Below are 287,623 nucleotides of genomic sequence, written 5' to 3'. Positions count from 1 at the left end.
GCTGCGCTGAAGCAGCCGTTCAGGAAACGGGGAGGGGCCCTGGTTAGCCACACCCACTAGCCAATACTGCTGCTCTGATAGGCTGTGTGTTGGTAGGTGAGCAAGTGGAGGGTGTTTAAGGACAAAAGGGGGCGTGACCTCTAGATGACCTGCCGCCCCACTGCCCGCTCTGTCTCCCCGTGTACCCTGTCCTCTTCTTGCTCAGATAGTAGAAGTCCTATCAACACCATCTAGAAACACACAGAGCACACAACAGTGAATAACTCACCACTGCACATTCTAATCTAATTGTATTTGTTTGTCACAATATCAAACAATTTCAAAGGGACATCTGAGCAAATATAACAATTTTTAAAAACCAAAACACCACTTTATTCTCATGTTTCTCTCAATTTTCCAAGCAAATGAAGGAGCGTTCAAAATCTTTGAGGTAGCCAGTGGCTCTCGGATTCCTCTAGTCAGTCATAACAGAGCTCGTCGTAGCTTCTCAGACGGGTCTGACTGAAACACGCAGCACATTCACCCGAGGAAGGGCGGGCGGGCACAGCTGCTGGGTGGGGGCAGGGTGAGTTTGGGGCTAGCGTGTCGGCCGGGGAGGGGGCGTGGGCCCGGAGTGGGTGTGTCACAGGAACACTGCTGGCTCTGTGAGCGCTGGGGCGGTCCTGGGCTCGCCGGACAGGGTCCGCCCACGGGCCGCCTCGGTGTTCCGCGCTCGCACAAAGCCGCGTTTGTGAGGCACCGCGCGGCCACACTGAGCCCCTCTGTCCGAGTCCCGCACCACGACGAGGTGGGAAAACACACCCTTTATGCAAGGAAAAGAAAAATCCACTGATCCACACCTTTTTCCCCTCTGCTATTTTTTTTTTCTTCAACAGTCTACAGTCACACCCATGGACGGCCACAGCGGTTCTTTGGTTTCTGGAGAAGCGGAGTAGATGTATTCTCCACGCAGGGCGGACGCTTCCTTCTCCGTTTTGTCACTACTCATGCTCTTGCTCGAGGCTGCGTCAGCAAGAAACCCACCAGAAGGTTTCGCTTACAACTGTAAAGCTGGAAAAGGACCATCGAGCTATCAAAAAAGACGCTGTGTAATTCCCGGCCATGGAAACATACACCGTTCAACCTGAGCGAGGAAGGTAGATCAGCTCTCTAAGCTGCTACAGAAGGTGCGCAGAAGAACCCAGCACAGGCTTTACAGCATAATGACCCAGTAGTCACCAGTACCTCAGACTGGGTGTTCGCATTTCAGCCTCCAGTTAGGATGGGAGGCCGGGGCAGACGTTGGACCACTGCAGTGTTTCCACTGCCTTACACGAGTAGGGGCCGCTTCAGAGCCGTAAGACACACACAGACTGGATAGAGCTTATTAAATAAAGTATTTTAAGGCTTTTATTTTGTTTTGGGGTTTTATTTTCAGCTATAAATAGGGAAATAATTCAAATACACCACTTTCCAAAACCATTATGGCACACAGCAGCCCAAGAATGTCCTCGTTTACTATTTGATTTTAATGTGCAGGCCAGCAAATCCCATTATTGGCAAGTTTAAAGAGAAATTAACAAGATGGCTGTGTGTAGAATGTACAGGTGTGGAAAGCCGTTCAGAGTGAGTAACATCACCCACTTTTACTTCACCTACACGCATAATATTAATACATATAATAAATTAGGGATACACAAACAATACATTAATGCGGTCAGTTAGACTCAAAACCCCAACTCTCAATATCTTGGCACTTAGTGGCCTTAACTTCAACCGGCAACCACTGCCTGATGGGACATGTAGTCCAGCATAATACCAGGAAGTGACTGCACCTCTCCTCTGTCAGCCAAAAGCGGCTTTTGCTGTAGTTCTACTGAAGGTAGTTTGCTGCTGGTAATGTGCAGAGCTGCACGGTGAGTTCAGCCCGGTTGTTTCTGCAGTACTTTATTTTCAGTGGACAGCCTCCGTGGCTTCATCACACTCCGCAGCAACAGAGATGTGTGTGTGGCGTCGTGGTGACAGTCTTACCTCCCAGCGCATGCTCAGTCATACTGAGGCAGAGGGACTCTAAGCGGTTGTTAATGTCCGGCTCCGTCACGGGAACCTGCAAATCTGCGAAGCGACACAAATGCGGTAGGAGACCATTACTATCGCCAACGGCACCACAGCCATGCAGCACATCGGTTACAGGAAGGTCACTGCAGGTGTTACGGAGTAACGCACGGTGTGTCCTCTAGCGTGGATTCATGGATTTGGACTGTGACGGTGTTTAAATAAACATACATTTTTATGGCAACAGCACCTGACGGAAGTAATAGTCCAATCAGCCTTCTCTTTAACACAGCTGTGGGGGATTAGCGTACGCACACACTTACTCTAAACTCCTTTAATTAATATCACAGAGCGTCTCCTCGTGCTTTACGGTTTTCACTCACATGTTTCTAATGTAATTACAGGTGAGAGGGTCGTCTGAATTATAATTGTATAATAATAACAACAATAATAATAGCCAGAGCTCTAATTTCATTTAAAATCCTGGGGAAATGTTTTGGTCTGGCAGTAATATAAGTGGGTCCTCAGCATTGTCCTCGTAACAAGGAGGGTTTCCTGGCTTTAAAGCTTAAAGGGAAAGTTTACAGACTTTTCATGGAGCTCAGAGTGGCCCACCTCAGCGGGGCGCCTCTCCAGATGGGCCGGCGTGCAGCTGAGTCAGCCTGTCTCTACTCCCTCGTTGGGATGGAGAGCTCAGTGAGGGGCTTGCTGGGGGTCTGGCACACTTCACGGCCTATTTTTAGGGCCCCAAATCCTCAGAACCGCAACCCCCCCCCCACCACCACTACCGCCGGAGCAGCACTTGTGCTCCTGTTTTCATGACCTTAATCAATCTGTTAATCTGACTAGGCTTTTGGGAAAGTGGGGAGGGCCAGCGTCAGTTCTTGCGCTGCAATCTGGCCTCGGTCCAGGCCTCAACACACCAGACAGCACTTGCAGCGTGCATGCGTGACTCTGCAGTGCTGTCTCGGGAAATGTGTGTGGGCTTGGTTTAGTAAATGTTTTACCCTTTTGGCCTTCAAACTCCTTTTCTACTGTTGAACCACAACCCCCTCCCCACCCCACCCCCAATTTTGACTCGCAGCAAGACATTTAAAAAGTGAAACATTGTTCACGATTCAATTTCCAGAGTTAAAGTACTTCAGGAGGGTCACAGCCACTGCCCAAAGTAAAAATGCTAGGAAAATGCATTTTCTAAAATTTGGACAACCCAGAACTACAGCTTCTCCCAAAGCAACAGGTGAGACACCTGGAAATCACAGTAAACAATCAGAATGTGACAGTAAGCAGTAAGTTTCACAGTAAGCAGTAAAAAGTCCAGAATAAGCCTGCTGACAAAGGAAAACATTATTAACAAGCTATCAAGAATAATCAAATATTTAAAAATAGAAATTAACTTCTACGGTAATTAATACAAATATCTGCCATTATAAAAAGATACCAAAATGTACCGTCAGCTAGCTGGCTAAAATGCTAACGTTACTGAAGGGAGTCATCCATGAACCCTCTAGCTTGCTAGCAAAGTTATATAAACTCGTATGCAATATGTGCTGACCTCTATCATTATGAAACTAGTGGGAGAGTTATTGCTGGCCAGAATTGTATCTGCTACCCTCTTTGTGTGTAAACACTCAAGAAACCCAACTAGACAGACAGCTCCGGAGACGGAACTAATGAACAGGTGGGTCACAAGTCACAGCCATGAGGAAACACCAACTGCCGATTCATATGGAGTTTTGGAGGAACACACTTCAGTATGATGGGCTATGCTGAACAACAACCCTGAAAATGTTGTTACAAGCTCAAAACGTCTGTGTAATCTCGTCCACCTGGTTGGAACTGCCTGTCTCCAGTCACTGAAATCTGTCACCATGGGATTCTTGCCCATTGCTCATTTTCAAGCCGTGTGTTGTTGAGAAAAGGTGTTTACACAAACAACTCATAAATATTGAGAGTTCAGATTACTCCATGTCCAAGCTTGTAATCGCTGGATTAAAATAAAATATGATAAAATAATATGATGGTATCGTACCTAATCACCTTAGGCTTTTGTGAGTAGAAAGTATAAAACTTGATGTTTTAGCCAAAAAGGTTTTAGAATCAACAAATTTATTATTTCTATGTATTATAGAAAATGCTGAATTTCTACTTTCTCCTGAGAGTATTATTAAACATAGCGTGCGACAAAATGAGGAAGTTTAAGGTCACCATTGGGGTCAAGGGACTAGACAGAAAGAAGACGGGTATGGAGGCATGTTCCCGACAGAAGACCTGTGCCCGACAGAAGACCTGTGCCCGGCAAGAGCAAGTTTTCCCTAGGAGTGCAGAATTTATGTGCTTAAGTAGGCTTTACTGGTACTAACATATATCTCATCTATGTCCGTAAATCATATGACATGAGGTATGAGAAATAAGCTAGAGTGATTTTGGTGAAGTAATCATTCTGCGTGCGTGTGTTGCTTTCACTGATTGACACTCTCAGAGCGCTCGTAACTCTTCTTACAGAGAGACCCTGGTTGTTGTGAATTTCCACGACATACGTTACGTGAATTACGTTTACGTTTTTTTTTTTTTTTATGTCTATTCGCGTCTGCATGCATGAGAGAGGCGTGTCATTTAGGCCTACCAAATATTTTAGAACAGCATTACAACATTATTGAGTACCTATGTGTCAACACTCCACCTTATTTCTAGACAACACACGTGCAGAAAAATGTGCAACATTGGTAACGGGAATCAGTGGTGACAGATTTCGGTGTAACACCTGTCCTTCTTTTCCTCTCATCCAAAATGGAGAACCTAGCTAACATAGCTTAGCATGTAACGCCACTAAAAAACGCTCACGCCGGCTCGCCTGCCATAGTCTCAAAACGCAGCAAACACAAACAAATGTAAATAAACATGTCGGTTTAAACTTGAAGAACCTGTAATCCTTTCATTTGAGCTTCATCGTGTATTTTACGTCTCAGATTAATAACATCCTTATTAGTGTTATTTTAGCTGAACAACTTCCGAGTGCCGTTTTGTGCAGTCGCTGATGGTCTGAAGCCTCTCCAGGATCACAGTGACGGCAAACAGGACGGTGGTTTCATATTTAGAGGGGAGCTGGGAGTTACCGTACCTGCCTGCTGGCACATGGCCAGGGTGTGTGGGTTGGTGTGGACGGGGAGAGACCGTGTCCTCTGGACAGAACTGTGGGTGCGGCTGGGCATGCTGTTGCTGCCCCCAGGGTTGGCAAACCACAAGCCCTACAAACACACACACACACACACACACACACACACACACACACACACACACACACACACACACACACACACACACACACACAAGCATCTCAGAAACTGACTGTGATGTAATGGTGTAATGAACGCAGCTGCAAGAAAAATGACAACCAGCCTTGGAAAGAAAAAACATCCCAAACACACCTCACCATTTATAAGCCCTTACAACCTGTCCATCACACAGCCGTTCGCCCCTCCCCTACACTTGTTCTCTCGCTCTCTTCCTCCTTCATCTGCCTCTCTCTCTCTCTGTCTCTCTCTCTCTCTCTCTCTGTCTCTCCCCTCCTCGCCCCTCCTGTGCAGAGGCAGGAAAAACAGGAAATGCCTGTGCACTGTTCTCACTGCCTCATCCCCCCCCCCCTCCCACAACCCCTCCCACAGCCCCGCCCATTTCTCCTCCCCTCCTTCTTGCCTGGTTGCACCCCCTTCAAAAGTTCTTCTTTCCCCAGTATGACTCATCCATTAATCCCCCCCTCCGCCCCCGCCCAAATCCCCTATCCACAGACGTGAATCGGAGAGACTGTGGGTGACTTCCTCCCATTGTACGATTGCCTAGGAAAAAGTCTGAGCAGACAGGCTGGGATGCCAGATTATCGGAGCTCACCCGAGCCCAGACCCTCTGATGCAGGCCGTGTGGAATGTTTCAGTTTACACTTCAAAAAGCAGCACCCTTCTTTTCAGCCATTTATGAATTTAACACTATGAGCTGAGAGCAGTGTGTGTGAGTGTAACTCTGAGAGCAGTGTGTGTGTGTTTTCAACTGTGTGTGTTTGAGTGTATGTGGTTTTAATGTACATTCGTAGCAATACAGTGTACAGATGGTTAGTAGATAGTGATGCAGTGTTTGGGGTGTGTGTGTGTGTGTGTGTGTGTGTGTGTGTGTGTGTGTTTGTCTTGGTATTCCAACATGCTGGATTTGAAATGAAATTGGGGTTCTTGACTGTCAGCTTCAAGTCCAGTCTAATTACATCTGCGCTATTAGCTTTATTAGCTATTAGCTTCATTAGCTTCACAGATGAAAATGAAAGCGTCAGGTCAGGTCAGGTCAGTCATGGTCCCCTAAAAATGACTGGACAGTCCTGTGCTAGTCCATTAACACAGGCTTTCAGGACATTGTATGTGTGTGTGTGTGTGTGTGTGTGTGTGTGTGTGTGTGTGTGTGTGAGAGAGACACACCTGTCTGCCCTGCTTCAAGCTGGTGGGTGTACTGCTAGTGCTGCGTGACGTGGGCCCCAGCAGGCCGGCGGTGCCGAGCAAACCCAGGCGTGCGGCGGGGAGACTGCGTGAGGGGACGGGGAACTGACGCAGGTTCCGCCGGGTTGAGACTCCGCCCCCCACGCACCCCGCACTGGGGAGGGAGTTTGACTGGCCAAACCCACGGCTGCTGCAGACACACACACACACACACACACACACACAATGTGAGAGGCAAGTAGCACCCACATGACATCATCATGAGAGAGAAAACTCAAGGGGCTGATCATGTTGGGACATGCCAATGACACCAGATCTGCGTTAGGTTTGATCTTCAGATGGGTGTTAAGGAGCTTACACTCTATAAAATAAAGAAGTGTCTATTATACTGAAGAAACTGACGGACACAATCATCGTTTTCAATAGCTTAACATAACTCTTTAGATTTAGCTGTAGCCTTTTTCAAAAATGTTCCAAACAGGGGTCAGTGATCACATCAGGCACTGATATCGGCCGAACTAAAGCCGAAGCGGAGCGTGAACTCTTGAACACTTGTGCACAGCTGGGCTCGGTGAACGCACGCTACCTCCTCTGCGGCCGGTACCCCCGCTATGTCCAGGAGAGTTTTCCGTGGGAACGAGCGGAAGAGCTTCTGCACCTGCTGTTTCCATGACAACAACCTCTTCTTCTGCGTCTCTGTGAAAGCCTGACAGTGACGGGGAAAAGGGGGTGGGGGGGTGGGAGGTTATCGTGACTCTGGGCTTCCACTGAGATTTATAACAGCTCGTATCATGGTCAAACGGCTCCCCGTGCATTGCCTCTTTACTGCGAGCATTCTAAAGCAAACAGGCAGATGTTTTAACTCGGCCGCCGCCCTCGTGAGGGACGGAGCGAATCCGCACTGACCTCGTGGATCAGGCACCTGTCGATGAGCTGCAGATAGGAGCTGATGTTCTCCTCATCCGGCCGCGAGACGAGGAGTTGCGTGCAAACTGCGAGTGGAGCGGAGATGAGGGAAGAGTGAGCAAGACGCGAGGAGAAATACACGAGACTACGTGAGACTCCCCCCCACCCCACCCCTTCAGCAGGAACACGATTGACTCATTCTATCGGTAATCCTTCCAAATGGCCCCAGGGTGCCAGTGTGTGGACATACCTTTGCCCATGACGCGCGTGAACTGACCGGGGATGTCTCCCTCGGCAACCAGTGTGGTGCTGCCCTCAGCCTCCCCACCAGCCATGTGAGAGCCCGGCACGGTCTTCCCCTCTGCGCTCAGCAGGGGGCGCTGTGACGACTCCTCCGTGCTGTGAGCCTTGATGGGCGTCAGGATGATCTGGTGCAGCTCCTGCAAGGGGGCACGGAGATTCCCCCCTTCCAGTACGTCCTGAGGAGGGAGGGAGGGAGGGATGGAGGGAGGGAGAGAGGGAAGACGAAAGGGAATCATAAACAAACAACAGAGAGTCAGGGAGACTGAAAACAATTCCAGGGAAATGAGGGGGTGAACAATGAATAGAACAAAGGGGGAGACAGAGAGATAGAGACTTAGAGACTGAAAGAGCAAAAGTCAGATGGACAGAGAGAGAGAGAGAGAGAGAGAGAGAGAGAGAGAGAGAGAGACAACTCTGATAACAAATTAACACACACGAGTGCAACTCCTATTCAAGGTTGTTGCTAACAGCATTATTTTAGACACTTGTATAAACTCTAGACGAGCAGCTGTCAGGTGTGGGGGATATTTCTGCTATGTAATGAGGTGGAAAGTGACATGTGGTGAGGAAGTTCTACCAAAAATATACACGTGTTTGCCTCCTGGTGGCGTGGCCAGCCTGAAACGGATTCTCACGAATAGCGCGTTAAACTCTGAATGGATCCTGAGAGCTAGGGCCAGGGGTCTCGTTTCGAAACCGCAGGCAGTTACGTGACTGGAGATTGAGAGCTTGATGAAAAGGTTGTCCTGAAATTAGACAGCTGAAGGTGTATCGCAGGACACTTATAGTGACGACGGTAGAGACCGCTGCTCGTCTCCAAAGGAACAACCAGCAACACCGTAGTATATTAAAAACAAAACAATGTATGTAAATGTAGAAAATATTATGCAAATGCAGAAACAATGTATGCAAATGCAGAAACAATGTATGCAAATGAGGAAATGAGATTCACAATTAACAGCGAAAACTTTGCACCCAGAAAAGAATTGTGAGTGACAGATATTTTAAATACGTTTCCCAGATATTACAGGGGTGTGTATTAAAATGTTCAGACTGTCCAGTGTATTTAACATAGAAATTTCACAGAAGCTAAAACCACGCTTGCTTTTTGAAAGTGAAAATCAAGAGTTAGTCTTTGTTTTCCTTCTGTCCTTTGAAACTACCCACCAAGTGTCCACAACACATATCACTTTCCTATTTATATAGACCACTATTTCTGAGCGGGTGTAGCGGGTGGAGGGTGTGTGTGTGTGTGTGTGTGTGTGTGTACGTACGTGTGTGTATGTGTGTGTGTGTGTGTACGTGTGTGTGTGTGTGTACGTGTGTATGTGTGTGTACATGTGTGTCTGTGTACATGTGTGTTTGTGTGTGTGTACGTGTGTGTGTGTGTGTACGTGTGTGTGTGTGTACGCGTGTGTGTATGTCCGCGTGTACATGTACTTGTGTGTGTGCGTGTGTGTACGTGTGTGTGTACGTGTATGTGTGTGTGTGTGTACGTGTACATGTACTTGTGTGTGTGTGCGTGTACGTGTGTGTACGTGTGTGTGTGTGTGTGTGTGTGTGTGTATGTGTGTATGTGTGTGTGTACGTGTGTGTGTGTGTACGTATGTGTACGTGTGTGTGTGTGTGTGTGTGTGTGTGTGTGTGTGTGTGTGTATGTATGTGTGTGTGTGTGTATGTGTGTATGTGTGTGTGTGTGTGTATGTGTGTATGTGTGTGTGTGTGTGTGTGTGTGTACACACCTTCTCCAGGGATCTCAGCATGTTCTGTCGCTCTTTCAGTTTCTGGATGCTGATGATGATCTTGTGCCGCGCCCCCTTAGTTACGTTCTACACAAGAGATGACCATGTTTCCATGAGCGTTACCATGACGACCTCAGGTCGCCAGCCATTCAGCACGTATTACACGTTACCATGGCGCACCCAGACCGGTGATTGCATTAGGCGCTCACGGTGTGCGTCTGTGGTGATTTAAGGTCACCCTGCAGTACGCTGTCTGCTGCAAACCTCTGGACCTGCAACCTTCTAAACAGGCGTGTCCAGGTCATTCACCAGAACTGTGTTTGCTGTAGTGTATGAATTAGTGTATGAAGTACAGACTTCACCTAAACGTCCCCACCTGCCCCCACCTGTCCCCACCTGTCCCCACCTGTCCCCACCTGTCCCCACCTGCCCCCACCTGTCCCCACCTGTCCCCACCTGTCCCCACCTGCCCCCACCTGTCCCCACCTGCCCCCACCTGTCCCCACCTGTCCCCACCTGCCCCCACCTGTCCCCACACACACCTGCGCCTCCAGGTGCTGCTCCGTCAGGGACATCATCTCCTCGTAGGTCATGGTGGAGAAGAGGCCGGCGTACTTGTGCAGACGTAGGCTTTTCAGCCACGCTGGCACATCTGTGGGGCACACACACACACACACACACACACACACACACACACACACACACACACACACACACACACACAGACAAGGCCAGGAGCACATGAGTGTGTGCACACATCCCATCTTAAGAGAAGCATGTGCAAACACACACTCACCTCTTGACACCTAAGCTCAGGTGCAAAGCATGTTAACTCTACTGGGGATCTCTTCTTAAATACCATTTTAATGGAAACTCACAGTCTACAAGAAGGGAGCTACACCCCTCTCCCTACTCACAGAACACGGCAGAACACCATCTATACGTTTTTTTAAGACAGAAAACCAACGTTAGCGACTAAACGGATTTAGGGGTTTTTTTTTGCTTTTAGGAAAACAACAAGCTCTAATTCTAAAAAAAACACACCTAAGATATTGATATTTAGTATAGTTAACCCAACTATTTAGTACAGTCTGACCCAAAAAATAAACACAGAACCATCAAAAACATCTGACGACTTTCTGGTCTTGCTAAACAGACAAGCGCTACGATCAACCGGCTAGGTGTAAGAGCTGGACGTTATGTGGACCCACGTCAACACAGGACATCCCCCGTCCCCCAGCTACTAACGAAGGGTGCTCATTGGCCGATCGGTGCCCCCCACCAATCCGGGTCTGCGATCCTCACCCCGCATGCCGCTCCCCTCGTCGTGGAATGTGCTGCGGATGGCGATGCCCAGCCCAGAGCCATCCTCCAAGTGCTCGCTGCCCCCGCTGCCCGACGAGGCCACGCTGCTCTGGGGGGAGAGCGGGGCGTGCTCTGGGGCCGGGGCCCGCCCCCGCAGGTCCTCCTGGGACAGCCAGACGTGGCCCAGGGGCTGGTTGGAGGGGCCGCTCATCGGAGGGGTCAGAGACACGGAACGCTTCAGGGGACTGTGCTGGCTCCCGGGGAGGACTGCACACGCGCGCACACGCACGCGCAAACATAGACACACACGCAAAAACACACACGCCCACCCCGATTACACAATGATACAAGTCATCTTGCTCACCTGCTGCACAGTCACATTGGCATTATGCAGTACACGTCTTACGTAATGTTCACGTCGGCATGTCAGAAGCTGTTGAACACAGACCAGACTGTTGACAGTACTGCACCTTACACAAGGACCTGACCACAGCAACATAACTCGCCCTATTCTCCATCCAATCAAAACGGACGTAATAACAGAAGTCTCAGGTATTGCAGAATAAACCGATATTCATTTTTTATGAATTTGAGAAGTGCGCTACAAACCTGGATGACGCCGTTCTAAACCGCGTTCCCACTTCATTCATTTTTTATGAATTTGAGAAGTGCGCTACAAACCTGGATGACGCCGTTCTAAACCGCGTTCCCACTTCATTCATTTTTTATGAATTTGAGAAGTGAGCTACAAACCTTCCTGACGCCGTTCTAAACCGCGTTCCCACATGGGCCCCTAAACTCTCGCCCCTCTCTGTTGGGCTTTCCTCACCGTCACCCCAACGTCAGCCAACAACCTGGTCCTGTGCGTTTCGTGGGTTACGGTGGAGACGGGGCCCGGCGGAGTGAGCAGTTTCCATCTCACCTGTGCTACAAGTAGGCTTTTCGGCCCACCTCCTCTCCGCTGCTGAGGGCTAGTGCCTAGAGCAGGTAGAGGAGGGAGCAGGGGACACGGTTTGGGACACGGCACTTCACTGGGCAGGGCTGGGCTGCTTCCCCCTATACACGCTGGAGTAACTGTTTGGGCTATGTATAGGGCAAACACGGCCCCGTTTTAAATAGGCGCCCAGCTAACATTACAAGTTCCAGTCCCTAAATATTAGCCATTTCCCCTAAATACAGACACCACAAAGGATACCTTACAAGGGAAGGAACCCTCCGGAATGTGCTGCTCAGTTAGGGAGGTAGCATGGAGGGGGGGTGTGAAAGGGCGCGAGCGGGTGGGTGTGTGTGTGTGTGTGTGTGTGTGTGCACGACAGGGAGGAGGTCAGATGCCACACTAAAAACTGAAATGTTTTTCAACGTAATCAAATTTGGTAACATACGGTCATCAGTCCTCTCTGGAATCTTTAAGCAACATTCACCTTAATGTTTTAAACTTTAACCACATCTTTAAAGATTAGGGTAGTTTTTTTTTTTGCAATTTAAGGCAAATTGCTACGATTCTTTAATTAAGCCAAATCCAATAGTCTAAACAGTGCAAACAAAAGTCAAAATCTGGCACCAAACGAATAAACTGCCGTTCTAAGAATCTGCTGGAAGGTCAATATTATCTTAGCAGATAAACTGAAGTTGACAGTAATTCTGTCGAGTGCCCATTCATGGTGGATCGTAGAGAAAAGTGTGGCGAAATCGGGTTTTTTAGCATTCGCCCTGGACGCTGGCGGACATTAGGGCGATCTTGTGGAGCAGAGCTTTAAACGCACCCTTATTTTTATCTCCAGCTGTCTCCATCAGGAAAAAAAGACCCTTGCGTTCTACGCTGGAAATATCCTGCTCTAACCACAAATATGTTCAATCGGAATATCTTTGTTATGTCCTCTCTCTCTACCGCCGTGTGTGTGTGCGTGTCTCGCTCCCCCACCCCAAAGTCATTTAAGGGGCTTTACTACGAATTTATGAGACCTCTGGGTAAGATCGGGCCTCATTGGTGCTAACACACCTCTGGCGAGGGAGAAGTGTTTGGATAAGCCTAGGTCACTGGCCCGGGGAACACCGAAGCTGCTTGCGTCAGAGTGATGTCACTGCCCGAGTGTGTACCATGTTGCAGTGTGACTGTGTTTGTTTGCCCAGAGGGGCCATAATGCATTCGCTGACTAGTCCTAATATAGTAGCTCAGTAGCTCACACAGTAGTAACCTTTGCCCTACCACAGTAGCCCCCTGGCCCTACCAGAGTAGCCCCCTGGCCCTACCAGAGTAGCCCGCTGGCCCTACCAGAGTAGCCCCCTGGCCCTACCAGAGTAGCCCCCTGGCCCTACCACAGTAGTACCCTTAGCCCTACCACAGTAGCCCACTGGCCCTACCAGAGTAGCCACCTAGCCCTACCACAGTACTACCCTTAGCCCTACCACAGTAGTACTCTTAGCCCTCCACAGTAATACCCTTAGCCCTACCACAGTAATACCCTTAGCCCTACCACAGTAGTACTCTTAGCCCTACCACAGTAGTACCCTTAGCCCTACCACAGTAGTACCCTTAGCCCTACCACAGTACTACCCTTAGCCCTACCACAGTAGTACCCTTAGCCCTACCACAGTAGTACTCTTAGCCCTACCACAGTAGTACCCTTAGCCCTACCACAGTACTACCCTTAGCCCTACCACAGTACTACCCTTAGCCCTACCACAGTAGTACTCTTAGCCCTACCACAGTAGTACCCTTAGCCCTACCACAGTAGTACCCTTAGCCCTACCACAGTACTACCCTTAGCCCTACCACAGTAGTACCCTTAGCCCTACCACAGTAGTACTCTTAGCCCTACCACATTAATACCCTTAGCCCTACCACAGTAGTACTCTTAGCCCTATCACAGTAACACCCTTAGCACTACCACAGTAGTACTTTTAGCCCTACCACAGTAGTACTCTTAGCCCTACCACAGTAGTACCCTTAGCCCTACCACAGTACTACCCTTAGCCCTACCACAGTAGTACTCTTAGCCCTACCACAGTAGTACCCTTAGCCCTACCACAGTAGTACTCTTAGCCCTACCACAGTACTACCCTTAGCCCTACCACAGTAGTACTCTTAGCCCTACCACAGTAATACCCTTAGCCCTACCACAGTAGTACTCTTAGCCCTACCACAGTACTACCCTTAGCCCTACCACAGTAGTACTCTTAGCCCTACCACAGTAGTACTCTTAGCCCTACCACAGTAGTACCCTTAGCCCTACCAAAGTAGTACTCTTAGCCCTACTACAGTAGTACCCTTAGCCCTACCACAGTAGTACTCTTAGCCCTACCACAGTAGTACCCTTAGCCCTACCACAGTAGTACCCTTAGCCCTACCACAGTAGTACCCTTAGCCCTACCACAGTACTACCCTTAGCCCTACCACAGTAGTACTCTTAGCCCTACCACAGTAGTACCCTTAGCCCTACCACAGTAGTACCCTTAGCCCTACCACAGTACTACCCTTAGCCCTACCACAGTACTACCCTTAGCCCTACCACAGTAGTACCCTTAGCCCTACCACAGTAGTACTCTTAGCCCTATCACAGTAATACCCTTAGCCCTACCACAGTAGTACTTTTAGCCCTACCACAGTAGTACTCTTAGCCCTACCACAGTAATACCCTTAGCCCTACCACAGTAGTACTCTTAGCCCTACCACAGTACTACCCTTAGCCCTACCACAGTAGTACCCTTAGCCCTACCACAGTAGTACTCTTAGCCCTACCACAGTACTACCCTTAGCCCTACCACAGTACTACCCTTAGCCCTACCACAGTAGTACTCTTAGCCCTACCACAGTAGTACTCTTAGCCCTACCACAGTAATACCCTTAGCCCTACCACAGTAGTACTCTTAGCCCTACCACAGTACTACCCTTAGCCCTACCACAGTAGTACCCTTAGCCCTACCACAGTAGTACTCTTAGCCCTACCACAGTAGTACCCTTAGCCCTACCACAGTACTACCCTTAGCCCTACCACAGTACTACCCTTAGCCCTACCACAGTAGTACTCTTAGCCCTACCACAGTAGTACTCTTAGCCCTACCACAGTAATACCCTTAGCCCTACCACAGTAGTACTCTTAGCCCTACCACAGTAGTACCCTTAGCCCTACCACAGTAGTACTCTTAGCCCTACCACAGTACTACCCTTAGCCCTACCACAGTAGTACCCTTAGCCCTACCACAGTAGTACCCTTAGCCCTACCACAGTACTACCCTTAGCCCTACCACAGTACTACCCTTAGCCCTACCACAGTACTACCCTTAGCCCTACCACAGTAGTACTCTTAGCCCTACCACAGTAGTACCCTTAGCCCTACCACAGTAGTACCCTTAGCCCTACCACAGTAGTACCCTTAGCCCTACCACAGTACTACCCTTAGCCCTACCACAGTAGTACTCTTAGCCCTACCACAGTAGTACCCTTAGCCCTACCACAGTACTACCCTTAGCCCTACCACAGTAGTACCCTTAGCCCTACCACAGTAGTACTCTTAGCCCTATCACAGTAATACCCTTAGCCCTACCACAGTAGTACTTTTAGCCCTACCACAGTAGTACTCTTAGCCCTACCACAGTAATACCCTTAGCCCTACCACAGTAGTACTCTTAGCCCTACCACAGTAGTACCCTTAGCCCTACCACAGTACTACCCTTAGCCCTACCACAGTAGTACCCTTAGCCCTACCACAGTAGTACTCTTAGCCCTACCACAGTAGTACCCTTAGCCCTACCACAGTACTACCCTTAGCCCTACCACAGTACTACCCTTAGCCCTACCACAGTAGTACTCTTAGCCCTACCACAGTAGTACTCTTAGCCCTACCACAGTAATACCCTTAGCCCTACCACAGTAGTACTCTTAGCCCTACCACAGTACTACCCTTAGCCCTACCACAGTAGTACCCTTAGCCCTACCACAGTAGTACTCTTAGCCCTACCACAGTAGTACCCTTAGCCCTACCACAGTACTACCCTTAGCCCTACCACAGTACTACCCTTAGCCCTACCACAGTAGTACTCTTAGCCCTACCACAGTAGTACTCTTAGCCCTACCACAGTAATACCCTTAGCCCTACCACAGTAGTACTCTTAGCCCTACCACAGTAGTACCCTTAGCCCTACCACAGTAGTACTCTTAGCCCTACCACAGTACTACCCTTAGCCCTACCACAGTAGTACTCTTAGCCCTACCACAGTAGTACCCTTAGCCCTACCACAGTAGTACCCTTAGCCCTACCACAGTAGTACCCTTAGCCCTACCACAGTACTACCCTTAGCCCTACCACAGTACTACCCTTAGCCCTACCACAGTAGTACTCTTAGCCCTACCACAGTAGTACCCTTAGCCCTACCACAGTAGTACCCTTAGCCCTACCACAGTACTACCCTTAGCCCTACCACAGTAGTACTCTTAGCCCTACCACAGTAGTACCCTTAGCCCTACCACAGTACTACCCTTAGCCCTACCACAGTACTACCCTTAGCCCTACCACAGTACTACCCTTAGCCCTACCACAGTAGTACTCTTAGCCCTACCACAGTACTACCCTTAGCCCTACCACAGTACTACCCTTAGCCCTACCACAGTAGTACCCTTAGCCCTACCACAGTAGTACTCTTAGCCCTATCACAGTAATACCCTTAGCCCTACCACAGTAGTACTTTTAGCCCTACCACAGTAGTACTCTTAGCCCTACCACAGTAATACCCTTAGCCCTACCACAGTAGTACTCTTAGCCCTACCACAGTAGTACCCTTAGCCCTACCACAGTAGTACTCTTAGCCCTACCACAGTACTACCCTTAGCCCTACCACAGTAGTACTCTTAGCCCTACCACAGTAATACCCTTAGCCCTACCACAGTACTACCCTTAGCCCTACCACAGTAGTACTCTTAGCCCTACCACAGTAGTACTCTTAGCCCTACCACAGTAGTACCCTTAGCCCTACCAAAGTAGTACTCTTAGCCCTACCACAGTAGTACTCTTAGCCCTACCACAGTAGTACTCTTAGCCCTACCACAGTAATACCCTTAGCCCTACCACAGTACTACCCTTAGCCCTACCACAGTAGTACTCTTAGCCCTACCACAGTAATACCCTTAGCCTTACCACAGTACTACCCTTAGCCCTACCACAGTAATACCCTTAGCCTTACCACAGTAGTACTCTTAGCCCTACCACAGTACTACCCTTAGCCCTACCACAGCAGCCCCCTGGCCCTCAGGTCTGGACATTTGGAATCTGAACAATGATACATACAAACAATGTCAGTTTTGGACCAAAAAAGGTCTTAGTCAAAAAAATAATAATAATAAGTAAAAAAAAAAAAAAAAAAAACTAATCTTAAAAAAATAAGAGCTTCACTTAAGTTGTTATTTCAGTAATAAATTTCCTGATTAGGTCATATTATTTTCTTTTAAATACACAAGCTTACTACGTTGTTTGGGTAAATAAAGAGGTTTTAGTAACTGGTCTACTTTATTTTCTTAAAACTCAATACTTAAACCTGCATATAATACAGCATGTGACTTTTATTATGACAAGTCTCTGCTTTGTGATCTTGTCCTACTTATGAATGTCGGCAAATGAACTCAACCCTCATCATGTGCTGCTAACACATGCTTTCTAGTTCTTCATCCTCCCAGTCCTTTTCAGCCAGTGTTACCAGTGAGGTGTTTCAATAACAGCTCAAGTGTTCACCACGGGAACAAAAATTCTGTGCTACAGTCACCACGCCTGACAAAGTTACATAAGTGTTTGATATGAAGTCCGTAATCAACGCGACGATAATAAGGAGCTCTATTCAAATCGGCCCTCAAACACCAGACACTGATGTCACTTAAGGTGAGTGACAAACATCTGTCCATCACGCTCACTGTTTCCGTAGCTGACGAGGGGATGCAAGGATACAGATGAACCGCTCAGTGTGTTTTTTGGCAGCAGACCAACAGTCCTCATGACTGTTGCACTGGTGCCGTGGTAACGCAGTGCTGTGGTAATGTAGTGCCAATCACTCGAGCACATACAGGTTTTGGAAATAACTAATCTTACAACATTTTAAACAGCATCAGTGCTGTTGCTAAAGGGGTATAAACTCTGAATAAGTTACTAAATGTATTCTGATAAAACCCCCTTTAGACAGAGGGGGTAACATCCTGCAAAGTGCCATGTTTTCTGGAAATTATGCCAATTTAACATCCCTAAACAGGACCAGACCCACACCTTCCCAACCTCCACCTTAACCCCACTCAACCCCACCTCTATCCTGCACTCTATCCCCAACATTAGCCTCAACCTCTTAAAATCAACTCCATCATCTACTCCACACCCACCTTGACTACACCATCATCTACACCACACCCACCCTGACTACACCATCATCTACTCCGCACCCGCCCTGACTACACCATCATCTACACCACACCCACTCTGACTACACCATCATCTACTCCAAATCCACCCTGACTACACCATCATCTACTCCACACCCACCCTCAGTACACCATCATCTACTCCACACCCGCCCTCACTACACCATCATCTACTCCACACCCACCCTCACTACACCATCATCTACTCCACACCCGCCCTCACTACACCATCATCTACACCACACCTGCCCTCACTACACCATCATCTACTCCACACCCACCCTGACTACACCATCATCTACACCACACCCACCCTCACTACACCATCATCTACTCCACACCCGCCCTCACTACATCATCATCTACTCCACACCCACCCTGACTACACCATCATCTACTCCACACCCGCCCTCACTACACCATCATCTACACCACACCCACCCTCACTACACCATCATCTACTCCACACCCGCCCTCACTACACCATCATCTACACCACACCTGCCCTCACTACACCATCATCTACTCCACACCCACCCTGACTACACCATCATCTACACCACACCCACCCTCACTACACCATCATCTACTCCACACCCGCCCTCACTACATCATCATCTACTCCACACCCACCCTGACTACACCATCATCTACTCCACACCCGCCCTCACTACACCATCATCTACACCACACCCACCCTCACTACATCATCATCTACTCCACACCCATCCTGACTACACCATCATCTACTCCACACCCGCCCTCACTACACCATACCCGCCCTCACTACACCATCATCTACTCCACACCCACCCTGACTACACCATCATCTACTCCACACCCACCCTCACTACACCATCATCTACACCACACCCGCCCTCACTACACCATCATCTACACAACACCCACCCTGACTACACCATCATCTACTCCACACCCACCCTCACTACACCATCATCTACTCCACACCCACCCTGACTACACCATCATCTACTCCACACCCGCCCTCACCACACCATCATCTACTCCACACCCACCCTCACTACACCATCATCTACTCCACACCCACCCTGACTACACCATCATCTACTCCACACCCACCCTCACTACACCATCATCTACTCCACATCCGCCCTGACTACACCATCATCTACACCACACCCACTCTGACTACACCATCATCTACTCCAAATCCACCCTGACTACACCATCATCTACTCCACACCCACCCTGACTACACCATCATCTACTCCACACCCACCCTCAGTACACCATCATCTACTCCACACCCGCCCTCACTACACCATCATCTACACCACACCCGCCCTGACTACACCATCATCTACTCCGCACCCGCCCTGACTACACCATCATCTACACCACACCCACTCTGACTACACCATCATCTACTCCAAATCCACCCTGACTACACCATCATCTACTCCACACCCACCCTGACTACACCATCATCTACTCCACACCCACCCTCACTACACCATCATCTACTCCACACCCACCCTCACTACACCATCATCTACTCCACACCCGCCCTCACTACACCATCATCTACACCACACCCGCCCTCACTACACCATCATCTACACCACACCCACCCTCACTACACCATCATCTACTCCACACCCGCCCTCACTACACCATCATCTACACCACACTAGGGTTGCAGCGGTATCCGGTTTCACGGTATACCACGGTATTAAAATGCACGGTTATCATACCGTGTGCGTTTGCTTATTACCGGTAAAAAGCAAGCCAGCGGAGAAACTGACCCGCGCATGCGCAACTCCGCTCCGGTTCAGCTACTCAGCACAGCGGTGAGAATGGCAGAAAGTGTATCAGACTTAACACATTTTTTAACAAAAAAAGCTAAACTAATGTCAGCGGCGAAAATGACGTAATCGCGCTGTCGATTAGCGAGGTCGTGCACCTCTCGAATTTTGTAACTTTGCGCGCGCCGCGCCTCAGCGCGATGAACAAAGTCTTATTTGCAGGGTTCATGCACCTTTATAAGGTGGAATTAAAACACTTGTACTTCACTTTCAAGGTCCAGTTCAATATTTCCCAGCACCATAAACTTAATAAAGTTAAATATTTATACATATACTCGAAATAATTCGCTTTTTTATCACATTATTTAATGGTTGTTTATTTTCAAAACGCCCAATCTTAACGTCTTCACGTTCTCTCATGTTTCGTCCTGGAATTACAAGAGGCTCGTATTTGTTAACGTAATACGAGAGAACTGTGCGGAGTCGCGCGCTACGGTCACTAGTGAAAAGTATAAACCTAGCTTTTTATGGTCCTTGCCTTCACTGGATGTGAAAGACGCCATTAATTTACATGCGTTCATTTTCAAATTCTAACGTGCCTGTTTTTCACATGTTAAAACCAGACTCGGTGTGAAAGCCTTAAAATAGAAATCTCTATTGTGATGATGTCAGAAATAAATCCTCTCTTTCTACAGTATCTGGTGGCAGTACAACGGACGTTTACAACAGTTGTTGATCAGACACTGACCCAGGCTGAGTTGATCAGATATTAAATAATTTAAACTTAAATAATTGTACTGAAATCCATGATTTAGGTTTCTCTAATTTTGCAGTATTTATATAAACATGTTTACAGCTTTTTTTTTTTTAAAGGAGACATTTTGTATACAATAGTTGCAGGTTTCTACAATAAATAGTTAATTGAACAAAAAAAAACTTGTTGTAATTTCTTTAAGGGTCAGTGTATCTTTTAATAATATACAAACTAACTGTGATACCGTGATAACCGTGATACCGCGGTATTTTCTGAGACGGTTATCATACCGTGAAAATCTCATACCGTTGCAACCCTACACCACACCCACCCTCACTACATCATCATCTACTCCACACCCATCCTGACTACACCATCATCTACTCCACACCCGCCCTCACTACACCATCATCTACACCACACCCGCCCTCACTACACCATCATCTACTCCACACCCACCCTGACTACACCATCATCTACTCCACACCCACCCTCACTACACCATCATCTACACCACACCCGCCCTCACTACACCATCATCTACACAACACCCACCCTGACTACACCATCATCTACTCCACACCCACCCTCACTACACCATCATCTACTCCACACCCACCCTGACTACACCATCATCTACTCCACACCCGCCCTCACTACACCATCATCTACTCCACACCCACCCTCACTACACCATCATCTACTCCACACCCACCCTGACTACACCATCATCTACTCCACACCCACCCTCACTACACCATCATCTACTCCACATCCGCCCTGACTACACCATCATCTACACCACACCCACTCTGACTACACCATCATCTACTCCAAATCCACCCTGACTACACCATCATCTACTCCACACCCACCCTGACTACACCATCATCTACTCCACACCCACCCTCAGTACACCATCATCTACTCCACACCCGCCCTCACTACACCATCATCTACTCCACACCCACCCTCACTACACCATCATCTACTCCACACCCGCCCTCACTACACCATCATCTACACCACACCCGCCCTCACTACACCATCATCTACTCCACACCCACCCTGACTACACCATCATCTACACCACACCCACCCTCACTACACCATCATCTACTCCACACCCGCCCTCACTACATCATCATCTACTCCACACCCACCCTGACTACACCATCATCTACTCCACACCCGCCCTCACTACACCATCATCTACACCACACCCGCCCTCACTACACCATCATCTACTCCACACCCACCCTGACTACACCATCATCTACACCACACCCGCCCTCACTACACCATCATCTACTCCACACCCACCCTGACTACACCATCATCTACTCCACACCCACCCTGACTACACCATCATCTACTCCACACCCACCCTCACTACACCATCATCTACACCACACCCGCCTTCACTACACCATCATCTACACAACACCCACCCTGACTACACCATCATCTACTCCACACCCACCCTGACTACACCATCATCTACTCCACACCCACCCTCACTACATCATCATCTACTCCACACCCATCCTGACTACACCATCATCTACTCCACACCCGCCCTCACTACACCATCATCTACTCCACACCCGCCCTCACTACACCATCATCTACTCCACACCCGCCCTCACTACACCATCATCTACTCCACACCCACCCTCACTACACCATCATCTACTCCACACCCACCCTGACTACACCATCATCTACTCCACACCCGCCCTCACTACACCATCATCTACTCCACACCCGCCCTGATTACACCATCATCTACTCCACACCCGCCCTCACTACACCATCATCTACACCAAATCCACTCTGACTACACCATCATCTACTCCACACCCACCCTCACTACACCATCATCTACTCCACACCCACCCTCACTACACCATCATCTACTCCACACCCGCCCTCACTACATCATCATCTACTCCACACCCACCCTCACTACACCATCATCTACTCCACACCCACCCTGACTACACCATCATCTACTCCACACCCACCCTGACTACACCATCATCTACTCCACACCCACCCTGACTACACCATCATCTACACAACACCCACCCTGACTACACCATCATCTACACCACACCCACCCTGACTACACCATCATCTACACCACACCCACCCTGACTACACCATCATCTACTCCACACCCGCCCTCACTACACCATCATCTACTCCACACCCACCCTCACTACACCATCATCTACTCCACACCCACCCTGACTACACCATCATCTACTCCATACCCACCCTCACTACACCATCATCTACTCCACACCCACCCTGACTACACCATCATCTACTCCACACCCACCCTGACTACACCATCATCTACTCCACACCCACCCTCACTACATCATCATCTACTCCACACCCACCCTGACTACACCATCATCTACTCCACACCCACCCTGACTACACCATCATCTACACAACACCCACCCTGACTACACCATCATCTACACCACACCCACCCTGACTACACCATCATCTACTCCACACCCACCCTGACTACACCATCATCTACACCACACCCACCCTCACTACACCATCATCTACTCCACACCCACCCTCACTACACCATCATCTACTCCACACCCACCGTCACTACACCATCATCTACTCCACACCCACCCTGATTACACCATCATCTACTCCACACCCGCCCTGACTACACCATCATCTACTCCACACCCACCCTCACTACACCATCATCTACTCCACACCCACCCTCACTACATCATCATCTACTCCACACCCACCCTCACTACATCATCATCTACTCCACACCCACCCTCACTACATCATCATCTACTCCACACCCACCCTCACTACACCATCATCTACACCACACCCACCCTCACTACACCATCATCTACTCCACACCCACCCTCACTACATCATCATCTACTCCACACCCACCCTCACTACACCATCATCTACTCCACACCCACCCTCACTACACCATCATCTACTCCACACCCACCCTCACTACATCATCATCTACACCACACCCACCCTCACTACATCATCATCTACTCCACACCCACCCTCACTACACCATCATCTACACCACACCCACCCTCACTACATCATCATCTACTCCACACCCACCCTCAGTACACCATCATCTACTCCACACCCACCCTCAACAAACAAAAACAAACAAAAACAAAACACACAGTCGTCCACTCACTGGAGTTGGTCCCACTGCCCGTCCCCACGGTGTTTATGGTGGCGGGCACAGACGAGGACGGGTAGAGGAGCAGGTGTCCGTTCTCGCAGCTGTGCTGCGTGTGCCAGCCCGCCAGTACCGAGTCGCGGGAGCCCTGCCAGCCGTTCAGCCGGTCGTCCGAGCCGTAGCGCTGGTGCGGTCCGTAGAGGTGCGTGGGCTGGCCCGGGTGGGAGGGCGGAGTCCGCTCCACGGCGTCGCCGGCGGCCCGGGTGGCCGCGCGCTCCTCTAGGTGGTTGAGCCAGAGGGCCAGCTCGGCCCGGTCCTCCAGGGAGGTGGCCGGGTGGATGAGGGCGTAGGACAGCAGCTGCCTGCTCTCCTCCAGGTGCCGACCGTACTCGATGGTGTGCGCCAGGATCTTGGGGAGCAGACGCATGTACTCGCCTTTCGCCTCGCAGTTGCCGGGCTTGAGCAGGGGCAGGTGGGTCAGCACCAGGGAGATGAGGCGTTCCTTAGACTCGCCCTGCCATTGGCTGATCACTCCTGGGGAGAGGCGAGAGAGGCGGGGTCAGAAAAAGAACACGGTTTGCGAGACGGATTCGCTCGGGCGAGCTACTGGACAGGCCACCTCAAGACCTCGTCTTGGGTCGGCGGTTCTCCCGACGACCAATACATCTCCTGAAGGCCTCGCATTTCCGCAGACACAATGCAGCACGCCATCACATGCTGAGCAGGAACAAGTGTGTGTGTGTGTGTGTGTGTGTGTGTATGCGTTCCTACGTATACGGCGGATTCCAGCCACGTTCCCTCTTTCTCCATACCAGCTGGCCACACATCCGTGCCATGACGAGGTGACTGAGCGGATGCTATAGATATCTGCAGCCGCGTAGCCCACTGTGGTATGTCTCAGAAACCCTGGGCCCATCCGGGCTGGGCACGAGCTATAGTTACTGCAGGGTCAGGGCCACTGCTGTGGTCACCACCACAAATGGAGGGCAAGTCGCTCCCCGGCACGGACGTCCGGCCGGGCGTGTGCGGGAGGAGCCAGACTGTGGACCCGCCGAACCAAAATCCCGACCCGAAAGCACCCTGGTACAGGTCTGTAGCTGTACTGCAGCCTCTGTGTGGGTGGGGGAAGGGGGCTGGGAGCCGCCCCCCCCACCACACACACACACACACACACACACACACATACACACTACCATACACAACATCTCAGGAATCATGCAAATACAAAGTGTGGGTGTGTAGGTGTGCAAGCATTTGAAGATACCATTTTGATTCCTCGGTCTTGCTTAGGAGTGTTTAAAAAGGTTCCATGATTAGAACACACACACACACACACACACACACCTAAAGTGGGTGGGGCTCAGACTAGGGGGCGACTGTTCACCCGTGATTAAATGTTCCTCTGGGACGCCTTTTTCTGGCAGTTCCATTTTTACAGGGCGACTATGGGGCTCCAGGATGGTTGTGTGTGTGTGTGTGTGTGTGTGTGTGTGTGTGTGTGTGTGGTGGCAGGAGGGGGGGGGGGGGAGTGTTAGCCCATCCACACCCTCAAGTGGTGACACTACCCTTCATTTTGCGTGAGCTGGGTTTTGGTACAGGAGTTATTTGCGACACACCCCTTCACCCACAGAACCTAACAGGCACCTCACGTGCTGGAGACGTCCAATCTGGACTAGGTCTCACCTGTCGAGGTCTCACCTGACTCATTTCACCCCTGACCCAGCCCTGGTTCGGCCCGCCTCGGCCTTCAAGCCTCAGCGGACCCTGAAAGACCACAGGAGGTGTTGAAATGGAGACAGACGAGCTGCTTTAACGCGTTAGTGTCGCTGGAAGGAACCCCGCATCTCACAGCAGGGAGACTATTGTTGAGATGACACGTCATCCTCTGGCCGAGCGCTGGCAAAAACCCTGGGTCGAACACTCCCCTGCTAAAATTAGAGCTGCTCGTTTGGTTTGGCCCAGGTCCGGCCTCTATGTGCGCTCCTCGCAGGCCGAACCCCTCCTGCGTTCTTCTCTTCCCTCTTCCCTCGCTCCACTCCTCTGCTGATGGAAAGTGCAGGCTGCTAATACAATAGAGCCTGCTCATCTTTGGGAATCGTACGCCCCCCCGTACGCCCCCCCCCCCTCTCTCACAAGCCCACATTCTACTTTTCATCATTTTTACATCGTGTAGAATACTTTCCAAAACGTATGATACATTTTTTAAAAAGAAATTCCTATTCCATTCAAAATGCCATTACAGCACAGCCCGCCCGTCTAATGTCCCTCGTGAGCGTCACACTCTTAGCTGGGAGGAAATCACTGGCATATTTCAGAGTTTACTTTTTTCTGAACTGTGGAATGAAGCACATCAGAATCTGCTTCCCTCCCTCTCTGTCCCTCTCTCTCTCCCTCCCTCTCCATCTCTGTCCCTTTTTCTTTCTCCCTCTCTCTCTCCATCTTTGTCTCTGTCCCCATGTCCCCTCTCTCTCTCTCTCTCTCTCTCTCCAGCTTTCTTCACTCACTGTCTGTCTTTCTGTATTTGACCCTTATTCCACAGAGACTTTGGGTGGGGGTGGGGATGGTGGTTAAATGGAAACAGTGAGCAGACTTTCTCTGTCTTCTTTCCAGGCCTCCAAGCCCCTCTACACACACACACACACACACACACACACACACACACACACACACACACACACACACACTTCCTTCGACCCCACACTCCCGTAGACATAGTGTAAATATAGAACAAAAGAGCAGTGTACGTCATGTGGTCATCTGCATGAGTCATGGTGAGAGTGAGAGAGCGCACGTGTGAGACACAGAGAAATTGGGAATCTGTGAGTCACAGTAGGAGTCCGAGTGGTCTATGTGAGGAAAGCCCTCCTTTACTGTGAGTCACAGTAGGAGTCTCAGGTATCTGTGTGAGGAAAGCCATCCTTTACTGAGAGTCACAGTAGGAGTCTCAGGTATCTGTGTGAGGAAAGCCCTCCTTTACTGAGAGTCACAGTAGGAGTCTCAGATATCTGTGTGAGGAAAGCCCTCCTTTAACTGAGAGTCACAGTAGGAGTCTCAGGTATCTGTGTGAGGAAAGCCCTCCTTTACTGAGAGTCACAGTAGGAGTCTCAGATATCTGTGTGAGAAAAGCCCTCCTTTAACTGAGAGTCACAGTAGGAGTCTCAGGTATCTGTGGGAGAAAAGCCCTCCTTTACTGAGAGTCACAGTAAGAGTCTCAGGTATCTGTGTGAGAAAAGCCCTCCTTTACCTGTGGCTCTATAGGGCCAAAGGGCCCCATGAATTCTATGAGGCGTCCAGCTCCCAGCAAACACAGCGCAGAGGCCGCTCTTCAGCAGCTCAGAGTTTCATCAGAGAAGGATGGAGGAGACTGCGGAGACCCTGGCGTTGGTCCCAGACCCCCACCCCACCTCCACCCCCATGCTGCTGCTCCCTAAGCATGGATCAGGGTCATTCCTTTCAGGGCCCGGTGTCACTCGGTCACCCCTCGTCTGCCTGCGAGAGCCAGCAGGCATTAGGCCTCCAGCACCAGTGTGTCTGCAGTCCTTCAGCCTGACAGGCATTTCTGCTCAGGCCTGGCAGGCTGATAAAAGAGGAGCAGAGCACAGGCCTTGGGGATGACCTCGGGCACAGGTGTGGGCAGGACACAGGCGCACACAGGCGCACACAGGCACACGCAGGCACACACGCACACTGCAGGTTAAAACTCAACACATCGAGTCATTGTCCTGTTTATCCATCTCTAAAGAGATTACCAAACTGGCACAGCTGGAAGTTGTACATACACCCAAACACAACAACCCTCTCAACACACACACACACACACACACACACACACACACACACACACACACACACACACACACACACACACACACACACACACACACACACACACGAGCGGAGCTGTTTGTCAGACACATGACTCCCTTGTTCTAAACATAGACCCTCCACATCACCCAATCCCAACACCACTAGGTTAGAGATAACGCCCTATTTTTACAAGATCATCAGTGAGCACATTAACCAAAACCACACACACACACACACACACACACACACACACACACACACACACACACTCACTCACTCACTCTGTCTCCACACTGTCCACAGAGCTACTCTAAAAACACAACACTGAACTCTGGGAAAACAGATGCGGCCCGGCTGGTCGCCGTTCCTCTGTGGACAAAGTTCATGGCGTGGCGGTGCCTCTGAAGGCCCGGGGCCTGTATGGCGCTTGTTGGCACTACAAACACAACGAGCCCGTTCCCTTTTTATAGCTGTTGAGTCAACATTAGGAGAACCCAGCGAGTTCCCACAAGAGCGACGCACCACCTCCTCGCTGTGGAACACTGACTCCACTCAACTATCATCTGCCCGTTGCCCTGAAGAGCTGAGGGAGTCTAGGTGAGGAACGGGACGAGGAACCGGCCACGCAGGTGAATGGGTCAGTCCCAGGGGAGCTGTAGGGCATGACACTGCAGAATGGACACACACACACACACACACACACAAACCCGCCCTGACCCACACCCACGGAAAAACAGGACCGGGGGTGGTCATTAGACCCGAATAGTTTCCGAGAGTCCTGTCTGTGAAAGGGAGAGAGAGGGACAAATAAAGAATAAAAAGAAGGAAGACAGAGGCTCGAACAGACAAAGAGACAAAGAATCACAAAGAAAAGGACAGGGCGGAGAGAGAGAGAGAGAGAGAGAGAGAGAGCGGGAGAAGGAGGCGGAGATGGAGGGAAGGAGAAGGAGAGTGGGAGAAGGAGGCGGAGACAGAGAGAAAGAGAGGGAGCGGGTGTTTCTCCTCTCTTCTCGCTCCCCTCCTCTCCCTGTTCCAGCTCAGCTTGGAGGAATGTGCTGGCATACCACAGCTCCAGTAGAGGAATGCTCAGTTTTCCGAGTGGCTGTGCACTGCCTCTGAAGCCATGCTGGTTAGACACATACTTCCTCTTTGAGATCACTACACTAACCCCCCAATCCTCCCTCCCCCCCGCTGGGGAAACGCGCCCTAACTCAAACGCAGTCCCAAGTTCTAATGCGTTCAGCAGAGTCAGGGCTGGGGGGGGGGGGGGGGGGGGGGGGGGGGTGGTACACAAGAGCAGGAAAAGAAGCTTGTGTGAGGGGTGCAGGCCTTGGGTGGGGTCAAACCAAACTGTTGTGAAATACACACACACACACACACACCTGTGGAAGGGTGGGGCCAGGCAATGGGGCCACCCTTCAGACAGTGAGGGAAGGTGAATGAATGTCCGACTTGGTGCTTGGGTGGGGCCCCTCTCCACCCACCTTAAGCACTGGCCACACACCTACAGGGCCACACACCTACAGGGCCACACACCTGCAACAGTGTGTGACTAGGCTAGAGGGTCAAGCTAAAATGCACTTTAGCATAAGCGGCTACGATACATTGATTTCGATCTATCAGCTTCGATTCTAAAGACTACAGCGTGATTTTATAGATTTTTTAAAAGATAAGGGATAAAATTGAATCAAAATCAAATAATTAAAATCAAAATCTGTGTAAAATCTACATTTTGCTGCCCTGTCATGAGTCATACAACCGCACACAACAGCACACCAAGCAATAGCATTAGCCCACTACAGCGAACCACAAAACATAGGGTGACCAAACGTCCGTATTTCCCGGGACATGTCCGTATCGTATTTCACGTCCTGTCCCGGGCGTCCCGCGATATTTTTTAAAACTGTGGAAATGTCCTGGTTTTTAAATTACGTTAATCGGGCCATTAATTCTACAGGCACTAGGACCCTGAGCATGGCGCTGTATGACACGGAATCCCTGAGCCTCATCAGTTCATCAGTTGACCCTCATCATACTCAACTGGCGGAGAACCAACAACTTACCCCCACCCCCCACCCCCCCCGCTCGACAACTTACGTTCGCCACCCCCCGCTCGACAACTTATGTTCGCCCCCCCGTGTCCTGGTTTTCCCAAACAAAAATATGGTCACCCTAACAAAACATGCTAAATCACAGTATACTAGAGTCCCCAACACTGCACAGTGTAATCAAACTACAGCAACCCTGCAGTACAGCATATGGGACTATTCCAAACAATCTACAAGAAATTGAAAATACACAACAGGATACAGTCGAACAACAACATATTGAAGGTATGTCACAGAACAGTCTACAGCATACTGAAAATATACCGCTGCTCTTCAACTGGGTATCTCATCAACTGTGAGTGTGTGTGTCTATGTATGTGTGTGTGTGTGTGTGTGTGTGTGTGTGCGCGCGCGTGGACGCGTGTGCGCATGTGCATGACACCTCAGCATTAAGTTCAAGTATTTATAAGCAGCTCTACAGTGAAACTTAAATTGGAGGCCATGGAACTCTGCCAAATCCAGTCTGTAGCCTGCTGGCCTTGTGGCGGTGGACAGACTCCCAAAGGCCGATTCCCAGTTCCCAGGGCCGGGTCTTCCACTGGGAAGGCGGCCTTCTTGTCCTGGGTGAGTCTCACACACACCACAATACAATGTTATGTCTGCTGTGTGGTGTCGAGAGGCCCAGGAGCGAGGAGAGCCGGTCTAGACTCTGTCTTGCGGGGGGTACCCGGTCTGTGTGTGTGTCTGGAGCAGGACGGTGGGTGTTTGGGCCCTCAGCTCGGCCTGGAGAGACGGCGGAGGAGGGAAACACCTGTATGCCAGGAGCAGGGGCCGCTGTCGAGGCCCCGAGACACAAGGCTATTGTTCCAGAGCGAAGGATGAGCTCTTTCTCTCCGCCTCTTCCTCTCTCTCCGTCTGTTGCTCTTCCCCCTCTTTTGTGGCTTACAGGAAGGCCATCGCTGCCTACACTCGCACCTCGCACCAGCACTGCACGCACTCTGCTGCTATTTTAGAAACAGACCTTTCAAACTACGCAGGGGCAGGAAAAATAAAACGACAAGCAAATGGGCAAAACAATTAGTGCTCAGAAAACGCCGGTGAGGAAACCCCCCTGGCGCTTTCCCAGAAGCCCCACAGGTGAGCTCTCTCCTAGGCAGGGGCACCTGGAACCTGACGAGACAGAGACAGAGAGAGAGAGAGAGAGAGAGTGTAGCGGAAAGCTGAGGGCATGAAGGCCGGTCTTTCCGTCTACCTGTGGAAACTCCAGAGTGTTTGCGCACTGCGGAATGTCGCAGTGCGAGCTATGAGTGGAATGCGTGCTGAGAGCGTGCGGATTTAGGGGAACTCTATTTAAGGAAGCGGCCGGCTGCCGCGAGCCTCACATCAACCCCACCCCCCTATCCTCGTTTGTGGAAAAGCTACCCTTACTTTTCTCTTGGGGAAGAAATATTTCCATACCTGCTTGGAGATTTAAAAAAAGGAAATCTGTGGATTATTCCACTGGGGGAGGGCCGGCGTTACATAATAATCACAAATAAGAGTTAACAGCAAACAGCTGAGAGACTCAGAGTGCAATATGCCTAATCTACAATACACCAGCTCACACCCACCATTGGCCTAGTTTTGGATCATGGGGAGGGATTCTCCGACCAGCCCGACCGAGCGTGCTCAGCACATTTTAAGTCGGCGCACAGTAGACCATTGTGTCCTGCTCCACAGCCGATACAGAACGGCCACTGGCAGCTGCGGTCAAACGTCCAACCAGAGCCTGCAGAGGACAACTGAGAGTGAGTGTGTGTGTGTGTATGTGTGTGTGTGAGTGTGTGTGTGTGTGTGAGCGAGAAAAAAAAAAAGGTGGATACGTAGCGGTACTGTAAGTGTTTCCTTAGACTTGCGCTATAGAGCAAGCTAAGTGTGAGGTAGAGAAGCGGCTGGGCTGTGTGAGGGGCTCTGGGTGCGGTAAGCAGGTCACAGACGGCAGGTTACAGAGCCACGGCTGTCTGAGGCGCGAGCTGCTCTTTGGCCGTCGACCCGCACGCTCAAACTTCAGCTGTCACGCAGACGGCCACCCCGGGCTCAGGGCTTTGGGGGGACATTGGCCCTGCTGTGTCCTCCCAGCGTACTGGGAGGCGGGACTGCTGTGTTCGTCTGCTGAAGTGAAGCGGAATAGAACAGGAAACCCTTCCAGAACACCCCTCCTCCTCCCCTCCTCCACCCCTCCTCCATCCCCCACTTCCCTCCCAGATGTCAGGCGCAGGTCGAGACGTGACGGCACAGGAACTCACTTGTGAGCGCACACACACACACACACACACACACACACACACACTCTCTCTCTCTTCTTCTCACACCCTCTCTGCCTGGAGGCACATGGCTGTCCTCAACAGTCCCATTCACAAAAAGCACGCTCCTCCATCTACGAGCGCGGGACACTCATGGGACAGGGGGACGGGATTCCCTATTTAAACAGAAAAGGGGTCGTTCAGAAAAGCTGTGGACACACGTTCCTTTCACTGATGATCCTTCAAAGTGCATAACACGCCCCTCCCACGAATACTTTAAACGCTGATGTGTGAGTTATCGTAAGAACTGACTCATGCTGATGTCATCAAACCTCAGCACATTTTGTCAGTCTAGCGCAGCGGGGCAAGTCGCTGCCTTGACACCTTTTTAAAGAAGCATGAATAAATCAGTTCCTTTACATTTTACAGGAATAGTGCAGTTTACAAGAACAAAAACAAAGTTTTACTGAACAAAGTAGTTTTGTAACAAATCAGTTTTACTGAATCTGGGTCCAGAGCGCTAAAGGGCAAACACACAGGAATCAGAAGCCCATCTGCCTCTACACAACACAAGCCAGAGATCTTATCAAAGATAAAGCAGAATTTTGTAGCAGTCATCAGACTGCATATAATGATCTAAGAGTTAAGGATATGAATGTGCTAGGTCTAGGAAGACCAGCAAACATGCGTGAATTTGTTACTAGAAGAGATGGAAAGAAGGAAACAGCATATGCAGATGGTTATAACACTCCTCCAGTCCCACACACAGGTGGTTATAACGTACCTAAACATGTCCAGTCCCACACACAGGTGGTTATAACATACCTAAACATCTCCAGTCCCACACACAGGTGGTTATAACGTACCTAAACATCTACAGTCCCACACACAGGTGGTTATAACGTACCTAAACATCTCCAGTCCCACACACAGGTGGTTATAACATACCCAAACATCTCCAGTCCCACACGGAGGTGGTAATAACACACCCAAGTATCTCCAGTCCCATATACAGGTGGTTATAACATACCCAAACATCTCCAGTCCCACACACAGGTGGTTATAACATACCCAAACATCTCCAGTCCCATATACAGGTGGTTATAACATACCCAAACATCTCCAGTCCCATATACAGGTGGTCATAACATACCCAAACATCTCCAGTCCCACACACAGGTGGTTATAACATACCCAAACATCTCCAGTCCCATATACAGGTGGTTATAACACACCCAAAAATCTCCAGTCCCATATACAGGTGATTATAACGTACCCAAACATCTCCAGTCCCACACACAGGTGGTTATAACATACCCAAACATCTCCAGTCCCATATACAGGTGATTATAACACACCGAAAAATCTCCAGTCCCATATACAGGTGATTATAACGTACCCAAACATCTCCAGTCCCATATACAGGTGGTTATAACGTACCCAAACATCTCCAGTCCCATATACAGGTGGTTATAACACACCCAAGTATCTCCAGTCCCACATACAGGTGGTTATAACATACCCAAACATCTCCAGTCCCATATACAGGTGGTTATAACACATCCAAAAATCTCCAGTCCCATATACAGGTGATTATAACTTACCCAAACATCTCCAGTACCATATACAGGTGGTTATAACGTACCCAAACATCTCCAGTCCCATATACAGGTGGTTATAACACACCCAAAAATCTCCAGTCCCACACACAGATGGTTATAACGTACCTAAACATCTCTAGTCCCACACACAGGTAGTTATAACTAGGCTTGTCCTGATCCGATATTTGGATCGGATCGGCTGCCGATATTTGCAAAAAATGCGTATCGATATCGGATCGGCAGGCACGAGAAAATGCCAGACTCCCGATCCAGTTTAGAAAACTTCCCATTTAGATAATCCATTCCAGTTTTTGCTGTGTCTTCGCCAGTGAGAGTAAAATCCGGTCCACATTGTCCAGCACACCTTCAGCACACGAGCATAGCATCTCCCCAATTTAGTTCAGTAGCATCTCCTAACCATTAAGACGGCCATGTAAATTTGAAGTTATCGTTACATATGTCAGTTGTGTGGGATTATTTTACCTTAAAGGACGACAAAGACGAAGAGGTAGAGTGCAGCATATGCCACAGTAAAGTCAAACGTTGTGCTAAAGCTGTAAGAACTTTTAATACAACCAATCTAATCAAGCATTTAGCGAAATACCACCATAAACAACATGAAGAGTTTCTAAAGAAAACCGAAGATAAAAAGAAAGGTCCTACACAATTAACACTGGCAGAAACGAAAATAGTTTTCTACTCAGGTTGTGTGTTTTGCTTTTTTAATACAATTTACAATATTATTTGCACTTATGGCTTTTTAAGCCTTGGTTTATGGATGCCATTTCTGTTTGTTATTTATTATTTTGTCTATTTTGAGTTTATTAATTGCTCAATAAACAGGTTAGTTTCTCCTTACCAACCATTGTGTATTATCCAAACACACCTAATTCAGCTGGCTACTTGTTATCAAGAGTAAAACGCTTTTCAACATGAGTTTGACAACAAAGTAAGTAACTTTAAACTTTAATACATGCTCAGATAGGCCAGTATCGGTATCGGCCCATATCGGTATTGGATCGGAAGTGCAAATAAATATCGGATCGGGACATCCCTAGTTATAACATACCTAAACATCTTCAGTCCCACACACAAGTGGTTATAACGTACCTAAACATCTCCAGTCCCAAAGACAGGTGGTTATAGCATACCCAAACATCTCCAGTCCCACACGGAGGTGGTTGTAACAAATGCCATGGCAAAATACTGCTCGAGTGCAGCAGGTCAACAATCCCAACGTTGTGGCTTTAAAAAAATGTATGAAATATCTGCCTACTAATCGTGTTTTCAACACTGACTTAAAGCCTGTGATTACATCTGGTGATACTTGATTATTCTACAGCTCTAGGGGTCTTTGCATGGAAATAAAACCTATCTGCTGTAATTTTCATAATTGCAGGTACTGATAAAGACCCTGTATCTTGCAATTGAAGCAGATGTGGGCGATCACAACAACTAATGGTGATAAACCATGTTTTGTAATCTATGCTGTATTTAATCATCGTCAATGTAGAACCAGTACGGAATCAGTATAAAATGTTCATAAAGTAGATGTAAGCTGTATATGGTTGGGCGCTTTTTCTAGTAAGAAATCTTGTGGATGTACTACGATCTTGATCTTGTTGAGGTAGCTGCCGACTGAAATAGCCACACAGCAACAAATAGTATTAATGAGTGTGTAGTAGACATTATGTAAGGAGCACATTTTTAGCTTTGCGTTAGAATCTACAGTGAATCTACAGTGACTACAATAATGTGGATTTTTGTATAGCTACATGTGACGTTTCAGAGAAGTGTAAGTTACAGAGAAGTTCAAGACTTGAAGATGTTCTCGGATTACTCCAGATGACTGTAAACCACCTATTAGTTATTTCACAATGTCCAGGAGAGACAAAATGGTGTATTGGTAAAACACAATCAAGCAGCTAACCATTGATTTTGATAGCTAGTACAGTTGCTGTAAGATTAGAGTCCTGGGGTGGGTTTCCCGAAATGTTCGTAGCGCTAAGTACTTCGTAACCTCGTATGAAACGTATGAGGTTAAGAAGTACTTAGCGCTAAGAACGTTTCGGGAAACTCACCCCTGGCTTCCAAGACTGCATGGTTGCCTATTCATCTAAAGATTGTGTCTCCAAATGTTTCAAAGTACAATCACATAAAAACTGCGAACAACCAGAGAGCTTCTGAGCTGGTGTCTCCATCAGTAAGACAAATGAACTGATATGTGAACTGAGGGACGGGTTTTCATGTGGTGGCCTTGGTCATAGTGCCTGGTTATCTAGTGACGGACACTGCAGGGCTTTTCTCGCCCATTCCAGGATGGCTCCTTTCTCAAACCGCACGCCGCCTCTGTGTGGCCACAACCACTACTGTCGAACTCGGACAGAGCTGATATTAGTGATAATCGTCACTGCAGGACAGTTGAGGGACAGCAACTCCATCCCCGCGGGATTCATGTGACGTAGTTGAGACAGAGGCACAGACTGCAGAGAGACACCGTGAAAATGATACCAGGTGATGCAAATATTCTACGAGAAACTACTCTTTCAACATACGAAAGACTACAAATACCAGGGACAATTAAAAAACTAATTCCGTAATTCAAAAAACAAAAACATTTTGAAAGTAGAAATAAAAGTGAATGCTTAACTCTTTAAGATTGCATTATATTTTTGCATTCGAGTAAAATGTATTATCTGCTATATAAGCTAAACAACACTTTTATTTTGTTAAAATAAATAAAGCTTTGTGCTTTTGAATAGTTTAAGATTTGGATAAAATACTGACAGTTACTCCATCTTTAAAACTGCATTTTTTATCATCTGAAGTGAATTTTTTAAGGTAACCGTTTCAAAACTACATGGTTCATTAAGGTTTAAAGTCCCTCTGATCCTTCTAAAAGTAGCATCATTCTGCAAAGAATTTCACTTACAATAAGAAAATTAACAACCAATTATATTACTGTACTGTGATGCCACAACCATGGACAACTCCTCAACTGGCTCTGTCGATAAACATTGCTATGGCAACATGAAAAGCGCAATGTTTGAATGGGAAGACAAAGTTTGCTAACAAGTTCTGGTCCCCATTCCCAAAGTTCCATCAGAGTTCATGAGACCGCACCGAGGGCCAGAAATAAACCGTTTCCTCGTGCGTATGTGTAACAAAACAGCTCGCCGCAAACAGAAGCACAAGTGCTTCCCAGACAGCCCCTTCAGGTTCTGTATGGGAAACTAGGTCTGATGGTTGGTATTGTATAGTGGGGTAATGACGCCATTTTCCACAATAAAAGTCTTCTGAAACAATTTCATCCACATGCAGGACTGCCCAAATGTTTCAGTGCTGTTCACTGGTCGCTGGTTATTATGCTGGTCACTAAATTATTATTATTTAATAATAATAATTAATATTATTATTATTATTATATAAGTGAGTTATTACATCTGTAGTGGAAGGGGATCTCATAGCAATATTTGTATCCTAATGACTGAAAAAAAATCACTGTTTATTGAGGATTGGTTAGTTTTATTTAACACAAGTACACAAAGAAAGCCTAAAATACCTGCTTTTTCAATTACGATGCAACACAGTGCCAATGTAGCAGCCACATGTCAAAACACTAATGATCCCAAACTCAGTGGCCTTTATTTACTGTACCACAGAGCACAGAGTGCAGTTTCAGTCCAAAGGACATGAGAAACGTTCTGTACGACCGCAACGTCGAGACACCACCTTCTTCTGTGCTTCCTCAAACATTAATATGAAAAGCCTAAATTCATCAGCTATGAAACGTGTCCCATGGTCCATCAGTCCTCACCCAGCTACGCCAAACCTGCACCATGGCTGCTGAGAGCCGAGAGCCAAGCGTTTGGGTGGAGGTGCAGGTGGGTGTCTGGCATTCCTGGGAGGTGCACTGTACACCATCTCAGAGTAAGGCCACCAATGTGGAGAAAGAACGCCATATCACTCACTCTCTCCATCTCTCTCTCTCTCACACACACACACACAGGCATGAAGTCAGTCATTCATTAACAACTGGGCTCCCCTGTCCTAGCCCAACACTAGACCCACTGCTCAGCACCCTGCCTCAGGGACAAGGAGGCAGGCAGGAAGGAGGAGGAGCTAAAGGTGAACCATCCAATCAGACTGCAGCATAACCCACCACCAGACATGCCCTCATACACACACAGGCACAAACACAAATTTACCCGTTCGACTGTTAGATAAATAAATTTTCAATCTCATCGGTAAGCATTTAGGAATTTAAACAAAATCCAACTTGAAGCGAATGTGTGGTGCCTTGTGGTGATTGTTAACCCCCGCTGCATCAGGTAGTGAACAGATAATGTTCCACAAGTGAAATAAATTACTGTCCACATAAACAGCACACTCAAAGTCACTCTACGGGTGGGTGATGCAGAGATTAGCAACAAATACGTTGCATCACTTGGGTCAGAGAACAAGGCTGCTTCTTCAGAGTAAAATAAGTAGGTCATTGTGGATTCCTTTCATTAGTACAGCTCTTTCCAAATAGTTGCGTCTTTCCACTCGAATTTCCAGCTGCAAGTTAACCCCGTAAGTGCCACTCAAGCACAAGAAGCCATTTTGAACGTGGTTACTACTACTGCAAAACTAAAGGTTCAACATGAACTGAAACCCAAAAGAAAAGTGCATGTGTGTGTGTTTATGTATGTAGATACTTACACACACACACACACACACACACACACACACACACAAACACACAAACACACACCTTAAGTATATTTTATAGTGGAAAGCATGTTTGAATCAAATTACCTTTTTATTATGAACAGGAAAGTCTACATTTCTAATCCAGAGTCGAGTTTCTAAGTCAGACAGAATGCAGTGCCACTCTGAATGACCCAAATCTCACAAATCCACTGAACATTAAAATGACACACCTTTAAAAACTACGTAAGGTGTTCCAGGTACCTGCAGTCATTTCAGGTACCTTTCTGTGAGGTACTCTGTGTGGGATAACATTTCACTACATGTAAGTGAATCCAAAGGCCTTAAAAGAGATCAAAGTCAGGCGGAAAAGGGCAGTTATCTGCACAGATTCACTGAAATCTCAGAGGGAGGAGGGACCGAGTGCCCCCAGCATAGCACATGACCAACTGATCATCCAAACAGAGCAACAAAAGTATCCTACTCTCTGTCTTTCTCGAGAGAAAGAGGAGGCTGACATGAACACGGGCTGACACAGGTAGGGCTGACTAACCAAGCCTGGAGTCAATCGAGCAGAACGGAGATGCCATGATGACATGCACACACACACACACACACACTTTTTCTTTACCTGACAAACTCGAAAGGTCAGAAATGCATACGTGCAAATTCTGTAAACCCTCCAGAGCTGCTACCTCTAGGAATGGCAAGATTAGGTCCAAGTAAAACTACATATTTATTCTGCACAAACCTTTCAACTGCGAATCTCCTTAAAGGTGCATCAGTGAAAATACAATAAAGGTTTCTGCTTCATTTGTCCACCTCCATTAAGAGATTTTTAAAGTGATCTCATGTAATGAAAACTTTACTAGCATTACAAACATTACTTGCAAAATATAATAATAATATTTTTTAGAAATCGCTTTACTGTAGAAGTAAAGGTAGAGGACTTCCTGCAGACAGGCACCCTGCTAACCTGCTGCTGTTCATCAGGACATCACCCAATGCCCAGGACATCACCCAATGTAATGTTTTTAAAGGCTGATTAGATTATCGATGTATCCATGGCCACATATTCCTCATGCAACAAATTGGACCGCAGGCTTTCTGCCACTAGTTAGGTACAACTCACTGGTTCAAAGAAGGTTCTGGAAAAAGGTGGGGGGGGGAAATGGAGGTGTCCCCGTTAACAAAGCCCTGTGCTTACAAGTTCTGCAAGCGCCTGGGACTTCTGAGTCAGTACAGACCGCAACCAACCCAACCCGAGCGAGGTCTGCAATGCCAATAGCTCATGCACCTGCTCCTCTCGGGCCGCTGGCCCAAAAGCGTCGGCGTGCCGGGGAATCCTGGCGTACCAGCGGTGGGAGGAGGGAGTCTCCGTACGTACTGACCTGGGTTGTTGGCGTCCACTTCCAGAACGTGCAGCTCGGTGCACTCCGACAGGGAATGTTCGAGACAGAGCTGCAGGAAGCGAGCCTGGGTCCGGCTGACCCGCTTCAGCAGAGACAACAACGCCACGGTCTGCTCACATTCGTTCCAGCCCTTGAACCAGCTGGCCAGAACGCCCACCTGGTCACGAAACATCATTGTCCGGTGGGCAGGGCTCAAGACTGACACGCAGGTTGGATGGCAGGGATGGCACGTGGAGGGAAGGAGGGAGAGTGAGAGAGAGACAGAGAAAGAGACAGAGAGACCCTTCAATTGATCTGGCTGAGTTGGGGAGTGTAGATCACGTCACAGGTGGATCCGGGAACACATTCAAGCCCCTCTATCTGCTTTGAAGAAGTCAGACCGGTTCTGCTTCGGAGGCCAAGGGCAGTTAAGCGGTTACTAAAGACTTGAGAGTGGTCGTCATCCTTGGTTTACGATGAGTGGCTTCTTGATGGTATTGCCTCACTGTGGCCGAGATGGTTCTCTTCCCAACCTCTGGCAGTGAGGACTAACAGAAGAACAATCACCGTCAGCTCTTCCTCTGTATAGAGCGTCACTGTAGTCCTACTGATGACGGCATTCTCCACGGGGAACACCTTTTATCTGCAAAACGTGAAGAAACAGGCGGTTAAGGGAGCCGAGAGGAGGGTAATCCCTGTTGCTTCGACTCGAATCGAATTTTGCTAGTCGAATCGGTGGTCGAGCGCGACGCGAGGTGCGAATTTCCTCGGAACAGGTTGAACATTTCCAGTGAGATGACACTTCTAATTTCATCCTAGGGTTGCACACTGGTCCTTCTGTCCTCTTATCACACGCCACAGGCATAAGCAACAAGACAAAAATAACTGGAACTCAAACTGCCCTTTCAGAGTAGCTCACCGACATATTACGGCAGTCAAAAACTGGTTATAAATTCGCTTTAATTAATAATCGAACACAGTGCTACCCAAAACTTGTCCGGAGCCTAAGACCGTTCTCCGCAGTAACATGTCTAAACAGGAGGGATCCAGAACCATTCAGACTAGCCTAAAATAAGCATTTATATCTTACCTCCCCATGCCAGCCAACAGAACCTCAAAATATGAACGGTCATTCCAGGAAAACCGTAGCCGGCTATAGTAGGTTGGCACATTTCCTTCAATGGCAATCACACACGTTTAAGACGGAAATATGCCGATCGCCGTAGAAACTCGAGCAGCTCGGTCGTCATTGGACTCGCACTGGATCGCGCAGCCCAGAAGATCCCGACAATATGTTCGGTTCTGTGCGGCTCCCGTATCGCTGCTATTCTGCATTTAGTTTCCACAACTCTCCAGAAAAGGGTTAACCGTTTACCCGCTTTAACAGTAGGCGACACTGTCCGTCCGGACCTCCTGCCACCCTCCCCTCTGGGTCGCTGTAAGCTGGCCCAACCAAACCCAGATTTAAAACAACGGAGCCGCCGCTTCTAGCGCTGGTCACATATTATTTATTTATCGGACTAGTGGGATATTCCACTTTTCCATAACATAAGCAGTCCTGCAGGATGACACACAGTTGGGAAATGGGTTTCTGTCTCTCCGTGGGGAATTCCGAAAGACCAGCCAGCGATAAAAATACAATTAAATTAAAGTTACTCACATTTAGGCACAGTTGCATCAGGGGTTGTTGCTGGCCAGGAGGACGCGACAGTCTCTCACAGTTTGCGGGGAGCGGTGCCCCTTTGGTCGGCGTGCTTTGCCATCTTGAGTAACTTTCCTCCCTGCAGTCGCTGGTCTCCAGAGGAGAGAACTGGTCTCCAGTTGAGAGAGCTGGTTTCTAGAGGAGAGAGCTGGTTCCCAGTTGAGAGAGCTGGTTTCTAGAGGAGAGAGCTGGTTCCCAGTTGAGAGAGCTGGTTTCTAGAGGAGAGAGCTGGTTTCCAGTTGAGAGAGCTGGTTTCTAGAGGAGAGAGCTGGTTCCCAGTTGAGAGAGCTGGTTTCCCACATGCTAATAATTAACACGCAGCATTACGTCAGGGGCTTGGCAGCACAGGGAAGCACCAAAATAGAGAATATGGAGTTAGGAACAGATCACATTGCCTGTCCAGCGGAGGCGACTGGCGGCTTTAGTCATGTTAAGAAAAAAAATAAGCGATTTCCATACTAATCTGAGCGATATCACAACATTAGTAAAGTTATATTAGTAGGGGGCAGAAAAAAGTTTGCACTCCGACTCGGGAGTAAAAGAAACGATGCCAGCAGTCCTGTACGCAGATATTGTGATATTCGCCTGTGGTGTTCACAGTGGGCTTGAGAGCTGACAACACAAACTACTTAGAGTTTAACTGGAAATGTAGAAAACTATGCGTGTGATTCGTTTGATACCACCCTTGAGTTCGTTGTACAGAGGGATAATGTAGTAACGAATTCCTCCCATTAGGGGGCGACTCGGTCCACCACAACTGTATCCATGTTTTTAATTTACTGCTTTCTTGCACAACCCTTTTCATTTGAAAGTACTACATTAGGTCACGAGAGGTTACAGTCTACTAAAGTCTGACGAAGAAGGTTTGTTATTCATGAACCACGTCTTAGTTATCAACACTTGTTCGTGAGACTGCAAGAAAGTGTTTTTTAGTTAGGAAATTTGCATCACAAAAACATTACATCACATCAAGTCACTGATAAAACAGTAGTGTTGAACAAATGTTTAGATTGAAAATGAATATCAGTACCTAAGGAACAGCACAGCAACTGCACATCAAACTGAAGAAGTGACTAGGGGCCCGAGGACAGCCTTTGTGTAGCTTAATTTGAAAACATTACACAAAAACAGTCTAAACAAATGGATCACATCTTGATCTCACATCTGTAAATGAAACAAAACAATTCGGTTAGTCATAAAATATAAGCCTAATGAAAGTATGATTTAATGAACATAGACGTGTCTTTTGATGGTGATGAAAACCACTCTTTAGCATGGACGGGGAGACATTTACCCCTTACAGTCCGGGATAAAAGAATAAACCTTACAGATCCTCACACTGAAGTTTTGATATGTTTTCTTGGATAGACACTAAAGGTGCTAGAACAGTGGTCACTTAACCTGCTCTTACAGATCTTCTATCCTATACAGTGTAAAACTGAGCCATAAGTCATTCTTATAATCAGTGCTTTTGGGACACGTTTATTGAATGTTGGACCTCTTCTTTTTCAAAGTGTAATTGCCATCAAGAGTGCAACAAGATTTACTACAATCAGACTAAATAGTTCAGAACCTCACTTTGGCTCAGGTTTGAGTCTCAGCTGTGCAATGTGCCTTTATCCTGGGAATCCCTTGGGTTTGAAACTGAAAGCTCTTATTTATGGCCCACGTGGTACAGGAGAATTTATAATAATTTATTTATAATAATAAATTCTCCTGTACAATGACAGAAGAGACACTTACCACTACTTTGGGAACTGGGAATGACTCAGTTCAATGGTCCCCAGTTTGAATTCCTGGAGACAGTCAGTTTTGAACTTTTTTTGTTTGTTTGTTTGTTTTCTGCAATTCACAGGACTGTGAAAACAAAAACATCAAGGCTATCTTCATTGGAACTTGACTGATGAACGTGGAGGAACGTGGAACTACACTTACAAACTGAACTAAATTTCCGCCACAATAAAACTCAGTCTCATGCGCCATCTTGTGGTAAAATGCATGCATTACTCAAATTTGTTGCTTCAGCATGACAAACACAAGGGACATTTATTTATTTTATCAAGTTGACAAGACGTAAGAAAGCATTATCTTTGCATATATGCTCTAATCATTTACATAAACTGTATCTAAATTTCAATGCAATCACGTTATGAACACTAACCATCAGTAGTGTCTCTCATTCGGCGGTTTGTGTCTGTGAATCACGTATTTCATAAGTCACGTAGTTCACGTTGCCGCATGAGGCAATAGGAAGTAGACGTGTTTATCGCGAGTTTATCGCGTAATTCACTCGACCAAACCCTTCTTCACGCTTCAATATCCGCTCTAACTATCAGTTTGGGCTAAAGACTACGGACTTTCCTTTTATTTTACAGACATTTGAAGAGCCGTGGTGCATTCGGTCGATAGTTCACACCAATAAGATGAACTCGTTCGTTCTGTTATTGCTGTTTACTTTTGTCAGGGGGAGTTTCACGAGTTCCGCCGCCCACAGGTGTTTTTGCAAAGTAAGTGTGTCCATTTTCATACATGGTCATTCCGTCTTTAGTATTTATTCTTTATTTTGTTGATGTCTATCTCACCTAGATATATCTATCTCACCTGTCAGGTAACTGGGAGTTTGGACGACTGCGCCTGCGATGTCGAGACCATTGATAGTTTCAACAACTGGAAACTCTTCCCTCAACTTCAGAAACTGCTGTCGTCTGATTATTTCAGGTTCTATAAGGTAAGGTCGCTGCTCCACACCTCACCTTATAGAAGGAGTGCTTGATTCATGCAGTCATCACTGTCATTTCTTTCTTCTGTTCACTGTTACTTCTAACCATATGTTCTGCAGGTGAATCTAAATAACCCATGTCCATTCTGGACAGAGAGTGGTCAGTGTGGGCTCAGGGACTGTGCGGTTAAACCATGCACCCCTGTGAGTTCACATCCTCGTCTTCTTCAACTGTGGGTCTTTAGGAGTGCTTCATATACTCATATACACATTTTTCGTCCTGTTGCGTTTGTGTAATGTACTGTATCCTCATCAATATGCACCACAGAATGAGATCCCAGACGGCCTCAAATCCAGCAGCCACAAGGTAGGAGCGGTTTAGTTCTGCTCAAATGTGTCATGATATGAAGGTGCCGTTATACCACTGCTCCTATGAAGTTGTTTATTGTCTTTGTGCGTCTGTGAACAGTATTCAGAGGAGGGCAACACACACACGGAGGATTGTGAAATGGTGGAGAAGCTCGGTGCTGTCAATAGCTCTCTGAGGTAAAGTAACGCTTGGTTGATGGACAATAATAACACTGGGTTGTCCATTGCAGACGTCCTTTTCAAGTGGTCAAATGTATGTTCACAGGTTCTTGTTGGTTCTGGTAAGCTGTGTTCATTAAACCACTTGGGTTCCATAACCAAAAAACGGTCTTCGTCATAACCCTTAACCCTTCAACACTTGTGACAAATTGCCATGCTTCTGATGGAAATGCTTTGAACCTGGGCTTCTGTAAGCCGTTTTGTGGCCGATGACTCAGCGTTTGTGTCTTATAGTGAGGAGACCCGCCAGGCACTGCTCGACTGGAACAGGTATGATGACGAGGCTGATCGGTTCTGCACGCACGACGGTGAGTTTGCTGGCCAGGACGCTCAACTGAACCGGCACGCGCCATCCTGCTCCATTAACTGCCACCTTAACCAGGAAGACAGCGGTTCTGAAATGTTATCCCAAAGTGTGCGTATGAACTTGTTTCCTCAGACGAGGACTCTCCAGATATGCAGTATGTCGACCTTCTCCTGAACCCCGAGAGATACACAGGGTACAAGGGTCCCGAGGCCTGGCAAATATGGAACAGCATTTACGAAGAGAACTGTTTTAAGTAAGGCCACGCTAATGTGGTATTGATCCATAAATTGGTGTTTTTAATGCCACATCTTGTTCATTTGCTTTTCAAGCTGATGACGAGCTTGTCCGTTACACTTCTAGACCTTACACAGTAAAGCGCCCACTGGATCCTCTGGTGTCTAATAGCGGTGAGTATGTGTGTGTTTCCCACCATGTAGAATTATACCCTGCTTTTTTTCAAGAATGCCATAAAATTTTAAAAGTAGCACAATATTGCTTGGCCAAATTTACAACTTAATATTGTAATATTGTATTGTATACAATATTGTAATATTAATATTGTAATATTGTAATATTAATATTAATATTAATATTAATATGTAATATTAATGTCATAAGATTCTTTTAAATGATAATTTTCCAATTTCTCGCCTCTTATACAGGAGACAGTGAAGGTAAGGAGGCCATTCTTCTCAGGTTTGGTTTCTACACTACACTTTAACAATTTACCAACTGACAAGCTCTTTGCCTGTTCCAGGGAGAGGATTTTACCGGTGGCTGGAGGGTAAGTACTTGCGTAACAAATTCTTTACTGTGCCATAGCTGTTGGTAGGCATATGGCAGTTGTTCTTGAACATGACTCCCTCATGTCTCCCAGGTCTGTGTGTGGAGAAGAGGGCGTTCTTCAGGCTTGTATCAGGACTGCACGCAAGCATTAACGTGCACCTAAGCGCCAGGTATCTGCTGGATGGTGAGTCACCTCGATGTCCTGCTAGAAGAGGGAGAAAGGTCAGATAACCAAATACACGAAGATCATGAGATACAAGAACGATGTGTTAGTATTTGGATAGGTGTTCCTTTACAACTCAGTCTGAGTAAGTTTAAATGTTGTATTTACTTTTGGGTATTTTCTGAGGTCGAGGTGTTTGGGTTGGTCACCCTCCATTTTCTAAATCATCAGATAACTGGTTTGAGAGGAGGTGGGGTCCCAACATTACGGAGTTCCAGCTGAGATTTGACGAAGAACTTACGAAAGGGGAGGGGCATAAGCGGCTCCGTAACCTTTACTTCCTGTACCTGATCGAGCTCCGTGCACTGGCTAAAGTCTTACCTTTCTTTGAGCGTCCCTCGCTTCAACTGTACACTGGCCAGCCACAAAAGGACAAGGAGAATAAGGACGTTCTCCTGGAGCTCCTCCATATGGCCAAGTAAGATTACTGCAACCTCTTGTTTCTTGGTGATTGAACTAAATGACTGGATATGCTTTAATGCAAACAATTGTATACGCATTAGACCTCCAGATGCCACATTTCATGTTAATTTATTTGTTTTGTTTGTCCATTTTATTTATTCATGGTTCAATGTGGGACAAATATCTTATTTCCAGGTCTTTCCCACTGCATTTTGACGAAACCACTCTGTTTGCCGGAGATAAGAAAGAAGCTGAAAAACTAAAGGTCAGAATTTTAAAATGCATTTACATATGAATGTGAGTGGTATACAGCACGATGCCTTGAATTCTCCTACTGTGTTGTTTTCTTGTGTTCATCAGAATGACTTCAAACTGACTTTTAAGAACATCTCTAAGATTATGGACTGTGTGGGATGCTTTAAGTGTCGGCTCTGGGGCAAGCTACAGGTCAGAGGACCACAAATGTTGTTCTTTTGACCGTTTTTATAAGAGAATTATTCATCTGCTTTTAATATTTTGACATTTTGGTGGCGTTCTCCTTTAGACCCAGGGCTTGGGTACTGCTCTGAAGATCCTGTTCTCAGAGAAGCAGATAGAAACCCTGCCCGAGTCCAGCAGGACAAAACCATCATTCCAGCTCAGTCGCCAGGAGATTGTGGCCCTCTTCAATGCCTTTGGGAGGTAAAACGAAGACTAATTTTCATCTAAATAGTGTCTTATCCAAATCTGTCATTGTAGTGAAGTGTTCAAATATATTCATAATTTTTCTTTTCTCCAGAATCTCAACGAGCATTAGAGAATTGGAGAACTTTCGGCAACTGTTATCGGAACTCAACCAATGAGCTTGAATGTTGGTTCCAGCCTGTTTTTGCACTGTTCTTCACTGTGGATAAACCTCGTACATGCAAGGAGATAGGAGGAGTGGATTCTTAAAGATCAAGGGTTTGTTTGAGGTCAGATAAATTTAGGCCAAAGATGAGATTTAACAGATGCTATGGACACAGGAACCATGCAGACGGTAGAGATTTGTTGAGTTCTCGTGGGATTTCCTGTGGATCTTGTATATACATCCTGGACCTGGTTTAAATCTAGCCAACCTCAAACATACTCTAAAGCTTATTTAACCTGTACTTCATCTGTGGATTCTGTCACTTCATTTCACTGATGTAGATGCACTGGAACAAACACTTGAAAGAATTGAGAAATTATGAAATTGTTTGCACTGTCATTTCAGTATGACATCTGAAATTGTCAAAGTTTGAGGACAAATAAAATAACAATTACTGCTTACATTTGAGTTTTGTATCAAGAAGGACTTCCTGAACATTTCTCAGGGATTCAGTGTAAAATGCCAAATCAGAACCAATCATCGGAAATATCCCCTTGTTCCTTCTGTTCAAATAAAAGATGAACATTTTTACAATGCAAGGTTTGAGAGGTTCTTGAGTGGTCCTACACAAGAGATCTGTTTATGGAAAAAGATTGACGAATCCAGAACCCAGTGGAGAGTGTGGAGTCAGCAGGGTGGATGTGATGTGCTGGGATTCAGTGCTGTGCTGCAGAGGTCCCCCGTGACAGCCTGCATGGGGACTGAAGACCATCAATGCCTCCACAGGTCTGTCTGAGCTGGAACTGCTATTCTGAACAGAAACCTCAGCTTCACACTGGATCAAATATAGAAGTGTAGGTCTCGACTGGTCAGCATTACTTGATGTAATACGTTAACAGTTGTGCATAGGTTTGTTCTTACATAGATAGGTGTGATTCTGGGTGTTTCATCTAGGCCTTCAATCAGATTAGAGATACTTACCTCTTCCAGGTTACTTAATTGAGAAAGGATATAGTTATAACTATCTATGCTACACATTACATAGTCTACTTAGTCTGTTCCACATTACAACTTCACCTATGTGAATGACAATTGAACTTGAATATACTCACTCAAAACTCAATACAGAAGAAATCAGACAAAAGTATTTGTAAATCTTTCAAAAACAGTGCAGTAAAATTTTATTTTTTTCCTTCTTGGTAGTGCTGACATTATGAACTATGGAAAATGGATAAACATTACAATCATTGGCCACAAAAATAATTAAAAATACAATAAAGACTTTACCTGCTCTGAGAGAAGAGAGCAGATGTAGCAAATTTCACAGAAATGGACCAAACAGGCGAAATGTAAAAGGAAACATTTCTGTTGCTTTGTCAATCAGGAAGTGTTTTAATAGTGAACAGAATACTTTTCTCAGATACAAGTGTAGTAGGACTAAAACTGCAACTAAACCAGCACATTTGTGTCCCACCGATTATAGCTGCCTCCTTCTGCTCACTGTCCAAGTTCATGGTCGCTACACGTCTGCTAACAGTGGCAACCACCCCCACCCCAACCACCACCAAAAGAAAATACAAAAAAAAAAAAAACCCAAAAAGGTATGATTATCAAGCCTCACGGCTATTAAATCCATCTGAAACACCCAACTGTCAACATTTTTAAATCCTGTCAGACCCATAAAAAAATAATAATAAAAACATTATAAAATTAATATGGTTTAAAATCCAAGCTGGTGGCCCGTGTGTTTGTATGCTAAAGGAAGGGCACTGTCGTAAACGCGAGAGACAATGTAGAAAACGATTGCTTTTGCCCGCTGATTGACGATATCTTCCATCCAAACCCACTTAATATTAATAATTATTAATGATAGTGAGCATAATTAATATTAATTACAATGTGCATAATTAGGGTAGGAGTCTTGTCGGTGTCCGTACATTCACGTCTCTGCTCGGCATGTGAAAGTCGATCCTTTTTGGTGAGTGGGGCCCTGCTCAAGGACTTTAGAGGAATGGTGGTATGAAGCTTTTAAACTATGTACATAAATTGTGCAACCAGATATTCTTAAGAAAATATGTAAATGGCACATCTCTAGGCATCTGTGAATGAGCTTGACACCACTGTTGTAGCAGACACTGTAGTAAGGATGTAGCTATACATGTAAACTGAATATACAGAATGTAACTACACATGTATACTGAATACATAGTAAGCAGAGGAGCCCTCTTGCCCAGTTCGGAACGCATGCTAAAAGCCAATCAGTGAGATGGTAGTACCTTAATCCTGGACCTGGACCACTCTCATTGGTGCATTCACAGCTCTGCCCTTTTCCAAGAACGTTCGTATCTTTTGCACCTTAGTTTTGGACTTCTAGTCTCGCAGTCACGACACACACACTGTCCCCTCGGGACTGCTGGTCAAGGAGAAGCGTTCTGCTTGGACCTGGTTGAAGTCAAAGGTGCCAAAGTCCCTTCACTCAGTCCAGGGACAGTCAGGACAGACATGAGCATCAGGACCAAGTACCATGAGCACCTCTGATACCCCCCACAGGTTCTGGGGTTACAGGGCATCTGGAGGGCAACTGTCTGGAAAACAAATGATACCACCACCCCCCCCCCCCCCCCCAAACATCTGAGATCAACCATAACCTACATTCAGGCCTCATTCATCTGAATATGAAATATAGGCCTCTGTTAAGTGCAAATAAGGCATCCTGATGCACAGAGGGGAGTCCGTATATGTGGAGGGCTCCTGGGAAACCGGTTCTGAACCCAGTGAACGCACTGCGGGGCAGGGTGGGATATGGAAAAATCAGGATAGGTTGGTCCACGTAGCCTCTTTAATGATCGCCGAATCACAAGTGTAGTAGTAACGCAGTCTAGGGGGACTGGGCAGCAACCAGCTGAAGGTGAGATCCACCTCTCTCTCTCTCCACCCGGTCCGTGTTGAACGATCCCCTGCGGGTATCACCATAGCTACCGCTGGCGTGCTGGGACAGAGGTGGGGAGGTGAGCGGAGGATCAGAACAGAGCGAGTGTGTCCATTCAGAGGAGGCTCAGACAGTTCGACCCTACGACTTCCCTCCCCCCCCCCCCCATAGAGGGGCTGGCTCGGTCCGGCCGTCCGGCTCAGTTTTGGGGGGTGTAATGATTCTGAGACGTGGAATAGTAGTCCTGGGGCGTGGAATAGTAGTTGTGGTGCTGGTTGGTCTGCAAGGTGCCGTAAGTGAGGAGGAGGGGGGCCGTGGAGGTCTGGGGTCCGGCAAACAGGTGAGGGGCCCCGCTCAGTGTGCCGATCCGCTGCACGGAGCCGTACCAGCCGGGGCCCGCCTGTGGCGTTGAGGAGTTAATACTACTGTACAAAAGATGAGAAGGAGGAAGGAAAAAGAAGAAAGATGAAAAACCAACCCTCATAAACAAAACCACACACACAGAGCTAGGTTACCAATACTGTTTGGTTACTGTTTGCTTCAGAGCAGGAACCTGATGCGACAGTCATCTTCTGATTACAGAGTAAACACCAAACTTCACGTTGGCACGGCCCTCCAAGACCAACGGGTTTGACACGCCAGTGATCAGATCTGATGCATTAAAAGATGAGATTGAGTTACCCATCTCGAATAACTCATGAGGCTTGACCAGTGCGTTGATGTGCAACGCCGTAACTGGGCTACAGGAGTTTGAGATGATGCGGGCCGCATGGCTCCATTACGCTGTGGCCGCATTATCCGATCTGGCGCACAGGGCTTCTCTAAAAGCCTGGAAGCCTCACAAGCCTCTCTACAGACAGATGGCTCAATCATAAAGCTGGAACAACAAACAGAAGACCAAGACAAACACTTCTAATGACCGAGGGAGCATTCCCACACGGATGCGTTTGGTAATCAGACCGTTATTAGGGAGTCTGAAGCCCTGGTGTGGGTGTGCGTGTGCCTTCGCGCACAGACCTGCCCCTTTCTCCTCTGGAGCTGATGCTTCTGGACAGGTCGTCGTCGCTGTCATAGCGTCTAGGGTTGTCGAAGAAATACGCCCTGGAGCTGAAACTGTGACTAGTGATCATGCCCCCCGGTGCCTGAGGAAGAGCACATGCACATACAGACACGTGAACGTGACGGCTGACGGGCCCAACGATGTTCTCTTGGTAGCGAGCAGAGAACACGCGGGTGACTAATTCATGGTGTTCGACAGGACAACCGCTCTCCTGAGGGGCCTGGGGGGAGAGCAGAGTAGTCCTGTCCAGCAGCGATGGACGGCCATGGAGAACTGGACTCTCACCAGGTTCTGGTTGGGCCGCTGCACTCTGAAGAACACCACAAGGAGGGTGGTGGGGACGAACTCCCAGAAAAACAAGATGATCCCGAAGACCACGTAGGCCTCCCCACTGATGTGCTTCACATCCGCCTGCTTGTGACACACACACACACACACACACACACACACACACACACTTAAGCTAAATGGGGTAGTGGATCAAGAAGATCTTTTTTAATCTGAACACAAGATCTCCACCAGGTGGGTACAAGTCAGATCAGACACAGTGACCAACAGTTTCAAAAAGACCGATCCAAACAACAGAATGGAGGTTCTTGGGTCTGAACAGCCAACTGCACAAACGTCACCACTCCCGAACACAGCAGGTCGAGAGCATGAGGACGCAGCCAGAGGAACCAGTGGCTGTCTCGGAGACCAACACAAACTGGGTCAGCGTGTTCAGCTTGGAACTACAGGCTGCTGTTATTTTTAACCCAACAGGACACTCCAAACAGACTGGACCGACGTCTCTCCTATTCTGATCCTGGCACATTATAAATAAGCAATTACAGGAGATAAATGCAATAAACATAAGGCCTGTAGTGCATTAAGCCTGCATCATAGCCAGTAGCCTCCATCATAGCCTCCACAGCTCTGTAACAAATATAAAAACGATCTAGCCTAACAGGTATCAGAGATTCTGTACCAATCTCTGTGTTTAAAATCTTTTTAACACGGCCACTTTCAAGGGGGGGGGGTCCACTCTACAGAGCATAACTGGTTCATTTGAGTTCTACAGAGAAATTTGATTCTTCGTCTCATGCGAGTTGCACTTTAAAGTAAATAGAATAATTATTGATTCTTTCATTTGACTAGCTCCTTCAGGAGTTGCTTATCTGGGACATTGCAAGTTCACCAAGAGTTTAATAGCACAAACAAATAAACAAGTACATACCGATGGATACACGCAAGTACATACTGATAGGGACACACACCAACTTCCTGAGTCTTAATTTCCATAATTGTCAACATCACTGGAGACTAAAATTGCATTAGAAATGAAAAACAGATACACAGACACAGACAGACAGATCTTTATTGATCCTGAAGAAATTGTTGAAACATTTCACGCAAATTGCCGATACTTTGGATGCAAATCAACACAGCAACCACACAAATATTGCGTGATATTTCTTCAGAAGGTTACAGGCAGACCTTACCTGGTCTGCGAAGCTGTACCAGCCGTAGCTGAACGGGGTGGTTTGATCACTGGGGGACACTGCCACTACCACCAGGTTGTAGCAGGCTCTGGACGTGTATAGAAGGACCACCGCACCTCCAGTAGCCGTGGCTTGGCACACGGTCGTCCCCTGAACCATCAAAGGCAAATGTATTATGACCCAAAGACTTATGGGTACACAACTGCCAACCAGGTAGCACCAATACAGAAGTGTGGCACAGAGACGAACGTCCCATCGTCCCCCCTTACCTTCGACTCCAGGTAGACGTTGGCGGAGGACATCTTGGCCAGTCTGCAGATGCAGGTGGCCAGGGAGATGGCGCAGAGGACGAAGAGGGTGTCGTTGATAAGCACCCGCGCCAGCACGACCGGTCTGGCCTCGCCACCACCGCTCTTCTGCGTCTGCACCACCAGGGAGCACGTGACGTTCACCACCAGGAAGGAGACGGCAGTGAGCAGGAAGGCCAGCCTCAAGGGCGTCCTGTCAGGGGAGAGTCACAAGACGATGGGCGACCCCGGAGTCGGTGTGCCATCTTCCAGCCTCATGTACCCCCCTCCCCCCCACCAGGCACGCAGCTTCTCAAGCTCACGGATGGGTTTTAACACGCCTGCTGACAAATGCACTTATTCTCCCGGCTTAACTCGATCATCCAAGCTCCGTCCTAATCCCTCCACCCCCCACCTTCCTGCCTCATCCTCAGGTGACACGTGACGCGACGTTAATCACATGATCAAAGTGGTTCTTTGCATTTATTGCCCATTTCTCTACAATACCAAAGCCCACCCACAGGGTGGCACATCCCTGTACTCTTTGACCTCTGGACTCTGGACAGGTAATGTATGCCCCTCCCCCCACAGTGGTTCGACCAACCGAGAAAACTAGTCACTTACTTGTATTTGCTGAGCTCTGGGGAATATTTAGCTTTGGCTTTACACATCATCTGAGGGACAGAGAGAGACAGAGAGAGAGGTTATATTAACTCGATTATGCAATGTTTGTCCATTCTCCAAGTGGGCATCAGCTGTGAGCCGTTTTGCTATGCTGAGGTAGGGCAGGCGATTGTGTGTGTGTGTGTGTGTGTGTGTGTGTGTGTGTGTGTGTGTTGTATGACCATCAAGGAGGAAAGGTGCCCTGCAATCTATTCTCAGAAAACAGAAGACAGGATAAACCCCTACTACAGAGGGTCCACAACTAGGGCACAATCTGTAGGTCTGTTCAAACAAATATCTCTGCTGAGCAAACAATTGGTACTGAACCTTCCCAGCTCTAGAATGGCTAACAAGTGTCCGACAGAAAACAGCCAGATTTATCTCCGTGTCTGAAATGAAAATGGCGTGCAGGTGCTAGTCTGCCAGAACATCAACATCACGCGGTGAAATCAGGAAACGTTCTGTCTCTATTCTAGAGGCAAAAGCTTCAATTGTTAGTATAAAAGATCTTGCAGCAAAACAATTGAGAAGGATCAATTGTGTGCAACTAAATTTATTTTAGTGAAACTAAAAAAATACAGCTATTGTGTATGTATTTTGCCCCATGTGCTGTGCTAGCACTGGGTACATGATAGCCTTCCTTAGTGAGGACAATTTATGCAGATCTATGTTTACTGGAGCACAGTGATCATAAAAAGAGTACAAACTAATCAAAAGGTTTGAGCATTCCTGTTAACTTAAATAACAGACGAGGAAGCCACACCATGCAAGCTCTCCTGTGTCTGAAAGCCACAAGTCTCCCAGAGTTCGGTAACTAATGAATACAGACATGTTGGTAAGGTCACAGAAAAGTTGACTGTAAAGACCAGGTGCTGGTGGAACACACTGGTCAAAACTGGTCAAGACACAGGCTACATACTGGTCTGGGTGACCAGAAATAACCTGTCGGCCATTTCCAAACCATGACTCCCAAACTCATGTTTTTGTTTATTTTTTCATGATCAGATAAGACTGCAGTTTAAAAACAAAAAAGTGCATGTTGTCATATTGTTTAAGGTCATATTCAAAACAATGCGTGTAATAGAAGTCGATCACTGATGTTGCTACGGGAAACAATGAGTATACAGCTCATCCCAGCACACATGACTACACATGAATGAATGGGTATGTGTGATCTCCACGGACTCGGACTGTCCCACATAAATACCAGACACCAAGCATCAACCATTGGGAATGTGGTTTCTGTCTTTAACAACAATTATATAGTTATTCTGATATTTAAATGATCATAGTCCTGAATTCTGCACATCGAGAAAAATTATCTGTAACTAAAACTCTAGATTAGTCCTACACTAATGCAAGTGTGTACCTGTGTCAAGATATGCAATATTCAAGGCAGGCTTGTTTGGTTGACACCATGCCATCATGTACTATTATCATCCAAGTATTAAACAATATAACTTTCAGCCCACATCAACAAGCCCTAATGCACACAGCAAGTTGCCTATGAAGTACTTATTCTTGTTCAGGCCATGCTAAAATTCTAGTCAGTCATCAAGACAATTCAATAACCATGTGCTTTAAAATACAACGGCATGTGACAAAGACCTAGTCTACCAGGCACTAGATCATGAGGCTCTTTCATGGAGTAAATACATTTTCCTCAAACCTTGTTGGACCGCGGTTGAAACGCTGACAACAGCATGATGCAAAAATCACATGATGTGAAGTAGGAGAATGTCATTTCTATCGTCATTTCCATCCTACGCAAAAAGGCTGAGTGAGTGTGTTCAGGAGGAAGGGGGCGGGGCTTGTTGGGAGCAGGAGTGTTCTCCACAGAGCAACCTGGATGGAGCCCACACAGTGACTTGAGATCAGTGGAAACCAGCAGACATATGGTCAAATTAACAACAGATGATGTGGGTCCCCCCCCCCCCCCAAATGTCGATGTGGGGGTGAGAACAGTGTGGTTTTTGGGCAGTTTAGGGGATGATATTTCTAAAATACAAAGTCAAACCATGGCAGAATATGGCTAACTGTTCTTGTCCCCCCCACCCCCCTTGCTAGGCAGCAGTTACAAGAAGTCAAATTTTAGTTTTAAGCATCACACTGCTGTAGCATACACTCCACCGAGTTGTCCTTGATGGTGTGTGTGTGCGTGCGCGTTAGTTGCTCTTGGTGTTTTGGTGTGTATCAGCAGAGCTGCCCTTGCACTGTGTGTGCGGGTGTGTGCCCATTTGTGTTGTGCATGTCAGTCGTGTCTGGTTTCGAACGGACAGTTGACCGGGATCCTCTAGAACATGCAGTATTAATGTGTGGAGTGAAACTAGAGAAAACAGATCCAGAATAAACAGTGCAAGAGTCTCGGGGTGTCAGTCATCCTGCGAGGAAGGAGCAGTCCAGGGGGAACTGGGCCGCCCGGAGCGTTTTACCTTCGCGGAGTGAGAGTTGCGCGAGCCGTACTAAAAGGCCTGCGTGTGGACATGCACACACGCCAGCACTCGATACACACACACACACACACACACACACACTCGCATACTCACAGTCACTCGATCTACACACTCGTATACTCACAGACTGGCCGCTGTCCCCCTGCTGAATACGAGCTGCACTTAAAACGCCAGCCAGGCTATGAAAGTGTCAGCCAGGCTACGGACACGCCAGCCAGCCAACGGACACGCCAATGCATTAGAGGGGTTTTTTTGCCAGGAAGAGGAATTAATGACTGCAGAGCTTCAAGCTTTAGCACTGTGAGCAAGAGAGAGCACGCATGAGCGCACCGACAAGGGGTTTGAAGGGTAAAGCAGAGGGAGGCGGTGGGGTGAGAGAACCCAGCAGGAAATAAGAAATGAAGCCAGAACCAGGTTTTGGGTTCTGAGGGGTCATTAAACAAACCAAAATCACTCCCACTAGCAGAACATACAATACATGGGCTGGGGGGGGGGGTGTTTTTCTCATGTTCCTGATCAAAAGCAGTGGACATAACATGATAATTTGGGGAAACTGTTGGAGGACATGCTCGCTACACCCCCCCAATGTGCTATGTGGAGTGCAATGGGACGTCTTTGTTCCCCAAAAAGTATTTTTATTGCCCAGTGTCACTTCCTCATCAGTCTGAGCCATATTTGTGAACTGTGCACAATGCTACAGTTTTGGGTCACGAGCTGCATCTTTCTTCCCCTTTCCTTGGACAGCTGGACTAAAAAGTCAAACACCTCAAGTGCTTTTTGCCGTGATGTTGACCAGACTCCTGCACGTCACCCCCACCCTTACACACCAATGACCGAAGTCATCAGACAGGCTTACAGGCTCCAAATCAGCACTTCCTGTTTTGCATGGAGAGAGAGAGAGAGAGAGAGAGAGAGAGAGAGAGAGAGAGAGAGAGAGAGAGAGAGAGAGAGAGAGAGAGAGAGAGAGAGAGAGTGTTTTAGCACCTTTGCTAATGGTCAGGAGACCTCTTAACACTCTGGAATACTCCCACATCTCTTGCTTCAGTTTTACTTCTGTTTAAACAAGATTAGAAAAATGGCCCACCTGACCAGGTGGGAGCTTGTGCCAATACTACCCCGGCCTTCCTGCATGGGGTCATGGGAGACTCGCGCCCCCTGGAGAGAGACAGCGAGACCCTGATTGCTCAACAAAACACACTGCTGTGGGAAGATCAGAAAGCAATCTCGGCTTAAGAGCCCAACATCGTAGTCTCATTTCTCAGAGGCAGAACCACGAGCTGAGAAGTGCGGTCAGGGCGAGAGCAGACCCGAGACGCTTCCTCACAACGGAGAGAGAAAATTAAGGCCCAGTTAAGAAAACATCTGAGCGTTTGATGCTTCTCCCGCTAGCCATCATAAACTCATGTTGCATATACCAAGGCAACATTACAGAATCATCTCACGCATCATAGGGACACATCTTCTAATGCAGTGGTATTCAAATTCAGACAGTCCTCCATGTTCAGGACCCAGTCTCAACACCCACCCTTCTCTTTGGAGCCGGGCATGACGACAAAATGGCCGACCGGTTAGGTTAATCGTTTAATAAACTACACGGGATTTGAGATCGAGATTCGAGTTCCACTGCATCATCATAAAGGAATGAACGAGTGAATGAGGTGGAAGTTGTTGCTTTGTTTGCAGTTCCTTCACACTTTAGAGGTTCATTAAAAATTAGTGTTAACACACAATTCACAAATTAGGCTTCGCAAGGACAAACATCATGTGGTAATTAGTACAATGAAAGATAAACAGTTAGAACACGGAAAGGTTGGGGAGAAACAGGTAACTAATCACACTCACCAATATAAGTTTATTGGTGAGTATGTTAACATTGGTAGTATGTACACACATCTGGAGCTAATTTGAGAATAATCATGTCGAGGGCTACAGGCAAATGGTCACACATTTAACTAAAAATATAAAATACCACTTCTTGTGCTCTCAGAACATCACCAATTACGTCTGTAATAAATGGATCAATAAATCAAACAAGTTACAGCTACTCAAAGGTCCCGTATGATCAGGGGCAGAGGAACGGAGGAGACAGACGCACTGAGGCAGACAGACGCAACCTGGCAGAATTACAACAGACAACAAAACTCACGTTACATCACCCGAAGAAGTCTTCAAGCACGGGAACACTATGAACACACACAAACGAACGCCTGTCCGGCCCGAAGGGTTAAATGCTGCTTTTTCCTTCAAGCCCGCATGCGGCAGAACCATTGCTTACTTCCGGCCTTTATTAGATGAGCAAGTTTGCCATACCTGCTTTGCAAAGAAACTCTGACCTAGTTACACATTAACACAATCAAGAGAATATAAATAAATAAATATTGGCAGCAGGGTTTTTTTTTTTAACAAGAATGCGTAGGCCGACTTCACAGTAGCACAAAGATACCTACAGCTAGCCCTTCCTGTAGACAAGATCACAGTCAGAGATGTAGAGATTAGTGAGAAGAACCACCAACACACACCAATATTTCCCATGACAGTGAGAGGTGGATTCTCCTGACTCGGCTGCAGTTAGAGTCTACACGGCAACGGGCTTAACGGACCCAATGACTGAGGACGGATCGGATAGTAGGAAGGATCAAGACAGAAAAACAACATTCCAGAATGTTCCGATGGAGCACATTTACAGTTGTGTGTGGGTGAGGAGACTGTTTGGATGGTTATTAATGAGATTCCTGGGGTGAGTGCATTAATAGACCCCCCCCCCCCCCCGCCTCCAATGGATCACTCAAACAAGTCTTTACAGGAACAACAACTCTTATAAGAAATTGACCTCCATGCTCAATATCTTCAAAAGGTACAGTTTTCCCCGACACAGGTCTGAATCTCAGATCAAATGATTCTCCAAGTAAGTCTTTTCATTAGAGCATCATCCAAGTACCCAAACTGGTCATTAAAATTGATCATGCTGAAACAGTGCAGCAAATAACCAATAAATCAGAGAGACAAGTCCAGCAAACAATTACAGCGATAAGGAACGCAAAAGCAGACGCACTTTACGAAGTGACTGACCATGGAATGATAGATGTGACTGTAACATGTTGGGGAAAATCCGCCCGACAGCATCGGTGTACGCAACATGGGTCACCGTGTCTCCAACACGCCACGCCACGCGTGAACAGAACGGCCTCCGCCGAGGTGGGAAACTTTGGCGGCCTACACGCAGGACTCGACCTCCGTGCGCACGAGTCGTACAGCGGACGCCTCCCAGCGCGCAGACATTTTTTTGCTTTCCACTTCTCTGAGAATAGATGCTGGAACACGTACTTGAATCTTAACCGGTCATCACTTTCCTCCCACCTCTGGGGAATCCCAGGGAAAGGATGTGTGAAAGAAAAGGGGAGCTAAAAGGGAGAGGATCTTTTTTAACATGTACTTTTAAACTTACAGTATTAAAATGCAGGTCACAGATGTTTCTCCCCCCCCATCTTCTCACACCTCTGCAAGTCAGACACAGAATGAATGCGAATCACTGACGAGTCAACACCCATCCTATGTGCTGTGCAAGCCAATGTTTTTTTTTTTTTGCAGTACTGTACCAAACCAAAAGACCCTCTTCTCTGCCCCCGCTACATCTATAACCACTAACAGACACCATAACACCAGGCAGCTACCATAGATCTCCATTTGCAATCACAGACCCCCATTTGCTTTGGATTAACAGAAGTGCCATCAAGTCAACAAGAAACATTAAGAGTCCTTTAGGGGTCACTGGCAATAGTAGCAGGGCCACAAATTGACGGTGCACTCTGCAACACGGCCCGGTCCCTCGCTAGCTTGCAGACTTCTGTTAAAGCTCCTCTTAGCGCCGCTGCATTTCGCCCCTGACAGATCAGAACCGGTGCACATGGCGTCTTTGTCTGCACTGGGGCTGTGTGGGGTGCGGAATGCCGCACACCCCCTTTTGTTGAGCCTGGAATAGCACAGGACCGAGCAGGGTGATGTAATGCTCCTGCGGACGCTTCTGATTGGCTCACCGCCTTCAAATGCCAACTCGTGCAGCTCGAGCGACGTTAGTGCTTTTGCCCGGAGCTCAAAAACAAGTCGGGTTCTCGCCTTCAACCTCCACTCTCAACAAATCAAAGTGCAGGGGGCATCGGACCCACGCGGATGGGGCCCTACCGCGCTGCAAGCAGTCCGAGCGTATCGGGCAGGCCGCAGGTGCCTGTCAGTCTGGTTTGATTCAGCCCCTGCTCCATGTGCTGACTGAGGGAGGAATAAAATGCTAAATAAGCAGGTCTTGATTGATATCTGGCCTGGGGTGGGGTCACAAAAGTGAGAAAAGGTCACAGCAGACAGCCATTTAGTGTGCAACTAACAATACTGGACATGTCAGTTTATTGATTTTCACCTTCATAAAATCTATTTTAGTATATGCCATGATGGTTATGGCAAACTGCACTGACAAATCATATGTGCTTCTGCTGTAACTAGTTACCCCTCTGCGAAATCTGTGGCCACTGGAGTTCTGGATAGAAGCCCTCAATTAGAAATTACTAACCATACATGACCAAACAATTCCAAGTCTGTAACAGAGATCAAAGGTTTACAGGAAAGTTATCAATATTTACCCTCCTCTTAGGTCCCTACGGGATAATTGGTTGACTCTGCCCTAAAAGGGACCCGATACTAATGTCTCACAAAGGGTGTTGGGGACAGTGCAAACAATGGAGCTCACCGGGCTCCCGTGATCACTGAAATGCCCGTGGTAAGGTAGAGAGGCGGGGAGCAGACACTGATGACCTCCAACTGCGAGCGTGTCCCAGAAATATGGGACGTAAAGAGATGTTTATGCCCCTAAACAACAATCAGACTCGAGATGATTCCTGAGCACCATAAGCAGACAAGTCAGGAATACAGATGGCCAGAGGACCATTCAAAGACTTAGGAGAATTTTAAAATCGCGATGTTTTTATATTGCAAAGTTTAAGCTTATTGTGATGTCTTAGTGTAATGGAGTCCACTTGTTTTCTATATTTGCAGAGGGGAAAATATCACAGGCTGCCCAGACAAATGCAGGGATTAACGCTCGCGCTTCAGTCAACAACCAGCGCGCGCTCACGTACGTAAAGACGCTTTAATGTTCGCCTTTGCGACACGGGGGATCAACATAATCTTCAACAGGAACAATGAAAAAATGGCTACGAGAAATGCATTAACAGGACTTACCTGTGCAAAATAAAGATTAAGCAGACACAGCGTGAAAAACTGCAGGCATACTGGAAAACAGTATAAAAACCAGAAGGGTAAAGGCTCCAGCTGGCTTGCCTGGGCAACGTTTTCGAAGTAAAAGGAGAATAAGGTTGTCCTCAGGGCCGACCACAGCAAACAGAGGAAAAGAAAAACACTCTGGTAGCTGAAGCGCTTGTGTCCGTAGTGCAAAATGAGCCAAAGTTGCGAGTAAACAAACAGAAAGAGTAGCGAATACAGAGCCGTATGCACAACCGTGAGTCCGAGCTCCACAGAAGGGGGAACCGCAGCTCGGATCGGTTCGCCAGACGAGTCCGCTAAAGACGCGACAACACCAGGACTGACCCGATTTTCAATTAACAACATATCGAAAAGATTGCGGATGCAACACTGGCCTATTTAAAACGCTCTAACGTTTTCTTCTTGAATAATAAAAGGCCAAAACTTTTCATAGAGCTAGGATGTGTATGTACGAGATCAACAAAATGGGTTCTGAAACGTCAAACTTGAGAGCAAACAGCTTTTAGCCAGATAAAATATTAAAAACTACAAACTACTCTCACTAACGGCAAATCAGTATTGTTATTGAGTGAGAAAAAGCTTGGATGGCCACAGTTAGGATATGAAAAACAAACAAGAAAAAAATCCCTCCAGAGAACCCCCCAATCTCTGCAAAGCAGCTCCTTCAGTGCAAAAAACAACTCCTGAAAAAAAGCGATTATATGTAGAGCGTAATCAGCTGGTGCACACTGCAGCGAAGGGCCAGCCAGTCGACCAATAGGACGCGACCGGAAACTGAGTCCCTGCGACGCCATTTTGGCTCAAGGTGTAAACACGCAACTCATTGAGTTCGTCACAGCTGGAACCAAAATGGCAGCGATTTTCGCAGTCGAACCCAGTTTCCCCGCCTACTATTTAATCATTGGTCGGGCGTGGGCCCTGCCTCTATTTTTCTATTTTCAGCGCTTTTTATTGGCTGTGAATTTTCTGAGTTCCGGGCGTTTCGGAGGTCTGTGGTGCGTTTGATTGGCGCTCACCACGCTCCTTAAAACTATCGACCATGTGATTGGATTATGTTGACGCATGCTTTCTGTATATTTCAGGAAGTAGTAATCGATCAATCTTTACACGAGCTAAAGATTGCGCAAATGTATCATCCTTTAGCTAAGTATAGCGGGATCTTTGTGAGGAGCTGATGTAGATCACGTCTTGCCATGCGCGTTTTGCTCAAACGCACCTGCGGGTGTTTGAACTAAGAACTCTGTTGGCATCGAGCTCTCAAACGCATCTGCGAACCTGTTCAGTAGTTCCAAGTTTTCTAGCCAGTCTTGATATGTAATTGTAATATTTTCACAGGGTTGCATTAGTGACAATGCTCTGCTTATATGTTGTCGCGCTTATTTTGACCTTAAACTCACAACAATGCGAAAATGCGAATACATCAAAGCTCGTCGAGCATACAGCTGCGAGTTTTATGAATAACATGATGTCCGGGAAAACATATTTTATATATTTTGTTAAACAAGGTGAGATGTGGCCAGGTTGCCAGATCGCGAGCCAGGAAGCAGTTGATTGATTCATATTTTCAAAGTGTAGTGATAATTCACGTTGAAACGTGAGACCACGTCTCTGCCTCCATGTGTGGAAACTAATAACGTTTGTGTTGTGTGCGTAGTTAATTCAGCCGTCAAGACCTTTATAGAACAGCTAGAGATGTCTGCGGATGTCCTAGAGGACTATGGCATATTGATTGGTAAGGTAGGAAAACCAAACTCTGTCTTGTCAAGTTTCACAAACTCAAGGTGGATGCTCTGTTGTGGTATATCACTTTCCCAGTACCTTAAAGCTTCCCTTGGTGCCCACTGCAAATCTGTGTTTCCGCAGGTGAATTGTTCAGAAGAGGCCGTAGAAAAGTACTGCACAGAGGAAGAAGTGATGAAGAAAATATATTTGTTCAGGTAGAAAATATTGCGTGGCTTAAAAATGTAGATTTGATTGTCTGTACCCCTTCTGACACGTCTGACCGTTCTTGTATTTTATACCTCTTCACTACTTCCAGAGGCCCTGATATATTGAGGACCTTTGATATTGACACCGTTTTTGACGTCAACGCCATCGTTTCCCATGTGCTGTTGTGAGTTGCTCAACACTTCACACATCATGATTTGTTACGCAGTAGTTAGACGCGTACAGGCTGACTTCAGTTACCTTTACGTAGCGCGGTCCTCTTCGACGAGGTTCGCTACGTGCACACGCCCGCGGAGCTGCAGCGCGCGGAGAGGTCCGCCAAAGGCACGCGAGACATCGTCATGGGTCACATACGCGTGCTCGGCCTTCCAGGTACGGCGCGCGCACTTGAGCCTTCCGATTTCAGTCGCGTGCCTTTCATGACCGATCTTCTTGAAAACTGTTCATTTAATGCATGATGATTTTAAAAATGTGTATTTGTTTTTAGTAGATAACGGTATTCAGAGGAAGTTTTTGAACAAACCTATTTCTGGTAGTGCTTACAGGTGAGGGTGTCCAATTGTTAGCTTAAATGTGTAAAATATCTACAAATATAAAGATGTAACATTTAAGAAATGAGTCATCTTTCCTATCAGTATGTTAACACTGTCCTCTTCTGGACTCAACTTGTTCTAGCACTTTTGTGCTATGGGAAATTTCACAGAAACTGTAATGTCTTGTGTAATGTTCCACATAGCCTACCTGGTATTTCTACATATTTAAGTAATGTGGATAATATTAAGGAAATGTTTAATTTATCAGTACATTACATTAGTTAAAAATGTATGGGTATAATTTCTTTATGGGTAAAATCGCTTGTCCTGTTTGAGCAGAGCACCGGGCTTTAATGGAGGCAGCGTTTGTGTATGGATCCAAGTACCAGTTCATTCTGACCTCTGGAGCTCCTCTTCTCAGACATATGGAGTAAGTGGAGGTCCCTCATGTTCGAGGTGTATGGTTCAGCTCCCTTCTTCTAGTCTTAGAAGCGGAGCTTGTTTTAGTGGTTTTAACAAGGAAAATAATGACCATGCTGATATTTATTAAGGCTCTTGAATCCAAACGCATACAGAATTAAGTTTTAAAATATGAGAGGGAAACTTAAATGTGCTGCAGCATTAGTTGCTAAGTAGAAGCTGGGTTTGTTGTTGATGATGTTGTTGTTGTTGTTGTTTGTTCCCAGGATTGCTGATCCTACAGCGGTGGAGGCATGTCTCTGGTTCCTCCACTGCAGCCGAGTGTCCCAGGCGTCTGAGCCCTGTCCACACACACTCATGAGGAAGCCCCTGACCACCATCAACATACACACCTTCCTCCAGCTGATGGAGGCGCCACTGTTGGTCAGAGAATCGCTTGGCATTGCACCGTGAACTGATAAAAATATCTTTTTTAATTACTGACAAACCCCTACCACAATGTACAATTTACATAATTTCTGAAAAATCAGAAAAGCTCCACGTGTGCTTAGTAAGCTAAGACGTGCTGCTTTTGTTTTCTTCCTTTCTTTCCTGTTTTTCGCTATAATTGCGAGGGTTATGTAGATAGAAGGTATAGGAGAAAAGACAATTTCACACAAATGTTTTTCTGTAAATGCGTCGTGCCACAAACCACATCCAGTCATTAAGTGACAAGACGCAGACATCTTGAAGCAAAATTACTTTAAGCATGCGTTTGAGGGACATTTTGGCTGGAGTGGCTTCCAATAGTTAGTTACATTCCCCTCGTAGCTCTATTGCAAAAATGAATGAAGGAATTGTCCCGGTGCAAACATCGTGTAAGTGGAAAATGTCAGTTTGATTTTATTAGACAAGCCACTCCTTTACTGTGTTTCCATATGTCTCAATGCATCTTCATTTTTGACCTCTTTGTGGTCAAACCTTTACATGTTTATCTCATCAGTCATGCAACATGACACTAGTTTCACATTAGATTTTTCGGCTTTGGTTGATCCATCAACGCTACTGCGTTGGCACATTTTTTATTTGCCATAGTGTGAACGTTTTCCTCTCTGAGCTCTTATCTGTAATGGCTCTGTATGATCGTCTTGGTGACAGACGGAGACGACGGAGGACCCCGCTGTGGTGGACGTGGTGTACAACCACCTGAACGTGCCTGTGGTCTTCCTCTTCTCTCAGCCCGAGACACTGCACCTGGACCGGGTCACCGCGGAGAACCTGGCCCTGAGGCTCCGGGGAGAGGCGGGCCTCGTGCTCGTCCACAGGTATGCGAGAAGAAGGGCTGCGGTTTCCTCCTCTTCCTCGGTCATTACTCTCCTCACACCGAAATCTAAACCGTTCCACCGCGTACACTCCGAGCTGCTGCTTACGTCTCTAGTGTAGGTGCTTCTTTGTGGGACAGACGTTGATTGTGTTCTCTCTGCTCTAGGGACAACCCCAGTGTCAAAACGCCGCTCGCGTTCAACGCAGCTTATCGCCTTCCGCAGGAGGTCAGTCTTCCTGCTTCACCGCCCAGACCACTTTGCGGGATCGATCCGCTACTGTACGCACAGTTCTTTGCGTTCAGCAGGGCGTGAGGTATTTCACACTGAGGAACGTCGAAGAGGTCGTCACGTTATTCAGGGAGCAACTTTTGCCGAAGGAGGAGGAGGAAGAAGACGAAGAAGATGGAGGTGAAGATGGCTGGTCTGGTGTAGGTGAGCTGCTTCCGTTCACGCGTACCAAGAAAACCGACCACAAAACATGGCCAGACATAACAGTCATCTTAAGACTGGGTGTCATGCAAATGTTCTTGAGCAGACATAACCAAGTCCTTCTAGGCTCCTGTTCAGATGTTTCCTGTACCAACTGTAACCACAACTACTCATTGGTTCTCACTGATTAACCTGAGTCCATCTGTAAATATGCACTACTCTCATAAGTGTACCACAAAATATATACAAACAGAACTGAATTAGAAGGAAACTCTTATTTACTATACAAAATAATGTTTTGGGTTTAAAAGATGTGCATTTAGCCTGCATGCCTTTAGAGACCTTTGTAAGTAGCATCAGTTTTTGTGAATATCTGCAAGTTTTTGTTTTTTAATTGTTAGTGTTGGGAGTAGTTTGACGAAGCTTCGTCTGATTTACACCGGACCCTCCTCTGTCTGTAGATGTGTTGGATGATGAGGTAGCAGAGTCTGTGTACAGAGACCGGGGCTCACCTCTGGACACGGACGTCTTGCTGGAGCTCACAGCCCCCACGTTCAGTGCTGCAGTGACGCAGAACCGCCTCATGGTGGTACTGTTCTATGTGAAATGTAAGCCGTACGCTTTGGTCTGATTTTTGCGATGCACTTTGTGGTCAAAAGTGTGTAATCAGCTGCTCATCACACCTATGTGAGCTTTTTTGACGTCCCTCACTATGGTAACAACTTCCACTCTTCTGAGAGAGCTTGCGTCAAGATTTTCGATTGTGTCTGCAGGAAATTGTGACTGTTAAGTCAAGAAAGAGCTTTCATGAGGCCAGGCACCGACGTTGGACGAGAAGACCTGGTTCACAGTCGCCGTTCCTTTTCATCCCAGAGGAGTTTGTTGGTCTACACAGAGTTCCTCCACACCAAACTCCTCAAACTCTTAACTGACCTTGCTTTGTGCACAGGGGAGCAGTCGTCACTAAATTTTTAGTCTAAATTGTCTAAAATGTCTTTGTTGCTTTTACATAACGCTTTACTAGAACCGAGGGGTCCAGACAAATGTTCCCTCGCGGTTACCCATCCCCCACCAAACTAGGTGGCACTGTTCATTTCCATAGATACTGCTCTAAGATTCGTACATATGAATCGATTCATCGCTCGTGATTTGTGACTCGTGAATCAGTTAGTCACTCCAGAAAACATCGGACTCTTGATGGTTGGCACTGTGATCTCTAGCTCACGTGCGGCTGCACGGACATGGAAATGGAAATCCGTCTCACGAAGCTTTGGGTGTACACGCACTCATTAACTCCTGGCAAAGTTGGAATCCCCTGACGGTGGCCTGTTTAGTATCACTGAGGTCTTCAGTAGCCTATGACGTATTCGACTGGTGATGTTTCTGCTGATTCTTTGGCTGTCTTTGGCTGTGACTTCAAGCAGCTGTTAGTAATTGGTTTTACTGAAACACTTGAACTCGGTAATTAGGAGGGGTGTTCACATACTTTTGGCCAAAGAGTGTATCTGCTAAACTTATTAGGGTCTTTTCTGTTTTTAATATATTCACAAATGGAGCTTAACTAAAAAAAATCATTCCTGTAAAGTTGGTACACAATTTCTCCAAGAAGGCCGGCCATGTGATGACGTGTTTCTTTTTGTCCTGTAGGGGATGCCGTATCCATGGCTTTCATGCAGTCTTATGTGCAGGTCGCTCATGCACTTGAAGGTACAGCGGATGCAGACCTTTTTGCAAAATACTATTTACCATGTATTGCTAAATCCACTGCTTTTTGATGGCTCTGGATAGTGGGTCTCTTTCTTTATTGAACAACCCCCCCCCGTGTGTGTAGGTGTGAGTGGGGTGAAGCTGGCTTCTGTAAACTGTGGAGAGTGGACAGATGTGTGTGCCGATCAGAACATCTCCTCTTTCCCGTCGGTGCTGCTGTACCAGGCCGGGGAGGCTGCCCAGCCCTACAGGGGAATGCTGGGAGCAGAGAGCCTGCACACCTTCCTCCTCCTGTGAGTTAGCCACACTGCTCCCTCAGACCCAGAGAGGAAGCTTTGACCAACAGCCCTCTCCAGAGACGTCAACAAGATGTGCTCGGTTGGAGAACAGAAATTAGTTATTGATTGAATCTGGGTCGTCTTCTTCAGTTCTGAAGTAGCTTATTTATTAATATTTATGACCTCTTAAAATTTTTTTAAGCCTCTTTCAGGCAGCGGTGGGCTGTGTGTCCATCTTTTCAGGTCGTTTTGGCTAGCGTTGTTCCCTAAGTAAACATCCCATTTTAAAAGGCAAAAAAAGGCTTGTCTGAACAATAATGTTTGAATAAGAAATGTAAGTTTCAACATAATTATGACTTTATCCTAAAAAAGCATAAAAAATTTATTTTGGCTTGAAGGAAGATTTCTGAGAATTTATGACTACAAATGACTGCACCCATTTATGACTACAACAAGTAGCTGTGTAGTGTGGGTGAACTCGGGGAGATAATCTTGGTATGTGGTAATCGGGTCTGTTTCTTAATAAGCAACAGACTGCCTCTATTGTAGTTCCAAGGTAAAGAAATGAACCATCGCTCTCAAGCCTGTAACCCACGTATTTCCACTGAGTCATAAAAACTAGATTGGAATTTGATCTCAAAATATCAAAATGCCTTTGATTTTTACTTATAATGCCTTAATGTACAAACATTTTGTCTTTCCATCCCTAGTTCTAGTGCCATCAGCACCAGTACTGACCAGCAACCAGGACGATTAAATCGGAAAATTCATAAGCCCCAAATAATGTATTGAATCAAGAGCATACAAGTACCTTCTAGACACCTTTATTTCCATTATCAATATCTTACTTTTGTCTTATTAGAAGTCCTGCCTTCATTTTTGAGTGTTTAAAGTAAAATATTTTACAGGACATAATAGCATTAAGAAAATTCAAAATTGTCTCTAAAAATAGCAGCCCTTGTTCTAAACGTACCATGTGTAATAAATCTGGATTCAGCAGCATATCGGAGGCACAATTCATTTAATGATATAATAACTGTTCAGCACAGATTGTTGGATAATATATGACAATATATTATATAACCAAGTACAGCCAGCTGTTTTATAGACTGTTTTAAACACTACATTTTATTTCAAGCATCAGTAGGGTGTATACATGTTATGATCGAAGATTACCATGATATCATCTTATTCATGTGATGATAATCATATAATAATACAGTCCTACTTCCTGTCCCTATTTTCTGCAGAAATACTAAAACGATTTATTGAAATTGTCGCTGTGACTTAGCTCTGCAAGCCTTTTAAAAAATCGCATAATATGAGGTCCTTAGACAGCATAATGATGTGTCTGGATGTGCCCTGAAAGATGATATCCTTTTAGTAAAATATATTGCAGTTTCGCAAGCAGACGGGTTTGGACCAGGCAAAACAGACACTGATGTATCTGAGTTGTTTTGATTGCCCCTTTTATGTGCTATCAGTGTTTTTGTGTGCACGTGTGAGTGTGTGTGTGTGTCTTTGACTTGTGTGTATGACGCACCTCTGTGCTAGGTGCCGTCCTGCACCTGCTGCTTCTCACGTCTCCCACGTTCTCACGTTCTCACGTCCCTCCTGTCCGGTGCACGTGTGCAGGCGTGAGGCCCCCAGCCCGCTCGAGCTCTCCTCTGCGGCAGACGTGCTGTCCTTCCTGGATGGGGAACTGTACGGCAGGCACGAGGCTCTCGCCCGCGTTCGAGTGTTGGGCTTATTCGCACCCGCAGACCCGGGTGCGATACCAGCCCCAGTTCATCAACACCTTTGAGTTTACAACAGTGTCTATATGTGATCGATCTCATTTCTGGTTCTGCTGCTGTCTGTTTCAGCCGTGGCCGTCTTTGTGGAAGCTGCAAAGTCTCTGAGGGGACAGATGCTCTTGGGACTGTTTGTAAACGAGGAAGCTGACGCATGGTAGTGTTTTTTTTATTTTTCGTAGAGCTTAGGCACGTTTCATACGAACTCTTAATTTGGACTCGCCGCTGTCTCGTTTCCTGGAAGGGCCCACGGTCCCATGAGAGCGCTCGGCTGTGTGTTTGCGCAGGGCCGAGGAACTCGCAGTGACCCTGCCTGCTCTCCTGGTGTCACGGGGACCTGGAGTCCGGCGGGAAGCCCACGCGCTCCTCCCATCCACGTCACATGACCTGGTCAACCGGATTCGGAAGGCAGCAATGGATACGTTTGTAGGAGCCCATTTTGTCACATCTGTTGTATTTTTCTAAATCAGGTGCAAAGGAACCAGATCTGAAACCTCGAACTGATCTGAAACCTCGAAGATTTTCAAAGCTAGTTTTATTTTTTTATCACATCGTTTACCGAAACCAAAGTGCGTGCAGTTTAAGCGATGTTTATTCTGGCATACGTATGCCTGTTTGCCTTGATCTTATCTATACCTTTCTCAGAAGCAGCTTTTCAAGTCCCTTATGACACCCACTTTCTGAGCGGTTTCTCGCCAAGCCCGAAAAAGCCGATACCACAGCCTAACCCGGCATATTCTGTCTTTGTGTCTGTGCTCTTTTCCCTGGCCCAGCCTGAGCTGACTGTGGACAACCTGCCCTGGTACCTGGAACTTGGCAAGCCCTTGCTCCTGCTTTTCATCGGGGGTGGAGAGAGTCCTCAGATGGCCCAGCCCCTGGAGGAGATGCGGGAGGTTCAAAGCGCGGGACGAGTGGACCACGTACTCCCGTGCTGGATCCACCTGTGAGGGCGAGTCCACGCTCACACCAGCACTCGAATCGGAGCAGCTCCCCCCTCTCCTTAACCGCTTCGTTCCGGCGTTAAGGTGTTGCGGGGTTTGTGTTTGCCGCAGGGGCCGCACGCCCGCCGGGAGGTCCGTCCTGAAGGCCTACCTGGGCTTTGTGCCTCCGCTTCCTGTCTTGGTGCTCTCGCGGCTGGGCCGTGGAGGAGAGGTATTCCACTTCCCGTCAGAGCGCCCCCTGCTGTCCGAGAACATCGTGCAATGGCTGCAGAGAATAGAGAACAACCAGGAGCAGTCTGCAGGTAGGGCGTCCTCGCTTTTTGTGTTTCTGTGGTTAATAAAGCTTGGTGAACCAGAGCCTATGTTGGAGACAGTGGAGACAGTTTCCTGCCAGTTCCCACCAGCTGTCGGAAGTAATTCTTCAGCGTTAATGAAACATCTGATCACATTTAATAGTTTTGCACAGGCTCTTTCCGGGGGGTATGTTTGCTGGCCCAGCTGAAACAGCAGACTGCTACAGACTGAATCTTTTCACACACGGTTCCAGAACTGTTCCAGAACGCAGCCTTCTTTGGCCCCTGAAATATCATTGCAAACGCATTCGGGCATTCATGTGTTTCTGACCTGTTCACACCGCTTCAGTGCTCTTAACTACTACAGTCCCACCCCATTGTTGCTGCAGTACAGAAAACAACCCACACACACACACACTCATTTCTCAACCACCATCCAGACGACGCTCCATTTCTGCCCTTCCCGAAGACCGTTCGCTGTGTTTTCCCGCCACCAATAGACGCCGTTTGGCTTGGCCTCGTTTTTAGAACCTGAGCCACTGTTCTTTCAGTGGCTCCGTCCATCTGCTTCCTATGGACACACCGTAACCACGTCCATTAGCCGTGTTTGCTTGTTGCCAGTTATTTCCCTGAATCCTCCTGACTCCCGGGACTCTGTCCAGTCTGGGTATGAGTGTGCCAACTTTCTGCTCCTCAACAGTTTCATCCATCTGCCACTTCAAATGTGTGTTTTACAATGATGGATTATTCACTTCAGATCACTCTGTCCACCAGTGAAATGAATCATTGTTTAGCATGATGCTTCTTTACCTCTGGTTTGTTCTTCAGTCTACGTGTTTAATAACAACCAGCAACTTATTTAAATTGTTTAAATTCAAACATTGTCTCCCTATGCGAGAGACAGATGACTAAATTCTAGCAGAGTGGGGTAATGTATGGTTAATGATTTTTTATATCATTATTGTAATATTGGCTTTTGCAATACCAATGTTGCAATTCTACACTGATTGGTGTAGTGTCAGTGCTTTATACAATACCAGTGAGAGTCCTTGGGCAAGACTACTAACACTACATTTGTAACATGCTTGAAATTGTAGATCGCTCTGGATAAGATCATCTGTAAATGCCAAATATCACAAAATTATATATGAAGAAGAATTCACAAGCACCCTGACAAATAGATAAATAGTTTTTGGTGAGTGATCTGTTGTTTTTTTACTAATAACAGAATCCACATGATGAACAAACCAGCTGGGGGTGATGAGACCAATCTTCAACATACCAGATGTTCACCAGTGTGATTTTAGTGTAAAGCAGGTCTCCAGTGTGCCACCATTCCAACGTTTTGCCGTGTGAATGTTTTGTCTGAGCCGTGTGGCCGTGGGTGCTGCTCTACACCTTTGTGTCGTTTGGCAGACCACGCAGTGCGAATGGAGGATGTTTTGGGAGTCTTTCCTGGACGCGCCCGTGAGGCCCGGAGATGGTGCGCGTGGTCACTCCTGGATCCGTTACGGGCTTTTGAGCGTCACCTCTGTCCTACATATCCGTGCCTCTGACCTTTGACCTCTTTTGCTAGTTGTGAAAACCTCTCATCTTTTTCACAGGGAGCTCTGAAAGGCTCTTTTGGACAGTGCCCGGCACACCGTCCAATGTAAGGGTCTGTTCCCTGTCTGAATGTGTTAGGAACAACTTGTGCTACTAATTCATTAATCCAGTGGAAATAGAGATAGACGTCCGCGATGCTCAATTCACTTTAATGCGTCGTGCCCTGTCAGGCATTCATTTTATTTTTAGTAGTGGGAGCTCCCCCTCCCCTGTCCCCTATACAGAAAACTTTCCACTGACACCCACATATCTTCAATACTTCAATAATTTCTTTCTCGCACTCTGGCACTACAAAAAGAGAAATAAGGAAATGAAAGTGAAACTTTTTACTTTCAAAGTGTCATATTGGCACAGTGGAAGAGACAGTTGTCATCTGTGGTAATAAAGGAGCTGCTTGTGAGGATGAAGACCCTGCTGTATGTCTGGGTGCTTCTAGCAGGTGTGAACAACCCTTGACTTGCATTCTTCAGGTGCCATCCCAGATACGCCGTGGGACCCTCCGGTGCCGTTTTACGACTTCCTGGCCGTCATGGACGAGGAGGCCCCCGGTTACGCATCCCAGAGGAACCCTAAAGTGAAGCCAGAGGGCAAGAGGGAGCGGCCGGCCGGTGAGGCGATGCAGGAGGAGACGGCGTCTCCTGCCGGAGGAGGTCTGGGAGCAGCACTCAACCCACAAACAACACCACAACACACTGAACTATAGTCAGTGGCTGCACTCAAACCTACAGCCTAACACCGCATGAACTGTGAGATTGTATCCTACTTCACACTATGTCACACAAATTGTTATTATGCCCACACATCACTTCTGCTCTGTGCGGCAAAGTACCTCTGATCTGCTGTTGTGGGACATCATACCCAGATCATTTTAAATTAAATTTAAAATTTATTCATGGGGTATGTATCATTTGTTTTTTCTTGTAAACTAAGTATGATGTTCAGACCTAAAGCTGTTGGGGTGTGCTCCTGTATTATGTCAAGATCGCGAATTATAATTAAGAATTCTTAGTAACGTTTTTGTTAAACAAATTTCACTCTGAGGGAGGGAGGGAGAGAGAGAGAGAGAGAGAGGAAGGAGAGAGAATATCTGTGGCTGGGCTGACCACATATGGATCACATATGCATAAGTGAGCACTCTGGCGCTCTGGGGTTTTACTGATCATGGAAACGTTTCCCATCATTCCTTTACAAACCACAGTGTATACAGAACCTCTGTTCCTGTGACATTAAAGCTAAGCAGAGTTGTCGTGGCGGGGGTTAGAAACTTGACCGTTGCTCATAACGATAGCCTGCATTTTGTAAACTCATCTGATGTATCTGATTTCTGGATATGTGAGCACAATCTAATCACGAACATGGCTGCTAATGACGGTAATGAATCTTATGCAGATTATTCCAGCACAGGCACCAACAAAACGGACCTTCTCATAAAGGACGATCCGTTCTCAGAAAGGGGTGTTAAGCTCGCTGACGTGAACTTCCTGACGGGCTTTTAAATGGGATTGTGTTTTGTGGCCAGACACACTTTAAAATAGTTTGAAATGCAGAAGGTCATTCCCGATGACCAATGAAAGCACGTGAACCGCACCGACCTTTCGTTGCCTTTGGGCTACATGTATTTCAATATCGGGGATGAGAATGGCCTTTCATTTTGTGATTGTTTAGATATAATTTCTTTTTTATTACTTGGAAAATACACTAAAGTCTTAAGATTAAAAATGATATATCAGGAATATATTGGAGCTTAATATGTAATTCTTCAGCTAGGATTGGTATTTTACAGAATTGTTATTTTAATATAATTATATTTTAATGGAAAACCCGTCTTAGTTTTGTGATGCACAGCATTTATATTTCCGCTCTTAAACCCTGGGGACAGGAGTGCAGGGAGGTTCTGCCTCTGATCAAAGATTAGAGACTGATTAAACACTGGGGTCACACATGGGTTCAAATCCCAGGCCCAAGGTCGTGTCTGATGTCCCCTTGAGCAAGGCACTTAACCCCAACTGCTCCCTGGGCACCAGGCTAGGGCTGCACACTGCTCTGGGCACGTGTGCACACTAGTGATCACTAGTGTGTGTGTTCTCACTGCACAGGTGGGTACATGCGGAGGGCAGATTTCGACTGGGATGAAAATCATACTTAACTGGAGATCTATAGAGGCTGCTGCCATACTTATAGTAATTCCCAGTTTCTCAGCCCTGTCCAAGGATTATTTATGGCTCATAAAACAATGATATTAATGTTGTGTGCAGCAGTAAATGCTGTGTGATGGAGGTTATTTGTTTTTTTTTTGCTGGATGGATAATGTAAATCATCTGCAGGAAGGGACCGCTAATGCTGACAGGTGCTGGTGCAAGGACTTCTGGGAGAAGAGAGCCTGCAGATCTTTTACACACTCCTGCCGTATCCCTCACTCCCATGCTATGTTTCCTGCACGCCGTTGTGTGGTCGTACACGCAGAGTTAACAAAAGCCAGGAAGTGAGAGATGTATAACGAGGAAAGCCCTGCTTAGAAACAGCTGCTAAACAAACTCCATGTTTATGGCAGAATCCCTGAAAATGGAGCCTGGAGACCCTGTCGTAAATCCACTGCAGTCGTCCTGCGGACTGCAATCCACGCACAGTCCAAGATGAGACATGACCGTGTGTTTGACGGTGATGTGAAACTACAGGCACTTCACAGCAGGAACTCTTAGATTTGACATAGTCCACACTGCATATATAACACTTTGGATACATACCAAAGTGTTGCTGAATCTATAGTATATACAGTTTTTACAAATACTCATTTTTAAGTGGTATATGAGGACCTAGTGATGATTTGTTGTTGGAGTCTGTGGATATAGTCTTGATTTTTTTGGCGCGTTTCATTTAGCTGTCTTAATATGTACATGATTGTTAATGTTCAGTCTGGTCAAGATGCAAGAGCCGGATGGAACATATGAATAACTAACACTGCTTGGAACAGAAAGGAACATGGGATATCTGTGATATCACATTATGGCCATATTATAGCTAGTCTATTGGGCATTATGTTTATGGGGCATTATATTCATTTAAAGGGCTTTGTCCAGACTTCTTCAATAGGGTGCATCCATGGACACATATACTGAAGTGTTTCCATTATGCACCATACTGTATGTATAATGTATGCACAATTATAAATTCATTTATCCAGTAATAAAATTCATTTAATTTGGTAATCTCTCTCAACAGATCATATTATGTAATATAATTATACATGTAATTCAAATGTGCCCACTAATTAGGTTTTCGGTGCACTACATGAAGTGGGAACGTGAGCAAACAGGCAAGTGGCAGATGATGAAACATTCTGAGCAGGACATCCGCCCTCAGTGCGGGCCCAGGACCCAGCAGCCTGTCGGTACCTGTTGAGGAATAATAGAGGCTCCAGTCAAGTTTGACTTGTCATGGGAGGCTTCTTCTGTGTCCCCGGTGAACTTTTTCAGGAGCTCTATAGAGGACGCACGCGGTCGTTTTGGCAGGGGGACTTAGAGTAGGATCCCTGGGCTCTCCACGCTCATTACTATAAAAGGTTTGAAATGGTGTAAGTGGCACAAAGAGCAGAAACAACAGCATAATCGCCTCAAGGGAGAAAATGATGTCATTTGAAAGAGAAAGGAAGCAGATGACTGATTTAGTGAAGCAATAGTACTTTCTAAGGAACAAATTGGTCAAAATTCAAGCACAGGATGAGTATACCCTAGTTGTTATAGTTGCAAGCTTATTTCAATTATTTTTATTATTGTTTTCTTTTTCCTGAACTGCATTAATATGTATGAACTGAGATTGTGAATCCAGTTGAAATCAATAGAGAAAAGTGAAGCATTGTTTTTTACGATCAGTAAATACATATCAGATTAAATCATTCACATACCTGTTTCTTTTAGCCAATTTATTTTGGAGTTATTGAATTAACGAACATCAAAGTGCTGGATCCGACTTTGTTTGTACAGGTTTGCTGGCACTAGAAGTGAAAGTAATCCACTACGGCAGTACTGCAGCGTGCACGCTGTTTCAACTCTCAGTCAATGTCTTTGGAGTGCATAATAATTATTCTAATTACGATACTGCAGATATAACGTTTCAAAGATGGAAAGCAATGTAAGGCATTGAGATCGCCACGGCAGAATGTCTGTGTTGTCTGAAAGCACATCGACTTCTCACGTTAATGCAGCACATAATTCAAGCAACACTCTTGTTTGACTGGTTAGTTAAATATAATACAAGACAGAAATGGATAACGAATCTGCTGATGACTGATTACCGACTGTGGATATCCATTAACCCTGTTCATCTCTATGATAACGTCAGTGTCATACTCTCAAGGGTTATGAGTCTCATTTTTCATTTTAATTCTATCTCTCATTTTGGAAAGCTCCAGGCGTGTCACGTCATATCCTGGTTGTTCCTCAGTGGTGTTTTTAAGCCCTGCTAATGTGGTTTTATGAGACCAGAAGCTGATGACAGACGCATTTGCAGGCCTTCCTGCCCCCCCCCCCCCCCCCGCCCACAGAGGAAATGGTTTGAAAATGCACGTCACTCACACAAACTCTGTCACTATAGCTACGTGATGAAAGTGAACCTTCATTTTGAACCATATTTCTAAGGGTTCACTGATGGACAGCAGTTTATTAGAACCTAATGCCCTTTATGTATTCATTCCCTTTTCCAAATTGTGAGTTATTGACAATGCTGAACTGAAAAATTGCTAAAACATTAATGTTGTTTTTTTTTTGTTTGTTTTTTTAACTAAGAGTTTTGTCTTATAGAAGAGCAGAGATAAATGTGTATTGTTTGAGGTAAAGTTTCATTAAGACCGACAATAAGCAGTATTTCTTTCACACCCACCAATAATTGGTTATGGACACGGGTTTCCTGGATACGTTATGTCTTGTTTCACTTAAACTAAGCTACAAAAAGCAATTGGTTTAATATTCCTCTTACCCTAGAGGGCTTTTCATTAACACCTAAACCTAGCAGAAAAGGCTGAGGAGTCTCTATTGATTCTCATCTTTCATTTGACACACATATGCAATGTCACTAAGACTGCCTTTTTCCCTTTATGTAATATCGCCAAGCTGAGACATTTACTTTCATTATCAGATGCAGAGAAACTGGTCCACACTTTTATCTCATCAAGATTGGACTACTGTAACAGATGCTCTAGACAGTCCCTAAAGAAACTCCAACTCGTACAAAATGCTGCAGCCAGAGTCCTAACTAGGGCTAGAAAATTTGATCACTGCATTGTACTGGCTTCCGGTTACATATCAAATTGATTTTAAAATTCTTTTGTTGAACTTTAAAGCGCTAAATCATCTGAGTGAACTCATTGCATACTTTAACCCATCATGCCTGTCACACTCTCAACATGCAGGATTTCTCTTTAAATTAGTTCCTAAAATAAGCAAGACTATAGCCGGAGGCAGAGCCTTCTTCTTTAAACCCCCTCAGTAATGGATCAGCCTTCCAGCTCTAATCCAATTCAACGTTCCAATCTTTAAATCTAGACTTAAGACTCCCCCATTTACTCAAGCCTTCAGTTAATATACTACAGAAGGTTTTGAACAATGTTGGACATACAGCTAACAAAGAATAAAAGGAAGTCAAGTTTGGGAGAACAGGCATCTTTATCTTCATCCTCACTTATTTTTCCCCTTTTCCTTTTGATTTGGTTTTTGTAAAACTACAATACAATCGACATGTAGTACAATTGGTACATTTAACACGTCGTTAAACTAACATCACAAAACATGAAATAATCTCAAAAACATGCAGTTAGCTCACAGCACTGATGTATATGATAGCTGCACACATGGTATGCTAGTGTTATAGTTTGTCAAGCTTGTGACTAGCTAGTTATTACATAGTACAAATATATACACAACATTTCAGAATTCTATAACGTTGCTAACATAGTGGGACACTTAATGGTTTATGTACTTACAGACATACGTATTGCTAAGTTAGTTGTAAAGAAATGGCGAGCTTGCTGTATATGTATCTGGATGTCGGACTTCCTGACTAACTCAGTCTGTTAAATTAGATAACCACTCCTCGTCACTCACCACTCCTCTATGAGGACTCACCCGCGTCCCACAAGGTTGTGTTCTGAGCCCGACCCTGTACTCTCTGTTCACCCACAACTGTGCACCTGTTCATGGTTTTAGCACTACAGTCAAGTTTTCAGATGACACCACGGTGATAGGCCTGATTAGAGACAACGAGAAGACCTATAGGAATGAAAAACAGCACCTGTCAACATGGTGCCGTGACAACAACCCGATGCACAACACCTAGAAAACTAAGGAGATCTAGAAGCCAGACTCACCCTCCCATCTACATCAGCAGAGCTACAGTAGAGCAGGTGTTCCTTGGCGTACATATCAGCAATGTACGTGGACTCACCTGGACTCTGAACTCCTCCGTTCTCATCAAGAAGGCACAAGCAGCACCTTTATTTCCTTTGGAGCCTCTAGAAAGTTCACCTGTCCCCCAGCATCCTGGTGAACTTTACCGCTGGACTATTGAGAGCATCTGTGTGTGGTACGGCAACTGCTGCTCTGCTGACTGCAAAGGTCTCCAGCAGGTAGTGAAAACAGCTCAACGCATCACGGGCACCCAGTTACCTGCCATTCAGGACATTTTTCACAAGCGCTGCCTGGGCAGGGTGAGGAACATTGTCAAGGATGTTGATCGTCCGAATGGTGGACTTTTCACCCTCCTCCCATCGGGCAGGAGCTACAGGAGTCTCTGCTCCCGCACCAGCAGACTCAGGAAGAGTTTCTTTCATGAGGCTGTGACCCTGATGAACGCCCCACAGACACTTTAACTTTCACTGCACTCCACCATCTGCATCCTTGCACCCTCTGTACTGTTAACGCACTTAATTTATTATATATGTGAGTATATATGTGAGCCTATCACTCATACATACTACTTATTCCACTACAGATGTTATTTTGTGTTCTGTACATACTGTCTACTCACACTGCTTACAGTTCAACATTCATCTGATTGTTGCTCCTAATATAGGCTTACTGTTTTCTCCAATAACCATTGCTCATTAATATGTATATACAGTGGTTATGGAAAGTATTCAGACCCATTAAAATTTTTGCAGCCATTTGCTAAAATCAAAAAAGTTCATTTATTTCTCATTAATGTACACGCAAGACTCTCTATCTTGACAGAAAAAAACAGAAATGTAGAAATGTTTGCAAATGTATTAAAAAAGGAAAGCTGAAATATCACATGGTGATAAGTATCCAGACCCTTTGCTCAATATTGAGTAGACGCACCCTTTTGAGCTAGGATAGTCATGAGTCTTTGGGGATCCTCTCCAGTTCCATCAGGTTAGATGGTGATCATTGGTGGACAGCCATTTTCAGGTCTTTCCAGAGATGCTCAATTGGGTTTAGGTCAGGGCTCTGGCTGGGCCAGTCAAGAATGGTCACAGTTTTTCCAAAGCCACATTTTAGCTGTGTGCATAGGGTCATTGTCTTGTTGGAAGGTGAACCTTCAGCCCAGTCTGTGCAGACATCTGCTGCACGTCTACTGTGACCGCCACCACCTTTCCTTTTTCGAATGCGTTTGAGCACTCTTAAGAGTGAGTTATATAGATCTGGCCTGCTTAGAAGCGTGTCATTAAGACACACTCCATTGTACTGCACGCTCGAGTCAAAAACCACTTTTGGCTTTTTGGGATGATAAACGCCAAATGCAGTCAAGAACCAGCACTCTCCACCTTGTTCTATGTGTGGAGCTAGCTCCGCATGTTTGTTGTCAAACACCTTCTGCATAAAGGTGAAAAAGTTGTATCATGGCTGGTTTTTCGAATGAGCGTTGTAGCGTATGGACACATTTGAGTGTTTGGTCTCTGTTCGGGAGAATGCAATGGGAGGAGTGGAACGGCAATGGCACCACCCAGTGGTTCTTGTCATCTAAATACATCTCTCTATCCATGATGTCAAGGAAGATTTTGTACTCCACTGCGGTTCGCTCTTCTATTGGTTTGTTTCTGAACGCTTGCGCTTTCTTATCAATCAACTCAATTATTAGATTGCTTGCAACTCTACCTGTCACCTCTATAGTACCTGAACATGTTTATAGTACCTGAACAAGTCGTAAGCGAGTGTCTCTCCTCAGATGCCAAATGGCTCGAAGAGCTCCGTTTTGGCAAACGATCCATTACTTTGATCATCCAAGACTGCATACGTCCTCTTAGCTTTCTCTGGCTCATGAGACAGATACGTTTACTAAGGATATATTGGAGCAGATCTGTTCTTGGAATGTCTGTGTACTTAGCAGTGACTGGGAATGAACCAGTTTCTTCTCCCTACTCGGCATGCTTTTTCACGGCCTTTGTGTTTGTTGTTGACCAGGGTGTGGGGCCGCGGTGGAAAGCCAAAGTGTCCGATCAGAAACTGCTGATCTATTGGGATTTTCACGCACAACCATCTCTAGGGTTTACAGAGAATGGTCCGAAAAAGAAAATGTCCAGTAACTCAAATAACCAGTTGTTACAACTGAGGCATACAGAAGAGCATCTCTGAACATCGAACATTGAGGCAGATGGGCTACAGCAGCAGAAGACCACACCTGCCACTCCTGTCAGCTAAGAACAGGAAACTGAAGCTACATTTCACACAGGCTCACCAAAATTGGACAATAGAAGGTTGGAAAAACGTTTCCTGGTCTGATGAGTCTCAAGTTTTGCTGCGACATTTGGATGGTAGGGACACAATTTGGCATCAACAACATGAAAGCATGGATGCATCCTGCTTTGTATCAATGGTTCAGGCTGGTGGTGGTGGCGCAATGGTGTGAGGGATATTTTCCTGGCACACTTTGGGTCCATTAGTACCAATTGAGCATCGTGTATTGTTGCTGACCATGTCCATCCCTTTATGACCACAGTGTACCCATCCTCTGATGGCTACTTCCAGTAGGATAACACGCCATGTCATAAAGCACGAATCATCTCAAACTAGTTGCTTGAACCCAACAATTAGTTCACTGTACTCAAATGGCCTCCACAGTCACTAGATCTCAATCTAATAGAGCACATTTGGGATGTGGTGGAACGGGAGATTCACATCATGGATGTGCAGCTGACAAATCTGCAGCAACTGTGTGATGCTATCATGTTAATATGGACCAGACTCTCTGAGGAATGTTTCCAGTACCTTGTTGCATCTATGCCATGAAGGATTAAGGCAGTTCTGAAAGCAAAATGGGGTCCAACCTGGTATAAGCAAGGTGTACCTAATAAAGTGGCCGGTGAGTGTATGTTTTCATTACAATATAATACGTGAAACTTTTTTTAACTAAATTTCTTTTTAAAGTGTTTTTGTTGTCTCCTATCATTAGATAATCATATATATATAAACAAATGTGTACTTTGTTTATATGTTGAGATTATCAATGGTAGACGCTGTACACAAGCTACGTTAAGTTACACTCAGTTAAAGTACAGATAGCCAAGGTAAAACTTTACTCCAGTACAAATAGAAGTCCTCCCTTTAGTTTTTTTTTGAGTAAAAGTACAAAGTACTGGCCTTCAAATGTACTTAAGTACTGAAAGTAAAAGTAAAGGCTCTAAAATTTAGCGCCAAGCTCCAAATACTATGAACTATGGTAAAACAAATAACTAGCTAGCTAGCTAAGTTAGTAATTTGTTTTTTTTATGTTAAGTGCGTTGCTAAGGCAGTTTTCTTTCGTGTACTAGCAATAGCCTACTTGGCTAACTAGCTAATTAACCAACCATGTAGACAATGCTAATGCCCAACTTATTTTAGCATGCACAAAGAAACCATTTGCTGCAAGATTTTGTTCGAGTTCTCATAAAGGTAAATGACCAGTAGGCCTATGAAAATAGATTGGATAGGGAATTCTTATAAGAACAAATCTTATGGAACTGAGGCAAGCAGAGAAGGAAGGAGAAAACAACATTTTTCTTTTTGACTGCTTTAAAGAATTTCACTCCAATAAGTCCCTGGGTTTGTGGTGAGTTAGCCTACAGTTTCTTTGCCATTTTTTAATGTAGTAATATGCTCTGCTGTGTTGCCGATGGACAGAACCCTGGTCGGTGCTTCTTTTGTTTTGAAGTTTACTTTTTTAATGAACACATGAAGACTGAAGGAACGACAGATTTCACATAATGCTGTGAAGTAAAAGATTTGACTTTGAAAGGTAGTGGAGTTGAAGTAAAAAGTTACAAAAATAGAATTATTGAGTAAAGAAACATAAAACAATTACTTAAGTACAGTGAATTACATTTACTTTGTTACTGTGCACCACTGGAGATAACAGTGAAAATCAGTGTTGTGCCAGTTCACACTAAAAATGAACTGGTTCAAAGTTCAGTTCATACTAAATAATGAAAATTAATGAATGACTGAATGTTCAATTTATATAGTGCCTTTCAAGACACCCAAGGTCGCTTTACAATTTTAACACAGGTACAAGTCTTACACGACCAATCACACAGCGGCAAGAAGCGGCAGCCAATTGTGCACAGCGTACTCTCTACCGGGATCCACAGCCCCCTGGGGGACTTAATGGTGTGCAGGAAGGGAAGATAGGACAGACCCTAGTGACAGAGCACCATCCACCACTGTGCATACAAGCACACATTCATGCACAGACACTCGGAGACCTGCTTTTATTGAACAGAGACACACACTCTGCAGAATTGGTCAGGGACTGCCAATTTACCTAACCAAAATGAATTAATTAAGTATGTATATTAATATATTCAATTAATTCTAACTCCATACATGTGCGTTCATAACATGTATTTAAATGCTGGAACAAACCGGTGTCAGCAGTTATGTTGTTTATGCCAGCAATGGACATGGTGGTTTAAGCTGTGTTTACGGAAGCGTCATGCAGCATGCAGTAAAACTGTAAACCTTAAGAAAGGAGGGAACGGCGTTCGCATCCACGTCCATTGTTTATACTCTAAACAGTTCAAATTTAGAATTCACAAAAACGTTAACACGTTCATGCCCCGCACTGGTGACATTAAACAATATTTTAATATGTGAAACTATTTAATTAAGAATTTGCAGCCATCTTTAAACAGGTTTTATTTCTTCTAGTCTTGGCAGGACCAGATTAATCACTGCTGGGTCTTTCACAAGGGCCCAAAAGTGGATTCAGGGACACTTAACAAAAACAAGACCCAACCACATGCCTACCTCATTACCAGAGGCATTGCTCATTACTGCATGCACTCAGTGACTCTGCCAGGTTTCTGTTTTTAAAACTTCCGTTATGGAACAAGAGAAGGACAGAATGCATGCTGCATTGTACTCGTAATACCCAACAAGTCTGTGCATGAACCTGAAGGGCAGGAACGCCTCTAATGTGTCTGCTGAAAACCGCAGGAGTGCAGTGAAAACTTGGGATAAGTATGCAGTTGTTCCAGTCGGCCTTCTACACACACAGCTCCATAAATCAGATGGTGCATAAATCAGATGGTGGATAAATCAGATGGTGGATAAATCAGATGGTGGATAAACCAGCGGTGCCCACCCAGGACTGTGTTTGATCTATGGCATTGCTCTCTGGGGAGGTAGAGAACCTTGAATCCCACATCTTTCACCTGTCACATGTCCAGAGGGTGTGCATCAATCTGTGTTTGGACCATGTAGGGTCTGTATATGTGTAGTGCAGTCTAGCTGAGGGTCCATATGTTTCTTAGCTGCATGAGCTATCTGGTCCCCATTAGCCTAGGCAGATTCATAAACTAAGCTGAGTGGGATACCCGTGGCATCAACTACAGGTTTATCTTTGTATTTAACACTGTCATTCATGTCATCTACTATGACGAAACACAAGTACCAATAAATACCACTGAGCATTTGGGAAGCACTAAAACTAAATGTTTGCCAACTGCAACCTTTTATCAGTGTGTGAATACTCAAACGTTTCCTGAGCCTTGCAATTCCCAAAATATAAGCACCTCATGTTCTGCAAACATGGAGGCTGTTATCCGAACTCTGGTCACTCTGGCAAGGTCGTCCAGAAGTGTTTACCACTGATTACCAACTGATCACAAACGAAAACCTAGAATGGAGCAATAAGACCATGCAGAGGGAGAGAACTTGTCTCTGTCCTTTGCAGGAGACAGCACGTCCGTCTCAGGTTCAAGGCTAGAGGTCCTCCAGCTCACAAACAGACGTCTGACCTCCAGCCACAGGCTGGAACACTGGGTGATGGGTGACGTCCTCTTCACTGGAGGTTGGCCGCTAGTGACCAAACGTGTCTAATTCTTTTGAACTTAGAGTACATCCACTTGAGCTGTTTTCTCACTAGAGACTGTCTCCTGTCCTCGCACACCCTGTCAGTTCAACTAGGAGTTATGAAAGAGTGTCATCCTGACTTCTAAAGCTTATCATGTGAGAAGACAGTTGACTTGGAGTACACTGACCACATCCAGATAAAAATGAGACCCAAGTGCTATTTTTAAGTTGCGTTTGTTTTCTTCTGCTCTTATACTAACCAAACACGATGGGCTTCTGTGGAAATCATCTAGAATATCCGGCTATACTCCACTGCATAGTTTCATTCAAAGCCTGGCCCGACAGTAGTGTTTCTTCAGCCAAAGGCGCTAGTGTGTACAGAGGCCAGTTTTGCAAGGTCTTTCCTGGCTGCATCTTCACCTTTGATCTAATTACACAGTTGTAAATAAATGTCAGAGTAGGGTGCATATGGCAACCAAGCTGTATTTGACTTTCAAACATTTTGCTCGGTGATCAGGTGTGTTATTATGGCCTGTAGTACAATTTCCAAACCATGGAAAAGATTGTGTAAGATTGAGGTTGTTATGAAAGTGCTGAGGGTTGAGGGTGGATTGTTTTATTCCTGTCCTGAGATGCTGTGCACACACACAGTGACCTTTACTGACCTTTAAACTGGTCATGGAGCCCTGAGCTCTCACTTCTACCTGCGTGTAAGTGGTGTGTGGTGAACAAGGACAAACATCAACATCAGAACATGAGATCAAAGTCTGTTGGAAAATAAGATATTTGGAAAAGTAAATGTTGCCTTATCTACAAAATTGCAAAGAGTGATTACTTCTGTATTCTTGGATTTGAATATAAAAAGGTAACTTGCAAGCTTAGCTGATTAGACTTTATATTCAAAGTGTTAATTTCTTTGGAATCTCATGCTGATTTATTTTTCCACCAATTTTTGATGTACTGTTTTGATCATACATATTCCATAGTAGAAATATATAATAGAGAGAGAGACTCAAAACTCAGATATCTGATTTTGTCTGGCTTCAGGAATGCACTTATTCTCTAGTGAGATCCATTTCCTGTTTGAATAGAGAAACATGCATCCAAACGGAGTGACAAATAATGACCTTTGGTGACAGACGCTCTCCAACAACTTCTGTGGAATGAGGTTCAAGTTCACTCTCAACAACTTCAACATATTACACAAAGCACTAACACTATGCAGTCCATTGCTAAGAACAATGCATAAGTCTGAGAACCATGATCCCAGTTAAGTTATTCATTAGACTACTGCTAAAATAGGTCTCAACCAATCTTTCAGATAACACCAGTGTAAATACTTACATTTAGAAACGTTAAAAATACATGTGTAACGTAGCTTGCGCCACGGAGCGAGGAGACGGACACAATCGCTGAGAAGAGCGAGATTTATTAAAGGGAATACCATACTCGTCGTCGGATAGCCAGGCAGGGTCGATAACAGGAGGGCAGTCCGTAAAACAGGCAAAGACAGGCATCACAAGACAGGGGGCACGGGAAACAGGAGAAACACGAAAACGGTCAGGCACAGAGAACAGCGGTGGGATAGACACGATCACACATAAATTCAAAATACCGGACAAAGGACAAGGGAGACTCAGGGGCTTTTATACACAGAACTAAACTAGGGACAGGTGATGACAATGACACAGGGGCGTGGTAACAAACGAGGGATTCATAAACTAACGAGCAGGGCGGGACAAACGGGCAAGAACACAGACACGAGGGAACCCAGAGTGACAGCTAGGAGAGGGGGCGTAGCCGCACGTGACAGAACCCCCCCTCAAAGCGTGCCACTCCGGGGCACGCAAGGGCAGACAGGACAGGGAACCAGACTAAGACAAGACAGGGAACCACGGAACACGGCGAGGGACAGGGACAGCAGACACGGGACGGACCGGAGGAACAGACCAGGGGAAAGCAGGGCACGGAGACCGGGGCACGGCAGGGACAGGGGGACCAGAGACGGGCCAGGAGCCGGGCCGGGGCATGGCGGCACACGGGGCACATGGAGACCGGACAGGGCAAGGAGCAGGGCCGGACAGTACAGGACCGGGGACAGACACGGGAGTGGGGCCAGGGGACAAGGCGGAGGCAAACACAGAGGCAAAGACACCATGAACAACGGAGACAGGCACAGGCACAAGGTGGGTGACAACTCGGGGAACAGACATGGGGACAGGGACAGAGACGACACCACAGGAAACAGACACGGGAACAGGAACACAGACCTTGACAGACACAACCACGGGGACAGGGACCAAAACAAAACCAGGGATGGGACCAGGGAGCAAGGGGAACACGGGCAACGGAACATAGGAGGCAAAGGGCGGAGCAGGGGGAACACCAAGTCCATGCCCAACAGGGGGCAGCACAGTCTCTGGGGCGACAGGTGCGGCCGGGCGGCAGGCAGCGGGAACAGGAGCCGGCAGACAGGCAGCGGGAACTGGAGCCGGCAGACAGGCAGCGGGGACAGGCAGGGTCCGCTGGCGGGCAGCGGGGACAGGCAGGGTCCGCTGGCGGGCAGCGGGGACAGGCAGGGTCCGCTGGCGGGCAGCGGGGACAGGCAGGGTCCGCTGGCGGGCAGCGGGAACGGGAGCCGGCGTGGACGACCTCTCCAGGGTCGCGGGGACAGGAACCGGCGTGGACGACCTCTCCAGGGTCGCGGGGACAGGAACCGGCGTGGACTGCTGACGGGCAGCGGGGACAGGAACTGGCGTGGACGACCTCTCCAGGGTCGCGGGGACAGGAACCGGCGTGGATGAGACACCCTCGGGGGGCGGAACCACCGGGCTGACGTCCTCAGGGGGCGGAACCACCGGGCTGACGTCCTCAGGGGGCGGAACCACCGGGCTGACGTCCTCAGGGGGCGGAACCAACGGGCTGACGTCCTCAGGGGGCGGAACCAACGGGCTGACGTCCTCAGGGGGCGGAACCAACGGGCTGACGTCCTCAGGGGGCGGAACCAACGGGCTGACGTCCTCAGGGGGCGGAACCAACGGGCTGACGTCCTCAGGGGGCGGAACCAACGGGCTGACGTCCTCAGGGGGCGGAACCAACGGGCTGACGTCCTCAGGGGGCGGAACCACCGGGCTGACGTCCTCAGGGGGCGGAACCACCGGGCTGACGTCCTCAGGGGGCGGAACCACCGGGCTGACGTCCTCAGGGGGCGGAACCACCGGGCTGACGTCCTCAGGGGGCGGAACCACCGGGCTGACGTCCTCAGGGGGCGGAACCACCGGGCTGACGTCCTCAGGGGGCGGAACCACCGGGCTGACGTCCTCAGGGGGTGTGACCGCCATACTGACGTCCTCAGGGGGCGGAACCACCGGGCTGACGTCCTCAGGGGGCGGAACCACCGGGCTGACGTCCTCAGGGGGCGGAACCACCGGGCTGACGTCCTCAGGGGGCGGAACCACCGGGCTGACGTCCTCAGGGGGCGGAACCACCGGGCTGACGTCCTCAGGGGGCGGAACCACCGGGCTGACGTCATCGGGGGGCGTGACCGCCATACTCACGTCATCGGGGGGGCGGGACCGCCATACTGACGTCATCGGGGGGCGGGACCGCCACACTGACGTCATCGGGGGGCGGGACCGCCATACTGACGTGGCTCGTACTCCCCCCCAAAAAATACTTGGGGTTGTCATGTGGAGTAGCCGGCAGGATCAGAGGCGGTGGGTCCTCCTCCTCAGGGTCCTGGGTGAGCCTGGCAGAACACACAGACACACAAGCTCCTCGGTTGCTCTCTCTGCTGCGGCTCCGCCTCCCTTGAGGCGCCGGGAGCTCACGGTGGTCAGAGAGAGTCAACCGAGGGTTAAGCGAAAACTTGTCTGTGCGCTCAGACCGTCTGCCCGCTGCTCGCACGACAGGAGGTTTTTCCCTGTCGTGTTCGCAAAACCGGGCAGACACACAGCGCTCAGATGGAGTCTCGTCGCGAAAGCCAGTAGAAAGAGACTGCGCTTTCTTTGGTCGGCGACGAGACTTCCTTGTACCCGCAGCGCCAGGGGTATTCCTGTCTCTAGTTTGTTCGCACTGAAATACCGGAGAGTCGAACCGGATTAAACCAGCCGACATCCATTCACAGTGTTTGAACTCACCAGAGTCTCGCTCTCTCGCTGTGTCCTTGATAGGTCCGGTATTATGTAACGTAGCTTGCGCCACGGAGCGAGGAGACGGACACAATCGCTGAGAAGAGCGAGATTTATTAAAGGGAATACCATACTCGTCGTCGGATAGCCAGGCAGGGTCGATAACAGGAGGGCAGTCCGTAAAACAGGCAAAGACAGGCATCACAAGACAGGGGGCACGGGAAACAGGAGAAACACGAAAACGGTCAGGCACAGAGAACAGCGGTGGGATAGACACGATCACACATAAATTCAAAATACCGGACAAAGGACAAGGGAGACTCAGGGGCTTTTATACACAGAACTAAACTAGGGACAGGTGATGACAATGACACAGGGGCGTGGTAACAAACGAGGGATTCATAAACTAACGAGCAGGGCGGGACAAACGGGCAAGAACACAGACACGAGGGAACCCAGAGTGACAGCTAGGAGAGGGGGCGTAGCCGCACGTGACAACATGTTAGTCTTTCAAAAACACATGAATTCACACAATCTATTCACACGTAGTCAAAAATCTCAGCATGTTTCAGTTAGTTCCCAAATAATGCAGTGGCTTGATCTAACACCACATAAACGCAATTCTGCCTGATGTATTAAAGAAGATGAGGTGATCACTGTATGGGGTGAAGAATATGGCCACTCTGAAACATCTTCCTCTTCTCACCATTCACGATGATCTCAAATGGTGAGATCATCTAACCTTTCCTATTCAAGGCTATAAAAGACTGACAAAAGCCATTTGCTAATATCTAGATATTATGCAATTATGCAACATTAATTAATATTGTGCAATATTATAATATCATGTAAAGTTTCAATCTATGCACAATTTCATCTCTAGTTCTTGTGTGAAGGTAAAAACCATACTGAGATTTTCCAGAGGGACTGTCAGGAGAACCATAAGATAAATCTTACAAATTACAGTGATGAAAGTAGGATGTTTTAATGAGCAAATTATTATTTTTTTTATTTATTTTTTTTGGCCCACCTCCACCCCCCCATCTTTGGAGGACAACTTTGTTTTTATGTACAGATTTAAATGGCAATTATAACAATTCTGTATAATATATAGTATAGTGATAACAATATATAGTGATAACAATATGCAAAGTAATAATTATTGGGGTTAGGTGGACCAAGAAAAGTGGGGGAGAGAAATAATAAAAAGGGAAAAGACAAAGAGGCAGGAAAAGAAAGAAGAAGAAAAAGAAAAGAAGAAGAAGAAGAAAAAAATATATAATAATAATAATAAAATCAAACACGCAACCAGCTCAAATGACCACTGCAAAGAAGAACAGAAAGTAAACCAAATACATATAGTACAGATGAGTGCGATGTATGGATGTGTGTGAGTGTGTGTTTATGTGCAACCTAAAAGTGCAACATAGGATAGATGTATGGAATGTACTTACCAGCCAGGGTGGGTAGCTGCGACAACATTCCCCCAGAGGCGGGCAGAGAGAGACCCGGGAATCCCACCCGCCACGCTGCAAATTATGACTACAGTGACTGCATGAGTATTTCGCCCTCTTTCCTCTTGAACGTTTTCACATCTGGTTGTATTTACAACCTGAAATTGAAATTAACTGTAATGCAGAGTGATTAAGTGGCAGATGCAAATGCCGAGAAAAGCGACTTTTGGGTCGTTATGAGTCAGGTAACCAGGATGAACAGATGCGGAATACATGACAACAAAAAGAAAAATTACTGTGGCTAGAATATTGACCAGTGCTCTAAAACACATGGTAACAATAACACTACAAGACTAACAATGTCACAAACAAGGAACAAGTGAATGAAAAGAGGAAAACCAAAACAAGAACAGCTACCATAATGGATCAAAACTAAGAAATGAGACTGTATACCACTGAGATCGTGATAAAACAGCTGACAGACATCAAGTGCAGCGAAAACCAAAACAGAAACAAGGGGCAGAAACAAGAACAAAACCAAAACAAAGGAGCCAATGGCAAAGAGCAATAGTGAAGAACGCTGCCCCAGGGGAGGGGCAATCGTGACACCAATGGACAGAGTCACCAAATGACAACAAAAGATTGGCAAAAATGTCTGGACACATATGTGCAAAGCTAATTGAAATGTATCTTACAAGACTTGCAGCTGTAACTGCAGCATAATGTGGTGCAACTGAGTATTGATTCCAGGCTAGAGAATAATTATGCAATAAACTGATGTTTAATTAACCTTTGTGTTAGAATAAATATTTTTCGCTTTCAAATGGTTGAGAAATGTGTCGGTTGAATGGTAAACAACCAAGTTAATTTTTTATTCCAAGTTGTAACACAGGGTGAAAATTGTAGGGGGTGAATAGTCTCAGGCCACTGCAGTTCCAGTTGTAAAATTGTCTTGAATTTGTGTGATGAGATTAATTGAGACGTGTCTCTGCAGAGTTTGAGAGTCTTAAGAGTAACGTCTGAAAGCTTTATAGCCAGTTCAGGGAACTCTCAAGTTTGTTTTTCAGTAAATGGTTTATTGCTTAGTAAACATATATGACTGGATTATTAGCCTTCTGTAGTCTGTTTGGACAGTGTGAAAGGGAAGGCCAACAGACATCGGTTAAGAGACTGAGAGAGGAACAAACTGTGAGTTAGTGTGTGTGCGTGCGTGTCTAACCATCTGTCTATTCGTGGGTATGTTCGTCCATGCAGTGGTGTGTGTGTGTGTGTGTGTGTGTGTGTGTGTGTGTGTGTTAATACAGCCTGTCGTGCCATGAATGTGAGGTTAGAATATGCTGCCACTCCCCCGTGTGGCACCATCTCCCAGGAGACTGGAGGCTGTTTCCTGCTCTGCTGTGACTGTGTGTCAGAGAGGGATCACAGGCTAATGTATTAAGCCCACCAGTCTGGAAAACTCATGATTCCCTCGGTGTGAATTAGGCAGCAGTGACACAGAACTGCACGATCGCAGGCAGAGCTAATGATTCTGATGATGTGTAATTGGTTTGTGAGATTCAACAGTCCTATCTAATGTACATACATAACATTGGCCTTTATTCATTATCATTGATTACTAGAAATCACCATTGCTTGTTGTGTATTTTAATTAGTACCAAAGATGAATGCACATATACAAGAATACAATAAACAAGTTTATTGCAACCATCCAGTATGACCACAAATACTCACTGGCAGGCATTACACTCAGTAGCATAGCTGACAATTTCTTCCATCAATGACCACAGGAATTAATGCCACACACACACACTAAAGCTGACAGAAGACAGATACTGATTAAATTACATCGGATCTCATTACACAATCTATTCCGATTACAATTTGTACCCTGGACCTTTGTCATATTAAACAAATTACGTAGTTGGTATTATGCAAGAATATTAAAGAGCATGGAGAATGTCTGAATGGTACAGCAAGACAAACTGGCATAGTGTGGAGCCCCCAAACGGCCGCATTAAGATCTCATTCGTCCTCGTCATCCCCATGACTTGAGGCGATATTTTAAAAGACAAGACAAAACATAACATTTTAGGGGTTGATATTAGTATCCCAATTCCCCAGCCAATGTAACGAGTCTCATTTGTCTATAACGAAAGCCCCAACGCCTGGTTTGATAACGCTGCCTTAGCGCTGTTCTCCATAGAGGAGGCTGGCGAGAAAGAGCTGGAGACACAGATCTGCGTAAGAGGAGCGAGACCTTTACAGCGTTGGGTGACGTCACAGACGTTCAGGTCCATCTGCTGAGAGAAACATTCAGGTCATTGGGACTACGGTGTGGTGCGTGACTAACATGTACTTAACACATTCAGCAGTGCGAGGAAGACTGGGCTTGGTTGTCATCTTCGTATTTTTTCCTGAGATTCCTTCTTATACTTCTCAGTCCAAAGATTTTTAGAAAGACAAAGAGGTTCGCACCCCTTTAACCCCACCAAGGAGATCTCTGGATGTTCAAGATAATTGTGTATGATGTCCTTCATGTACACACCCCTAACCCCTGGGTGTAAAGCTGGATACCCTGATGAAACAGCCCTGGTTCACCTCACCAGTCAGGTTTAGAAGAGCCAGGAGGTTTATTAATGCAGCGCAAACGGAACTCCGCAGCGTTGGGGACCCGCGGGATCTTGGCATGATGTTACCATGGGAACGGTGGTTGTTTTGACCTGAGGGCACGCAGGGTTCTCTCCCACACACACAGGAATGTGACGTTTCCTCCCTCCGCTGATCACGTGAACCAAGTCACATGCTCGTAAGCTCCAATATTAACAGCTCTTCAACTGGTCTTCGTGGTTCCCACTAAGTGATTCCGACCTAATCACATCCATCCGTGTGAATAAGCTGCTGTTGTGTTTTGTATGTGTGCGCATGATTGAGTGTAAATTCAAAGTTCTTTCTGCAGTATGGATCAGAAAGTCGCAGTGCTCAATAAAAATGCATAATAATAAGCATCATGCATATTAAAAGACCTCTTATCCAATGAGAAGTGTGTAAACCAAAATGTTCAGGGATGTGAAAATTTTGCAGTCACTTGACTGTTTTTGGTGAGACTTAGGGATGTTTTTGTGTTGTTTACTTTTTAATGAAGGAGAAATCTGGCTTCCATCAAACTCTCTCTGGACCACAAAGAACAGCCTAACAAGCTGTGTAATATCTCACACATTGCACATAAAGCACAGTCACAAATACATGCTTGACATTGTTTCACAGGACTGCAAGTGGAATTTGCATAAAGAAGCTGCAACTGGAATTTGCATGTTCATGCTGACCCCAAATATCAGTCTCAGAAATATGCACTGGGCTACAAAACCACATTCATACCTGCATTTCTGCTGATGCAGACACAATAGCGTTCACACAGCTACGAATCTCAGTACGCATATGATCTGAATTTGAAGAAACTGGAATCCCACTGTACATCAAAGACATTTGAATGCTTGATCGAGACCAACAAACAAATTCACACTTTGCATAAAGTCTTTGCCTCGCTGCTATGCCGATTTATTGTTAAGCCTGAAAAAAAATACTTCATACTTAACCTACAGGTTACTGTCTCACCGATGTGGTTTTCATTTAACCATCTCACGGGGCGTTTCTGAACTCTTGAAATGCTAGGTCTGTGTGCGTCACCGGACCTCAGCATTAGTCTGCAGGAACATCACATTAATCCACTGGTCTGGAAGGCTGGTCTCGCCATTAATGTGCTCAAAACGGGCAACATGGGATCGCTTGTCCCCAGCCGACCTTCACAGACAGCACTTTGTTCATCCAGAATGTTTGCCCTCAACTAATGGCCAGAATGATGACACCCAAGCGCATGATCACGAAATCTTCCACAAATGACTCCATCGTGACACTACACATGCATCTACGACACCTTTTATCTCTGTGTAATAAAGTGCTGCTTTTTCCCTCCAACTTTACCTCAGAAGTCTAACACAGCCAGGGTTCATATCTCTCCGAGAGTCGAAATGATCTGTCTCTTGAGGTTTCTAAATTAGCCTTTAAAAAAAAGCAACAAAACGAACACTGTGAACCCCCCTCCTAACGCTGAGCATTTGGGAGCATGACAGAACACATGACAGCCATTCTAGCTGGAACCCCATGAACTGGGGGCAGGTTCAGACCGCATTCATGACCTCCGACCGGACAGGCTCCAGAATGACTAGCAGGTCACAGCATCTGGACAGGCCTGCTGAGGTGGGTGATCTCCGTGGAGAAGGTGTTGCCTGGGCCCTGCTCCGGGGGCCCCTCAGAGTTCTTGGTCGTGTAGATGGAGCGCGTTCTGCTGGCTTTGCACAGCGCCCCCCAGAGGAAGCGCAGCACGGACGGACTGAGGATGATGAACACCCAGGGGTCGATGATGGAGTTGGAGGAGATGAAACGCAGGACGGTGAGGTCTTTTTTGTCAGTGTTGCTGTTGCCTGAAGACTGAGTGGAGTTAATGTACACACGGATCTAACGGGAGATGAAGAAGAGATTAGCAGATTATTAGCACAGATTAGAAGGTGGGATTAGCTGCCTTTCAACCACAACAAGACACTATGTTCTGGACGGACTTTCCACCACCAAAGGCAAACATCCTGGTCGTTTCCGGCTTGTCTCAGTTATCTATCTCTTGAAAAGGTTTACAGAGATGGATGCCAACAAAACAAATAAATATTAAAACAGTGTAACTTCATAACTCTCTATTACGCAGGAATGAAATTTAGGAAAATCTAATTGGTGGCATACAAGAGTTGCTGTGGGTTTCACATGCAAACAGCAGACTAGAATTTTAATTGTTAATTTATTATTGTTTTTAATGACATATTTTTAGTAGTGAAAAGTTATTTTATTATATGCGCATATGCTAATAGCTCCCCCAGAACTCCTCTAGCTGAACCATTAACTTTATGTGCGAGTGACTAAAACCTTGAAAGCTGCTATGTGTCTCTATATGCTGGAAGATAGCTAGTATTTGTTAATGTTGTCCGAGTGTATGAATCTTGTAGAGACAATTTACTTTTAAATATCAGTAACAAAGTTATACTTTATTTTTAAATCTCCCACAGGACTTTGAGTAAATGGGCGTTACCAAATGTTAGAAGTGACAATGGCGCTGTACTGTCACGACTGTGCCAACAGCAGCTGTTTAGTGGTAACAACACACTATCTGAACAGTCAGTGTTTACCATCACCGTTAACAAGCTGTAAAATATTTTTCACACTTGAAACTATGCTGCCAGTCACACAAACATTCAGGTGCTTTGTTGCTTTGTTATTTGTCTGTGGAAAACAAAAACAACAAATAATTTCATTTTATGGCTCAACTCTTCTCTAATGCTGAATGAGATGTTGAGGAGGTTGGAGGGATTGAAGGGGAAATTGAAGGAGAAACACCTTTCATTCTGAAACTCCAGAAAATTTCCCCAAATGAGCAATATGACTTTTTCTCTCTTTCTTGTGAAAGATTTGTTAGCTTATTTGATTGCCTTTCACTGAATTGAAACCTCAAGTGACGGCCTACTTCCAACATCCAGCCTACATCCAACTGAATGAATAATCAAGTATTCTTTCATTTCACAGAGAAAAAAAACCTTACTGTGCCTTTGTGAATAGTGGGAATATAATAATTTAGTCAGTTCCATTTAAAAAGTCTACAAGTGTCTTTACTTTTTACTCACTCAAGATGATTATTACTAAATCTTTTCACGAACATTAGTGAATTGTGTGAAACTGCTGTGTGTTCAGTGATGCTCAGGTAAGCTCCTCTAAGATGTGCCATCTTTGTACGCAAAATCTAACACTGTCCTTTCAACTGAGATCTGATCAATTCTGAGGTCAGGGCAAGTTGGCGTTCATCATCTTTGCTGTAGTAACGTCTCATTGAGGTTCGACTTCCTTTCCCTCTCTTATGAGTTTATGCTTCCTGTCAGCCACTGTCTCACACTCGGATGACTTAGTCATTACTTATTCTTGGTTGAGGCTCCCTGCCTGATATAATCAGTACAAGTGGAGGCCACACACTGACTCAGAGCCGGAGTGGCTAATCGGGAGGATTCCCGATGGGCCGGCTCATGTCAATCTCTAGTTTGAGCCGATTGGGAAAAATAATTTTGGGCCGGATTTGGGCATGAAACTCCCAGGCTGAAAAAGGGGCCCACTCTGGCCCTGCGCTGGCTTCATGTTCCTTTCTTTGTATACAAAGTAAGAATTAAACTGACGTGTTTCAGTGTTCACAACACAATCACAAGCAGCTCCTGAGATGTCTGATTTCAGGTTGAAATGTTTGCGTGCAGGTAGGAAGTGAATAAAGTCTCACACACACACACAAACACATATACACAAGGTTTCCAGAGAAACAAGCAAGACCTTTCAGACACAGATCCTTCATTAGCTCTCAAAGTGATGAAGGACCTCTGTCCAAAACATCCTGTTTCCTGCAGAGATTCAAAATTGTAGTGCTGCACCATTAAAGCCCAGACACCACGAGAAAGCACATAAAGCATTGTTTACTCTCTGTGTGGGAAAAGACTTTTTGGAAGGCTTCAAATCACTCCCCCACACATTTGTTCTCAGATACTGAGTGCGACACATTTTCATATTTTCATGTTTCGAAAGCTCAGTATTGCTGACATACTGCAAAAGGAAAACTGCCATTGTGTGACCTTTGTGCTGAAAGAGCATTCTGTCTTATTGGACTGTCAGCAAATGGCATCACAGTGATGGATAAATGAAGAGAAGTTTCGGTTGGACATTATAAATAATTAAAGCGCGTTATCTTACCATTAAAGGCATGGAGCAAATCATAAACACGGCTGTCATGATGACCAAGAGGATCAGATACTCCACTTCTTCTGCCAACGAAAAGTGTCTTCGCTCCTTCTTGGAGGATCGCGTTATCACGGATCCTCTATTTGTTTTGCGTCTCTTGTACATTAAAACCAAGTGATAACCTACAAAGCAGTTGCATGCGACTATGAAGAACTGTATGAAAAGCATCACCGTTGCATATATATTGGCAAAAATCCTATATTTCGGTTCTGCTGGGTTCATGTCAATGAAGCACCACGTCCCGGGACAATATTGCACGTAATGCCCGAATCCTGCGAAGGGCATCGCACAGAAAGCAGTGCAGAGTAAATAGATGGACGGGATGGTGATGTATCCGCAGCGCTTGGTGACATGCCGTCCGTACAGGTACGGGTACCCGATGGAGATGCACCTCTCCAGGGCCATCGCAAGCAGGATCGACAGGGTGGTCAAAGTGAACCAAGTCATGGTGAACCCAAAGTAACTGCACACGTTCTCGCCCATGCCCGTCAGCGTGGTGTTGCGTGCGTGGGCAGCCTGCACGAAGGGGCTTAGTAGACAAGTGCCCGTTAGGTCCATCAGAACCAGCGTGGTCACTAGCACGTGAAACAGGGACTGGCGCTGCCGGTTTTTCTCTTTTCTGCGCCGGACCTCCAGGAGACACAAAGCGAAGAGGTTCCCCAGCACCCCCGTGGAGAACATGATCGCGCTGCTGAACGGACTCTGGTTCGGTTCGACCGTCGTCCTGGTCCGACAGGTGTAGTTGTCCTGCAGCATTCTGGATTTCAGCCGCTCGACACTTTCAGAGTAACAGGGGAAATATCTACAAAGTTCTCTCCATATGAACCGTTCTCAGACAAACTTTGGACCCGCTGAACACAACGTGGCTTCGCTCCTTTCTAGAATCAGAAGAGATGTTTAAAAGCTGAACATTGTCTTCTGTGAGGATACCGAACCTACCAACATGTGGGTTCACGCTGCATAGGTGGCCCGTCCAAGGAAAGATCCGTCCACGTTGCTTTATCCACGAGTATAGTGAATGTGTATCTCGCTTTCTTCTCGCACATGAGTGATATGGGCTTTTCTCCTTTTTTTGTGGTGAACAAGCGGTCCGAGCCCTAATGAAACCACGTCAGAGAAGAACACGCCCTCTCACCGAACCAGAAACACCAGTCAACCTCTTATTAAATGATCACTTAGACAAAATATTAAACTATTTGTGTTCAATTGAAGTAATGAAAATATAAGTTGTGATTATGTAGAGTACATCTAAACGCATTCGTGTTAAACGTGGGTTTGAAACTTATTTTATTAACCTACTCCTGTATACAAACGTTTCTCTAACTCATTAAACTACGGTCAATAGTTTTCCTACTGCGCCCTCTACAGGTGGATCATAAGAAGCTCCGTCAAAATCATTAGAAAAAATATTGGTTTATTACTAAAGAACTTTTGTTTTTACATTTTTATATGATCATCAAGTTGAAAAGAGCAATTGTAGGCCTATTTATTTATATAAAATTGCACATACAGGGGTAAACTAAATTCAACTAAATGCGTTGGCTAATTCAAAGCTAATTGTTTTAATATTCAGACTTCAGACCAGTGGCGTGCACACATAGACATCAGGTGGTGCTAAAGCATCACCAACTCTGCTCTTTATCAACGAAAGTGCCCTTTTGAAACTTCGGGGTTTTTTTTTTATTATTATCATTTTACTGAGGTCGGTTTGAAATGATCTTTTGAAAACCTGAGCGATTAAAAACAATGCCCTGAAATGCGCCACCACCTCGCACACACCCGACCTCTCTCTTCCTTTAACACCAGATGCGCTGCAGCAGCAGTTCAGTTCAGCGAGTGGAAGGAAGCGTCTTCAGCACAGCACGCACGGTCAGATAGACTTATTCTCCCGTACCCCACCAGCCAGGTCACATACACATCAAGTAAAATCGTACCGTTTGCCCTCTAACCCCAACGTTAGGGTGACCAAACGTCCGTATTTCCCGGGACATGTCCGTATTTCACGTCCTGTCCCGGGCGTCCCGGGATATTTTTTAAAACTGTGGAAATGTCCTGGTTTTTAAATTACGTTAATCGGGCCATTAATCCTACAGGCACTAGGACCCTGAGCACGGCGCTGTGTGACACGGAATCCCTGAGCCTCATCAGTTGAGCCTCGTCATACTCTGCGGAGAACCAACAACTTACGTTCGCCACCCCCCCCCCCTCCCGCTCGACAACTTACGTTCGACACCCCCCCCCCCCGTTCGACAACTTACACAGTGTCCTGGTTTTCCCAAACAAAAATATGGTCACCCTACCCAACGTGAAATCATTTTCTTGTGTTGTAAAATGTCTCATACAGCACTAAACTACTAAGCATTTTTAGCCGACTGATCACCTGATAAACTAGTCGCACTAGCCCAAATCAATGATAGATAACGTGAGGACGACCACATACAAATAATTAAGGTATAGAGTTTGCAAATCTATGTGTTAAGCTGAACGTCTTCAGTTGTATAGGTTTTGGTAGGCAACATAAATTACATTCATTTGTGAAAGAAGAAACGGGAAGTTCCCCATTACCTGTGAAAAATGTCCATCTGCATTCATGTAATGACAACACTCAGTAGCCTATAACTCCTTCTCCTACTTTACGGTCTTTTACTGTCTTAATTGTAGGTAATTGTAGGGTAAACAGAAGTTACCTGAAGGACATGACTGTATATTGGATATTAATTATTAATTAATCAGTTGGATGCGTGACTTTTTCTCCATTGAAAACTCACGTTTAGAGAATGTGACAAATAAAAGTCAAATTTCATTCAACATGTGCTTGTAATTTTGTAATTTTTTTTATAATGAAGTGTTCCACGTGCGCTAAAAAGTGCACTCCACCCCCCCCCCCCCGGGCACTTGCCCCCCAAAATGTCTGTGCACGCCACTGCTTCAGACTGTCTAGATGCCAAAATCCTGTTGGGGATTCAGTTCGTTTCATCGTGATTATTAAAGCCAGCTCTGCTTCCCACTATAATCAGCCAATATATGAGAATTATGATATAATTATAGTAATAGAGACTACACATTTGTTAGAGGAATCTCTAAAACTCATAGAACCTGTGACTGCAATAAGTATTATTTAATTTACTACATTGATTTACTACACGCAATTTTCTAGTAAAGTCAACTAATTTGGGTTTAGAGGGAAGATCAACAGACATGTGGATGCCCATATCAAGAATGGGATAAAATACAAAGGTATGCAACGCTTATCTTTATTTTCAATCATCATCCATGTTCTTTTAAATGTGCATACAGAGCTTATAGAAAGAATTCACATCCTGCTGAAATCCTTGCCTTTTACCACCTTACACCAAAATGTAAATAAATGTCTAACTTCCCACATGGTTTTACACATTATAATCTGAAAAATGACTTAATTCGTAAAATACCCCTTTTAGATAAGTAATCAGCCCCTTAGAGTAAACATTATAAACTTTCTCAGGTTCAACCAATCACATTCCAAATCACACACCAGGCTAATTGACTCCACTACTAGTAGCACCGTGGTTGGAAAGATGCTTTCAGGAGTTCTGTGATAGAGTTGTGGAAAGTTAGACGAAGGATACAAAAATATTGAATATGGTTATAATATGTAAATACAGCTGGAAAAGTAAGACATTATTTATTTTTTTATTTTCAGGGTATAGTGTGTCTAAATATCTATATGGTGTGAATATTTTCTATAGACACTGTATTTAGATAATGCCATAACTGAATGGAATGTGTACTGGATAATCTACCGTGGAGGGTGGAGGGATTTGTATACTATTTGAAAACACTTTTTGCCACTTAGCTTATGTACACTATTCAAGATTAAGATTTCATAAATAATTTGATAAATTATTTTATGTTCATGTATCACAACCCTAAAATCTCTGACCTTTTTCCATAGCCATTTTCTGAATTATATTTCATAAAACACATTTACTGTAATTATTTCTGGTTTTCAGAGATGTTAAATTTTATTCCCATCCTGCTTTAAAATGTTTCTTTTTTATCTTACAGACAAACATCTGTTAAAATGCAGAGTATCATGCCGGACAGAGGGTCATTTTCACTGTCCTTTCTGCCAGAAGACAGTAATACGCCGGATTGATATGGAAAAACACTTGTGTTTGTGTCAGGTGTCTTTGAACGCACTACCTTCAGTGACCTCAGTTTCATATATGCAAACACCTCTTCTAGCAAAGCAACCAGCAGGTATCTCATTTCTCTCCATGCATGCTCCTCTTTGAGAGGAATCACTTCTGCCCATGCCTGCATCTCCTCCAGAGAGGGACCAGTTTCCACCTTTATCTTCTCCAGCAAGGATCTCTTCTCTGTCTGACCCTCTGCCCTTGCCAACCCTTCCTTCTGCACCTACTCTAGTGCAGCCTTCATTTACATCTCCACTTCAGTCTGTACCTACATCTTCACCACCATTGACCATAGTTAATCCTGCGCCTCTTACAGTCAGTGCGTCATATCTGTCTACGTCTCATCCAGTGAGTCCTCTATGTTTACAGAATGACCTGCCCTCACTGCGAAAATGGTGGTGCCTGCTTTTAATGGAAAACTCTGAACTTGACAGGTATGATTTGATTGCTTTGAAAAAATGTCTTAATGTTAGAAGTGTAACCAATATCAGGACTTTTCTATTTTCAAGCTTTGGCAAAATGTTTGCCCATTGGACAGAGGAATCCAATGCGGTCCTGCAAGGCCACCATGTGCCGGTCTCAAAACTTAGAAAACGCAAGCGTTCAGAAGTGGGTCAGGTCAGTGCACTACAGAATGTCTAAACTGAATTGCAATTCCACATAATGTAACAATGGCAACACACTCTGATTTTCACTAAGACTGTACTGATTATTTTCCTGTTGAAGGAGCCAGCAGTTGTAAGGGACCTTTCCACAACTGTGAAATGGATCAAGCAGATTTGGACACAGTTACGGGGGCATGTGACAAAGATATTTGACACAGACTGAGGAAGACCGCAAAGATTCCCTCATTGACCTTCTGAAAGGAGATGATCCAGAGACCAAGGAACCATTCATGTTCTAATTTGAATATCAAGATGACATGGAATTGTTTTTGCAAGCATGTGTTGACAAACAGGGTCTCTGTGTCAATGCCATGGTTTTATTAAATGTTTGATACACATTGTATTTTGTCATTTATTTAAGAAGTTTGAAAAAAAGAACCTTGATATTATTGATGGTGTACCTGTTGGGGTGGTGAGGAGGTTGCTTGCCGTTTTGTAAATTTAATGGCCTGTTTAATGAAATATACTGCAAAAATACTTGAGGTTATAAAGATGGGTGAGAAAAAAACTGTAAAGATGCACTTGCAGTTTTCCTGCTAATGTGCAAATGTAAGTCTAAAGGAAGAACAGCATATTGCATTTCTGAATCTGACTTTGACTTTCGTATTATTTAATATTAGGTAGTGTAGGAGTGTCATACAATGGGCTTTTCCATTAACAAATAGCTGCTCAAGATATGCAGATTTCCTGAAAAACAAAAATCTTATTGAACAACCGAACAGTTTTATTGAACAACATTACAGATAGTATACAAAATAATATCAGAGAATCTCTAATACAGAAGAGAATACCCACTTTTTAGAATCATATGGGTTAGTTTGAGCAATTTTCTCAACATAGAACAATATCAGGTGTTTCAGTAACAAATATTTAAAGCTTTTAATCGTTTTAAACCTTAACATGATCTGGGTGCATCTCCAGCACCAGCTCACCAACCAGTGAGCTCACAGTAGCACTAATACACTAGCGTCTTTACTGCCTAAACCTGTTTCCTATATATTTAAATTTTTCTACAGTAAAGTTGTTTTTTTGCCACAACACCGGCCCCACGCTGGTGTTAGGTCACTTCTTGCCCCAGCGTGGAGCCGCCTCCAGAACAGCAGTATCCCGGTACACTACATGAAAGGGGGCGTAAACTGTTTTTTTTTCTTTTTTGGTTTTCAGTGTTTTATTGTTTCACAACGATGGGTTCATACGTTTCCAACACAACTTTTCAGTGCATACATGTATTTTCAACAAGTTTAACATTTCTAGCACCAGCCCATCCACTCCAAGTGATTTTTCATAGTCTTTTAAGAGACGGAAAATTCATTTCTGCCACCGAGCTGTTGCATTTCGAGGGATCATTTTAAGAAAGTGAGAGGGATCATTGTGCATTCTCCGTCCCAATACCTGTGTTTCAGGGGGCGGGGCATACAAAAACGAGGGATCATTCCTGCCCTAACTATTCATACCACATAGAGTAAGAGAAATAAAATCATTGCTTGAAGTGTTAAAACCAGGGGTAAAACACAGGATAAGAAGCATAATACCCATAGAGAGATCCAAATAAATAAATAAATAAATGGACAATAAACACACGGGTAAATATAGGTAAATAGATAATTAAAATGGATTACTAAATAGAGGAAACCATACAACATTTACTCTGATGAATATAATTATTGATTTAGTACAAAGTAGCTCTACGTGAGACATCAGGCACCACAGTAAGTGTTTTTTTCAGATTATTGTATTCATATGCTATTCATACGGATCGTAATAAAGGAATTAGTTCATGTTAAATTAGTAGCCAGTGTTGTGGCTGATACCGGAGTCATAAAATTGCCTCCAGGGATTAAGCCTGAGGCCACGGCGCATGACGTACCTTGTAATTATGGTCACTGGTTATTATGAAGTCACGCGTTCCACAGTTCCACAGAGCTCGTGGGATCTTTGTACGGTAGTCTAGAGTAGAAACAATCCAAATCACTGATAACTGTGAAGTGTATTCTTTTTAAACGTTTAAAGTAAAACAGCATTTAAAACGTTTTGGACTTACTTTCAGTCCATTTGCTTTTTAATCGATATTTTACCTTAACAAGCGAACATTTTTAAAAATTATTATTATTATTAGAATAAGGACGTTTTATAGTTAACGCATTTTACATCCAAGCCATGAAGAAGAATTCTGGTGAGTCCTCGTGGAATGGTTTGTCGTTTTTAGTGTTGTATGGAAGTAATAGGTGGCAACTTTGGTATGCTTTACATTATTGTTATTGCAATTGCAGCCAGACAGATGCTAGATGATGATGAGAGTTGGTGCAAAAGGTCTTTGCAAGCACGTCCTGAGCCCAATCGTCCATCTGCTCTAAAAGGAGAAATGGACATCTCTTCTACCATGGTCCACAAGGACCCCCCTCACAAGGAGAAAGTGAGCAGGGCAGCGTACTGCTGGGTCTCGAAGGGAGGACCTAGCAAGCCGACCTCTTGGACAGAGGCACCACCAGCTGTGGAGAGAGCAGTCTTGTGGTCTGATCTGACCACAGAGAAAGAAGTTCTTCAGAGGATACACAGGATGAACGCTGAACAGGGGAACCAGTCCAAGGTCTACAGTGCCAGGGACAGGAGACGTTTGATGCTGGCCAGACTGGCTTTTTGTCCCATTGCTGATTTGGGCATTCCTGAGGTCTGTGGCACTCTCAAAAATGATGAAAAAATGGTGTCCATTAAAACTGAGCAGGCTCAGGACATGGGTGATGTGCTCAGGAGAGGGAAGACTGCTGACATTGTGCCTGAGAGAGAAAGGAAACGAGCGACCCAGGCAGAAGTGAAAGACACAGTGGAAAGAACGAAGGAACAGTGGTCTTGTATCAACAAAACCACTGTTTCTGCCTGCACTTTGTTAACTCAACCTACCACCAGGGCAACAATCAGTATGACTTCCACTCAGGTAGGGGCAGGCAGCTCCAGATTAATCGTGAGAGCAGCTACCCCTAGTGTCAGGCCAAACAGCCCAAGACTCACACCAGCAGCCCCTCCTTCCTCTGGATCCTTCCTTACTCTCCCACCAATCACCAGCCAGAGTGGGAATGCTCAGAAGATCATCCTGAATGGAGGAGATGATGTACTGGTACGTTTGTGGGTTGGGGATACGGCTCTTCTGCTCATTTCATAATCTTAGTGACGAATCATTTTAGCAGTCATGTTAACATTTCTGTTTCTGTTTCTTAGACTCTGATTGATCTGGAGGACGAACAGAACATCCAGGAAGCTAACAACATGAAAGAAGAGGTATTGGAGACCCAGACATCCAGGAACATGGCCACGATCAAGACGATGGTGTCTGAACATTCACCGATCATTGAGAAGGGTGTGGTGTATGCTGCTGGTCCTACCATGACAGCTCCTCCACTGAAGCCTGTCTCCAGAGGAGCTTCTAGAGCAGCTAGCGCTCAGGATAATGTTAACGGCAAGAGCAGTAGACCACTTAGCACTTTGATGGGTGAACACACGTTCAGGAATGGAGTTCATCCTTCTTGCACAACATTTAACTCCCAGAGCATCATCACTGATGAGAAGATGAAGTGTCCAGTGAATCTTCTCAGCAGAGATGCTTCGGTTCAGGTATGTGGGAAGGGGCTGGGAGAAAGAGCGCCATCCACTGTTTGGATGGAATGTACCGTGTTGTGAAAAATCACATTAGCAACAGTGTTTGAATTTGTCTTTATATCCATCAGAGACCTGTCACTGATGTAAGTGGTGGTAGACGAAAGAATAAAACCGAACAGAGGGTCAGAGAGGAGGAAAAGAACTGTGAGGGAATGAAAAACAGAAAAAAGACCAAGTGGTGGAGGAGGTGAGGATTTGACATAAACTATTACATGCAGTAGTTCTCCATTTGAAAACTCATCTGAAGACTGAAGTGAGACTTTGAGCAAAAATGAATATCATTTCTGAAAGCAGCTGTGTTGGTGGCCATTAAGATGTGCTGTGTTCACCTTCCCTTACAAACTGCATTTGTTCTGCTTTGTTACAGGCTCCTCTTACTCCCTTGCTTGTGTGTTAAATATGGAAATAAGCAACAGTAGACACAGTGAGACACGAAGCACTCCACATGTCTTTCCTGGACAGGCTTGGCCACATTAGAATATTTCTTTGTAAATAAATTGCAATACAAATAGCAAAATGTTTATTTTCATTTTTATTTTAAATATTATAAATTGTTGATGGGGGGCGAGTGTAAATTGTTGAGGGGGGGAGTGTAAAATGGACACAAATTAAGTACTATTTTGTAATCCATCGATCGCCAGTGGTTAGCGAACTAGTAACTCATTAAATTATAGATGTAGATCAGAGATAAAAAAAACTAGATTTTTTTCAGCGTGAGAAATCGGATGTGTGGCGTGAGAGCGTGTGAAGACGGTCAAATGCGTGTGTCTCACGCTCAATGTGTGAGAGTTGGCAACCCTGTTAAAAGAGATGGTACCGTGTTTGGTGACAGAAGAAGAGCAGCATAAGTGCTGCATAATAAGCTTGTTGGCGTTTTAATGTACATATATTGGCACCTTCTACACCTTCAACATCGAGTGATCGTGGAGGTGAGGGTGAGGAAGGAGACCACCCTGGTCCTACCTAGAGACAGTGTTTGAGGAAGGAGACCACCCTGGCCCTACCTAGAGACAGTGTTTGAGGAAGGAGACCACCCTGGCCCTACCTAGAGACAGTGTTTGCGTTTGCTGAAGTGAAAGTAAGTGCCATCTCTGCCTCCCTAAAGAGGGTGAAATATTGACCTTCAAAAATTCACCTTTGAACTTGAAGAAATACATCAATGTAAGTTATAAATATAACACACAGAAGACACACCAGCTTGAGCTGTCAGTATGTGCTAGTTTAGTGGTAACAGCACACTATCTGAACAGTAGGTGTTTACCATCACCGTTAACAAGCTGTAAAATATTTTTCACACTTGAAACTATGCTGCCAGTCACACAAACATTCAGGTGCTTTGTTATTTGTCTGTGGAAAACAAAAACAACAAATAATTTCATTTTATGGCTCAACTCTTCTCTAATGCTGAATGAGATGTTGAGGAGGTTGGAGGGATTGAAGGGGAAATTGAAGGAGAAACACCTTTCATTCTGAAACTCCAGAAAATTTCCCCAAATGAGCAATATGACTTTTTCTCTCTTTCTTGTGAAAGATTTGTTAGCTTATTTGATTGCCTTTCACTGATTTGAAACCCCAAGTGACGGCCTACTTCCAACATCCAGCCTACATCCAACTGAATGAATAATCAAGTATTCTTTCATTTCACAGAGAAAAAAAACCTTACTGTGCCTTTGTGAATAGTGGGAATATAATAATTTAGTCAGTTCCATTTAAAAAGTCTACAAGTGTCTTTACTTTTTACTCACTCAAGATGATTATTACTAAATCTTTTCACGAACATTAGTGAATCGTGTGAAACTGCTGTGTGTTCAGTGATGCTCAGGTAAGCTCCTCTAAGATGTGCCATCTTTGTACGCAAAATCCAACACTGTCCTTTCAACTAAACCAATCATGTTTTCACCTCACCATTTCTCACCTGCTTCTGCCAGACTTCCTTATCTTAAAACTCGCTCAACATTTAGGTCATACTTGTCCTTAATGAGATCTGATCAATTCTGAGGTCAGGGCAAGTTGGTGTTCATCATCTTTGCTGTAGTAACGTCTCATTGAGATTCAACTTCCTTTCCCTCTCTTATGAGTTTATGCTTCCTGTCAGCCACTGTCTCACACTCGGATGACTTAGTCATTACTTATTCTTGGTTGAGGCTCCCTGCCTGATATAATCAGTACAAGTGGAGGCCACACACTGACTCAGAGCCGGAGTGGCTAATCGGGAGGATTCCCGATGGGCCGGCTCATGTCAATCTCTAGTTTGAGCCGATTGGGAAAAATAATTTTGGGCCGGATTTGGGCATGAAACTCCCAGGCTGAAAAAGGGGCCCACTCCGGCCCTGCGCTGGCTTCATGTTCCTTTCTTTGTATACAAAGTAAGAATTAAACTGACGTGTTTCAGTGTTCACAACACAATCACAAGCAGCTCCTGAGATGTCTGATTTCAGGTTGAAATGTTTGCGTGCAGGTAGGAAGTGAATAAAGTCTCACACACACACACAAACACATATACACAAGGTTTCCAGAGAAACAAGCAAGACCTTTCAGACACAGATCCTTCATTAGCTCTCAAAGTGATGAAGGACCTCTGTCCAAAACATCCTGTTTCCTGCAGAGATTCTAAATTGTAGTGCTGCACCATTAAAGCCCAGACACCATGAGAAAGCACATAAAGCATTGTTTACTCTCTGTGTGGGAAAAGACTTTTTGGAAGGCTTCAAATCACTCCCCCACACATTTGTTCTCAAATACTGAGTGCGACACATTTTCATATTTTCATGTTTCGAAAGCTCAGTATTGCTGACATACTGCAAAAGGAAAACTGCCATTGTGTGACCTTTGTGCTGAAAGAGCATTCTGTCTTATTGGACTGTCAGCAAATGGCATCACAGTGATGGATAAATGAAGAGAAGTTTCGGTTGGACATTATAAATAATTAAAGCGCGTTATCTTACCATTAAAGGCATGGAGCAAATCATGGCTGGATTACTGACCGGGCCAGTGGGGCCAGCGCTCAGGGGCCCTTGAGGTCAGGGCCCTGGCCGAAAACTTTTTGCGATGCCTATCAACATTTATGGTACAATATATTTTTATTTCCGAGGGCCCTCCATTTTAAGGATCCTCTGACTATTAGGGACTTTGACCCCAGGGCCTCTCTGGGGCCCCTAGCCATGCCTTTGGGGCCCCTAGCCATGCTTTTGGGCCCCTTAGGAAAATGGATGAGGCGTTGTGGCACTGCTCTGACTTCGACTTCTGGCTATTAGGGGTCCTAGGAAAGAGGGGGTCATATTTTTAGAGGGCCCTGGTCATGAGAGCCCCTACCAGGGGGCCCTAGAGAAGAGCAGGGCATTCCATTAGAGGGCCCTTGATCACGAGGGCCCCTGCTATGGGGCCCTTGACTTCCATAGAAGTCGTTTACCATGGCCATGGACGTAATTTTGTAATAAAAAGTAGGGGGGACATGGATTCATCGCTATTTAAATATTTGGTTTTAACCGTAAAAACTGGGGGGGACTGGGGGGGCATTTGAAAAAGTGGGGGGGCATGTCCCCCCGTCCCCCCCCAAATTACGTCTGTGACCATGGCTCCTTGACTTTCTAGGGACCTACAAATTCAGGCCCTTACTTAATGTTTCTGAATTTGTATTGTTTCAAAATTATTATGTTCGATTTCTCTTAAGCGCAGAGACACAAATTAATTTAGCAATTTTGCAATTATTTTAATTTAAGACAAGCAATTTGTCTGATGAATGCTATCTTTGACACCGATTAAATTTAGTGAATTTGGCCAAGGGTGTGATTTCACTTGTGTGAAAACAACAAGCCATTTGACTAGTTTCATGTTTCCCCTTTAATAAACAACAGTAAAGAGACCAGTGGTCACTCTAGTTCTGAAGGAATGCATGAAAGGAAAAGTGCCTTTTCATACAACAGAACTGCAAGCTAATTTTACTGAGTAGCACAATTTTGGTTTGGTGACAGATGATGAAACAGCAAGTGGTTTTGTTGTAGTAGCTGTGGCTGCGTATGCGTGTAACCCTGATATTTAGTTTGAGGATTATTTATTGGAAAATATATTTTATTCAGCTTCTTATTCAATGACCATTCAATGACAGTTTGACATGACTTGTGTTGGGATATTTTTTTCTTGACCCAGATAGGCCCCAACACTGCCCCGATGAACCGATTGGTTTTGACTGAATTACCCAAGCAAAGTCTTAACACCAAAAGTTCTTTTAGATTAATTTATATGGAATATAATTGAATACAATATAGTCAAAGTATACGTGGTACAAACTCTCCAGTGCACTGGTGCTAGTTGCCTAGAAGTCTACCTAACCCAAGTGGATCTCAGCAGCGTCCAAGCAAAAAGTCCTCGTGCTGGGCGATGTCCTCCCTTTCATACCTCATCTCTAAGTTTCGATATCTGCCCCCACCTTTGCTACTCTTCCTTAGAGCCCCCCCTGCTCTTCACTAGCCATCCATCTCCTTATCTCAAACTGCTTGTTTTGCAGCTTACACTGAATAGGCCCATTCTACTCTCCTCAAGGCCACTGAGGTCTTCTCACTTCTGCTCTTCCATAGCCTTTCAGGAAAACATTAAGTTTAAACATTAAGTTATTCACCTTTAAATTTCTTTTTTCCAACATTCCCCCTTTTAGACCAAAACATTGGTCTAACTCTAGTCTAATACAAAATTTTATCTAGCCCAGTGCACTTCTTAAAAGAAAGACAATCATAAAAATCCCTAAATGTATATACATTCATAGTGTGACTATGTCAGTTAGTACAACGTCTATGTGTTCTTTTATGTGATTTGTGGGTTCTGGATCACTCCCCAGTCGTGGGCCGAGACCTTTCAGACTATTTGGAGATGCCCCCCTTCATCTCCCACGGTCTCGTGACTTGACGTTGTCCACGAGACCCAGGTCCCGCCCGGTGGGAGATCACCTCGACCCGTTCTATTAATGTGCCCATGTGTCATGCATATTACTTCTTAAACTAGTGGATTGGCTTTCATGTACTGTTGGTTGTGCTCTAATATGTGGTGCGTCTTCATTCTTCATCAGTCGCAGACGCTGCCAATACCTACAAAGCAAGCATAATTAATCAAAAACAACAAGTTTTTCACACAGAATTGTCTTCTTCGGATGATAGGTCATCATCATCCGCCGTCACCAGTGGCATGGTATATGGCGGTGGGTTCTTCGTGTCCCCCTTCTCGATCACAACACTGCTCAACCTTTGGGCGAGAGCTCTGATACATGTTATACAACATCCACATTTAACAACAATCGTGGTTAATACCAAGGTTATAATCCTTAACGAAAATGAACGAAAGAACGAAAACTGTGACAAGTAATAACAGTAATTAAAATCTTGAAATATTAAGTATATTACAAAAAGTGCACTACAAAAATAGCTCTGTATTTGCAATTTTTGTGTATTTACATACATGGCGTGGCGTCTAAATACTACTATCGGGACAGGGATGCGGGGGGAGATTGTATTCTCCCATGGGGTCGCTCTCATGGAAGTCAGCACTAGTGTTAGTGCCTGTACCCAGTCCATGTCCCCTTTGCGCTAAATGCTTTGGCCAGTTTGGTTTAGTGCGACCATTTCTGCCAGTTGAGCTGAGGCTGGTTGTGGAATCTCTCCTGATTCCACCTCCTCCCACTCTCCCCCACACGCTTGTACCACAGCGTAAGAGGCCTTCAGTTCGTTACCTTGTCTCCAACAGCTCCCATCTGAACAGAGTTCCCATGCTCCTGGTTTAGTAATTCTGACCTTGTGCAGTTCTGGTCTGAGCTGACTGTGTCTTTCTGTGGCGTCAGCACAGTCATGTGATGTCCTATCTTCTGCTACTTCAATGTTATCAGTCAGATTCACTAGTTTTGACTCAGTATTGTATGTAATGTGTGGCTGTGTGAGTATGGCTTTTATCTTATTCTGTTGTGCTCTTGATAAAGAGAAGGCTTGTGAATTTATGAACGCCATTACTCCATGATTGGTGCTGATTATTAGTGGATGACATTACCAAGTGTGCTGTTTTCTCTATTGCTGTGGTGAGTCCTGCCATGTATGCTGTGCATGGTCCTGTTCCTATTACTGGTTGATCCAGCTTTGAACTATGAAAAAATAAAATTTTCCTGCTTTCTTCACCCTCCCCCTTTTACTGTAAGAGACAATCATTAACAAAATGGTCTCTTACAGAAACATTAAGGTTAATTGTTTTAGTGTAATCTGGTTCAGCTAATTCAGTGGCGCTAGCAAGTGCTTGTTTCAAAGTTATTAAATCCCGCTCTGCGTCAACCATCCAGTCCAGCTCCACTTTCCCGTTACCCAGACCCTTAGACACTGTTAGTTTCCTAAGACTGTGAGCCAAATCACTATAGTTAGGTATGTAGCTACGCCAGTAGCCTGTCAGGCCTAATAAGGACATAATTTCAGATACTGTTGTGGGCTTTGTCAATGACAGTATTGACTGTCTCTGACTTCTTGGGCTTTTAATTATTTCTCTTTTAACAGCTTGAGTAACTCATCTTTCATTAACTCATCTTCTTCTTGCCTTATGGCTTTCTCCACATCACATACCACTGTTGTGGAATTGATGTCATGCAAGTTGAGGTCTTATAATTTATGAATCATTATTTATTTGATAGCAAGAGAGTTACAAAATATAGAACTATAAATGTGAATTTTTATGTGAAGCTTACACTTCATTTAGTAACTCTGAACTGTCTCTCTCAGTCCAGATTCTTTCTAGTCAAAGTGTGTAAAAAAACTAAGGATGCTGCTTCCCAGGAGCAGTTATCAGTTTCCCTGGGATTCAACCTTGGGTGCATAGAAATGGATAATCAGTATTATCGCTAACTCTGCTACTGCACAGAAGACTTCAGTCTTGCAGAAAAATATCTTCAATATGGTTACAGTTAGTTCTAATCAGTGCAAGCAGTACTTCACACACAGACTGTGTTATAGTGTCTGCATGGATCTAACATCATTTAAGTATGTGTTCTGACGGTTCGGAGTGTATGGCTAATTTTAACTACTAATGTTATATATTTATAGTGCTTGAAAAGCACTATATTGTTATTCCTCATACTTCTTATTATTATTCTTCTTCTCCAAATCTCTTCAATTAACTCAACCTGAACCGCTTAATGTACACTCTGTTCCAACTGCGTTTCTGAGGTCTCGGCTCTGACAGGTGTGCTATCTGTTTTTGGAATCGATTATAGTTTTAGATTTTAATCAAATTTAGTTTAAAAATAAGAAAACCCCATTAAAATGAATGGTGTAATGTTCATAAATTCAAATATTAACTGCCATTTAGTGTGCTGGCACGAAAGTGATCAAAACTCTCCTGGATAAACTGCTGTAAAATCCTTACACATTCACCTAGAAGCTCAATTTAAATTTTAAATGGCAGATAAACCTGTCCTTTCTGGCATGCAGAGATATCTAATAATTTGATCAATCATTTTTAAAGTTATGAGCATTTGTTTGTCACTAAACACAGAAAGCTGCCCCATTAGCTCCCATGTTAATTTCTCTCAATCAGAATTGGCTTTTTTTGTGTTTAACTTGACATAAATCAGACACTATTGGGTCAAACCACACAAAAATACATCAATCATCAGCAAGCTGTCCTCTTTCACACAAACTCTCCAGTTAAGCGATAAGTTAAATGGGTCCCGAATTACGACTATTTGTTTGGATGGTCCAAATCACACTTAAGGCAAGACTCTACAGGTGACTAGGTTAAAAATTTTATCCAATAGCAATCACTGTGAAACTACATATATACATACTAACTACATAAAGATATACATTTTGAAATTTAATGGATTTGTATTGGAAACCATTGTTTACTTACTCAAAATCTAATCATATAGTTATCAGTGATATAGATCATCCCCAACGATAGAAAGACAAACAACAGCAAAACAGAACTATGTAATGACTAATTTTAACTTCAATAGAATGGAAACACAGCGCACACACTGTGCTCAGGATTGCATTTATGTTTCACGCTGGCGGACATGTCAGATGTTACGGCCTCTGCTTTTGATACTCTGATCATATCAGCTTCATTACATTGACAGTAAGATTGTGCTCTGCAGCCACAACCTCACCATACTAGTCAGCATGGCAGAATCACATTCACTAAAGGTAGAAATGGCCATACCTGTTGCTGCCTCAACCCTGCATTTGACAATACAATTAAATGTATAGGATATCACTACCTGTTCATCTCCTCAGGTTTAATGGGTGCATTTATTTTTTACTTTTACATAACATAAAATAGGTATGTGTTTAAAACTTTTATTCAAAAAACATTGTATTCATTCACTCTTATTCGTAATTTGTATTAAACTTAATGTTTTGTCCATTCTGCCACTAAATAAAAATCTGTAGTGTAAAAGTAAAACTGACAACAAATTGAAAGTCAGGGCACTTTATTAGTCTGTGGATCAGCTTCTTGTCTCTATCTCAACAGTCACTGATCTCAACCCTGTCCCATACCTGTATTATTTTTGTAAACCTGCATGTCCCAACCCTAACTCATGTGCTAAGAGCATCATTCACACGTTCACTTCAAATGCCACATCTTCCCTAGTTACACCTTGAAGACGCATTGATGTATATAGTTTTGCGGCGTCCATCTCTTTCACACAGACTTCACTCTAAATTCAAACTGCTGCAAAACCCGTGGTCTGATATTAATTTTAAACCCTGTACCTACACAATTAGGACAAATTAATCCACTAATTAGTTCAAACGCGCTTTGCTGTGCTGCGCATCGGTCCGCCCCGCTATCTAAAGTCTACTTATTTCTTATGGACAGCTTACGCATCGATGCACTGCGTGAAAGCATTTCATTATCTAATTGGTTTTTGCAAGTTTTCCCTTACATCTTCTCACAAGTGACAGTTTTTGTCTTTTCTGTGATTCTGTTAAAAGTAATACTTTCGGCGTTTTATATTATAAAGATACTGTAAAGCTAAACCAGGAAATGTAAGTGCATGTGACCACGTGACCCATCTGAACCAATCACGTTCTCAGAAATCGACACCTGCCAACGAGATGTCAGGCTTGCGTTTAAATCACCCTCTTTTCTTTCACGATTGGTTGCTGATAGAAAAGGAAATGACCATATTTGAATCAGTTATTCTTGTTCACGAGAAAGAGAGCTTTACAACGATACCCACGAGGTTGTTCATGCTCCGTAATGATGCTAACTTTTCATGAATTTAGAAAAAATCTACAGGCGCATCCAGACAAAGTTTAGATAAATAAACACCTAAATTAATCGCCTAAATTAAATTAATTAATTTGGATATTTTCTTTCCAACAGTTTGAAATAATTCATGTTACAGAATCAAAATAGCATAATACCTCAAAATCGACCAGTTCATGATAAAACAATGTTCTCGCCTTGAACAAGGATTCTCCAGTCAGTGAGACATTGAGTGTCTCAGTCCCCCACGCACACACTCGCACATGCATACATCTCTCTCATACCTACTCCACACACACATGCATATTGTACATCTTTCTCCGATACTCACTCACACAGACACGCACACAAACATGCATACATCTTTCTCACACGCACGTCTATCAAACCCACTACACACAAACACTACTATTAATCTCTCTCCCACAAAGGCGCCATCGGCGCTACACGCGGACACTGATGAGCACTGCGATTGCACGTTTTTTTCTATCTAGGGATGGGGCCGAGGAAAGTCTACCTTTTTGGTCTCAGACTTTTCTTTGGAGTTAGTGTTTAGATAAATTTTTCTGAATGTTCTTACATATGACATAAGTTTCTGCTTTTTCCAGTTGGTTTTTACACTTCTATTTTGTCAAAACTCAAAACTTCTCTAGTTTCTAATCTAATTTTTCTCTTTATTGATTTGTGTAACCCAGTGCTTCTCAATATGTTCCCAATCCACCTTATACATACCGCGATCGTCCGGGTCTGGCCACAACCCTTCGGATCGCATTTTCTCAAAACACCTTTTAACATACACCACTGTGTCCGATCTCACTTTCGGCACAGCGCGCTTCTCCATAGTATCAACCAAATAATCCTCCAAACCTTTAATATTATCCATGATGTAACTCCAATTTTTCAAACTACACCCAATTCACGTTTGCTTCAATTCGATTCAGTAAATTTTATCACTTTTTCGTTATACTCACTAGCGCTTTAATACCCCAGAATCAATTCAGTAAACTTTATCACTTTATCGTCGTGTTCGCAAGCGCTTTAATTCGCCAGCGCACACCCCAAGGGCGGACAGACACAAGTTAATATCTCCACATTCCAAACAACTCCAGCTCAACAAAGCTCGCGTGAGTTTCACTTCCAGCACTTAAATCGTACATCTAGAGTGTCACAAACCAAATTATAATTTCATGCATGAAAATAATGCAATAATTTTTGTTTTACTCTTTAACCTCTTATGAAATGTTTCTCTTGTGCTTGTGTACACAATGATGAACGTCTTTCTTGGGGGCTCATGCAATTTACTCAGGGGTTCAAATGTCCTCGCATAAGAGGCTCATAGATTTTATCTAGATTTTAAGTCCCTGGAAAGAGGCTTTTATTTATTATTCTAAGTCCTCAAACTGAGGCTCATGGGTGTGGTCCTAATTTATAGAACACCTCTTTCTCAAGGCTCATGTGATTTACCAGGTTCTAAGTCCTCCTTCTCTGAAGCTCATATATTTCACCAGATCAAAAAGTCTCTGAAAACAAGACTCATAATGTTTATTACATCGTTGTTTAACAACAATTTATATAGGCCTTTAGTCAGCATAAAACCACACAATACATGGGAATCAACCGAACACTGCAGATTCTCTCACACACACACACACACACACACACACACACACACACACACACACACACACACACACACACACACACGGAATTTTAACAAAACACACGGGGCCCCCAATAATCAAAATGGCGCGTCCTCCGGAATCCACAGGATTCCAGGCTACCTGCCTTAATTAAAACAACAAACTGGCGTGTCCTCCGGAATTCACAGAATTCCAGGCTACCTGCCTTAATTAAAATAATAAACTGGCGCGTCCTCCGGAATTCACAGAATTCCAAGCTACCTGCCTTAATTAAAATAATAAACTGGCGCGTCCTCCGGAATTCACAGAATTCCAGGCTACCTGCCTTAATTAAAATAATAAACTGGCGCGTCCTCCGATTGTTTCAAGAATAATCAGGCTACCTGCCAAATTTACTGCAGTTTACAGGGCGTCCTCCTAAGACTTTATGAGTCGTAGGGCAATCCTCCTGTCTATATATCGAATTTGTAACACGTATACAATTTCAATACTAAATTTACAGAGTATTTCGCCTCGACCATTCAGTGACTGAACTTTAATTTCGCCTATGATATATCAGTCAATAGGAGAGAATGGCTCCTTACCTTTTTAACAGGCCGCGCGGCTTAGTTCAGTCACCTCACGGACGGATTGACCTCCTCTCTAGTCCTAATTGCAGAATTCGACTCCAGTCAAAACCATCCTCTGTTACCATTTGTTGGGATATTTTTTTCTTGACCCAGATAGGCCCCAACACTGCCCCGATGAACCGATTGGTTTTGACTGAATTACCCAAGCAAAGTCTTAACACCAAAAGTTCTTTTAGATTAATTTATATGGAATATAATTGAATACAATATAGTCAAAGTATACGTGGTACAAACTCTCCAGTGCACTGGTGCTAGTTGCCTAGAAGTCTACCTAACCCAAGTGGATCTCAGCAGCGTCCAAGCAAAAAGTCCTCGTGCTGGGCGATGTCCTCCCTTTCATACCTCATCTCTAAGTTTCAATATCTGCCCCCACCTTTGCTACTCTTCCTTAGAGCCCCCCCTGCTCCTCTCTAGCCGTCCATCTCCTTATCTCAAACTGCTTGTGTTGCAGCTTACACTGAATAGGCCCATTCTATTCTCCTCAAGGCCATTGAGGCCTTCTCACTTCTGCTCTTCCATAGCCTTTCAGGAAAACATTAAGTTTAAACATTAAGTTATTCACCTTTAAATTTCTTTTTTCCAACACTTGACATGTTTCAATGCAGTGTGAAGGTGTCTTGACAATAATTAAACTTGATTTAATATCATTAACACAGCATTTTTAATATACTCAAAACCTTTCCCCTGTCTCCCTCTCCATGCCTCTCTCTCTCTCACACACACACACACACACAAAACAGCATTTTTGTAGTAGATAGTGGCTACCCGGTCCGTGTACTTCGTGGCCAACGGATTTTCGTTTAGGAATCAGAAAGCGAAAGACGGAAAATGCCTCGTTTCCCGTCTTTCGTTTCAAAATTATAAAACAGAGAACGGAAAACGAGCCATTTCCCGATTTTTGTTTTCTGATTAAAATTTAAAAATCGATTTTAAAAATCCGGCGTGGAAATCTGATTTCTCATGAGTTTTTTATTTATTTTTTGTATCTTGACCCGGAAATGATCGGAACTCTCACGGCACCCACAGACATTGGCGCTACGTTTGATTTGATTCAGAGCCATGATTCACACATACATCTAAGAAGACATGTCTTTGCAGGAATATGCAGATTTTATTGCAGAAAGCAGAATAAATGGCAAGTGCTGTAGGGATATCGCATCAATGTTATGCACCCACTTTGGAACAAGACGGGGTTTTTCTGAGAGGAATGTGGGGAGATGGTATGCTGGTATTCTGTTCAGACAGCCAGCTTGAAGTGGAGGTCGCTGAAGGTATTGCTGAGGTAAGCTTTTCATTGTTATATTTTTTATGATTAATGTTTTTTGTGAAATATGCAATGGCTACATTAATATAGCTAAAAAGCTGACTACAAGCTAATGGAAGCCAGACATGCTACAATTTGCAGATTTAATTGAGTGGCCCATTTAATTCCACTGTTAGCCCTGCGAGATGACCTGTCCAGGCTGTAACCCACCTGCCACGTTGAACTGGATACGTGGATAAAAATTTATGGAAGGACTATACACATAATTTATCCAAATAATATATTTTGCTAGTCACATTATTATTAGAGGTGTCAATTCCAGGTTCATAGATTAAAAGTCCTCACCAGGATTTTCCTCAGGCTTCCTGGATTGTGTTGATTCCACTAATTTGATCTGGATTGCTAATTAGAAAATCTAGCAAGCTTGAGCAAAATCCTGGTGAGGACTTTTAATCTATGAACCTGGAATTGACACCTCTAATTATTATCATGATAAGTATTAACAATCTTGCTTCTCCACACATTCCACTGGAAATGTAAAGTCATTTTTACCAGTACACTTCCCTATTTAGTGCCTCTATGGATAAACTGTCAGCTTCTGTGCTGAAACCTTTTTTTAAGTGACTATGTTGGAGATTGCAAACATAACAAGCTTCTAATTTTTTTTCTCCAAGCATGTAGTGACCTGTGACCCCCCCCCCCCCCCCCCCCCCCCCCCTTCTAGACTGGATCATCTTTTGGTCGAAAAATGATGACTGGATATCTTTCTGCAAAAGGCATTAAAGCTTCTGAAGGCAGAGTGGGCAAAGTGTTGAGAAGTATTTATCAACCTTATCATGCGGCAAGACAGCAAGTAATGTTAAATACCAGTTTTCCAGTAGAGCACTGGTGTTGAGAATCTAATCTTGCAAATATATTGAGCGTTTATTGTTTTATTTTAGGGTGCCCGAAATCTGAACCCCATACCCTACAATGCAGAATACATGGGTCATAAGCTCCACTTAGATCAAAATGAAAAACTTGTTATGTTTGGAGTGACCCATGTCATGGCTATTGATGGTTTCAGCAAGAAGATTGTCGGTCATTCCACCATGCCGGTAAAAAAACAACATCATTTACGAGGATGTGTACAGGTAAAATAACCTGACTTGTGCTACTAGTATTCATTTATCCCTCAGTCTGTTATTGTTCTGTCCAGTTTTAACTAAATACTTTTTTTATCGTTACTTTAGGAGTAGCTGGGGTGCTTGTTATAAACCTTTTAAATAAGTTTGCGTGTTTTATTTTCAGATCTGCTCTGCTTTCCTGTGGACTGTGGGATCAGGTCAGAGTTGACTGTGGGAAGGAGTTTTACCTGGCACTGTTCATCCAGGAAAGGCTGGCAGAATACAGATACAACTGTCAGAGGCAGCCCTACATTCAGACACCTTCTACAAGGGTAACAATATTTAAATATTTACTTTTTTTTAATTAACTTTCTTTTATAAACTAGTGTATTTCAGATGAGAACAAGCCTCATCATGCTGTTTTAAAATATGCACAGAACCATGTGATTGAGAGAATGTGGTCAGAGGTAAATGCCCGAGTCAACTATCCTCTGAAGACAGCTTTGGTACAGCTGGTGGACATGGAGGAACTGGACATGGAGGACAGCACATCCAAGTACTGTGTGTCAAACTTGACATGCCAGATAGCCAGGATTGGTATCACTAATGTTGTAGGGGCATGGAATGCACACAGGATCCCAGGTAGGATTCATTCCTTTTTACTGGTTCTGTTACAAGAATATTTTGTTAACGAAGCAATTTAAATTTAGTTTACCACTCTATAGTAAATTTCCATATGACTTGCACTTATGAATGTGTAGCTTATTTGCATATCTGTATATTCACTACTAACTGAAATTTTCAATAGATGGGGTAGTTTCAATTTATAATTGTGGGGATGTGCCTTGGGGTAGGCGCGACTCCACGGTTCACGTGGAGACATGTTCTACACCACTCTGCCACATCCAAATGTACCCTAGGCCAAAAAAACCGGCTTGCAATTCTAGACAGTGTCTTAGCCTGTCCTAAGTGGCCTGCCCATGGCTCAGAATGTGCCATTTTAAGCACTGTTTGTCTCATGCATGTGGGTACCACCAACTGCTCCACCTCACCCTTTACTCTGTACAAAATGTTATCTCTCAATTTAAACTGGAGCTCGTTCTTACCCAGAGTGTTCCCCTGATTACATTTCAAATATAGGGGTTTAAGAGACACATCTTGCATTTGAAGTTCCCTTATATTCCCTGGTAGTTCTCCTGCATTAGTTTCTGGAACTGTTAACGGTTCTGAAACGACTGTGCCCTTCACTTTATCATATCTTCGTTCCCTGCGAGACTTCTTAATTTTAGGAACTATATTAAATGGCACTTCCTGCATTAACTTAATATTATCTGCCTCATTTTGTTTTGCTTGGCTTCTGGTAACCACAAACGCTTCTGCCGTTTTTTGACTCGATGTTAATAAGTCTATCAAAATTGGTAAGTCTCTCCCCAGAACCACAGTATACGGAATTTGATCTAGGATGCCGACATTCAATCGGTACATTTGCCCACTTATTTCAATGTCAACCGCCGCTGTCGGGTAGGTTTGTTCCTCCCCATGTATACATTTCACTCTGAGCTTAAGCTCTCGTTTTACGTGAAGGTTTGGCACACATTTCGCCGAAACTAATGTCTGACTAGCGCCTGTATCTATCAGGGCTTTAACCGTTTTGTTGTTTATTTTTACATCCACCAGACTCTCCTTCGTATCCGCTACCGGTTTAAAGCTATGCTCTCTTCTAGGGGAATAACACAACAGAGCTGAACTCTGCAATAACGGGCATACGTTTATCTTACGTCCGAGTTGGTTGCAATTGAAACATTTAAAAACTCTGTCCGCACGGTTTACAATCGCGTTTCTATCCCTCTCTGGTTTCCTATTAGTATCACGCCAATGCCTTTGCGCGGCAGCCTTACTATTTTGCCCATTTGGACCACCCCTAGCCATACCTTCAGGCCTACCTGGCTCAACGCGGTAATGTTGTTTGTTGGGATTCCCCAACTTGAACTCTCCGTCGGCCAGTCTCGCCGCCGCGAATGCTTCCGCCATTTCCACCGCCTCTTCGGCCGACGATGGGCTTCTCTCGACAATCCAGCGTCTTAACTCGGGACTCACCATGCTCAGGTATTGTTCCAAGATAATCGTTTCTCCGATCTCTCCTTTAGTTTTTTCATTTGGCATCATCCACTTTTCATATAGCGACTTAAGCCTGGTGAATAGTTCCCTCGGAGTTTCGTCATCCTGGACCGTACAATCTCTAAACCTTTGGCGGTAGGTCTCCTTGTTTATCTCGTACTTCTGTAGGATTGCCTGTTTGATTTTACTATAGTCGCCTGTGTCGTCGGCGTCCATGGCGACGTAGGCTGCTCGGGCTTTGCCGTCTAACAGTGGGACTAGGTGTATGGCCCAGCTTCCTATCGGCCATTTAGCTACCTGAGCCATCCGCTCGAACGTCGTCATAAAATGTTCTATATCGTCAGTATCTTTGAGCATTGGCATTCTAGGAGTTGGCCATATCGCGCTCGTGCAGGGTTGATGCTGGTGCGGGAATTCTGAAACGCCTTTCCGTCCTCCACCGGCTGTGTAAGAACTCCGGAGAATTTGGGACTGTGTCGCTTCATACAACTCACCACTTTCCCCGGCTTCATGTCCACTTTCCGTGTGCCTTCTTTGCACTTCTTCTTGTATTAAATTGAACTGATGCTGCATTGTGCGCCACCGTTGTTCATTTTTTGCTGTTTCACTTCGCATGTGCTCATCTTTAGCCCTCTGCTCCGTGATAAAACTTTGTAGCATACTGCATACGTGCTCAATGTCTTTGCCCGAGTCGCTTGGCGTTATCTCCACTTGTCGACTCGACATATCGTCCTCCTCCGTCCTTGGGTCACTTTGGTCTGTGCTGTGCACGACGGGGGTCTCTTTGGAGCCATCCTTTCAATAACGGGGTTGTCTTGAATTTGTTACTTGTACAAGCCGTCTCCTGCGCCTTACTTCTACAAACTTACAAGACTTCTCCGCTGCCACCATTTGTGGGGATGTGCCTTGGGGTAGGCGCGACTCCACGGTTCACACTCTGAGAGACCAGGGTTCTCCCCGAAAAGATCAGGCCGGACTCCGAAGTAAACTTCACCCAGATTTTAATCAGTGCAACAGACGTGAACATAGTCCCTCGGATCAGATAAAACAATAGTAAAACCTCGTGCAATAAATGGCTCTGGCGACATGTCGGGGCACACTCGCTACCCCTCCAGGAAGGTCGTCCCTCGATAGAGCTTCTGTTCGGCCTTTTAAACGAGTAGCCCCGCCCCCAACCTTGTTAGACTGAACCAACATCTTGGAGCGGGACCACCCGTGCCGCCTGTTGGAACATCTATGCAATACACATGAACATGATAATACACCATTGTTTGTTAATCACATCCTGCATGGTTATGATTTCCTGTCTTTCCCTTGTCCTCCTCCTACAGGATCAGTAGGGCCCGTCTCCCCCCCTCTACTGCCGACCGTGGGCTCTACCGGCCAGCACCAGGGAAGCCCTGGAAGACGGTCCTCCCCCCCCTGAGAACATAGGACATCCGGTGAGCTATTAATCTGCATACCCATACATATACATACACACAGTCCAGGTGATGGGTCAAGTCTCTGACCCCATCACAATAATATACCTCGATTTGTCCTGAATTATTTGGATATCTTGCTATTTTGTGTAGATTTCCTTATTATTGAGTATATCTACAGTTGTGATCAAATTTATTCAACCCCCACTGAAATAAAGTGTTTTGGCCAGTTTGACATTGATTTTGATCATTTCAGTCATCTTATTTACAATTATATCAAAGAGGCACTTATAAATTAGACAAACATAACATAATATTTATGATGGAATAACCACAAATGTCTTTACTGTGCTCACATCATTATCAGTTTTATTCAACCCCCTAGTGACATTATTTTTTAGTACTTAGTATAACATCCTTTTCCAGTTATGACAGCTTTCAAGCGTGAAGCATAGCTTGACACAAGTGTCTTGCAGCGACCTATGGGTATCTTAGCCCATTCTTCATGGGCAAAAGCCTCCAGTTCAGTCACATTCTTAGGCTTGCGCACTGCAACTGCCTTCTTTAGGTCCCACCAGAGGTTCTCAATTGGATTTAAGTCTGGTGATTGCGATGGCCACTCTAGAATGTTCCAGCCTTTCATGTTCAACCATGCTCTAGTGGACTTGGATGTGTGCTTCGGATCATTGTCCTGTTGGAAGGTCCAACGTCTCCCAAGCCGCAGGTTTGTGACTGACTCCATCACATTTTCCTCCAAGATCTCCTGGTACTGAAGGGAATTCATGGTACCCTGCACACGTTGAAGCTTTCCTGTACCATTAGAAGCAAAACAGCCCCAAAGCATAATTGACCCCCCGCCATGCTTCACAGTAGGCAAGGTGTTCTTTTGTTCATAAGCCTGGTTCTTCCTTCTCCAAACATAGCGCTGGTCCATTGTCCCAAACAGTTCTAATTTAGTTTCATCTGACCACAGTACACTGTTCCAAAACCTTTGTGGCTTGTCCACATGACTTTTGGCATACTGCAGTCGACTTTTCTTGTTCTTTGGAGTCAGCAAGGGGGTGCGTCTGGGCGTTCTGGCATGGAGGTCTTCGTTATGCAGTGCGCGCCTTATTGTCTGAGCTGAAACTTCAGTGCCCACATCTGACAGGTCTTTTTTCAGTTCCTTAGCAGTCACGCGGGGATTTTTCTCCACATTACGCTTCAGGTAGCGCACAGCAGTCGCGGTCAGGATCTTCTTTCTGCCACGACCAGGTAACGTTTCCACTGTGCCCTTTAACTTGAACTTGCGAATGATACTTCCGATAGTGTCTCTTGGAATATTTAACAACTTCGCAATCTTTTTATATCCATTGCCATTCTTGTGAAGAGCAATAACCTCTTCTCTTGTCTTCTGGGACCATTCTCTTGCCTTCACCATGCTTGGAAACACACCAGTAGATGTCTAGAAGGAGCTGAGTATTACAGTCCTTTTAAATCTGCCTAATTGGTGCTTATCATGCTTGATTGCTGCTCGTTGACATCCACAGATGTTTTCAATACCTGATGGAAAACACTGGAATGAACCTCTGTTCTTAGGAGTGGTAGTCGTAAAGGGGTTGAATAATTGTGTCAATGAAGAAATCACAAAAAGGCAATTTAATACTTTATGACAAAAAAAATTGATGCTATCTTAGTTGCATTTAGTTCTTTAACAAGTCCTTGTAAGATTTCATTATGAACACAATTACAAATGTGCACTGAATTCCATAAAACCCTTCGCAGCATTGGGGGTTGAATAAATTTGATCACAACTGTAAATCTGATCAATGAACACAATCACCCCTTTGAAGGAACACTAAAGTAATAAGATAAATTCATAAATAGATTTGTAAATGGTGTGAATGTTAGTTATGTTCACTTTATTATAACAAGTAAATTTTAACTCATTTATTTGTAAACCCTTAAAACACACTTGTGTCATGCAGGAAAAGGAATACCAAATGAGCTGGCTAAAGGGGGGTGTCCTGCAAAACTTCCTGAGGACCTTCTGCCTAATGGTGCTGCTGCAGCTGACTTGTATCAGCGGGAGGTGGGATCAGCCTTGAAGAGAGATTCCGTTTTTGGACTGGAGCCTTTCCTCTCCGAAGAAGCCAAACAGTGGACTGAAATGGAGTTTGGTTCTCATTTTGACTTGTTTTCACTGTACCAACATGTGGTTCATCATAACTATGGACCCTTTAAAGATGCTGTTAGGTTTCTTATTGACATCACCAGACGTTGTGTGTGATCCATTAGTGGCATTCAATGAAGAAATGAGTAAACTTCTCCATAAAAAAATGTTATTGCAGAGAAAACTACAAGCTGTTTCAATTTATAACAGTTCAAATAATTGCTTGAAACAATCTTGTTTCTGATTGTTGGCAATAAAGAAGAACTTGCAATTCTCAAATTCTTTTTTTTAATTCTACTTTTGTGTAACACCCAAGCTCGTATATCATTTAAACAATGTAACATATCAATGTAACATTAATAATTACATAATGAAGTGGTAAACCGCAGTTACCAACTACTGTTCAACTCCCAAACCATGTTATAAACATCAAACTGTGCTTGAAACCTAAGGACAACCAAGTAAACAAGATTGTGATTACAGAGAAAACCACCCATCAAACAGGATGAGGAAACGCGTTACTGATAAGCTGCAGAGGTTGCAGGTTAATATATATGCCAACACCACCCAAGCTGATTTTATAAAAGGTTCCTTTGTAGGAAAACATGGTCAATTAAATTGGTGTGATGTTGGCTCTGCACACTCTTCAGCTTTGCAGTGACAAATGCCCATTTCTATTCAAACAATTGTACATGAATTCCACATTTATATTTCTTTGAGGAGAGAGAGAACAGCATGGAGACCCTTAACCTGGTGTACTCTACGATCAAAATCTTCAGCTCTGCATTTCAGACAGTGATCTGCAGTTAACCACTGCTCCACACATGTTCGGCATCCAACTAGAGACTCAACAGCATGTGGAAAACATGGGTTCCTCCATTAGACCTACAAGGTTTTAAAAAAAAGAAATTGATACAGAAAAATATGTGCCAGTTACTTTAAATGTAAAATAAGAAAATTAAACACCATTTATATTTGCTGAAATATGTAATGCATACAGACAGCTGGTTTATTGCTGAGGTGATATCTTGGAGGCTCTGAGCAGCTTGCTTTAGTTGGTCAATTTTGCCAATGACCCCTTGTATGCTCATACTGTCGTCGGCCCTTCGACTTAAATGTAGAACGACGGAAAATAGTGAAATCACCAAATGTATGAATATTTTTCTTATATCTGCCTATGAGGCCTTCAGGTTTTCTTTTAAAAAATATTTGCCAGGTAAACTTACTTATACTGTTTGCCCTTGTGTAGAGAATGAGTTTGACTTTACATACATTACCTTGCTTTAGCTGTTCTTCCATTCTGGAACTCCACAAAGTCATCCTCAGAGATTGCATAGACTTTTCTGGAGTTCTGTTTCCAGTAATGGGAACCTTAGGAGAAGACAATGTATTTTCTATATTTAATAACTTTAATGGTAAAATGTAAGAAGCAAGTTTTTGATCACTTAGCTTACTTCTTGTGCCCTCCGAGTCCACTATTTCATTTCCTTGGCTGTCTGTCAGGGTAATCACCTCCTCACAGCCCAAGGCATCCTTCACCTTCTGTGTTATTCCTTCCACATTTGCTTCAGCTTCCAAAAAGCGAATTATGACTGTTCTGGAAGTGCTGAGCTTATCATTTACTATTGTGGCAATATGGATAGACCTGTGGAGGAATTAGATAATGAAAAATATGGATGTAGAGAGATTTTACTACTAAAGACAAGTTAAATATTTAACAGCTAACCTTTGGAAAGATCTTGCTGGAAACTGGTTGCTTGCTCGTGGCATTCCAGCTGAAGGCCGTGGTGTGTCAGTCAGAGCAGAAGGTGAGGGTCGGTGCATGAAGGCAAATGGAATACCAGGAGTGGGTAGGGATCTACTTGCAGGAAGTGGACTAAGAACTGGATCTCCATGGACCTCATAATGACTGAGGTGTGAAAGATTTAGGATGGAAAAATGTCCTGCTGGCTCTGGAAATATTGCAGTGTTTGCATCATCTGTAATGTACAGACTACTGCAAGTAACCTGTTTAATTTGGAAAAATAATTAAATTATTAAGTGCTAATTATTCACAGATTTTATGTTATTTAGAACATAAACATCTGGACAAAATAATATTGGAAACATTAAATTCTAAATCATATTTCAATGTACTTTAAGTGCTTAAACGTACCACAAAGTTACTTTTAGCTAACATTAGCATTAACTGGATCACATGCCATTAAGCTAACCAAGGCTCCATAAAGCTAAAATAAATATTCTTATATGTAAATATATCAGTTACAAGTTGAACAGTTACGGCACCTGAAAAATCCTGCATATCTTGTCCACAGACATGTCATCTTCCTTAAGTGTAACACGTCCGCTTTCTCGAAAAAGGATATAACTGCCCATTTCCATCCCACCTATATCCAAAATACACCTGACAACGACGGAAACTGCAGCACGCCCTCTACTGGCACGAAACTGTCAAATGTTTCATGACAAATGTTTCAAAAGTGCCGCGAGAGTCCGATCATTTCCGGGTCAAGATACAAAAAAAAAATAAAAACTCACCACAAAATGAGAAATCAGATTTCCACGCAGGATTTTTAAAATCCATTTTTTTAATTTTTTTCAGAAAACAAAAATCGGGAAATGGCTCGTTTTTTGTTTTATGTTTTATAATTTTAAAACGAAAGAGGGGAAACGAGGCGTTTTCCGTCTTTCGCTTTCTGATTCCTAAACGAAAATCCGTTGGCCGAGAAGTACACGGACCCTACCCCTCCCCGACCCTCTCACTCAGTGGTGAAAAATTGTTACATTGCCCTAAATTCCCACGGGGGCTGAGCCAATCAGAGCCCTATAGAGAGAGAGTCGCGTCAACTCCGTTCACTCCAATGGACCAGTTTTTTACAGCAATGGCGGATCGTGGAGCCTGTCAATAGTTCCCGGAAGTTAGCAGCAAATACGAGCAGCGCAGTCAAACTGGAGCAGTGGACCATCTGTGATACACTTTTACAGGTTAGTACGCTTAAAAAATCAGATTGTGTATTATAAGGACATCAGAATCAAATTAGCATGTGCATTAAAATGTGAATTAAAGAATTTTAGTGAATTATCCACCTCTTAATAAGCAGATTTAGGGAACTAAATCTATGCTAAGACAACGCGAATACGCTTAGCGAGATTTCACATTAACGACCGACAGCCTATTAATTGTAAATTCCTCTCTTAATGCCATTTCACCTAAACGCGATGTTTTTGCGGGGTAGCTATAAGTATTGGTTAAATATAACATTTGAGTGTGATTGTAGAGTGTGTTGGGTCGAGGAGGTGAAATGAGGATATCCATTTTGGAGTACCAACTAACGTTTTATTTCCTTTAATTTTATTTATTTATCCTTTTATTTATTTTATTTTCCTTTTTATTTCGTTTTATTTATTTTTATTTTATTTTATTAACGTATTTCCTCAGTTTTTGAAACTGCTGGATATAAAAGACGTATACTATTTAGTGTGATTAAGTTTTAAATATTCTATCACTTAAAGAAATAATATAATTATTAGGAGTTCATACTTATTATACCTGTGTCAACACTATAGCTGTGATCAGCAGCTATGGGCCCTGTCTTTACAGGTCCAGTGGTGCATCGTAGTGCAGGGGGGTTCCTCTTTCTGAGTGCGGGGCGATGCACAAAAATGGTGAGAACAGCATCTGCTCTCAGCCTAGTCTTGCCCTGTTTGATTTTGATGAACTGGTCTGCCTCAAAATGTGCCTGCAGAGTGATGTGAGTTTACTCCTCACACATGACAACTCAGTTTTGTCTACCCATATACATATTCCATAGTGGGTGAATACACAGTATTAGAGAACACTTACTGGATACGTATACACTCATTACACGTATAAAAAACAACCAAGGATGTGCAACAAGTTCAAATTCATATCACATCAATACTCATAATAATCATTTTCTCCTGTATTTTTCTCCTCTCTCTCTTTAAGCCAAAGAACCATAGGGGATTCAATGGAGCCTGCAACTAGATAGCACCCTCACCCTGCACCCGAGTCTGTCTGGAGTCTTAGATTTTTTTTTGTTCACTATTCTGTATTTTAATAAATCGGGCATTAAGCTTTCCAATAGTGTGTTTATTGTGAAAAGTGCAAATGCAGTGTTTGATGATTACCTCACATATATATTTGCTGTTGTAATCTTTAGTGAGGGTAAGATTGCTCCTGCTTAGTTGAGACAACCATTTTTTTCTCCTCTCAGTATCAGTGGGGAAACCATACATTTTTGCTCGATTGGAGCATCCCCATGCAACACAGCAAACCATGGTGGACACTACACAAACAACACGGAGGAAAGGACCCAGAAAAACTGCTTGACATGATATTCATATTTGAGATTATTAGAGATTTATTTAATGAATTAATTGCTGTAAATAAGTGTGTATTAAAAAGACAAGATATATATATATATATATAATTTATCTATCTATTTTAATGTCATATACTGTCTGGATGTAAATGTAATGTGTTTTAATGTACCCTTTTAAAGCATATTTCTGCACAATGAAGTCAAAGAAAATTTTCCTTCTGTCAGAAATGTACATTAGTCATTTAGATTACTTAGGTCACCAATCCATGGGATTACAGAAATTACCATGAATGTTAGAAATTAATCTCATCTGAATTTCTCACCCCTTCCTGTCCTCTAATATATAAATGAACGTATTATATAACAATTTTAAAACAATCAAAGCATTAAACAGCAATGTGCTCTAAAATTAGCCTAAAGTTGGTTTATGTTCACAATAATCTCAAATCGCAGTTCTGTCCCTCTGTGTTTATGCGCTCAAATTGAACTTCCTGGAACTATCTGAAGCCTCCGTGAATCACGGTGACCATCAAGCGTTTTGAACTTCCGTTGTCGCGACTCTCTCTCTATACGGCTCTGGAGCCAATCAGGTGTGCGAGAACTTCCAAGTGAATATGCAAGATCAAGATGGGGCTGAGCCAATCAGGTGTTGCGAGAACTTCAAGCGAATATGCAAGATCTATATAAAACCCTCTGCCAGTGTCAAAACTCCTCACATTCAGACAGTTCAGCTTGCAAACTTGCTCTGTGCTTTTACTACAACTTTTAACTTGCTATTACCAGATCAGCAACCAACAGCCTTTTTAAAGGCTCATTAACCTTTATACTGCATTATATTATTTTATAATATATATAAATGTTTTTATATTATATTATACTATGCTATATTGCATATATTCTGTTACATTCTTTTCATAGTCTTTTCAAAGGCTTATATATTATATTACATGATATAATATTACATTACTATATTTACTATATTAAACTTTGAAAGGTTCACAGCCTTTTTCAAGGCTAGTGTAACGTTGCTAACTAGCAACTCACAGCTTTTTTTAAAGTTTATTGTTATTTGCATATTACAGTATTGATAATAGTAGAAGTGTACGCTTTATAATAGTACATACATACAATACATTTACAATAACAACAATTTATAGCTAAATAGTTATAGGTCAGCCTTTTTTATTACATATTGTATCTGGTACTACAATTTTGTGATTGTAGCATTATATAATCGCTCCAGAGGCACAGCAACAATTGATTCTGATATTGTCAAACAAATTGACACAGAAAGACAATACTGGCGGGAAGTTTTGAAAAGAGCTGTTGCAGTCATCCAGTTTTTGGGGGAGAGGGGACTTGCTTTCAGGGGAGATGATGAGCTATTAGGATCAGCCCACAATGGTAATTTTTTGGGCATCATAGAACTCTTAGCCAAATTTGACCCATTCCTAGCTGAGCACCTCCAAAGGTTTGGAGGTAAGGGAAAAGGTTCTGTGTCCTACTTATCATCAACAGTGTGTGAAGAATTGGATCCATTTGATGGGACAGAGAACAAAGCAGGCAATTGTTAATGAGATCAAAGAATCAAAATACTTCTCTGTTATAGTTGACTCCACTCCAGACCTTGCTCATGTGGACCAACTTACTTTTATTTTCAGGTTTGTTAATAATGACGGACATGTAGTTGAGCGTTTTCTAGCTTTTGAGCCTATTGCAAACCATAGTGGGGACAGTTTGGCAGAGTGTGTCGTTGCTATGGTGGAGAATCTGGGCTTAGACTTATCCAACTGTAGGGGCCAGTCATATGATAATGCAAGTAACATGTCGGGAAAGTACAATGGAGTCCATTTACAGTCAACCTTTCCAAATGTCTACATAGCACGTAGACTTTTTTTGACTGTGCCTATCACAAATTGTGAAGGGGAGCGTTCATTCTCCAAACTGGCTCGTATTAAGAATGAACTCAGCTGCTCCAGTGCCGACGGCACTAGAGGAAGCGGGTAGGAGTAGTAGGAGTAGGACTAGTAGGAGTAGGACTAGTAGGAGTAGCCTACCAAGAGGGAACTGAGCCCTCGGTAATCTATGCAAGGCCTCAGACCACCGTCCTTCTTCTTTACGAAGAAGATGCTGGCTGAGGCAGGCGAGGTGGATGGAGTGATGGGGGGGGGGGGGGGGGGGGGGGGGGGGGGGGGGGGGGGGGGGTCCTGTGCAACTCTTTGCCCAGGGGCCCAGACTATCCTTAATCCGTCCTTGGTCAGAGGTCAGAGTTCAGGAAACGGCTCCCCTGTAACTATCTCAGCATCACGTACCGCTTCACTCCTGCTTTGATTATATGACCTTCCAGAACAAATGCGAGTATTTCTGTTTACTTACGTTTGGTGACTGGTTGCAAATTAAATGTAACCAAGCTGTGCTGCAGGTTGATACTTTAAACAGGTTTGTTGGCTTGTTTTGTTTATTCTGTGATTACTTGAAATTTGAAAGTTTGTGTCTGGGGTGCCTCTTGTTTCCTCTGCTGAAGGGTTGAACATATGCCAGTTTCATCAGGAATGACATGCCCGCACAATCACTTTAAAAGGCATTACAAAGCAAAGGAAAGTGTGTGCGCTCGTTTATTTCCAGTTCATTAAATCATGACATAATGGAAATTAAGGGGAACCTTTGCTATTTTATCCAAATGAGAAGAGTATTAGATTGATTTTGATTTAACACAAAAAATGTAGAATTTACTGGAAAGTATAGGAAAAGAGGTGTGTGTGTGTGTGCTCGTGATGTTCGGCGTACTGTTGTCTGTAAACATCGATGTTTTGTCAAACTGGACGACGGCGTGGAGCTCCTGCCTTAGGTCACTGTACTGTAGCCGTGACTATTATTCAGCCCAGTGTTCAGATAGAAAATATATATAGGACCTATGCCATTATTTCCAGGGTATTGTGTTTAGGGAACTGAGTTAGACAGCCTTCAAACGCACTGACCAGGAGTGCTTTGCTCCGTCACCGTAATGTCCTCGGAAGTGAACTGCTGAAAAGAAATGTAACGCAAGTGCTGCATATGTGACTATCCTGTACCGCGTCTAATTCGGCTGTGTAGAGTACTGAAGACCATACAGATTGGATAAATATGTTCATTCTTTTGTATATACTTTTTTATTGACATTAATTTTCGTTCGTTGTATTTTGCTTTGTTTGGTTCCTTTTTTTGTTTTGGGTTTTTATCAGAAGACATTTATCAATATAATACAATAATAAAAGACAATGTTGTATTTCACAGTGGTGTAGACTTAAACAGTACACATACGTATTGTTCTGTTCGTTATCTTTGAGTATCAGGTACCATGAATCATTCAGCAAAATTATTCGAGTATTTTAATTTACAACAAGTGACTTGAGTATTTAAAATGACTACACAACGTCCGTTCATAGTTCTCTTTCAGTGATTTGGAAATGTTTCCGGGAACTGCGATGCTGTTTCCTCTCTAAACAAAGCTCCCGTTAAGTCAACTGCCAAATCAGATTTCTCATGCTTTGACATACGCGCAAAAGCCCACAAACCAACAACTTCTGGCCTAATGAAAGTGGCTGGAGCTGCAATGCGGTATTTCTGCCACCAGGGGGCAGACGTTACGGTTGCTGTCTCATTTTATGAATTAAACGAGTCTGGGCTGAAATTTCTGCGTGTAAATCATCACGACCATAAGAAACAAAAACATAATGGTTGTAAAAGTTATGTCCCCATGCGACAGGGAGTAACCGAAACCAAGCTTATATAGTACTCTAGTACTGTTAGAGCTCTGTTTGCATTTACACTACACTGATTGACTGAAGTCATTTATTTGTACAACATACCCAAAGGAGATTCAAAGTACATTACATAATAAGAACATAAAGAATTGATCATACGTTTGTCTGCAGATTCTCTTTAAATCATTACAATGGTCACCATTTTCCTGTTCCTGACTGGATTTTTGTGGATTGCATTAGTCAATGGGAAATAAGACTCTATGGGTAGAGTAGCCATTTGATATATCAAAATATGAAAGTATTTTGAATCGCTAAGAGTTAGAAATATCTGCAAGCGGATTATATACAGATTACAGATTAATGGGCTGTTTTATCAAACAACCAATTTTTGCTAATGTTGATTCTACTCGTAGCAGTTAGTCAAGACCACAGACTGGTAGACCCTGGTTTGAGCAGTGAGCAAGGGCGTAGGAGCGGGTTTGACATTGGGGGGGGGACACATTTGCTATCAAATCAAAGCCTACCCTATCCTCTAAAATATTACTATAAACTGATTCCACTGTAGGTAAGGTAGTTAATCACTGTATTTATTATTAGCCTTTATTAAAAACGGCAGCTACATGTGGTACAAACAACAAAGGATACATGCACACCAGATAGAAGGGCCAATGTAAATAAAAGAAAATACAACTTGCTAGCTACTATGACTTAACAACAGAGCTTGATGGCAAGCAGTGGACAAAATTCATGCAAGTTAGCTATAATATATGCAGAGTATTTACCTTCTTCATGAGGTGTCTGTTATTTACCCCCCCCCCCCCCCCCCCTTCCTCTGCCTTCCTCATAAAAAATTATTTGATTGCTTGCTATATAGCTATGGCTTTATAAAACATCTTATAACTTTTTCCTCCAATAAGGAACCAGAACCCTTCTAGTTTGAGACCTTACATTTACACAGAATGAATAAGCTCCAGGACCCTAAGGTTTGTTTGCAGCAGGAACCAAGGAATAGTAGGTTTTATTTTACAGTACAAAGAGTGATAACATTTAGGGGCATGTGAAGTTCCAGAGGACAGTTATCACCTCTCAGTTATCGGACAGTGAACCCTGTAATTGGCCAGCACATTGTGTTGTACTCAATGCTGTGCTGGGCAATGTGCAAGAAAACCAGATGATTGGCACTGAATGCCTCTAAAGCAACACTGGAAACTGACCGTGTATCTCTGTCTGCCTTGGTCATTAATGATGCTAAGTAAATTACATTAAATTGATCTTCAATCTCATTCAGAATCATGCTTTCACAGACAGACATAAACAAATACACAGTCATACCTGTAGTATGCTTTACATGTGCAGCTGGCCACAGTTGCTAAAAATGCTGAGTGCCACAGTTTGAACATGTTAATCTAGAATGAATAAGTACATAAATTAATATATTAGCCCACATAAGAATTAGGGAATATAAGGCAGATACAGGTGAAGTGTCAGGACCAAGATTAGATTAAATGAAATGTTAATGTGTGTAATTATGTGTATTATGGAGTGTTATGTGCATTGAGATGTTTTATGGCATATGGAAACAAGCTTCTCTGTAGCTAGGCTGTCATGATCCTCTTTTGTCTAATGTGCTGGCCTGAGGGATGGTGCCGGAACAGGTGAAAGCAGATCAGGGTCTGGGAATGACGGGTCAGTTGTAATTTATTCTGCACACCACCTGATTCTAGAAGTGTACAGACCCAGCAGTGTGGGAAACGTAACACAAATGGTCTATGACAATGCATCGGTCTGTGTAGGTCATGCTTGGTGACATACAGTTGTGATCAAATTTATTCAACCCCCACTGAAATAAAGTGTTTTGGCCAGTTTGACATTGATTTTGATCATTTCAGTCATCTTATTTACAATTATATCAAAGAGGCACTTATAAATTAGACAAACATAACATAATATTTATGATGGAATAACCACAAATGTCTTTACTGTGCTCACATCATTATCAGTTTTATTCAACCCCCTAGTGACATTATTTTTTAGTACTTAGTACAACATCCTTTTCCAGTTATGACAGCTTTCAAGCGTGAAGCATAGCTTGACACAAGTGTCTTGCAGCGACCTATGGGTATCTTAGCCCATTCTTCATGGGCAAAAGCCTCCAGTTCAGTCACATTCTTAGGCTTGCACACTGCAACTGCCTTCTTTAGGTCCCACCAGAGGTTCTCAATTGGATTTAAGTCTGGTGATTGCGATGGCCACTCTAGAAATGTTCCAGCCTTTCATGTTCAACCATGCTCTAGTGGACTTGGATGTGTGCTTCGGATCATTGTCCTGTTGGAAGGTCCAACGTCTCCCAAGCCGCAGGTTTGTGACTGACTCCATCACATTTTCCTCCAAGATCTCCTGGTACTGAAGGGAATTCATGGTACCCTGCACACGTTGAAGCTTTCCTGTACCATTAGAAGCAAAACAGCCCCAAAGCATAATTGACCCCCCGCCATGCTTCACAGTAGGCAAGGTGTTCTTTTGTTCATAAGCCTGGTTCTTCCTTCTCCAAACATAGCACTGGTCCATTGTCCCAAACAGTTCTAATTTAGTTTCATCTGACCACAGTACACTGTTCCAAAACCTTTGTGGCTTGTCCACATGACTTTTGGCATACTGCAGTCGACTTTTCTTGTTCTTTGGAGTCAGCAAGGGGGTGCGTCTGGGCGTTCTGGCATGGAGGTCTTCGTTATGCAGTGCGCGCCTTATTGTCTGAGCTGAAACTTCAGTGCCCACATCTGACAGGTCTTTTTTCAGTTCCTTAGCAGTCACGCGGGGATTTTTCTCCACATTACGCTTCAGGTAGCGCACAGCAGTCGCGGTCAGGATCTTCTTTCTGCCACGACCAGGTAACGTTTCCACTGTGCCCTTTAACTTGAACTTGCGAATGATACTTCCGATAGTGTCTCTTGGAATATTTAACAACTTCGCAATCTTTTTATATCCATTGCCATTCTTGTGAAGAGCAATAACCTCTTCTCTTGTCTTCTGGGACCATTCTCTTGCCTTCACCATGCTTGGAAACACACCAGTAGATGTCTAGAAGGAGCTGAGTATCACAGTCCTTTTAAATCTGCCTAATTGGTGCTTATCATGCTTGATTGCTGCTCGTTGACATCCACAGATGTTTTCAATACCTGATGGAAAACACTGGAATTAACCTCTGTTCTTAGGAGTGGTAGTCGTAAAGGGGTTGAATAATTGTGTCAATGAAGAAATCACAAAAAGGCCATTTAATACTTTATGACAAAAAAAATTGATGCTATCTTAGTTGCATTTAGTTCTTTAACAAGTCCTTGTAAGATTTCATTATGAACACAATTACAAATGTGCACTGAATTCCATAAAACCCTTCGCAGCATTGGGGGTTGAATAAATTTGATCACAACTGTAGCTGCCCCACATTGTAATGAACATGGTGACAACAGATTCTATGATGGCGGTTTAGAACTGGATCTTCAGCTCATGATGCAGGTTGAACTTCCTCAGCTGAAGCACAAACTACATCCTCTGCAGGGTTATCTTGATGATGGGACTAATATTGATGATGGAGCTAACTTCAGGTCCTTGGTGAATGTGGCATCCAGGAACTTGAAGGACTCAAAGGACTTGAAGGATCGTGAATATGTGCAGGGCTGGGGAACTTCTCCTGAAGTCTAATGTCATCTCCACTGTTTTCCCTATGTTCAGCTCCATGTTGCTGTGGATTTGTGAGGACAGCAGTGAGGAGAATTCATAGCCCTCTTGAGATGAACTTTCCCAATCTCCTTGGCTGTTTTCTGCCAGCGAGGATGCTGTTGGATGTTGCTGTTTGAAGCCAGCACTCCAAGTTAAATGAGTTTGCTAAGTAATTGTGCTGGGCTTGTAATATTCAATGCCAAGCTGAAATCCAAGAACAAGTGCATACTTCTTTAGTGTTCAGGGTGTTGAAGGATTAGTTGAAGTCCCATGTTCACCGTGTCATCCACCAAGCTATTGGCCCAGTATATAAACTGCAGGGGGTCCTGCAGGGGGTTGTGTTTCTCAAAGTATTTCATGATGGTTGACATCATTCTATGGAGCTTGTTGGAGAAGCTTTTCACAGTTTCTTTATTCATGCGATTCCTTGCCCACCCCCACTTCTATAGGCTTCCTGCTTGGTTTGTTGCAGCTGTTTCAGTCTGGCACTAAACCTGGGCCCATCATTGTTGTGTTTAATGCAAGTCCTGGTGGGAACACAGAAGTCATCACAAAAGCTGATGTAGGATATCATCGTATCCAAGTAGGCAGCTTGTAGCGTTATCAAGCACAACCTAGTCTGTTAATTCCAATAACACAAGTCCCCAGTAACATATGCAATCATATGAATACCATCAAGAATGAATCAGAATTAAGGTAAATTAATCCAGTTATGCCAGAAAAAATATTAAGGAAACATTTTCCATTCGTCTTTTTGAGTTATGCCAACTGCTGAGTTGAGTTTGATCCAGTGACCGTATATATACGGTTGAGCGTGAGACACACTCATTTGACTGTCTTCACACGCTCTCACACCACACTTCCGATTTCTCACGCCGAAAAATATCGTTTATTTACCTCTGATCCATATCTATGATTCAGTGAGTTACTACTTCTGTAACGGGGGTCCTCAGACGACAGAGGACCCACGGGGTTTTTGTTTGATGGGCTCAGGAGCAAACTCCAAACACAAACAGTGAACTGAGGCCTCCGCGAGGAGCGGGAAACGCAGAAAACAAAAGCAGAGAACAAGTCTCTGAAAATACCAACTAAAAAACACACGGAGGCAACGGCTCGACGTGTCGGTACAAAACTGGCGCACAAACGAACAAAACAAGGAAACCTAAGAACCAAAAACACACGGAGGCAATAACTCAACGTGTCTGCACAAAACAGGAGCACAAACGAACAAAACAAAGAAACAATGGTACAGGAAGGAAACAGCGAAGGAAAACTTGAGGTAGGCCAGGAAGGGCGCAGGAGAGAGACTCGAAGAGTAACAGGGGAAAGACTAAACAAACGAGAGAGTAACGCACTAAAGAAGAGCAGTATACCGGCTGGCAGTACGAGCGAGAGGCAACGAACAACTCAGCAGTGAGGCACTGCAACTGTGCCTGTTAAATAGGGGAAGGCACAGCTGCAGGTCCTCACCGCTGATTGCGTCTCGTTTGCGCATTCAGTCTAGCACTCCTTGTAGTGGCGACCGGGGGGACGGTTCTGGACCCAGCCCTGACAGACGTGGGTAGAGTGCGCCCTCTTGTGGCGATAGGGGGAACGGTCCTGGGTCCAGCCCTGACAACTTCGCTCTGACGCCAACCACTGGCGATCGATCGATCGCGATATAATACTTAATATGTGTCCATTTTACATTCGCAACCCACCCCCTCCCCCCTCAACAATTTACACTCGCCACCCGCTCCCTCCAGGTTCAAATCTCACTCCAAGTGATCTTGAAAAGTTGGCAACCTTGGATTTTCATTGATGTTACATTGAATCCGGTCAGATTACAAGTGGATACTCTCGTGGGCCTAGGCTACCCAAATTAAATAGTAGGTCGCGTCCTGACTTCACTAGTTGGCTAGATACACGGTGGCTCTTTCTACAAGTTTAGTGTCGTACAGCGCATGTCTCCCGGTGGTTCGGGCGCAAAAGACGACTCGTCGTTTTAACTTGGGTGCTAGCAAGCTAACTACTTGCTAACTTTCTGATTCGACTCCAGGCAAGGGGGGGTGGCAACGGCGAGTGTAAAGCCTGGTTTACTTTCACGAGTGACCGTAGCGCGTGTCTCCACCCACCTCGCGCGAGTCTGCGCGAACGGTGGAAGCGTTTATACTTTCCGCGTGCAGTGTTCTCCGAAATGATAAGTGGTAGTATAAAGAAACACCCCTCAAAAACAGGGGAAGGAACATTTATGACGAATTTTAATATTGCTTTGTTTCAGGTTTGAAAGTGCTGGAATTTAGGCTAAAGTACTTTAAAATGCTTGAAATTGTAACTACTTCGTTTCACAACAAATAGTTGTCTAACTGAACAGTTCTCTTGTATTACGTTAACAAATACGAGCCTCTTGTAATTCCAGGACGAAACATGAGAGAACGTGAAAACGTTAAGATTGGGCGTTTTGAAAATAAACCACCATTAAATAATGTGATTAAAAGCGAATTATTTCGCATAATTTCGAGTATATGTATAAATATTTAACTTATTTAAGTTTATCATGCTGGGAAATATTGAACTGGACCTTTAAAGTGACGAACAAGTGCTTGAATTCCACCTTAATTCCAATCCCGACGCGTCAAGTATAAAACAGGCTTAAAATGGAGACAAATTGAGTATTATATCGCGATCGATTCTTAGTGTTGACTTGTAACTCCCGCGGTATCCCAACTCAAAAGTAGCCCAAAAAACCGGACCCCGCGACCCCAGAATTTTTACCCGCGGCTGGATTTTCAAACAAGCCCAATTTGGCGTGAAAACCGCGAACCTGGCAACTATGACTCCAGGGTTGCCAACTTTTCAATAGTGAGATTTGAACCTGGAGGGAGTGGCGAACGTAAAGGGGGGGGGGGGGGGGTGGTGTAACCGGGCGGGGTGTAAAATGGACACAAATTAAGTTTTATATCGCGATCGATCGATCGCCAGTGGTTGGCGCCAGATCAGAGGTAAATAAAGTAGAATTTTTTTTTCGGCGTGAGATATCGGATGTGTGGCGTGTGAGCGTGTGAAGACGGTCACATGCGTGTGTCTCACGCTCAATGCGTGAGAGTTGGCAACCCTGCGACTCGACAGGCACGTGCAGAGGGGGGGGCGGAGGGTGCTGGAGCACCTGCCCCTTTGGCCCTTTCTGCCCAAAGTGCCCTTTTGTCAATTTTTGTATGTGTGAAAGTCTGTCTGTGTGGCATAATAATAATAATAATAATAATAATAATAATAATAATCACCATTCACATGTGAATCACGTTGATTCACATTGACCCTTACGTGCCCTTCTGACTTTACGTGACGTCAGCACGTGACCTAGGCGCTACTAAGCTGCTAACTCTAGATACGGAGAGAGAACAGCTAACGGTCCGGTAGGTAGGTTTTGCCGTGGTATTTGTTTGTGCACGCCACATTGTTTTCTTGCAAGATAACTGACAAAGTTAGTGAAGTTAGCAGCATTCTGTGTGTGTGAGACTCTACACACACTCTCACGAGTTACAGTGTGCCTGTCACTGTGTGTGTATATGTATGTTGCCAGGTTCGCGGTTTTACCGCCAAATTGGGCTTGTTTGAAAAGTCAGTCGCGGGTGAAAATTCAGGAATGGCGGGGTGCGTTTTATTACCGGACTACTTTAAAAATTACCACGACCGCCAAAAAACAAAAAAGTGTCTGTTGTCTGCTGAGAGAGAGAGAGAGAGAGAGACACACACACACACACACACACACACAGTTGCAGTGTTTTTCCTACATGTATATTTCTAAAGGCAATGAGGCATATGCTATTTGACTAAAACTCTGCCATGTACATGCCTATTTACATAATTTTGGACTATATTAGTATAAATACAACAATAATAATAATTAATTTGAAGAATTTAAATTGTGATTGTGACCTCTCATTAAACAAATCAGAATGTGTTTTAACACTTGTATACAGACAAATTAAATATGCATGAATATAAAAGATGTGACATTTATAACCTTGCTGTCTTGCACAAAGTGGATAAAGCACAAATACATTTACTGGCAATTGAAAAGGATATTCCAATCAACTACAGTGAAGTCATTGACATATTTCGGAGCATGGGCAACAGGAAGTTGCTGTTATAACTGAAACAAAAAAATACTACTTTGTTACATGCACAGAGAGACAGACAGACAGACACGCACGCACGCACACACACACACACACACACACCCTTCCTCTATTCTCTTTCTCCCATTAAAAATGTAAAAATGTTAAGTTTATACATGAGTTTATGAGTATCAATTAATAAAAACAGGATGGAACATTACATGTTGAAGTCATGTTTGTGTCAAAACAAATGGTTGCATTTGTTTTTTAGAAACCAAAACTACAGCTGTGAAATTAAAATAAAGAGGTGTAAGAATTGTTCCATTTTTGTCCAAGGACTCCAGGAAGAGAAGCCACAGTTAAACAGTCCAGTGTCTAATGGGGATCTGAATTCAACTTAATACATTATCTTTCTATGTCCTAAATTAATGCAGAGCTTGAATTATAGCTTAGTGGATATAGGCTGTACCTCCACCCCTCTTTTATTCTTGTCCTCCCATTAATGTTCCCCTTTCTTTTTACGAATGTGCAACTTGATCTGTTTAGTTCAGTCAGCCTGCTGTATCCTTTCTCAGCACAGAATCTCCTACAAACAATCAGCCGTATGGCAGGTCACAGTGCGCCATGTTTAATCTTAGTTATCTTTGCATCTTATCATGATCACAACACTTATTTTAATCAGCCACTATCTCTCCCATGCTCTTTTTAGTCACTTCAATATCAGAACAATACAGCGTCTCCACCAACCCCCTCAACAGTAGCTGTTCAATGTACTCAATCAGGTAAATATAGACTATAGATATAGACTACTTTTGCCCTCTATCAAAGATATGAGATGTGGACAATAATATGGTATGTTGTGATTCCATGTTATATTATTTATGAATAAGGGTTGCTACAAATCAAACTGTTATATTTCAAGGTATGTTTCTGTATGGTGTTTCAAATTTGTGCTCCATGTGCCCCCTTTTCACTTTGAGCACCTGCCCCTCCAAAGGTCTCTGCACGGCCCTGCAACTCGATATCTTTACTTTGATTCTTAATGCATGAACTTAAAGAAATCAATTTAAAGCTATTGCTGCTGTACATTTGTTCGATATTGCGGATTAGTGCCAAATGTTCATATTCACGTGCAGTCGTTCTTATTTGAGCGTTCACAGTTCATTGCTTTAAGTGCAAAGCTTTTGAATTTAAAACTTTTCAATAGTTTAAAAAAAATCATGTATATTTCTATCATCTTTGATCATGATGCCTCTGTTTTTAGTTAGTTTTTTAAACTTGTGATAAAGACTAACGGTGGTTTGTAAACTCGTTTTTCTATCTTTGAAATAACATTCAGAAATATTTGATAACTGAAGATCTTACAAGGTAGAAGAAACCCTGGACTGTAAACAGTTAAGTATGAAATATATAAGTATATTGATTATGAACCTGAGTAGCCCCCAGTCCAGATGTATGCTCTACAGCTCTCTGGAGTAATTGCCACACAGTTGTCGTGTAATCAAGGACTTTTTGTTCTGTAGTTGAAATGGCTAATGATACAGGCCTTAGGTTCTGACAGTATGCTATGATGACCAAACAAAATTGTTTTTGCACAGGAATTGCTGAAATAATGTGTGTTACTTTGGTGCAACGAACCCAGGGTCTTGCTGAAAGTATATTTCTGAGTAGAATGAACATTATTGCACTTGTGTGACTTAAAAGGCTATGTAAGTTTTATACAGTGGAAACCTTATAACAACCAGATGTCTCAATATTTTAGCGTTCTTGTGTTTTTCATATACTGACTGTCTCATTTATTGTCAGCCAGGTCAAACCAATTTGTGACCAGAGCTTGAAGGTTAAACCAATTGCTGCTTGTAGTGTGCTGAGTTGCAGATGAGGAGGCAGTGCTGTGCAAAACACCCTTTGTTGGTTTTTGCTCTTTTTTCCCCCTGCTTAATGACAAACTTCAAAGTACATGTAGATTATGATGGCAAAACTAATGACATTAGGTGTGGGGCGTGGCTTAAAGTGGAGCTTGTTTCGAGTGTCTAGGAAGAACTGCTGATTTAAATGTGGCAAATTTGTCAGTTGCACTGCATCTCACTGTTGTTGAAACATGACTTCTTCCCACATTGTTGACACATGGCAGAATTGGTTCCTTTGTGGTGGGTGGGGTGGTGGTGGATATGACTATGGCCATGCGAGGAAGGACGTTTTCCACCTTGGGGCTAAAGTTCGGCCTTGTGCATGTCGCCACATCCTGAAACTCCCTATTCTTTTCCTCCCGCAGCCGTTCTACCCCAACCGGTCCAGTCTGCCCAGCGGTGCCCTGCGTGTGCCACCCAGCAGTATGCCCTACACCATTCAGCCCGCTCTGGCCTATTTTCTCCCACCTGGACAGGTAATGCTCCAGTGCCGTTGAGGTTCTGCTTGGGACACAGGGATGGTATCCACGTGAATAAACGCACAACGTTGTTTTTGTAGTATGTTTGATGTGTAGGAGGGCCATGAGGTTTTTAGTCTGAAGTTATTGGGAATTTTAATGTGACCTCGTCATTCACCTTCTCTCTCTCTCTCTCTCTCTCTCTCTCCCTCCCTCCCTCCCTCCCTCCATATGTGCCCTCAGCCCCGGAGTTCCCTGTGGCCAGCGAAGGTTACTACGTCACATATAGTGACAGCAGGTCTATGTACGGTGAGGAGAGGCTCTTTAAACACCACACTCACTCTCCCTGTTTTTTCACCCCAGTGATTGTCCTCCACTTCTGGTTTGTGTCCATTTAATTGTCCCTCTTTTTTAAACTTTTTTTTTAAAGGACAAATACCTGTCTTCTTCTTTGTCTCTTCTCTCTTTGCTGATTCTGTAACCCCATTGTGCTTTATAACATTAGCTTCGTGCTGGATCTCGTCATTCACCTTCTGCCCTCTCTCTCGCGCTCTCTCTCTCTCTCTCTCCCCTTCTTTGCCCCCCCCCCCCCCCCTCACCCGGGCTGAATTCAGAGGCCTCACTGGCAGCGAGAGAGAGGCGAGGGGGTGGGGGGAGAGGATCAGGCCGGGAGAACGGCCGTCTCTCTCTGCACGCCACCCCTTTCCCCTTTCAGGGCTACCCCGGTGAGTCTGGTAGGCAGGGCTGCCTGTGTTTGCTGCTTTGTCCTCATGCATCGCAACCTTGGTGCCTTTTGTGAAAAAAAGGAGGGGAAAAAAAATATTCTGGAGCATGCACTTGTCATTTGCTGCCATGGGTCTCAATGGCAGCCTTCTACTAATTCCCAGGTCCATGAGGCAATGCAGTTTTGTCAAATACAGCATTCCAATAGAGATGGATTTTAATGCAGAGCAGCATGTTGAGTCTGGTCTGTTCGCTTTGCCTCGTGTCGTTGCTGGAGCCGTGGGTTTGTTCTGCTTTTGTTTGACCCAGTCAAGCTCCTAATCGTTTAACTTTGCTGCTTGCATGTGGATGAACCCACGGTGTAGGTGGGAGCGTACCTTTACGTTTGGTGGCAACATTTTGAGATTTAATGACTTTTGAATAAACCCATACTGCAACTGGGCAACCCTGCATTTTGGACTTAAGTTAAATGTTAAATGGCCAGTGGAAATGAAGGAGAAAAAAACACTTCCTTTCCCTCTCCACATTGGGGTGGAGCCTAAGATGTTATCTGATTGTGCATTGTCTCCTCCTCCAGGTGTGCTGTATTACCCTACATCTGACATGTGGAGCTCTGCCCAGGAGCAGCAGGCCCCCTCCCCTCAGCACGCCCCGCCCCGCCCCAGCACAAGAGAGAGCGCAAGCTGGTGAGGAGCTTAAAAAGTTGCATGTTTGAGAGTGCCTTATATTGGACCAAAATTGTATCAAGCATGATGACAATGTTCCAAAATCCTTCCCTCAGACTGGAGTTGCAGAGGCGGGAGGTCAAGTCCAAACGAATGGTGAGAGCATGCCTCCTACATCTACTGTAGTGATTCGACCAGGTCAATGTTTTGTTTCTTAATTTCATGTGGCTATGCCGTAGAGGGAACTTGCGCCGATGCCACTTCTGCCGAAGCCCCGGGGTCAGCTCCTGTTCCCGAGCCAGAGGTCTTCGTTAATCAGCCCAAAAACGCTAGAGAAGTACCTTCCCTTTGCAATTTTGTTTTTCCCAATTGCCCATACTGACAAGGTGGCTGCCATGTTGAATGCGCTCCTCTCTCTCCTGCTATGGTAGAATAACTGGGTCCCGCGCAGGGGTGACCAGGGCCCCAAAACAACCGACCAGATCCATAAGGATGCTGAGTTGGAGGAGCACAGGGACCAGATCGAGATGCAGCAGCAGCTGCTGTCGAAGAAGGACTCCAGTCAGGGGCGCGACGGCCAAGATGGGTCCCACCTGTCCGGGGGCCGCACCACCCAGCCTCAGGACGAGGGCTCCAACACGGTGCCCATGCTGTCAAAGAAGGACTCCAATCAGGGGCGCGACGGCCAAGATGGGTCCCACCTGTCCGGGGGCCGCACCACCCAGCCTCAGGACGAGGGCTCCAACACGGTGCCCATGCTGTCGAAGAAGGACTCCAATCAGGGGCGCGACGGCCAAGATGGGTCCCACCTGTCCGGGGGCCGCACCACCCAGCCTCAGGACGAGGGCTCCAACACGGTGCCCATCACAACCAAGACGCAACCCATCGACACCAGTCGCCGCAGCAAGATCAACAGGGTACGGCGGGCTAGAGAATTTGTCCGTTTCTGCTGACTGTGCTGGATTACAGATCCCCCATCCTAAAAACAAAGACGCCCTTCCCTTGGTGTTACTGAGTTGACAGCAGGGTGTTACCATATCACTTTATAGATGTGATTGGTGGATCCCAAAGGACCAACTTGAAATCATAATTTTAAGGCGTATTTTGTTCAAATGTACATTCTCTTTGCATGATTTGCTGCTCTCATTCCACAGCCCTGGGCTATGGGCTACATCAAGCAGCTGCTCGTCACAGTAGGGAAGGGATCACGGGGCAGCTATGGCAAAAGCAGCAGTGGTGGGTCTGGAGCCAAGCCCAGCGGAGAACAGGGTAAGGGTACTACGCTAGCACCTGCTTGGCCTCCCACTGACCTCTAAGATGACTGCAGCATATTGATCATTGCCAAGCATTACAGTTGTCAACTAGAAGGTCCTGTACTGGGTGATTTGCCTTGGTTCTCATTTGGTGCTCTCTTCTTTCAAGAATCTGGCCGACCCGCCACCAGCACACTCGACCACTTTCCGGCCCTTCAACAGTCAGGACTTTCGTCCACTTCTTCCTCTCTGGACGCTGACCGCAGGGTGTCTCGCAGGCAAGTATCAGGAAGACCATTTGTTCTCGTTGTAAACCCTCTTGCAGGAACTTCATCTGGCTTTGCGGTTCACAGATGACCTATTTATTGCCGAGTGTCTGAGCCACCGACCGACACTGAGGCACAGGGGAGAGATGTTGGAGGACCAAACGGTGCTCAAGTATTTTATTAATTTTTTTACAGAAGCAGCCCCAGCAAGGAGCGTGCTGACCGCGAACGATTTGAGAGTTTCGATCGGCGAGACAGCCGTGAAGACAGAGAGAGGGGCCTGGACAGGAACCACCCGGCAGTCACCAAGCGCAACTTCAGCAGAGAGAGTGATGATCGTGCCCGAGGAGGCGAAGGACGCGGTGCTGTGGACACCGTGCGTCGTGTCGCCAGCATGACAGAGGACCGGGGCACCCGTGACCGGGGCAGCCGAGAGAGGGGCAGCCGTGACCAGGCCATGGGCAAGGAAATGTGTGAGGGGAGGAGCCAGGGGATGTGTGGTGGGAGGGGCCATCAGAGGCGATGGGGTGGTGGGTGGAGCTAGGGGATGTGTGGTGGGAGGGGCCATCAGAGGCGATGGGGTGGTGGGAGGAGCTAGAGGATGTGTGATGGGAGGGGCCATCAGAGGCGATGGGGTGGTGGGTGGAGCTAGGGGATGTGAGGTGGGAGGGGCCATCAGAGGCGATCGGGTGAGAGGAGGAGCCAGGGGATGTGTGGTGAGAGGGGCCATCAGAGGCGATGGGGTGAGAGGAGGAGGCAGGGGATGTGTGGTGGGAGGGGCCATAAAAGGCGATGGGGTGGTGGGAGGAGCTTTCCCCTGTGTGTTTGAAGCACTGATGGTGACAGTTTTGTCTGCATCAGTACCAATCTTTTACTTTCTATAAATAAAATGTAAAACTGTAAATGTGCCATATTGCAGCACAATATGCTGCATATTGATTGCAGCATATTGATCATTGCCAAGCATTGCAGTTGTCAACTAGAAGGTCCTGTACTGGGTGATTTGCCTTGGTTCTCATTTGGTGCTCTCTTCTTTCAAGAATCTGGCCGACCCGCCACCAGCACATTCGACCACTTTCCGGCCCTTCAACAGTCAGGACTTTCGTCCACTTCTTCCTCTCTGGACGCTGACCGCAGGGTGCCTCACAGGCAAGTATCAGGAAGACCATTTGTTCTCGTTGTAAACCCTCTTGCAGGAACTTCAACTGGCTTTGCGGTTCACAGATGACCTATTTATTGCCGAGTGTCTCAGCCACCGACCGACACTGAGGCACAGGGGAGAGATGTTGGAGGACCAAACGGTGCTCAAGTATTTTATTAATTTTTTTACAGAAGCAGCCCCAGCAAGGAGCGTGCTGACCGCGAACGATCTGAGCGTTTCGATCGGCGAGACAGCCATGAAGACAGAGAGAGGGGCCTGGACAGGAACCGCCCGGCAGTCACCAAGTGCAACTTCAGCAGAGAGAGTGATGATCGTGCCCGAGGAGGCGAAGGACGCGGTGCTGTGGACACCGTGCGTCGTGTCGCCAGCATGACAGAGGACCGGGGCAGCCGAGAGAGGGGCAGCCGTGACCAGGCCATGGGCAAGGAAATGGGTGAGGGGAGGAGCCAGGGGATGTGTGGTGGGAGGGGCCATCAGAGGCGATGGGGTGGTGGGAGGAGCCAGGGGATGTGTGCTAAGAGGGGCCATCAGAGGCGATGGGGTGAGAGGAGGAGCTAGGGGATGTGTGGTGGGAGGGGCCATCAGAGGCGATGGGGTGGTGGGAGGAGCTTTCCCGTGTGTTTGAAGCACTGATGGTGACAGTTTTGTCTGCATCAGTAGCAATCTTTTACTTTCTATAAATAAAATGTAAAACTGTAAATGTGCCATATTGCAGCACAATATGCTGCATATTGATTGCAGCATATTGATCATTGCCAAGCATTGCAGTTGTCAACTAGAAGGTCCTGTACTGGGTGATTTGCCTTGGTTCTCATTTGGTGCTCTCTTCTTTCAAGAATCTGGCCGACCCGCCACCAGCACACTCGACCACTTTCCGGCCCTTCAACAGTCAGGACCTTCGTCCACTTCTTCCTCTCTGGACGCTGACCGCAGGGTGTCTCACAGGCAAGTATCAGGAAGACCATTTGTTCTCGTTGTAAACCCTCTTGCAGGAACTTCAACTGGCTTTGCGGTTCACAGATGACCTATTTATTGCCGAGTGTCTGAGCCACCGACCGACACTGAGGCACAGGGGAGAGATGTTGAAGGACCAAACGGTGCTCAAGTATTTTATTAATTTTTTTACAGAAGCAGCCCCAGCAAGGAGCGTGCTGACCGCGAACGATCTGAGCGTTTCGATCGGCGAGACAGCCGTGAAGACAGAGAGAGGGGCCTGGACAGGAACCGCCCGGCAGTCACCAAGCACAGCTTCAGCAGAGAGAGCGATGATCGTGCCCGAGGAGGCGAAGGACGCGGTGCTGTGGACACCGTGCGTCGTGTCGCCAGCATGACAGAGGACCAGGGCACCCGTGACCGGGGCAGCCGAGAGAGGGGCAGCCGTGACCAGGCCATGGGCAAGGAAATGTGTGAGGGGAGGAGCCAGGGGATGTGTGGTGGGAGGGGCCATCAGAGGCGATGGGGTGAGAGGAGGAGCTAGGGGATGTGTGGTGGGAGGGGCCATCAGAGGCGATGGGGTGGTGGGTGGAGCTAGGGTATTTGTGGTGGGAGGGGCCATCAAAGGCGATGGGGTGGTGGGAGGAGCCAGGGGATGTGTGGTGAGAGGGGCCATCAGAGGCGATGGGGTGAGAGGAGGAGCTAGGGGATGTGTGGTGGGAGGGGCCATCAGAGGCAATGGGGTGGTGGGTGGAGCTAGGGGATGTGTGGTGGGAGGGGCCATCAAAGGCGATGGGGTGGTGGGAGGAGCCAGGGGATGTGTGGTGAGAGGGGCCATCAGAGGCGATGGAGTGAGAGGAGGAGCTAGGGGATGTGTGGTGGGAGGGGCCATCAGAGGCGATGGGGTGGTGGGTGGAGCTAGGGGATGTGTGGTGAGAGGGGCCATCAGAGGCTATGGGGTGAGAGGAGGAGCTAGGGGATGTGTGGTGGGAGGGGCCATCAGAGGCGATGGGGTGGTGGGAGGAGCTTTCCCCTGTGTGTTTGAAGCACTGATGGTGACAGTTTTGTCTGCATCAGTACTAATCTTTTACGTTCTATAAATAAAATGTAAAACTGTAAATGTGCCATATTTTGTCAATTGTGATTTTTTTTTTTTTTTACACCACAATCGAAATTTGTCCTCCGCTTTTTACCCATCTGTGCAGTTAACACACACACACACACACCAGTGATTACTAGGGGGCTGTGGTGCACACGTGCCCAGAGCGGTGGGCAGCCCGGTGCCCAGGGAGCAGTTGGGGTTAGGTGCCTTGCTCAAGGGCACCTCAGGTTTGGGAATCGAATCCACGACCCTCCAGTCACAAGACCATTTTCCTACCACCAGGCCATGACTGCCCCAAAGTACTTTATTCTTTTACTGACACTTCTGTGAGGTCTGAAACATTCAACCTAAAAATGTATACTAGCACTAATTTGAGTATCGTGCGTTATGATCCAAGACATCAGGCAAGAAAGCACCGATTATGGAACAGTGGAGCAGTATATACAAGGTTGTGCAAACTACTCTCGGGGTCCATGACAGATATCCTGGTCTCAGTTGTTTCTATATGTTAATTTGTTGTTCTGTTCCACAGTGAAGCGTGAGACCGCTCCAACACCACCTCCTGCCCCAGCCAAACCAGCTCTGAGTGAAGAGGAGTTAGAAAAGAAGTCCGTAGCCATCATTGAGGAATACCTGAAGGTAAATGTCAGCACAGTGTTGTCAGTTTGAACTGATGTGCATAGAGCAGTTTTGTCTCTGGAGTGTTTCAGTAAGTTCTCAATCCTGCAGGATTCCTCTTTCCCATGGGGGCCTCGCAACCTTATTTGTCAGCATAGATGATGTATGGAACAATCTGGTTAAAACTTCAGCAGAAACATTTGAGGAAAAAGTGGGATGAGCTCCAGTGGTGATTTGGCTCTCCAGTTATTCTGTGTGGACGTCCCAACATTCAATCTGAGATTAAAAATATATTGTGAAAGTGTAAATCAGATGCAGAGTTGAGGATTAAACTGAAATAATGTCCCATCGGGCTTATTTTATGCAATTACATTTGGACAGAATAAATGGTTAGCCGAACTAGTACAACTCTCATGACCACCCCGTGCTGTTCGTGCGTTGCTGACATTTCCTTCCGTGTCCTGCAGGAGGCGGTGCAGTGCATGCAGGAGCTGAACAGCCAGTCTCTGCTCTTCGTGTTTGTGCGAAACGTGGTGGAGTCCACGCTGGAGCGTAGCACCATCGCCACGGGGCACATGGACCAGCTGCTGCACAGGCTCGTGAGCAAGAGCATCCTGCCCATGGAGCAATACCACAAAGGGTGAGCGTCGACGCCACACGCTAGGCCACTCCCCCACGAAGGGGAGGGGCTGTCTCCAATTCCGCAGAGCCGCGTGCGTTTATTCTGTTTTGCTTGTTAATTAAGGTTGCATTTGTAATTTAGCTGTAATTAATTAGATGGTTGTGACCAAGATCAAATTTTATTTATATAATGCTTTTTACAACCGTTGTTGTCACAAAGCAGCTTTACAAGTGTTCAAGTACAAGCCCCCAGTGAGCAAGCCATATCTCGGAGCAGAGTACATGTCCACAATCAGGTCTCTAAAGAAAGTTGAGGCCTAACATACTCACAAATAAAAACGACAACTTAGTGTTTTCTATTCTATACCCTCATTTATGATACAGTGAATGGTGGGGTTATAGCTGTTTTGCTTTCTTCTTCAGAGATCAGCACAGACAGTAGTCTGGGTGCCATTAAGTGGTGTACTGTGGGCCATGCCGAAACAGTCAAGTGTGATGCGTGGTCGATCAACACAGTGGATGATCAAGGCAATGCCAAGATCGTGTGCACAAATGCCCAAAACGCTGACGAGTGCTTACGCAAGATCCTGGTACTGTGGGCTCATATGCGTGGGATATGGTTTCCCACCATAAGTTTAACTGAAACAAGCACAGTCATCTCTCCTCTTCACACTTTGTCTTTGCAGCGTAATGAAGTTGATGCAGTAGCTTTTGATGGAGGGCAGGTTTATACCGCTGGCAAGTGTGGTCCAGCCATGGTGGAACAATATGATGAATGTGAGGAATACCAACTTGACTTGCTGTATATTAAATACTATATTTTTATTTCAGCAAATGAATACAGTGTGTGTAATATAAAGTAGCTAATTAATGTTATTTGTATCTTTCAATAGCAAAGTGTGCTTCTGGAGATGGTAGGTGAAGCCTGTTGTACTTTTATGTTTTAGGTACTTTGTCATGTGTAAAGTTTGGACCATACCAAACCAATTTATATCCATCGTACTCCCATCAGCCTCAGATGCTTCCACATATTACGCTGTGGCTGTAGTGCGCAAAGACTCTGGTCTGACCTGGGAGACACTGAGAGGCAAAAAATCCTGCCACACTGGCCTGGGCTGCACCGCAGGCTGGAACGTTCCCATGGGTGTCATCCACAAGGAAACCAAAGATTGTGACTTCTGTGAGCATTTCTGTCATCTTCTGGTATTACAGTGCTTGAACTTTCATTTTACATCAGCTACAGTGTTTTATGTTTACCTGCTAGTCAAGACCATGGCTAGCAATGTCTCACTTGAATAGACTTCAATCACATTTTTAGGGCAAAAAAAACAGAAAAAAACATTGTTGTAATAAACTAGACATGCATTTCCTGAAGGAAATACATAGTGCTTGAAAAGAGATGCAAGTCTGTGTGTGTGTGTGTGTGTGTGTGTGTGTGTGTGTGTGTGTGTGTGTGTGTGTGTGTGTGTGTGTGCGTGTGTGTGTGTGTGTGTGCGTGTGTGTGTGTGTGGAGTCTGCTCAATCTCCCCCTCTGCTATATCTGCCCCTCTGCTCCATTTGCCCCTCTGTTCCATCTGCTCATCTGCCCCATCTACTCCATCTGCCCCATCTGCTCTATCTGCCCCTCTGCTCCATCTGCCCCATACGGCCCTCTGCTCCATCTACCCCTCTGCTCCATCTGCCCCCTTTGCCCCATCTGCTCTATCTGCCCCATTTGCCCCTCACCCTCATCTGCCCCTTTGCCCCATCTGCCCCTCTGCTCTATCTGCCCTATTTGCCCCTCACCCTCATCTGCCCCTCTGCTCCACCTGCCCCTCTTCTCCATCTGCCTCATCTGCCCCTCTGCTCCATCTGCCCCTCTGCTCTAGCTGCCCCTCTGCTCCATCTACCCCTCTGCTCCATCTGGCCCATCTGCCCCTCTGCTACATCTGCCCCATTTGCCCCATCTGCCCCATCCGCCCCTCTGCTCTAGCTGACCCTCTGCTCCATCTGCTCCATCAGCCCCATCTGCATATATGTATATGTGTGTGTCTGTGTGTAGTGGGTACATGCATTTCCTGAAGGAAATACATAGTGCTTGAAAAGAGATGCAAGTCTGTGTGTGTGTGTGTGTGTGTGTGTGTGTGTGTGTGTGTGTGCGTGTGTGCGTAGTGTATATGGTGTATATGCTCCATCTGCCCCATCTACTCCATCTGCCCCTCTGCTCTATCTGCCCCATCTGCTCTATCTGTCCCATTTGCCCCTCTGCCCCATCTGCCCCTCTGCTCCATCTGCTCCATCTACCCCTCTGCTCCATCTGCCCCCTTTGCCCCTCTGCCCCATCTGCTCTATCTGCCCCATTTGCCCCTCACCCTCATCTGCCCCTCTTCTCCATCTGCCCCTCTGCTCCAGCTGTCCCTCTGCTCCATCTACCCATCTGCCCCTCTGCTACATATGCCCCATCTGCCCCATTTGCCCCATCTACCCCTCTGCTCTAGCTGACCCTCTGCTCCATCTGCCCATCTGCTCCATCTGCCCCATCTGCATGTATGTATGTGTGTGTGTGTGGTGTATGTGTGTGTGTCTGTGTGGTGTATATGTGTTTGACTGTGTGTAGTGGGTATGAGAGAGATGCAGGTGTGTGTGCGTGCGTGTGTGGGGGAGGGGGAGAGACATTCAAAAATAACTGACACTCTGTCTCTGCCACTCTGAGTGGAGTAGCCTTGTTTTATGTGATTTGCACCCTCCAAACAAACGGTCGTAGTTCGGGACCCATTTAACTTATCGCTTCACCGAAGAGATTGTGTGAGAGAGGACCCCTTGCTGATGATTGTGATATATTTTGGTGTGGTTTGACCCAAAAAGGACTGATTTATGATGAGTTAAAAACACACAAAAATCTCAACAAAGCTGATTCTGATTCTCATACATTTATATGGGGGCCAATGGGGCAGTTTTCTGTGTCTAGTGCCAAACAAATGCTCATAACTCTAAAACTAATTCATCAAATGATTAGATATCTCGGCATACCAGAAAGGACAAGTTTCTCTCCCATTTAAAGTTTAAATGGAGCTTCTAGGTCAAGGTGTAAGGATTTTACAGCAGTTTATCCAAGAAAGTTTTGATCATTTTTCATGCCAGCTCACACTCTAACTGGCAGTGTAGATTTGAAATTCTGAACATTCCACCATTCATTTTAATAACTAGAGATGTGCATTTCCTGAAGGAAATACATAGTGCTTGAAAAGAGATGCAAGTCTCTCTGTGTGTGTGTGTGTGTGTGTGTGTGTGTGTGTGTGTGTGTGTGTGTGTGTGCATGTGTGTGTAGTGGGTTTGACAGATGTGTGTGTGTATGAGAGAGATGTATGTATGTTTGTCAAAAATGTCAGAATTTCTGAACATTCAGCTGTTAATTTAAATTTTAAATATTTTAACCCACCACCACCCCCCCTCAATGGGGGACTATTAATGCTACCCCCAAGTCCTGTTGTAAGTGAAATTTTTTCAATTGTTCTGCATTACTTGTCATTATGGTTTATGAATTTGTAAGTTGGAACTTTCGAGGTGGACTTGAAGGTAGCATAAGACTTTATTAAAATAGTTTTTTTGGCTTTTTTATTATTTTTTTCTTTAGAAAGTAAAACGAAGTGTAGAAACTATTTACAGTATTTCTTCTTTTCTTTGTCAGGAGTGTAAATTAAGCTAAAATGCAATAAACTGGATTGTGATAGCTGTAATATGTTTGAAGAACACCTGAACTACATTCAGCTGTTAATTTCAATTTTAAATGTTTTATCTTAGATTTATTAAATAACTATTTTAACCCACCACCACCACCCCTCAATGGAGCACTATTAATGCTACCCCCAAGTACTGTTGTAAGTGGAATTTTTTCTATTGTTCTGCATTATTACTTGTCATTATGGTTTATGAATTTGTAAGTTGGAACTTTCGAGGTGGACTTGAAGGTAGCATAAGACTTTATTAAAATAGTTTTTTTGGCTTTTTTATTTTTTTTTTCTTTAGAAAGTAAAACAAAGTGTAGAAACTATATACAGTATTTTTTCTTTTCTTTGACAGGAGTGTAAATTAGGCTAAAATGCAATAAACCGGATTGTGATAACTGTAATATGTTTGAAGAACACCTGAACTGGCACAGTGCTGTCTGTTGGAAATATACACATGATCTAGCAAGGTGTTCTTCTCTGTAGTCGCTGCTGTAATCAGCTGTGTGTAACCCCTGGACTGGAACAATTCAAATATGGGTTTCTTGCTGGCTGATAGTAGATCCTCATTGAAGTTTCCACAGATAATTACTGGACCATGTTCTATGATCTCTAAAGAATTCAATAGGCTACAAAGGTTTGGTAAAAATAGATTAATGCTGTAATCTGGAGGTCTGTAAATTACTGATATTAATGCCTAAATTGGTGCCTCAACCTTTAATACCAGGAACTCGAGGTCAGTCACATTTTGTATATATTGTATTATACTTGCTTCAATATTATGTTTCACATAGATGGCTACTCCTCCACCATTCTTGTTGGCCAAATGAGAATGGGTTGAATATGAAACATGTCGGTTGCGTTTATGCATTTGATAGTTTGCTAATCGCAAACTGTCGGGGACAAATTGGCCTGAAAGATGAGATTCGGTGAAACACAAAATATCTGCAAGACAGATCTCATGGTGACTCTTCACATCTTCAATGTGGGCTGAAAGTCCTTCTGTGTTGTGGTGAATTAGTATCAGAGAAGGAGAACTTGACAACGGGAGGCAATTTAGTAGGGGCAGAGCATTGCTAACTGATGCTTGTTTCATGTTATTCAAAGAGTTTGATATTTCTGGATCTGCATAGATTTTATCTTCATTGAAATCAATTATGTGTAGTCCAGAAAGGGAAGTAGTTCTACTAAGAGCAACATATGCCATACCTGGCTCAAAGATACGCTGTAGTGAAACAACTGCAGAAGGTGTAGTCATGCCTTGCACCTTATGCACTGTGCAGGCAAAAGCAAGTTTCATGGGGAACTGGTGGCGAACAACCCCTTTTCTGCTCAGTGGCTCTTCAACTCTTTCTATATACACTAAGTTATCTGCTCCTGTCCTATTGTGGTTTCTCTGTCCAGCATTGGGATTATCTAACTCAACACCGAGCATGCTTACAACTATTTTCCCATCTTTAACCTGGGAAACAATTTTGACAATTTTTCCAAATGACCCATTTACTAATCCGTCCTCTACATCAATATTTCTAATCAGCATCACACAAGCACCCACAGCAACTTGTAGCCTGTCTGGTAACTCCCCTTTACGACCTTCAAAAGGTGTATTCTGTTTTTCCATCCGCCCTGTTTGGAGATCTTTTTTATAGTCATGTGCATCAATGTTGGTCAGTTCTGAATACAAATCAGATATGATGGTTGTGTTATGCTGTTCTACCAGTTTATTTGTGGCGAACACATGAAGGACATCCTTTGGACAGTCTGCAGGTTGAGTTACAGCCTGAGTTAGTAATGCTCGGTCTCCTTCAGATAATTCCTCTCCCTTGCCTTTCAATCTAAGTCTGTTTAGTAGTTCAGCAAAAGCTATATCCTCTTTTTGGCGCATGATCTCTGTGAGGGAAACCACCTGGAACAGGTCTTGCCAGAAATCAAGCACGTGGTCCTCAAAGACACAGAGAGGTTTAGCCTTGCCTGGAGGTGGCAATTGGTAGAAGTCTCCAACTGCTAAAACAGACATGCCTCCAAAAGGTTTTTTGCTACCTTTGATGTCTTGCAGTCTCCAATTGATATAAGCGAAGAGTGGCTTTGACACCACGGACACCTCATCAATAATAATTATTTCAGCATTTGACAGCGTTGACCTCACTTCATCAAGACAGTTCCCGAGTCCCTGGTATGGGGGTTTAAGGCTTCTTGGAAGTTTCAAAATGGAGTGTAGAGTTTTGCCTGAAATGTTGAATGCTGCTGTGCCTGTGAATGCTGAGAGTAAGACGGTAGGCATGGATATGTCACTTTCTTCTGAAATCCTGGGAAGTTTGTGAAGTATTTTTGATGACTCCAAATAGATACATTTAATGAGGTGTGATTTACCCGTGCCAGCTCCACCAGTCACAAACAGAAAGAATTGTTCAGGATTTTGTCCCCAAACACGTCTTACACACCAGTTACGAACTGTATAGAAAATGGATGCCTGAGACTGATTCAGATTCTGATACATCTGTCTCAGAACTACAGGGTCTACAACAGGACCTTCAAACATTGCTGATGTGCTACATTTCTTTGTGGGACTTTTGCTGTATTCAGGGACATCATCTACTTCATTCAGTTCCTCTGGGTTTATTTCGTCACGCTCGGAAATGCACTCAAGCCGAATAAGTTCTGTCTCAGGGGCAATTGTAGACCATGCATCCTCCATTGGTCCATTTTTTTCTAGGTCTTCAATGGCTTTTTCTATTGCCTCATTGTTTTTTTCATACTGTGACCTGTTCGTATTGACGATTGAAAGCACACTCTGAACACAATCACTTCCAGGAAGCTTTACAGACCCACAAGCATAAAAAGATTGGTATGATGTGAAACGTTTTGGTTTGAGCTGTGTATTAGAGCGGTACGGCAGGTACAGTTTTAGTAATGTGGCATAGAATTTTTCAGGATACTTTTTCTCAGAAAATCTAGCATATCTAATAATTGCAGGTTTTCCCTGTGTTCGTTTTTGAATGAATCCAATTCCATTTTGAAGTGAGAGAACATTACTACCAGTTCTCTGCCTACCATAGGCTATTCTATAAGTGGACGCAAACTCTGCCATGCACATTGTTTCAAAGTCTGGTGTATTTGGTCGATTTTTATATTTTTCTGTTAATCCTGACATCCAGATGTTTTCTGATTCAGGAGATTTGTCATTCAGGGACTTTAAGGGCAGACTCATCTTTAAGGCATTGTCATCAGTGGGGACAAATATAACATTACGGGAACAGGATTTCAACACACGAGCCACTGCCTCTTGAACACTGACCTCTCTGTTTTTGGAGTAAGCCTGCATGATCTGTTTCATTTCATCACGATCAGATGTATTTGCTTGGTTTGTGTCAGCAACTATTCTTTTAAGGTAGTCACTCATCTCATGTTCAGCTTTTGATATGTATGAGAGAATGTACATTACACAAGAGTAAGGATTCAAGATGTATTGAATATCAATGTTTGCATTCCATGCTCTCAACAAATGCTTGTTATAACCATTGACCCAGGCATCCTTTGGCTGACGTTTCATCATTATCACACTGGATCTGGTTAATGAATTGACACATCTCTTGTATTCCTCACTGCTTAATTTACTTTGTGCAAGTAGTTGGGAGATGCTTGCACATGATGCCTCATGGTCATGTAGCAATTGCCAAAGGGGCTTCAGTTTCTTTTTTGCTTCCTCAGGACAAATCAAATGCTGATCGCTGTCAGAGTCAACTTCCTGTTCTTCACTAATCTGTGCTGGAACTGGTCTCGTTATGAATGTTTTCTCTACTGGTGGCTTTGGAAAACCAAATCTACAGTGCTTATTCCCTTTCTTACATGACTTTGAGTGTCCTTTGCTATGAATTTGAACTTCTGTTACAATTTTGTAAAGTTCTGGGTCTGCATTTGGATCAGGTAGCTGACGTTATGTATCTATCTACAAATTCACACACTGTTTCATCAGGGTCTTCCTCAAAAACAGGTGCGTTCTTACACCAAGCCAATAGATGTATATGTGGCGACCCTCTAGCTTGATATTCCACTCGAAAAAAGTAATCTAGGACCTCTCCAATAGGCTGTGCAGGTGACAAGAGTAAGTGTCTCAGTAGTGCATTTACACGTTTATCAAACATGCGCATGGCTGTGACAGGGTTACTACGTAAAGCCTCACATTTTGTGACCCAGTCCATCTCAGAAAAATTAACTTGCTCATTTTGCTGTGCCTTTATTGTCTGTATTACTTCTGGCCACCTAATTTCTGCAGCACTAAATGTACAGAAGAAAGTTGGAGTGCCTAATTGACGAAGCATAGCAAAAAGGTCTCTCAAAGTTTTCTCCCAGTACGCTGGAGTCCCTCTCAAAGGCTGCATAAATCTAGTTGCATCTTTGTTCCTTATGAGTCTGTCCACCTCATGCTTATCTTGTAGCATTTTAACCGTTATTTTACGCCCATCTCTGGTTATAGGTTTTCCTTTACGGGGCTGTATGGACATACTGGATGTTGCTAAATGCATTTCGGTGACAAACTGTGCAAAGAAAATATAATTTGAATCAATAGCAAAACGATTGTCCACAGAAAGGAGACGTGCATTAAAATATCTACTGGGAGTAACTTTCCTGAACCTCTGCATTTCATCTAAAGTGTTAAAACCAGTAGGGAACTGAACAGGAAAAGCCATAGCCTCTAGTTTTGGCACTTTGAAAAAACTCACTGGTCTGTTTCCTTCTGCTGGAGCTACACAAAAAACACCCTCACCAAATGTTATAAGATCTTGCGCAATGTCAGCCGGCTCTAAGCAGGTATCTAATAAGCAACCCATGTTCTGTTCATTAGCATCCTGTTCTAAGTCATTTGAGTCCTGAGCATTGCTTTCTTCTGAGGGCTCTGAAAGTGGCTTTCTAGGTGAACTGTCTTTCTCATTCACAGTACTGTCATCCCATTTGTCTGTTTCCAGTAAATCAATTGCCTCTGCAATATCATCACTAATATCAAATGTCTTATTCGTCACATCATGTTCATCTGTTAAGTCATTAACTAACTGCTCTAAATGAGAGGGATCGTCTATGATGGATATGTTCTTATATTCAGAGTGGACATCTTTCAGTTTAGACAGTGCAGTTAATATTTTGTTCATGTCTAAATTTTGAAACTGGTAGTGTCCTTTGTATTTCATTCGCCTTTTCAGTTTAACTTTCAGCACCTGCGACTGACTGCTGGGTCTCGGTAAAGCATTGACTGTTGACTCCACCTCAGATGGAACACACAAAACTGATCCGTGTATTGCTCCCTGCTGGCCTTTAGGAAGAGAGATTATTTTTGCAAATGGTATATATCGCGCTATCATGTGCCTTTCAAGAATGTTTAGGTCACTAAGTTCTGATGGAATAGGAGCCAGCTCTAACTTATTAAAAACAGCAATCAGAGGCATGTTTCCTCTCATAAGGTTTTCGTGGCAGCTATGGCAAATCCACTCTGTCATCCTTTCAGGAACTGCACACTGTTCAACACGTTCACAGTTATCATTGCAAACATGAACATATTTCCCTGTAAGACAATTTGATACCAAGGCTTGGTTTTTTTGATAGCTCTCACGTTTGCAGACTTTGACCTGATTGGGGAACATGGCTCTATGACAGCTTGTGCAGACGTGAGTTGGTCCAGTCAGTATTTCCATCTGAAATGAATCAATAGCCTGTTGCATTATAGGATTTACTGTTTCAATTGACTGTGTTCTGACCTCTTTGGACTGTTGTAGAAGATTAATCTGGTGATATTTCCGTCGTATGTGTAAAGCACATCGCGTTTTGTGAAGCATTCGAAAAAAAGGTTCATTAGTATATTTGTGTTTATTTTTGTGGCTACTATGTTGAATACGATATAGTTTAAACTTAGGGTCATTTTTGTATTTTTCAACAAAATGGTTTCTCTTTTTCTGTTTGTATGTAAGGTCTGACGCATAACGAGATCGCATGCAGGCTTTCTGTTTTGACTGAAATTCAGGGTCCTTCAGATAACGTCTTTTTATATATGTCTTCTTTCGTAATCGGTAGTCAGCATCATGGGAATAACATGTGTTTACATGTGATTTTTGTCTTAATCTGTATTCTGCATCACTGGAATAACGTGTCTTTACATATGATTTTTGTCTTAATTTGTATTCTGCATCACTGGAATAACGTGTCTTTACATATGATTTATGTCTTAATCTGTATTCAGCATCACTGGAGTAACGTGTCTTTATATTGAGTTTTTGTCTTAATCTGTAGTCTGTATCCTGGGAATAGCGATCTTTAATATTATCTTTCTTCTTAATCTTATGTTGAGGAACATTTAAATATTTGTCTTTTTGGTACTTTAACTTGCTTACCTTATTTTCTTCATAATAAGTATGTTTTTTCAACTTGATCGCTTCATGTGACATTTTCTTTTTTGCTTTTGGCAGTACTGATCTACGTCTTCGATGTTTGTTTCGTTTTATCTTGGCTGATGTGTCTGAATTTGATGTAGTGCATGTAGTGACTGGCATGCTCTCTTCACTCACCTCAGACTGTACATTAGAACAGTTTGGTTGCTGACTGTCTATTATGCATGTGAACAAAACAGGCATAAACTCATAAATGCAGTCATCAGAAGTGTCTAGCAATGCATGGAATAAAAGCAGTCTTTCAATCATGTCACTCAAATGCTCAAAGGTCAGCATAACAGCAGTACCCAGGCTGTGACTGACCAACCCTTCAGGAGACCTACAGTGGGAATCAAAGAAACCATAGCGACCTGAACTGTCCCGGAACACAGCAATAGTCAGACTGCGCATTGTGAGTAGTGCGTAGTTTACATCTGATGACAGACACTGCAACCTTTCAGAAAGTTTTAAGAAGTCTGTTGCAGTGTCAGGTCCATCTGTGCTCAGATATCCATACAGTGAGGGACGTTTAATTACACTGTATGTGTGCATATTGGTTGATATGCTGTCTGGAAGCTCATCAAAAGCTAAATAATCGTGTGCAAACTTGCCCTCATTAATGAGCTTTTTCTTTATGCTAGTGTACAACAAGTCACCCTGTTTCAAAATGTAATCAAGGTGTTTACTCTCAACCTGTGAGATTTCATGAAGAACACTGAGAAATGTCAGTGCATTACAAGTACACTGTCTATTCCTAGAAAACTCAGCATATCTCACATCAGCCTGACTGTGAGAAGCTCGCACACAAGTGACATTGTTCACTTGTTCTTTCTGTAATCCAGCAGCATCAAACACTTCTGCTACTTGTTTCTTCTCTACTGTACTCTGAGTGCGTGAACATTGGCCTATCATGCCGCAATCAGATAAATCCAGCCTTTGACGCCTTTTTTTCTGAGCTTCAGATCGTTTCCCTTTACGTGGCATTCTTTAACAGAGCTAATATGCCTTTCTTTGCAAATTCTTTATGCAACAGTATGAAATGTGCTTATTGCAGTTACAAAACTCCTGTCAGGTAACAGACAAATAATACACTCCTTTTAGATAGACTAATAGAAAAAACAAATCCTGTCAACTACACTAATGGAAAACTACTGTGAGGTAACAGACTAATATGAAAATCCTGTCAAGCAACAGGCTAATATAAAACTCTGGTCAGGCAAAAGACTAATATAAAAATACTGCCAGGAACAGGCTAATAGAAAACTCCTGTCAAACAGACTAACAGAAAAATCTTGTCAGGTAACAGACAATTAGAAAACTCCAGTCAAACAGACTAGACCAGGGGTAATCAATTAAATCTTTCCGCGGTCCATTTTTGGCAGATAGCTCAGACCTTAGGTCCGGGTCCGCGGTGGCGAACGAAAGTTGTTGAGCGGGGGGGGGGGGGGGGGGTGGCGAACGAAAGTTGTTGAGCGGGGGCGAACGTAACACTCAAATGGGTGGTGAACGTAACACTCGTCTGAAAATAAATTCTCCGGTTTAAAATATAGTCTCCCGTTAAAATTTTTTTGGCATTTGGGTCCGTATCAGGAATGTGATTGGGTCCGGACAGGACGGCGTTCGGGTCCGGATCCGGACCGCGGTCCGCCATTTGGTGATACCTGGACTAGACTAATGGAAAAATCCTGTCAGGTAACAGACTAATATTAAACTCCTTTAAAGATAGACTAATAGAAAAAAACAAATCCTGTCAACTACAGTAAGGGAAAACTACTGTGAGGTAACAGTCTAATATTAAATTCTGTTAGGTGTCAAGCTAACAGAAAAAATCTTGTCAGGTAACAGACAAATAATAAACTCCTTTAAAGATAGACTAATAGAAAAAACAAATCCTGTCAAATAGAGTAATAGAAAAAACAGATCCTCTCAAACAGACAAATGGGAATTCCTGTCAGGCAACAGGCTAACAGGCTAAACTCCTTTCACATAAACTAACAGAAAAAACAGATCCTGTCAAACAGAAAAATGGGAATTCCTGTCAGGCAACAGGCTAAACTCCTTTCACATAGACTAACAGAAAAACAAATCCTGTCAACTACAATAATGGAAAACTACTGTGAGGTAACAGGCTAATATAAAAGTCCTGTTAGGTAACAGGCTAATATAAAAACCCTGTCACACAAAAGCAGAGCAAGTTTAAAATCAACCCTACCTTTAACTGCAGCTTCTCTGTGTGGCTTCAATCAACCCTACCTTTAACTGCAGCTTCTCTGTGTGGCTTCAATCAACCCTACCTTTAACTGCAGCTTCTCTGTGTGGCTTCAATCAACCCTACCTTTAACTGCAGCTTCTCTGTGTGGATTCACACAAATAAATGTCTACACACTCTTACATCATGACTTTCCCCTCCCCCATTCCCCACGGCAACAGCACAGTGTGGGGGAGGGGGAGAGACATTCAAAAATAACTGCCACTCTGTCTCTGCCACTCTGAGTGGAGAAGCCTTGTTTTATGTGATTTGCACCCTCCCAACAAACGGTCGTAGTTCGGGACCCATTTAACTTATCGCTTCACCGAAGAGATTGTGTTTGAGAGGACCTCTTGCTGATGATTTTGTTATATTTTTGTGTGGTTTGACCCTAAAATGACTGATTTATGACAAGTTAAATATACACAAAAATCTCAACAAAGCTGATTCTGATTCTCATACATTTATATGGGGGCCAATGGGGCAGTTTTCTGTGTCTAGTGCCAAACAAATGCTCATAACTCCAAAACTAATTCATCAAATGATTAGATATCTCGGCGTGCCAGAAAGGACAAGTTTCTCTCACATTTAAAATTTAAATGGAGCTTCTAGGTGAATGTGTATGGATTTTAAAGCAGTTTATCCACGAGAGTTTTGATCATTTTTTTTGCCAGCACACACTCTAACTGGCAGTTGTGATTTGAATTTCTGAACATTCTGTTATGTCTTTAAAAGCCATTACGTCATCTTGGGTTAAGGGTCACAGATTAGCGGGAAGCTCGTTTTGTCTAGTGCAGTGTGTGTAAATAAACAAGCGTGGACGAGCCGTACGACTCGGTGTGGTTTTGTATATAACATTTGGCGACGAGGATGGAGCTTTCGCTTCCGCCACCAGCCCCATTTCTCGCGCTACCAGGCGAGCCCCCGGTACCATGGATTCGGTGGCTGGAATCATTTGAAACATACCTCGCAGCTCTCGGACTTGGCGGAGCTAGCGACGCGCGCCGTAAAGCCATTTTGATTCACTGTTTAGGCACCGAAGGCCAGCGCATATTCAGAACACTGGGACAAGCGGAGAAGTATAAGGACGCTACAACATTACTCTAAGCACATTTCGCAGCTCCACAGACGGTAATCCTGCGCAGAATCGTATTTCGGCAGCGCAGACAGAATGCAGGTGAGTCCATTCAGCATTATGTAGCCGATCTCCGCGGCTTAGCGTCGTTGTGCAAATTCGGAACCATGGAAGAGGAAATGATCAGAGATCAACTCGCGGAACATGCAACGCACTCTAAAATACGGGAAAAGTTAGTAATGTCCCCAGATGACCTAACACTTAGCATTGGAAATTGCACTGCAAATTGAAACAGCTACTGAGCTATCCAGCAAATTGTCTCATAGCACCACTCCACAGCTCGCATTCGCTCAGCATGTAAACGAACCCGAGCGCCCACCTAGCCCTGCATCCGCTGATATCGACATGGGTGTACACTATACGAACCGCATGCGTGGCCAATCGCGCCGTACTTGTGGTGACTGTGGCTCTTCTTCGCATGCTAGTAAAGCCGCAGTGTGCCCTGCTAGAGGCCAAGTGTGTCAGCGCTGTGGGAAGAGCAACCATTTTGCCAGAGTCTGCCGCTCCGTACCGCCTACGGGTGCATCGCGGGCTGGCTCACGGCCTGCCGAAACTGGCACTACCGATCCTACCCCCATACACTCTGTCAGCTCTGCCCAGGTACCGTTCAAGACGTGCACAGTGGAACTAGATGGGGTCTGTGTGCCATTGCTAGTAGACACGGGTGCCGCCGTATCTCTTCTCAACTGGTCCACTGTTAAGCACTTCGTGCCCCACAAAACGCTGAGGACGCCATCTGCAGTGCTGCATGGCTATGGCAATACACTGATCAACTTATTTGGCTCCTTGAGCTGTGCAGTGCGCCACGGAAACAAATGCGTCCCAACATTCACTTTCCAGGTGGCACAGCATGGTGCTAATCTTATGGGGATGGATCTAATCACAAGCCTAGGTTTTAGGTTCCTGGACAACTGTGGGGCAGCAATCCTTCAGGTCAGCTCACCATGGGAGCAGCGGTGGCCCCAGCTGTTTTCGGGCCTAGGCTGTATTTCAGACTTTACACACCAACCACTCCTGCGCTCCGACGTGCACCCAGTCATACAGCCTCTTCGCCGCATTCCCCTAGCTTTACGTGAGGACGTCAAAGGGGAGCTTATTAAGTTGTTATAAGCAGGCGTGATCGAACCAGTCAATGCTTCCCCATGGATCTCAAACCTGGTGATCGCAAAAAAGAAATCGGGAGGTTTGCGTGTGTGTGTGGACCTGAGAGCCGTGAACAAGGCTGTGGTCCCAGACAAATACCCATTGCCTACGGCGGAAGAGCTGACATGCCAGTTTTACGGCTCAAAAGTATTCACCAAGCTGGATCTCCGCCAGGGCTACCTGCAGGTTCCTCTGCACACAGATAGTCGCAACCTCACTGCATTCGTCACACACGCAGGTGTTTTTCGCTACACGAGGGTACCGTTTGGTCTTTGCTCCGCCCCTAGCTGTTTCCAGAAAATAATGTCAACTATTTTTTCCGGCATTCCTGGAGTAGTTGTTTTCCTGGATGACATTGTGGTACATGGACCAACATCCACGATCAACGCCTCGCGCAAGTGCTGGACACTCTGGCCTCCCATAACTTGACGCTGAATGGGGAGAAATGCATTTTTTCAGCATCTGAAGTAGAGTTTGTGGGTTTTCGTCTGACTGCAGGTGGGCTTAGTCCAATACATTCGAATGTGGAAGCCATCCAACGGTTGCCCATGCCGTCCAGCCCTGCTCACCTTGCCTCTTTCCTGGGCATGACAGCATATTACCTACGGTTCCTCCCACAGTACTCAGCCACCACTGCCCCTCTCCGTCAGCTCCTTAAGAAGGATGCCCTGTGGGCCTGGACCCCAGCCTGTGCAGATGCCATCACACAGCTGAAGGCCCAACTCATTGCGCCACCTGTTCTGGCTCACTTTGACCCATCCAGTCCGACATTCCTCACCTGTGATGCCTCGAACTTTGCAGTCGGTGCTGTGCTGTCTCAGCTCCAGGACAACACAGAGCGACCCATTGCTTTTGCTTCACGGGCCCTTAATCCGGCGGAGCAGAAGTATTCAGTGGAAGAACGAGAGGCCCTGGCATGCGTCTGGGCGTGTGAGCGGTGGCATGTGTATCTGTATGGCCGCTCATTTACGCTACGGACGGACCACCAGGCACTCACGGCATTACTGGCAACTTCAGGATCCGGGCATAGACCCCTGCGCATACACCGCTGGTATGAACGGCTCCACCAATATAACTTCAGCCTGCAGTATACACCGGGGCGAGAAAATGTGGTGGCGGACTTACTGTCACGCTCCGCACACCTCTCCACTTCGCATCTCTCAGTCACAGACCCACAGGATGACTGTACTGACCACGACCTTATCCAGCTCCTTCACTCTCCCCTGGAGAAGACGGTGTCCTTGCAGGAGCTCCAGCAGGCTTCGGAGCATGACCCAGACCTGACACAGCTCCGTTCTTTCATTCACTCTGGGTGGCCTCTACCTTCTGGCCTGCCAGACAGTCTGACACCTTTTCACCGCTTCAAGGATGAGCTTTTCTGCTGGGATACTCACTGTGTGGCTCGTGGCCACCGCACAATTATCCCGACAGCCCTACGGGCTCAGGTACTGGCTATGGCCCACGAAGGCCACCTGGGCATTGTCAAGGTCAAACAGCGGTGCCGGGAAGTAGTCTGGTGGCCGGGCATCGACGAGGACGTCGAGACTATGGTTAAAGACTGTACAGCATGCCTGGCGAGCGGAAAGACTGGCCCTCCAACAGTTCCACCCCTCCAGCCACTGCAGTGGCCAGCTGGACCATGGCAGCATGTTCAAATGGACATTTGTGGCGAGCTTCAAGGTGTCCCACATCACCAGCGCTTCTTAATTACAGTTTATGACCTCTACTCAAAGTGGCCAGAGGTTCACCCGACAGGTACTATTACCACACATGTGGTCATCGAATTTTTGGAGACACTGTTCACCCGCTGGGGCATGCCATCAACGATAACCACTGACAATGGGCCACAATTCATTTCTGCAGAGTTCTCCACGTTTCTCAAGGAGAGGGGGATAAGACACATTCGCACCGCACTCTATAACCCACAGGCAAACGGGGGAGTGGAGCGCCTGAACCAGACACTCAAAAATGGCATTAGAGCTCACCTGGCAGAAGGGTTCCAGTTCCCTGTGGCACTACAGCGAACTCTGCTGCACTATCGAGCTACTCAACACTCCACTACAGAGAGCTCACCTGCACACCTCATGCTGGGACGGGAGCTGTCTTTGCCTTTGGATCGACTTCGGGCCCCGTTCAACCTGGCACCAAAAACAAAACACAATGCACAGCGACAGTCCACTAGCCGGCTCCGTGACAGAGTCTCTACACGGCAGTGTGAGATGAAACAGCACTTTGACCATTCCAATAGGGCCAAAACCCCAGCCTTTGCGACCCTGGACAGGGTTAGGATTCGGAGGCCGACACGGGGCCATAAATTAATGTCCTTCTGGTCCGAGCCTCTCCAAGTGACAAAGCAGTTAGGTCCGGGCCACTTTCCGCCTGTCAGACGGAACGAGGTGGCATGCACGCCGCCTCCGCAGGGTGCGGCCACCTACTGCAGCAGACGCAGAATTCAACCAGGAGACAAAAACTGATATGGCCAGCACAGGCAATCCTACCAGGCGAGGGACCCAAACACGGGCCCAACCAGGCTACTTAAGGGACTATATGACTGAATACAAATAATTAATATCATTTAATCTGTCATGTTTCAGGTCAACCTTCCTTAGTTAATGTTCTCATACGGTTATGTCTGTGGACATAGTTTTGAACGCCTGACTATAGTTCATACAGGCGCTGGTGTCTATATGGTACAGTTTATGTAGGATGTGTTTTGGGGGTTCCTTTGGGGAGGGGGGAAAATGTTATGTCTTTAAAAGCCATTACGTCATCTTGGGTTAAGGGTCACAGATTAGCGGGAAGCTCGTTTTGTCTAGTGCAGTGTGTGTAAATAAACAAGCGTGGACGAGCCGTACGACTCGGTGTGGTTTTGTATATAACACATTCCACCATTCATTTTAATAGGGCTTTTTTTAAAAACTCAATTCTATTAAAATCTATAACTCTAATCGACTCCAAAAATGGATAGCACACCACACAGAGCCGAGACCTTCGAAACGCAGTTCGAACGGAGTCTGTACGTTAAGCGGTATGGCGTCAATATAGGACCTAATGTTTTGAGAATCAAAAAACAGAATCCATAACCAAGAAATTACGTTTTGTAATTGAGAAAACTGTCATTAATATTAAGAGTTTAAAAAGCTGGTTTGTAAACACAATATTTATGTTTTCAATAGTCTATTTTGAGTTTAATATTCTTGAAGAATCCGTTTTCGTTGAGCCTTTTCTCGTTCGCGCTTCTCTCGGTCTCGCTCTCGCCTCCAGAAGTTTCTCGCTTTTGACTTTTGGACCTGTTTTTACGGGTGGGCGGGATTTACACAGTCATTGGCTGATGGAGTTAAGCCCCACCCACCCATGCCATTCTACACACACGATTACAATATACAACAGGGTAGTCGTAACTCCACAACAATCTACTTCAGTCTATCTACTGTGGGTTACTAAAATAGATAATCGTTAAAAATAGCTGATATGAGAAAACATAAACACACATCTTGCCTGTGTTTGCCGGTGTTGTGCTGAATTCCGACTCAAACTAAGAATTACGAGAGCAGTAACACACTTGAAGTTCACCTCCGACTACGTGACCTCGCCATTTTACTTTGTTCCACGTCGTTACAGACAACCGTGCATCTTATATATCTTAATGACAACCTGACTTATTTAATTTTTAATAAAATATAAAATAGACAATTATTACCTAAATATATCTTATTATGTAGCTAGGACAAACCTAGAGTGCTCAGTGAAATAAGTTATAATCACAGTACTCCCGTTAATCGGGGTGGGTTCAGGTACTGTAATTATAACTTATTTCACTGTCATTAAGATATATAAGATGCACGGTTGTCTGTAACGATGTGGAACAAAGTAAAATGGCGAGGTCACGTAGTCGGAGGTGAACTTCGGTATATCAAGTGTGTTACTGTTCTCCTAATTCTTAGTTTGAGTCGGAATTCGGCACAACACCGGCAAACACAGGCAAGATGTGTGTTTGTTTTCTCATATCAGCTATTTTTAACGATTATCTATTTTAGTAACCCACAGTAAATAGACTGAAGTAGATTGTTTGGAGTTACGATTACCCTGTTGTATATTGTAATCGTGTGTGTGTAGAATGGCATGGGTGGGCGGGGCTTAACTCCATCAGCCAATGACTGTGTAAATCCCGCCCACCCGTAAAAACAGGTCCAAAAGTCAAAAGCGAGAAACTTCTGGAGGCAAGAGCGAGACCGAGAGAAGCGCGAACGAGAAAAGGCAAAACGAAAACGGATTCTTCAAGAATATTAAACTCAAAATAGACTATTGAAAACATAAATATTGTGTTTACAAACCAGCTTTTTTAACTCTCAATATTAACGACAGTTTTCTCAATTACAAAACGTAATTTCTTGGTTATGGATTCTGTTTTTTGATTCTCAAAACATTAGGTCCTATTTTGACGCCATAAAGCGGTTCGGGCCGCATTAATCGCAGAAATTTGGAGAAGAATAATAACTAGAGATGTGCATTTCCTGAAGGAAATACATAGTACTTGAAAAGAGATGCAAGTCTCTCTCTGTGTGTGTGTGTGTGTGTGTGTGTGTGTGTGTGTGTGTGTGCATGTAGTGTATATGGTGTATATGCTCCATCTGCCCCATCTACTCCATCTGCTCTATCTGCCCCATTTGCCCCTCTGCTCTATCTGCCCCTCTGCTCCATCTACCCCTCTGCTCCATCTGCCCCCTTTGCCCCATCTGCTCTATCTGCCCCATTTGCCTCTCACCCTCATCTGCCCCTCTGCTCTATCTGCCCCATTTGCCCCTCACCCTCATCTACCCCTCTGCTCCATCTGCCCCTCTTCTCCATCTGCCCCATCTGCCCCTCTGCTCCATCTGCCCTATCTGCTCCATCTGCCCCTCTGCTCCATCTGCTCCATCTGGCCCATCAGCCCCTCTGCTCTAGCTGCCCCTCTGCTCCATCTGCCCCTCTGCTCCATCTGCCACTCTGTTCCATCTTCCCCTCTGCTCCATCTGCCCCTCTGCTCCATCTACCCCTCTGCTCCATCTGCCCCTCTGCTCCATCTGCCACTCTGTTCCATCTGCCCCTCTGCTCCATCTGCCCCTCTGCTCTAGCTGCCCCTCTGCTCCATCTACCCCTCTGCTCCATCTGCCCCATCTGCTCCATCAGCCCCTCTGCTCCAATCTGCGCCATTTTCCCCATCTGCCCCTCTGCTCCATTTGCCCCATCTGCCCCTCTGCTCCATCTGCCCCTCTGCTCCAGCTGACCCATCTGCATGTATGTATGTGTGTGTGTGTGGTGTATGTGTGTGTGTGTGTGTGTGGTGTATATGTGTTTGACTGTGTGTAGTGGGTATGAGAGAGATGCAGGTGTGTGCGCGTGCGTGTGTGGGGTAGGGGGAGAGACATTCAAAAATAACTGCCAATCTGTCTCTGCCACTCTGAGTGGAGAAGCCTTGTTTTATGTGATTTGCACCCTCCGAACAAACGGTCGTAGTTCGGGACCCATTTAACCTATCGCTTCACCGAAGAGATTGTTTGAGAGAGGACCCCTTGCTGATGATTTTGATATATTTTTGTGTGGTTTGACCCTAAAATGACTGATTTATGACAAGTTAAATATACACAAAAATCTCAACAAAGCTGATTCTGATTCTCATAAAACAATATAGGGCTTTTCAAGCCCTGTAATAACAATAGCGACGAATCTAGCGCTAGGACCATGCAGAAAACGACCGCTCCGAGCTCCGCTCCGGTAACACTTTACGTTCCTAAAAATGAATTTTCCATGAAGCAAACCTGGCGACTTCGTGGCTGCATCCATGTAAACACACGTACGATTTGTAATTCACAGGTTTGAAAACTCGTTCTCGCCCCTACTTGTGCAATTTGGTTAGGAATACAGCCGGGTTAAACTATCAAGTTGAAAGTCATCATAGTTTGCTTACCCATTTTGACCCAGTTCCCAACCCAACTTTAAGAATAGATTAACGGCGATAATTTTTATATCGCCCGATAAGATGATCAAATTAACGAACGCCGTTAACGGCCCACCAAATCATAAACACTGCTGTCATGATGACCAAGAGGATCAGATACTCCACTTCTTCTGCCAACGAAAAGTGTCTTCGCTCCTTCTTGGAGGATCGCGTTATCACGGATCCTCTATTTGTTTTGCGTCTCTTGTACATTAAAACCAAGTGATAACCTACAAAGCAGTTGCATGCGACTATGAAGAACTGTATGAAAAGCATCACCGTTGCATATATATTGGCAAAAATCCTATATTTCGGTTCTGCTGGGTTCATGTCAATGAAGCACCACGTCCCGGGACAATATTGCACGTAATGCCCGAATCCTGCGAAGGGCATCGCACAGAAAACAGTGCAGAGTAAATAGATGGACGGGATGGTGATGTATCCGCAGCGCTTGGTGACATGCCGTCCGTACAGGTACGGGTACCCGATGGAGATGCACCTCTCCAGGGCCATCGCAAGCAGGATCGACTGGGTGGTCAAAGTGAACCAAGTCATGGTGAACCCAAAGTAACTGCACACGTTCTCGCCCATGCCCGTCAGCGTGGTGTTGCGTGCGTGGGCAGCCTGCACGAAAGGGCTTAGTAGACAAGTGCCCGTTAGGTCCATCAGAACCAGCGTGGTCACTAGCACGTGAAACAGGGACTGGCGCTGCCGGTTCTTCTCTTTTCTGCGCCGGACCTCCAGGAGACACAAAGCGAAGAGGTTCCCGAGCACCCCCGTGGAGAACATGATCGCGCTGCTGAACGGACTCTGGTTCGGTTCGACCGTCGTCCTGGTCCGACAGGTGTAGTTGTCCTGCAGCATTCTGGATTTCAGCCGCTCGACACTTTCAGAGTAACAGGGGAAATATCTACAAAGTTCTCTCCATATGAACCGTTCTCAGACAAACTTTGGACCCGCTGAACACAACGTGGCTTCGCTCCTTTCTAGAATCAGAAGAGATGTTTAAAAGCTGAACATTGTCTTCTGTGAGGGTACCGAACCTACCAACATGTGGGTTCACGCTGCATAGGTGGCCCGTCCAAGGAAAGGTCCGTCCACGTTGTTTTATCCACGAGTATAGTGAATGTCTATCTCGCTTTCTTCTTGCACATGAGTGATATGGGCTTTTCTTCTTTTTTTGTGGTGAACAAGCGGTCCGAGCCCTAATGAAACCACGTCAGAGAAGAACACGCCCTCTCACCGAACCAGAAACACCAGTCAACCTCTTATTAAATTATCACTTAGACAAAATATTAAACTATTTGTGTTCAATTGAAGTAATGAAAATATAAGTTATGATTATATAGAGTACATCTAAACGCATTCGTGTTAAACGTGGGTTTGAAACTTATTTCATTAACCTACTCCTGCATACAAACGTTTCTCTAACTCACTAAACTACGGTCAATAGTTTTCCTACTGCGCCCCCTACAGGTGGATCATAAGAAGCTCCGTCAAAATCATTGGAAAAAATTGGTTTATTACTAAATAACTTTTGTTTTTACATTTTTATATGATCATCAAGTTGAAAAAAGCAATTGTAGGCCTATTTTATTTATATAGAATTGCACATACAGGGGTAAACTAAATTCAACTAAATGCGTTGGCTAATTCAAAGCTAATTGTTTTAATATTCAGACTTCAGACTGTCTAGATGCCAAAATCCTGTTGGGGATTCAGTTCGTTTCATCGTGATTATTAAAGCCAGCTCTGCTTCCCACTATAATCAGCCAATATATGAGAATTATGATATAATTATAGTAATAGAGACTACACATTTGTTAGAGGAATCTCTAAAACTCATAGAACCTGTGACTGCATTAAGTATTATTTAATTTACTACATTGATTTACTACACGCAATTTTCTAGTACTAAGTCAACTAATTTGGGTTTAGAGGGAAGATCAACAGACATGTGGATGCCCATATCAAGAATGGGATAAAATACAAAGGTACGCAACGCTTATCTTTATTTTCAATCATCATGCATGTTCTTTTAAATGTGCATACAGAGCTTATAGAAAGAATTCATATCCTGCTGAAATCCTTGCCTTTTACCACCTTATACCAAAATGTAAATAAATGTCTAACTTCCCACATGGTTTTACACATTATAATCTGAAAAATGACTTAATTCGTAAAATACCCCTTTTAGATAAGTAATCAGCCCCTTAGAGTAAACATTATAAACTTTCTCAGGTTCAACCAATCACATTCCAAATCACACACCAGGCTAATTGACTCCGCTACTAGTAGCACCATGGTTGGAAAGATGCTTTCAGGAGTTCTGTGATAGAGTTGTGGAAAGTTAGATGTCAAATGTCAATATTTAAACAAAAATATTGAATATGGTTATAATATGTAAATACAGCTGGAAAAGTAAGACATTATTTATTTTTTATTTTCAGGGTATAGTGTGTCTAAATATCTATATGGTGTGAATATTTTCTATAGACACTGTATTTAGATACATTTTATTTATAATGCCATAACTGAATGGAATGTGTACTGGATAATCTACCGTGGAGGGTGGAGGGATTTGTATACTATTTGAAAACACTTTCTGCCACTTAGCTTATGTACACTATTCAAGATTAAGATTTCATAAATAATTTGATAAATTATTTTATGTTCATGTATCACAACCCTAAAATCTCTGACCTTTTTCCATAGCCATTTTCTGAATTATATTTCATAAAACACATTTACTGTAATTACTTCTGGTTTTCAGAGATGTTAAATTTTATTCCCATCCTGCTTTAAAATGTTTCTTTTTTATCTTACAGACAAACATCTGTTAAAATGCAGAGTATCAGTCATTTTCACTGTCCTTTCTGCCAGAAGACAGTAATACGCCGGATTGATATGGAAAAACACTTGTGTTTGTGTCAGGTGTCTTTGAACGCACTACCTTCAGTGACCTCAGTTTCATATATGCAAACACCTCTTCTAGCGAAGCAACCAGCAGGTATCTCATTTCTCTCCATGCATGCTCCTCTTTGAGAGGAATCACTTCTGCCCATGCCTGCATCTCCTCCAGAGAGGGACCAGTTTCCACCTTTATCTTCTCCAGCAAGGATCTCTTCTCTGTCTGACCCTCTGCCCTTGCCAACCCTTCCTTCTGCACCTACTCTAGTGCAGCCTTCATTTACATCTCCACTTCAGTCTGTACCTACATCTTCACCACCATTGACCGCAGTTAATCCTGCGCCTCTTACAGTCAGTGCGTCATGTCTGTCTACGTCTCATCCAGTGAGTCCTCTATGTTTACAGAATGACCTGCCCTCACTGCGAAAATGGTGGTGCCTGCTTTTAATGGAAAACTCTGAACTTGACAGGTATGATTTGATCGCTTTGAAAAAAATGTCTTAATGTTAGAAGTGTAACCAATATCAGGACTTTTCTATTTTCAAGCTTTGGCAAAATCAAGCAGATTTGGACACAGTTATGGGGACATGAGACAAAGATATTTGACACAGACTGAGGAAGACCGCAAAGATTCCCTCATTGACCTTCTGAAGGGAGATGATCCAGAGACCAAGGAACCATTCATGTTCTAATTTGAATATCAAGATGACATGGAATTGTTTTTGCAAGCATGTGTTGACAAACAGGGTCTCTGTGTCAATGCCATGGTTTTATTAAATGTTTGATACACATTGTATTTTGTCATTTATTTAAAAAGTTTAAAAAAAAGAACCTTGATATTATTGATGGTGTACCTGTTGGGGTGGTGAGGAGGTTGCTTGCCGTTTTGTAAATTTAATGGCCTGTTTAATGAAATATACTGCAAAAATACTTGAGGTTATAAAGATGGGTGAGAAAAAAACTGTAAAGATGCACTTGCAGTTTTCCTGCTAATGTGCAAATGTAAGTCTAAAGGAAGAACAGCATATTGCATTTCTGAATCTGACTTTGACTTTCGTATTATTTAATATTAGGTAGTGTAGGAGTGTCATACAATGGGCTTTTCCATTAACAAATAGCTGCTCAAGATATGCAGATTTCCTGAAAAACAAAAGTCTTAATGAACAACCGAACAGTTTTATTGAACAACATTACAGATCGTATACAAAATAATATCAGAGAATCTCTAATACAGAAGAGAATACCCACTTTTTAGAATCATATGGGTTAGTTTGAGCAATTTTCTCAACATAGAACAATATCAGGTGTTTCAGTAACAAATATTTAAAGTTTTTAATCGTTTTAAACCTTAACATGATCTGGGTGCATCTCCAGCACCAGCTCATCAACCAGTGAGCTCACAGTAGCACTAATACACTAGCGTCTTTACTGCCTAAACCTGTTTACTGTAGAAAAATTTAAATATATAGGAAAGTTGTTTTTTTGCCACAACACCGGCCCCACGCTGGTGTTAGGTCACTTCTTGCCCCAGCGTGGAGCCGCCTCCAGAAAAGCAGTATCCCGGTACACTACATGAAAAGGGGCGTAAACTGTTTTTTTTTTCTTTTTTGGTTTTCAGTGTTTTATTGTTTCACAACGATGGGTTCATACGTTTCCAACACAATTTTTCAGTGCATACATGTATTTTCAACAAGTTTAACATTTCTAGCACCAGCCCATCCACTCCAAGTGATTTTTCATAGTCTTTTAAGAGACGGAAAATTCATTTCTGCCACCGAGCTGTTGCATTACGAGGGATCATTTTAAGAAAGTGAGAGGGATCATTGTGCATTCTCCGTCCCAATACCTGTGTTTCAGGGGGCGGTGCATACAAAAACGAGGGATCATTCCTGCCCTAACTATTCATACCACATAGAGTAAGAGAAATAAAATCATTGCTTGAAGTGTTAAAACCAGGGGTAAAACACAGGATAAGAAGCATAATACCCATAGGGAGATCCAAATAACTAAATAAATAAATGGACAATAAACACACGGGTAAATATAGGTAAATAGATAATTAAAATGGATTACTAAATAGAGGGAACCATACAACATTTACTCTGATGAATATAATTATTGATTTAGTACAAAGTAGCTCTACGTGAGACATCAGGCACCACAGTAAGTGTTTGTTTCAGATTATTGTATTCATATGCTATTCATACGGATCGTAATAAAGGAATTAGTTCATGTTAAATTAGTAGCCAGTGTTGTGGCTGATACCGAAGTCATAAAATTGCCTCCAGGGATTAAGCCTGAGGCCACGGCGCATGACGTACCTTGTAATTATGGTCACTGGTTATTATGAAGTCACGCGTTCCACAGTTCCACAGAGCTCGTGGGATCTTTGTACGGTAGTCTAGAGTAGAAACAATCCAAATCACTGATAACTGTGAAGTGTATTCTTTTTAAACGTTTAAAGTAAAACAGCATTTAAAACGTTTTGGACTTACTTTCAGTCCATTTGCTTTTTTTAATCGATATTTTACCTTAACAAGCGAACATTTTTTAAAATTATTATTATTATTAGAATAAGGACGTTTTATAGTTAACGCATTTTACGTGCAAGCCATGAAGAAGAATTCTGGTGAGTCCTCGTGGAATGGTTTGTCGTTTTTAGTGTTGTATGGAAGTAATAGGTGGCAACTTTGGTATGCTTTACATTATTGTTATTGCAATTGCAGCCAGACAGATGCTAGATGATGATGAGAGTTGGTGCAAAAGGTCTTTGCAAGCACGTCCTGAGCCCAATCGTCCATCTGCTCTAAAAGGAGAAATGGACATCTCTTCTACCATGGTCCACAAGGACCCCCCTCACAAGGAGAAAGTGAGCAGGGCAGCGTACTGCTGGGTCTCGAAGGGAGGACCTAGCAAGCCGACCTCTTGGACAGAGGCACCACCAGCTGTGGAGAGAGCAGTCTTGTGGTCTGATCTGACCACAGAGAAAGAAGTTCTTCAGAGGATACACAGGATGAACGCTGAACAGGGGAACCAGTCCGAGGTCTACAGTGCCAGGGACAGGAGACGTTTGATGCTGGCCAGACTGGCTTTTTGTCCCATTGCTGATTTGGGCATTCCTGAGGTCTGTGGCACTCTCAAAAATGATGAAAAAATGGTGTCCGTTAAAACTGAGCAGGCTCAGGACATGGGTGATGTGCTCAGGAGAGGGAAGACTGCTGACATTGTGCCTGAGAAAGAGAGCAAACAAGCGACCCAGGCAGAAGTGAAAGACACAGTGGAAAGAACGAAGGAACAGTGGTCTTGTATCAACAAAACCACTGTTTCTGCCTGCACTTTGTTAACTCAACCTACCACCAGGGCAACAATCAGTATGACTTCCACTCAGGTAGGGGCAGGCAGCTCCAGACTAATCGTGAGAGCAGCTACCCCTAGTGTCAGGCCAAACAGCCCAAGACTCACACCAGCAGCCCCTCCTTCCTCTGGATCCTTCCTTACTCTCCCACCAATCACCAGCCAGAGTGGGAATGCTCAGGAGGTCATCCTGAATGGAGGAGATGATGTACTGGTACGTTTGTGGGTTGGGGATACGGCTCTTCTGCTCATTTCATAATCTTAGTGACGAATCATTTTAGCAGTCATGTTAACATTTCTGTTTCTGTTTCTTAGACTCTGATTGATCTGGAGGACGAACAGAACATCCAGGAAGCTAACAACATGAAGGAAGAGGTATTGGAGACCCAGACATCCAGGAACATGGCCACGATCAAGACGATGGTGTCTGAACATTCACCGATCATTGAGAAGGGTGTGGTGTATGCTGCTGGTCCTACCATGACAGCTCCTCCACTGAAGCCTGTCTCCAGAGGAGCTTCTAGAGCAGCTAGCGCTCAGGATAATGTTAACGGCAAGAGCAGTAGACCACTTAGCACTTTGATGGGTGAACACACGTTCAGGAATGGAGTTCATCCTTCTTGCACAACATTTAACTCCCAGAGCATCATCACTGATGAGGAGATGAAGTGTCCAGTGAATCTTCTCAGCAGAGATGCTTCGGTTCAGGTATGTGGGAAGGGGCTGGGAGAAAGAGCGCCATCCACTGTTTGGATGGAATGTACCGTGTTGTGAAAAATCACATTAGCAACAGTGTTTGAATTTGTCTTTATATCCATCAGAGACCTGTCACTGATGTAAGTGGTGGTAGACGAAAGAATAAAACCGAACAGAGGGTCAGAGAGGAGGAAAAGAACTGTGAGGGAATGAAAAACAGAAAAAAGCCCAAGTGGTGGAGGAGGTGAGGATTTGACATAAACTATTACATGCAGTAGTTCTCCATTTGAAAACTCATCTGAAGACTGAAGTGAGACTTTGAGCAAAAATGAATATCATTTCTGAAAGCAGCTGTGTTGGTGGCCATTAAGATGTGCTGTGTTCACCTTCCCTTACAAACTGCATTTGTTCTGCTTTGTTACAGGCTCCTCTTACTCCCTTGCTTGTGTGTTAAATATGGAAATAAGCAACAGTAGACACAGTGAGACACGAAGCACTCCACATGTCTTTCCTGGACAGGCTTGGCCACATTAGAATATTTCTTTGTAAATAAATTGCAATACAAATAGCAAAATGTTTATTTTAATTTTAATTTTATATATTATAAATTGTTGACGGGGGAGGGGGGCGAGTGTAAATTGTTGAGGGGGGGTGTAAAATGGACACAAATTAAGTACTATTTCGCGATCCATCGATCGCCAGTGTTTGACGAACTAGTAACTCATTGAATTATAGATGTAGATCAGAGGTAAATAAACTAGATTTTTTTTCAGCGTGAGAAATCGGATGTGTGGCGTGAGAGCGTGTGAAGACGGTCAAATGCGTGTGTCTCACACTCAATGCGTGAGAGTTGGCAACCCTGTTAAAAGAGATGGTACCGTGTTTGGTGACAGAAGAAGAGCAGCATAAGTGCTGCATAATAAGCTTGTTGGCGTTTTAATCCACCCTGACCCTACCTAGAGACAGTGTTTGAGGAAGGAGACCACCCTGGCCCTACCTAGAGACAGTGTTTGAGGAAGGAGACCACCCTGACCCTACCTAGAGACAGTGTTTGAGGAAGGAGACCACCCTGACCCTACCTAGAGACAGTGTTTGAGGAAGGAGACCACCCTGGCCCTACCTAGAGACAGTGTTTGAGGAAGGAGACCACCCTGGCCCTACCTAGAGACAGTGTTTGAGGAAGGAGACCACCCTGACCCTACCTAGAGACAGTGTTTGAGGAAGGAGACCACCCTGGCCCTACCTAGAGACAGTGTTTGAGGAAGGAGACCACCCTGGCCCTACCTAGAGACCTACTACTACCACTACTACTACTATTACTACTACTACTACTATTACTACCACTACTACAACTACTACCACTACCACTACTATTACCACTACTACTACTACTACCACTACTACTACTACTACTATTACTACTACTACTACCACTACTACTACTACTACTACTATTACTACTACTACTACCACTAATACTACTACTACCACTACTACTACTACCACTACTACCACTAATACTACTACTACCACTAATACTACTACTACCACTACTACTACCACTACTACTATTACTACCACTACTACCACTACTACCACTAGTACTACCACTACCACTACTACTACTACTACCACTAATACTACTACTACCACTACCACTACTACTACTACTATTACTACTACCACTACTACTACTACTACTACTACTACTACTACTAATACTACTACTATTACTACTACTACCACTACCACTACTACAACTACTATTTCTACTGAATGTTGTTTAAATTCATTAAAGCTAATAAATAGAAATGGATAACAGAAAAGGTAAGGACATTACATTTTGTTATTTTGTAAATCACTCAAACAGATGGTGCAGTGTGGTCAAGGTTAAGAGATGTTTAGCTATTTGCCAGCTGCCATATGGCAGCTATTTTTTACAGGAAACTCAAACTGCTTTGACAGCAGGTCACTCATTCCATTCTTCAGGACTTTGGCGTTAACCACTGTTACGTAACAGTGACCTGGGTAAATACTGCAGAGCAACAACACCATACAGACCTCTCACCATACAAACCTCTCACCATACAAACCTCTCACTATACAGATCTCTCACCATACAGACCTCTCAGAGATAGTTTCACTTCACTTTCATCTTGTGGCCAAAGTTTCATTTGGGATCAAGAGCTGTTAGCCAATTATTATTAAATTATTCATGATTAAAGAAAATAACCAGATAAACATACAAAATAAAACAACAACTACTACTGCTGCTATTTCTTTTAATAGAAATGTTCCATGCTTGGGAACCATGTCATAATTATTACTGCGGCAAAGGTGAATTGAAAGCTTGTCTAAGTGATGAGCCTATTACTGTAAGGGAATTTGTGATTCAGTCTGTCACCCTCAGTCTGACATTTTGTTCATTCCCTTATCTGCCCCAAAGTTATAACTTATCTTTCTCTATATTGCACTTTTCCATTACTCCTACATCCAGTCCACTGTATCTCCTCTCCTGATAAGAACCCAATCATACATATGTTTGATTATTCTTACCCAATTGTCTTGACACATTTTATTTATTCTGTATTTAACTAGATGTATTATTATTATTAAACTTTGCAATCTCTTTTCCTGACACTTGTGTGGTGTGAATCTGTTCTCCTGGCCAGCTACGAAACACTGAGGGCTGAACAAATTTCATGGTTCATGAATGCTGAAGGCTAAGATCTACGTCTAAAGACAATTTCACAACCCTAACAATAACCATGTGCCAGTCATTTTTATCAGACTCATCAATAATATTTCTGTCAACCTTTTCCTAAGAAAAAAACGCCTTTCTTTCGGGAAATGCAAAGTTAGTACTAGTAGTGTGTAGGAGTAGATTTCATAACTCCCAGACTGACATCAAAAGAGCCACACACACACACACGCACAGTCACAGTCATGCAGGCACACATCTCTCTCTCTCTCTCTGTCTCTCTCTCTCTCTGTCTCTCTAAAGAAAGAAGGAAAGATGGACCGCCGAGAAATTAATCAAGAGAGATTTGACATATGTATTGTGTGAGTAGAGAGCAAAATAGTTAAGTGAAGACCTTTAAGCTGTGTTCTGAGAGAACAAAACACAAACGCTGTCATGGAGATTGCAGTATGACGAAACGTTTGCTTCCCCGTCATGGACTGATTCACAGATATCAGACCTGCTTTCTCCATCCACAAATCCATACCTCAGGAAATGCTGATTTAATAATCATAACCATGAAAATGATGATGATGATGATGCTGCTAGCTACTAGCCTAACATCTCAGGATCTGCACACACTATAGCACACAGATAGAAAAATAAATTGTGTAACACTTTGTATGTCCCCTTTGTGCCACCAAAACCACTCTGGACTGAGATCTTGGGAAGTTGAGCTTCTTCAAATATTTCCTAATTTATTTTTATTTTTTGCAGCACAGGGCACATTATCCTGCTGAAATTGTTATTGGGCAATGCCATCCCCTGTGTTATTTATGTGACAAAGTATCACGAGTGCCACGATCCAAAGTTTTCCAATACAACATCGCCCACAGCATCACATTGCCTCAGTAGGCTTGTATTGTTCCCATGGTGCAGTCTGGTGCCATCCTTTCCACAGGTAAATCACACACACACACACACACACACACACACACACACACACACGGCCATCTACATGATGTAAAATAAAAAGTGATTTCATCAGACCATAAGATTCAAGAACCTTTAGCTGTTGGGTTCTGGACATACTGCAACTTCTTGATCCCAGAAGCAGGAAGCCTGTAGAAAACAGCACTGAAGTTTGGATTTAATACAGATCTGGATTTAATAAGAGTCTAGATTTAATAAAAGTTTGGATTTAATAAAAGTATTGGTCTGAACAAGGGTCTCTTCTTTAAAGTGGGAGAGAAACATAATCTAACATTGTTCTTCAGATGAAAATATGCATGTTATTAATCATGTTTCTAAAGAGCTCAAGCATTTTCTTGGTAATTATTCCTAGCAGTGGAGTAGCAGGTCCATCTTGGCCATTACTGGCCCTCTCACACATTCACATCATCCTGCTCTTGAGTTCTTCCTGTTGCCCAAACTACACACTCAGCTGGGTGTCAGATATTTCAGTGCTGTGGGCCCTGGTCTCCTTTCAAATCCTTTTGACTCTCTGCCCTTTTTTCTGTAATCCCATTCAACAACAAAGAAAAGGTTTCATTATTCCTGTGCTGAAGGCTGGTGATTATATTGCCTTGGCCCAAGCTGAAACAGGTACTGAATGATTTTAATGCATGAGTTTAAATGTATAGATGTTGTATGTTTGTGTACCATAACTGGAACCAAATGTGGGCAGCAAATGACTCTGACTTTCATATCAGACACAATCCTGGGTCAGACGAGGTATCACTAGAGACTAAATGCATTACTGTATGAAGACATAGGAAGCAAGGAAACCTTTGCTTTTTTGCATCTGATACAGACCTGAATTTTACATATTACTATTTGAAATCATATTAAATTGCATTACTGGATATATATATATATATATATATATATATATATATATATATATATATATATATATATATATATATATATATTGCTCATTTTTTACTGTGCATATACTATTGTGAGTTGTGTGATTTTTGTAGCATAATTTAGTTTTTGAACCACATTCTACATTTACATTTCACACCCAAATTTGTTGCCGTAGTTTTCTTCTCGTGCAGATCACTGATGGCTTCTGGGCTGTTTTCTGCTTTGACTCAGTAAACCTTTCATGAGATACAGGTTGCTTGTGTCAGCATGTGTGGTTGTATATAAAACGTAGTAAAATGAATGTTAATATTTTTCAACACCCTTTTGTATTTTGCGTTTTAACCTTGCTGTTTATATAAAATGAACAGACCAAAATCCTTGATCTGTGTCTATATTATGTCCTTCAGTTTTTAATGATCATCTGACTTATACTACAAGTGTTTGCATTGTTCACCTCACTGTGTCCACTGCATGTTTCACGTTTATAGTTCCTGCAGCCTAAGATATGAATACGTGGGGCCAGGTTCTCCCCTGTGATGGCTCACAGCAATTAGCTCCTGTAAGACGTCTCCTCTGTCCGAGCAATGCTCTCATGAACAAAATACTTGTAAAGTATGCACATTTATGATCAAAAAATGTTATTTATTTACTTATTTTATTAAAATAAATAATGTGTTTGAATACAAGTGTTTTGGCTCTAGCTTGACATTGTCTGGAGTCTGAAAAGTCCAATCTGGTGCATTATGGGAAGAATGTGGTTGGCTAGTCCTCCAACAGAATGTCCACCTCCTCCAGAGGAACCCGGAGACGCAGCTCCTTCTCCGTCAGAAGGTCCAGGAACTCCTGCACACGGTCTGGAAACAGCTGTACTGCGTCCATGTACAGACCCTGCGCACGCACGCACACACGCACACACGTGTGTATGTGACCATGAAAAGAAAATACTATGCATGAGTGTGTAATTAGTTAATGAGATAGAGAGAGAGAGAGAGAGAGAGAGAGAGAGAGAGAGAGAGAGAGCTAGCTCACTTTGGCCCACGGGACAGCCTGTAGGGCTTTATAGAAGATTCCTCTGCCCTTCTCCGTGTGCCCACTAGAGACCTGTACACAATCATCATTAACATCATTATCTTCATCATCACCACCACTATCATTATTATTTTGCATACTGGGGATTGAATACAAATTAAATTCAAACACCAAGCTTATGGGTAAAATGCACCTTTTTACATTAAATTCACAGAATAATAAAAAAACTATAAAAAAAAAAAGACTGATCTCAGCCCAGGTCTGCTATTCTAAAGTTGGACACACATGACCACCAGGGTTATAGTAGTACTGTTTCTGGATCAGTTTACCCAAGAATGCATCTGCGTGCTGACTGCAGAAGAGGCTCTTACCAGCGAGGTCATGTACATCCTCCACAGCAGGGGGCAGTGAGCCCCGTCTTCTGTTGTCACGGCAACCTCAAACAGCGTGCGGATACGGTTGCCGATGCCGATCTCTGGTAACGTGGGTAGGATGTCCGTTGGGAGACTCGAACAGGAACTACAGGACACCAGGTTAATGTGCGGTGAGTGAAATGTTAAACTAAACTCTGAGTGTAAAGGTGACCTGTTGACCTCTCCTGACGACCTCTCACCTCTGAGCTAAATCCATCTGCTGCTTCCAGCGCTGCTCCGCCGTCACGGCGAACAGACGGGGTATCACGCTGCGGTTGCTCTTGGCAACGTCGTGGAAGAACCGGCGTGTGCGACCACGGTTGTGGCAGCGGCTCTCGGCCAGCAGGTAGAGCTGCCACAGGGGGGCGCTGCAGGGTAGACGGTGCAGGGCCTCGGTGAGAGCCAGTCTGAGGCGGGACAGAGGGAGCACGCCGGCGTTGCCGTGGTGATGCAGTAGCGTGACGTGCTGAACGGCCACCGTCTCGCGCTCCGAAGTCACGTGGCAGCGCGCGAGGGGCCCGCCGTCCTCGCTGGGACGGGCCGAACCGGACAGCGCCTCTCCGGCCTGCACATAGACCGCCTCGGCTGCATCTATCCCCGTGGTGAGGTACTGGAACAGCCCAAAACAGCCAACCAGCCCACACACGTTGTGGGGTCTGCCGGACGGCGCAGTACCGCCCACGTCCAGCAGGGCGGCTCGTAGCGCCAGCTCGTAGGCTTTGCGTGCCTTCAGTATGGTCACGGGGCCGACGTGTCCCGAGAACGGCGTGTAGACGGCTCCCTCGGCCAACGTGGTGAGTACATGGACGGCCCGAGAGGCGGTGGGGGGCGTTTCCGGGCTTCCAGACGCGCCCCTAGACGTCAGCTCCACTTCTAATTGGGCGTATAAGAGGCAGAGGCTACAAAGAGCATGGTGACGGAGGCCTAAGGCCCCGCCCAGTGTGAGGGCGGTGTCAAACACCCTGCGAGCTTCCTCCACGTTTCCCAGCAGCCACTCCATGTGGCCATACTCCCTCCACAGGGCCAGACTGCCACGATTCTCCTGCTGCTTCAGCAAACATTTAGCCAATCGCTTACTGGATTTCCCCTGCACCTTCAAACGCTTCTTGTTTTTATACTGCACACACCTCAACACCTGTAACACACACACACACAACAATATTTGTACCCCTTCATTATGCTAAGTGGAGCACTTTTTTTTGCAGGATGGTCACCCTGTGTAAAAATCCACAGATAAACACTTTAAAAGCTTAAAGCAGCATAAATTGAACAATCATCCGTTGAGACCACACAGACCTTCAGTTTCTCATACTGCAGCCAGCACAGATTCAGGGCTGCTCGGTCTTGTGCGGAGAGGAGCGGGAGAATCTGTTCCAGAACGTTCCTCAGAAGTTCCTCTCCTGCTTTACACAGCCCCGCTCGCCTCCTGGAGCTGCTCAGGAACGTCATGTGTCCCACGGCACTGACCCCAGATACTGGGAGGTCGTAAGAGGTCAAAGGGCGTTCAGGGTCAACTCGTTCATCCAAGAAGGCGGAGTCATCCAGCAGTAAACTGGGGTCGGGGGGGCTGGAGGTTCCTGGCAGGCCCAGGAAACGCAGGAACGAGAGCACCAAGCGGCCCTGGAGCTGTGGGGTCTCCACCCGGACCATAGAGGGCCCGATGTCATCAAACAGCACCTGGACACACAGCACAAACGTGGAGAACGTCGAGAGGTCAAAGCATTCTCAGCAAATATACCATGACATTTAAACATTTTGGTTCTTTAATCAAGAGAGAGCAACTTTGATTACTCTGCTAATGCTCTTTATATATTTATTTCCTTGTTTTTAGTCATTGTTATGCAGGCAGAAATGACTCAGTAGCTCTTAGACACTTAGCTCTTAAGAGGTCATTGACGGTACCTGACGATCTGGGTCCTCACAGTCCTCTTCGGATTGGTCCTTAGTGCTGTCTGGTCTCCACGGCAACCACTGATTTGCTTCACGAGTGGCTTCCACGTCTAGCCAGATCCTCCACTTAGGCTGGGTTTTGTCTTTAATCTCAGACTCATCCTGATCTTCATCCTCCTCCTCCTCTGTGACAGGAGACAGAAGGAAACACAGCTAGGTTGGATTTAGTCTCTCGGGCCTGACGTTCTGATTGATGAGGTATTTTGGAAGTCAGCCAGACCTAGCAGCCCAACAGACACGTCACACCCCACCTCCATGTGTTTGTGTATGTGCGTCATTAATACGATGTCCATTAGTTCTAAAATGCATTGCCACTGGAAACAACAAATCCTTAATTCTGATTACATCTCTTGCATGTAATGCATGATTATGGGATTATGGGTGATGACATCTCATCTTTTGGTGCCCGTTAGTAATACATTTACATGAGGCACATGCAGAGTCTTTGCATCCAGGTGTATGTGTACCTGACTCAGGTGTGTGTGTGTGTGTGTGTGTGTGTACCTGACTCAGGTGTGTGTGTGTGTGTGTGTACCTGACTCAGGTGTGTGTGTGTGTGTGTGTGTGTACCTGACTCAGGTGTGTGTGTGTGTGTACCTGACTCAGGTGTGTGTGTGTGTGTGTGTGTGTGTACCTGACTCAGGTGTGTGTGTGTGTGTGTGTGTGTGCCTGACTCAGGTGTGTGTGTGTGTGTGTGTGCGTGTACCTGACTCAGGTGTGTGTGTGTGTGTACCTGACTCAGGTGTGTGTGTGTGTGTGTGTGTACCTGACTCAGGTGTGTGTGTGTGTGTACCTGACTCAGGTGTGTGTGTGTACCTGACTCAGGTGTGTGTGTGTGTGTGTACCTGACTCAGGTGTGTGTGTGTGTGTGTGTACCTGACTCAGGTGTGTGTGTGTGTGTGTGTACCTGACTCAGGTGTGTGTGTGTGTGTGTGTGTGTGTGTGTGTGTGTACCTGACTCAGGTGTGTGTGTGTGTGTGTGTACCTGACTCAGGTGTGTGTACGTACCTGACTCAGGTGTGTGTGTGTGTGTGTGTGTGTGTGTGTACCTGACTCAGGTGTGTGTGTGTGTGTGTGTGTACCTGACTCAGGTGTGTGTGTGTGTGTACCTGACTCAGGTGTGTGTGTGTGTGTGTGTGTGTACCTGACTCAGGTGTGTGTGTGTGTGTGTGTGTGTGTGTGTGTGTACCTGACTCAGGGGGAATGATCCAGCCTCCTCTCTCCTGCTGCAGCATCCAGGCCCTCCACCCCCTCGCCCCTCGCTCCCCCACCCGCGGCTCACCGCTGTCCCAGAAGGGCTCAAAGAACTCAACCTGAATATGCACACACACACACACACACACACACACACACAAGCCAAGAGTTATGAAAACATGCACACTCCCCCAGAATGCAGACAGTCCATTTGAACAGCTGTAGGTGTGCACATCTGCTCAATGGTGGTGTGAAGCCTATCTGATCTCAGATCAGAGATCCGTGTTTATAATTAGGAATCCCTCTGCACTGTTGCTCATAGCCAGAAATACCTCACTGCAGCACATGCCCAGACCTCAGCTGTTAAGGAGCCAATCACAAACAGTCAGCATGATGAGTCAGCCAATCATAAAGAGACACCTGTTTGCTGACTGAATGCTGCTTGCAGCACTGATCGTTAAGTCAGGTTTGCGAGGCTTGGTGTGTGAACGGAAAATGCGCAGACACCCCAGTCTTCTGTCATTTACCACGCTGACACTGTCCACTCTACTAACACACAAAACTGTTTGAACAGGCATTACAGTTCAAATCCTGTGGTGGTTGCTGTATTCTCAGATGGATAAAACCTTCACATTAGAACAGAGACAGAAGCAGCAGGGACATCAAACTTATTATGCACATCACCTCAGCATCTCTGTGTTCAAAGCAAGGATCTGGTGTTCATGAGAGTCTCTAGAGACCACACCACCACCAGAGAAGGTATGATACTATCAGGATCTGTAAAAACTCATTTAAAATGAACTATGAACATACATTAATGGGATTATCTGGAGACTCTGGTGGCAACAATTAGATTTTTGGAAGTTGCCTCAGACAGAATGAAGAAGATTTAAACAGGGATTAAATCCTGAAATCTCCCTTTCCAGAAGTCAACTTTAATGCAAAAACACTTTTGCAGACACTTTTGCAGAGACTGGCACATAGCTGAGCTGCAGTTTTGTGGGTAAGATCTACATTACAGCAAACATAATGTGTGTGTGTGTGTGTGTGTGTGTGTGTGTGTATTGCTGCTTGGTGGGTAACTCGTACATTACAGCCAGCTCAAGTTCAATAATTGAAGTGTGTGTGTGTGTGTGTGTGTGAGATGTGTTTGTGTGTATTATTGCTTGGTGGGTAATTCATACATTACAGCCAGCTCAATATATGAAATCTGTATATGCGTCCTGTTGATTGGTGGGTAACTCCTACATTACTGCCAGCTCAATATTTGTGTGTGTGTGTGTGTGTGTGTGTGTGTGTGTGTGTGTGTGAGACCTGTTGTCTGGTAGGCTGGTCTTTCAGGCTGTCGGGTTTAAAGAAGGTGAAGTCCAGGAGGGCCTGGAAGAGAGACACGGCCTTCTCCGAGTGACCCGCCTGGCGCAGGAAGTGGCACTGTAGCAGGAATATGTCTACAAGAGAGACAGCAGAGAGACAGCAACACCTTCTTACACACACTTCTCACTCGCAGTTCAAGGCACAAGGCTCTTACGTCCACGACAAACTCTACGCCCTCGGTGTACACCAAATTACACTTTCAATGCCCTCTAATGTCCGCAGACTCAGACATGCACAAAATCTGCACATTACAACAAGAGAAGGTGGAGTGGCTTGGAGTGCATCACACTGATTTCTTGAAGGATTTGCACGTCACGTTTACTTTGGGCTCATTAAGTTGGATATTTATTCTGATATGTGATGACTTCCACAAACAATCACAATGACTAAAGACTGGGTGAATCGACTCCTAACCACATTCACACCACTGAGCTAATTGGCTAGTTAAGTAAACGTACCATCCATTAACTTCATAGAATTATGGTTTATGGTATTATGGTTTAATATAGACGCTGGAAAAATGCTAAAATGAAATGTTATTATTTTCATTTAAGGCTGAGGATGTGAACATACCCAACATGTCCTCCTGTGTCCCCGGCAGAGAGGGGTGGGACACCATGCTCCCGTCCTGCACCGCACTGAGCGTGCTCAGACATTTCCCGTAAATGGCGTTCACCTTCGACACGGAGAAGGTGCTGAAGTGACTCTGAGCGAAGAGCAGGTAGCTCCTCCACAGGGGGGCGCTGTTGGGGTGGATGAACACCAGCTTCTTCCACTCCTTCAGGAGCACCGTGGGTTCCCAGAGTTCCTGGCACAGCCGCAGTTTCTCCAGCTTGAGCTCCACGCTGCCGGGGTTGCTCTCCAGCGCACGCTCGATGATGGACACCTTCCTCTCCAGCAGAGCGCGTACAGAGAGTCTACGTGCCTCCGCCTCGCTCTCCTGCCCGTCTGGGAGTGAACCGCACGCCGCACCCACCTCATCCTTCACACACACACACACACACACACACACACGATCTCTTGCAACAGTCCAGCCAGTGGATTTGATTGAAATGTGATTTTTGCTGGCCAATCCTCATATTTCATACCTGGAAGCGTATAAAAGCCAGCCACGTTGGCGTGTCGGTGGGATTCTCCCGTAGCGTTCTGTTGAACTCCTCCACTTTGGCTTTGGTGCCGCTGTTCTCTGGAGGCTGTGGCACGTTGTCTTTTACCTGTGGCTGACCTTTGCCCTCCAGCCAAAGGGAAGTACTAGAGTCATAAACACCCAGAGGGTTGAGGCTGTCGGAGGGCTTCAGGCCAGCGTCCTCGTTGTGGTTCCCGAGAGGGATGAAGGGGGCAGGTTCGGGAAGCGGTGCATCGGGGAGCGAAGGCACGGCCTCGCCCTGGAGCAGCCGGCGGACAGACGGGGAAAAGTAGCGCTCCGGTTTCTGGTCCCGCCGTTTTTTGCCCGCCGCAGAGTCGTCCCAGACCACGGCCTGCGTCCTGCTGTCCAGACCCAGAGCAGAACTGCCCTTTCTCCGGTACCTGTGCACATGACACACGGCACACAGATGAGGAAGACTGCTCAGAACTGATGAAGCCGTCTGTCCAATACCTGATGATGTGACAGTTTAAAGACACTGAGAGAGAGAGAGAGAGAGAGAGAGAGAGAGAGAGAGAGAGAGAGAGAGAGAGAGAGAGAGAGAGAGAGAGAGAGAGAGAGAGAGAGAGAGAGAGAGTACATCTCATATGAACACTTTGTTATTCTGTGTACTGCTACAAGTGTTCCAGTGAACCTACTGGCCCTTAATCATGTGTTGAGCTGGGGGTTGAAACGCTTCTATGAGGATAAAGGACGGTCAGGAAAGAGAGTGAGAGTGTGTGAAGGAGAGAGAGAATATTGACTGCTGTCTCCTAGTGACAGTTGGGAACCTTGACAACAGAGTCATGCAGACTACCTTGGACCTTTTGTGAGCCCTGCATAATGACACACACACACACACACACACACACACACACACACACACCTAAACAAAATGGAGAAGTGGAGAATATGGGCCAGGGAGAGATGAACGGCAGACCACAGCACCACCGCAGCAGTGAACGCAGCGCAGCAGAGGGGAACTCGGAGGGAGAGGAGGAGAGAGTGAGAGACAGACAGACACCTACAAAGACATAGAGGTAGATAGAGAGAGGGAGAGAGAGAGAGAGAGAGAGAGAGAGTGAGAGAGACAGACAGACACCTACAAAGACATAGAGGTAGATAGAGAGAGGGAGAGAGAGAGAGAGAGACAGACAGACAGACAGACACCTACAAAGACATAGAGGTAGATAGAGAGAGGGAGAGAGAGAGAGAGAGAGAGAGTGAGAGAGACAGACAGACACCTACAAAGACATAGAGGTAGATAGAGAGAGGGAGAGAGAGAGAGAGAGAGAGAGAGAGAGTGAGAGACAGACAGACACCTACAAAGACATAGAGGTAGATAGACAGAGAGAGAGAGAGAGAGAGAGAGAGAGAGAGAGAGAGAGTGAGAGAGAGATACATGATAACAGATTTAGACCTTTTATCTCTCAGTGCATTCATTGTTAAGCCACTAACCCCTCTGTCTGACCACAGCCAAATTACTGTGTTCATTAAAAGGACAGATACTAACAACACTCCACTCACACAGCCCAGTAAGCTGTATAACATCAGAAGATCATACAGATGGGCCCAAAACAGCTCAGAAGAATTCCAGAAAGCAATCAGAGACCCACAAATTCAAACACTTCTAAACATCTTTCTGGACACCACATACACTCACAGTAAAGAAGGAGTGAAGGTGGCAGTAAAAAATCTAAATTGGATTTTTGATAAAACAGCAGAAAAGGCCAAATTGAAAATGAAAAGCAAATCAAAACCAAAACTCAAAAAAGAAGATGAATGGTTTGACCAAGAGTGCCAACACATGCGAAGAGAATTAAGGAAATTATCCAATCAGAAACACAGAGAGCCAAATAACGCACACATACGCCTTCTTTACTGTGAAACTCTTAAGCAATATAAACGTACACTCAGAACAAAAAAAGCTCAATACACCTACAAGCAACTGACACTAATTGAGGAGTCAATCACAACAAACCAATTCTGGAAAAATTGGAACAACCTGAGAAAGAAAGATCATGAAGAATTGGCCATTCAGAATGCAGACATCTGGACAAACCACTTCCAAACACTTTTTAAGAAGATACAATTGGATCCAAATTCTAAACAACATGACATAAACAGAAAACATGAAGAACTAGAATTGGCTATTAAAGATACCCAAAACCCCCTAGACTTCCCAATTACTGAGCAGGAGCTTAAAGATAAAATTAAAATACTTAAATCAAGTAAGACACCTGGACCGGATGGCATCCTAAATGAGATGCTGAAACACACGAGTTCAAAATTTCAGTTGGCCATTCTAAAATCATTTAATCTGGTTCTGAGTGTAGGTTACTTCCCTGAGATTTGGAACCATGGTCTAATAACACCAATCTTTAAAAATGGAGACAAATTCGATCCTAATAATTACCGAGGCATCTGTGTGAACAATAATCTGGGGAAGCTGCTGTGTAGCATCCTAAATAATAGACTTTTAAACTTCCTTATGAAGCACAGTGTCTTGAGTAGAAGTCAAATTGGATTCTTACCAAATTACCGCACCACTGATCATATTTACACCCTACACACTCTAATTGATAAATACGTTGTCCAAAATAAAAACAAATTTTTTGCATGCTTTATAGACTTTAAAAAGGCTTTTGATTCTATTTGGCACCAGGGATTATTTTACAAACTTCTTGAAAGTGGTATAGGGGGTAAAACATATGATCTAATTAAATCAATGTACACAGGAAATAAGTGCGGAATAAAAATTGGCAATAAACAAACAAACTCCTTCTCTCAGGAGCGCGGAGTGAGACAGGGCTGCTGTTTAAGCCCAACACTATTTAATATCTATATTAATGAATTGGCAAAAATATTAGAACAATCCACAGCTCCTGGTCTCACTCTGCACGACTCGGAGATCAAATTCCTGCTCTATGCAGACGACCTGGTTCTGCTGTCCCCCACTGAGCAAGGTCTACAGCAGAACCTGGACCTGCTGGAGCAGTACTGCCAGAACTGGGCCCTGGCAGTAAACCTCAAAAAGACAAGTATAGTAATATTCCAGAAAGGACCCAGATCTCAGGGATCAAAACACACATCTAGATTTAGATTAGGCTCAGAGGAAATTAGACACTCCTCAACCTATAATTATTTAGGCATCAAAATAAGTTCTTCAGGAAGTTTTAATCAGGCAGTGAATGAACTGAGAGGTAAAGCTCGCAGGGCTTTTTACGCCATAAAACGACAAATCTTTGCAGAAATTCCAATCAAAATTTGGTTAAAAATTTTTGAATCTGTAATTGAACCAATTGCCCTTTATGGCTGCGAGGTGTGGGGTCTGCTTACAAATCAACAATTTGACAAATGGGACAAACATCCAACAGAGACTCTGCATGCAGAATTCTATAAAAATATCCTAAAGGTCCACAGGAACACCACCAACAACGCATGCAGAGCAGAATTAGGCCAATACCCATCACTGATAAAAATACACAAAAGGGCAATCAAATTCTGGACGCACCTGAAGCACAGTGACCCCCACTCATACCATTATAAAGCCCTGCAGTACCAGGAGTTGAGCAAAGAGAACAAAGATCCCCTCACTCAGCTGGTCCTGAACTACACACTAACACTCACCAGATTCAGGACCAGGAAATCAAGACCAATCTGATCAGAACCAACAACATTACAGCTAATCTGAGAGAAACATACACAGAACACTGGGAAAACCAGACAAAATCACAAAGTAGAATGCAATGTTATCTGGCCCTAAAGAGACAGTACACTGTGGCAGAGTACCTGAGCACAGTGACTGATCTGAAACTGAGAACCACCCTGACGAGGTACAGACTCAGCCAGCACAACCTGGCTATAGAGACTGGCAGGCACAGAAGATCATGGGTGCCCCAAGAAAACAGAACTTGCCAACAGTGCAAGATGGGTAAAATTGAAACAGAGCTGCATTTCCTGACAGAATGCCAAAAATTCACTGATATTCGAAACAAATTTTACATAAAATTCATCAATAAACACCCCGCATTCAAAAGCCTATCTGATCTAGAGAAACTCCCCTACCTACTAGGAGAGCACAGAGACTGCTGCACACTCGCAGCACAATACGTCATGGCCTGCCACCGTGAGAGGGACAGTGAGTGATCACACATACACGCACACACATACACACATATACGCATACACACACACACACACACGTCTTTGATGTATGTAAATATACATGTGGTTCCCCTTCTTACCCCCTTATGCATGTATTATTTGATTTCAACTTCTGATTTTGTTATTTAATTAGGGAAATGTATTTATGTGTATGTATATATTCATTTTACCTGTTGTTTACTCCTTAACAATTTTGTAATGTTTAGAGTTGTGAGCCCAACTTTTATCTAGTGTTACTAATATTATAAGTGTTCAGGCTTTGGCAATACAAATGAAGCAATATTTGTCATGCCAATAAAGCACCTTGAATTGAATTGAAAATTGAGAGAGACAGACAGACACCTACAAAGACATAGATGTACATAGAGGGAGGGAGAGAGAGAGAGAGAGAGAGAGAGAGAGAGAGAGAGAGAGTGAGAGAGACAGACAGACACCTACAAAGACATAGAGGTAGATAGAGAGAGGGAGAGAGAGAGAGAGAGAGAGAGAGAGAGAGAGTGAGAGAGACAGACAGACACCTACAAAGACATAGAGGTAGATCGAGAGAGGGAGAGAGAGAGAGAGAGAGAAAGAGAGTGAGAGAGACAGACAGACACCTACAAAGACATAGAGGTAGATAGACAGAGAGAGAGAGAGAGAGAGAGAGAGAGAGAGAGAGAGAGAGAGATCCTACCTAGCAATGTGGGCCCTGTAGAGGGCTCTGTATTCCCAGTTGGCGCGGTCTGCCCGCCTGTCGATGCAGTAGGGTGTAGCGGTGGGAGCGTGGAGGTCATCCAGCCACATAAACCCTCCCGCCTGAATCGGACTCTCCGCTCTGGAGGAAAGACAGCAAAGTCCTTTTTTAGTTGTCGGATTGTAACAAAGATTCGCTGAAGGAAAATGTCTGCTTCTTGCATGTATTAAACACAGCACAGGATGTAAGTGATTGATTATTTCTGCTGCATTAGCTCTGCACTGGATTTGAAATTAACCTGACGCAGAGAAATGACCGTCATAGGTCTATTTGGATGGGTTTCGTTTTCCGGACACAAGACCGAAAAAGTCATTTTACAACAAGACCTCTGTAATGTTTATGACTCATATAAACGATTCACACGGGACAAGAAATCATGGTATAAATTACAGATATTGGAGTTTCTACTAGATTTACACAGTCAATATACAAACGGATCCACACTCAATGTTTGACTTTTGCTCATTGCAACTACAAAACATTATTATAAAATATTCATTTACATTTATTAACATTATCCATCTACTACCACTATGAGCCACCATTATTTCTTCATGTATTCGTTGGTTCTCAAGTACTACTGTGGTCCACAAGGGTGTTTTCTATTTCTATGCTAAACAGTGTGTATTTGATTCTTAACAGTACACCAGGACATTGTCTATAACTCATTGTATTGTTTTAACATTGTGTGCTTAATTGTAATACCAGCAATGGGCTGGTAATATATTATGGTAATGGGCCTCACAATATATTTACATTATGTCGGTGAACCTTTGCTGTGACAAAGTTAGACTGATCAGATAAGTTAGGTTAGATAAATATGTTTAGGTTCATAGGTTCACCGTGTGAATGTCATGGTTACCTTTGTTCTGTGATTGTCATGGTTACTGACAGGTAACAACCGTTGTGGGGTCATCATGGTTACTGACAGGTAAAAGCAGTGTGTTGTACCAGAGTTGTGTCTCCCACCTGTCTGGAGTTTCTTGTTTCTTGAGCAGGTCACTGGGGTAGACTGTGTGACTGTCCGAGTCGCCGCTCTCTGAACATCCTCTCTTCTGCTGTTTCTGCTTCTTTCCTTTCTTCTTCTTTTCTTTTTTTCTTCTCTTTTTAGTTCCGACATCATAGTTGTCCTGCTCTTCAGGTTTCTGCAGACTACACACATTAAACATCAGACTTGACTATAAACATCAGAAAACAAACATACTGTACACATATGAATAAACATTGTGTATGTAAACATTGTGTTTGTGTATGGAGTTACTGTGGCTTCTGGGATTTGATCACCTCGGCGGACTCTGAGGGCTTGGAGGACTCGCGGGACAGCTAGCCCTTTGATGTAGGTTCAGGGCGTCGTCCTCACGAAAACTCTGATTGTTCAGCCATTCAAGGTCTGTCAGGTCAGTGAGGAACATGATGATTAGTCAGTCAGCCTCCTTTGCTCTTTAGCAGAGGATTAATCTGTGTTGACACACGTGAAGCCCCGAACAAGCAAAAATTACCGAAAAGCTAAATAGCAGTTAGAGGAACAAGACCACCATTAAACTGCATTAGTGCATCCATTATAAAAAGTGAGGGTGTTTCTCAATGGACTGACTCACTTGCGGAAATGTCTCAGTACTGAAGCTGAACTTGGCACACTTTGTTCTAAGGGACTAACCCTCTACAGAAACACCTCATTCCCAGTATCTGAGGAGTGTCTCTTACATTTCAACACCCCGTGTCCAACTTATAAACATAAAGGAGATATAAATCTTTTTCAGTACTGGAAACACAAGTCTGTACAACAGAGGCGTTGTCTTTCAAGGTCTGATGGTCTGCCATGATCTGGCAGTGATGAGAGAACGTTCAACCTCTTCCTTTCCATTTCACACTTCTCCATTCTCGTACATTCTGCTACAATACTGTACCAGTGTATCAACAAACAGCACCATTAAGTGATAAATAAGTTCACCTTTAATATTAAATACCAATGTGCTAAACACTGGATTTCGATGTCGTGTTTAAAATGTGCCTGCGTCGTGTTTGTTGCTCGTCTTCGTCAGATCTAGTCCCGTGGGCTGTTCTGTGTTACGTGTCGCGTGTACTGTATTCTGTTGAAGCTCGCTTGTCTGGGCTTCCTGCCTGATCCTTGCTGCGTTACAGAAAGACGAGCCACAAAGGAAAACAGGGCAGGAAGGGAAGGAAGCTGAACCCCCTCCTGCTGTGTCTAGAGAGAGAGACAACGCTTTGGGGAAGGCTGCCAGCTTTGTGGAGGAGCAGCTGGCCGGGTTCCGGCGGGATTTCTCTGACCCTGTGGTCAGAGGGGAGACCAGGCAGCCAGTGAGTGACACCTCCTTGGTGCACCAAATCTCCCTGAGGCACCCCAGTTCCCACAAGGGAGGCAGGGAAAGAGAACTGAGAGGCTTCCCCAGGAGCATTCAGTCCTGGTACTGGGGGAGGGGCTCCCCTCCGGAGCACCAGAACTGGTATAGCCTCAGAGTATGTACGAGAGAGGGGACTCCCCTGAGCTCCCCTTTGAGTCTCCCTTCTCTCGGAGGGGAGTGATATGGAGATCGGGGGGTACTCCCCTCCAGACAATCACAAAATGGTCGCTTCTACCTCTGACTCTCAGATGGAGGTTGGAGAGGAGGGAGTTCCAACAAGTGCACGCCCCCTGTGAGGTTCAGAAAAGCGTCTGCTCTCAACAGCTGATGTGCGTCCCCTGGGAGAACCAAAGGAACCCGCCCAGGAGGCAGGTGTGCATCCCACAGATCCTGCCTGTGTTCCCAGAGAACTTCAGCCTGCAACCGCACCTACGGGACTGCACCCCATGTTGGGTGCAGTGGTCCCGGGTTGGCGTCTGGGAAGCTTTATGTTTGTCACTGTGCTTATGCCCCTGTTGCTTTCCGTGTCCGTGCCGCTGCGTATATCTGGCATCGCTGTGTCCGTCCCTGTGTTTGTTCCATCCCTGTGTTTTATATTTGTATTTAATATTTATATCTATGTATATTAACATAGATTAATAAGTATAATACTTAAATTTGTAAGTATTAACAAATTTAACATTGTATTCATACTGCTGTAGAACTATGCAAAAATTGCTGATAATGATAAAAGGCTGAAAAACATCTCTATCTAAAAACAACTGTGTTTTTTACCCTAGTTCTGCTTTGCAAAGTAAGAATATGGTTTAGCTTACAAAGCCATCATAAATGAAAGAACACACACACCATTTCCTCTAAACACCCTTGAGGCTTCAATACAACACCTTCACTGTGACTGTCAAGGTTGCAATATGCAATAAAAATGAATTTGTAACTCAAACTAAATAAAAACCATAAATTTTGCTTCAAGGAGGTTTGACATGACTGTGTTTTTTTCTGATGCTACAGGACAAAAAGGTTGTTAGTATGTTAAACAGTTACGGACTTAATCTTTCTGTGAATTAGAAGACAGTAAATGTCAAGAAGAACAGGAGAAATTAAATAAATCAAAACTATTTCACTACTGCTTTAGCACAACATGTAAATTCTGTGATTTTTTTCACACTGTGGTCTAGTGTATTTTAACTGGTCTACTATATTTTTTCCTGTGCTCCGACACACATGATTTGGCTCAACAATCTTACAATCTGTCTGACTCAGCAGAGAAATGCCAAATTCTATGGTGGTTACAATGGAAAAGACAATAGGGAAAATGACTAGGGTCACCATATTTTGATGGTGTCACAAACCTACATGAATAATATAGAATATATGAAAATATATTGAATAAATGAAACTCAGCTGCCATACAAATATACAACTTCACCAGATACGTTTTAAAAGTTCCTATGTTCCTATATTTACCACCCTAAAAAATTATGTCAGTGTTGATGTTTGAAAATAAGGAGATTTTAGACAAACTCTTTTGTTACATGCATACGTAAAAAAGGCCAGCCCTCAGAGTTTCACTATTAGTTCTGTTTGAGCATTTTTAGGAAAGGCATCGTACAAAACATTATGTACTGTATAATGTAAACAATGTACACTCTCTGGTGAAACGCTCCTGTGAAGCAGTTATACACACACACACACACACACTCTCTCTCTCTCTCACACTCACACACACACACTGGAAGCAAGCAGCCTGACCAATGGTTGCGTGCAGATCCTGTACATGATCGACCAACAATGCTGTACAAGGTGGTAGAGAGAGGTAGAGAGAATGGTGAAAGCAACACAAAACAGTCACACTGTAGCCTATGACAGCCAAACGGACACTAGTTAGATGACTATTGGCAGGCTAGCCTAACTCAGCTAGCTACCTGAAGTTGAAACTGACAGCTAATTAGTTAGAAAGGCGCCCTTATTCAAACGTTGAACTCTAAAAGGACGAGACCACGGTGCACTTAACTTACCTCTATTTCGAGAGCTATCAACATTTAATGCTCCCTCAAAGGCAGGAAACAGAGCCATGTTGTAGCTAAACTAGCACAGCAGCCTCTCAAACGCGGTCGCATGCTTGTGACGTCATTCGCCGCGATCAATAAAACGGTGAGGTCATGTATGTTTAAAGTGGATTAAAGTCTGGTATAAAATGACTGCTGTCAGCTTGGGTTGGCCGAAGACGTATAGTATATGTATTTTTATGTATATGTGGTGGTATATTTGACTGAAAGCACTACATTAATGTTTTCCCCATATGGTACAGTGAAGAGTTTTTACTCCATCAGCTGGTAACTGGTCGCTGTCATGTTTATGCAGTATCCACTACTGTACCGCCTTCCACACTTTAACACATCACTTTATGTTCGTCTTATAAATCCCGAATCTCCACACATTCCGTATGTCTCCACACCTAGTTGTAATATGCTTATCACATAAAAGAAAATTACCATAGGCTTCCTTGCCAGAGCAAAAGCGTCGTTTTGGACATTTATCCGCTTAAAATTATTCCATTGCAATTTCGTTTCGATTTTTTTTGCTTGGGCCACAGAGCAGGGCCGTTTGTTTTATATACGATATATTCTGGCTTTATCAAACCCAAACTGAACTCCGTCGCTTGACGCATTGCAGGTCTAACGAAACCAATTAGAGACTCTCACACATTCCAGACAGTATTGCGGATGTGCTGTAACCAATCGGGGATAACCACCTATCCAACCACCATCATATGGACAATAACCTTCCGCCACGAACTAGTGCCTTACTATCAAATAGTGCGACATACAGATGTTTTGACCTTAAAAATAAATTCCACGAGCTCATATGCACGATAAACCTATTATTATTATTATAAACTGAGAACATGTTTTTGAAAGAAAATTGCTGACAATTGTTGTTTATCATTATCCATTTCATCTTTTGAGTATTTTTCGTTTTTTATTGTAATTATTAAATAGAAGTAAACAGCATTAAATGTTTTCTCTTTATTTAATGAACCTGTTTCTTCAATGGAACGTGCATTATATATATTTATATTATATTATAAACACAGATTAAACTAATTTAAATTAATGTGGCCTTCATGCATAAAGAATTGTGATGAGATTCCTTATTTTTATTCATTACTGCTGCGCTGTATTAATTTAATTTCACAATCCATGACACGAGATTTTCATAAAATGCATCAAATACTATACACTGACATGAGTTAACTGTTATTGGCATATTGTAGGCTATTTAATATTTTCTGATTTTATAGCGGTAACTATTCTGACATTGTTCTTATCGAAATAAGGTGTAGCCTTTTATGCAAAAACCAAAACTTCAAACGTGAAATCAGTTAACTGTAGGACAGTAAATATTCCATAATTTTGATTAATAGCCCAACTTCAGAGTTTCTGCGCGTCCGCTCCCTCGCTGGGGTGGAAGTGGGAGGAGTCAGGGCGCCTTTCTGGGCGCAGGGATACACGGAAGTGAGTGAAGCCCGTCGGCGGAGGAACACTAACAGGTCCCGTTCGGCACACACAATAGGGCGAGAGGCACCGCCGCTGTGGTCCAGTTGATAGATCATCTCACTCGCTGCACTCCGACATGGTACGTATGGAGTTTTCATATGTGCTCTAGCCATAATTGTTTTTTTCTCGGTATTATTTAAAACAGAGGATCAAGCGAATCCCCTGCCGTTTTGTGTCTGGACAGTGACGACTGCGTCGAGATTCCCCTCCGTTGCATTACTTTGCTGTTTGCCTCATTTACGTGTCGCTCTTCCCTGCTGGTTATGGTGGTAGATGCTCATGGTCTTTATGCGTTATGGTCTTTTTCAACTGCAAGGTTTACTAATGTATCTAAAAGGAGGGACTGCCGTGGTTAGGACTTCAGCGAGGTGGTGCACGCCTGCAAGCCGCCTGCACCGTGCGGGGATACTGCATGTCCAACAGGACATGGGTGGGTGATGGATGGATGGATGATGGGTGGGTGATGGATGGGTGGATGATGGGTGGGTGAAGCAGCAGATCTGAAACCCCCCTGTGCTGTTTGATCATCTTCCTGCACTTTTATATTGTTAGAATTAAGCAAGCAAACCTGGCTGCCTTGGCCAATAATGTATGTATAACGGTGTATCCCACCCTATAGGCCTTTACATGCCAGTACTGATTATACTGATTATATATATTATTTATATATATATATATATATCCGTGTTGCCCAAGATGTTGTCTGGTGATGCCAGGTTACTAGACACGAAGAGCCCAATTTGTATTTTCATGGAACATCAACGTAATCGATGTAGGTTGTGTTGGGTTGTATGCTGTAATCTGTTAGACCTATTTGTTTTACGATTTTATGTTAATTGTTAGTAATCTTAACGTGTATTAAGCAGCATGGTGGTCATTTGATTCAGGATTGCAACAGTTTGGAGTTCAGGTAGACCTGCTGCACTGTATTGCCTAGTTTTTAAAGAATTTGGTGTGTCTCGGTGTGGTTGTAGAACTGGAAGATCTCCTTTGAGATTACTTAAGTATGAGGGTGTAACTGGGTTGTGAGTGACAGGAGAACGCACATTTGCTGCGTCTTGGCTTTGGGAGAATGTCTTGTTCTTGGGAAGAATGTCACTAACAAAGTAAGGTAGGCTATGGACCTGTGGTGATTAGAAGAGACCGACAAATGTGTTTTCATTGCGATGGTTTTTTCTTTAACAGCACGCACCAATCTCTCATCACCTGTACATGCTAGCTCAACTGGGTATAATGGAAGGTAATACACTGTAGACAGGAAGGCTTCAGCGCCCTCGACTGATTTAATACGGTTCTAGCTGCAGTTTTGTCATGTTGGTGCTTCACTGGAATTCTCCCCAGTTGTTACTCGGGGGGGGGGGGGGGGGGGGGAATCGCTGTGTCCTGACTAGGAAATATGTTGTGTGTCGGAGCAGAAAACGTTGCAGCATTGCTGCGTGAGCCTGCTCTTTGCAGAGAGAGGGAGGGATCACGGGTTGTGAACTCCTTAAATGTAGATTCGCTCACTCTCCAACCCAGAATGACATTTTGAATAAGAACATTCATGCTCTCAGTGGTCAAATGCAAAGCCCACCGAATGAATGCTATTCTGTTTTAGAAAGCTGTCTTTTGTCCGACTGTCATTTTTAACTGTGTCATTTTAGAGGGGTGCTTTGGGCTTTTGATACCTTCATTTAACACGTACGCTCTACGCACATCATATCACAGCACAACAGCCTGCAGCAGTGACCTCAGGAGAATACCCAGTTAATTTAGCACACTTCCTGGTGGCTAGATTTAGTCCCATTAGTGGTTGCAGGTTGTAGGCAGGGCCGTGGGGGTGTTGTGTTTAGCAAGAGTTGTAGTGCAAATGAGGATGGCTGTGTGTACAGTATCTTATGGGATCTAATATGGGCCTCCCTGCTCTGTGGGGGAGAGCTGTAGGTAGCAACCTGTGTAACTGGAGTTCACGCTCTCGGGAGCAGCCGCACCATGACTACACACACACACACACGCACACAAACATACACAAACACGGTCTCTCTTCCTGTAGCTCATATTCTATTGGGCAGCGCCATGGTTACAGCCTTGGGGGCTTCCTGTAAACAATGAGCAAAATGTGGTATGCACACAATGATTATCAGCTCCTGTTTTGATTGGTGGTTTGTGTACTGACTTCTAAATTCAGACTGGGGGGTGCATTTATAAATAAATAAGTGGTTTGCAGTAAAGAAATCCTGATTAGCAATTTAATCATCCAGAACAAATCTCAGAATTAAAAAGAAGCTAATGACCAAATAGTAAAACATTCTGCCAGTGAATGATGCATATTTCTGTATCACAGCCAAATAATCAATGCAATCTTGAAAAAAATATTCATTCAGTTACAACAGTTACACACTGTTTGACATAAAATATTCTGTAGGTCTCTTAAAAAAATGTTCCAGTTCATGTTCTCCTCGGCCTGGAGGGCAAAGTCAGCGTCTGACGTGTGAGAGGGGACATCGCACTCTTGCTCTGCATCGAGAATCTGCAGTAATCTGAGAAACATCGCAGTTCTCCTCAGCGTGGAGGATCTGCAGTAATCCGAGAACCCTCACCTGATGCTCAGAAGGGCAGCGTTAGAGGTGGAGATGGAGAGGAGATAGAAATACCGTTCTGCGTGGTGGTCATGGAAGTAGAAACTGGTACGTGTGTTTCTGCTGCGTGTAAAAATGCGGCGAAGGTAACGCCAGCATGCAGTGATTCATTTGTGCACTGCGGACGGGGAGACGTGTCCTGCACTGTAACACCGAGTGACATCGAAGAGCAGTAGGAAATGAGACCCCTGATTGGAGGTCAGCCTACAGGTTCAGAGGGCCACGCCAAGTGACATCAAAGGCGTGACAGCAGAGAGGGTCACAAACATGCAAACACACACGCACGTGCGTGCACACACCGAGCAAGCAGGTCATCTCTGTGTGCTGTCCTGTAGCCGCAGCTGTGAGCCATCAGAGAGAACTGAAGGGACTTCCGTGTGGTCAGTTTGTAATCAGGAGAGTGATCCTCCCCCCCGATGACAGGGGTATTGTGGCAGTGTCAAGAAACATCATGCAAATCCATCACACAGAACCCCTGCTGAAGTTGCCCCCCACCCCGGGACATGACCCTTCCATAACCCTCTTGCTTGGAACACGGCCGCCCCACACCATGACCAAACAATATTTGATCTGATATGTAGGTCAGTGACTTTCTAGGACTTGAACTGACATGTAGGTCTGACTTTCTAGGACTTGAACTGACATGTAGGTCAGTGGCATCCTAGAACTATTTTGTACTTTTAGTTCCAACTTCATAAAGTTTATAAAGGCATATAAATACTGCCCGCCATCTGAAATGCTCTTTGACACAGAACACTGTGTGTGTGTGTGTGTGTGTGTGTGTGTGTGTGTGTGTATGTGTGTGTATGTTTAACAGTCTAATTTTGGACATCTGTCTGAAAAGGAGGTTTTACCTTGTTGTGTGACAACGTGTAGCATTGAAAGAGTAAATTCTCCCCATTTTCAAGAACAAATTCCAGCCACGATTGTTGAACACAGTGGGTGTTGAACACTGGGTAAAACGAAACATGAACAGTGGGTGTTGCGCTGCAAAACAGGCTTTCTCCGTGTTCCTTCATCTCATCTCTTTCTTTTCACCAACAGGCTGACCAACTCACAGAGGAGCAGATTGCCGGTAAAGAATCCAGCACTGTGTGTGTGTGTGTGTGTGTGTGTGTGTGTGTGTGTGTGTGTGTGTGTGTGTGTGTGTGTGTGTGTGTGTGTGTGTTAATCGTAATGAGTAATTAATGAGTCATACTTGTCTAGTTCATTTTGAAACTTTAATCTGCATGTCACACTCCCGTCCATCCGTCCTGCGTTGTTGATCTGACTGTGTGCTCCGCCTATCTGCAGAGTTTAAGGAGGCGTTCTCCTTGTTCGATAAGGATGGTGACGGTACCATCACGACCAAAGAGCTGGGCACGGTGATGCGTTCACTTGGACAGAACCCCACGGAGGCGGAGCTCCAGGACATGATCAATGAGGTGGATGCAGACGGTGAGCAGATGGGAGGGGTTATGTAAATTTAGAAATCTAGAAATATTCTACTTCAGTGTTTTGGCTTGTGCCATGGTCGTCATGTGACAGCTGGATTCTCTGCTGGAGTAGGTACATCTCCTAAAGAGCACAGTATTTATTAAGAGCATAACAGCAGATCTTCAGCGTTCTCAAAAATGTTCTTTTGTTCATTGTGCTCAGCATAAAATGACACCGTAAAGGAACAACACCTACAGTAAGTAAAGCTTAAACTGCAGCTGTAAGGACTGTTAGTTAGGTTGGTTCTACTATAAATTCGCATTGAAATTATACCCAATGATAAACTACATATTTTTTGTGGTTTTGGTAGTCTTGAATTAAAATCTGTGATTTACTTTAATTAGTGAAACAGAAACAGTTGTCATAAGCCATGTATAGCATGTTAACCACAAGTGAAATGGCGTTAACCATGCGTGATGTCATCAGCACACGTGAAACAGCAGTAACCATGTGTGTGATGTCAGCACAATGCATGAAACCGTAATGGCCATAAGTGTGTTGCGAGCACCACACGTGAAGCAGCAATAACCATGTGCGATGTCATCAGCACACGTGACACAGCAGTAACTGTGCGTGTGATGTCGCCACACGTGAATCAACAATAACCATGTGTGATGTCTGTTTTCTTAAACAACACATTGGAATACTGATATCCAGACAACAAAGAAACTAAAATCCTACATCCCACAGGCTTATTAGAAGAGTGATGACGGTCATTTTATTGACATCCAGATTTATGAGTTTCATCACTGAGCAGATGTGTAAAATGTCTCATCACAAACCTCCCCCTGATTAAACTGCTGCAGTCACACTCGATATTTTAGTTCCTCAGACATGCTGCCTTTACAGATGTTATGTGCTTTCTGTAAAACTCCTGTTACAATACAGCACAAGCCTGCTCACAGTCTCGCTCTTTTATGATAGCCAAAGGACCCTCTGTTAACTAAGGGGAGGGATGTGAGCACTGACATTGAGATACCTGAGGGGAAGAGGAAAAAAATAATATTAAATGTGAGCTATCAAGAGTGTTTTTACCAGTAATGTATATTAACACTACAAGCGCCGGTCATTTGACTGCTGTGACCTCTTACTAGAAGTGCCGTGCCTGTTTGACCTACCTGTACCTAGAGGCGCTGAGTGCCGGTCTTTTGACCGCAGCTACACGAAAAAAATCTAATTTCAGAACCCCCCTCTTTCAAGACTTTTCCCAGAATGACCCTTTAATAAATTAGCATTCTTAAATCTATATACAATTCAGAGTTGGAATGGATTACATTTACTCATGTTGGTGTAAAGTAGTTTTTTGTGTTCTTGTACTTTTTAAAAGTAGATTTTATAACCTATACTTTTACTTAACTAAATTTTGTGTAAAATATTGTAATTCACTATATTTTAAATCATACATGTTACTCAGTAAAAAACATTACTTGGAAATTTGCAGCAGTAAATTCTGGGATGAATCTTTGAATAAAGATGGCATTTTAAATGAGTAACTTTGTACTTTTAACTTGAGTAGATTTTTATACTAGTTACTTTAACGTAAGTAAAAGGAATCAAAAGTAATAGTACTTTAACTTAAGTGTAATATTTTATTACTCCTTCCACCTCTGGTAATATTGCTTTCTGCCAGTGGGTGTTGCAAAGGTTCGCTTGTCATCACTTCTGTACAATATATATTTATTTTACAAAAGACAGTTTGTGTTGGAGAGGTTCAGCCCAAAGATTTGCTATTCACTGTCGCACCAAATAGTTTGCAGATTACATAAGATATTGTCTATTGGCAAACAATAAATGCATTGAGTATTACGTTAAGTATTATATTACTTTGAGGGCAATTGGCAGATGATAAAAGGAAATAATAGCTGTTGATCATCGTACTGACAACTGTTTTCACGAGGCATTACGGGCTGTAAATGAGTCCGCAGCTCACTGCGTGTGTTGGGGTAGCTACACTCTGTTTGGGAGGTTGAAGGGTTACGCAGCTATAGTGAAGGCGGCAGATGTTCAGGGAACAAAACTGATTACATCTGCAGACATGTAAACGGCTGGTCTGTGGCAAATGCTCGAAGATGACACCCAAGACGTGTTTATGTTGATACACAGTGACGAGCTGGGGATCAACACACATGATGTAATGTAAGCCCAGAAGAATTAAAGTCACTGAATTGTGATAAAGCTACTTGCAAACTGCCTCATTTTGAAAGAGGATATCGTCAAACATCTAACTTCACTCTCGTTAAGATGGGGATGGGATTACACATCAGCTCTTCTCCAAACATCTCTCTATTTGAAACAAGACAATATGGCGAGAACTGAGTCAACATTATACACAGGAGTGAGGTGACTACTAGTGCAAAGCTCATTTTTGATTATACCATTTAAATAATTTGGCATTTTGTGAATTTTTTGTGAATTTAGCAAATGTGAATTTTTTTTATTTTCTTTATTTTTGTAAATATATTTTACAAAATGACAGACAAATGACAAAATGTTTGCCATAACCTACATTACAGTATCCTAACGTGCAAGTAAATGTGTCTCCAGTCGATTTTGTAATCCTGTAACATTCATACCTGAATGGTGAGTCTAGTAGCACGATTTGAAGTTTGAACTTGCCTGGGCTCGTTTTGCAGCTTCACGTTATCTGAGTATTGGAACAAGAGAGATATACACGCCAACAGAATAAGACACGGACAAATAAGTACATTTAACTACAGTATAATATATATACCCAAGAAAGAGCACTAAACCAATATTGTATATTCACGACTTTGCGCAAACCAGAAATTGCAACTGAAAGTAAACAAAACGGACAATGGGGGAGCTACTGAAAACCATGTCAATACTAAAACGTACATATAGTCACAATATTTTGTTGGTAGTTTATTGATGTTACGTGCAAATGTCATTCAGATATTGTTTTTGTTTCGACCAGTGACTGTACGGTCTCAGGTTTCGACGGCCAATTCAGCCTTTTGTGCAACAGACGCCATTTTGCGATGATGGTGTCAGTACCGCGCAGCGAGGCGCGCTTTAAGTGGGCGAGACCAACACGGTGCTAGTAGTGGGTAGTAAAAGTAGTAAAAGCTCTTCACTCTGCGCTTTGTTAATGTGGCGCAGCGCTTCTAGTGCTAATGGTTACACGAGGTCATTAAACATTTCGTTGACTTTGGTACATGTTTAAAAGTACCGTCTGTCGTTTGATTCCCTGTTAACCCCCACTTACGTCAGCAATGGTCTAGCCAAGGCGCATTAGGGGCGGGGCCTAATCTAATTAATGAAACCTGTGGTGAGGTGTTTGGGTGTCACTGGCCTCGTGTGGCCACTATACTGTACTGGACTACAAGTCCTGATGCCAAGTCACTGTTTCCTTACCTTTTTTTTTTTTTTACACTATCTTTCTTTTGTTTGTGTTATTGAATTTAATGGCCAATCTAGAGTATGTGGTTACATTTTTACTGAGGCATCTAGGGACATCAACGAACTGTACTGCAGAGGTCATCTGAAGGCAAATTCTTGCTCCAGTCATTTGGGTAGTTACTTCACCCTGTCATATCAGCCTCTCATAGGAAATGACTGGTTGCCCGTCACCACCTAATGTGAACGCATGCTGGGAAATACTAGATACTGTTTAAACAGAACAAACCATGATCAACATGCCTTAATTTAACTAAAAGCGTGGGCCATGGGTGACTGAGCGAACCTGCTCCTTCTGGTGTGGTATAGTGCCAGGGATTGGTATGGTACAAGACTTGGGTGTCGAGTGGGGTGGGGGAGGTAATGAGGCGTGTGTGTGTGTGTGTGTGTGTGTGTGTGTGGTATGGAATGAGACTGGGAAGGAGGGGGGGTATGAGACTGGTGTTTGATTGTGTAATATGGTGTGGTATGTGTGGTATGGTATGAGACTGAATTCTTAAAGACACACTGCCTATTTCCTCTATTATAGGTAACGGGACCATTGACTTCCCTGAGTTCCTGACCATGATGGCTAGAAAAATGAAGGACACAGACAGTGAAGAGGAGATCCGTGAGGCTTTTAGAGTGTTCGACAAGGTCAGTGAAATTTGTGTGTCTGCATGTGCAAAACCTTCCAGCAGAAGTAACAGCCATTGCTTTTTAGATTGACAGTCATTGGTAGGTTGGTGAACGTGTCCCCCTGTCCCCAATCATGGGCCCCGCCGCGGGTCACGTTCAGGACGGGAACGGCTACATCAGCGCAGCAGAACTTCGTCACGTAATGACCAACCTGGGGGAGAAGCTGACGGACGAGGAGGTAGACGAGATGATCCGGGAAGCCGACATCGACGGCGACGGACAGGTCAACTACGAAGGTGAGACGTGGAAGGGTTTCTCCTCTCTCTGTGCGCTCTTCAGTTCCACCCATCTCGGATGAATTAACCATCATAAGACCTCACAGATGAATTAATCATCAGACTTCCCAGATGAGATTATTCTCAGACCTCCCTGATGATCACACCCATTGATATTCAGATATAAAATTCTCTTTATTTTTAACTTGAAGACAACAACTGAAGTCTATGGAGAGTGTTTCTCATTCCTGATAAATTCCTCCCAGTTCACTGGTGAGAAAATCTGGGGGCCTGTTAATATAGCACCAGGGAATCCGTCACATTTCACAAGTAGAAGAAGAACCTGCATGAGTATGTGGGCCTGGAACAAAGTGGGCCTCAGATTCACATTCACTTCATTACATGATAGAGATTTATCTTTGACATGCTGCAACATGTATAAAATACAGTTTAAAACTATTTAAATATAGCTGATATTAGCCTAAAAATCAGATTTTAACTTCTTTATAAAGGATGTGAAATGAAATGCATATTATACATGAAAGATTACTAATGCGCCTAAATCTTGATGAATTATGCATGAATGATTATGAATTATGCACAATGGTACAAGCATTAGTTGTAATGCTTTCATAGTGATCTAACTGACAGTTTTGTTCTTTGTGAAGATGGTTTAGCTGTAACATGCTGTTGAACATTGGACTTGAGCGTCTGACCTTGATCTTATTTTTTTGCTTTTATTCACAGAGTTTGTACAAATGATGACGGCAAAGTGAAGCTCTCGTGTACTCTCCTGACCACCCTAGAAGGCAAAAAAAATAATGAAATCAGTCAAATGTTTTACTTACCTCTTGCAAAAATATTCATATATTCATAAAACCTTCTGTATAGAAAAGCATTACTGAATGTTGAAAATGAAAAAGTCCATATAGCGAAAAATTTTAAAAGCCAAAAAAAAGCAAACAGAACTGACGTGTAAACAGAACTGATGTGCATGTTCTGGTTAGTGGTCCCGTTCCCAAAGATCAAGCTTAAGTCATCTGTATTCAGAACTAAAACCACAAACGACCTTTCAAACCTTGCAGACTGCTTAACTGGTTCTTTGGCTAGTGGCGGTGTTTGGGCTGGCCACTCTTCACTTTACTTCCTGTTTCAGTTCTACATGCAGCTTGACGGGGAATCGCACGTGAGCCTGGCGAGGTGGGGGAGGGGTGGTCAGGGGTGCGGCGTGGCCCAACGTAGTGGGATGGGTCGACTTAAGACTTAACAAAAGGAACCATTGCAGTTTGATTCAATCAGATATTTTTAAGGAATAAGCACTTAAATGATTTTAAACCATGGTCAGCAGGTTATGTGGAGTTTTTTTTTTGTTGTTGTTTTGGGGTTTTTTTTTTTTTGGTTTTTCTTCTTGAGCAGGGGTTGGCGAAAAGGATTGGGGTCAGAGTTTCAGGTCGTAACCTTTCACCTTTGAAGGGCTGTGTTCTCCGGCACGAGGAAGCAGTTGTGTGTTTACGTTGCTCTCTTCTGTTGTCTTGCCTCGACTCTGACCGTGAGCGTATTGACTACATTCAAGAGCATGTGAGAGTCTCCTCTGCACTCCTCATGAGTTCGGTTTACGTTCATTCCAAGTTGTACATGCTATTCTTTTTGTTTTGTTTTCCAATAAAAGACCATGACCTCAATGTGTGTGTGTGTGTGTGAGAGTCATGCATCCGAAAGCAGCTGAAGCCCTGGGTTCCACAGACTTACAGTATGTCACTATAGCAACTCCTCTATTTTGTGTGTGTGTGTGTGTGTGTGTGTGTGTGTGTGTGTGTGTGTGTGTGTGTGTGAGAGTGAGAGAGAGGGACTCTGATGAGCACTGCTGTATGTTGCATTCTTGAGATCCGCACTTCCCAAGTGTCCGTTCTTTGGAGATCGAGCACGTTGCCTGGCAACATGTATCCATGGTGCCGGTAGAGGTGGGGAGTGAAAGAGGTAAGTGGGATGTGAAGCGGAGACATTACCAGCCACGCCATCTGCTTCCTCCACCCGCTGCTTCATTACATAACCAACCACCCCCGACTACTACTGTTGGAGAAAAGCATCGTTATAAGAGTCAATCTGCTTCTTGGGTAAAGAGACACAGGACATTCTACTGTCTCACCCCCCTCGTACACACACAAGCAGTCCTGTCCTCAGGACTTCAGTGTATTGTGTGATGCACACAGCACCTTCAGGCATTTGAAGCCGGATTATGTGTTTAGTTTGGGTGTGTGTGTGTGTGTGTGTGTGTGTTGCTGTGGGTTACAGAACAATACCCGGGCAGTAGGGGGTGGTCTCGCATGGCTGAGTAAGGTAAGTGTTGCCTGTGACTACTGTGTGTGTGTGTGTGTGTGTGTGTTTTCCTATTGTTCGGGGCAAATTACTCCAGTGATAGATGTGGGGGCAGTTGGGTCCCAGTTTTTTGTAGGTTTATTGTAAATATTAAAATACTATTTAAAATCCCCAACAAGCCTGTACAGATGCTACAGACTGTTGTCAGTACGGCTGCACCAGCTCACATACAGTTTGAACAAGAGTGTCACAGGCGTAGAACCTGTGAGAGAGAGAGAAAGGAGGAAGCAAACGTGTCTCCAACCCAAGGGTCTGACATAAACTAATGTAAAGAGAAATGAAACCAAACGTTTTGTCAGTGGTTCAGATGTGTTCACTTGTAAAATATGGTCAGCTTCGTTCATTCACTCACATACATAAATATTGCATTAAAATACACAAGTATTTTCAAAAATTATTTAAATAAGTGCATTGTATGGATCAGTTGTGTAACACTGACCACACACCAATTGGGGACAATTCCAAAATACATTTAAAATAGTTTAAGAATCACAAATGGAATAGTCTAATATATATATATATATATATAATTAATGTCTGTTGTGTGTGTGTGTGTGTTTAACTTTGTGTGGTGTGTGATATGTTATCTTTGGCTTTTGGATGGAATTTATGAAAAACGTAAAACTTTGATTTTATATTGAGGTGATTTCTTCATATCCTCATCTGACAGCAAATTAGGTGAAATGACTGCATCACAACATCTCAGTTTAACATAACTCATAATTCTAATTTCATTAGCTTTCTTGTGATTTCATATGGTAGTACAGCACGTTTTTCGTCCAAAGCATACTCACCTCCCGTACCACGCTGAAAGTTTTCTTAGCTAAACAGATGGAGACAGAGTTAGGGTAACGGGGCACTGAAAATAAAATGTCACTCCCATCTCATAAAGTGTCTCGTAAGGACACTGACAGTTCTGTGTAAACACTGTGGCCCGGAGGGCAGCGTTTTCTCAGGCACCTCCACGGGTGCTGATGCCATGACTAAATTTTTTTTTTCTACCTTTATTCAGTTTATTTTAATTGGTTCTAGAAACAGCTTCCACACATCCGAGTACAAACGGCGTATTTGCACCCATGCTGGATGCCACACGTCCTCTCCGCAGGATGAGGGGAGGCAGGACGGGCTCTCCTGGGGCAAACCGCATTAATAACAACCCCACTCCCCCTAGTGATACCGGAACAAGCAAAATCACTTACACTTCCAATTAAGCAGCACAGTGGCAGAAGTCCCCGGTGATGGTTCTGTTGTGCTTGAGATGATAGAGGTTTACACCAAAGCTACAGCGTTTAGTGACCACCCTCCCTTTCTTCAGCCCATCTTTGACTACTTTTTCTTATCAGGTCCTTTTATTCCAGTCTCGGTTCCCGTGACCTCTGGACATGATGTGCGCGGTCCAGAGAAGGTCCACAGGGCCTGAGCTGGTCGTGTCATTTCGGGCCGTAAGCGGGTCAATGTGAATTTTGTCTGAATTTCGGAGACTCTCCTTGGGATGCAGGAGCCTCCCATGAGGAATGAACCCAACACGGAGGTGCCGACACAAACGAGAGTTGATCTGGATAAGATTTTCATTCACATTTTTATTTTAAATAGCATGATGGGTGTGTTGAACTATAACCATTTAACATTTTACTGACACGTCTGGTGCTTGGTGGACTCGCTAAGGCACATAAGGAAGCTAAGGAAGCTACCTGCACACTTCTAACAGCAAACACATCATGGTAATAACAGGTCCACACAGAACCTAGAACCCAGGTATCTCTGGAGGGAGGTCGGAGAACGTGTGAAAGAGAAGAGTAGACAGTGTGGAAGATGAATGACCAGTGTTGATCGTTTTTATTTTAGATTCACAACTTGTATAAACACCACAATGGAAAATAATAGAATGCCAAAGGTCTGAACTTGATACCGGACACCTCCTAGAAACTGACAATTTTTACCGACATCAACACAGGCGTTCTCCAGCTGACCAGAGCTGTGGACAGCGACCTCATTGGTTATCCATCCACAGCACAGAGGAGGGGTGACCCAGGGAACCGAAGATGACCGTCTGGCACTGTTGAACCAGGAGCCCGAGCAGAACAGAAACGTGTTATTAAAGCATGTGGGTTTGGAGTGGACCGGGACCTGTAGGGTTCAGAGTGGACAGACCTTCATCCTCAGAACTTTCGAAATTCCATTAAAAAAAATAGCCAACTCGAAAACCTGTCCTGTTCCCGCACCTCTCCAAACCCCAGCCACTGGGAGAAAATAAACAAACATCAACCCAATATCTGTAAATAATAATAAAACCTGACCTCTCAATGAGGAAAATAAATTTAATAACAAGTTAAAATATTTTCTCATAGAATAATCTTTTTGGCTTTACAGTATTTTTTTTATTTTTGTGTGTACAGAGATTAATAATTCACATGCTGGGTTTAGCTGGACATGATATCACACCGTGTCAAAACTGCGTCTGGGTGTAGCCAGGTAACAGCGCGGCACAGTAGTGATCGTGGGTTGTGCGTAACACATCCACAGAGATGTAACGACCACTCACACAGGAATGCACATGAAAGACGTTCATATGACAGGCACGGAGATGAACGTGACGTCACGCACGCACACAGAAGATCAGCATCACCGCCGACAGACAGAGTCATCGTCCGCTCGCCGATGTAGCTCTGGCCTCCGCCCGCGGGCAGGTGGGGAGGATTAGAGTGGAGAGGGGGGTGGAGAAGGGGTGGGGAGGAAGCAGTCGGCGGATGGAGAGACGTGGCCGGGCCGGGAGCTGGGACGCACACGCGGTTAACCGCGTACTCACGTGCGGGTTTCAGGAACGACGGGCCGGGTTGGCGGAAGTTAGGAGGGGGGGCGCACGTGAGGTGACGGGGCGCGTGTGTGCGCGTGTGCCGTCAGAGCATGCGTGGTATGATGGTAAAGGGCAGCACGGGGCAGCTGGCCTCCAGCTCCAGGGCGGTGAGGAAGCACTCGGTGGCGGCCGGGTCGTGGCCCTGGGCCTGCAGCACCTCCCCCAGGCTGTTCCACACGTCGTGGGCGGTGGAGTTGACCTGCACGGCGTCTCGCAGGACCTTCTCCGCCAGGCTGTACCGCTGCAGCTGGTGAAGGATCAGACCCTGGCACAGCGGGAGAAGGCGGGGGGGGGGGGGGGGTTTAATCGGGTCTGCGTGAATGTGTGTGTGTGTGTGTGTGTGTGTGTGTGTGTGAATGAGCCTGACATGACTGAATGAGGGCTCTGCCATGGCTGAGGGGTGGCCCTGTGTGTGTGTGTGTGGAGCTCACCAGTCTCTGCATGCTGCGGACGTGTGTGGGGCTGATGGACAGGGCCTCCTCGTACCAACGTTTGGCCTCCTCCATGTTGCCCCGCAGCTCGGCCACCTGCCCCTTGGTGAAGAGCACGTTGTGGGACATGGGGAAGAGGCTGGCGGCCTCCTGCGTACAGGCCGTGGCCTCGGCGGGCTTCAGCATGCCGATGTACACCTCCGCTGCAGGACACGGGGGGGTGCGTGTCAATATAATGAGCCACATCATAGACCAGTTAAATAATCAATAGTGAGACCCGTCTCACTGCGTTGGCTGTTTTGGAGAATGCTCTTAAATTAAAGACTGCCCATAAGTCTCCCTCCCTCCCTGCCTTGTGTAAAGGAAGTCTTTTTTCCTTCCAGTCTTTGATTCTGAGCAGTAAAGTGAGACTTATGATCATGTAATAAAAGGAAATTCAAAGGACTCATATGAAATCCCTGTGAAGCTCCACCTTGATTGTGTTTCGCGGTGCTCTCCGCTGCTGCCTTCCTGCAGGGTTGGACACACGCAGAACAAGTGATTGCACCAGTTACCCATGAACACAATATGGGTACTTGTGTTAGATTTGGGCTGGAGCCGACTGGTACTGCGGCTGACAGACAGCCTGACAGACAGCTTGCAGACGCAGACTGGCAACCTGCCATGTTTCTCAAATAGGGCTGAATAACAACAGAAATCAGAGATGTGTCCACAGTTCTCATAAGCTGTGATGTTAGCTAGATATCTAGCTAAATCTATATGTAGAGGTTTGGAACATACGTGTGGAAAAGGCGAAACCACATGATCTTTCTCACAGGTCGTGTCCTTTCTCACATGACGTACATTTTCTCACAGGCCAGGTCATTTAGTAAAGCTTATGCAGTTTACCAAACATCAACATTTATTTCAGAGTAAAGCCGGTTTTACCACGGCAGTGGTGCGGAGAGTGAGCCAGACCACAGAGACTGCTTCACACTCCTCACAGTGGCAGTCCACGCAGAGCGAAAAAGCATTCCCATGAAAAGCATTCCCACAGAGCGACACCATGAGAAGCGTTCCCACAGAGCGACACCATGAGAAGTGTTCCCACAGAGCGACACCATGAAAAGCGTTCCCACAGAGCTACACCATGAGAAGCGACACCATGAGAAGCGTTCCCACAGAGCAACACCATGAAAAGCGTTCCCACAGAGCGACACCATGAAAAGCGTTCCCACAGAGCGACACCATGAGAAGCGACACCATGAGAAGCGTTCCCACAGAGCGACACCATGAAACGCGTTCCCACAGAGCGACACCATGAAATGCGTTCCCACAGAGCGACACCATGAGAAGCGACACCATGAGAAGCGACACCATGAGAAGCGTTCCCACAGAGCGACACCATGAAACGCGTTCCCACAGAGCGACACCATGAAACGCGTTCCCACAGAGCGACACCATGAAAAGCGTTCCCACAGAGCGACACCATGAGAAGCGACACCATGAGAAGCGTTCCCACAGAGCGACACCATGAGAAGCGTTCCCACAGAGCGACACCATGAAACGCGTTCCCACAGAGCGACACCATGAAATGCGTTCCCACAGAGCGACACTATGAAACGCGTTCCCACAGAGCGACACCATGAAAAGCGACACCATGAGAAGCGTTCCCACAGAGCGACACCATGAAACGCGTTCCCACAGAGCGACACCATGAAATGCGTTCCCACAGAGCGACACTATGAAACGCGTTCCCACAGAGCGACACCATGAAAAGCATTCCCACAGCGAGGCCAGGAACGGGTTTGAGCTGTCATTGACTCATACCCACAGGAACCACAATAAAGTGTGTTTGTCCACAACTCCAAATGACTGCATTTTTGCCCGAATCCAAAACAGCTCCTGTTCTGTTCATCATTTTCATTAGGAAAGTTAAAATGAGTAAAAAAATGAAGAAAAGTTACCTCTCCTCCCAACCTTTGGAATAATGTTGAATGAATGAAAATGTGCTTGATATTCTGTTTTAATTATTGGCCTAGATTGCATGATACAGCGATGGGAGCTGTTAGTAGGTAGAAGTCACACGTGTGCCGCGCGACCTCACGCGTCATTATTCCCCCGGTGCAGCGGGTCACACCCGGCTGGTGTAAACGTGGCACTGATTAACGCAGGGGCTCTCGGCATGGTTACAGCGTCTGGTGTAAAATGCCCTCAACACTCTAATGGGTCGGCGTGAGTTTGCTGTCATGACGTCCCTTCGCTCTGAGGCAGATCTTCCCCATCACGCTCGACTTCGTCTCACTCGCTGGGGGGCTTGGGCTCAGACACACGTGAAGCTGCTTTGTGACAGTGGCTGTTGTGCCAAGAGCTAAATAAAGACATTTGACTTTGGCTTTGTTCTCTGGTAAAAACCCATCTGCCTACTTTACTGTAGGCCAAATGTTTTCAGGACTACCACAGAAGTTCACTAGGAATGCCTTAGCATAACAACAGGTTGAAGCTAAACACACAGTGAAGCTATCAGCTAATGCTAAGCAAAAATGACCTAAAGCTGATCTGGGCAATGTAGGGCCTGCGGGCCACAGCCAGCCTTCTGACCGTCTTTGACCGGCCCGCGTGAGATCAAGTCATGAATGTGCGACAATGACACCTATTATTAGACTGTGATAAGTGCATGAAATAAAAGTTCACTGCTTTTATTTTGAAGGCAGCAGTTTTGTTTTTAAATTTGTGCCTGTCCGGTCAGTTCGCTCATGCAAGAAATGAGCTCTTGGCTCAATATGTCAGCTAACAGCAAAAAAGAATGGCTGATACAGAATGCAGTTTTTTTTTATCAAGGAATGGACTTCTAAAAATTCATTTACTGAAGCAAAATGTAAAGCTGTGTGCTTAGTTCGCGTATACAGTTAGCTGTGCTTAAGGATTACAGTTTGAATCGCTATTACAAGAGTAAACGCACAGATAAATACAAGAAGTGGACTGATGCAGAACCGGCACAGGAGTCTGAAAATTTACTAGCGAAACTGCAAAGGCAGCAAGGATGTTTTACAGAGCTGCACCCGACCAGGGACGCAGCAGTTAGGAGCAGCTGTGAGATATCACAACGCTGCAGGAAACAGTAGGACATTCTGATGGGGGAATTTGTCCAAGGATGTTTGGTGGTCTCTGCGGTGCTAATTTGTCCTGAGGAAAAGGAAGCGTTTGCAAATGTGTCCCTCTTCAGACGAACCGCGACAAAACGGATCAAGGGAGCTTTATACAAGGAGCTGTGATGATACAGCCCAGTTTCTGATCTTTATACGTGGAGCTGTGATGATACAGCCCAGTTTCTGATCTTTATACGTGGAGCTGTGATGATACAGCCCAGTTTCTGATCTTTATACGTGGAGCTGTGATGATACAGCCCAGTTTCTGATCTTTATACGTGGAGCTGTGATGATACAGCCTAGTTTCTGATCTTTATACGTGGAGCTGTGGTGATACAGCCCAGTTTCTGATCTTTATACGTGGAGCTGTGATGATACAGCCTAGTTTCTGATCTTTATACGTGGAGCTGTGATGATACAGCCTAGTTTCTGATCTTTATACGTGGAGCTGTGGTGATACAGCCTAGTTTCTGATCTTTATACGTGGAGCTGTGATGATACAGCCCAGTTTCTGATCTTTATACGTGGAGCTGTGGTGATACAGCCCAGTTTCTGATCTTTATACGTGGAGCTGTGGTGATACAGCCCAGTTTCTGATCTTTATACGTGGAGCTGTGATGATACAGCCCAGTTTCTGATCTTTATACGTGGAGCTGTGATGATACAGCCCAGTTTCTGATCTTTATACGTGGAGCTGTGGTGATACAGCCCAGTTTCTGATCTTTATACGTGGAGCTGTGGTGATACAGCCCAGTTACCCTGATAGATCCATGAGACCAACAGGTTAAACATTAAATAGTGAAGCCGATGGAGGAAGCGACCTGCTGAAGCCACAGATGTCCCAGTGTGTGGTGAGTGGGGGGGGGGGGGGGGGGGTGGTGGTCTGCTCCAGCGTACCTGCATGAAGCCAGATCTGAGCCAGGGTCATCCAGGGGTGCAGAGGGCCTTGTTTTGGGGCGCTGCTCTGCAGAGAGGAGGCCACCTCTGACAGTGCTTGCTCCACCCGCGACGCTGCTATAGACGTAGCGTGGACGGAGCCTGTGGAGGACACAGACGGTCATCAGCGCCCACTACAGGTGAGGAGTAGATTTACATCACACCAATCTCCCCATTAGGACTCATGTTACCAATGTTCTACGTATCTCCAACTTTTTTCACCCAATTACTCCCAATTAGAATGTGCAAAACCTTAATCGATGCAATGCAAAATTATTAGATTATTAGATATACAATTAATGTATTGTAATTTAAATGGAAATGCAAATGAAATGTAATGTTGTATTAAAGTTATAATAAAATTAGAAATTATGTATTAAAATTATATTATATTCTATTAAATACTAAGCAAACAATACTGAGCACCTAAATGACGGTACCCAAATTCTGATCAGTTGTGCAGGTTTTTTTTAGAGGTCGTAATGCTCTGTCCTAAGGAACTGGTTCAGATTTGAGAGGTCTAATGACATACAAATATGTAGTTTGCACAAAATCAAATGCTACTAGTTCATGCAAATAACCGACTGGAACGGAAGTAACGCATGAAACTATGGGTGAAAACCCAAAACCCTACGTGGTCACAACTGTAAGTCAATTGAGAGAAATGTTAAATGTGTTAAATGTGGCCGAGATCCACAGGCGCTAGCCGCATAACGTGTTGTTTGTACACAACTCCCCCATCCTATCAGCACTGGAGAAAAAAACTGAATGCCTTCCTCTCAGTCCTGTGAAACTAAAAGAGCCCCACCCTGCGTGGAAGCTGGACCGTGTTGCCATGGTGACGCAGTACAGGGTGTAGCTCTGGACAGTGCAGCTACACGAGTGTCGTGTGACGGAGAAGGGGGGGGGGGGGGGGGACAGGAAGAAGCCTACCTGTTTCAGGGTCACTGAAGTCAGGCAGGGTCATTGCGTTTAGATGCCGCCGGTCAGCAACGGCCCTATCCAGCAGACTGCTGCCTCGTCCAGAGTCACTACACACGCACACACACACACGCACACACACACACACACGCACACACACACACGCACACACAGAAGGAGAGCAGTGATAAATCACAGCAGCCGAGGATGTGATGTAGACAATGAGAGCACACTGATGAAACTCCCTGAAATCCACCACTCTGGGCACCACTGACCAGTCACACAACACAACTTGTCTGACTGCACACGGCAGCACATGTAAACACACACACACACACACACATACATTTACCTACACATACACACACACACATACACACACACACACTGTAATTCACTTTCAGAAAGGTTCACTTAGTGTTTCTGGACAAAGTTGGTGATCCTTTACATTCTGATGCACAGAAACACAAAAAATGTGAAATTACAGTTTAATGATATTAATGATGACACAGCTACTTCTGATGCTGAGATGGTTTCTGATGATGTCATGGTTTCCACTCCTCTTTGAGGTCACAGAGTGAAGGAGATGTTCACCTCATTCCTCCATTAAAAAGATAAGAGGCTTACTTATAAACTTGCTCTAAAGGCGAAAATTGACCTTACTGCTTACTAAGTCACAGTATTTATAGAAATCCAGTCTACAATTTTGTCCACTGACATTTTTTTAGTTGACACACCAGCAAGGTAGCATGGTAGCTATTAAAGTACACTGATTGATGTTTCTGATACTGCTGCCAGACTCACATATATACATTTCAATTTGATTTTAAATGCTTCAGCCACTGCAGTACAGCAGAATAAACCAAGGTGAACTCACACTGCATGCTGATGTTGGATGTTGTGTGTGGTCCTCCCCTAGTGTTTATCATATATCTGTGCTTCTGAACACAAGCACCTGCACCCTGACGTAACAGCTGCCACATGGTTCACTTTTGCTCATAACTTGTTAAATTGTATAAAATATTTATTTATAATACCTATTATTTATAAATACCTTATTACATAGAGCATTTATTTATAATTATTATTATTTATAAATACTCCCAACATCTGGATTTTTGTTGACAGCCAGAAATGGAAGGACAACCCAAAAGGAAAAAAATTGTTTGAGTGTTGTTGTGTTTATCTACTTAGCCAGTAGAGGGAGTGTTTCCTCAATCTTGACCTTTAAAACCTTTAAAACATACTTCATATATGCCTACACCCCTGATCAGTCTGGTTCTAAAATGACTAGTGGTTCTGGAGTTAGTGTGTGTGTGTGTGTGTGTGTGTGTGTGTGTGTGTGTGTGTGTGTGTGTGTGTGTGTGTGTGTGTGTGTGTGTGTATGTGATTCAGACAGACACAGGCAGGCAAAGGCCCAGAGTCAAACAAACAGATGCACAAACACACACCTCAAAACAAACATACGCTCCAAGTGTGAAGGTTCAAATTAAGTTCTGCAATCTTTAACCACCGCAAATTTCGTCTGCCAGACTTTCTGCATAGACGTTGATCAAGTGTGTGTTTAGCACACTGGCAGCAGTGTGTATGACAGCGACGCACACACACACCTGGGATTTGTGAGGTTGTAGCACGATTTCCAGATCTGCAGCATGTGTTTGCACGTGAGCAGCGCCTCCTCGGGGCCGCGACACAGCGTCTCCAGCTTTACCTTCGTGAAGAGCAGCCTGCAGAAACACACAATCTTTAAATGCTACTTTTAAACATTACATTTCTCAGACAATCACTGCTTAATTCAGGCCAGATCCCGGTGAAACAAATATATATTCTCATATATGGAGCACCTGTATACCAGAACTTATGTTTGTGAATCCAGCAGGTCAATTTTGGATGCTGATTTATTAGCCGGAGCATCAGAAACACTGCTGTCTCATAAGGGTATCCATTAACATCACTCTTCCATTAGAAACACTTTATATAGTACAGGTTAAGACCAGTAATCAGCCATTTGATGTATGTGTGCAGGTAAAACATCTTTGAAGACCCAAAGCTTTGTCAGAAATACATTTGCAAACTGCTCTTCACAAACCAAGACTGACCAAATCTTGAAAAAAGTTATATTGTTTGTTATTAATATAACAGCCTTAGTATTTTAATGTTTTTTTTATGCTCAACATTGCTGATTCATCTTTTGGTATTGGGTAGGGATGGGTGGGGATGGTTGAGTGTTCAATTATTTTGGTTGTCCATAACCTATTTGCACTAAAAACCCTAAAAATGAAGTTAAAGTTCAGAAAATGTTTACATATTGCCTGGTATTGATCCCTGTTCACTGTTGTGACCCTACAGGTCCCTGCACACTCCATATTCTTCTGCATCATTATGTTCACTATGATACTACTATTCCCAGTGTGTGTGTGTGTGTGTGTGTGTGTGTGTGTGTGTGTGTGTGTGTGTGTGTGTGTGTGTGTGTGTGTGTAAAGAAACTGACATGAAGTTTTCCGGGTACTCGCTGAGGGCCATCTCGATGATGTTGAGTGCATCATGGTAGTGTTTCTGTGCGGACAGCAGCAGAGCGAGCAGGTGCAGGGAGTGGACGTCATCACCCTGCAACTGCAACGCTTGTCGCACATACCCCAACGCCTCTGGAATCTAACACGCACACGCACGCACGCGCACACACACACACACACACACACACACACACGTGACAGTAGGTTAACTCCATTTACCCATTAACCTACATTTAGAGATGCACTAATTACAATTGAATGAATTTTCAATTGTAATCAGACACAATTTTTTTTTTCAAATTTTCATTTAACGGAATCTTTTGGTGTCTTGAAAGCCACAATCCAACAGGGTTTACCTGTTACCAGGACACAGCTACAGACCAACGGGGCTTACCTGATGGGACACAGCTACAGACCAACGGGGCTTACCTGACGGGACACAGCTACAGACCAACGGGGCTTACCTGACGGGACACAGCTACAGACCAACGGGGCTTACCTGACGGGACACAGCTACAGACCAACGGGGCTAACCTGACGGGACACAGCTACAGACCAACGGGGCTAACCTGATGGGACACAGTTACAGACCAATGGGGCTAACCTGACGGGACACAGCTACAGACCAATGGGGCTAACCTGATGGGACACAGCTACAGACCAATGGGGCTAACCTGACGGGACACAGCTACAGACCAATGGGGCTAACCTGATGGGACACAGCTACAGACCAATGGGGCTAACCTGACGGGACACAGCTACAGACCAATGGGGCTAACCTGACGGGACACAGCTACAGACCAATGGGGCTAACCTGACGGGACACAGCTACAGACCAATGGGGCTTACCTGACGGGACACAGCTACACACCAACGGGGCTAAACTGACGGGACACAGCTACAGACCAACGGGGCTAACCTGACGGGACACAGCTACAGACCAATGGGGCTAACCTGACGGGACACAGCTACACACCAATGGGGCAAACCTGACGGGACACAGCTACAGACCAATGGGGCTTACCTGACGGGACACAGCTACAGACCAACGGGGCTAAACTGACGGGACACAGCTACAGACCAACGGGGCTAACCTGACGGGACACAGCTACAGACCAACGGGGCTAACCTGACGGGACACAGCTACAGACCAACGGGGCTTACCTGACGGGACACAGCTACAGACCAACGGGGCTTACCTGACGGGACACAGCTACAGACCAACGGGGCTTACCTGACGGGACACAGCCAACTGCAGAGCCAGGTAGAAAGCTGCTAGATGATCTGTGGGAGAGAGAGACTGTGCTCTGGAAGAGAGAGAGAGAGAGAGAGAGAGAGAGAGAGAGAGAGAGAGAGAGAGAGAGAGAGAGAGAGAGAGAGAGAGAGAGAGACATTCTTCTCAAATGTCACTGGCTTTGTAGTTGAAGTGTAGTGTGTGAGTGGTGTAAGTGGTGTAGAGACTGAGTGGTGTAGTAAGTGATGTAGGCAGCAAGTGGTGTAGGCAGTGAGTGGTGTAGTAAGTGGGTGGTGTACAGGGTGGTGTAGTGAGTGCTGTAGAAAGTAAGTGCTTTAGTGGCTTTAGTGAATGGATGGTGTAGTGGGTAAATGGTGTAGTGCAGAGGTCACTAACAGGCGGACCGCGGTCCGGATACGGACCCAAATGCCATCCCATCCGGACCCTGAATAAATTGTTAAAAATATTTTTAAAATTTTGACGGGAGAATTAATTTAAAACCGGAGCATTTATTTCAGGGCTATTGAAAAAACACTCTGTCACGAGTGTTACGTCCCCCGGGCCACCAGTTGAATAGCCCTGGTGTAGTGGGTGGGTGGTGTAGTGGGTGATCGTTTAGAGTGTTTGAAGTGGGCCCTCTCCATTGAGGCTGAAATGAGCAGAACATTTGCATAATGAGCATACTGCAGTGGTAATACACCAATGTTAGGGGTCTATTTAAAGATGGAGTACCTCTGGAAGGCACCTAGAGCTTTCTTCTGGTACTCTTCCTGTGTTCCCCGCAAGGACGCTACACATGGGGCGAGAAAAGTCAGAGCTGTTATAAGCAGTGTGGTGTGTGTAAAGGGGGACTGTAGAGGAGTGTGTTGTGTGTAGAGGGGTGTGGTGTGTGTAGGGGGGTGTGGTGTGTGTAGGGGGGTGTGGTGTATGTAGGGGGGTGTGGTGTGTGTAGGGGGGTGTGGTGTGTGTAGGGGGGTGTGGTGTGTGTAGGGGGGTGTGGTGTGTGTAGAGGGGTGTGGTGTATGTAGGGGGGTGTGGTGTATGTAAGGGGGTGTGGTGTATGTAGGGGGGTGTGGTGTATGTAGGGGGGTGTGGTGTATGTAGGGGGGTGTGGTGTGTGTAGAGGGGTGTGGTGTGTGTAGAGGGGTGTGGTGTATGTAGGGGGGTGTGGTGTGTGTAGAGGAGTGTGGTGTATGTAGGGGGATGTGGTGTATGTAGGGGGGTGTGGTGTGTGTAGAGGGGTGTGGTGTGTGTAGAGGGGTGTGGTGTGTGGTGTATGTAGAGGGGTGTGGTGTATGTAGGGGGGTGTGGTGTATGTAGGGGGGTGTGGTATATGTAGAGGGGTGTGGTATATGTAGAGGGGTGTGGTGTATGTAGGGGGGTGTGGTGTATGTAGGGGGGTGTGGTGTGTGTAGAGGGGTGTGGTGTATGTAGGGGGGTGTGGTGTATGTAGGGGGGTGTGGTGTGTGTAGAGGAGTGTGGTTTATGTAGGGGGGTGTGGTGTATGTAGGGGGGTGTGGTGTATGTAGGGGGATGTGGTGTATGTAGGGGGGTGTGGTGTGTGTAGAGGGGTGTGGTGTGTGTAGAGGGGTGTGGTGTGTGTAGAGGGGTGTGGTGTGTGGTGTATGTAGAGGGGTGTGGTGTATGTAGGGGGGTGTGGTGTATGTAGGGGGGTGTGGTGTATGTAGGGGGGTGTGGTATATGTAGAGGGGTGTGGTGTATGTAGGGGGGTGTGGTGTATGTAGGGGGGTGTGGTGTATGTAGGGGGTGTGGTGTGTGTAGAGGGGTGTGGTGTATGTACGGGGGTGTGGTGTGTGTAGAGGGGTGTGGTGTGTGTAGAGGGGTGTGGTGTATGTAGGGGGGTGTGGTGTATGTAGGGGGGTGTGGTGTGTGTAGAGGGGTGTGGTGTGTGTAGGGGGGTGTGGTGTGTGTAGAGGGGTGTGGTGTATGTAGCGGGTGTGGTGTATGTAGGGGGGTGTGGTGTGTGTAGAGGAGTGTGGTGTATGTAGGGGGGTGTGGTGTATGTAGGGGGGTGTGGTGTATGTAGGGGGGTGTGGTGTGTGTAGAGGGGTGTGGTGTGTGTAGGGGGGTGTGGTGTATGTAGGGGGGTGTGGTGTATGTAGGGGGGTGTGGTGTATGTAGGGGGGTGTGGTGTATGTAGGGGGGTGTGGTGTGTGTAGAGGGGTGTGGTGTGTGTAGAGGGGTGTGGTGTATGTAGGGGGGTGTGGTGTGTGTAGAGGGGTGTGGTGTGTGTAGAGGGGTGTGGTGTGTGGTGTATGTAGAGGGGTGTGGTGTATGTAGGGGGGTGTGGTGTATGTAGAGGGGTGTGGTGTATGTAGGGGGGTGTGGTGTGTGTAGAGGGGTGTGGTGTGTGTAGAGGGGTGTGGTGTGTGTAGAGGGGTGTGGTGTGTGTAGAGGGGTGTGGTGTGTGTAGAGGGGTGTGGTGTATGTAGGGGGTGTGGTGTATGTAGGGGGGTGTGGTGTATGTAGAGGGGTGTGGTGTATGTAGGGGGTGTGGTGTATGTAGGGGGGTGTGGTGTATGTAGGGGGGTGTGGTGTGTGTAGAGGAGTGTGGTGTATGTAGGGGGGTGTGGTGTATGTAGGGGGGTGTGGTGTATGTAGGGGGGTGTGGTGTATGTAGGGGGATGTGGTGTATGTAGGGGGGTGTGGTGTGTGTAGAGGGGTGTGGTGTATGTAGGGGGGTGTGGTGTGTGTAGAGGGGTGTGGTGTATGTAGGGGGGTGTGGTGTGTGTAGAGGAGTGTGGTGTATGTAGGGGGGTGTGGTGTGTGTAGGGGGGTGTGGTGTGTGTAGAGGGGTGTGGTGTGTGGTGTATGTAGGGGGGTGTGGTGTATGTAGGGGGGTGTGGTGTATGTAGGGGGGTGTGGTGTGTGTAGGGGGGTGTGGTGTATGTAGGGGGGTGTGGTGTATGTAGGGGGGTGTGGTGTATGTAGGGGGGTGTGGTGTGTGTAGGGGGGTGTGGTGTGTGTAGGGGGGTGTGGTGTATGTAGGGGGTGTGGTGTGTGTAGAGGGGTGTGGTGTGTGGTGTATGTAGAGGGGTGTGGTGTATGTAGGGGGGTGTGGTGTATGTAGAGGGGTGTGGTGTATGTAGAGGGGTGTGGTGTATGTAGAGGGGTGTGGTGTATGTAGGGGGGTGTGGTGTATGTAGGGGGGTGTGGTGTGTGTAGAGGGGTGTGGTGTATGTAGGGGGGTGTGGTGTGTGTAGAGGAGTGTGGTGTATGTAGGGGGGTGTGGTGTATGTAGGGGGGTGTGGTGTATGTAGGGGGATGTGGTGTATGTAGAGGGGTGTGGTGTATGTAGGGGGGTGTGGTGTATGTAGGGGGGTGTGGTGTGTGTAGAGGGGTGTGGTGTGTGTAGAGGGGTGTGGTGTGTGGTGTATGTAGTGGTGTGTGGTGTATGTAGAGGGGTGTGGTGTATGTAGGGGGGTGTGGTGTATGTAGGGGGGTGTGGTGTATGTAGGGGGGTGTGGTGTATGTAGGGGGGTGTGGTGTATGTAGGGGGGTGTGGTGTGTGTAGAGGGGTGTGGTGTGTGGTGTATGTAGAGGGGTGTGGTGTATGTAGGGGGGTGTGGTGTATGTAGGGGTGTGTGGTGTGTGTAGAGGGGTGTGGTGTGTGGTGTATGTAGAGGGGTGTGGTGTATGTAGGGGTGTGTGGTGTATGTAGGGGGGTGTGGTGTATGTAGGGGTGTGTGGTGTGTGTAGAGGGGTGTGGTGTGTGGTGTATGTAGGGGGGTGTGGTGTATGTAGGGGGGTGTGGTGTATGTAGGGGGGTGTGGTGTATGTAGGGGGGTGTGGTGTGTGTAGAGGGGTGTGGTGTGTGTAGGGGGGTGTGGTGTATGTAGAGGGGTGTGGTGTATGTAGGGGGGTGTGGTGTATGTAGGGGGGTGTGGTGTGTGTAGGGGGGTGTGGTGTATGTAGGGGGGTGTGGTGTATGTAGGGGGGTGTGGTGTATGTAGAGGGGTGTGGTGTATGTAGGGGGGTGTGGTGTATGTAGGGGGGTGTGGTGTATGTAGGGGGGTGTGGTGTATGTAGGGGGGTGTGGTGTATGTAGGGGGGTGTGGTGTGTGTAGAGGGGTGTGGTGTGTTTAGAGGGGTGTGGTGTGTGGTGTATGTAGAGGGGTGTGGTGTATGTAGGGGGGTGTGGTGTATGTAGGGGGGTGTGGTGTGTGTAGAGGGGTGTGGTGTGTGTAGAGGGGTGTGGTGTGTGGTGTATGTAGAGGGGTGTGGTGTATGTAAGGGGGTGTGGTGTATGTAGAGGGGTGTGGTGTATGTAGGGGGGTGTGGTGTATGTAGGGGGGTGTGGTGTGGCTAGCTGCTTTCTCACCATCAGTGGCCTTCAGGCTGTACACCAGGCCCACAGCTAGGTAGCCTTTAGCTCGGAACTCCGCTGCCTTTTCATCCATGTCAAGCACCATCTTAGCAAAGCGTTCCCCCTCTTCCAGCTGTAGGGCATTCGCACGCACGCACGCACGCACGCACGCAGGCGTCTTGGTAAATTGCATATATATATATAACATATATATAGATATATTCTATTCATTGAAAGGGCCCTCACCCAATGAAGAGTTCCGATACAGAGCTTGACTGCAAGTAAGGGGAGGGTGGGGTCATCCGGCTTCAAGCGGATACACTCCTTCAACACCTTCACTGCTCTCGCCGACTACACACACACACACACACACACACACACACACACACACACACACACACACACACACACACACACACACACACACACACACACACACACACACACACACAGGGTCACGACACAGCTGGAGAATGACACGAGCGACACGTGGGTGGTCCGGTGATGGAGGGACACTTACCTTCCCTGCTGCCATTAGTGAGAGAGCAAGCTGGTACCACAGGTGAAACTCCTCAAAAGCAAATTTCATGGCTCTCTCCAAACACTGCAAACAGCAGCACAACATCAGATATATCATGTGCTTATTTCCAGCGAGTGCCAGACTGACTTCATATAACTGACAGTTCTGGCTTCAGGCCTGAAATTCCACAGCGTTGTTTATCTTGGCAGTGTCAGTCACTTAAGTCAACTACAAAGATCAGATTAAAGATCAAAGTACAGGAATTACTGTACGCTGCACTTTATTCATTTAAACTGATTTCACATAACAGATTTAGATTTTTGTTTGCTCATTCACCTTGCACTGACTGAAGAAATGAGGGTCGTGACCTCATATTCATGTTCAATCACATGTAAGGGACGTGACCTCATATTCAATCACATGTAAAGGACGTGACCTCATATTCATGTTCAATCACATGTAAAGGACGTGACCTCATATTCATGTTCAATCACATTTAAGGGACGTGACCTCATATTCATGTTCAATCACATTTAAGGGACGTGAACTCATATTCAATCACATTTAAGGGACGTGACCTCATATTCATGTTCAATCACATGTAAAGGACGTGACCTCATATTCATGTTCAATCACATGTAAGGGACGTGACCTCATATTCATGTTCAGTCACATGTAAGGGGCGTGACCTCATATTCATGTTCAGTCACATGTAAGGGACATGACCTCATATTCATGTTCAGTCACATGTAAGGGACGTGACCTCATATTCATGTTCAGTCACATGTAAGGGACGTGATCTCATATTCATGTTCAGTCACATGTAAGGGACGTGACCTCATATTCATGTTCAATCACGTAAAGGATGTGACCTCATATTCATGTTCAATCACATTTAAGGGTCGTGACCTCATATTCATGTTCAGTCACATGTAAGGGTCGTGACCTCATATTCATGTTCAGTCACATGTAAGGGTCGTGACCTCATATTCATGTTCAGTCACATGTAAGGGTCGTGACCTCATATTCATGTTCAGTCACATGTAAGGGACGTGACCTCATATTCATGTTCAGTCACATGTAAGGGATGTGACCTCATATTCATGTTCAGTCACATGTAAGGGATGTGACCTCATATTCATGTTCAATCACATGTAAGGGTCGTGACCTCATATTCATGTTCAATCACATGTAAGGGACGTCCTCTGCGCCGTCTCACCTCAGAGAGCATCTCGTACTGACCCCGGCGGCCCAGGGCAATAGTGAGCAGGTCGTACACCACCGATGCACTCTGCAGACTGATCACGCGGTCGTTATTGTGTTCGGGAATCCTGCTCAGGACAGCGTCTCTGTTAGCCTGTGGGGGGAAAAAGAGAGATAGAGGTGGATTATACTCCCAACACACAGGCACAAACGCGTGCTGTCCAGCTGAAGATGTTTTATCTGTTATATGTACAAAAGAGAATAATAATCCAAAATAAAAGTAGGACAGGAATCTAAACAAGGACTGTCAGTATCACCAATATTGGTGCTCTGGTGGTAGTGGTAGAGCCCTTACTCACCATGGACTCGCTGATCAATAGCAAGAGCAAAGCTTCCTCTGTGTTCTCCTGGGGACAAAACAGGCTGAGAGAGAGAGAGAGAAAGAGAGAGAGAGAGAGAGAGATCTATTAATTTCTTCCACATTCTGATTTAGGAGCAGCACTGTGTGTGACAGGGCCTTACTTTTCCCCAGAGTACATGCGGGGCCGTTGGCTGAGGGTGTAATCCCGGCTGTAGGCGTTAGGGCAGAGAGAGTCGTCCAGGGGAGATTGGGGGGGTGGATCCTCTAAAGGACTCCAGTAACTTTGCTCACACATGCCCCTCAACAGGATCTCAGCTAGCTGTCTGGCAATAGTCTACACACACACACACGCACACGCACACGCACACACACACACACACACACACACACACACGAAACGTGATTAATGAAAGTCATCTATGCAAGTTCTTTGCACTGAAGCTTCTTTTAATCATATAATATCTCTCCAAACACTCCATTGTGCCTTGTATGAAATACATCTCTTTGATGCAAAAATTCAGGATGAATCTAAAATGCACTCCAACCTTTGCAGAACGTGATGTGACCTTTTGAATGCACATGTCCAACTGTTCAATCTTTCAGTACTTTTTGCACAACTTAACAGCAAAATTCACAGCAGGAGTTGTGAATGGGAGGTGAGAGGCACCCAAGTGTCATGTCAGACCATTCAAAACCGTTTACATCAGAGTAGTCTTCATGCCCCACCAGGGTACCTGATCACACCACCAGGCACAGACGTCACTGTCTTGTTTTGTGTCCTATCAACAAATCACTTAGCATAGTCACACCAGCTTTGTCAAACACCGTTTCATGACTCCATTCTCATACAGATGTTCACACCAGCTTTGTCAACACCGTTTCATGACTCCGTTCTCGTACAGATGTTCACACCAGCTTTTACTGCCCACACCGCCTGGGCGCCGCCAACCTCTAGCCCTGCTCCTCGTTTAAGTCTGTTCTGCGTTCATGACCACCGACGCTCATTTATGCTACGCTGGCTTCCTCTGCTGAAGTTCGTGATAGTTTCATTAAACTCTTCAGGTGGAGACTTGTGTGTGCGTGCTGCCTTTTTTCCGGCACATTCTTCACCTGCGTCAGCTGACTTTTATAAACTGGAAACCAATCAGTTGTTCATTGTAAGATACTGGTCATATATTCTCTTTTGTACATGTACTATTGCTCATTGTTGTAATAAGATTAAACAGAAGTTCTGGAGTAAACGTCAGAATACTTAATTATTAAAATGATCTATTTGTGCAGCCCCGTCTCACCATGCGGAGGTTCTGTGTGGTCCTGGTCTCAACAGCTCGGAGGATCTCTCTGAAGCGTCCGACACCAGATGTCAAGTTTCTGTGGCAGGACAAAAACAGTCATTACTGAAGCTTATACAGATTCACTACAATGAACCCTGAAGCATCATTGCCTATCAAACGTTGTCCTATGAACACTCACACCCACAGTAGACGAAAAGGGGGGGAAAGGTTGAGAAGACAAGCTTTAAGTGTTCCCACATTTTCTTCTTAAAAAGCAGGTGTGTGTTAATTATAGAAAACATAAGCATGGGAACGATTGTGCAGGCAGTGCACACGTCTGTACACGTGTGTGTGAGCAAGAGCTAACAGAGTTAGAGAAAATATGACTCCATCCATCCATCCATCCATCCATCCATCCATCTCGTTTTTCTCACGGTTTATATCGTCATGCCATCTCCCAAAAGCTCCAACCGTTTATCTGAGACAGGTGATGTTCACCTCTCATTGCTAGAGTCTTGGCTTCAAGTCCCTCTCTGGGTTTCCATGTTCTCCCACTGTGCAAAAACACTGAGGTGTGTGTCCTGGTGTGAGTATGTGTGTGAGAGCTGTGTGTTGATTGTAAACAGCCCTTGGAATCTCTGAGAAAGGCGCTATACAAAGAGAACTCATTCACTCGATATGAAATGAAAATCTTACTTCTTCTAATGGGGGGAATAACAGAAAACGTCCATTTGATTGGATTCAAGGCTGATGGATGCAGTTGGGAACGCTCAGGCTCAAAGTTCCCCGTCAACTCACCAGTTTCAGTCCGACGTACACACACATCCTGACACACACTCGCCCGTTCCGGTCTGACGCGCACACATCCTGACACACACTCGCCCGTTCCGGTCTGATGCGCACACGTCCTGACACACACTCGCCCGTTCCGGTCTGACGCGCACACACCCGGACACACACTCACCCATTTTTAAAGTGAATAATGTGGGCCCTCTGCAGCCCAGTCTCCAGGAAGTATCCAAGCTCCTGCTCCTGTGAGACGGGTCCGGGTTTGGGGCTGCGGTTCTGTATTCCAGCACTGAGAGCCTGTTAGTGCAACCAAAACAGGACACAAGCCCTTACTACACTGAGATCACACACACATGATACAGTCTCGGGACTACAGACCACAGAGTCTTTCACACTTTCTGTGGCCATGGAGACCGGCTGGAGAACATCACGACGAGGCTGCACAGCGAGGCTGCACATGTCATTGGTTAATCAACAATGACCTTTTGGATTACGGACATTGACATAGCGTTCGTAGCTATAAGGGAATGTTTGTGAGTATCAAAGTAAAGTTTGTGAGCATTAGATTCAAAAGGTATCCTACGGGAGGAATGAAGGACAATGGAGGGGTGCAGACGAGGGCCATCATAATGAAGTGCAGTTTTCTTAATGGGCCCGACAGCTCAATCAATCAGTGTGATGAAGGCTGAAAACAGCCACTACCCAGGACTCGACCCAAGGTCACACAGGAAGTACCCATGAGTCCTGACCACTGAACCAGAGCCAGCAGTCAGAGCATACAACCCTGCTGAGATGGTCTCCGTCACTATCAGTACCAGCAACTTTATTGGCTCAAACCTACGAGCTGGAGAAGGTTAAAAACCCGTCTGTTCCTATGGGAGGATGCCGTGATGCAAAAAGAAATAACAAGATGCCTTTTTGCCTTTACTGACAGTGGTGGTCAACACAGGAAAATAATGAAGTCAACTGGATGAAAAGAGCAGAAAAAAAGGGGTAAAAGAGTGATAGTCCGAAACCTGAAAACTCATCCGAAGTTAAAACCTAAAATAGGACCAGTCTGTATCTGATGGCTGGTAGTGTGTAGGTGTAGCTCAGATCTTACTGTTACCATTCGGCTGACTTTGCAAGCGGTTACCACGTGTGGTGCATACAGTTGACAAGCGGTTACTGCATTTGGAGTACAATGGGCTGTAGTCGAACTAGTCACATGTCGAATTGCACATCATCCTTTCCAAGCAACTTCAGATTGAAAAGAAGCAATTCAAAAACAACCAAAGCAGAAAAGGAGCAAATCAAGTTGTCCTATTCACTGAATTAATAAATATATACTACATACTTATTCTGTAGTACTTATTTTTTATGCATAAATGTCATTTCTGCTACATAAACTAATCTGCAACACACACACACACACACGTATATATTTGCAGCATTTGTCATGTAATTTTACAGCTGTCTGTCTTTCTTTCTTCTGTCCATCTGTCTGTCTCTCTCTGTCCATCCAATTTCTTCATGTGCTCTAGCCGTTTATTCATTTTCCAGTCGCAGCCGTATGCCATTTTCAAATGAGTTACGTAAACTTACACTGGAGATGATATCTCACTGTATTTTTGCAGCAGAGATTTTTGTGGAGAGATTCGTATCTGCTGACAAAGCAAAGCAAGTCTAATTCAGTACGGCAGACTGAGCCGTTTCTGTGTGCTTCATGCAGCAAGGTAACCCATTCTTGCCTAATCAGTGTTTGGGGTTGATCAGAGTTTCGAATCATCTCTCTTCACTGTTGGCAGGACACCGGACTCATGGTAGTGCTCAGCCTTTCTTCTCCGGACAATCATCTGTCCAGATGTCCCAACAGTCTGAAGGAGCTTCATCAGAGAAAATAACTTCACCCCAGTCCTCTGCAGTCCAGTCCCTATTCTTCCTGCAGAATGTCAGTCTGTCCTTGATGTTTTTCTTGGAGAGAAGTAACTTCTTTGCTGCCCTCCTTGACACCAAGCCATCCTCCAAAAGCCTTTGTCTCACTGTGCGTTCACATGCACTCACACCTGCCCTCTGCCGTTCCTGAGCTCTGCACTGGTGCTGGTCCGATCTCATAGCTGCATCCACTCTCCTTGAAGTTCTTGATGATTGGGTAAACGGTTTATTGGGGTGCTGGTCTTACAAGCAGCACTGTCCTTGCTTGTGAAACATTTCAGATGCAATGATGACTGCACAGGTTTCCATGGAGTTAACCATGGTTAACAGAAGAAAACCTAAAAGCAACACTACCCTTTTAAAGCAACCAACCTGCTCTTCCAATCAGCATGACAGAGTGATGTCAGCTGTTTTATCCTATCTTAACCTTTTATCCGGAGCTAACAAGGTCATCACAGAAATTATGTTAGCAGGCTTTTTGTAGGGCTGAAATGCAGTGGGTGGAATGCAGTAATTTTCATGACAGGGAATGACTTTGCAATTAAATGCAATTAATCTAAATCATTGAGGCAGCAAACGTTGTGAAAACCAAAAAAAAGATCACTCATCCCCAAAGACCAAAAATGGCTTCTGCTCAAAACAATTTCCTTTTACAGCTATGTCTGTGTAATCCTTGGAGATTTTACATTTCCCCAAACTAGAACTTAATCATCTGTACATCTTTTTTGTAGAGTACAGTACAAACCCAAAGGCATAGCGATATCACATCATGCTCCTCTTTCTCTAGAATCGATGTCTCCAGATCATCCTACACATTTTAGACCCTGGGGATTAAACCCCTTCTATTCTCAGATTACAAATTTACTGAGTCAGATGAGGCTCTTCAGGGCAGGAACACCATACCAGTGTTTCATCATGCTCACTTGGAGACGCTAATGCTTACGTGACCAAACCAGTTTTGTATCCAAAAGGGAAAGAGAAGATTCAACCACACTGGAAGGACTTTCAGAAAGTACTGCAAACTCAGATATGATTTGTGCTGCAACTTCTACTTCAGAGCTCTGAAAATACAAAGATTGTTCTGCGAACTGTGTTTGTCCTGGCCTCCACAACCCTAGACCAAGCCAAGTTTAATGTGGCTTATCAAACACGTTTACACATTTGTTTATTCGATAACTTGGTGGAAGAAATACAGACTAACATGCAATTACTTTTTCCGATGTTGACAAATATACACAACGTAAGTCTCCCCACGTAAGCCCCCCAGCACTCATGCTGACGTCCTGTCTTTCGTCGATTTAAACACAATATCTGCTCTCTCCTAGATTCACGAAAAACTTAGTGAAACTGATCTCATGCGAACGGCTGTACTCAAGAGGCCAGTGGGAACAGGAACTGGGTCCGTCATTTGCTGCAGGCTCATCTGCACGTATCTCACACAAACTGATGAATCATTCCTTTGCGCCGGGCAGGGGCTGATACACATCAACACTGTGCACCTTCTCTACATGTACGAACTACATTAGCAAGAAGATCTCAAGACCTAGATCTAACCTGCGATTGTTGCACACTGCTGCTATGCTCTGCTCATGTGAAATGAAAATGTGAAATGTGCCATATTTGTCAATTGTGATTTTTAACCGCAATCGAATTTTGTCCTCCGCATTTACCCACCTGCGCAATTAGAACACACACACACACACACACACACACACACACACACACACACACACACACACACACACACACACACACCTGGAACGCACCTCAGTCATGGCCTCAGGCCTGGGAATCGAACCCATGACCCTCTGGTCACAAGACCAGTTCCCTACCACCAGGCCATGACTCCCCCATGTCCTTGTTTACATAGTTTCTGCAAACTTGTTTTTTAATTTACTGAGCAAGTCTTATGATACAGTAATTGATCCAGACCCCCTATTCTCAGTGAAAAGCCAGAAAATGTAGGTGCTTAAATAAATCGCTGTATGCTTGATTGTATTTGACTTCGCATCCTCATGTAGAAAATTACAAAAGACAACAATAATAAAAGTGTATAAACAAGCTTCACTAAGTCCAGAAGGCAGCTGGAGTCCTTCTAAGAACCAAAAAGGTCAGACTGTAGTAACCCATACAACAGTAGTCATTCAATAGTGTCATTCTGTAGTAATAATACTGTAATCAGTGATGTCAGTAACGCGTTACTTAGTAACGCGTTACTCTAATCTTACCACTTTTTTCGGTAACGAGTAATATAACGCGCTACTATTTCCAGCCCAGTAATCAGATTAAAGTTACTTATCCAAATAACTGTGCGTTACTATTTTTATTTTCCCTAGTAAAATATATATTTTGCTTTCTTCTTGGTCAGTTCTACTTTTGTGTCTGACCGTAGCGCTCGACTCCGCACGCTGCGCGCGACCCTGTGAGAGCGCGAGCACGTTTTACAAGTCATTTTTTGCAGTGTCCTCCCGAAACGATATGTGGTAGTATAAAGAAATACCCCTCAAAAACAGGGGAAGGGACATTTACCTGAAAAATTTTAATGTTGCTTTGTGTTCCACGTTTGAAAAGTGCTGGAATTTTGACTAACGTCACCTACTTTAAAATGCTTAAAATTGTAATGGTATTTCGTTTCACAAGCTGTCTGACTGAACAGTTCGCTTGTATTACGTTTACAAATAAATTTACAAATAATACCACGCAGCTACACAAACGTAATGTCAGGAGATACTGTAGCGACTCCTACTCCTCACGGCGAGTCTTGCCCTTTAAGTAACACTGGGGGGGCGGCGACGGCGCGCACCAGGGTTGCGTTATCAATAAAGTTTCCCTCCTCTGGATTTTTGGATTAAGCAGTTTCTGCCTCGGTTACCGAACCTGCTTCAATACATTGTTACTGTTAAAAATGCACTTCCAATAAAGTGAGTATTGGAAAAATTTATTTTGCTGCTGAATGTAACTATTAAAGTAACTTGTAATCTAACGCAGTTACTTTTAAAATCAAGTAATCAGTAACGTAACTAAGTTACTTTTAAAAGGAGTAATCAGTAATCAGTAATCGGATTACTTTTTCAAGGTAACTTAGCCATCACTGACTGTAATGATCCCACAGTAATCATGCGATAATAATCATTCTGAAGTAATGATACCGCAGTAATCATTCCATAGCAGGGGTCACCAACGTGGTGCCCGCGGGGACGTTATGAGTCGCCCGCAGGCTTGTTTTAAAAACAGCTCACTATATTGCCATGCACCAAAGCGCTGCATCGTTTATGTTTTTGCTGCTATTAGCGATGGTCCGCGGTTGCTAGCGGTCTTCCCGCTTAGCAATTGACACGCGCACATGAACCCCCCCCCCCCCCCCCCCCCAACTTCAAAAAGGTTGGTGACCCCTGTTCCATAGTAATTATCCTGTAGTAAATATTCCACAGTAAACATTCCATAGTAATCATTCCATAATAATCATTCCACAGTAAACATTCCATAGCAATTATCCTGTAGTAAACATTCCATAGTAAACATTCCACAGTAAACATTCCATAGTAATCATTCCACACTCCACAGTAACTCAATATCATCAGCACTGCACTGTGCCCATCAAATTTGTACTGGTTACATTTCTTTACTGACACACTACACACATGTATATCCTGCTCATCAGAAGGGGAGTGAGCTCACTTCGTATTATGAGTCTATTTAGAGCCCAGGGTGTGGTTATCTGTCAGAACCTAAGAAAAGACCTGATAAATGAGCTCACACAGCCCTGTGCTACCCTTACATGAAACATCCCGCTACAACTTCTTTTTCCTTTAACTAGGCAAACACATTATGACTATTATACTTAAAAAAAAAAAAAAATTTTAATGGGGTGCGGTCGACTGATGATGAATAAGCTGATAAGTGAAATAGCAGATATCTTCTACTGGGCCGTTTCCTCCTGATAAAATTGAACATCTGTGGAGATTTTCTCCATTTTTGATTCTTAGAGGCGATAAACTTTAAAATTTGGGTTCTTATTATGATATCTTTAAAAATAAGAAATGAACATGATTTTATTTTTAAGTAAATAAGTACAAGTAAGTACAAACAGTCAGCAATCTTTAACCACAAGGTCCGGACTAAAACCATATGACTCAATAACCAAATCCACTTCACAATCCTTCAAAGTCCAGACTGTGTTCGATTAGGAACAGTTTGATTTTCATAAAACAGTTTTATCTGATCTGTCTAATAAACAACTGCACAACTTACAAATAACAAGCAGGAGGCAGAAAATACCTTTTCCATTTCTTGGAGGTAGAGTAGAGCAATATCTCCAGACTTCTCATAGCAGGTGATGATCTCCTGATCACGATCCACTGTGCGGTTAGAAATGGAGGGAGAGGCAGCAGGCAGTTTCTCCAGGCAAAGACCTTAGGGCAAGAAAGCAGCAGAAGTAGTTAGACCTCAGATCTTGGACCTCAGATCAACAGTAGGTGGTCCAATAAGAAGTCAAAATGCTTCTGTCTAAGGTTCTTCCCTATAATATGTAGATTGCTGGTGGCCCGAACACCAAGACTCTAAAATGTCTGCTCTCTCTGGGTGGCAAGAACGCTCTCTTCTTCTATTATTTAGTGCAGTGCTAACTGATTACGTGCTTATTTGACAGTGTAGAGTTTTTCAGTTACAGATCAGATGTAAACAGTAAGGCCTCCGCAATACACAAACTTACAACACACAAATTCACCTTTACATGAGTGGCAACGTTCTGGAGGGAGTTGGGAAGAGAGAACTTGAGAGAACTTCTTATTGAACTTTATTTATAGCCTTATTTATAAGAAAATGCATGATAGGTATGTGAATGTAGGGAATAAATATAGCTATATATGGGATCACTATTTTACGTGTATTTCAGCTTACGCAATGGTTGGTACATATTGTACTGGATGTGTATGGCAGAGCAGGAATGACTATACTGGACAATATGTATTTATGGAATACCATAACGGTGGCTTGATATTTGTAACAATGCTGTACTTTTTTTTATCTGGTAATAGGTTAAAATCATTCCAGTCTTTACTGAATGGGTTTTTCTGCATTTTGGCTGTGGTTGTAGATATTAAAATTCCAAAAAAGAATTTTTAAAGGGTGAAAGGAGTTTACAGCCCAGATGTTACAGTTGGAGGGTTTCGGAGAGTCTCCCCATATGCATTTCTGGAACTAGCGAGCGTGAGGCGGTTTTAAAGGTTTAAGGATCTCACGTCAAGAATATGTAGCAAAGCGATACAGTCAGAGTCCGACACTGCACAGGTGTGTCTCAACAGCAGGGCTAAAACTGTAATGATCCATCAGCAAAAGCAGAAATGACAGCTTCACCGGCCTCTGCATGAGTACACGCTCACACATACGGTTTGAAACACAATGCAGTTGTTTATATAGATGGCCTCCAAAAACAACACGATTAAATTACACCACTAAAGAGATCACTAAAGACCGATCTTTCTCATTTCACTTCACACGTCACTGGAAGGCAAAGCTGACTAACCCATTCAACAGCAGTGTTGATGCACCTGTATCTCATTAAGAAAGACATGCATACACACAGTAATATCCTCATGTATATACACACATAATAATATCCTCATTCATATACATAGTAGGCTAATATCCTTGTGCATATAAACATGGTAATATCCTTTTGGGTAATCCGAATATTACACAAAATACTAGGTGTGCAAGTGCTGTGGTTTCTATAATGTGCATTGTTACTGACCACTAACAAATAAAAATTACACTCCAACCTAAAATACAGAAACCTTCTTGCAATGTGTACTTTATGAAGCAGACTATGTGAATGAGCCAACTGTGTTCAGCTGTGGTTTAAAACTGCACACAGTCCATGTGTTACTTCCATTTCTTAATGATACGACATAGGTAAGGTGCAGTGAACTGGATGAACCCCATGTGAAAAGTGCATTTATGATGCTGTTTACTAAATGTCATTGATAAGCCTATAAGAATTTCAATATAACAAAAGCATATTGAATTATTCATAAATAAGTCCTTAAACACAATCTCACAATTAAATGAAATGGAAACAAGACCTATAACCGTGGTTTACACGCATAATTAGTCACAAAGCATGATTGGTCACAAATTATGTCTCAGCCAGGGTATCTGCACATTTTTAAATCTCAAATTCAATGACTTTTAAGACCTTTTTAATACCTCTCACAAGAAAAAATAATACTATTACTGGGGATGCAGGTGTGTTCCACATCGTTGACGGGTGGGGGGGGGGGGGTTGGCGAACGAAAATTGTTGACGTTGTTGAGGCCGTATACTCCAACGCTAGGAATCTAGCACTAGGACCCTGGAGCGGTTATTTTCTGCATTAGCGCTAGATTCGGCAAAGTTCACATCGCGCCAGAACAACTTAACAACACACACTTATAATAATTTAATGCCTCCCCTCATAAAATTCCAGACATTTTAAGACATTTTTAGGCCTTGAATATGGAAAACTAAATTTAAGACATTTTAAGACTTTTTAAGGACCCGCGGGTACCCTGGTCTCAGCCCCTCTGGCCCCACCCTATCAGTCTGAACCCCAGAAGAAGCAGTTGCAAATCAGTACACAAATCAAGAAGCAGTTGCAAATCAGTACACAAATCAGTTTTGCTGCAAGAAGTGTTGCAAGAGTCAAGGAGGGCAGTTGTGTCATGTTTAAGTGGTTACAAATTCAAAAATGTGGATGCAACCCCAAAAATGTATTTTAAAACAATTATATTTATCTTCACATATCTTCTGATGTGTCACATTTCTATTCTACAAGTTTTCATATTCAAAACACAAGTAGACATTCTCTTTCAGTTCTCACACTGAAATTACACATACATATTTCATTCTTTAAATTCTCACATTTGAGAAAAGTTAAATGAGAAGACTTCCTGATCTTCCTTTGGAAAGAAGAAGTCTTTTTACCAGCATTTCAGGAATACAGTGTCTCAGAAAAAATAGTGTAGCATTAACCTTGAGAAAGTACATGACGTGACTTTTCCTGAAGTGACAACAGTCCAAGAAATCATTCCTAAGTTGTCACAGTCAAAGGCAGTATTCATCTGTGGATTATTCTTGGTTATAATCCACAAATATAACTATTTGCCTAATTTCAATACAGAATTAATCAAAGAACAATCATCACTCCTCACCTCGTTCACCATTTTGTGAATGCTTCTTATTTTGACCTCATTCACATCCTGCCATTTCTCCTCTGAAATCCAATTGCTTATGTGATGCATAATATGCAAATCAGCTCATGTAACACCCACCTGCCTGTGTATTTGCTATTATATATTTTTTTCTGCTATGCAAAAGATGGATGCTGCCTTGAAAAGTCAAATTCTGAATGGTGTCCTGCATGAATCAATCAGGTGTAAACCGGGTTCATGCAACCAACAATTAAAAAATACAATAAAATTTTTTTAAGATATAGGTTTGTGTTGTGCTGTATTTGTCCTCAAACTACCTCAATTGTGCATATATATATATATATATATATATATATATATATATATATATATATATATATATAATTTGAGGGCAAATACAGCCCAGGCAGACCGGTCACCCATTTTTATCATTCACTCTGATAAAAAATTCCCTTTGATTCACTCCTACATGGAGAACAACATAATCTGACCAGCAGAGGGCGCTGCACTCACCTTTGGTGGCATAGGCTTCTGCTATCATAGACAGCCGGTAGACCGGTGCACCGACCAGCTGCATGTCGTCTAGGCTGAGGCGTGCGTAATGGTTCAGAGCGTCCGAGTAGTCCCCCTCCACATAACACAGCTTAGCCATCAGCAGACTGGCCTCCTGTAGGTACTCCGGCTGAGCAGAGATACACAACTTCATAGACTACTCCACCATTTACAGTGCTGACTCCAAATCTCCTGATCTAAGTGTTTTGATAACATGCTGATGTCCATGAGACGAAAAGGGCTTCCACACTTACCTTCAGGTCCAGGGCAGCACTGAGGTGTTTGCGTATCTCGACTAGCCGAGGTCGCGGGGTCCTAGGGCTGGTGCCCTGCTTGATGGGGTTCTCTTTAAGGTACTGCTGAAGTTTGGCCTCACCCAGCAGAAGTTCCCCCAAGTCATCTGAACCAAAAGAGCAGAAAGATTTTGCACCCACTGCAGCAACACAGCCCTAATGCTAATCCTTCAACTGTCAGCAGTCCCACTGAGTCAGAGACCCCTATTAGATCACTCACAAAGCCTCAGTGAGAGACCTCAATTACATCACACAGACCAACTCAAAAACCCTTATTAGATAACCCACACAGACTCAGAGAACCCTATTACATCACCCAGACAGACTCAGAGAACCCTATTACATCACACACACAGACTCAGAGAACCATATTACATCACACACACAGACTCAAAGAACCCTATTACATCACTAAAGAGTGACTCAGCCAGAGAACCCTATTACATCACATACACTGACTAAGAGAACCCTATTACATCAGCCACACAGACTCAGAGAACCCTATTACATCACCAAAGACTGACTCAGCCAGAGAACCCTATTACATCACCCACACATACTCAGAGAACCCTATTACATCACACACACTGACTCAGAGAACACTATTACATCACCAAAGACTTAGCCAGAGAACCCTATTACATCACCAAAGACTTAGCCAGAGAACCCCATTACATCACCCACACTGACTCAGAGAACCATATTACATCACTAAAGAGTGACTCAGCCAGAGAACCCTATTACATCACCCATACAGACTCAGAGAACCCTATAACATCACTGAAGAGTGACTCAGCCAGAGAACCCTATTACATCACCCACACCGACTCAGAGAACCCTATTACATCACCCATACAGACTCAGAGAACCCTATTACATCACTGAAGAGTGACTCACCCAGAGAACCCTATTACATCACCCACACCGACTCAGAGAACCCTATTACATCACCCAAACTGACTCAGAGAACCCCATGACATCACTAAAGTGTGACTCAGCCAGAGAACCCTATTACATCACTTGTACCAACTCAGAGAACCCTATTATATCACTAAAGAATGACTCAGCCAGAGAACCCTATTACATCACCCTCACCGACTCAGAGAACCCTATTACATCACCCACACCGACTCAGAGAACCCTATTACATCACACACACCAACTCAGAGAACCCTATAGTACATCACTGAAGAGTGACTCAGCCAGAGAACCCTATTACATCACCCACACAGACTCAGAGAACCCTATAACATCACCCAGCCCATCTCTCACACCAAATCCTATTATATCACCCATTACTGAATACAATTGTAATCAATGGCAATAATAATAAGATTGATTTGTATAGTGCCTTTCTCAGTTCCAAGATTACGTTCCATAAAGCAGACACAAAACTCAACAGGTGAAAACAATACAGACAAAACACAACAAGACAATACAGATACAATGCAAATCAACAATACCAACTAGCACTGCTTCAAAAAATTGCAATTTTGAGAGAAAAGATTTCATTTCAGATTTAAAAGAGGAAAGTGACAGACAGAAATGAAGTGATTGCAGTAAAGTATCCCATAATATGGGGCCAAAATTATTACATTAGGTTCCACATCCACTTAATATTGACATTACAATTCTTATTCTTGTGTCCAAGAATAAAAAGGACAGGTGGGACAGCTAGACAAGTGTTGTCAGTATGAAATGTAGATTAGAGTTTCTGGTCAGCAGTTAAATGTTTTTGATATTTTAAGATAAACCAGTGCGAGTTATAGCAGAATAGTACCAAGTAAAAAGTAAAAGTGACTAATGCTGACAACGGCTAACGAGCAACTGAAATTCAATGTCAAATACCGCAGAACAGCTCATTCTTGTCAGCATGACCAGACTGGAATTTACGAGTTTTTGTACTAATGCCCCAAAAATGATATTTTGTGTGACTCCAATATAGACAAAAAAACTGAAGAAAAGGTAAACAAGGAATTCATTATAAAACAGGAAGTACAAAGGCAGAAAACATCCAGCTACTTTGCTGCTCAGCGCTGGAAAACTAGCGTTAGCAGTTGTTTTTCTAACCAACTAGCACAACTAGTTAACTAGTGTTATAGAAATAATGTGAATATTCGCCACAGCTACAAATACTGTTTGGATATTGTTGGTTAAACATCTAGTGGGACCGTGTGCGCTGCACAGGCCATAAACACTGATGCTAACTCACTAATGCGCTAGCTGGGACAGGGGGGTAAATGGTCGTTTATGGTCCTACACCACTGACCGTTGGAGATTAGCTTGACTGACAGCTGCCGTACGAGCTCTGGTATCTTGTCCCACTGTCCCTCCGAGCGACAGCGCTCTATCTCCGTCTCTAACCGAGACCCAGACTTTCTAGCTGTCATCTTACGGTCCTCCCAGCGCTGCTGGCCGCGGCTCCGTGAGCGCAGCTGAAGTGCGGCGGGCACGCGCGGCGCCTCCCCGCCAGCAGGGGGCAGCCGAGCGGTCACGCGGGAAGACGTGCATTATGGGAAATGTAGTTTCTGATCGACGTATCCTGGCGTGGTTGGAGGAATTCCCATCAAACGGAGGATAAACTGTTGAGAAGGTTTGAGAAACCTTTGAGAAACCTTTGACGTTAGCTAGCCAGCCGTGGCACCCTCAAGGTAACGTGGAGCACTTTGTCGCATAGCTGTATTTAACGTATTTAACGTATTTAACGTGGCGAGAAGGCAACCCGAACTATTGGACTTAGCTGGGTAGCTAGGCCGCTAACCCCAGCTAGCTGCGCTTCTGTATCGATGGACAGTTCAATAGCGCTCAGCCCAAATATGCGCACACATTTACCTCACGTATTTGAACAAAAGTAACTTCATAACGTAGATATGCGCATTTGAGTTAAGATTATTAAACAGTTCAGTAATTTAGCTAGTAGTCAAGGTCAGATATGGACATTTGACAGCAGTGGCTACCGTGAGCTGATCCTTCTGACTCTGTAACTTCTCTAATATGTTTCTAGCTTCAGTATTTGCACCAACTAGCTGGCATGTGTGTTTTAAAATACTTTAATAAAAACACATGATGACCCGAGTGTACACACTCTCTTCAATAACGTTACCTAGCTAAAACAGAGAGGTGAGTGTAAGCTGAAGATGTTGAGATGAGATCTACATAGTTACTGGTTTAACCTTTGAGGTTAGAAATATGGGATCATTAATCCTGCTTTTGACTGCCAGTGTTTCCACTAATATTACAAACGTCTGATAATGTTGTCTGATCATTTTTCAAGGTAATATTTTTGATAATGCGAGTTTTTAGAACAAAGGAATATGATCAACCTTCCTAAACCAGAGAAGACCTGTATTGACACATCTAAGTTTTAGGAGAATTTTACAGAAATCAGTAAATGGATTTAAGTTATTGTTTTGTGTAAAATGTTAAAATCTTGATTATAGTTCTTTTTAAAATATAATCTGTTCTGAATACTAAGATTATTCTATGGGAAGTCAAGTGATGTCACGGTAATGATCGTATAATAAACTGTAACAGTAGCCTAATGGGTCATCTTGTCCATCGTTGACAGGACTGGTTTGCCTGCTGCTGCCTACACCCACAGCCAGCATGTTCCTGACTTTAGCGCTGCTCCGAAAGGGGATTCCAGGCAAGCAGTGGATCGGGAAGTACCGCCGGCCACGTTTCATCACGTGGCAGATGAAGAGAAACACGGTGGCTCACCTGGAGCGTGAGGCAGAAAACGAATACTGGCTCAGCCGGCCGTACATGAACCTGGAGCAGGAGCGTGGACACGCCGCACTTCGCCGGCACCGCATCTGGACCAACATTAGAGATGAGAGGCAGGCCAAGTTTCCAGAACACAAGTATTTAAGCGATCACTTAAGTCACCTGAACATCACCAAAACCTGGACCAGCTGAAGACACGACCATATATTGACTGTCAACGTCACAGTTGTGTGTAATGTATGTGTTGTAGGGTTTGTGCTGTCTTTATAAAACATTTGCTCAGTGGTAGTGTTTCTTTCTTTTAAAAAAATACATAATTGATTGTTTTCCAACTTCACAAATCGGACACAAAAGTCATTGTGTTGAGTCACTGTCAACCGTTGGCCATCTTGAATTCTCAGTGGAAGTCATGATTGTCATGATACTGACCAAATAACTAACCTTACCCATGATTAGTACATAGCAGTGGTTGGTCAAAAGTTTAATAAAGGGAAGCATAACCCATCTAGAACCATAAAAGTTGATATGTTTGATAAATAGTGAAAAATAAATAGGCTCCTGTTTCTTCAAAGCTGTCTAGAAGGGCAATCTAGTTTTACATACTTGGGTATTTGAACACTGAAAACAGGATGTGCAGACATGCCCAGCGCAGGAGTGTGAGATCAATGAAAACCAGAACTGAAGATCACATTTTCATGATCAAGTGCTTTATGGTAATTTAACTTTGCATTCCTTGCACACTTTGAGTTACATGAGGATGGAAGAGATGGCACAAAGACAAGGAATGTGTTTGTGAGTATTTGGGAGATGGGGACATCTGGTGGCCAGAAGTGGAGATACAGTAACATAAACTAGCTCCATTGCTTTGAACATTACGTTTTCACAGACTTCATGAAGCCTCACATATAAGTCTAAGGAGAAATTTAATACAATGTTGTATATAGTGTACACCGTCCCTGTTCTCATCAAATTATAGTACAGATGCATTTTTGCAGAGTATTAAGATGCAATGGAGTTACAATTAAGGCAAATTTAATTTATTAGTTTATTAAGTGTTATGGTCACACAGCACCTCAGAAAACTTCACTATGGAAACAGGGTTATTAGGTTTGCTAAGAAACAAATTAACCCCATAAAATGTATTTCCCAGTGGTTTATTTAGCTACACCAAACACCAAAATTAACACAAAAGGACAGCCCCCCCAAATGAACAAATGTGAAATTGATACATTTCAAACTAGAAAGTAAAGTTTGTGAACAGACTTGACTTGAGTTGACGTTCTGTATTAGCATGAAAACTATGGCTAGGTTAACTGAAAATAATCAAGTTGTGAAGTATTATTTCTACAGAAGAATTGTTTGTGGAGAATTAATTTAGTGTGTTAGCAATTGAAGATAAAAATTAAAACAAGTGTAAATGGAGTAGACAAATAGGTTTAATCACATTAACAGTATTATGGATTAACAGTATATAGGCTGTAGTACAGAGGTGCATAAAAAAAAAAAAAGTTTGAATAATTTTTTAAGTAATGTATTTCACCTGATGGCTAATATATATATATGGCTACCAGATAAAGCCAACCTGAAAATCAAATGCAAGGTATTCATATGGTTCTGGGTTTATGATGACTGTCAAACTAGCATTAAGACTGGTTGAGCTGTTTCTCTAATCCAGCCCCAAAGCTTAACCCTAGAATACAAGAAGTTGTGACACGATGTCATTTGTGATGTCACAATGAACATTTTTAAGGATTTGTTACCACTTGCTGTTATTTTCCCAATCGAAAATGTTTCTGTCCAAGATTGCCTTCAAACGAGGCCTTGGCCTCCCAGCACAAATAAACTAAACCTAACTGCTACGTTTTGTAAAAATCACTATGTACCACTAGATGTCACTATACGTCAGGTTTACCCTATTAAGCTTCTAATAATTTCACAGAAGTTTAGGGCATGTAGTAAATGAGAGAAATGTATAAAAAGTTAGCATGGTAACTTGTCTTTCTTTAGCCATTTGTCACTAGTTAATGCCAATGGCTGAGGTAATAGTTAAGAATTAGAAAGTCATTGGCATTAGTTGCTGTAGGATCCAGTTATGTTAATGTTATTAGTTGAATGTCTGTAAAATTAATTTGATATTAACATGTGAAAAGTAACTTTCGTTGGCTTTCTTTTGTCCTCATTAGTGCACTTTAAAGTTCGCCTGTTTTTCGTCTTTTGAAACTCAAGTTTGCTTCTTTTGTTCCTTGCACATTTTACACTCATGACACAGCGTTTACAAGAAATTATTTCAACGAGGACAGGAGAATGTTAACTTTAAGTTTTATAGTTTAATAATTTTATTTAAATGATTTGAAAACAGATATTCTGAACGGTGCTCATCTCATCACATATGAGCAAGTGACATCCCATTCCTAATCCATAGGGTTCAATATGATGTTGTTCCACCCTGCAGTTAGAACAGCTTCACCTCTTCTGGGAAGGCTGTCCACAAGGTTTAGGAGTGTATTTATGGGGGTTTTTGACCATTCTTCCAGAAGCGCATTTGTGAGGTCACATACTGATGTTGGATGAGAAGGTCTGGCTCTCAGTCTCTGCTCCAATTCATCCCAAAAGGTGTTCTATCGGTTGAGGTCAGAACTCTGTGCAAGCCAGTCAAGTTCATCCACACCAGACTGCCACAAAGCTGGGAGCATGGAATTGTCCAAAATGTCTTGGTATGCTGATGCATTCAGAGTTCCTTTCCCTGGAACTAAGGGGCAAAGCCCGTGTGAATGGGTGAATGAGAGAGAGAGCGCGAGAAAGAGAGTGTGTGTGTGAATGGGAGAGTGTATGTGTGTGAATGGGAGAGAGAGAGAGAGTGTGTGTGTGTGTGTGAATGGGAGAGAGTGAGTGTGTGTGTGTGTGTGAATGGGAGAGAGAGAGTGTGTGTGTGTGTGAATGGGAGAGAGTGAGTGTGTATGTGTGTGAATGGGAGAGAGAGAGTGGTATATGTGAGATGGTGTATGTGCTTTGGTTGCTACCCTCATAAATCTAATATCTCTGGTTACTGAAAGCTGCTCAAAAATTGCACTCCAAGTCATAACCTAGTAAAAAATTATCGGAATATGGACATGACCTGAAAAATTAAACTGACCCCCCAGAAACTTTGGCTCAAACTTTTAACGTTGTCTGCTAATTTAAGTACAGTATTTGTACCATACGTTTAGGATTTTTCTACATTTCCATACATCAACATTCATTTGGGCCATTTCTTTATTTTCTACATTTTCTTAAGTATTTTTGTGTATGTTACTAAGGTCCTAACCTCAGTCTGCAGCAGGATTGGTTAAAGAAGTCTACAATAAACAGCATTCCATACAATACCTCAAAACATCAGGTACACAGAAGCTTCATTCATCACTATGGACCAATTTTATTTGCAGTAGCTTTAATATTTAAACAATTAATGTAAAAAGGTTCTCATAAATTCAATACATTTTTTGTAAACTTGTTTATCAAGAATAAAGAACGACTAATAATGTTAGTTTTAAACTGTACTCAGTTTCCTAAAACACTGCTGCGTTGAAAATGGAATTATGGTCAGGCATAGCAATACTGGTAAACAAGTTCACTTTTTATTTTTTCTTTACAGGGACGTTGTACAGTCAATATAAAAGAAATTATAAATGAATTATACATGATTATTCTTTGGATATCAGCATAGAATTACAAATAATTAAATTAATCCCAAACTTGTGCTCAGATTGGAGTATCATAATGCACCGATATACAAACACAGAACATGTACTCCGAAACACACACACACACACACGCACGCGCACGCACGCACGCACACACACACACACACACACACACACACACACACACACACACACAAGAACAAATGAGGAAATGATTTATGATCAATAATCACTCAACTCAAACATGAGGCACAGACTAGTGTCAGAGCCCAACAGCACTTTAGTGGAGCCTGCACATCAAACAGAAGGAAGAGAGATCATGAAAGATACGGCAGCGGGCGTCAGCGAGGAGTCAGACCGTCACACATCTGCGTAAACAGAGTCAGACCTTCACACATCTGCTTAAACAGAGTCAGACCGTGACACACATGCGTAAACAGAGTCAGACCGTGACACACATGCGTAAACAGAGTCAGACCGTCACACATCTGCGTAAACAGGGTCAGACCGTCACACATCTGCGTAAACACAGTCAGACCATCACACACATGCGTAAACAGAGTCAGACCATCACACACATGCGTAAACAGAGTCAGACCGTGACACACATGCGTAAACAGAGTCAGACCGTCACACACATGCGTAAACAGGGTCAGACCGTCACACACATGCGTAAACAGAGTCAGCTGGACGCTGTCTCTCCCCAACACTGTGCTCTCTCCACTCGGTCCATGTGGGGTGCATTTATAAAATGGAGAGCACTTTTATCAGCGCTGCTAGCCAGCCAACAGTCTCTGAAACAGATGGACTGGACTTTATAGTTGCTTCAGTATTTCTCTAGCTCTGTGTGGACATTCTGTAGGCCACAAAGAAATATCAATAGCTCTAAAACATGATCACAACACCCAAATACAAGGCAGACCCATACATGTAATCAATGCATGGTTACGAAGCATGATCACTGGTTAACAGTAAATCAAAAATGATAATAAAAAGAATGATAAGTGGTAAATTGCACTTGCACATTTAAAATAAGTTAGGCCAGCAAAATACAGTATATTGCCTTAGTAAAAACCCTGCTGGCCTGTAATGTTCCTATTAGAGCAGTGAAAACCTCATAGTCTATGAGTAAAGTTTCTTCCCCTTTCTCACAACAGCCTGTAAAACTTGGGCAAGACCTGCACCTGTGAGGGACGTGCAGTCAACCTTCAGGACGACTGTCCATTCTAGCCGCTCTGCACGCAACAAAAAGTGGGGTAAGACGGCCAACAAGCCTAAAATGTCCCCCAGTGACAGAGCTCACGGATCATCCTTAAGAACCGATGGACTCCATCCTTAAGAACCGATGGACTCCCCTGACCGACGTCTGACCAGCAGTCTGATGGAAGCAGCAGTTAGGTTATGCTACGTGTGCGCATGTTTGAATTACTTGATGTACAAATTAAGATACACCTGAAAACGGAGGCAAGATGTAGAAGTCTCTTTGTGCAGGGATGAGCAGTGTGTAATGACACACACACACACACACACACACACACACACACACACACACACACACACACACACACACACACACACACACACACACACACACACACACACACACACACACACACACACACACACACACACACACACACACACACACACACACACCCCCCCTCCCAAACCGTTTATACAACTAAATGACAGTTACCTTAACAGAAGACTCTGGGATTATGAAATGATAAATCTGAACAATAAATACCATGTTTTAGAATATTATCTTTTCATGGGGAATAGAAAAATCTCTGGACAGCTAAAACAGAGAAGACCAGGCCTACTACTTCAGCACCAAAACAACGCAGAGTTAGACTACAACTACCCACTGGGTGGGCACGTGTACAATATAAATCAAATGTGCAAATTAAGTTTTAATTCAAGGGTTTTCTATTTTTAGGAAATTATTATACCTACCTAATATCAATAAAATATATTTTGATCTTTTTTATATTGCATTAGTTTTAAGAAATCACATGATCATTTCAGGGATAAAAACTGCTGTGGTATAACCCAACTTTCTTGTCCGTTCTGATGCAAAAACTTTAGGAAATCATGTAGAAACCCAGTCCTTCATGCAAAACAAATTATGCACAATGACTGCGCAATGATGCAAAAATACTAACTAGATTTCAAGGAATGACTTTCATTTAGCTTATTTGCGAACCGCAAACAACTGAAATATAGCTTCAGGTAGAGCCAGGAACTGGTCTATGCCCTCTTACGTAGTCATACACTGGAACAGAAAGACCATGGAAGACTCAACGTCATTACAACTGTCCCACTGATGAATGCCACATCTGCCAGTAACTGTTCATTAGCTACAATTTCCATCAGCTGCAGACCTTCAGAACACCTTCAGCTGATATGTGCCAACCCAAAACGCCTGGTGATCATCATCATTACAGATGTACCTATTCAACACGTCCAATCACAAGGCAGCTTCGAAACCACTGCGGCAACTCAGAGTTAAGCTAGTTCACACTGTAAACGCATTCAAAGATTACCTCCATGACTAAGTACTCAGTTCTCTGGTTACCTCCAATAGCCTGTGAAACACCTGCTCAGACTTTAATCGGATACTCAGTCCCACGCATGCCATCCACAGCAGATCCAACATGCACGAAGCTCTGATGCACAGAGGTGTCCAGGTGCCTCTCCCCTCTAAACACTCTTCTGCAAACGCCGCTCTAAAATTCCATCTTTCCTCAACCCACAGCAATCACTGCACTTCCCGACAACATAGCACTGACCTTCCATTTCTACATTCACATTCACCTTAACTTGCACACTGACCAAAACCAACCACCTTCAAGAATGGAATCATTGTACATGCATGTAGCCATGACAGTGACAGGGTGCACGACCCACGCACACTTACGCCAAAGCACCACCAATATTCTCTGACCAATCCCTGAGAGAACCTTGCACTGGTGAAAGGCATTCTCACTAGTGTTGAGTAGGAATGGAGAACGTCTATAAAAATACCGGAAAATAAAACTTGATTTACCCAAGGCACGTTCTGGAAACTCACCCCGTTATTATTATTACTATTGTTTGACTATACATGGAAAATCATGCATGATAACTTAAAAACACAAGTCTACCAATGGACTCTTGATAGAATCGGGGCAGGACGAGAACGATGGACTCCGAACGGAAAAGAAACCTCACTGGGTCAGAGTGATTGAACTTGATTGCAGGTCTTTTGTCTGCAGGAGACCCATATGCGCAGTTTGTTCAGTATTCGGTTCCTTTCCTGGTTCCTCCACACTGCGAGTGCACTCGAGCTGGTGTGGCACCACTGAAGTGTGGGTGATGGAAACGGCGCCACCTCCATGCGGGACCGAGCACCAGGACTGGAATGTGGGCAGACCGGGACAGGGCACGGAGAGTCCGGCCCTCCTCGGCTGATACTTTGCCTGGATTGGAATGGTATTGCTTAGCTGCTCCAGGACTTGCCGTTCTCTCCTCTCTGAACAGCTGTGCCCGAACCCCTGCTGTCCTGGTGGAGTCCGGCGGATGGGGCGAGCTGCCCGGGCTGTTTGGATCCTTCCCTCTGACTCACACGATCTGGCCGCACCAGCATGCCATGACCAGGCTTACAGCTGAAATACTGGCGACCCGCTACAGAGCCATCGTTCTTTCCTAGTAGGAAGAATAAAAAAAACCCAAATAAACAACAAAAGCCATTGCCCATCAAAACAGAAATAACAGAAAGTCTGATCATTTGTAAAAGCAACAGCTTGACCAGCTTTGAAAAAAAAAAACTATGAAGTTATGCTATGCAAATCACTGGGACAAGCAACTGCAACTGACCTGCAGGAGTGTCGAGCTCGACCCCCACCCAGACACCATCAGAGAAGTCAGTGTGCCCGACGTAGCGCACGGTGCCGCATTTACTGTTGGCCACCATGACGCTCTCCCCTACTCTCAGCCAGCTAGGGAGACTGGGGCTCTTGCCCAGATCTTTGTTAGAAGCATTGTCCAGTTTGTCAATGGGGTCGGCCTTCTGAGCACGGCTAGCAGTAACTTTTGCTCCTCGTGTCTCTTCGTCCTTACGCAGAATGCGATTGAAGGACTTGAGCTCGGAGGTTTTGACCCTCTGGAGGCAGAAAGGGTTTTCTATAGCAGCTTTGGGTACTAAAGGAGGGATTGATGTCAGTTTTCCTTCAGAGCGAGAGGCGGGGACCCCGTTCCTGGATGGAGCTTGGGGATCTTTGAGGGGAAAGGCCTGCTCAGGATGTTTCTTCTGAGGCAGATCGTTTGGGTCCCGTTTCAGTCCAGCTTCAGCACAAGGGCTAAAGGTGCTAACGGGGGTGACCAACCCTTCCTTACAGGTATCCGCTCCTCGCTTGGCCAGATCCACATCCACTCCCGCTCCTTTCTTGTTCGGATCCACGTCCACTCCAGGCTTGACCGGGTCCGCTCCCACTGCTTGCTTGGCCGGGTCCGTCTCCTCTCCTCGGCTGGCTGGGTCCGCATCTTCTCCTGTTGCTTTCTTAGTTGGATCCATGTCTGCTCCTTGCTTGGCCGGATATGCGTCTGCTCCTAGTCCTTGCATGAGTGGGTCCACATTTGCTCCTTTCCTGATTGGATCCACGTCTCCTCTTAGCTTGGCCAGATCAACTTCTGGTCCTTGTTTTACCAGATCTGTGTCTGGTCCTTGAATGAGTGGATCTGCATCCGCTCCGGCTCCTTTCTTGATTGGATCCACGTCTGCTCTTACCTTCTCCAGATCCACTTCTGGTCCTTGTTTCACCAGATCTGCATCTGCTCCTGGTCCTTGCTTGGTCGAGTCCGCATCCACTTCTGCTCCTTTCTTGATTGGATCCACGTCTGCTGTTAGCTTGGCCAGATCTTCTCCCTGTCCTTGTTTGGCCAGGTTCGTGTCCGCTCCCACTCTTCGCCTGGACGGATCTGCAACTGCTTCCATGGCACACCTGACCACGGTCGCCTCCGCTCTGAGCTTGGCCTGGTCCGTGGTCGCCTCCGCTCTGAGCTTGGCCTGGTCCGTGGTCGCCTCCGCTCTGAGCTTGGCCTGGTCCGTGGTCGCCTCCGCTCTGAGCTTGGCCTGGTCCGTGGTCGCCTCCGCTCTGAGCTTGGCCTGGTCTGTGTTTGCCTCCGCTCTGAGCTTGGCCTGGTCCGTGTTTGCCTCCGCTCTGAGCTTGGCCTGGTCCGCGTCTGCTCCGCACTTGCTTGCGTCCGTGTTGGAAGAAGGATCTCCACAAGCAGCAGAGACATCAGACAAGGTGGCTGTGGAGATGCTGGTGGAGAAGTAGCCGCTGGAAGCCTCGCTGATGGGGCTGAAGGTCAGGTCATGTGAGTCGTGAGAGTCGTGCGTGGAAGAGGTCAGGGTGTCCGGACTGTTGGAGCGCTTCTCAGAGGCTGGGCTCTTCCCTAGTGTCTGTATCTGAGAGAAGGCAAGTAAACAGCTAACAAACTCATCCTCTGGTCAACAAACTTACATCACACCATCAGTAGCTTGCAGCTAGAAAAGGAACTCACGATAGGAGACAAGCGTGAGAAGTAGGATCTCAGAGGATCAATGCAAACATGTCTGACATTCGTGAAGATGGAGGTGGAGGTTTTAAACATGTCTGACATTCGTGTAGATGGAGATGGAGGTTTTAAACATGTCTGACATTCGTGAAGATGGAGGTGGAGGTTTTAAACATGTCTGACATTTGTGTAGATGGAGATGGAGGTTTTAAACATGTCTGACATTCGTGAAGATGGAGGTGGAGGTTTTAAACATGTCTGACATTCGTGAAGATGGAGATGGAGGTTTTATGTGGAGCTCCACTTACTGGCTCTTCACGATCTCTGCTTTCATCAGGACTGTTGTTGGTTTGCATTATACGTGGTACAGCCTGGAAGGAAAAGCAGAAAATATAGTCTCAAATGTTTTAAATATTGTAGATCAACTGAAAGACTGAAGTTTTATTTAAACCTCATATTTATTGGTTCCCTTTGAGATATGTTGGGTTTTAAATGACGTCATATCAAAAGTCATTGTGCTTAAAGTAGTATATCTGCACAATTTATTCTAGATCTGCTAGAATATTATTCCTGAAAATTTACACATTTCCTAGGCAGGCAATTCCTCCATACAACAAAAATAATTTAAGAGCTTTCGTCCTTAACGACTTAACGAACAGTGGCAGTCTGAACACACTCCTGCTCCTCCCACTGCGTGGGAAAGCGTGTGTTGATGGTGGGGGGCGGCGCACCTGCTGAGAGTGGGGAGAGGGTCGCAGGTCTTTCTTGTCTTCGCGGGCAGGGAACAGGGACTTGAGCAGCTTGGGCATCTGGGGGACCAGGGCCCTGACTGGGGAGAGATAAGAAGCGGCAAGGCCTGAAAGCCCTGTGGGGAGGTCGGGGGGAGAGGCCGGGAGGGAGGGCCGCGGGAGGAGAGGCCGACGGTAACACGTAGGGATGGAGAGAGTGGAAGAACAAGGACAGGAAGGGTGGAGGTAGGCGGAGAAAGGTGGAGGAAGGTTCAACACAGCACATGTGAATGCCACAGTGACAACAAGGTCAATTGTTGGACAAGGCAAAAAGAAATGGGGAAACGGAGAAATATCCGTGGAAAAGCTGTAAAGTGATTCCTTCTACAAACCACTACAGACATTTCCATAGATTTTTTTGTTTTTTGAGAATTTTTTTCCCCCATTCTTCCACAGATCACTGTAAGAAATCTGAAGTGAAAATTAAATAAAGGTTCTTAAAATTTTTATAGCTTGAGCACATTACAACTTAACAGTAAGATACCAAACCAAATGTAATGACGGTTGTGTAGACTGTCAGAGTACAGCGATAGGCTGGCCAGTGCAGAGAGCGATTCTACACCGAAGACAAAGCCGCCGCCAAGCCAAAGGTGCGGCTAGTTTACCTTGCTCTGATTCCTGGGTCTGGGGGAGTGCAGGGGGCAGCGGCGGAGGTGTTGACTCTCTGGAAGGACGAGGGAGCGAGCGGCTGCACTGTGGGGCAGGCGTGAAAATGTCCTGCTGACTGTCCCACTGACTCTACGGTGAGGAGGAAAGATCGTTAGGGTGAAGTCAGCTTGAGGGCAGCAGAGTGCTCCTGTAAAACTGTTAATTAATTCCACACAGGACTCTTACCTTGTTGTCCTCCAGGCCTGTGTTTAGAGACAGGTCCTGTCTGCTCCCAGTTAACTACATGAAACAGATGCATACAAAAGACTTTGAAAAAGAAAAAGAAAAAGTCTGGAACCAAGTTCGGACCTGTGAGTTTGTATGTGTGTGTGTGTGTACATCAGTGGTTCCCAAACTTTTTCTGCCATGCCCCCCTTTAGTAGATGAGAATATTTATGCGCCCCCCCTACACCCCCCCTCCATATTGACACATGTGCACATGTTTTACTTCCAAGCTCCGCGCCCCCCACTTTGGGAACCACTAGTGTACAGGATTGTGTAGGTGGGTGTAGTGTATATGGATATGTAAAGTGTGTCGAACAAGTATGACTTAAAGCAGTGCCTATAAAAACCTCTACACACAGGAGGAGGTGTGGTCTATCCTGTGCACTCCCCCTATAAAAACCTCTACAGACAGGAGGAGGTGTGGTCTACCCTGTGCACTCCCCCTATAAAAACCTCTACAGACAGGAGGAGGTGTGGCCTATCCTGTGCACTCCCCCTATAAAAACCTCTACAGACAGGAGGAGGTGTGGCCTATCCTGTGCACTCCCCCTATAAAAACCTCTACAGACAGGAGGAGGTGTGGCCTACCCTGTGTACTCCCCCTATAAAAACCTCTACAGACAGGAGGAGGTGTGGCCTACCCTGTGCACACTGGGAGAGCTCAAACTGCGCCTGCTCCCCTTCGCTTTGCCGGCCAGCTGCTCCTTTACCGCCACCTCCTGCGCGCGCACACACACACACACACACACACGTCAAAATGCATGCTGGAACTTCCCGTCACAGACCAGACTTGTTTCTGTTGTTTATTATCTGGGAATGTTCGACCCTTTCACCTGCCGCAGACGGTCCAGAGTGAGGATGTTCTCCACGGCCAGCACACTGCGCAGGTATTTCTCGATGGCCGCCTCGTTGTCTGAGGACTTGGGGTCCTCCGTATTGGCTGCCATGCGAGCCAGCATCTCCCGGTCCTCTGAGGTCTGGGCATCCTAATGGGGAGATCGTTCTGGGATTAACACTCCCTCAGCCACTCTCTGAGGAAGCACTGGACACCCACGCTGGGTCTCTACATCCATGTTTATATACACTTGAGGACAAAATTATTAGACCTCCTATGAAGCATTCATTGTTTTAAAAGTATTTCCACAGTGGTGTTAAAATGGAGCAAAGACCTTTTAACACAGCCTTTCCAAATATACATATTACTTTGTTTTTTTTTTTTTTATGGCAAATCTCTCAAGCTCCTCCAGAACCGAAGGCCTTCTGGCATGAACATTCTTCAGTTTACCTGACGGATTTTCAAATGCAAACAACCTTCACTCTGGTCTTTAGGAGCTAACTCTTCACCAGGAGCAATGTATGTTTTGGGTCAGTCATGTTGGAAGGGAAAGGGATGACCCAGACCAGGTTTTGCTGCAGACTGCTTAATGTTGTCTTTTAAAATCTTCACATATCCTTCCTTTCTTTATAATTCCCTCCTCCTTGACTAGATTCCAGATTCAGTGAAACATCTCCACAGCCCAATACTCCCACCACCATGTTTCACTGATTTCACCTCTAAACATAAGCAACGGCCTCTATGGCCAAGTCATTCACTAGTGTCATGGCAGTTCTGGGTCCTTTTACTAGTTTTCTCTCTAGGCCTGTTTTGCATTTTGAGTTTCTTGACAATACTTCTCACTCCAGCTCTTGACACTTAGAAACACTGTCATAACTTTGCATAGATGCAGGACATTCCATTATCGTACCGTTAGTTTCCTCCATGAGGGGTTTTCCTCCATTTTAATTTGTTTAAAACAACCAGTGTTGCGAATAACGCCGTTAAAAATAACTGCGTTAGGTAACGGCGTCAGTAACGGGATAATATAATTAATTACTTTTCCTGTCGTTACAACGCCGTTGACGTTACTGGTCATTAAAAGCGGTGCGTTACTATATATTGATATAATGCGAGCGGACCGCTGCCCAGGCTAGTGAGGAGTAACAGATCTCGATAGGTCACAGTAAGCGATTGGCTAAAGCAGCGTTATGGTAGCCAATGAGAGCCAGTGTTTTTACACACGTGCCGAAGCGCACCAGTGACACACAAAAGGGGGAGGGACGAAATGGCGAGTCAGGAGCAAGCCAAAGAAGAATTAGCATTTTCAAGGTGGCGATATAAACATTATTTAAGAAAATACTTGAAGTTCCTGAATGTCTACCACACTGGGTATTTGATTTATTTAATTAAGAATATAGGTTTTATTGTTAGGTTTACTTCTGTTGTGAACAAACCAGTTGTCTCAGGTTGAGAGAATTTAATTTAATTTGATAGATGCAAATGCATTTTATATAGTGTAATAATAATAAATGCACTTTACTTTATTTTACTTTTATAACTATAGTTATATAGTGTTTACTTTTGCAAAGATTTGGGATTTTAAAGGATTTTATCCTGCACTGGTCTGTTGATGTGCAATAAATATCAAAAGTTAAACACCTTTCTGATCTACTCATTTCAACTGACTGAAAACTGCTTTTTCAAAAAATCCTTATTCATTGGCATATACATTTTTTTTTACTGTAATGTAAATAGTTACTTTCCCTGGTAACGAGTTACTTTTATTATACTATTACTGTTACTATTTTGAACAAGTAGTGAGTAACTATAACTAATTACTTTTTTAAAGTAACGTTCCCAACACTGAAAACAACGTTAACCAACCCAAAAGCTACAATGATTAAAGCAGTCTGTAGAGTTTTCTGTTTCATAGTTAACTTCCTTCTCTTCCTCCGATTCCGTTAATAACTTGTTAACGAGCTCTCTGAACCTAAGGCAAGTCTTTGACCTTATGCATTACAACGTTAAATTGTTGATATCCATTATTCAATAAAAATTGTATTTGTTAACTAAACTAATCACAGTGGCAAGTATATATATATATTAACCAAAGGTATCAGGTCACTGCACAGACTATGAATTTCACCCTCGTGTAATGACGCTGATACAACATCTCACCTATTCTGTTATAAAACTGTTGGGATGTGGTGCTCTTCATAATAATTTATAATTATAGAAATTTAAACTAGCTTGCACAGTAATTTTTTTTTAACAATTTAAGAATCTTAACTCACTGAAAGGACAATTCTGGAAAATGTCATAAAAAAGTGGTTCTGAAATTGGATCCAGTGCAAAGAATACATTTCTGCAGGGCTGCTGTGCTCAAATGGCCGGCGCGCTGCACCTCTAGGTATATGTAGGTCAAACGGGCGCAGTGCTTCAGGTCACAGTGGTCAAATGTCCGGTGCTCGGTGCTTCTAGTGTTAAAGCTCACCATTGTACAGCAGTGATTTGTGCTACGGCTCAATAAAAAAGTCAGTTCGTAAGGGGACTGATAATATTGACCCTGGTGATTTTTGTTTCTTTTGAAATAATTCTGTTAAAATATGCAAATAAATACAATTTACGTGTTCAAAAGAAAACTAGTATGTCTAACGCAATGTTGAAAAATCCTTGCTCTGTTATAATAAGGACTTCAGGGAAAATTGCTAAATTATTCAAAATAATTTTGACCTAAAAGTGTTTATGTACATGCTAAATCGTGCATTACATTAGCCATTATGAAGCAGTCCTGGAAACCCCACACTACAAACATTTCAGTTATCTCTACTCTTGACAGACTTGAAACACCTGACACACACTGACACACCAGCCCTCAAAAGGCCCCTGAACTGGTCGCCGAGCCCAGGCCGGTAATCAGAGAAACAAGACATGCACAGAGCAAAGGATGCCTACCCCTGGGATATTGGACACAACCTCAAAGGTCACCCCACAACCAGGAAGAGAACTCCGTGTGGACATTCTCCTTAGGAAGTTTTGGGCAAAACCCTGAAAACCATCAGAGAAAAAAGCATGGCATGTCACAAGTGTTACGACTCCTTTCTCTTATACACAAAGCATACATGGTATTTTTAACAATAAGATGGGGCCAATTGGCTCATATATGAACACACACACACTCTCAAACAGAGGTGTGGTGAAGAGCCGCCCAGCTCATGGTGCTCACCTGTCGTCCCGCGATGTTCACGCAGATGCGTTTGCGCAGGACTAGCTGCATCTCCGCGGGGTGGCTGAGCTGCACCGCGGCCCGCACGATCAGGTAGACCCTCTGATCCTGGGCCCCTCCTCGACTCAGCTGAGGGCAGTCGTGGACCGTGGAGTCCCAGGACGCCTCTGCCTTCACCTGGGGAGCGGACAGCACCTGCCGGGGTTCATTTCTGCCTGCCGGGTCGGCGGGTTCAGGCAAGAGATGCCGGTGTAGTGTGTGGTCTGGATGGAGTGATTCTGTCTGTAATTACGGAGTGTGTGGGAGACGTGTTCACCTCTCCATCGTAGTGTCGGACAATCTGCAGGTCGAAGAAGTCGTCTTCATCTTCACCGGGGAGAACCGCGTCCCATCCACCAGCTTCAGGGCTCTCCAGGTTCTCCTGAGAGCTAAAATCATCAGCTGAGAGAGGCGAGCAGACACAGACGGAGAGAGGTTTTCACATCCAGACACAGACGGAGAGAGGTTTTCACATCCACACAGTAGTGTGTACTTGTATTTCTGTGGTCTTTGAAGCGTGCGAGTGAACATACCACTCAGGTCAAGGAAGAGGACTGGAATGTGAGTTTCCATGCCAGGCAACGGCACCCTGCCGAAACAAGGCAAACATATCAACACACGCTTCCTTAAAAATAAACAAGCACTGGAAAATATACTGGAATATTTCTCCAATCTTTCAGAGGAGTTTCAGATGAGCATATTTAATATGGTATGGGATTTGAAAAAAACTAAATAACAAAATTCCCCATGCAGAACACTTTGCTTCTCAGTACTAGAGATATGAAATGAATCAGAATTAATCTGAAGAGTAAATGAAGGGGTCACCAACAACAAAAACAAATCCATTATGCAGTAAAGTCTATGGCACAGAGCACTGACGGGTCACTGGAGCCTCACCACTCAGCGGGCGCTCCTGGTATACCGCTGCCAGCAGAGGGCACCATCACCGCGTTCCTCTCCTCCGTGAGAGTGAGCCGGCACTCCAGCAGCTGAGCCTCGCGCTCCACGTCATCCTCCGACTTATCTGAGCACAAGAGGAGGAGACATTTCACCAACGTTTCACCAGGGCTCCACGACACAGACAAGCCCAGTGTATTCCCACCACATTAAAATAGGTGAAAACTGATTCTGCGTCTTTCCCCCTGGCACGCTGAAATGTCCTAGATTGGTCAGGGTGCTCGGTGAATGTTTTGTGTGTGTCGTATTAAAGGATCCTTTACATATTGCAGACCTCTGTGTTATTTGCCTTACAAAGACATAAACTGTGAATGATTAACAGGAGAAATACTGCACTGTCCTACCACGACAAACATACTAAAGTCTAATGTGACACACACAGTCTGAACTGCACAGGGTGAACAGCTGGCTGACCCCAAATGAAATACCAGTGTGCTTACGCCTTACAAACAGCAGTAACCCCTCTGCAGGCAAATGCATCAGTCATGGTTTATACTCTGAAAACGTGAGAAATGGTCAGAGTGCACTGTGAAGCCCTTTTAACGTCAAAAGCAGAATATTGCTGCACAAATGGACTAGGCCGAGGTGCCTGCCGCTTCACGTCCTCTCCAGACAGGAAGTGAACCCTCAGGGGGTGGGGCCTGGGGGTCTGTGCGGTACTGTAGGAATGCTAACAGAATATCCAATAACCCTGTGGGAATGGGGAGCACTTTTTCTACGCTTGAATTAATCAAACATTTTTCAGTATCAGTTCTGAGATGAGACGAATTGCCTGACTTCACAAATGGCAGCGAGTGGAGTTTAAAAGCAGCTGGCGATTGGCTAAAATACAGGCCAATCATCTTGCCAAAGCTAACTACATCTGGGGTTGTCTGTTACTAGGCAGTATTCATGAGGATGGTTAAAGTGGATATTCAGCAGTGGTGTGTGCAGTCAGGCCCTTCAACCCCTTCAGAGAAGGGGTAACAAAAGTGGGCAGAATTCAAAACATTTAATAACTAAAGCAAAATGATATCAACCTAAGTATATAGGCTATATTACATATGTTCTGTTACAGTGGGAATTTCTCATTAGGGCTGCACAAAATGGGGGAATAAAATGACTGCAACATATATTGAAATATGAAAAAATACAGGTCTCTCTCTTTAGAATGGAAAATAATAACAATAAAGTGGCTTTTTATGTAGTTTAACACCCTGGTTGGCTCACCACGACACCGTTGTATTCACACTCTTGTATCAAACCATGCTCAAGTCAGCGCTCTAACCGGTCATGACATTAATAATGCACGTGGTCCGGCAGGCGTAGCTGTGTAATATTCCACTCGTGGCGGCTGCGTTTCAGCTTGTGTCGTGCATTTCTTGTACAGCCCTGGGAGCCGAGATAAACATGGGCGTGATGGTATTACATACCAATTCTTACGTGTCTAGATCACGTTTTTAAAGCCCTCCTGTGTGACTCTTAACTGTTGGTACAATGCTACAAGGTGCTGCGGGAGCCACCATCATACAGGCTGATCCTGACAGAGGCATCTGAAAGGGCATTTTTATTTATTTCTGTATGTCTTTGGATGGTATTCAGATCTGGTTTTGCACTCATCATGCAGAGCTTTGTGTTGCTGATTTAAATTAGCGGTGTGGCTTTGTGTTGTGGTAACAAATGCAAGGGACTAACCACAATGCACCTGTGTTTGGTCAACATCATCCTTTCTGGAGCCAAAATAATCCCACACAACTGATGCTGCTCTTCTCTCTACAAGCACATTGGTATACTGGCTGCTTCTCATTCCTATTCAGGCCAATGACCAATGAAATTCACTCCTGGGGGCGGGCCTAAGGCAGTCTGTCTGTTCTCAGCATTCTGAACAAGAGAGCAATCCCAGCTAAACATTACTGTCTATGAACACGACATCTTAGCCAGTGAACTTCAAATATCAGCTACAAGAGAAAGACACTGTTGTGCATCTAATTGAAAAACCTTTTCAAAGCTGCCCTTGAATGAAAATCTGACATCTGAAATCACCAGATTTCAGAGAGGGCTGCCATGTCCATCTACACGTCTGAGCCAGAAAGGCAAAGTCTTGCTTGTAGTCTGTGTAAGACTATGAGAGGTACGTCTGGCTAACAGCTTTGGTCTGGTCAGCTCTGTCTGTATTTGCACTGCACTCTGAGGACTGCTGAGCTGTGCTCAAATAACACGTCAGGGACAAACAAATAAACAAACAAAGCCAAGCCAAACGTATCCAGAAGGGGTTCCGCACTGTTCATGCACTGTAAGCCACGGATATTCAGAAGTCCTGAAAGTGCTGAACAAAAGTGTCAAGTAACTAACAGTAAAAACTCATCTATATGTTTACTCAGAAGCAATAGTTTTTTTTAAAGTATACTTTTAAGAATACTTAACAGCTTCCGTTTTCTGACTAGAATCTGCTGGCATTCCACACGCCAAACAGCACAGAGAGACCCACCGTGCATTTCTGCACATTACTGACGTGCCGCCATTACTAGAACGTGATGGTTAACATAGGAGGATGTGGTGAGAGGCACAGCAAATGCCTCGGTCAGTGTCTGGTTAGAAAACAAGTAGTAGTTTTACACCTGCTGCAATGTATGATGTCATAGGTTAACCACAAGTCCACAGCTTCAGTGGACCTAAAAGAACTTTATGGTGAATCTCCACCGATATTTCTGTTTGGTGCACATTGAGCTTAACCCATGTCCAGGAGGAGGCCGATCAGGTGACCGTGGTGAGGACGGGCGTACTGTACCCGTTTTGCCGACCAGGGACTGGAGATGCCCGTCCAGGTACTCCTGCCTCTTGGTCAGGGCGGCCAGCCACTGCTCCCTCAGTCTCTCCAGGTCTTGTTCCTGTCAACGACAACCGCCAGCTCAAGGACGCAGGTCTGGAGACAGCGGACAGGTACAGGTACACGTAGGAGACGCTGCGCGTGAACCCACCTGGTAGCTGTCCATTTCGTCTCCTTCCGACTGCAAAACAAGCAAGCGTGTCATTACGTGTTTTTAAAACGGACATTTCTTTCCACTGTCAGTACATGTTTAGTCTCCCACCTGGTGTGAGTTGCTGGCTTTGGTCGGGCGGGCCTGTCTGATCTCCACACACCCGATGGACACTCCCAGGATGATCTCAGCTATCAGAGGCATGGTGCCCGAGTCCTGCACCGAACGGATGTCGACCTGGATACGCCGAGACTGACCCTACAGCGCACACACACACACACACACACACACACACACACACACACACACACACACACACACACACACACACACACACACACACCTCTTAAGCCCCTACATGTGCCATCCGTGCATCCGTTTTTACGAAGGTGGACTGACCCCACACGGTGAACAAACCCACACTTTGCCCGTCTTCTCGGGTGGCGTTACCTGTTTAAGCTGGAAGACGCCTCCAGTGCGTACGTCTGCTGCTGCCACCACCTCCACCGGCATGTACTCCCCATTCTCATTCAGCTCCAAGATCTGCACCCACATCTCCAACCTCCTCGTCACCTCGCTCCACCTACACACACACGCACACTTGTACAAAGCACCTCAAGAGTAGACCACACACCAGGGTCTTTATACACATTGTCTGAATAGGGATTAGTACAGTCGCAAGGTATCGCGTTGTAGTCCGCTGTACTGCACACGCCTGCGGTTGAACAAAACCCTTGGCACCTATCCAGCAGAGCAGGAGTGAGGCTAGAAGAGATACGATCCCATCGGAGAGTAAGCCTACCTCAGACTATCCTGCTCGGGCAGCGTGTGTGTTATTAGAGGACTCTGGAGACGGGTGCTTCTCTTTGTGACTCACCTGTCGCGCAGGGTGCGAGTTTTGGCCTGAATGATGCTGAGGTCCCACAGGGCCGGATTCCGGCCCGGATCGGCCTGTCTGTGGCCGTACACTTCAATGGCCAGGGCGCCTTCGGTTAGATACTCGATGAAATCCTCAGTCACAGACAGAGCCAGCTCCTACCACACCAACATACGGCACAAAAGAGAAACAGAAAACACAGAAGACCACAGGCTTGTACGCTTGGCTTATTTTCTTTACGTGGAGATGTCGGATCGAGACGGCTACGTGTGGCGGAACTGGTGATCTGGGCTTGCTGGACATGGTCAGAATGAGGAGCCTGACTGGTTCCTTGACTCTCACCTTACAGCTGTCAAACACCACCATGCAGTGGGGGTCTTTGCTGCTGGGGGAGGAGGCGGAGGGGTCCACCTCCGGGGCAACAATAACGGGCTCGCTCTGGTCCCAGAAAGAGTACTGGCAGAACACAAAGTTGGACAGGAACTGGGGAAGACCCGTGGCCTGCAGGATCTTAATCTATTAGAGGGAAAAAAGGTCTTCAGCCACCGAGACGAACCATCATTCCTCAGAGAGAACAACGAAAGCGAGGTTGACCGCGTTGGTTCCGAACGTCCCACGTTACCATGCAAACGAGTTTGCGCTCCTGTGGCTCCGCCTCGGGGTTGCCGTCGGCGTCCTCTTCCCCCGCCGCCACGTCCTCCACCCCTCCACCCACACGCAGCACCTCCACGTGCAGCCGCCCTGCCACCTGAGACACACGGACGGAGCAGCTCATTGGTTCGGTGGAGCTTGCACAAGCTCCGCCCCCCCTGCCTTCGCGTTCTGCGAAAGCTGCCGATTTACGTCCGAATTTACGGCAGCGGGAGTGACGGCAACGCAAAGCAGGCGGAGTCTGTGACACATCTGAGCGGAGCGACATGGTTATTACCAACAGACCAACTGGAACAGACGGTTTACCTCTGCTACCTCAAAACAATTCAGTTCCAGGGATTCAATTTATATACAACAGATTTTCCTGCAGAACTCATTTTTAACAGGAGCGCATCGCATTTGTGGTAAGAACTGTGTGGGAAGGAATCTGATTTGTGGTCCAGCAGATGTTGTAAACGCTCGGTAGCCACTAAAACGGCACCGTGTCATGGTGGTAAGTGATGTTGGTGAACATATGGCAACCGAAGTTCAGCCTGAGTTCAGAAATTGTCCGCCAGTATGAATGCAGTTACAGTAAACGGGGCTCACAATACCTCTCCTTTCTGATTTATGATGGGAACGGCATACTGAAGTTTCACGTCATAGAACAGGCAGGAAAGGAAGACATTAGCCACTCCGATCAGACTGTGGTTGACTTGCTCGTCAAAGAAGGGGTCTGCTCTCTTAAAGTATGAACGAACGACCTGTGAGGACAAAGAGGGGGTTAGCTGGGGTTGTTGGGGGTGACATTTCCCTTGGAGGTGGTGAGGATGTCCTCACTTACGGGGTTGTCTTCTTCACAGTCCTTCCACTCCTGATAGAGATCCCTCATGTCCACAAGTCTGTTCTCCATCTTCTCCAGAGCCCAGATCTGCTTGCTCTTCCCTTTCCTCCTCACCTGAATTGCAGGCTCGCTCAGCACGGCATCCCGCTATCACACACACACACACACACACACACACACACACACACGGTTATAATAGGTACCTGACAGGTACGGGTGTCAATAGGGTATGTACGTGGCGTGAATAAGAGGAGAAATACCTTCCTGTTGGCGTTGAGGTTGGCAGCAGGGATCTGGAGAGTGACCTTGTACTCGGTCTTCTTGTCCAGGTCCTCGGCGATGAAGCTGGCCTCCTGCACCAGCAGGTTGGCCTTCACAATCTGCTCCCGTAGCTTCCGCAAACTCCGCGTTAGCACGGCCTCCCTGGAACGCAAGGCAGGAGGCGGCTTCGTTAACCTCGTTCGGAACCGAGATCCCATGACCGCGGTGCGCCCGAGCGGACTCCCACCTCTCCTCGCTCCACTGGCGCAGGCGGCTGTGTGTGCTGGGGGAGGAGGAGGCCAGGCTCAGCCTCTCCATGCTGCGGTGGTGCGGCGCCTGGACAGCGGGCCCGGCTGCCCGCTCCGGGGTGAGTCTCCGCCGCAGCTGCTGCAGCTCCTGCTCGTACATGTGGCGCTGGCGCTCCAGAGCAGAACGCTTCTCCTCCTCGTGCTGCCGCTCCAGACTCTGGAGAACAGCCTGCATGGGGTCTGAGGAGAGAGAGAGAGAGAGAGAGAGAGAGAGAGAGAGAGAGAGAGATAAGATAATCAAAGCCTGGAATTTACACCATAAAAGTTCTTCAAAGCAGCTACAATGCCCTGAACATTTACTGCCTCTGACTTTCCCCACCATTCCCGAGACGGTCATGGCCGTTTCTATCCATCGGTTGAACCGGACTCACCGTTGCTCCCCAGGGCCTTCATCATGACCTCGGTCTGTGCGAACTCGTAGCTGAAGCTGACCTCGCTGGACACTTCGCTGGCCGTGTCCCCGTCCGCGTCCAGCTGCTCGCTGCTGCCGCTGTTTTTCATGTTGCCCGCCTCTCCGTCCTCGTCCTCGGGCCGGGGACGCCGCTTGGGGAGGTTTATCCTGCAGGAGGGTCGTAATTACTGCTGCGCACGTGCTGGCAGAGGCGACTATAAAAGCGAAAAGCTCCTTTTCCGGAGCTCGACCTCGACGAAACGTAAAACCGTTAAAAAAGGGGAGACTGACCTGAAGAAGTGGTTGTTGCCCCACAGGATGCGGTCGCCGTGCTGCAGCTGCTGAGGACTTGTGACCGGAGAGCCGTTCACGCACGTCCTGCAACGACACGACAGTTCATGCACGTCCTGTAAAAACGCGACAGCTCGCGCACGTCCTGCAACGACGCTACAGCTCGCGCACGTCCTGCAACGACGCGACAGCTCGCGCACGTCCTGCAACGACGCGACAGCTCGCGCACGTCCTGCAACGACGCGACACTCCGCGCACGTCCTGCAACGACGCGACACTCCGCGCACGTCCTGCAACGACGCGACACTCCGCGCACGTCCTGCAACGACGCGACACTCCGCGCACGTCCTGCAACGACGCGACACTTCGCGCACGTCCTGCAACAAAGCGACACTTCGCGCACGTCCTGCCACAAAGCGACACTTCGCGCACGTCCTGCCACAAAGCGACACTTCGCGCACGTCCTGCCACAAAGCGACACTTCGTGCACGTCCTGCAACAAAGCGACAGTTCGCGCACGTCCTGCTACAAAGCGACAGGTCGCGCACGTCCTGCTACAAAGCGACAGTTCGCGCACGTCCTGCAACAACGCGACAGTTCGCGCACGTCCTGCTACAACGCGACAGTTCGCGCACGTCCTGCTACAACGCGACAGTTCGCGCACGTCCTGCTACAACGCGACAGTTCGCGCACGTCCTGCAACAACGCGACAGTTCGCGCACGTCCTGCAACAACTCGACAGTTCGCGCACGTCCTGCAACAACTCGACAGTTCGCGCACGTCCTGCAACAACTCGACAGTTCGCGCACGTCCTGCAACAACTCGACAGTTCGCGCACGTCCTGCAACAACTCGACAGTTCGCGCACGTCCTGCAACAACTCGACAGTTCGCGCACGTCCTGCAACAACTCGACAGTTCGCGCACGTCCTGCAACAACTCGACAGTTCGCGCACGTCCTGCAACAAAGTGACAGTTCGCGCACGTCCTGCAACAAAGTGACAATTCACGCACGTCTTGCTACAACACGATAGTTCACGCACGTCCTGCAACAACGCAACAGTTCACGCCAAATTTTTTTGATGTAAAAGCTTTCCAACTGCATTTCAGAAACGGTCCACTGACTTTCAGTATTATATAAAAAAAAATCATCATTTGTGTACCTGGAGTTCCTGTAGGGGTTGAGGAACACCGCCCCTTCAGAGCTGATGTTGATCACACAGTGCTCAGCCTGAATGCCCATCCCACACAGCTGAATGTCCTGAGAGTCTGCTGACCCCACCTTGGTGTGTTCCTGCACAACAACCCCAACATTGGGACAAATGTAGGATCTTAGTGTTGATTTACAGATATAACATGGGATAGCTGCTCCGTCACCACAGTGGTACCTTTAGGTAGTACACAAGCAGCTCATTGAGGGCGGGGTCAGCGTTGAGGTTGACTAGGAAGCATTTGTCTTCTCCCACGCGGATCCCTGACGACTGCAGAGAGATGCCCAGACTCTCCAGTTGCTTCTGTCTCTCCTGAGCAGAATAGGTACCATGTCAGGAACCTCCTGTTTATCTGTACAAACACAGGACTGCTGATAAAGCCGAGGGGCTCGCGCCATACAGGCGTGCGTTAGTTACCTGTGCGACCTCCTCCGTCTTCCTGAGCTTCTGCTCCCAGGTGACGGTCATCTCCTGGATCAACTTCTCTGACTCCTGCAGTCTCTCCTTCAGCTCAGGAGCCTTCATGGACTGGGGAACGTAGAGAAAAGCTCAGAATCTACTTGCTCATTGACCCAGAATTCGCAGATACCGCATTTTAATGTGGACAGCCGTCTTGGGAAGATTCCAGAAAAAGCATTGGTCAGCCCAATGAACAAATGAGATGAATGAATAGGGTAGAACATTCTAGAGACTTCAACAGTCAGCCACAAATATGCCACACCAGCCACGGATATATGGCACACTAGCGCACACAGTTTTTGGTGGTGTTGACAAGGAACTGTTGGGCTGGTGTGAGCTGAGTGTAAAACACCTTTTGAGAGTGTTCCTCGACTGCGTGAGGAGTGCTTTATGAGAGAGTTCCTCGACTGCGTGAGGAGTGCTTTTTGAGAGAGTTCCTCGACTGCGTGAGGAGTGCTTTTTGAGAGTTCCTCGACTGCGTGAGGAGTGCTTTTTGAGAGAGTTCCTCGACTGTGTGAGGAGTGCTTTTTGAGAGAGTTCCTCGACTGTGTGAGGAGTGCTTTTTGAGAGTTCCTCGACTGTGTGAGGAGTGCTTTTTGAGAGAGTTCTTTGACTGCCTGAGGAGTGCTTTTTGAGAGTGTTCCCCAACTGCGTGAGGAGTACTTTTTGAGAGAGTTCCTCGACTGCGTGAGGAGTACTTTTTGAGAGTGTTCACCGACTGCGTGAGGAGTACTTTTTGAGAGAGTTCCTCGACTGTGTGAGGAGTGCTTTTTGAGAGTGTACCTCAGCTTGCGTGAGCTGCTCACGGAGCTTCTCCACCTCCTCCCTCAGCTCTCGGATTATTCGAGCATTGGGGTCCTCATTCACCACAGCGTGGTTGACGATACTCTTCGCCCGGTCGGCGTAGCGCAGCGTGGAGAGGGTCTCGTCGTAATTATCAGCAGCTGGACTCACTGTGGCCACCATGGCAGTTCGACTGTTCCCTCCCAAACTGTCCTACAGTTGGAAGAAGTGAAGGGATTAACAGACGGCGTGGGGTGCAGGGGGGTCGCTCAGGGAATGCAGAGATGTTACACGCATCAATTAGCTTTGTGTTATTGGTGTGGGTGAGAGTGAAGCTGGGAGGGAAGAGTGATGGAAAACACTGGAAAGTTCCGCTGCGAGGCGAGAGGGCAGAGTGGTGGGTGTTACCTTGAGCAGCCACGTGAGCACAGAGTCTCGGTAGGGCACAAACTTGCTCTTGTTCTTGCCTGCACCCTGGTCGGCCAGCGCTGAGATCACCAGCCCAAGAGTGGTGAGAGACCTGCCCAGCACACCAGAGCAAGAGAGTGAAAAACAGAAAGAAAGAGCAAGAGAGAGCAAAGTTTCCCTGGCCCTACACACACACACACACACACACACACACACACACACACACGTCTTTTTCCAGACACGGTGAAGTCTCTTAGGCTTGGAAAAGTGCGACAGAAATAAACACCATGAGCACTCATGAAATAACTGCAGTTACACCAACGTTAACATCCTCCTCGGCTACAGAAGATGTACAGAGGACGTGCAGAACTGGACTTAACCCACTGCGAGTTACGTGCACAAATGGACTGAGGGGAACCGGAACCCGTTACGGAGGTGGAGTGTGTAAATACTTGTTAATGTTGCTGCCCTCCTTCAGCCTCTCGCCGGCGGCCCCGGTCTTGGCGGCCCTCTCGCTCCCCGCCAGGTCCACCAGACTGAGCTTGCTCACCTTCTCCCCACTGACCTGTGGCGGGAGAGGAACGAGGAGGGGGGGGGGGGTTAGACCTGCTCGCCCACACGCTGCAGTGCTCTCATTACAGTGGGGACACTGCACCTAAACGGGACCTTTACTGTTTAATGCATTTTCATGCTTGTCAGCCGTTTTCCTTGTATCTCTTTCCCAACCAAACAGGGGACGCTGCTGGCATATTTGTGTATGAATGACTCCGCCGCCCAAACCGCACTGAACCGTCGAAGAGAGCCGGAACGAATGGCGGGGACGCGGGGACACAGGCGGCCATTGTGCTCACCCCGTCCAGTGCGGCGTGAAGGAGACGGGCCGGGGACCTGCTATGAACGCCACCAGAGACGGAGCGGTGATGAGAGAGGAGGGAGGGTGGAGGGGAGGGTGGAGGAGCTGAGATTACGGGGAGGTGGAGGAACAAAGGGTGCATCTGTATGGCGGGAGATCACGGAGCGCATCACAGCGAGTGGGCCAGGAGGAGATTCTTGGGTCGGGGGGCGTGGGGATCGTAGGTTCATACAGGCTTTCATTTACGGGCGGTGTGAGCCGGCTAGAAAACATTTCGTAAGAGCAGTTCCATACGCAGCACGTGAATCAGGACACCTGCTCTCGGAGTCGGACAATGGCTTAGGAGAAACTACATGCACAGAAGTGACCTTATTACTGCTCTGGACAAGGAGGGTGTTGTGGCGGGTGGAGGAGATGGGGGGGGGTGGAGGGTGGAAACAGGGCAGAGAGCCCTGGTGAAGTTAACGTGCTTTATGAAACACTCGTGTTTCTGCTTAGGTGCAGAGCAGCGCCACTATATTTAGAAGCACATCTGCATGGGAGTGTGATGCACCTGTTGGGCAGGTGCTTCTGTTCAGGCGGCGCTGAATTATTGATACGGGAGAGAAATGAACGCAGTCGGGCAGCTGAACGCGCTGCAGAGGGACACGGCGACATGAGCACGTGGGCCAGAGATCAGCTAACGCATGAGTCAGGAAAACGCATGACTTATTCATCGATTTTCCTGCCTCTTGAACGTCCAGCTCACAAGGCCCAGAAAGATAAGGGGAAGCCAAGAGCCTCGGAGTAAAGAGGCGGGTCTGGATGGGGGGCCATGGACACCCCAGTTTTTCTGACGTTGTTGAAGCTCGGTTTAAAGATCTGTGATGCTGAGCCTGGAGTACTTCACCACAAAGGCCTACCGAGTGGAACCTGAAATAAACCCCCAGGTGTGATCGAGCAGGAAAAACACCAAAATACGCACATTACAAAACCTCCAGGCCCAAGAATGCAAATCACTGGTTTATCAGAGACAAATACCCGGGACCTTTAATATAAAATATATTGCACCACATCATTATAGACGACGAACGCTGCCCCGCTTTGAAAGGAGAGGACTAAAACACACCGGCCTTCAGCGCATCAATAAGGACGAGGACGGAGTGAGGCGGAGCAGTGCGGAGGTCTCGGGGACTGTGTCTTACCCCAGACTGCAGGTCTTTGAGCGTGTGTGTGTGTGTGAGAGGAGGTCTTACCCCAGACTGCAGGTCTTTGAGCGTGTGCGTGTGTGTGTGTGTGTGTGTGAGGTCTTACCCCAGACTGCAGGTCTTTGAGCGTGTGTGTGTGTGTGTGTGTGTGAGGTCTTACCCCAGACTGCAGGTCTTTGAGCGTGTGTGTGAGGATGATGTTGAAGACGGCGTGCGAGCGGCTGCTCTCCTCGTTCATGTTGGTGGCGGCGACGGTGCGAGATTTGTTGCCCTCGGACATCAACGACTCGATGTCCTTCAGGAAAACACAGATGCAAACACAGATTTTCATACCGTTTACACTTGGTTCAGATATCACATATACTAATAGTGACCTTAGGAATGCCTTTCTATAACTTTAAGCCTCTAAACACTGCACATTTCCGTCAACAGTACAAACGGCCCACCTCTTACACATTTGCATAAGTGGCTATGCAAATTGATAATTTGCATAAGTGGCCATGCAAATGTGTAATTTGCAAAGCAATGTAGCGATGACGGGTACATTCATCACACAACTGCCACTTCCACAGTCGATTACATGAAAGATCCATTATCTCCACTCGCCACTGATGGGACTCCACTGAGTATAATAATCAACTGTAACCAACATCTCCTCTGAGAATGATTCTCATCATTCGTTGATGGTAAACAAGCAGAGCAAATAATAATGCAAATAATTCCACAACACAAACTTCCTCTGAGGCTCCACATCCTGTATGGCAGACATTACAGCGATAAGGTGGTTTTATTTGAACAATAAGTCATACTGAATACAGAGTTGAAGACTATACAAATATCAAGTGTTGAAGAAACTTTATTGCAACAAAAGGCTCAAGATGGGCAGATTTCTTTGTTTTGCTGTCACACTCAGTCACACATCTGTGATGCCAACAGCTTTATAGTGTAACTTTGTAACCACCCACAGGTAGCCTAATGATGTTACCTCGTGACCAGCCACTGCCTCATAACGTCACCTTGTTACCAGCCGCAGGTATCCTAATAAACGTTACCTTGTAACTAGCCACAGCAAGCCGAGAGAGTCCATCTACGTATGGTCCAAGCACTTTGTGTTCTCTTACTTTCAGAGCCTGCCGACTCCTGTGTAAACAATCATGTGACATCATGATATAGGCCGAATGACTTTCGCTGCATAACACAAATGTTAAGGTGTCAAAGCACAAAATGACTCTGCAAAAGCTTGTAGCCAGGATTTTTTTTTTATCACACTCATGATCACAGCTCCCACGACATATAACTTAATCCACCGTTATCCTTGCTTTAAATAGCCAGGTGAATCCTGACTGAATTCCTCTACAAGGCTTTTATAGAAAACAGTTGCTTGTTAAATGGTCAATTTCCAGACCAACATCCAGGTGCCCTAAGCAGGCTGGTCCGCTCACCCTTTGGGGTCCAGAAGGTCACGAACTTTCTCGTTGTAAATCTCCATGTAGGAGACCTCCACGGCGAAGCTCTCCTCCTCCCTCTGCTGCTGCACAGTGCGCTCGAACAGCGAGCTACAGAGTCGTGGGATCAGGCCGGGCTGGTCCACCGTTCCCATCATGGTGTAGGACTTCCCAGAGCCTAGAAAGATGCACGCAGTGAGACTATGGTGTCAACACACAGCAGAGAGGGCACTTCATTTATCACAAAATAACTGAAAATCAATCATTCATAATAACATCTGCATTGTGAGTACGTGTTGATATGCTAGGCAGACGAATCATCCGTACCTGTCTGCCCGTATGCAAAAATGCAGGCGTTGTAACCTTGGAAGGCATTGTGCAAAAGACTCTCCCCAAGGCACTGGAAGACTATGTCTTGACCTGCAACACAGGTGAAGTACAGTTACTCTGACCTGCAACATAGGTGAAGTACAGTTACTCTGACCTGCAACACAGGTGAAGTACAGTTACTCTGAAGAGCCGTTAAACCAGCAGAGAGGAGACTGAAGCTTTGTTGATAGGACATCATTCAAAGTCACTTTCTAGGAAAGTTCCCATATTTGTTTAGCCACACTGCCATTGTAATCGTGGCAAACCCATGATAATAATAAAACTTTTTTTTATGGGTGTGTACTACATAACCTTGAAAGACAGTATCGCCAACACGAATGCAACTTTTTAAGTTACATAGTTTGTTCCTAAATTCCTTATCAACCCATAAAAGCCTCGAACTTGGAAAACGACTTTCATATGCTAGCACTGGCACTCTTGAACAATAAAGCTTGCTGGAAGAACAACTAAACAACATTCCTAACCCAAGAACACAGGGGAAGGGGCTTCTAATAACCCACCTGCAAATTTCTCCTTCTCCGATTCATCCATGGACCAGAAACAGTAGTCATAGGCAAAAACCTAAGAACAAAAAACAGTACCAAGTAAAGTTTAGACACGCACATTTCCCTTTATTATTACCATTATTATTGTTATTATTACCATTATTATTTAGTGCTTTCAATAAGATTTATTCAAGGTAATGTTAAACTCAAGTTTGATTACCTTGGGCTGACTTCTGCTGCACAACATGGTAGCATGGAGTGGTTGCACAAACGGGAAAGAAGGAGATAAAAAAAATTTAAGGGCTTTTATTATTCTGCAATCAACTACTACTCAGTATATTCACTACTGCAATGGACTACCAGTATAAACAAGATTTTTGTAACCTGCAAATATACTGAAAACATGCTCAGTTGGCAGAACATAAAGAAAATACAGCACACATTACAGAAGGCCACCACCTCAAGGCTGACCACACCATCAGCAACCACAGGGCACTAGGACCCAGGAACCGAGCTCCAAGTCACATACACAAAAAAAAAAAAAGCGAGACCATGTCATCAGCTGCACTTTGCCCAGTGGACCTGAACACAAACAGATCATCGTTGGGTGAGAAAGGGTTGGGGAGTCCAGAGCAAATACGGACTGGGAGCTTTGATTAAAAGCCGTGCTGTCCATCAGGGGAGCTGGAAGGTTTGGGCCAGCGCAGAACTCTCCATGTCCACACCAAACGGCTGAAGCTTTAGGAAAGATGTGGATGAACAACAAAAGCCCGGCTTAAGTCAAGGCGTTTCTGCCTCCTCTACAAACCCCATCCCTGCTCACATCACTATGGAAACACAATTATAGGCGATTTATTTCCACCCCCTGCACACTACATATTAAACCAGCCCTAATGGACACCAGTGAGGCCTCTCTCTGTCGGCCAAATCTGCAGCGTGGAGATCGGAGAGCGCTCACGGAGCCTGGTGGAGCACGTGCTCGGAGAACCGGGGGGGGGGCTCCCTCACTGTAGAACAAGTCACATTCCAGAAATAGCTGGAGAGAGACTCAGAGCCCCTGCAGGAAGTGTCAGGGTGAGTTGGGTGGCACACATGGGAGAGGACAGAGCAGACATGTTAAAGGCCTGTTGGGAGGCAGAGCGCCACTGTAACAGCTCCGCAGGGACAATTCCTCACGTCTGACAGTGAGGGAGAGACAAAGACAGAACAGCCTATTGTTAGACCGTCATCTTACTGCTCCACTCTCTCTTATAATACAGTTACTGAATCGAGAGATGAGGCAGGAGTGGCCGTTTCCAACAGCCATCGCAAGTCCATCAAGTTCTTAAACAGACGTAGTGTCACTTTGTTTTTATTGATTTGTTTCCGAGAAGCAAGCTGCATTTCAGGGAGAGAACTGGTTCATTTTTAACCTCGAGGCACGTGAAGACCAGGCGGTTCCTATGAGCTTTGTGCGCTCAAGTGAGAGAGTGAGACAGACTGGGGGGGTTGGGGGTGAAGCCCTGTGTACTGCAAATCGTACAAGGCTGCTTGATTTAACTTGACTATTAACTCTGCTGAAAAATGTAAATCCGAGATTAGACACTGCCAATTACAATCACAATTTGGAGGAGAATGTGGATTAACGCAAGTGAACGTCCAAATGTCCAAATTCTACAAAACCCTCTTGATTTAGTCTGCAGTTAAACTTTAACGCTCTGCCCCAGCAGCTATTGGCACTACGCTGACCTTCCTCTCCACAAAGCCAAACGCACGGCCTGCTCACGGCAGCCATTAAACCCACACTGGAGAACAAGCATTACACCACAATCGCTTCTTTGTGCTTTTTCCTAAATTAAATGACATGGCCCGGCAGATATTATGTAAAAGACGTGGGGCTGTAAGACGGTTTGTGTGTTGTTTAAATAAAGATTAATAATAAAGATTAATTATTTTGATTTGGATGAAGATGAAATCATTCCAAGGCTTGTTCCTTACAGCTTTGATTGGAGCTTTTAAAAGAGAGCTCATGTCAGCTTCTCCATATGATCCACTTATGAATTATGCTGATCCTCATAGCAAAGCATGTGGTTATTATTACCCAGAAATGCCTTTGTGACAGACCAGGCCAATCAAAGCAAGCTAGAGAATCTGTGTAGCTACACAGTCTATAGGTTAGGTTTATTTTAGCTTTCTAGTATGTACTCATCATTGGTTCTCTGAGTAAGGTGACCAGATCTGATGTGCAGAAAAAGGGGACACCTCTTTTAGGGGGGGGTCAGAAACTTTTGGCCTAAAGTGGCCTCCCTCTTCTCAAATCAAGCAAACCGAACTGTGTAGGGGAGGGCATGCCTAATATGTGAACGAGATCCTTATCGAAATTCTATGTAAGCTCAAGTAATATAAAATCTCAGACGTTTATTATAGTCTGCGCGGACATTTTTTAAAGTCTAAAAATGAATACATGTCCGGGTGAAAGAGGAAGTCTTGTCACCCTATGCCTGTAACTCAGAAAGCCCCAAGCACCCGGAGCTACACAGGCCTCTCGCTGAGACTCTACCAGTGCACACAATCCTGACCTCAGAGAGCTGCTGCTCTCGCACAGCCTGCACACGTGCACATGCAAATGCATGTGCACACACACACACACACACACACACACACACACACACACTTGTGCACAGAATCGCTCCCTCCCTCCCTCACGGGCACACACATTTTTTGTCTAAGGGAAAGTTTGCCCTTGTGCACAGCCATGGAAGTAGGACTGAGGTCAAAAATGAGACATGGCTCAGCTGTTTCAGTAGTAACCAAAGCAAGGTCTTCAATTCCCCCATCACTTATTAATGAAGGGACCACTAGCATAAAGTGTGTTGATGTATTTGGTCATTAGCATTTAATGTCTTAGAAGATAACACTGGCAATGTTAACATCATTCAGCCATAGAAGACCCAACCCCCCCCCCCCCCCCCCCCCCCCCGTGACCCATAACATAACAAGGAGATTTTGCAAACCAACTAAAGCATATAGCATATCTACTTCTTTTAGACAGACAGAATCAGTAATCCATACTTTAAACATTGTACAAAATAAAAGTCTGGTATGTCTTGGCCCACCTCCACTGTTCAAATTCCTACATGTCTCTTATTCACCGTATTTCGCCACGCCCACTTTCAAGTGTGTGTTTCTTCCGCCTTTGTGTTAGAACTTCCGGTCAGCTATTTTCGCGTTAGTGTACACTACTACATTTTAATGATTTTTTTCATAAAATAGGCATTCTTGTCTATTTACTTATTTACTTAATTACTTAAAATTACAAAATGAATGCAAGGAAAAGATGTGGCCACTGATTATAATATAGTTACTTATCTGATAGCCTCACAAGCACCCGACGCGTTTGCTTCATCGGAGCTTCATAACCGAGCCATTTCTCGGCATAAGGGTGATCTGGTGTTGGTTTCCCCTCCACAAAATGATAAGAGCAGACTAATGGACGTTTGGGTGGATGTTTTAAATTTAGCGCCTTCAGCCTTAGACGCAGGTCCTCGTCTTTGGAAGGCGGTGGATATAAGTTATAAGGTGCCCCACAACACTCAGATCTTTTCGAGCTGTGTTCGTAACACTGTTGGTCAAGCCAAGTTTTCCTCTTCTTCCATTTATTGTGACACCCTCTAACTCAGGAGTGGCCAACCTGCGGCTCTTTGCCTGGTTTCATGGGTCTCCCCAGCCGGTCCGCTCTCACCTGCACTAATGGTCTGTGCCGTGGCCCGGTTACCTCATCAGCTCCGAGGGCGACACACCGCTACACCTTCGTGGTGCGCGGTTTGTTTACAAGCCTAGCGACCCGCTAATACTTTTAAAACCTGCGTAGTGGAAAACGGGAGACTAGCGGCATGAAGTATCTGTGATATTGTGATTGTACTTTGAGTCTCGTTGGTGAGACGCGGTTCTTCCGTCACACGTTTGTAATAAACCACATACGAGGTGCAGCAAAGGCACCGCACACGACTGAGGGAGGCTTCAAAACTACTGACACTGTCTGTTCTCTTCTTCCTAAAGGTGAGCGCAGGTCAGTGGCGTTGTAATGAGTGTTGATAAGAGTTTATCCACTTTTTACCTAGAAAACAACAGTTGCGTACATAACAGAGCTCGTAGTGTGCTCCAAACGTGACAAAGTCCTGAAGCACATCACGCCTTATGTTTATATCGAAGTTTGTGTTCGTTTTTTTACTTAATTTGTGTCCATTTTATATCCCCCCCCGCTAATAATTTACACTCGCCACCCCTCTTGGTCTCTGACGGGTTGGCCACCTCTGCTCTAACTGAACATATTATGCTAGTCATTTTGTGTTTGTTGTCGTTTTGCTTGTAATCGGTATCAGCGTATCCGTAGCACCGGAAATTCTAACACAAAGTCAACCAAGATGGCCCTGCCCAGCGTTGTCATGGAAAATAGCGTGAATAGTGAACATTCTCAGAAACACAGATCAACAACCTAAACAACCATTTAGATCCTAGTGGGGGGGGGGGGGTCCATTTTAGTTTTGTTCTAGCAAATTTAGGACTGATGCAACAAATGACAAAAGTGACAGAACAAATGTCCCAGCAAACGTTCCGTATTTCAGTAAGTCTCAGGACTTCAACATATTTAATGTCATCACCACGTTTCAATCTTAGGTGGGAAGCAACTACAAACCATCCCATCACCAACAAACTAAGGTTCAGTAAGCAGCTGTATCCACAGTTTCAGTAGCAAAGGCAGAACGTGGCCTCATTGCCAATTTCACCTGCACAATGCATCCATTTAAGAGGCAGCTAGAGGAAGACGCCATGGTGAGACAAAGCGATCATTATGGGATGCACCAAACTCCATCACCAGAACTTACATGACAGAGCTATAGAGTGGAGAGTGGAGAGACTGAATGGTGCACACACACACACACACACACCCACACCCATCCACACACACCTCTCCCCCAGCCTCATTTAAAGAATTTGACTTTGCTTCAGGTGTGTGTGCACTAACCCGTGACTGAAAATGCAGCGTCCTGTATGTTTGACCCAATTTCTGGTCAACCAGGCGTGACCTAATGAATGTAGGTCCAGAGGGGACCGAGAGCAGAACCTGGTGAACATGAACAGTGCGACGCAGATACAAACGTTTCCACTGCACTACAGGAAGCAGTTCATCTCTCCAACAACACACCTTTGACGTGGCAGTGAAAACCTGCGACAAACATCGTTTAAATTGAAGTTCGGCAAGGAAAAGTTTGAACAGGATAGATCAGTTTCACTAAGACTGAAACTCTAGACCGCACATATCCTCCAGATCCGAAATACAGAACGCTGTCATTAGGGCAAAGTGCAGTCTCGCATCTACTCCTTCAAGCTCATTCTAATCTAGAGAGGGGTGTGTCGTACAAACCAGCTAGGCTGCTGAACGCAAACGGTCCCGTTCTGATAGTAATAAGAATGAAAGTAAACCAAAACGGAACAAACTAGAGCAAACTAAATTAAAACAAACCAACATCAGCTCAAAGTCCGGCCCAGTAGGGCCATAGGCCAGCACAGGTGAATAAGGTGATGGTTGAGTAATGTGTGTTTAACTCATACTAATGGCACTGTGATGTCAAACCCTGGTACCAGAGGGCCAGAGACCAACACGTTTGGTGACTGTCCAGCCCACATAATTCACTAGGTTCAACTCATCGGATCAAGCAAATAGCTAAATGTTGCGGGACCCCCCTCCCACCAGGACCGCACGTTGAAACCCAAGTTATTCAATTACCCTCTGGGCCTTTTCTGCTTGACACCACGCAGCGGTACTAGTTGTCCCCGCTGTCTATTTACAACAGGGTTACTGCTAGTCTTCAATATGCAAACCAATAAATAATTACTTGACCTAAAAATAAGGACACTGGGTGCAGCACAGACACAGGTGTGGTCAGATTAAATGAGCTCACCTATCTGTCACTCACACCTCTGGGCATGTCCCACAAACCCACACCTCCCAAAGACGTCTGGCTTCAATGACAATTACAACCGACTATACAAGCCAAACTCCATCAGATCTTAATGATTTAAAACGTAACCACTGGTATACAGTAGTGCATACAATGATATGAGCTAGTGAAATCCCTGACTGCTTAACAGGTCTACACGGTGTCAGGTCTTAAAACTCACCATCACACCTTCAACAAACAATGCGACTACATAACAGACCACAGACAGCTTGTTCACACCTTATTTGAAACTTTAATAGTGATGCACAGTCCCAAACAATGAGAGTGACGTCACCCGAACACTAGGAACCGGCAGTCTCAAACAATATTCAAATACAACACCACTTAAAATGTTTACAGGGCGGGACACACACACACACCACTTGAACAGTTTTGTATTTTCTGTATACAACACCACTATTCCTACCAGTAAACTTAACAGGCACTAAGACCCATATGCCTTGTGACTCATCGGTGTGAGCTGCCTTAGGCCTCGCACAAAGGATGGCAAGCCTAGTACGGATTCACTACCATGTACAAATATGGCGTCACAAAGGAAAGCAATGCGACTTGTTTGAACAGCCGTGTCTCGCGGTGCCCAACACGTAGGCTAACAATTAATATCAATCGGTGGGAGAGATATACGCGGCCCTGTTGCGCACATGTGCGCAGAGACGGGGCGAGGCATCTGGACCGCGGGGGGTGTGTGCGTTAACGGGCGCGGCAGGTTCAGTGCCCCAGAACTCGTGAACTCGCCTCGGCAATTAAAGCGTCTGCAGTGTGAAGTCAGCAGGAGGCTCGGCAGCTCAGCTCCGGGTCTTAAACCCGTTCCACCGCCGCCTTTGTGTGCCCGCTGCAGCCGCAGAAAGGCAGCAGGATGGGAATAATCGCTCTCTGTTGTTTACCCTCATAAAAGTCAGAAGTGGGGGGAGAAAAAATAAAGTTTATGGCCGACAGATGCTAAAAGCTAACTCGCGTGTTGCTCTCTCCCGCATAACAGCGCTCCCTCAGTTGTAGATGACCCGGGGTTAAACTCCCCCTGCGTTGCCACAGCGACAGAGGGCAGAGAAAAGAGAGAGAGAGAGTCAGATGGGAGAGAGTTATGTCCTGACACACGGCAGGACTGAGGGAGCGGCGTGCAGCGTGTGTGTGTGTGTGTGTGTGTGTGACTACATGTCTGCACAGCCGGTGGCCTGCCCGCCTCTGTGCCACCCTGACCCCCTACGCACACACAGCACCAAGAACACACAGCTCTCCACCGGGTGGTGGGCTTGACGTTCAGCTGCACACACCCTCCTCCGAGCCACTGTCCTCGCAGAGACATCAATCACGGCCCCCCCAGACGACACGGCCAGAGAAGTTTAACTGCTAGCCCAAAAGAACAAGAACAACTGCTCTCCTTGTCATATTGTGTGGCTAAAATCACGATTCATCTGCTGCACAAAACACCAGCAACACCGGGATTCATACAACAAAACCGAATGCATTACTGATGCAGTAGAAAGAAGAAAACACTGGTATTTTAATCTCTGTAACGCATTAAAAGCATCAGACACACTGATTCATAACTTCAAAGTGAAGTAACTATGATCCAGGTATAACACGTAACACCATAGGGGTGCGTCACCTGTAAAGAGAAGAGCTCTGTCCCCTGTCACACATCTCTGACACTCACACGACCACCAGAGCAGTGGCTGAGACTCCCTTTACTCGACAACAATAAAGGATGACATTATTTGACCGTTACAATTTAAAAATATTAATACAATTTTTAATATTTTAAATACAATTTAAAAATATTAATCTTTGGCAAGATTTACTTTTTACATTTGACAAGAAGTCTTAATAAAAGGTCTATAGTGTGAAGTGTAGCGTGTCCCTGCCTCTACCAGTCACTAGTGGCATCAAGCTTCATCCCACATGAAGCTCCATTACATCTAAGGTGTGAAGACGCTGGTCCAGGGTGAGCTCACCTTGAATCTGCCTTCCCCAGGTTAGGCTGCAGGAACGTCTGGTTGCCCTCCATCTCCACCACACATTTCGTGTTCAGCTCCTTTTCTTTTAGGGTGAAAAGAGGAGGAATTAGGAAGAGATTCGTTCAGTACGGTGCACTACACAGGTAACATGTCTGTTCTACAGGGTGATGGCAATCAGACTAGTCTTCCTCTTTATGATTTCCCTCTTCATCGTGCTTGTTCACATGTTTGTCAAAGGTCTTTTGAGCCTTTCATTCAACTGTTTATGACTGATAATGAAAACAACAAAGAGGAAACATTGTGATCTACTGTAAGTGAGGAGCTATTATTATTATCTGTAGATATCCGAGTATACCAACAACAGGGTAAACAGAATGTAATCACGGTGTCCTCAGATGGCTTGTTGAACAATTTACTACAAGACATTTGGCAAAGCTCAACAGACAGAAATCAATTATAACTGATTTTATGCTGTTTAAGTACAGCAAGGACTTCAACTTGCCTTTTTCACTAATGGTAGATGCCACATTCATTTGTGTATCTTGTTAACAGCAGCATGAGGCCGAATCATTGTGTTCACAACACGTACAACTGGGTAAGGTTTTATCCTATACCTGCTTCTATGAAGTCGTGAAATCTCCTTACAACACGCCAACAGTCATTAGAAATTCACATGCTCTGCAGTTTTTATTTTCCTTCTGGTTGAATATCAGGTGTTCTCAAATGTCTGGGCAAAAAAATACATAACTAAACCCTTTTTAAGTAATTGCATTCAACACAGACGAAGCAGAAAGGAAGGAAATGTTTGGGGTCGTTAACCTTCCAAGTGGAATTCGCATCTGAGCAACTAGATTAACCATATGCGAATGCACAGGAAGTAAATGCACTTCCACCAATAACGAAACAGCGCAAAGTTTCTTACTCTTTTAACACTACTGTGGAAACCAATGTGGAGCCGTCAGACCGTTACAGCTGACTCAGAAATCCTGGGAGAGGATTTGGCGTGACGCCAACACGCCAATGACCACCTCATGCTCAAAGAGGAAACACGGGCTTCCTGCATCCACCAGAGGATCAACTGCCACCACACAGGGTGGGGGCAAAAGGTCTGGGCAAAAGGGACGAAAGTCAGGGAGAAAACTCTGGAAAGGACGAGTGAGGTAGAGCTAGAGCGGCGGTTAAGGACTGGCAAGAGAGAAACTGAAGTGAGCTTCTTTCATTACTGCTCTATTTGTAGCATTTGTGTTGAAGGCAAAGTTGTAACCCATGGCAAAATTGAAAGGGTTTGAAAACATTTTAAATGTTCTCTATAAATAAAGAGACCGTAAAGGGCCTTTATTAAACATAATGTCTTATTAGTCATGATGTGTACAAGTCTACACTACACTATCTATAACGCAGATAAGAATGTGATGTCATGGCTTTACTCTCACCACGAAATGTCAGGAAATTATTAACAAAGATAATTCCTTGCCCTGCTCCGTCTAAATGGGTTGGCACAGTTGTCAAAGGTGTGGAGTCAAACTTGTTCTTCGAAGGTCTAGAACGTTTTAAGATAATGGGAACATGCTGTTTGTAACATTAGCAAATTGTCCACTGCAATCCATTCAGACTCCCTTCCTGCTTTTGTCAGACACACACACACACACACACACACACACACACACACACACACACACACACACACACACACACCCCTCTGGCACAAACAGCCTACCTACTCAATATTTGTTGAGACAGACATGGAAAGTAGAGCTAAAATAGATGATTACTTCAGTTTACACAGATGCGGTCTGTGTGCTGGGAAGCACATTAACCCCAGCTCACAGGTCTTATGACTGTATTTTACACTTAAATCCAACACGTGACCACGACAGAACCAATATGCTCGACAGCTCTCATTTTACAAGGTACACGTTCAACCACGACACACTTCCACTTTCACAAGACCCGTGTAAGCCCAACCAGACCGCTCCAACTCAATGGTCAACCGTCAGCAATCTAAGAGCAGAGATTTCTGAATGATATCAATGTTCCTGCTGAAATGCACAACTCCTCCTGAGTCCAGGGAACGCTGTGGTGTTGAGTCAATACATCCCAACTGTGACTTCAATGACAGTTATTATATATTAGAAATAAACAGTCCTTCATGACCATGACATCTTGTTGAGATCTGTAAAATAACCCATGGTGTCTCACTAAACATCAGGGAGGGTTACAAGCAGATAACAGAACCCTTAATGTCTAGTTTCCTAGAAATACATTATCGGGAGTTGCATTTAAAGTCCAAGTTAATGTGCGAGATGTCATTCACACCCTTTTACCAGTTGAGATATTTCTTCACACAGATCCTATACACACCTCCTCGACAGCAGCACGGTCTATACTTTAACGTTGCAGCAAATCATACATTCATGTACTGAAACTGAACTTGATTTATTCTCCACTTGATCCAGTGTGGTGTAATTATTGCGGTCCGACTCACCTCGACGGTTCATGGGACGAACCCTGACCGCCACCTTCACGTTGGACTCGAGGTTGGGTTCACCCATGTTTGCGTTTAGTCGCAGAGACAGTACGTGTATCCCGACAGAAAAGACTCTGGACGACAGAGACGAGCAAAAAACCTCTAGTTAGGTGAGACACATCAAGTTAGAGACACATCTAGTTAGAGACACATCAAAGACGGCCATTCAACTCTCTAATTAGCTTAGCCGCTAATTAGCCGGTTAGCTAACGCGTTAGTAACCAACTCTTCATCTCAAAGTTGACCCGGGCGGTCCAAACAGGCTTTAAAAAAGAGGTACAATAAAGATAATGTGGTAGACGCTTGAAAAACACATCAACCCGCTATAGGCGCTGAGGTAAAAGTGTTGTTAGCTTACTGCGCTAGCTGGCGTTACATGGCGAGGGTTAGAGGAGACGGGGCGGATAACGGCTCGGCTCCGGTGTCATTATCGCCACTCACACGCTTCCACTCCGCTTGACGGGCGTTCACAGTTTTCCGAGGTGACCGTGTTTTGGTTTTTCTCGTCTGTGTCATATTTAGCAGACCCGGGGAAGTGGGGGGGAAATAAAAGGGAAACCGGCTGAGGCGGATTCCAGTGTTGAGGTCCTGCGGCCAACTCGCGCGCCCGCTGGAATCCGCGACTGTGGCGCTTCAGCTGGCGGCGGCGGCGGCGCGCGACGGCGGCGCGCGGTGAGGTCGCGCGACTCCAGTTCCGCGTTTTGATTGTGGTTTGGTCGGACTTAATCGCCATCATGATGAGGTCAAGTGCAAGTATTAGAAAATGTATTGCACGTTTTACTTTTTTAAATAATAAAATTTAAATATATTCTGTAATTACGATAATTTATTAAATTTTAAGGTTAAACAACTTAATAATTTGCTCCACAGTCACTGCTTTGTAATGGAATTGACAAATAGTATGATATTAGCGTGCTTGACGGTTTACATGCATTACCCCTCTAAGATGGGAGCCTGATATTTTTTTATTGAAATAACTCTGTAAATTATGGAAAGAATTAACTTGTGAACCTAGAAATTTCAATGGCTCTTGAAAGTCACAGTGCTATACCTTTACTTCGTTGCACTGAATAGACAAGCCCCGATTTGTGCTAATTTTATTTGCACTTAATGCCTCGTCGAATGGTGTAGCATTGCTTTTAATCTTACAATCTCTTATGTTTAATGTCTCATTTCTATTCCATTAGAAATAAACTGAGCGCATCCAATTCTAACTGTCATGCCACGACGACATCTGCTGGTAATGGAGCGAAATGTTGACGCGTCCTCGCATCGTTGAAGTTGTAGTCATCAGCTTTAGCAGCAACACTACTGCTGTCATCATACTCTGATCCTAAAATTCGATAATATGCTTCAGCTCTTGATCCATTT

At 45.0% G+C, this 287,623-nt stretch overlaps 13 protein-coding genes, 4 long non-coding RNA genes and 2 pseudogenes across 39 annotated transcripts in view; 9 read left to right on the top strand and 10 right to left on the bottom strand.

Moving 5' to 3' along the window:
* The window catches only part of samd4a (sterile alpha motif domain containing 4A), a 42,989-nt gene extending 864 nt beyond the window's left edge, over window positions 1–42,125 (bottom strand). Inside the window, 14 exon segments of the mRNA XM_076977910.1 lie at window positions 1–230; window positions 2,011–2,094; window positions 5,156–5,282; window positions 6,495–6,699; window positions 7,099–7,118; window positions 7,120–7,218; window positions 7,419–7,504; window positions 7,669–7,897; window positions 9,464–9,550; window positions 10,006–10,115; window positions 10,769–11,035; window positions 23,932–24,450; window positions 39,738–40,380; window positions 41,398–42,125. The exon segment at window positions 1–230 is cut by the window's left edge and continues 864 nt beyond it. Of these exon segments, the coding sequence (XP_076834025.1) occupies window positions 202–230; window positions 2,011–2,094; window positions 5,156–5,282; window positions 6,495–6,699; window positions 7,099–7,118; window positions 7,120–7,218; window positions 7,419–7,504; window positions 7,669–7,897; window positions 9,464–9,550; window positions 10,006–10,115; window positions 10,769–11,035; window positions 23,932–24,450; window positions 39,738–39,933 (2,058 nt within the window). The 5' untranslated portion in view covers window positions 39,934–40,380; window positions 41,398–42,125 and the 3' untranslated portion in view covers window positions 1–201.
* Window positions 42,126–43,681: 1,556 nt separating this feature from the next.
* Window positions 43,682–47,754, top strand: ero1a (endoplasmic reticulum oxidoreductase 1 alpha). The gene is made up of 16 exons (XM_076978731.1): window positions 43,682–43,946; window positions 44,048–44,167; window positions 44,279–44,362; window positions 44,487–44,525; window positions 44,628–44,704; window positions 44,981–45,054; window positions 45,186–45,306; window positions 45,414–45,460; window positions 45,716–45,727; window positions 45,811–45,837; window positions 45,931–46,023; window positions 46,234–46,480; window positions 46,660–46,729; window positions 46,825–46,911; window positions 47,009–47,145; window positions 47,243–47,754. Exons 1-16 carry the CDS (start codon window positions 43,863–43,865, stop codon window positions 47,304–47,306), a joined length of 1,383 nt encoding a protein of 460 aa, XP_076834846.1. The 5' UTR covers window positions 43,682–43,862; the 3' UTR covers window positions 47,307–47,754.
* A 694-nt stretch (window positions 47,755–48,448) lies between these two features.
* Window positions 48,449–62,109, bottom strand: gpr137c (G protein-coupled receptor 137c). Of its 5 annotated transcripts, none has more exons than XM_076977890.1 (7): window positions 61,393–62,109; window positions 53,675–53,724; window positions 53,033–53,264; window positions 52,764–52,913; window positions 51,568–51,696; window positions 51,240–51,364; window positions 48,449–50,647 (listed from the first exon to the last, which is right to left on the bottom strand). In XM_076977890.1, exons 1-7 carry the CDS (start codon window positions 61,777–61,779, stop codon window positions 50,422–50,424), a joined length of 1,299 nt encoding a protein of 432 aa, XP_076834005.1. In that variant the 5' UTR covers window positions 61,780–62,109; the 3' UTR covers window positions 48,449–50,421. The 5 variants fall into 5 exon arrangements, with proteins under 5 accessions (XP_076834005.1, XP_076834006.1, XP_076834007.1 ...); XM_076977891.1 differs by having other exon boundaries at window positions 48,449–50,644; XM_076977892.1 differs by having other exon boundaries at window positions 51,568–51,693.
* A 393-nt stretch (window positions 62,110–62,502) lies between these two features.
* On the top strand, window positions 62,503–73,573 carry txndc16 (thioredoxin domain containing 16). 8 transcript variants are annotated; one of them, XM_076977733.1, is made up of 19 exons: window positions 62,503–62,939; window positions 63,089–63,171; window positions 63,298–63,371; window positions 63,473–63,547; window positions 63,632–63,753; window positions 64,254–64,344; window positions 64,601–64,757; window positions 65,553–65,638; window positions 65,803–65,863; window positions 65,941–66,070; window positions 66,529–66,675; window positions 67,715–67,774; window positions 67,899–68,067; window positions 69,607–69,821; window positions 69,918–70,002; window positions 70,133–70,271; window positions 70,619–70,788; window positions 70,898–71,088; window positions 73,155–73,573. In XM_076977733.1, the coding sequence occupies exons 1-19, from the start codon at window positions 62,786–62,788 to the stop codon at window positions 73,385–73,387; spliced, it is 2,442 nt and encodes an 813-aa protein (XP_076833848.1). In that variant the 5' UTR covers window positions 62,503–62,785; the 3' UTR covers window positions 73,388–73,573. The 8 variants fall into 8 exon arrangements, with proteins under 8 accessions (XP_076833848.1, XP_076833845.1, XP_076833846.1 ...); XM_076977730.1 differs by having other exon boundaries at window positions 65,472–65,638; XM_076977731.1 differs by having other exon boundaries at window positions 62,504–62,939; window positions 65,472–65,638; window positions 65,944–66,070.
* Window positions 73,574–76,163: 2,590 nt separating this feature from the next.
* On the bottom strand, window positions 76,164–77,185 carry LOC143480209 (uncharacterized). Its single transcript, XR_013121807.1, has 2 exons — window positions 76,586–77,185; window positions 76,164–76,234 (listed from the first exon to the last, which is right to left on the bottom strand). It is a non-coding gene; the product is annotated as an uncharacterized LOC143480209 (long non-coding RNA).
* A 12,005-nt stretch (window positions 77,186–89,190) lies between these two features.
* LOC143480210 (uncharacterized) lies at window positions 89,191–91,145 on the bottom strand. The gene is made up of 2 exons (XR_013121808.1): window positions 90,547–91,145; window positions 89,191–90,416 (listed from the first exon to the last, which is right to left on the bottom strand). It is a non-coding gene; the product is annotated as an uncharacterized LOC143480210 (long non-coding RNA).
* Window positions 91,146–92,174: 1,029 nt separating this feature from the next.
* LOC143480777 (prostaglandin E2 receptor EP2 subtype-like) lies at window positions 92,175–98,533 on the bottom strand. Its single transcript, XM_076978608.1, has 2 exons — window positions 97,369–98,533; window positions 92,175–95,058 (listed from the first exon to the last, which is right to left on the bottom strand). The coding sequence occupies exons 1-2, from the start codon at window positions 98,170–98,172 to the stop codon at window positions 94,774–94,776; spliced, it is 1,089 nt and encodes a 362-aa protein (XP_076834723.1). The 5' UTR covers window positions 98,173–98,533; the 3' UTR covers window positions 92,175–94,773.
* A 5,631-nt stretch (window positions 98,534–104,164) lies between these two features.
* Window positions 104,165–106,393, top strand: LOC143480881 (uncharacterized). Of its 3 annotated transcripts, none has more exons than XM_076978744.1 (5): window positions 104,165–104,432; window positions 104,530–105,371; window positions 105,473–105,865; window positions 105,979–106,097; window positions 106,278–106,393. In XM_076978744.1, the coding sequence occupies exons 1-5, from the start codon at window positions 104,417–104,419 to the stop codon at window positions 106,327–106,329; spliced, it is 1,422 nt and encodes a 473-aa protein (XP_076834859.1). In that variant the 5' UTR covers window positions 104,165–104,416; the 3' UTR covers window positions 106,330–106,393. The 3 variants fall into 3 exon arrangements, with proteins under 3 accessions (XP_076834859.1, XP_076834860.1, XP_076834858.1); XM_076978745.1 differs by having other exon boundaries at window positions 104,167–104,432; window positions 104,534–105,371; XM_076978743.1 differs by lacking the exon at window positions 104,165–104,432 and having other exon boundaries at window positions 104,469–105,371.
* A 12,227-nt stretch (window positions 106,394–118,620) lies between these two features.
* LOC143481139 (uncharacterized) lies at window positions 118,621–125,420 on the top strand (annotated as a pseudogene). Its single transcript, XR_013121958.1, has 7 exons — window positions 118,621–118,695; window positions 119,402–119,530; window positions 119,619–119,810; window positions 119,968–120,115; window positions 120,221–120,425; window positions 123,233–123,343; window positions 125,290–125,420. The product of XR_013121958.1 is annotated as an uncharacterized LOC143481139 (transcript).
* On the bottom strand, window positions 125,244–128,058 carry LOC143480535 (uncharacterized). Of its 2 annotated transcripts, none has more exons than XM_076978284.1 (6): window positions 127,761–128,058; window positions 127,201–127,481; window positions 126,929–127,119; window positions 126,752–126,845; window positions 126,473–126,584; window positions 125,244–126,359 (listed from the first exon to the last, which is right to left on the bottom strand). In XM_076978284.1, the coding sequence occupies exons 1-6, from the start codon at window positions 127,854–127,856 to the stop codon at window positions 126,354–126,356; spliced, it is 780 nt and encodes a 259-aa protein (XP_076834399.1). In that variant the 5' UTR covers window positions 127,857–128,058; the 3' UTR covers window positions 125,244–126,353. The 2 variants fall into 2 exon arrangements, with proteins under 2 accessions (XP_076834399.1, XP_076834398.1); XM_076978283.1 differs by having other exon boundaries at window positions 125,245–126,359; window positions 126,477–126,584.
* A 137-nt stretch (window positions 128,059–128,195) lies between these two features.
* On the top strand, window positions 128,196–129,576 carry LOC143480536 (uncharacterized). 2 transcript variants are annotated; one of them, XR_013121845.1, is made up of 3 exons: window positions 128,196–128,459; window positions 129,042–129,226; window positions 129,445–129,576. It is a non-coding gene; the product is annotated as an uncharacterized LOC143480536 (long non-coding RNA). The 2 variants fall into 2 exon arrangements; XR_013121846.1 differs by having other exon boundaries at window positions 128,200–128,459; window positions 129,042–129,140.
* A 17,278-nt stretch (window positions 129,577–146,854) lies between these two features.
* On the top strand, window positions 146,855–148,006 carry LOC143481248 (uncharacterized). The gene is made up of 3 exons (XR_013121987.1): window positions 146,855–147,125; window positions 147,693–147,801; window positions 147,985–148,006. It is a non-coding gene; the product is annotated as an uncharacterized LOC143481248 (long non-coding RNA).
* Window positions 148,007–170,642: 22,636 nt separating this feature from the next.
* LOC143480567 (uncharacterized) lies at window positions 170,643–179,281 on the top strand. Of its 3 annotated transcripts, none has more exons than XM_076978328.1 (6): window positions 170,643–175,088; window positions 175,165–177,247; window positions 177,345–178,186; window positions 178,288–178,680; window positions 178,794–178,912; window positions 179,093–179,281. In XM_076978328.1, exons 2-6 carry the CDS (start codon window positions 177,232–177,234, stop codon window positions 179,142–179,144), a joined length of 1,422 nt encoding a protein of 473 aa, XP_076834443.1. In that variant the 5' UTR covers window positions 170,643–175,088; window positions 175,165–177,231; the 3' UTR covers window positions 179,145–179,281. The 3 variants fall into 3 exon arrangements, with proteins under 3 accessions (XP_076834443.1, XP_076834442.1, XP_076834440.1); XM_076978327.1 differs by having other exon boundaries at window positions 170,643–174,718; window positions 175,024–175,088; window positions 175,165–178,186; window positions 179,093–179,279; XM_076978325.1 differs by having other exon boundaries at window positions 175,165–178,186; window positions 179,093–179,279.
* On the bottom strand, window positions 171,760–172,572 carry LOC143481138 (prostaglandin E2 receptor EP2 subtype pseudogene; annotated as a pseudogene).
* A 4,581-nt stretch (window positions 179,282–183,862) lies between the features above and the next one.
* nrde2 (NRDE-2, necessary for RNA interference, domain containing) lies at window positions 183,863–199,741 on the bottom strand. Its single transcript, XM_076978510.1, has 14 exons — window positions 199,582–199,741; window positions 196,488–196,593; window positions 196,173–196,355; window positions 195,144–195,284; window positions 190,269–190,707; window positions 189,754–190,162; window positions 189,121–189,254; window positions 187,802–187,925; window positions 186,565–186,737; window positions 185,959–186,339; window positions 184,863–185,797; window positions 184,621–184,768; window positions 184,250–184,321; window positions 183,863–184,108 (listed from the first exon to the last, which is right to left on the bottom strand). Exons 1-14 carry the CDS (start codon window positions 199,637–199,639, stop codon window positions 183,983–183,985), a joined length of 3,429 nt encoding a protein of 1,142 aa, XP_076834625.1. The 5' UTR covers window positions 199,640–199,741; the 3' UTR covers window positions 183,863–183,982.
* Window positions 199,742–201,075: 1,334 nt separating this feature from the next.
* On the top strand, window positions 201,076–211,209 carry calm1a (calmodulin 1a). The gene is made up of 6 exons (XM_076978186.1): window positions 201,076–201,202; window positions 204,786–204,816; window positions 205,035–205,178; window positions 209,164–209,270; window positions 209,413–209,548; window positions 210,275–211,209. Exons 1-6 carry the CDS (start codon window positions 201,200–201,202, stop codon window positions 210,301–210,303), a joined length of 450 nt encoding a protein of 149 aa, XP_076834301.1. The 5' UTR covers window positions 201,076–201,199; the 3' UTR covers window positions 210,304–211,209.
* A 2,298-nt stretch (window positions 211,210–213,507) lies between these two features.
* Window positions 213,508–244,807, bottom strand: ttc7b (tetratricopeptide repeat domain 7B). Its single transcript, XM_076977887.1, has 20 exons — window positions 244,613–244,807; window positions 242,305–242,450; window positions 242,012–242,180; window positions 238,587–238,720; window positions 232,570–232,691; window positions 231,624–231,702; window positions 230,493–230,665; window positions 230,330–230,393; window positions 229,987–230,124; window positions 228,768–228,851; window positions 228,494–228,598; window positions 228,263–228,380; window positions 224,653–224,710; window positions 223,921–223,993; window positions 222,665–222,825; window positions 221,784–221,900; window positions 220,186–220,283; window positions 219,214–219,354; window positions 215,189–215,391; window positions 213,508–215,022 (listed from the first exon to the last, which is right to left on the bottom strand). Exons 1-20 carry the CDS (start codon window positions 244,731–244,733, stop codon window positions 214,801–214,803), a joined length of 2,526 nt encoding a protein of 841 aa, XP_076834002.1. The 5' UTR covers window positions 244,734–244,807; the 3' UTR covers window positions 213,508–214,800.
* Window positions 244,805–246,354, top strand: mrpl57 (mitochondrial ribosomal protein L57). 2 transcript variants are annotated; one of them, XM_076977889.1, is made up of 2 exons: window positions 244,805–244,936; window positions 245,912–246,354. In XM_076977889.1, the coding sequence occupies exon 2, from the start codon at window positions 245,950–245,952 to the stop codon at window positions 246,259–246,261; it is 312 nt and encodes a 103-aa protein (XP_076834004.1). In that variant the 5' UTR covers window positions 244,805–244,936; window positions 245,912–245,949; the 3' UTR covers window positions 246,262–246,354. The 2 variants fall into 2 exon arrangements, with proteins under 2 accessions (XP_076834004.1, XP_076834003.1); XM_076977888.1 differs by having other exon boundaries at window positions 244,838–244,994.
* Window positions 246,355–249,661: 3,307 nt separating this feature from the next.
* kif13ba (kinesin family member 13Ba) lies at window positions 249,662–286,895 on the bottom strand. Of its 4 annotated transcripts, none has more exons than XM_076979127.1 (41): window positions 286,611–286,895; window positions 286,211–286,326; window positions 283,723–283,807; window positions 275,989–276,004; window positions 275,784–275,844; window positions 275,221–275,313; window positions 274,891–275,071; window positions 274,501–274,588; window positions 273,609–273,743; window positions 271,861–271,973; window positions 271,409–271,520; window positions 271,001–271,213; window positions 270,176–270,286; window positions 269,936–270,070; window positions 269,711–269,841; window positions 268,550–268,636; window positions 268,239–268,426; window positions 267,807–268,047; window positions 267,559–267,721; window positions 267,299–267,445; window positions 267,069–267,218; window positions 266,447–266,572; window positions 266,167–266,340; window positions 265,825–265,982; window positions 265,398–265,530; window positions 265,059–265,205; window positions 264,948–264,977; window positions 264,758–264,857; window positions 261,931–262,057; window positions 261,567–261,622; window positions 261,311–261,435; window positions 260,995–261,171; window positions 260,724–260,816; window positions 257,785–257,937; window positions 257,593–257,670; window positions 256,913–256,966; window positions 256,684–256,816; window positions 256,022–256,155; window positions 255,599–255,661; window positions 253,608–255,201; window positions 249,662–253,436 (listed from the first exon to the last, which is right to left on the bottom strand). In XM_076979127.1, the coding sequence occupies exons 2-41, from the start codon at window positions 286,275–286,277 to the stop codon at window positions 253,231–253,233; spliced, it is 6,378 nt and encodes a 2,125-aa protein (XP_076835242.1). In that variant the 5' UTR covers window positions 286,278–286,326; window positions 286,611–286,895; the 3' UTR covers window positions 249,662–253,230. The 4 variants fall into 4 exon arrangements, with proteins under 4 accessions (XP_076835242.1, XP_076835245.1, XP_076835244.1 ...); XM_076979130.1 differs by having other exon boundaries at window positions 256,022–256,119; XM_076979129.1 differs by having other exon boundaries at window positions 275,989–276,001.
* Between the last annotated feature and the right edge of the window lie 728 nt (window positions 286,896–287,623).

Source organism: Brachyhypopomus gauderio, chromosome 17 (assembly GCF_052324685.1).
Source record: "Brachyhypopomus gauderio isolate BG-103 chromosome 17, BGAUD_0.2, whole genome shotgun sequence".
Lineage (NCBI taxonomy): Eukaryota > Metazoa > Chordata > Actinopteri > Gymnotiformes > Hypopomidae > Brachyhypopomus > Brachyhypopomus gauderio.
Note: the sequence above shows the minus strand (reverse complement) of the source record. Positions and strands in the feature narration are given on the sequence as shown.

Excerpts from the sequence above, each read along its gene's own strand:
- mrpl57 (XM_076977889.1), top strand. The coding sequence starts at position 245,950 with ATGTTCCTGACTTTAGCGCTGCTCCGAAAGGGGATTCCAGGCAAGCAG.
- ttc7b (XM_076977887.1), bottom strand. The coding sequence starts at position 244,733 with ATGACAGCTAGAAAGTCTGGGTCTCGGTTAGAGACGGAGATAGAGCGC. Across the intron at positions 242,181-242,304 it reads GTGCTGCCCTGGACCTGAAG|CCGGAGTACCTACAGGAGGC; the intron begins GTAAGTGTGGAA and ends ATCTCTGCTCAG. Across the intron at positions 222,826-223,920 it reads AGTTGGCTGTGTCCCGTCAG|ATTCCAGAGGCGTTGGGGTA; the intron begins GTAAGCCCCGTT and ends TGTGCGTGTTAG.
- kif13ba (XM_076979127.1), bottom strand. The coding sequence starts at position 286,277 with ATGGGTGAACCCAACCTCGAGTCCAACGTGAAGGTGGCGGTCAGGGTT. Across the intron at positions 268,048-268,238 it reads GAAGGCCCTGGGGAGCAACG|ACCCCATGCAGGCTGTTCTC; the intron begins GTGAGTCCGGTT and ends CTCTCTCCTCAG. Across the intron at positions 262,058-264,757 it reads GTCCCTGGTCGGCAAAACGG|ATAAGTCGGAGGATGACGTG; the intron begins GTACAGTACGCC and ends TCTTGTGCTCAG.
- LOC143480881 (XM_076978743.1), top strand. The coding sequence starts at position 104,472 with ATGGAAGTAATAGGTGGCAACTTTGGTATGCTTTACATTATTGTTATT. Across the intron at positions 105,866-105,978 it reads GCAGAGATGCTTCGGTTCAG|AGACCTGTCACTGATGTAAG; the intron begins GTATGTGGGAAG and ends TATATCCATCAG. Across the intron at positions 106,098-106,277 it reads AAGACCAAGTGGTGGAGGAG|GCTCCTCTTACTCCCTTGCT; the intron begins GTGAGGATTTGA and ends GCTTTGTTACAG.
- calm1a (XM_076978186.1), top strand. Across the intron at positions 205,179-209,163 it reads CAATGAGGTGGATGCAGACG|GTAACGGGACCATTGACTTC; the intron begins GTGAGCAGATGG and ends CCTCTATTATAG. Across the intron at positions 209,271-209,412 it reads CTTTTAGAGTGTTCGACAAG|GACGGGAACGGCTACATCAG; the intron begins GTCAGTGAAATT and ends GGTCACGTTCAG.
- nrde2 (XM_076978510.1), bottom strand. The coding sequence starts at position 199,639 with ATGGCTCTGTTTCCTGCCTTTGAGGGAGCATTAAATGTTGATAGCTCT. Across the intron at positions 189,255-189,753 it reads GACACAGGAGGACATGTTGG|ACATATTCCTGCTACAGTGC; the intron begins GTATGTTCACAT and ends TCTCTCTTGTAG. Across the intron at positions 184,322-184,620 it reads GGATGTACATGACCTCGCTG|GTCTCTAGTGGGCACACGGA; the intron begins GTAAGAGCCTCT and ends GATTGTGTACAG.
- txndc16 (XM_076977730.1), top strand. The coding sequence starts at position 62,786 with ATGCTCTGCTTATATGTTGTCGCGCTTATTTTGACCTTAAACTCACAA. Across the intron at positions 64,758-65,471 it reads TGATGGAGGCGCCACTGTTG|ACGGAGACGACGGAGGACCC; the intron begins GTCAGAGAATCG and ends TCTTGGTGACAG. Across the intron at positions 65,864-65,940 it reads CTTATCGCCTTCCGCAGGAG|CAGGGCGTGAGGTATTTCAC; the intron begins GTCAGTCTTCCT and ends CTTTGCGTTCAG.
- LOC143480777 (XM_076978608.1), bottom strand. The coding sequence starts at position 98,172 with ATGCTGCAGGACAACTACACCTGTCGGACCAGGACGACGGTCGAACCG. Across the intron at positions 95,059-97,368 it reads TTTGCTCCATGCCTTTAATG|ATCCGTGTGTACATTAACTC; the intron begins GTAAGATAACGC and ends ATCTCCCGTTAG.
- gpr137c (XM_076977890.1), bottom strand. The coding sequence starts at position 61,779 with ATGTTGTTAATTGAAAATCGGGTCAGTCCTGGTGTTGTCGCGTCTTTA. Across the intron at positions 52,914-53,032 it reads ACGTCTACCTGGAGTCGAAG|GGGACGACCGTGTGCCAAGC; the intron begins GTAAGGGGGGAC and ends TTGATGGTTCAG. Across the intron at positions 50,648-51,239 it reads TCCAGAGGAGAAAGGGGCAG|TAGTATTAACTCCTCAACGC; the intron begins GTCTGTGCGCGA and ends TCTTTTGTACAG.
- ero1a (XM_076978731.1), top strand. The coding sequence starts at position 43,863 with ATGAACTCGTTCGTTCTGTTATTGCTGTTTACTTTTGTCAGGGGGAGT. Across the intron at positions 43,947-44,047 it reads CCCACAGGTGTTTTTGCAAA|GTAACTGGGAGTTTGGACGA; the intron begins GTAAGTGTGTCC and ends CTCACCTGTCAG. Across the intron at positions 45,055-45,185 it reads TCGGTTCTGCACGCACGACG|ACGAGGACTCTCCAGATATG; the intron begins GTGAGTTTGCTG and ends TTGTTTCCTCAG.
- LOC143480567 (XM_076978327.1), top strand. The coding sequence starts at position 177,287 with ATGGAAGTAATAGGTGGCAACTTTGGTATGCTTTACATTATTGTTATT. Across the intron at positions 178,187-178,287 it reads ATGGAGGAGATGATGTACTG|ACTCTGATTGATCTGGAGGA; the intron begins GTACGTTTGTGG and ends TCTGTTTCTTAG. Across the intron at positions 178,913-179,092 it reads AAGCCCAAGTGGTGGAGGAG|GCTCCTCTTACTCCCTTGCT; the intron begins GTGAGGATTTGA and ends GCTTTGTTACAG.
- LOC143480535 (XM_076978283.1), bottom strand. The coding sequence starts at position 127,856 with ATGGAAATGGGCAGTTATATCCTTTTTCGAGAAAGCGGACGTGTTACA. Across the intron at positions 127,482-127,760 it reads AGATATGCAGGATTTTTCAG|GTTACTTGCAGTAGTCTGTA; the intron begins GTGCCGTAACTG and ends CAAATTAAACAG. Across the intron at positions 126,360-126,476 it reads ACCTCAGCAATAAACCAGCT|GTCTAATGGAGGAACCCATG; the intron begins GTCTGTATGCAT and ends AAAACCTTGTAG.